The 253,009-nt window shown below is 43.6% G+C and overlaps 8 protein-coding genes across 15 annotated transcripts; 5 read left to right on the top strand and 3 right to left on the bottom strand.

Annotated features, from left to right (window-relative positions):
* Nucleotides 1-25,324: 25,324 nt before the first annotated feature.
* Nucleotides 25,325-31,383, bottom strand: LOC139373659 (uncharacterized). Of its 6 annotated transcripts, none has more exons than XM_071114469.1 (9): nucleotides 31,232-31,383; nucleotides 30,670-30,742; nucleotides 30,164-30,349; nucleotides 29,979-30,056; nucleotides 29,740-29,879; nucleotides 29,242-29,367; nucleotides 29,088-29,145; nucleotides 28,643-28,969; nucleotides 25,325-27,894 (listed from the first exon to the last, which is right to left on the bottom strand). In XM_071114469.1, exons 3-9 carry the CDS (start codon nucleotides 30,186-30,188, stop codon nucleotides 25,997-25,999), a joined length of 2,652 nt encoding a protein of 883 aa, XP_070970570.1. In that variant the 5' UTR covers nucleotides 30,189-30,349; nucleotides 30,670-30,742; nucleotides 31,232-31,383; the 3' UTR covers nucleotides 25,325-25,996. The 6 variants fall into 6 exon arrangements, with proteins under 6 accessions (XP_070970570.1, XP_070970568.1, XP_070970569.1 ...); XM_071114467.1 differs by having other exon boundaries at nucleotides 30,670-30,782; nucleotides 31,232-31,379; XM_071114468.1 differs by lacking the exon at nucleotides 30,670-30,742 and having other exon boundaries at nucleotides 31,232-31,379.
* On the top strand, nucleotides 30,855-36,717 carry LOC139373660 (uncharacterized). Its single transcript, XM_071114473.1, has 2 exons — nucleotides 30,855-31,395; nucleotides 34,007-36,717. The coding sequence occupies exon 2, from the start codon at nucleotides 34,493-34,495 to the stop codon at nucleotides 36,206-36,208; it is 1,716 nt and encodes a 571-aa protein (XP_070970574.1). The 5' UTR covers nucleotides 30,855-31,395; nucleotides 34,007-34,492; the 3' UTR covers nucleotides 36,209-36,717.
* A 24,009-nt stretch (nucleotides 36,718-60,726) lies between these two features.
* Nucleotides 60,727-163,059, top strand: LOC139372363 (uncharacterized). Its single transcript, XM_071112078.1, has 58 exons — nucleotides 60,727-60,864; nucleotides 61,552-61,651; nucleotides 68,055-68,123; nucleotides 68,556-68,580; nucleotides 71,012-71,029; nucleotides 71,232-71,303; nucleotides 71,404-71,540; nucleotides 71,639-71,755; nucleotides 71,834-71,891; nucleotides 71,975-72,022; nucleotides 72,134-72,202; nucleotides 74,462-74,601; nucleotides 74,989-75,120; nucleotides 75,217-75,274; nucleotides 75,529-75,609; nucleotides 82,879-83,078; nucleotides 83,324-83,417; nucleotides 83,534-83,551; nucleotides 83,673-83,738; nucleotides 83,858-83,997; nucleotides 84,160-84,279; nucleotides 84,388-84,445; nucleotides 84,821-84,859; nucleotides 84,951-85,013; nucleotides 87,033-87,181; nucleotides 87,275-87,388; nucleotides 87,528-87,576; nucleotides 87,652-87,732; nucleotides 87,843-88,877; nucleotides 89,051-89,128; nucleotides 114,024-114,157; nucleotides 127,477-127,581; nucleotides 136,386-136,443; nucleotides 136,548-136,748; nucleotides 136,865-136,995; nucleotides 138,083-138,217; nucleotides 140,076-140,127; nucleotides 140,215-140,343; nucleotides 140,495-140,622; nucleotides 140,749-140,859; nucleotides 141,842-141,899; nucleotides 142,223-142,369; nucleotides 146,791-146,892; nucleotides 147,047-148,438; nucleotides 148,576-148,653; nucleotides 150,673-150,806; nucleotides 150,903-151,025; nucleotides 151,407-151,464; nucleotides 151,575-152,090; nucleotides 152,261-152,344; nucleotides 152,478-152,531; nucleotides 152,614-152,751; nucleotides 152,951-153,084; nucleotides 153,526-153,709; nucleotides 156,689-156,862; nucleotides 157,240-159,501; nucleotides 161,465-161,515; nucleotides 161,771-163,059. Exons 2-57 carry the CDS (start codon nucleotides 61,625-61,627, stop codon nucleotides 161,485-161,487), a joined length of 10,200 nt encoding a protein of 3,399 aa, XP_070968179.1. The 5' UTR covers nucleotides 60,727-60,864; nucleotides 61,552-61,624; the 3' UTR covers nucleotides 161,488-161,515; nucleotides 161,771-163,059.
* A 312-nt stretch (nucleotides 163,060-163,371) lies between these two features.
* On the bottom strand, nucleotides 163,372-176,613 carry LOC139373657 (FKBP prolyl isomerase 9). The gene is made up of 10 exons (XM_071114464.1): nucleotides 175,941-176,613; nucleotides 175,039-175,184; nucleotides 169,086-169,275; nucleotides 168,487-168,632; nucleotides 168,075-168,264; nucleotides 166,203-166,348; nucleotides 165,905-166,094; nucleotides 165,691-165,836; nucleotides 165,421-165,584; nucleotides 163,372-165,030 (listed from the first exon to the last, which is right to left on the bottom strand). Exons 1-10 carry the CDS (start codon nucleotides 176,141-176,143, stop codon nucleotides 164,854-164,856), a joined length of 1,698 nt encoding a protein of 565 aa, XP_070970565.1. The 5' UTR covers nucleotides 176,144-176,613; the 3' UTR covers nucleotides 163,372-164,853.
* Nucleotides 176,614-177,126: 513 nt separating this feature from the next.
* On the top strand, nucleotides 177,127-181,452 carry LOC139373658 (cartilage associated protein). The gene is made up of 7 exons (XM_071114465.1): nucleotides 177,127-177,725; nucleotides 178,165-178,314; nucleotides 178,909-179,080; nucleotides 179,257-179,385; nucleotides 179,581-179,726; nucleotides 179,947-180,030; nucleotides 180,941-181,452. The coding sequence occupies exons 1-7, from the start codon at nucleotides 177,267-177,269 to the stop codon at nucleotides 180,980-180,982; spliced, it is 1,182 nt and encodes a 393-aa protein (XP_070970566.1). The 5' UTR covers nucleotides 177,127-177,266; the 3' UTR covers nucleotides 180,983-181,452.
* Nucleotides 181,453-183,351: 1,899 nt separating this feature from the next.
* Nucleotides 183,352-184,336, top strand: LOC139372362 (uncharacterized). Its single transcript, XM_071112077.1, has 2 exons — nucleotides 183,352-183,372; nucleotides 183,710-184,336. The coding sequence occupies exons 1-2, from the start codon at nucleotides 183,352-183,354 to the stop codon at nucleotides 184,334-184,336; spliced, it is 648 nt and encodes a 215-aa protein (XP_070968178.1).
* A 5,198-nt stretch (nucleotides 184,337-189,534) lies between these two features.
* LOC139372705 (sushi domain containing 5) lies at nucleotides 189,535-216,404 on the bottom strand. The gene is made up of 5 exons (XM_071112498.1): nucleotides 215,983-216,404; nucleotides 214,041-214,218; nucleotides 199,002-199,111; nucleotides 197,244-197,432; nucleotides 189,535-193,673 (listed from the first exon to the last, which is right to left on the bottom strand). The coding sequence occupies exons 1-5, from the start codon at nucleotides 216,074-216,076 to the stop codon at nucleotides 191,545-191,547; spliced, it is 2,700 nt and encodes an 899-aa protein (XP_070968599.1). The 5' UTR covers nucleotides 216,077-216,404; the 3' UTR covers nucleotides 189,535-191,544.
* Nucleotides 216,405-224,548: 8,144 nt separating this feature from the next.
* On the top strand, nucleotides 224,549-243,969 carry LOC139373655 (F-box and leucine-rich repeat protein 2). Of its 3 annotated transcripts, none has more exons than XM_071114462.1 (14): nucleotides 224,549-224,847; nucleotides 227,564-227,625; nucleotides 228,659-228,713; nucleotides 232,821-232,895; nucleotides 234,618-234,712; nucleotides 234,876-235,040; nucleotides 236,346-236,472; nucleotides 241,118-241,192; nucleotides 242,510-242,637; nucleotides 242,772-242,832; nucleotides 242,931-242,975; nucleotides 243,099-243,155; nucleotides 243,298-243,510; nucleotides 243,799-243,969. In XM_071114462.1, the coding sequence occupies exons 1-14, from the start codon at nucleotides 224,818-224,820 to the stop codon at nucleotides 243,904-243,906; spliced, it is 1,296 nt and encodes a 431-aa protein (XP_070970563.1). In that variant the 5' UTR covers nucleotides 224,549-224,817; the 3' UTR covers nucleotides 243,907-243,969. The 3 variants fall into 3 exon arrangements, with proteins under 3 accessions (XP_070970563.1, XP_070970562.1, XP_070970564.1); XM_071114461.1 differs by having other exon boundaries at nucleotides 242,507-242,637; XM_071114463.1 differs by lacking the exons at nucleotides 242,510-242,637; nucleotides 242,772-242,832.
* The last annotated feature ends 9,040 nt before the right edge of the window (nucleotides 243,970-253,009 follow it).

Here is a 253,009-nt window from a genome sequence, read left to right as displayed (position 1 = left end):
CCCGACGTCCTCAGACATAGGTGGAAGTCAAATACTGACTTGTATCACAGGTGACCTGGCTGTGATAACAACACTCCATGAAAGTTAATTTGTATACCGTGTGAGTGTATAACCATACGTGTGTATGAGTGAGAATGTCTTAGACTTAATGTGTGTATGTTGTTCACCTGAGCATTTTTTAGCTAAGTTAACAGCTGGAAATGTGAGTGTGTGTGTGTGTGGGAGGTGCGATTGAGGGTGTGGTCTCTTCTAGGAATGTGCCACGGGCTTCAAGACCACACCCAGCTCCTCTCTCTCTCCCCCATCGTCACCCCTCTCTCTGACTCACCTCCTAGCCATAGAGCAGAACCACAGGTCTGGGCCTGACTCTGGACAGCAGATATAACCTGGCATGGATCTACACACTTGGAACTGGACAGTAAGCTGGGACTCAGAGAGAATGGATCAGGAGTCAGAGAAATCCTGTCGGCAGCAGCATTAGCCTATTGCTTTCTCTCTCAACCTCAAGTCTCAACTCTAGAGACACTGGGGTTTGGAAGGGAGGTTAGGTGTTGGTTTAGATTCTCCTCTAATGAACACAGACACAGAGTACACTCACATCCACCTACACACACTGAGAAAATGACACACGTGAAAATGTCTAGTAAGCTTTCCAGAATGCTTTTTCCATGCTGTAAATCAAATCAAAGTTTATTTGTCACGTGCGCCGAATACAACAGGTGTAGTAGACCTTACAGTGAAATGCTTACTTACAGGCTCTAACCAATAGTGCAAAAAAGGTATTAGGTGAACAATAGGTAGGTAAAGAATTTAAACAACAAGTAAAAAGACTGAAAAACAGCAGCAAGGCTAGATACAGTAGAAAGGCTACATACAGACACCGGTTAGTCAGGCTTATTGAGGTAGTATGTACATGTAGATATGGTTAAAGTGACTATGCATATATGATGAACAGAGAGTAGCAGTAGCGTAAAGAGGGGTTGGTGGGTGGTGGTTGGGGGGACAATGCAGATAGCCCGGTTAGAGCACTGGTTGGTCGGGCCTATTGAGGTAGTATGTACATATGTACATGAATGTATAGTTAAAGTGACTATATAATAAACAGAGTAGCAGCAGCATAAAAGAGGGGGGGGCACACAATGCAAATAGTCCGGGTAGCCATTTGGTTACCTGTTCATGAGTCTCATGGCTTGGGGGTAAAAACTGTTGAGAAGCCTTTTTGTCTTAGACTTGGCACTCCGGTACCACTTGCCATGCGGTAGTAGAGAGAACAGTCTATGACTGGGGTGGCTGGGGTCTTTGACAATTTTTTGGGCCTTCCTCTGACATCGCCTGGTGTAGAGGACCTGGATGGCAGGCAGCTTAGCCCCAGTGATGTACTGGGCCGTACGCACTACCCTCTGTAATGCCTTGCGGTCAGAGGCTGAGCAATTGTCGTATCAGACAGTGATGCAACCAGTTCTCGATGTTGCAGCTGTAGAACCTTTTGAGGATCTCTGGACCCATGCCAAATCCTTTTAGTTTCCTGAGGGGGAATAGGCTTTGTCATTACCTCTTCGACTGCCTTGGTGTCTTTGGACCCTTCTAGTTTGTTGGTGATGTGGACACCAAGGAACTTGAAGCCCTCAACCTGCTCCACTACAGCCCTGTTGATGAGAATGGGGTTGTGCTCGGTCCTCCTTTTCCTGTAGTCCACAATCATCTCCTTAGACTTGGTTACGTTGAGGGAGAGGTTGTTATTCTGGCACCACCCGGACAGGTCTCTGATCTCCTCCCTATAGGCTGTCTCATCGTTGTCTGTGATCAGGCCTACCACTGTGTCGTCAGCAAACTTAATGATGGTGTTGAAGTCGTGCCTGGCCATGCAGTTGTGGGTGAACAGGGAGTACAGGAGGGGACTGAGCACGCACCCCTGGGGGGCTCCAGTGTTGAGGATCATCGTGGCAGATGTGTTGCTACCTACCCTCAAATAATGTCACACCTGCGTTTCAGGTGACTCACTGCAGTCAAAATGCACTGAAGTCACACAAACACACACACATAGTGGAGCTGAAATGCTGGAAGGTCATCCCTCTGTGGTGAGTAAAGGTACGCAGTAACATGTCATGTCAGCAGTGTGTGTGTGGTTTTCCCTGTATGTCTGTGGTTGTTTGAGTACCTGTAATCGTAAATTACATATGTGTTAGTTAAACAACTAACACATGACACACTGTGTTAGGTACCTCTGAGTTGGCCTTAGATTACCGTCCCTGTAGAGTTGTGGTGTGTACCTTCATGATAAGATATTGTGACACACACACCAGAATGAAGGAACCAGAAAAATCAGTTACTGTAGGTATGACTCCACCAATATGTGACATAATACTAGAGGGATGAAAACTGAACCTTGAGAAAGAGACTGACAACAAGTTCTCAGGTTCAACAGACCTCAGAGAGGAGCATACAGCCATGGCCTCAGCTCTGTGTGTGTGTGTCTCTCAGCTCCCTCCCACCCGTCAACAGGTTCTACAGCAGTAGTACATACAACTTGTCAGGTGGAATGGTGCTGATGCTATAATTAACATAATTACAGATTGTTACAGTGTAATGCATGTAAAGGTTGCTCACAAGCCAGAGGACACACACACACAGTGGTATTTATTTAACCTTTAACCAGGAAAGATCCTTGAGCTCTTTATAAGGGACGTAGGTAGTTGTTCTCATCTCAGCCATTGGCAGTGTATATACAGTATACTGTATATTTGACCGGCAGAAGCCTATGCTAACTCCATTTTAACGGCTATTATGCCTTTCCCTAACCCTAACCTCACTAAAACTACACCTAACCTCACTGAAACTACACCTAACCTCACTAAAACTACACCTAACCTCACTAAAACTACACCTAACCTCACTAAAACTACACCTAACCTCACTGAAACTACACCTAACCTCACTGAAACTACACCTAACCTCACTGAAACTACACCTAACCTCACTGAAACTACACCTAACCTCACTGAAACTACACCTAACCTCACTGAAACTACACCTAAACTCACTGAAACTACACCTAAACTCACTGAAACTACACCTAACCTCACTGAAACTACACCTAACCTCACTGAAACTACACCTAAACTCACTAAAACTACACCTAACCTCACTAAAACTACACCTAACCTCACTAAAACTACACCTAACCTCACTAAAACTACACCTAACCTCACTAAAACTACACCTAACCTCACTGAAACTACACCTAACCTCACTGAAACTACACCTAACCTTCATTCATTTTGACACCTATGCCAAATCTTGCATTTGTCTTCTGCCAGTCGAATATCCGCTTCCTTTAAATAAAGCCTGAATAAAAAAATCTAATAATATGTACAATTCATCCAAAACCACAATTCCAAACAGAGGAATACAATACACAATATCAAGGGCAGAATAACAATTGTCTAGTTAAATAATTTAATTTAAATACATTTAAAATAAGAACAATCCCAAAATGTTCACCAGTTTGCTGAGCATGGGAGCATCTGTAACTTTGATTTACACTGTGGCCACTATTAGTGTGTAGTTCCAGGGTTTAGTCTTTGTGTGTGTCTGTTGTCTCTGTCTCTTGGCCTCATCCAGCACCTCCTCTAGATAGCAGAGCTGAGACAACTTCAGCTGTTCTATAAACACACGCATGCACACACTCATATCAAGCACAGATACATCATATTTGCACACCTGATGGTGCACTAGCCCCATGTTAAAGTCTACAGTACACTACAGTCATCATGTGTAGAGGTTCAAACCAGCCTTCAACAGCTGAGACTTAGTGTTTTCTATCCTCTCTATTTCAGCAGACAGTCTGTCTGGGCTCTGGAGCGAAGAGACAACATTTAGTATTCACAGATCTGGAGAGACTGGATAGATAAAAGCAATATGGTGGATGCTCTCTAAGGCTATTGGCAGGCTAGGTAGAGTCATTGCCATTTACTTTAACAGCTATTCAGTTCTATTGGATTTATAGATTTCAAACAGGTATAAGCAAACAAACTCACTCATGAATGTGCTTATGCTCTTCTATCTGCTGCTGGAGCTGGTTTTCAAACTTTATCCTGTCAGAAAAAATACAGGATCATTGGTGATTTTAGCATGTAAATCTTGGTGGGGCAAAACAATTAAATACTTGCCAGCAAAGCCACTACACAACACATTAATTGCACAATAACAGTCACAAACGATGCCCACAAACTTAGGGCCTACATAAAGCTGTCCCAACACCTTACCACTGCTACACCTGGCTATCAGCGGAGCCTCGTCTGTCAGCAAAACAGTTCATTCAGTCTCATTTACTGCCTTTAAAAAAAGCATAGCTGATGTGGCTGACTTAGTTAAACTAATGTGGTTTCTACTGACAATTGAGATGTACAAACTATGGCATAAGGGGACGACGAGCGGATAAGAGACGATCCGTTATTTCGATTAAGACATTAATGAGTGAGTTAGAACGGACGTAATCAATATAACTATTTGTTCACCACTTTTGAAATGTACAGTGACAGAATTCAGAACATAGGCCATTCTTACAGTATTCTCCCTGTATACCAAGTCAGAACCGTAGGATAAATAAAGGGGGCATATAAGCAGACATTGAAAGCTCTTACAGTTTTCAATGATTACATTTCTCAAAAACAGGTTATAGGCTACATGTGCACCACCAAGTCAGAACAGTAGGCAAAATTGTGAGGGGAAAAGGGACCAAATTATTAGGGTGAGGCACATGCTAACAGCTTACTACACAACATACACTTAGATGTACCTTCTTATCTACAGTATACATCTCCCTGCATATTACATCATATATACAGAAGCATACAATACATTTTTGGACTCACCTTGTTGTACTCACTTGAACAAGAAGGTGGCGCTGTGGTCTTTCGTGGGCAAATTTGTCATCAAACTTTATCAAAGTCTGTCATTCTCTGGATTTATGGTGTCTTCAAGACAACTGGGAACTGAAAAAAACAAGGTCGAATCATAATGACGTCAGGGATCTTCAGGTCGAAGCTCTAGAAAGAGTCCCCGACTTGCAAATCCGAGTTGGATGACGTATTTCCTAGTCGGAGCTCTTTTTTTCTCAGAATAACTCAACTCAGCAAGAAAAGAAACGTCCCTTTCAGGACCCTGTCTTTCAAAGATCATATTTGCAAATACAAATAACTTCACAGATCTTCATTGTAAAGGGTTTAAACACTGTTTCCCATACTTGTTCAATTACTCTATGAGGGCACAAGGCGTGACCCAGATGCAGACACGGGAGGCAGATGGTTTGAGTCTTGATATTTATTAAACAATCCAAAAGGGGTAGGCAAGAGAATGGTCATGGACAGGCAAAAGGTCAAAACCAGTTCAGAGTCCAGGAGGTACAGAGTGGCAGGCAGCCTTGAGGTCAGGGCAGACAGGCTCGAGGTCAGGGCAGGCAGGCGGGCACAGAGTCCAGAAAAACAGGCAAGGGTCAAAAACCGGGAGGACTAGCGAAAGAGAATAGAAGCAGGAGTACGGGATAAATGCTGGTTGACTTGAAAAACATACAAGACGAACTGGCACAGAGAGACAGGAAACACAGGGATAAATACACCAGGGAAAATAAGCAACACCGGGAGGGGATGGAGACAATCACAAGACAGGTGAAACAGATCAGGGTGTGACAGAACCATAAACATTTAATGAACATGCACCTGTTGGGGGTTACCCTGGGAGTCAGATGTGGGGCTACAACAATGCCATGATCACTGTATATATGTGATAACCTTTGTATACTTGCAATGCACAATGATGGAAAAGTACTGCATAAATGGAGATGTACTGCTTTAGTTCTCAGGCTGATAATTGCCTGCACCTGCTGATAGTAACGCAGCCTCAAGGCCGAGATAGTAGAGTAAGAAACCACAGGCTAGACATGTTTTTCTCATTTTAGATACTTTGTATCTAATGTGGAAGGACCAACAGAGGGCAGGCTGGGCTCAAGGATAGTAGCCCAACAAGGCATGTGAGACGAGGTAACCTGAGGCAATTAAGCACAGCTGACGGTACTAATGACATATTCTCTTTCCCCTATAAGAGAGAGGAGGGAACCAGTAGGAATGGGGGGGGGGGGGGGGGGGGGAATGGCTACCAAGAATGTAGAATGGCTACCAAGTGAGGGGAGCTATCCAAGAAGATGCATTAAAGACGGTGACAAATCTGTGATTGTTGTTAAAGTTGAAAGATAATCGTCTTGTGTCATTTAAAGAAGAAGATGTAAGTGGTTCCTTGGGAGATTCTCATTGATTGTGTTGGAGTGTTTGTATTGTCAGAAATCTCTCAATAGAGAACTGTTCAATCAAGAAAACCTACTCCTGACTCGTTTATTCCACCTTTCCGCTTTAGAGTGACACCAAATTACTTGGTCCGCTCACACAAATAAAATGCAACAATATTAAGATATGATTGACGGTAGGTTGTCCACACCAACTAAGTATAAAGAGCGTTGTCTCTTGTTTTGCCACACAGACACTATAGACTACTGAGGTATTATGTATGTGAATCTCTGTCTGCAATTGCTTTTTATTACTAAAGAGTTTTATACTAAGGTTCCTGTGTCTGTGTCATCTATCTGGAAGACTGAGTGTTGAAGGAAACTTACATCACCCCATGCAAAGGACCACCTAACACACCTGTGGAATGGTTGTTAAGACACTAAAAGCTTACAGAAGGTAGGCAATTAAGATCACAGTTACGAAAACTTAGGACACTAAAGAGGCCTTTCTACGGACTCCAAAAGAAAGATGCCCAGGGTCCCTGCTCATCTGCGTGATCATGCCTTAGGCATGCTGCAAGGAGGCATGAGGACTGCAGATGTGGCCAAATAAATAAATTGCAAGGTCCATACTGTGAGACGCCTAAGACAGCGCTACAGGGAGACAGGACGGACAGCTAGTCATCCTCGCAGTGGCAGACCACGTGTAACAACACCTGCACAGGATCAATACATCCAAACATCACACCTACGGGACAGGTACAGGATGACAACAACTGCCAGAGTTACACCAGGAACGCACAATCCCTCCATCAGTGCTCAGACTGTCCGCAATAGGCTGAGAGAGGCTGGACTGAGGGCTTGTAGGCCTGCTGTAAGCCAGGCCCTCACCAGACATCACCGGCAACAACATCACCTATGGGCACAAACCCACCGTTGCTGGACCAGACAGGACTGGCAAAAAGTGCTCTTCACTGACGAGGCGCGGGTTTGTCTCACCAAGGGTGATGGTCGGATTCTCGTTTACCGTTGAAGGAATGAGCGTTACACCGAGGCCTGTACTCTGGAGCGGGATCGAGGTGGAGGGTCCGTCATGATTTGGGGCGGTGTGTCACAGCATCATCGGACTAAGCTTGTTGTCATTGCAGGCAATCTCAATGCTGTGCGTTACAGGGAAGACATCCTCCTCCCTCATGCGGTACCCTTCCTGCAAGCTCATCCTGACATGACCTTCCAGCATGACAATGTCACCAGCCATACTGCTCGTTCTGTGCGTGATGTCCTGCAAGACAGGAATGTTAGTGTTCTGCCATGGCCAGCAAAGAGCCCGGATCTCAATCCCATTGAGCACGTCTGGGACCTGTTGGATAAGAGGTTAAGGGCTAGAGCCATTCCCCCCAGAAATGTCGGGGAACTTGCAGGTGCCTTGGTGGAAGAGTGGGGTAACATCTCACAGCAGGAACTGGAAAATCTGGTGCAGTCCATGAGGAGGAGATGCACTGCAGTATTAATGCAGCTGGTGGCCATTTTGACCCCCACCCCCACCTTTGTTCAGGGACACATTATTCAATTTCTGTTAGTCACATGTCTGTGGAACTTGTTCAGTTTATGTCTCAGGTGTTGAATCTTATGTTCATACAAATATTTACACATGTTAAGTTTGCTGAAAATAAATGAAGTTGACAGTGAGAGAACGTTCTTTTTTTGCTGAGTTTAGTTGTCTTGAACTCACATAAGTCTGAGATTTCCGAGTTTCCAGTTGTTTTGAGTGCTGCAGAAGTCATGCTGGATTGACAGCATTGCCAGTTGAATGTTTAACCTTTTAAGCTTGGAAAAGATACCCTTAAACCCAAACTTGGACCACACACCCACTCCACTGAATATCAGGCTAGTGATTGCTATGCAATGCCTGCAGTTAGCCACTGATTCCTTCCAAACCACTTATTGTTGAATTTGCGATTTCCAATTTCTTGTGTAATATTTATGTCCATTGGCCGATGAGCACCGATACGTTTTATCGTGGAGGAGAGATTGTCTTCATCACAACTCGTATTTGTGAGATGTTTTGACATTGTTGAATGTAACAAGCTGTCTGTTTTGAACTACTGGCACACAGCTCGGACACCCATGCATACCCCACAAGACATGCCAGCAGATGTCTCTTCACAGTCCCCAGAACAGACTATGGGAGGCGCAGAGTACTATATAGAGCCATGACTACATGGAACTCTATTCCAAATCAAGTAACACATGCAAGCAGTAAAATTTGAAAAACAGATACAAATATACCTATTGGAACAGAGGGGACTGTGAAGAGACACAAACACAGGCACAGACACATGCATACACACGATAACATACGCACTGCACTATACACACACGTACACATGGATTTTGAGTTGTAGATATGTGGTAGTAGAATAGTGGCTTGAGGGCACACACTTAATGTGTTGTGAAATCTGTTGTGAATGTATTGTAGTGCTACTCTTCCTGTGCCCCAGGAAGAGTAGCTGTTGCCTTGGCAGCAGCTAACGGGGATCCATAATAAATACAAATTAGTAAAACAGTATGTAAACATAATTAAAGTGAGGCAGCAGCCTCTAAGGTGTAGGGTTGAGTGACTGGGTCGTAGCTGGCTAGTGAAAGTGACTATGTTCAGGGCAGGGTACTGGGTGGAGGCCGGCTAGTGATGGCTATTTAACAGTCTGATGGCCTTGAGATAAAAGCTGTTTTTCAGTCTCTCTGGTCCCAGCTTTGATGCACCTGTACTGACCTCGCCTTCTGGATGATAGCGGGGTGAACAGGCAGTGGCTCAAGTTCTTGATGATCTTTTTGACCTTCCTGTGACATCGGGTGCTGTAGGTGTCCTGGAGGGTAAGCAGTGTGCCCCCAGGGATGCGTTGGGCAGATCGCATCACCCTCTGCAGAGCCCTGCAGGTACGGGAAGTGCAGTTGCCGTATCAGGCGGTGATACAGCCCGACAGGATGCTTTCAATTGTGCATCTGTAAAAGTTTGTGAGGGTCTTAGGGTCCAAGTCTTAGGGTGTTGCGCCTTCTTCACCACATTGTATGTGTGGGTGGACCATTTTAGATTGTCAGTGAGTGTACCCTGAGGAACTTCAAGCTTTTCACCTTCTTCACTGCAGCCCGTCAATGTGTATGGGTGCGTGCTCCCTCTGCTGTCTCCTGCAGTCCAGGATCAGTTCCTTAGTTTTGTGGACATTGAGGGAGAGGTTATTTTCGTGGCACCACTCCACCTGGCTCCTCACCTCCTCACTGTAGACTGTCTCGTCATTGTTGGTAATCAGGCCTACTACTGTTGCGTCATCAGCAAACTTTGCCACGCAGTCAAGGGTGAACAGGGAGGGGCCCCTGTGTTGAGGATCAGCGTAGTGGTGGTGTTGTTTCCTACCTTCTTGTGGTAGCAAGAAGGTTCTGGGATTTTTGCTCACCGTTCTTGTGATCATTTTGACCCCACAGGGTGAGATCTTGTGTGGAGCCCCAGATCGAGGGAGATTGTCAGTGGTCTTGTATGTCTTCCATTTCCTAATAATTGCTCCCACAGTTGATTTCTTCAAACCAAGCTGCTTACCTATTGCAGATTCAGTCTTCCAGCCTGGTGCAGGTCTACAATTTTGTTTCTGGTGTCCTTTGACAGCTCTTTGGTCTTGGCCATAGTGGAGTTTGAAGTGTGACTGTTTGAGGTTGTGGACAGGTGTCTTTTATACTGATAACAAGTTCAAACAGGTGCCATTAATACAGGTAACGAGTGGAGGACAGAGGAGCCTCTTAAAGAAGAAGTTACAGGTCTGTGAGAGCCAGAAATCTTGCTTGGTTGTAGGTGACCAAATACTTATTTTCCACCATCATTTGCAAATAAATTCATTAAAAATCCTACACTGTGATTTTCTGGATTTTTTCTCTCTCATTTTGTCTGTCATAGTTGAAGTGTACCTAAGATGAAAATTACAGGCCTCTCTAATATTTTTAAGTGGGAGAACTTGCACAATTGGTGGCTGACTAAATACTTTTTTGCCCCACTGTAGAAAGGAAGCTAGTTTTTGCCATGATATGATGAGGGATTTTAAATTGTCTGTCTGGTGTTTCAGTGCCCCTCAAGAAATCCAGCCCTTCAACAAGATGTTATTCCTGATCTATATCATTTCCTCTCACCATCTCTTTCTTACTGGTAAGTAAGGCTACAATTTGGCTATTAGTGATGTGTGGATTGACTCATAACCCATGCAATTTATATCTATGGGCTACATTTAGGTTTTTCTTTCATTATTTTATTTATTTCATTATCTGGCGTTAGTGCATAAGCCTAAGCTTCAGGGCCTATCTGTACATGTGCCAAATAGCCTGAACACCAAATGTTTTTGGGAATGGGCAGAAAAAGCTAATGCCAATCCATAGAGGCAAAAATAAATGTTGGAGTTTAATTCAATAAGAGAAAAGCTGTGAAATGAAGTTTAAAATAAAGAGAAGGAAGGGCCAGAAAAGTCATGTTTGGTAAAGATTTGTTGAAGTGGTAAAAGAGGATGATGGCAGTGCCGGTTATGTTATGTGTGATGATGGTGAGAGGCGCTATACAAATTCCACAGTCACAAGATGGGGACTTCAAAGAGGCCCATCAAGGAAACTGTAGCTTACAGTTCAGATGGGTTAAATGGAAACTGAAATCTGCACACTGACTGTAGGTCTGTAACTTTTCACATAGCCTTAATATTAACTCTGTAGAATTAGGTGCACATATTCTGCTAATTCTAATTGTAAAAATCCTTTCCTTCACGACCACAGATGTCAGATATCGATTACTACCTAGTCCACAGGAGGATGGTGGCACCCTCATTGGGGAGGATGGGCTCGTGGTAATGGCTGGAGCGGAATTGGTGTAATGGGATCAAATGTGTTTGATGCCATTCCATTTGATCCGGCCATTATTATGAGTCGTCCTCCCCTCAGCAGCCTCCTTTGACCTAGTCTATGTTTACTTACACTGGTCTAGGTGTATTATACCTCCTCCATCATACTCAAAAAGCACAACAGCAAATATTCCATGACACAATTGGTACTTGTAATTTGTCCATTTTGTTTGATTTGAATTTGGTTCCCATACTGTTAGATTTCAGAGAATACCACTGTTTTTCTAGACGATGGAGCAGTGACAGAATGGAGTGACCCTAATGGCTCAGGCATCGCTGTTCCTCTTCCTCTCTCAGGTTAGACTTCGTCTTATGTCACTCTCTAAACTTACCTGTTTCAAAATGATGATTCAAACTGTGTTTTAATATCAACTCTATTTGGGGTGGTGCTGTGTTTTAATATCAACTCTATTTGGGGTGGTGCTGTGTTTTATTATCAACTCTATTTGGGGTGGTGCTGTGTTTTAATATCAACTCTATTTGGGGTGGTGCTGTGTTTTAATATCAACTCTATTTGGGGTGGTGCTGTGTTTTAATATCAACTCTATTTGGGGTGGTGCTGTGTTTTAATATCAACTCTATTTGGGGTGGTGCTGTGTTTTATTATCAACTCTATTTGGGGTGGTGCTGTGTTTTAATATCAACTCTATTTCGGGTGGTGCTGTGTTTTAATATCAACTCTATTTGGGGTGGTGCTGTGTTTTATTATCAACTCTATTTGGGGTGGTGCTGTGTTTTAATATCAACTCTATTTGGGGTGGTGCTGTGTTTTAATATCAACTCTATTTGGGGTGGTGCTGTGTTTTAATATCAACTCTATTTGGGGTGGTGCTGTGTTTTAATATCAACTCTATTTGGGGTGGTGCTGTGTTTTAATATCAACTCTATTTGGGGTGGTGCTGTGTTTTAATATCAACTCTATTTGGGGTGGTGCTGTGTTTTAATATCAACTCTATTTGGGGTGGTGCTGTGTTTTAATATCAACTCTATTTGGGGTGGTGCTGTGTTTTATTATCAACTCTATTTGGGGTGGTGCTGTGGGTGAGTCTTTGCTGGACACCATTCACCATTCATTACTTCTCTCTTAATTGTATTATAATGTTAATTGCTGTTAGTATGATAGGCACTTATTTCTTAGTCTGATAAGGAAACAGGACGGGAGGAACGTGATTACATTTCACATTTTCTGACCTCGTTTCCTTTTTGATGGGAGCCCTGTGGTTGGTCATTCTACTGCAGCTCTGAGAAAACCGACTATCACACTGGATTCTGAGTCTGATGCGTGTGAGCTCTCGATAAATGGTTTTTACTTTTTATTATTTCCTAAATAAATCAATGGAAATGAGAAAATGCATAGGAACAAAGAACATTTTGACTTAAAAGGTTTTGCTCGCTTGCTGTGTTGTAGTGAATGGAAATGCAATATAATTTAAACACATTGTCACCAAGTGTGTGTGTGTGACATTTTGAATAGTGCGACAACTTATTAGGCAGCAAACATATTCTTCATAGGAATTTCACTGACTATTTATTTGACAGAGATGTGTTAATATATTAGTATATACAGTATTAACACGGTGATAATCCCCTAACAGTACTAGCTAAGAGCTGAACGTGAAAATGTTACCCATAGAAGAGACAGAGGATATGATTGTATTTACAGTGCATTCGAAAAGTATTCAGACCCCTTCCTTTTTTCCACATCAATCTACACACAAAACCCCCATAATGACAAAGCAAAAAGAGGTTTTTAGAAATGTTTAGAAATGTATTCAAAGTAAACATTTCTATCACATTTACATAAGTATTCAGACCCTTTACTCAGGACTTTGTTGAAGCACCTTTGGCAGCGATTACACCCTTGAGTTTTCTCAGGGATTATGCTACAAGCTTGGCACACCTGTATTTGGGGAGTTTCTCCCATTCTTCTCTGCAGATTCTCTCAAGCTCTGTCAGGTTGGACGGGGAGTGTCACTACATAGCTATTTTCAGGTCTCCTGCATTGCCTTAGCTGTGTCCCTAAGGTCATTGTCCTGTTGGAAGGTGAACCATCACCCCTGTCTGAGGTCCTGAGCGCTCTGGAGCAAGTTTTCATCAAGGATCTCTCTGTACATTGCTCCGTTAATTTTTCCTTCGATCCTGACTAGTCTCCCAGTTGCTGAAAAACATCCCCAAAGCATGAAGCTGCCACCACCATGCTTCACCGTAGGGATGGTATTGGACAGGTGCTGAGCAGTGCCTGGTTTCCTCCAGATGTGATGCTTGGGCATTCAGGCCATAGAGTGGTTTTATCAGACCAGAGAATCTTGTTTCTCATGGTCCTTTAGGTGATTTTTGGCAAACTTCAAGCAGGCTGTCATGAGCCTTTTACTGAGGAGTGGCCACTCTACCATAAAGACCTGATTGGTGGAGTGCTGCAGAGATGGTTGTCCTTCTGGAAGGTTCTCTAATCTCCACAGAACTCTGGAGCTCTGTCAGAGTGACCATCGGGTTATTGGTCACCTCCCTGACCAAGGCCCTTCTGCCACGATTACTCAGTTTGGCCAGGCGGCCAGCTCTAGGAAGAGTCTTGATTGTTCCAAACTTCTTCCATTTAAGAATGATGGAGGCCACTGTGTTCTTGGGGACATTCAATGCTGCAGAAATGTTTTGGTGCCCTTCCCCAGATCTGTGCCTTGACACAATTCTTTCTCGGAGCTCTACGGACAATTCCTTCGACCTCATGGCTTGGTTTTTGCTCTGACATGCACTGTCAATTGTGGGACGTTATATAGACAGGTGTGTGCCTTTCCAAATCATGTTCAATCAATTGAATTTACCACAGGTGGACTCTAATAAAGTTGTCGAAACAGCTCAAGGATGATCAATGGAAACAGCATGCACCTGAGCTCAATTCCGAATCTCATAGCAAAGGGTCTGAATATTTATGTAAATAAGGTATTTCAGTTTTTATTATTAATACATTTGCAAAAATGTCGCTTAGTCATTATGGGGTATTGTTTGTAGATTGAGGAAAAAATAATTTAATCAATTTCAGAATAAGGCTGTAACGTAACAAAATGTGGAAAAAGTGAAAGGGTCTGAATACTTTAGAATGCACTATGTTCAGGGGTTTTCTGTATTGCTTTCAAGAGGGGACAACAGAGCGTTCAAACAGAAATATATTATGTATACTGAACAAAAATATAAACTTAACATGCAAGAATTTCAAAGATTTTACTGAGTTAGAGTTCATAGAAGGACATCAGTCAATTGAAATCAATTCATTAATCCATATTCTATAGATTTCACATGACTGGGCAGGGGTGCAGCCATGGATGGCCCTGGTATGGCATAGGCCCACACACTTAGGAGCTAGGCCCAGCCAATCAGAATGAGTTTTCCCCCACTAAAGTGCTTTATTACAGACAGAAATACTCCTCAGCACCCTCCCTTCTCCTCCTCAGACGATCCTGCAGGTGAAGCCGGATATGGAGGTCCTGGGCTGGCGTTGTTACATGTGGTCTGCGGTTGGCCGGTCAGAAGTACTGCCAAATTCTCTAAAACGATGTTGGCTGAGGCTTATGGTAGAGAAATTAACATGAAATGATCTAGCAACAGCTCTGTTGGACATTCATCCAGTCAGCATGCCAATTGCATGCTCCCTCAAAACTTGGGATATCTGTGGTATTTTGTTGCATGACAAAACTGCACATTTTAGAGGGGCCTTTTATTGTCCCCAGCACAAGATGCACCTGTGTAATGATCATGCTGTTTAATCACTCCAAAATCTTATGACATAAGAACAGTCCTAAAATAAATGCTCAAGAGTTTCTGGGTCACAACCACAAAATACACATTTGTTATCAATAGCTATTTTAAATCTGTGTATAATAAAAGGTCTTTACAGGGTAGATTCTATGAATGAGTTTGTATGATACTTCTTTCACCTTATTAGATATACAATATTTACCAGATAACAAAACTTTGTTCCAGTTCACTTGTCCTAGGGCTGCATTCCAGTACATTTTTACCAGAGGGAATAGTAACATATTGACAGTTTCCTTATATCCATGTAATTACATTTGTAGTTTAAAATGTAAATTCCTTCTAATTGTATTGAGGCTACAAAATCCTCAACAGTTGCACTTGGAGTATTGTTATATTCTCCTAAAAGAAGAATAGCACCTTTTGGGATAGCTCTAACAACAATTTGATACTCCTCTGGAGTGAATGTAACATTGTGTGTTCTCATAAATTCTGGATAATCATATAATTGTCCATCATTATTCAATAATTGTTTAACCCCAAAAAAATTGTCAAACCAGTTCTGTTTTTGTATTTTAAGATTGGAAACGTATGTGGGGAGAAATTGTGTTTGTACATGAGGTTCCAAGATAGAAGTACAGTGGGGCAAAAAAGTATTTAGTCTGCCACCAATTGTGCAAGTTCTCCCACTTAAAAAGATGAGAGAGGCCTGTAATATTCATCATAGGTACACTTCAACTATGACAGACAAAATGAGAAAGAATAATCCAGCAAATCGCATTGTAGGATTTTTAATGAATTCATTTGCAAATTGTGGTGGAAAATAAGTATTTGGTCAATAACAAAAGTTTATCTCAATACTTTGTTATATACCCTTTGTTGGCAATGACAGAGGTCAAACGTTTTCTGTAAGTCTTCACAAGGTTTTCACACACTGTTGCTGGTATTTTGGCCCATTCCTCCATGCAGATCTCCTCTAGAGCAGTGATGTTTTGGGGCTGTTGCTGGGCAACATGGACTTTCAACTCCAAAGATTTTCTATGGGGTTGAGATCTGGAGACTGGCTAGGCCACTCCAGGACCTTGAAATGCTTCTTACGAAGCCACTCCTTCGTTGCCCGGGCGGTGTGTTTGGGATCATTGTCATGCTGAAAGACCCAGCCACGTTTCATCTTCAATGCCCTTGCTGATGGAAGGAGGTTTTCACTCAAAATCTCACGATACATGGCCCCATTCATTCTTTCCTTTACACAGATCAGTCGTCCTGGTCCCTTTGCAGAAAAACAGCCCCAAACACGACGAGTTGAGTTTTTACCAAAAAGTTCTATGTTGGTTTCATCTGACCATATGACATTCTCCCAATCTTCTTCTGGATCATCCAAATGTTCTCTAGCAAACTTCAGACGGGCCTGGACATGTACTGGCTTAAGCAGGGGGACACGTCTGGCACTGCAGGATTTGAGTCCCTGGCGGCGTAGTGTGTTACTGATGGTAGGCTTTGTTACTTTGGTCCCAGCTCTCTGCAGGTCATTCACTAGGTCCCCCCGTGTGGTTCTGGGATTTTTGCTCACCGTTCTTGTGATCATTTTGACCCCACGGGGTGAGATCTTACGTGGAGCCCCAGATCGAGGGAGATTATCAGTGGTCTTGTATGTCTTGTATGTCTTCCATTTCCTAATAATTGCATAATTATCTTTCAAAAAAAATGCTGGTGTCGTCAGCCAATTGTGAACATTTTCTCTCTTTGTCTTGTATCTGAATACCCCTAAAACTATCCTTATTTATATTAAGTGCCATAACTTGTGACCAATAAAAATAAGAAAGGAGAAATTAAGCATCCTTGTTTAATTCCACGTCTAATGTCGAGTCTTTGTAAAGTTCCATGGGATAATTTAACAGAGCTGTTACTATTATTGTAAAGTGTCTTAATTACACTTTGAAAATATTGACCAAAACATTGAAGAGTCTGTTGTGGTAATTTCCTGTATTACTAAGTGAAAGGAGAGTTTACAAACCACACACAAGTCAGAGTTATACTTTAAAACTTCATCTTTTAATAATATGAGCTTCACCATAACCCTGTGACTCTCAGATCAATTCAGTGTCTATAAATGAATTCAACATAATGGCAACTGAGATCTTTTATAGCAAAGATCCACCCCTCTCAACTCACAATGACGAACCACAGGTCTTAGGAAAACTGCACAAAAGAAGACTTTTACTTGAGAGAGGAGTATCCCATAGCCAGACAGCATTAGCTATAAATTATTGTCCAGTTTGCTCTCTTAGACGAGGTTCTACTTCTCGTTCTTGGTACTTCCTATTACCAAAACATTACCTCATCCAATGGCATATATCAATTGTCAATTCTAGATACCCCAATCTCAAATACAACCCCTCCTGGACAAGCTCACGGAGAGGAGTGAGCCTCTAGGTCATATACCATGAAAGACAAGTTTCGACATCAGAGGGGACATACAATGGTTCCAGACACTGCCATACTCCTCCCCCCAATGGGAAAAGGAGGAAGTGACTGGAGTATAGACATTGTGGAGCCAAGAGATAATTGGTTCCCCCTCAATCATCCCTTCACATGGTTTAAAAGATACATTCACATATGAAGACAAGCCTGACCTCTCCCCTCTCTGGGCCCCAAGTGACTTTCCCACATAAGCATATTTATGAAAGTAGATAAAACATGTTATTTACCAATGTTACCTAACTCATTCTGATTCTGCTACGACAAGTCTCAAAAAGAAAAGAATGTTCAACTGTATCAAATGCCTTGCAAGTCTACAAATAAAATAAAGATATCTTCCATAATGTGCTCATTGTAGTCTATCAAGTCCAATACTAGTTGAATATTATTACATATATGTCTACCCTTCATAAAACCAGACTGGGTTTCATCAACGATTTGGTCAACACCTTTTTTCAGTCTTTCTGGAAAGATGGATGTAAGTATCTTTCCATCATTGTTCATTAATGTGATTGGTCTCCAATTTTCTAACATCATAGAATCTTTGTTTGGTTTGGGTATTACAGAAATTAGGCCTTGTGTCATAGAAACAGGCAGGATCCCTAAATCAATTGCCTCCTTAAAAACATTAAATATAAATTCAGTAATATCCTCCTGAAAATATTTATAGAATTCACTGATAATGCCCTCATTCTCTGGAGATTTGTTCTCGTTTAACTTGCGGATATTTTTTTATTTCATTGATAGAAATAATCACAAGACTTTTGGAAGTCTTCATCTATGAATTTTGCACATTCTCTGACAGAGTCTAGAAAGTCAGAAATGTCACGAGTAGGACAGGCATTACTGCTATAAAGGTTACCATAGAATTATGAAACATATTTTGAAATATCTTTGGGGTTTTAATTTTCTTTGCCTATATCTATATTAAGCTTATGAATATATGTATATTCAGAATTTTTTCTTTCTAAATTGTAAAAGTATTTTGCATTTTTTTCCACCTTCCTCCAACCATCTCCTTCTTGATCTAACAAATGCCCCTTTTGGTTTCTCTTCATACATTCGGTCCATTTCTAGTTGTAAAGAGAATAACTGAGCCTTTCCTTCTTCATCAAGGTCCTCCATAGAGATTAGAGAAAGTATTTCCTTAACAAGTTTATCTTCCCTCAATCTTTTAAGTTCAGCAATTTCTTTACCTCTCTTCATGGCTGTTTGTCTTATTTCATACTTCATTAATTCCCAATATTTCCCATAAGACTTAAATAGTTGGGCTTTCCTCCAATTGTCTTGTATAATATCTTTGGCATCCATCTTGAAATTAGCATCTTCCAACAGTCTATTACTGAGTTCCAATAACTCCCGATTCGGTTTAACTTCAGATCCATTCATATTTAAAGATAACAATATAACTTTATGATCAGAAAGAATTGATGGTTCAATAATTGATACCTTGACTACAGAATTATCTAATGAATTAGAAATAAACCAGAAGTCAATTCTTGACATGTCCTTGTTACTCCAAGTGAATTCCTTTTTATCAGGATCTCCAAATATCTACTAATCCAAGACATAGGTTATTAAACTCAGGATTAACAATGCTGGATCTGTTAGGAGGGAGATATCTGACAATCATCACATTAGATACAGAAATAAAATCTCCACCTGAGATAATTTTGATATCCTGAAATACACCTATAACTGTATTAATCACTTAATCAAATTCAAAAAATAATATCTTGTTGTTTTGTTTGATGTTGGATGCATAAATATTCACTGTTGAAATTTACTGTTAAAATGAATCAATGTCCAGAGTGGTGAGTCTTACTACTGATGACCTTCCCTTTAAATGCACCTCTTAAAACTGCTACACCTGCAGAGTGGTTGTTGCCATATGATAACCAGATATCGTTACCCCATTCATTTTTCCAAAAAGATAGATCGGAAGAACAAGCATGAGTCTCTTGTAAAAAGTACAAGTCTGCATTAAACCGTTTGCAATACAGGAAAATAGCCTTACGCTTGAGTAAATTACGAATAGACAAACTTCAACCAACAACCTTGTTATGCTAATATAAGCTTTTCCTAATAATATGTAACTCAAAAGGATGTCCATCCCATTATTAACCTCTCTATTAAAAAAACTAACAAATGTTGGTCATAAAGTTATTAAAGTTTAATTAGTCCCACAAGGAGGAGACATTGTGTATACTTTACAATAAGCAGTTATTCACCTATAGTTAGTGTTTAGTGTACCAGTTCTCAGGTCAGCCTTTTCTCATTCAAGTGCTTGTGTACATTTTTTATAATAAAAGGCTGCTTTTCACCTGGCAATCAGTTTTTTGCCTGACAGTTCTGTCCGATTTAGACTCTGTCTCTCTCTCAAATGTTCTGGTTTGGCCGCATTTCTTTCCCATCGATGATCACTCTTGCACCGATTTAAAAAAATCAGTTTTCACTGCCTTTCGAGCTGCAGCCACCATTGGCCAGTTTCTCTCTCGTCACTTTGTCTGCTGAGGTCAGATCCTCCGTATCTCTCCGCCTCATTCACCTTTTGCTCGAGTTCAGCCACCTTCTTTTCATTTTCCTGGCAGACAACTTCCACTTTCTTCATGTCACTTTTGAGGGTTTTCACTTCTCCAAAGATAAATGCAGATTTTTTAATGGTCTCAATTTATCGTATTCTCCCTAACCATGACCTCCAAGCCATTTGCCCTTTCATCCATCTTTGCTGTCAACAGCATTAAAATATTGTTTTGCATCTCAAGAAGTGACATACCCTCTTGGCGTCATCTTTTTCCACTGGGGCTTGACTGGAGTGCCGGGGTCATAGGTTAACGGCCTGAGCTGGGGACTGGAGGGGCTCAAGTTGTGAGCTCACCACATTTTCATCACCCATTGCAGTATTTCCCCCCACAGTTACATTCTGAAGAGGAATACCCAAAATCACACCTTCTTTTGTGGTTAATTGTCCATCTGACGATCTCTCCATTTCTTTCCTTTTGGTTCTGGTCATGGAAGTTTCCATGTAAGTTCGACAAGCTAGTTTTTGAGCTAGCTGACTATCTAGTGGTGTCGCATACTTAGTTTCAGAGGTGAATAACTTGCAGAAAGTAATCAATTACTTTGGTAAATAAACTAAACCATATTCATACAGGGTTTTATGACCATAGAAATAATCCAGTGGTTATAATTGGGTAAGGAAATCCAATAATTCCTTCAGCTACCAAAACAAATTATCTGCACCTCCCTCTGCCATTGTTTTGTCTCAAGATTCACACCATTAATGGTGTTTTCTATTCCATTCCGGGTTTTTATGAGCACCATTAGACCAACAGCATGTGCTCATACTTCACCTGGGTTAAGCCTGATTAGGTTCTCATTTAGGCTTACTTACCTTACTCCAGGACTCCATAGTCTCCGACTAACTAAGCCAAATTTAAGCCACGTGCATGAAAGCTACATAAAATGTCCTAGTTTAACTGGTACACACTAAGGCCTACTCCTGGCTTAATCTAAGCCCTGTCTGCTCAAAATTTGAAATTACTTTTTCTCTCCTTCAATTATTCCCACAATGTGATCGTATACAAATGTTAGCAAGATTTGAAATTGTTTTAGTCAAACATATTTGTTTGGGCTTCTTGAGGTCAATTTGTATTCTACAAATTATTTGTAATTATGTTCTGGCCCCCGACCATCCGCTCAAGAAAAAAATTGGCCCACGGCTGAATCTAGTTGATTATCCCTGGCCTACATGATTAGATTATTATGGACAAAAGAGCAAAACAATTTGTATTTGTCAAAGGGTAGCCAAGCATTGATGATCATGTCACTAGAATAAGACACTCAATATTTATTGGAAAGGAGCATCAAGCTCATTACCTTGAATTTTCACCACCCTGTGAAGTTCATCACAACTTATTTAATCTGTTGCCTAATAAACTGCATGCTTACCTGACAGGTCATAGTGGCAGGACCATACGTCATCGCGTGACTCTAAAAGTACTTCGATATGGTTATTATATCAATATTTGCGCATAAAAGCGTCTGACATTTATTGCATAATACATTTTACCGATATAAAAAGACCCCACTTGGTCAAAATGTCTGTTTACCAGGCCTGTCATAACATTTTTTTATCTGACGTGCTTTACGCACATAACACGTTTGGATGGAAACCTGGTTAATGATATAAAAATCTTTGTCATAGATGAATAGTGTAAACATTTAAATATATTTGCCGACACGGTCAAATTTTGGCACAAGTAGAGTGGCTATCAAGTAGCTATCAAGCTATATAAACCACGACCCCTCCGCAAACACTCCAATGTTGGTTACAAGGTGGTACTTATTTAAATTAAGCGAATATCATGCTACCATTGGTGCATTAAAATAAGCGTTAGGGTGATGTCATCCTATCCCCTTAATAATCCCGCCTCCTTAATCCAAGTGTTTGGCATGGCATACTTTGGTCATCACACTTTAATATGGTTTCATCCAATCCATGAAAAACATGATTTTGACTGTTCATGAACTTTAACAACCATCATTGCTGTTAGTATGACAAGCATATGCTTCTACTTAGAATTGCAACGTATGATAAGGGAACAGGATGGGTGAAGAGCAATGATTATTATATTTATATTTCCTGACCCTGTTTCACCTTTAATTCACAGCGTTTCTGATGAGAGCCATGTTATTGGTTACTCTCTGAGGCTCTGACAAAACTGTCCAATCGCATTAATTTTGAGTTTATTGCGTTTGAGCACGCTGCGAAATAGGGTTTGTATTTAATTTCTTTACCAAACAAGGTAACAAGGTTAAGGTAATACATATGAAAATAGTAAATGTTGACTTCAAAGGTTTGATAGTTTGCTGTGTTTTCGTGACTGGAAATGCAGTGTCTTCCACACACGTTCAGTGAACTTGTAATAGGGTGACACCTAGTGGACTCTCTCATTTATCTGGCTTCCTTACTTGTTTGCTAGAGGACTGTCTCATTTATCAGGCTTCCTTACTTGTTTGCTAGAGGACTGTCTCATTTATCTGGCTTCCTTACTTGTTTGCTAGAGGACTGTCTCATTTATCAGGCTTCCTTACTTGTTTGCTAGAGGACTGTCTCATTTATCAGGCTTCCTTACTTGTTTGCTAGAGGACTGTCTCATTTATCTGGCTTCCTTACTTGTTTTCTAGAGGACTGTCTCATTTATCTGGCTTCCTTACTTGTTTGCTAGAGGACTGTCTCATTTATTTGGCTTCCTTACATGTTTGCTAGAGGACTCTCATATTTATCTGGCTTCCTTACTTGTTTGCTAGAGGACTGTCTCATTTATCAGGCTTCCTTACTTGTTTGCTAGAGGACTGTCTCATTTATCAGGCTTCCTTACTTGTTTGCTAGAGGACTGTCTCATTTATCTGGCTTCCTTACTTGTTTGCTAGAGGACTGTCTCATTTATCTGGCTTCCTTACTTGTTTGCTAGAGGACTGTCTCATTTATCTGGCTTCCTTACTTGTTTGCTAGAGGACTGTCTCATTTATCTGGCTTCCTTACTTGTTTGCTAGAGGACTCATATTTATCTGGCTTCCTTACTTGTTTGCTAGAGAACTGTCTCATTTATCTGGCTTCCTTACTTGTTTGCACTATTTCAATATGTAAATAATATTACTGAGAACAACCAGATTCAATAAAGTAGATTATGTTGCAACGTTGAGGTGTGTACAGTACTTCCTTCTCAAGCCTTCACATGACAGCTGGATAATGTTATGGAAGATATTAGTAGATCAGTGTTTTGTTTCCCAACCCTCTAAGGGTTTTCCAAGGTCAGAAATTCATAAGATCAAAAAACAGGCGTTACTACAGAATGACAATGACTTCATGTAAGATTTGGTTTGTCTTTGGTAAAAAATAATAAATTGGGAGCCACTGCATTAGATGACTGGAGCAGGAGATCAATGGATACTGTGACTTTATTAGCCCGAAGGCCATAATGTACTCAAATACAGCAGCAAATTAGAAAATAAACTACAGTATGAGACACTTGAATACAGCATTAAGTGATTCAATGGAAAAACAGGTAAAAAAAAAACTTGACTCCAGCTGTGCTACATTAACCATTTTATAGACCTGCTTGAAAAGTTTGATCATGCTGATCATGATTTCCCCCCTCCTCCTCCTCAGGTGGAGAACATCTTGTCGTTTCAAAGGTAATATCCTGGAATTCTACACAGTTCACCATGAGGTGGAGAGGACATGTTTCAGTTACACATTTTGTCATGACTTATGCCATGTTCATATGATACACTATATGACCAAAAGTATGTGGACACCTGCTCGTCAAACATCTCATTCCAAAATCAGGGGTATTAATATGGAGTTGGTCCCCCCTTTGCTGCTATAATAGCCTCCACTCTTCTGGGAAGGCATTCCACTAGATGTTGGAACATTGCTGCGGAGACTTGCTACCAGTTGGGTGATTAGGTCTGGCGTACCAATTCATTCCAAAGGTGTTCGATGGGGTTGAGGTCAGGGCTCTGTGCAGGCCAATCAAGTTCTTCCAAACCATTTCTGTATGGACCTTGCTTTGTGCACAGGGGCATTGTCATGTTCAAACAGGAAAGGACCTTCCCCAAACTGTTGCCACGAAGTTGGAAGCACATGATCATCTAGAATGTCATTGTATGCTGTAGTGTTAAGGTTTCCCTTCACTGGAACTAAGGGGCCTAGCCCGAACCATGTAAAAAACAGCCCCAGGCCATTATTCCCCCACCACCAAACTTGACACTAAGCATTGGGGCAGGTAGCATTCTCCTGTCATCCGCCAAACCCAGATTCGTCCATCGGACTGCCAGATGGTAAATCACGCTTCACCACTCCAGAAAAACTCCTTTTCAATGCTCCACAGTCCAATAGCAGCTTTACACCACTCCAGACGACGCTTGGTATTGCACATGGTGATCTTAGGCTTGTGTGCGTGCGGCTGCTCGGCCATGGAAACCCATTTCATGACGCTCCCGCCAAACAGTTTGTGCGGGCATTCCTTCCAGAGGCAGTTTGGAACTCTGTAGTGAGTGTTGCAACAGGGGACAGACAATCTTTACGCTCTACAGCACTCGGCGGTCCCGTTCTGTGAGCTTGTGTGGCCTACCACTTCGCAGCCGAGCTGTTGTTTCTCCAAGACGTTTCCACTTCACAATAACAGCAATTACAATTGACCGAGTAGCTCTAGACAAACTGACTTGTTGGAGAATGTGGAACTCTATGACAGTGCCCCGCTGAAAGTAACTGAGCTCTTCAGTAAGGCCATTCTACTGCGAATGTTTGTCTATGGAGATTGAACGGCTGTGTGCTCGATTTTAAACCTGTCAGCAACAGGTGTGGCTGAAATAGCCAAATCCACATATACTTTTGTGTGTGTGTATATATAGTGTCTGTAAAAGTGACAAAATTACAAAAATCAATGGAGGCCCCCCTGGAGGTCAGGGCCCCTGGCTCAACTACCTTACCTAGCAATCTTAAAATGTTTTGCTGACATGGGCTCATTGAGCGACTGTCATAAGTGGGAAACTGCTGATACACAACAAAATGTCAAAATTGCACCTGGTGTATTCTACTTTTCAAAAGTGAGTTGAGACCCGACAGTTCCTTGAAAAAGAAAAGGGCAGCGCGTAGTCTGACTATAGGAAGAGGCGAATCCAAGTCTGTCGTACCTGCTGCACATAAACATTTTTGGGGAATAATCTTCAAATTAACACTAATAATTCAACAAATGGAATCAAATCTACTCAATTAAGCCAATGTAAAGGTGTGTGAACCAAAGTCAAAATATAACACTGGCCAAAGCCGTTGTCACACTGAAATAAACCCAACTTCATGAAGGAAGCACACTTGGCAAGTATGAAAAACATTTGAAAATAATACTGTTTATTTTAAGTGTTGTGTTTCTGAACCTCATTTTAAACAACTTATTCAGCTCTGCTTCCCTCAGCTGGTCGAACTGAAAACGAATACAGCGCCTCCTTCTAGACAGTTCTGGAAAGGTCCATGTTGAACCCCTAATTGATCCCCTTATTGTGTAAAATAAACCCTAGGTTATATTTACATTTAGATTTTCATTAACCAAAGTATTTGTTGTTGAAAAATAGATTTCCCTTCTTCATAATGTCTCTAATTGGTCGCTGAAGCAGCATTTCACAAACTGAGTTCATAATATTATAAAATTTAGCCAGTGTTCAACGTGTTGTCTATTTATCCATCTCAGCTCCATCTTGACTTGACGGCAGGAGACAAACAACTTAAAACAAACAAGTCTTGTATAAATCTGAATTGGTAACAGAATTGAACCGGTGAGTTGAATCGTTGACAGTTGTCAATGAGATTTCATGACATCATACAGGGGAAGTACCTAAAAATCAGCACTTATACAATGGATGGGATACTGTTGGTTTAAGACAGCTATAAAAACAATAGAACCTAGAGTGTATAAAACACACAAAACACCTGTCCATCTAAAACAACAGTGTCTAAATTGCCACAAATAACTATCCTGGTGGATTTATGTATGGTGTGTGGTAATTAGACCCAGGGAGGTCCTGGTCCTGGAGCTGCCCAGGGACTCCGGGCAGGGCTGTGGCCCAAGTAGGCTCCTCTGTAGTGGGGAGGGCTGGGAGGTAAGGCTGGGCCGTGTCGGGGGGACAGAAAGCCTTCATGTCCTGGAAAGAAGGGCTGAGGGTGGCAGGGTCTAGACACCATAACAAATGGGGGGCTGGGGAGCCTTCTGTACTCCTGTGACTGCACACCCCTCATCTTCATGGGGAAGGGACCAGAGTGGGGATTGGGTCCAATCCCCTGGGGCATTGTATTGTGGGGGTACGGTAGGACCTGGGGTGTAAACTCGTCAGGGTTAGAGTGAACGAAGTGCGGGCCAGGGGTGGTTCTAAACCAATCAGAAACCACTTGGTAGGGGTCACAGTTTATTCTGTGGCCCTCTGGGAATGGCAAGTAGGAGCCAGGGTCAGTCTCATACTCCTGCAGACCTGATCTAGAGGTGTCAGGGGTCAGCTGTGTGCCTCCATAGGCCCATGCTTCTCTGTACTCAGCCTCACATAACTGCACCTGCTGCATGGCTGCTATGTCACCCATACGACTGCTCATCTCTTCTCGGTGAAGGGCTGGCCCTGCCTGATCTCTATGAAGGGCTATGTCATGTCTGAGATCTGCTGTGTCAACCATATGAAGCCCTACGGCGCCCCTATGAGTTCCTGTGAACCCCTGCGCCTGGTGCCGTTGTGGAGGCTGGCCTTGCAAATACTGTTGGTGGTAAAAGTCTGAGTTCTCCTCCCTCTCTCCATCCTTTCCTTCCTCTCTCTCCCCCTCCTCCACCATGACCTCCACGATGAGCCCAACTCCATTCTGAATTTCAGCTCTGCATCGCTCCTCTTCCTCCATCAACTGACGGTCAGTTAGCTCCTCTCCTGTAGCATACCAACGGCCAGTTGTCACTTCTGTTGTAAAAGACTGATTGTCAGTTGATCGTTCTCCTGTTTGGTACATTTTGTCAGTTGACCTGCTTCCTGTGGAAAACCCACTGTCTGTTATCCTCTCTCCAGTAGAGTACAGACTGTCAGTTGTCCTGTCATCCTCTGCAAGCCTCTGTGCCCCAGAATGACACTCATTCCCCCTCTCCTCCTCCTGTTCTTCTTCCATTAGAGGAGTGTCTGTCAAGCTCTCCTTCAAGAGACGGCCGGTAGTGAAGAGAATCGGCCCGGCAACAGACCTGTCAATGATGTCTCTGGCACAGGCTAGACCGGGGTAAATACTGCCTTGTCGGTTGTTCTGCCCCACTCGGACATGGAACTTTGTGTCAGTGAGTCGGTTATTTTCTGAATACAGATGGTCAGTTCGGTCCTGCTCTCTCCTGAGGTAAACCAGGTCAGTTGTGTTTTTCTCTCTGCCATCGTACAAAGCATAGTCGGTGAACCTCTGTTCCCCTCCGAGATACAGACGGTCTTTCTCGGTGTCGTCTCCCATAGTCAGCTGCTGATCAGGTATGGCTGGGCTCAGTCTCATAGTCGAAGTGTGTGCATGTCCCGGAGTGTGTCTATTTTCATGTGTGTTTCCGAGTCTTGCGGCAACTGAGTTTCCCGGCTGGCCAAGCAAACGTGAGGGAGCGGGAGAGGGTTGGAGTGAGGCATCTACGGTGGGGGAGTGAAGGGGTGAGGCGTGTCTGAGGGAGGAGGGGGAGGTTTCCAGGCTGAAGGAGTTCCTCTCCAACAGCCAGGGGCCGTCCGTCATAGATAGACTGACCTTGAACACCGGCTCACAGCGAATCAGCTTTGCAGGAACCCCCTGCAGTCCCGCCCCCTTCCCCTCAGGCCCGCCCAGAGACGTCTGACTTCCAGCTGTGACATTTGGGGTCGGGGAAAGAGAGGGGTCATGCTGCCATGATGAGGCAGGACGCTTCAGTGAAGCACCTTAAGTGAGAGACAAAAGGAGACGAAGAGAGCGAGGGAGAGAGAAAGAGGCAACGAGAGAAAGACACTCACAAAGAAGAGTGATAAATGTTAGTAAAAAGTTAGATACATTTTTCTATAGGCAAAATAAAGAAAACACAATGTGTGTAGCAGGGAATGATTCAGGGGACGTAAATCATTAAAATGAATTAAAGGGCCAGTGCCGTCAAAAATGTGACTTTCCTGTGTTTTTATGTACATTTCCACACTAGGAGTTGGAATACTAATGTGAAAATGATGATAATGCCCTTTTAGTGCAAGAGCTGTTTGAAAAGACCGCCTGTCATTTCAGCCTGTTTTGGTGGGATGTAGTTTTGGCCTGCCTGGTGACATCACCATCCGGTAAATTAGTTAGTAGACCAATAAGAAAGAGTTCCAAACCAGTCTGCCAATAACAGCTAGTTTTCGTGTTTTTCCCCTCCCCCACTTCGACCACTCCCAGACAGTCCTAGCAAAATGACTGCTCTTGCTTGAGAAATTGCTCTTGCCAAGAAGCTATTTTTGTATATTTTTTTCAATTTTGATTGAAAACAAAATCACAGGAAGGTACTTAATTGTTATCCAGAAATTATTTGACATGGGGATGAAAACAGCTGCATTGGGGCTTTAAACTAACTGTCAAAAGGTTATTTCCAACATAGTTGTACCCAATGTCTTTAACCACCCATTAACAAAGTTGGCGCATCATCCCATGAGGTCATACACTCACCAACCAGTGGCTTGCTTCCATGGAGAAACTCCTCCTCCTCCAACGAACTAAGCCGTGATTGGATAGAGACACTCTGCTGCAACACAGGGGACTTCTCCGATTGGCTAGATGAGTTCCGACTCTGGGTGGTCGGACTCCTCCATAGGACGGTTCGGTTGTCAAGCTGGACAACAGGCCTCTCTGGTTGGACGGAGAGCCTCCGAGGCGATATCACGGTTCTCTGTGACTGGATGGTAAGATACTCCGACTGGACTGATTGCTTCACTGATTGGCTCTGAAGATCTCTCTGCTCCCTCCCAGTCCTGATGGCATGCAAGAGGATGAGAGCTGGAGGAGAGAGAGAGAGAACGATAGATCCGGGGGGGCGGACAGCGTGAGTGACGCCGACTGGTACAAAGAGAAAAAAAAAAACTGATGGATGAAGGAGGAGAGAATATGGACTGACCATCACTCTCGCTGTGTGTTGTCATATCATCATACATGGCAGCATCCAACTTCAGCACCTAACAGAAAGACAGGACAGAGGAGATTTGCACGCACACACACACACACACACACACACACACACATCACCCCAGCATGCACAGACACACACATACCTGTACGTCCCCGGTTCCTTCTCTCTTCTCTAGTATTTGAGCCATCTCCATAAGAGGCCGGGCCAGCTTGGACAGGTCAGGAGGACTCTGCTTCCACTCTGACACAAAGTGAGGGTGATGGACTTTCTATACAACGACAGCCACAGGAGAGAGGAAACACACAAGTGGTATACATGCAGCTGTATTAGGCTAGTTGTAGGTCAGTGATTGTGTAGAGCAGTGTTTCGCATTCCCCAACGGGGTGCGCATTTTTGTTTTTGTCCTAGCACTAAAACACCAGATTTAAAAAAATACTCATCAAGCCTTTGATAAGAATGTGGTGTGTTAATTCTAGGGCACAAAAAAAATGCACCCCTTTGTGTCCCTGGGACCAGGATTGAGAAACCCTGGTGTAAAGAGGTGTGGTTTAACCGTACAGGTATTACAATAAGACATCAGAATCATTAAGTAGCTTGTGAGTAAAGAGCACAGATCCAGAAACACACATCCCACACTCACAATGTAGTTGTATCGGTGGAGACTCCCCATGATATGGCTCCTGACATCAGCCTTACTGAGACGACACAGACACACCTCACACAGGTACACCGCCTCAGAGTCCCTGCCGAGTGTCACACACTCTGTCACACAGCCCAGACCTAAAGACACACACACGTGAAGTACACACAGGTCTAAAGTACACACATTGGTCTAAAACACAGTCGTATCATTTACAAAAACACAGAGTTGTTCCTGACCGATTATGGGCTGCAGTCTGTTCTTGTTGTTCAGATACACCCTAAGGGAGTTGGACAGCAGGCTCTGGCCACACACAGCTACATGAGGATGAGAGAATGAATGAATGACAATGAAAGGAAGAAAGAGAGGATGCTGAGGAATGAATGAATGAGGATGAATAAAGAGCTGATAACCCATTGCCTACCATTGTGTGCTCCTCCAGGCTGCATAGTGGCAGACCTCAAGTGTCAAACACCCTAACAACCGAGAAAGAGTGAGAGAAAAAAGAGCGACAGAGCAGATGGAGAAAGAGAGAGGGAGGCAGGGGGGGAAACACTGTGTGCAAACACCACAAGGTGGCTCAACAACACCAGTCACTGCAAATACGGGGCTGCAAGGGACAGAAGCAGATATCAGCTATGTTTTTTAAAATAATATCGAGATAATGCATTATCTAGCTGCTATACCACACTCTACATCTGTCAGTTTGACTTTACAGCACCCATTTAAGTCAAGACTCAATCTCATTTTGCCATGCTCGATTGACAATTGGCATTGATCCCAATCAATTCCATAAAATAGACTCCTGCTCACGTTTAACGGTGCAATGTTTCACAATATCATGTCACACAGTTTGACCATACAAATATATTGCCAAATCCATTCTTTACCAACACAAGACTTGAAAATGAAGCCGACTATCAGTCTCACCATTCGTCTTTGTTGATGATGCACGAGCATGTGAAAGGTGGTGTAGCTGATTGACTGGCGTCACCGAGGTGTGCTGATAAAAAGTCAAATATAACTCAACTACAGGACTCGATCTATATTTGCGAGATAGAAGAACATACAAATCCTTAATGTAGATATACTAATTCATCTCGGCAGGAACAGAGCGCAATGTGCTAAAATGGAAGAATAGGTCAGTAACAACTTGAATGTGGTCACTGGCCTGTCTAACCTGGCTAACGCGTCAGCAATATTTTCTTCCAAATGGTTTAGCAAAACGAAAGTGGCTAGCCAATAGCCAAGAAACGAAACTGGAGTGTCAGGATAAAAACATTCGACAAGCTACCAAATCAAGGCTCGTATGAAAACTGAAGTATAAATGTCACTCTCGCCAAGCTATCGTTAACAATCAAATGTGTGCGAATGAAACTCCGACAGAACTTAAGTTACATTAACGCTAGCTAGCCAGCAAGCAACTAGCTAGCCAGCAAGTAAAAAAAGTTATCCATATGGCTAATTAACATATAACAATAGAATGACCTACCGGTCTGTACTCCACGTCAGGGGAAATGGTGTGTTTGATCTGTCTTTCTGAAATAAATTGTTAAAAGAGATTACTGACACGGATTATCAACTCGACGACCGCACTGCGTAAAGCATGAGGTCAGATACAGCGGGAGAAACTCAAGAGTGCGGAACCAAAGAGGGGTGAGGAATTTATTACAGCCTGTTAATCGCAAGTCTTCCTTTCGTAAATCAGAGTTTGAGCGGTAATAAAAATGATTATAATTGAATGGGTCAAAATGATACACAATAAAATACATTCTCTAGGAAATCTTTGAAGAACAATGTGAGAGCTCAAAAAGTGTACATTATATTGTCCTGCATGACATGAAGTTGGCTATGAAACACTAAAGAACAAAACAGCCATAAAGATAATGTTGCTGTATGAAGAGTTCCGGGTCTGTGTAATGTCACCATCAACTGAACATACAAAACCCTCTGCCAGTCAAACGTGGACTGCCATCTGGAAAGATGCCTTCCAAGTTACCATCCTCAGTGAGCTGTCTGCAATTCTAGCAGACATGCTCTCTCTGGCTTTACTCAGGAGCTAATAAATCTTGAACAGCTTCCTTTTCTCACCTCCACAGTCTTAATCTTTTATCCTGTTCAAGAGTTATACATTTGTCTGTTGACATAGTGTTCTAATTTTATTCAATGTATGGTAATTGATTGTATTCATCATACTACAATCTATTAGAATGAGGGTGTGTGTAATTCTTAGTGTCCTTTTAGAGTCTCAAAGAATTCGATTTAAATATGTTTATGTGATTTTGAAGGTGTGGGAATAAAGAGGAGTTATGGGTTGTAGAAATGCACATAAGAGATGGGAACAAAGAGGGTGTACAGAAGGATGTTGTGTGGAGAGATCTACCAAGGGTGTATAGATACATATGATGTTGCTTGAAATGTAGTTGTAGTCTTGTCTCTGCTTATAATGAGAAGAGGAACAAAATGAAAACTTTAGAACTGGTAGACTTGTGCCAGCAGTATTATGAGAATAGGCTACTATTGTTGGGTTGGGAAATGTTGATAGGAATTATAATTTGATTTAAAATTTGAGATATTAAATACACCTTGTGTTAAGGGAAATGTGAATACTGACAATACAAGGGACCTTTTGGTAAAGGGTTTGTTGTTGCAACAGGAAATCACACTTAGATACCGACATCCTGTGTATCTGCATTTTGGGGTATACTTAGAAAAACAGTATTATGCTTCATACTTAGGAAAGCAGAGTATATTAAAGGGACAGTGTTCTCTACCGAGAGAGATAGCATGTGCATCCTTAGAAACACACATAAATCATTATACAAGTACACCGGAAAACATTGGGCCACCTAGAGCTCTGTAGTGTTGGGGACTTTCCAAGAATGGGCCTTTCCTTGTGATAAGACATGGTTTGCTGACAGGTCCCTCTCGTGTGATTGAATGCGCATACACCACAGCACTTAGACACAAGTAGAAAGATGAGTAAACAAAGTCAAGAGAGATGGATAAATCAAATCTAATTTTATTTGTCACATGCTTCATAAACAACAAAACAGAGAGAAAGAAAATAACTAAAAGAAAAGTAAAACACATAATAAGAGAAACACTGAGTAATGTGAACTTGGCTATATAAAGGGGTATCAGGTAGATAGCCTACAGTGCCTTCAGAAAGTATTCACACCCCTTTACTTTATCCACATTTTGTTGTGTTACATTGAATTTAAAATGTATTGAATGTAGAGTTTTTTTGCCACTGGCCTCTACACAATACCCCATAATGTCAAGGTGGAATTGTGTTTTTCTAAATTTTTACTAATTATAAATGAAAAGGTGACATGTCTTGAGTCAATAACTATTCAACCTCTTTGTCATGGCAAGCCTAAATATGATATGAGTTGCTTAACAAGTCACATACGTTGCATGGATTCCCTCTTTGTGGAATATGTGTTTAACAGAATTTTTGAATAACTACTGTCGTGGAAATATTCATCCAATAATATTTTTCAGATACCGGAACTTGTAAATTCAAATAGACTTTATTACAAAGTAACAAGCCGAGCTGGCCCATTAGCCAACTGATCTTCCCAGTCTTAGCACACTCATTTTATACAGTTTCATCCTTACATAACATACATAGTCACTCCTCTTTATGTAAATGATTAATAGCCTTTCGCCACCATTATCTTTCAGTCTCACTTCTGACTTGTTTACGCCCACTTCTGATTTATTTACGCCCATCTTAGATTATATTGGTGGCGTCACCATAGTATCAATACAAAAAAGAATACACATGTTCCTAATACAGGTGCATGTCTAATAGTACTTAATTAATACACACAAACCTTCCTAATACAGGTGCATGTCTAATGGTGCCTATAACTGATTAACCAATGTGTCACGCCTTGGTCGTAGTATATTATGTTTGTCTTCATTTATTTGGTCAGGCCAGGGTGTGACATGGGTTTTTGTGGTGCGTTTTTGTCTTAGGGTTTTGTGGGGTGTCTAGCATAGTCTATGGCTGCCTGAGGCGGTTCTCAATCAGAGTCAGGTGATTCTCGTTGTCTCTGATTGGGAACCATATTTAGGTAGCCTGGGTTTCACTGTGTGTTTGTGGGTGATTGTTCCTGTTTCTGTGTTAGTTGTTACAAGATAGGCTGTATAGGTTTTCGCGTTACGTTTGTTGTTTTGTATTTGTTTGTTTGTTCTTCATCATTAAAGAACATGAGTAACCACCACTCTGCATTTTGGTCCGCTCCTCTTTCAACAGACGAACGCCGTTACAGAATCACCCACCACACCAGGACCAAGCAGCGTGGTGACAGGCAGCGACAGCAGAAGCAACAAAGAGAGGAATGGACATGGGAGGATGAATTGTTCGGAGAAGGACCCTGGGATCAGCCTGGAGAATATCGCCGCCCCAAAGAAGAACTGGAGGCGGCGAGAGCTGAGAGGCGTTGGTATGAGGAGAAGCAACAGCGGCAGCAGGAGCAACAATATCGGGACTACACTACTTGGGAGGAAATAGACAGGTGGGCGGTCGACCCAGGGAGAGTGCCGGAGCCCGCCTGGGATTCGCTGGAGCAGTGCGAAGAGGGTTATAGGAGAATGGAGTTGGAGAGAAAAGCACGGCGGCGCGGAAGGAAGCCCGAGAGTCAGCCCCAAAAATTTATTGGGGGGGGGGCTCAGGGAGAGTTTGGCAGAGTCAGGAGTCAGACCTGAGCCAACTCCCCCTGTTTACCATAAGGAGCCAGGGATGTTATCGGAGCTATCGGCGAAGCTGAGGGCTGAGTCTGAGAGGGTCGAGGAATTATTGGACAGAATGGAGGAGAGTGCACGGATGGGAGATGAGGAGACACTCGAGGAGGTGTTAATAGAATTGGAGGAGAGTGAAGAGAGAGAGCAGTTGATTTGGCGTAGTATGCAAGATATTCGCCCGACGGAGCGTGTCGGGGATTTGATGGCACCTGGGTCAGCGCTCCATACTCGTCCTGAGGTGCATGTTAGTCGGCTGGTGAAGATTGTGCCAGCCTCACGCACCAGGCCTCCTGTGCACCTCCCTAGCCTTACACGTCCTGTGCCAGCCCTGCTCTCAGGCTCTCCAGTACGCCTTCACGGTCCGGTCCATCCTGTGCCACCTTCACACACCAGTCCTCCGGTGGCAGCTCCCCGCACCAGGCTTCCTGTGCGTGTCCTCGGCCCAGTACCACCAGTTCCAGCACCATGCACCAGGCCTTCAGTGCGCCTCGCCTGTTCAGCGCAGCCAGAGCCTTTCTCCTCTCCAGTGCTGTCGGAGTCTCCCGCCTGTTTAGCGTTGCCGGAGCCTCCCGTCTGTTCAGCGCAGCCAGAGCTTTCCTCCTCTCCTGCGCTGCCGGAGTCTCCCGCCTGTTCAGCGCAGCCAGAGCCTTCCTCCTCTACAGCGCTGCTGGAGTCTCCCGCCTGTTTAGCGCAGCCAGAGCCTTCCTCCTCTCCTGCGCTGCCGGAGTCTCCCGCATGTTCAGCGCTGCCAGAGCCTTCCTCCTCTACAGCGCTGCTGGAGTCTCCTGCCTGTTCAGCGCAGCCAGAGCTGCCAGCCTGTTCAGCGCAGCCAGAGCTGCCAGCCTGCATGGAGCAGCCTGAGCTGCCAGCCTGCATGGAGCAGCCTGAGCTGCCAGCCTGCATGGAGCAGCCTGAGCTGCCAGCCTGCATGGAGCAGCCTGAGCTGCCAGCCTGCATGGAGCAGCCTGAGCTGCCAGCCTGCATGGAGCAGCCTGAGCTGTCAGTCTGCATGGAGCAGCCTGAGCTGCCAGCCTGCATGGAGCAGCCAGAGCTGTCAGTCTGCATGGAGCAGCCAGAGCTGTCAGTCTGTATGGAGCAGCCAGAGCTGTCAGTCTGCATGGAGCAGCCAGAGATGTCAGTCTGCATGGAGCAGCCAGGGTTGTCAGTCTGCATGGAGCAGCCAGGGTTGTCAGTCTGCATGGAGCAGCCAGGGATGCCAGTCTGCATGGAGCTGCCGGAGCTGTCAGTCTGCATGGAGCAGCCAGAGCTGCCAGTCTACATGGAGCAGCCAGCAGATCCGTCAGTCTGCCAGGATCCGCCAGTCAGCCAGACTCTTCCAGATCTGCCAGTCAGCCAGACTCTTCCAGATCTGCCAGTCAGCCAGACTCTTCCAGACCTGCCAGTCAACCAGACTCTTCCAGATCTGCCAGTCAACCAGACTCTTCCAGATCTGCCAGTCAACCAGACTCTTCTAGATCCGCCAGTCAGCCAGGATCTGCCGGATCCAACTACCTGCCTGAGCTTCCTCTCAGTGCCGGGCTTCCCCTCAGTGCCGGGCTTCCCCTCAGTGCCGGGCTTCCCCTCAGTGCCGGGCTTCCCCTCAGTGCCGGGCTTCCCCTCAGTGCCGAGCTGCCCCTCAGTGCCGAGCTGCCCCTCAGTGCCGAGCTGCCCCTCAGTCCCGAGCTGCCCCTCAGTCCCGTGGGGTTCTGGGTGAGGACTACTAGGCCATGGTCGGCGGCGAGGGTAGACTATCCTAGGACGCGAGGGGGAGGAACTAAGACATTGATAGAGTGGGGTCCACGTCCCGCGCCGGAGCCGCCACCATGGACAGACGCCCACCCGGACCCTCCCTATTGTTTTGACGTGCGTCCGGGAGTCCGCACTTTAGGGGTGGTCGTAGTATATTATGTTTGTCTTCATTTATTTGGTCAGGCCAGGGTGTGACATGGGTTTTTGTGGTGCGTTTTTGTCTTAGGGTTTTGTGGGGTGTCTAGCATAGTCTATGGCTGCCTGAGGCGGTTCTCAATCAGAGTCAAGTGATTCTCGTTGTCTCTGATTGGGAACCATATTTAGGTAGCCTGGGTTTCACTGTGTGTTTGTGGGTGATTGTTCCTGTCTCTGTGTTAGTTGTTACAAGATAGGCTGTATAGATTTTCGCGTTACGTTTGTTGTTTTGTATTTGTTCGTTTGTTCTTCTTCATTAAAGAACATGAGTAACCACCACGCTGCATTTTGGTCCGCTCCTCTTTCAACAGACGAACGCCGTTACACAATGGCCTTCACAAGACCAGGCATGACCCAGAATGGCTAGGCCTGTGTTGATCCAGCTTTGGACAATCACATGGATTCTGCTTACACGTCTAATGGTTAACCCTATATTGATTATGCTTACTACTCTGAGATGCATAACGCATGCACTGGAAAATCCCCACACTACCTCATCTCTGTAGCCCACACATTATCTGCAAGGTCCTTCAGTCAAGCAGGGAATTTCAAACACATATTCAACCACAAAGACCAGGGAGGGTTTCCAATGCCTAGCAAAGAAGGGCACCTATTTGTAGATCGGTAAAGAAACAAATAAAACAGACATTGAATATCCCTTTGAAGTTATTAATTAAACTTTGGATGGTGTATCAATAAACCAAGTCACTACAAAGATACAGGCTTCCTTCCTAACTCAGTTGCCGGTGAGGAAGGAAGCCGCGCAGGTATTTCACCATTAGGCCAATGGTAATTTTGAAGACTAACCTTTCCTGCCTGGCTAGGGCTAGATCCTAGAAACTCCCACTAATACTTTACTTCCAGAAACCAGGACTCTAACTCCGTCGACTGACCAGATGCATACATTCTCAATCAGCTAACAAGAACAAAATACTTAAGTAAAATGACATGCACTTGTGTGACTCTGATGGAAACAGGGTTCAAATAAAATAGTATTTGTCACGTGCTGTGAAATGCTTACTTACTTGCCCTTAACCAACAATGCAGTTCAAGAAAGAAAATATTTACTAAATAAACAAAAGTAAAAAATAAAATAAAAAGTAACACAGTAAAATAACAATATCGAGGCTATATACAGGGGGTACCGGTACCGAGTCAATGTGCAGGGTACAGGTTAGTCGAGGTAATTTGTATATGTAGGTAGGGGTAAAGTGACTATGCATAGATAAAACAGTGAGTAGCAGCAATGTAAAAACAAAGGGGGGTGTCAATGTAAATAGTCCGGGTGGACATTTGATTAATTGTTCAGCAGTCTTATGACTTGGGGGTAGACGCTGTTAAGGGGCCTTTTGGAACTAGACTTGGTGCTCCGGTACCGCATGCCGGTAGCAGAGAGAACAGTCTATGACTTGGGTGACTGGAGTCTTTAACAGTGTTTTGGGCCTTCCTCTGACACCGCCAGGTATATAGGTCTTGGATGGCAGGAAGCTTGGCCCCAGTGATGTACTGGGCCGTACGCACTATCCTCTGTGGCGCATTATGGTCGGGAATGCCGAGCAGTTGCCATACCAGGCGGTGATACAACCGGTGAGGATGCTCTCGATGGTGCAGCTGTGTAACTTTTTGAGGAACTGGGGACCCATGCCAAATCTTTTCAGTCTCCTGAATAAACAAGTCCAGGTGGTAACATTTAGTCACGCAAACATGCTAAATGCAATATGTATTGATAATACATAATACTTTTGGCACCTTTAACTAAAATACTTAGGCAACCCTATGCAAAATGTTTTTTGTTTAATACAATTTTAATGACAGACTTTCAAGCAAAAAGAAAATGGTTCTTACCTTTCTCTCCCCCTCAAGATGAAAAAGCTCTCAGAGCTAAGGAAAAATACCTAGAAACGGTTAAAAAACTACCAATAAGGTAACCTTTATACAAAAATATAAAAGGAAAACAGTCAAATTTAAACAGTATTACAAAATCTAAAAACTACTTTGGTGAAAAAATAAAAAGACTCAAAAGCATTATAGAAAAACAGGGTTTCCCAACTAGCGGCCCGCGGGTGATTTTATTTAGCCCCCCCAAGCTTTCTGAGCAATTTTCTTTAGGTGTTCCGTCAACGGGACAGTTGTAAATCATGTAGCAACGTTTGTTATGATCGCACATTTTAGAGAAACAACAAATGTCGGTACATATAAGTGTCTTATATCGGCTGAAAGCTTACATTTTTGTTAATATAACTTCACTGTCCAATTTACAGTAGCTATTACTGCAAAAAAATGCCATGCTATTGTTTGAGGAGAGCTCCTAACAACAAAACACTTTTTTTCACAGCGATAGGTTTGATAAATTCACCTCTGAAGGTGAAATGTGTACTTACATTCTGAAATCTTGCTCTTACTTATCACCCCAAGGGTGCCAGAGATAACATGAAGTGTCGTTTTGTTAGATCAAATCCCTTTTCATATCCTAAAAGGTCCATATAGCATGATCCATTTTGTATTTCTACCTGTTCAATTTGCAAAGTAAGGAATCTGTGAAAATCTAACCCTAAACGTTGTTTCAATCAGTCAAATTACGTTCAGATTTATACGGAGAGTTATGAAGTTATGAAAACTTGTGTGTGTTTTGCAAATGTTGAACTTACAATAAGGCTACTAATACTGGAAAATCTAAATTAAAGTCCAAGTATACAGATTTGACGATATTCTTGCAGAGAAATGTAATCCTTCACGATTTGCCCAAATGTACCTGGGTCACTTCACACTAAATGTCATGTAGCTTGCTCATACTTCAAGTTATCAGTCTGAAACTTTGCACAAACACTGCTGCCCTTTTTTGGACACCATCGGAATTACAAACAGAGTGATGGCTAGATATGGGACCTTTCTGTTGCATTTCAAAGATGGTGGTAGAAAAAAAATACAAAAAAAACGGTTGGGTTTTTTCTTTGTATTTTCTTCTACCAGATCTATTGTGTTATATTCTACTACATTCAATTCACATTTCCATAAACTTTCAAGTGTTTCCTTTCAAATGATACCAAGAATATGCATATCCTTGCTTCAGGTCCTGAGCTACAGGCAGTTAGATTAGGGTATGTCCTTTTAGGCGAAACTTTAAAAAAGGGGCGGATCCTTAAGAGGTTTAAATGATCACAGTGGAAGCGCTGTCTCACAATGGGGTGAGGTAACATGGACATTAGACTCATAGGATTGCACGCTTGAAAACAAACTAGTCACAAGCAGTACGGCTGGTTGGGTTGTGTATCGGAGGACGCATGACATTCAGCCTTCGTCTCTCCCGAGCCCGTACGGGAGTTGTAGCAATGAGACAAGATACTACAACAATTGGATACCACGAAATTGGGGAGAAAAAAAAAAAGAAAAAAAAACTGTAATATCGCTCCTCCGGACCTGCCTATTTCACAGCTGTCGGTTATTCCTTGTCCTCCGTCCGAAGAGGCCCGATAAAGGCTTCTCAGCTGTGAAATAGGCAGGTCCGGAGGAGCGATATTAGTTTTTTTCTTTTTTTTTTTTTTTTTTTTTTCTCCCCAAGCCAGCTGCACCAACCTTGACTTTCTTTGCAAAAAATGCTACATTCTCTCAGCCTCATTGCAACATGTGTAAAATAGCATGAGATAAGCTATACAACTCCACATTTCTCTCTTTGCCCCATGGCAAAATGTGTTGAATTGTAGGAAGTTAGCTGTTCCCCCCCCCCCCCCAGAACAGCAGCGCCTGAGACCGCGATCTCTACCACCATAAACAAAACTGAATTTCTCGTTGAAGAATGGTGTCGCATTCCTCCAATAGAGTTCCAGACATTTGTAGACTATATGGCAAGACACTTTAAAGCTGTGCTGGTGGCTCGTGGCCCAATGCCCTATTAAGACGATTTGTGTTAGTGTTTCCCTTATTTTGGCAGTATTGTGAATTTTCCAGTATCTGTACTGTTTTCTTAAAAGTAGTAAGCAGAATCGATATAGGGTTAACCATGTGTAAACAGAACCAATATGAATGTACAAGCTGAATCAATACAGGCTTAACCGTTACGTGTCATGCCTGGACTTATGAAGGCCATTGGACACGCACATTGATCATTTAAAGGCACCACTAGACATGCATCTGTATTAGAAACATGTATTATTTTTTGTATTGGTACTATGGGGACACCACCAATATAATATAAGATGAGCATAAATACAGTGCCTTGCGAAAGTATTCGGCCCCCTTGAACTTTACGACCTTTTGCCACATTTCAGGCTTCAAACATAAAGATATAAAACTGTATTTTTTTGTGACGAATCAACAACAAGTGGGACACAATCATGAAGTGGAACGACATTTATTGGATATTTCAAACTTTTTTAACAAATCAAAAACTGAAAAATTGGGCGTGCAAAATTATTCAGCCCCCTTAAGTTAATACTTTGTAGCGCCACCTTTTGCTGCGATTACAGCTGTAAGTCGCTTGGGGTATGTCTCTATCAGTTTTGCACATCGAGAGACTGACATTTTTTCCCATTCCTCCTTGCAAAACAGCTCGAGCTCAGTGAGGTTTGATGGAGAGCATTTGTGAACAGCAGTTTTTAGTTCTTTCCACAGATTCTCGATTGGATTCAGGTCTGGACTTTGACTTGGCCATTCTAACACCTGGATATGTTTATTTTTGAACCATTCCATTGTAGATTTTGCTTTATGTTTTGGATCATTGTCTTGTTGGAAGACAAATCTCCGTCCCAGTCTCAGGTCTTTTGCAGACTCCATCAGGTTTTCTTCCAGAATGGTCCTGTATTTGGCTCCATCCATCATCCCATCAATTTTAACCATCTTCCCTGTCCCTGCTGAAGAAAAGCAGGCCCAAACCATGATGCTGCCACCACCATGTTTGACAGTGGGGATGGTGTGTTCAGCTGTGTTGCTTTTACGTCAAACATAACGTTTTGCATTGTTGCCAAAAAGTTCAATTTTGGTTTCATCTGACCAGAGCACCTTCTTCCACATGTTTGGTGTGTCTCCCAGGTGTCTTGTGGCAATCTTTAAATTACACTTTTTATGGATATCTTTAAGAAATGGCTTTCTTCTTGCCACTCTTCCATAAAGGCCAGATTTGTGCAATATACGACTGATTGTTGTCCTATGGACAGAGTCTCCCACCTCAGCTGTAGATCTCTGCAGTTCATCCAGAGTGATCATGGGCCTCTTGGCTGCATCTCTGATCAGTCTTCTCCTTGTATGAGCTGAAAGTTTAGAGGGACGGCCAGGTCTTGGTAGATTTGCAGTGGTCTGATACTCCTTCCATTTCAATATTATCGCTTGCACAGTGCTCCTTGGGATGTTTAAAGCTTGGGAAATCTTTTTGTATCCAAATCTGGCTTTAAACTTCTTCACAACAGTATCTCGGACCTGCCTGGTGTGTTCCTTGTTCTTCATGATGCTCTCTGCGCTTTTAACGGACCTCTGAGACTATCACAGTGCAGGTGAATTTATACGGAGACTTGATTACACAGAGGTGGATTGTATTTATCATCATTAGTCATTTAGGTCAACATTGGATCATTCAGAGATCCTCACTGAACTTCTGGAGATAGTTTGCTGCACTGAAAGTAAAGGGGCTGAATAATTTTGCACGCCCAATTTTTCAGTTTTTGATTTGTTAAAAAAGTTTGAAATATCCAATAAATATCGTTCCACTTCATGATTGTGTCCCACTTGTTGTTGATTCTTCACAAAAAAATACAGTTTTATATCTTTATGTTTGAAGCCTGAAATGTGGCAAAAGGTCGCAAAGTTCAAGGGGGCCGAATACTTTCGCAAGGCACTGTAAGTCAGAAGTGAGACTGAAAGATAATGGTGGCGAAAGGATAAAGGTTATTAAACATTTACAGTTGAAGTCGGAAGTTTACATACACCTTAGCCAAATACATTTAAACTCAGTTTTTCACAATTCCTGACATTTAATACTAGTAAAAATTCCCAGTCTAAGGTCAGTTATGACCACCACTTTATTTTAAGAATGTAAAATGTCAGAATAATAGTAGAAAGTGATTTATTTCAGCTTTTATTTCTTTCATCACATTCCTAGTGGGTCAGAAGTTTGCATACACTCAATTAGTATTTGGTAGCATTGCCTTTCAATTGTTTAACTTGGGTCAAGCATTTCGGTAGCCTTCCACAAGCTTCCCACAATAAGTTGGGTCAATTTTGGCCCATTCCTCCTGACAGAGCTGGTGTAACTGAGTCAGGTTTGTAGGCCTCCTTGCTCGCACATGCTTTTTCAGTTCTGCCCACACATTTTCTATAGGATTTAGGTCAAGGCTTTGTGATGGCCACTCCAATACCTTGACTTTGTTGTCCTTAAGCCCTTTTGCCACAACTTTGGAAGTATGCTTGGGGTCATTGTCCATTTGGAAGACCCATTTGCAACCAAGCTTTACCTTCCTGACTGATGTCTTGAGATGTTGCTTCAATATATCCACTTAATTTCCCTGCCTCATGATGCCATCTATTTTGTGAAGTGCACCAGTCCCTCCTGCAGCAAAGCACCACCACAACATGATGCTGCCACTCCCCGTGCTTCACGTTTGGGATGTTCTTCGGCTTGCAAGTCTCCCCCTTTCTCCAAAAAGTACAATATTTGTCCCCATGTGCAGCTGCAAACCGTAGTCTGGCTTTTTTATGGCGGTTTTGGAGCAGTGGCTTCTTCGTTGCTGAGCAGCCTTTCAGGTTATGTCGATATAGGACTCGTTTTACTGTGGATATAGATAATTTTGTACCTGTTTCCTCCAGCATCTTCACAAGGTCCTTTGCTGTTGTTCTGGGATTGATTTGCACTTTTCGCACCAAAGTATGTTTATATCTTGGAGACAGAACGTGTCTCCTTCCTGAGCGGTATGACGGCTCCGTGGTCCCATGGTGTTTATACTTGCATACTATTGTTTGTACAGAAGTACCTTCAGGCGTTTGGAAATTGCTCCCAAGGATGAACCAGACTTGTGGAGGTCTACAAATAGTTTTCTGAGGTCTAACTAATTCAGAGGACCGCCCCTGAGCCCAGTTAGGGTCAGACATCTTGGGACAGCCCTCTTCGGCCCTTCCGAATAAAACCCCCACTCGGGTTTTCGATCAGCAGACCGAGCTTATCTCAATTACGAGATGGCTAAAGGTTGCAGACCATGTTTTTCTCCATTAAGAGGACAAAGGTTGTAGACCATTTCTGAATATTTTAACCATACCACGTGGTTAAACTCTTAGACTATCGATACCGACAGAATAAGAACAAGTCTTTGATATTAATTACTAGTCTGCAGCTAGGAATTCGGTATCATTGAACGCGAAGAACGACAACCGCCGAAACATCCATGCTATAACGAATGTCACTCTGAACAATCCCCTCTAACCACAACCGAGAGAGAGATGGAGAGTGATGGACAATTCTACAAAATAAATGAACTTTTCACCTGTGATCAAGACGACACACTGAGTGAGCGTAAATATATATATTGATTGCAATTGTTCCCGAATGAGTGAGCGTTCATGTGCAAAGGATTAGCATTTCAATTGTTATAAATATTAACTCTGTAGTGACTTCTTAGTCAACCCCCACTTCCCCTTTTGTCTAACAAGTCGCCATGCCGGTTTAGCCCACTAGGGCACATTCTCCTATCATTTCAAGTAACCACATTTACCTTGTTTGTTTATGCATTTCTGTGAATTACTTAGTTAGTAATAAATAAATGATTTAAGACAATTGATGTGTGGATGACTCATAGTAAAGACTGGGTTTGTGCAGATAACCAACAATTTACGACGTTTGGAATGAGACTAACAAAGTAAATAATTCATTAATTCGAAGACTAATTGATCAGATAAAATATCTGAAAAGTTATTTTAGGAAATTATAACTTAGTAATCTGAATATTTTTCCTTGGTGCCCTGACTTCCTAGTTAATTAGTTACGTGATTAATCAGTTGATCGCGTAATAACTAATTAATTACAGAGAATCTTTGATAAAAACGATCAGTCTTCAGTTAATGATAGTAAAGACACGACAATAGACAGGTGTGTGCCTTTCCAAATCATGTCCAATCAATTGAATTTACCACAGGTGGACTCCAATCAAGTTGTAGAAACATCTCAAGGATGATCAATGGTAACAGGATGCACCTGAGCACAATTTCAAATCTCATAGCAAAGGGTCTGAATACTTATGTAAATAAGGTATTTCTAAAACCTGTTTTCACTTTGTCATTATGGGGTATTGTGTGTAGATTGATGAGGGAATACAAATAATTTAATCCATTTTAGAATAAGGCTGTAACGTAACAAAATGTGGAAAAGGGGAAGGGGTCTGAATACTTTCCGAATGCACTGGTAGGTTGATTGGTAGGTCACGCTATATTTAGATACTTCAAATACTGCCTGAGACACCTTTGCTATTTGACTCTGTACTCAATAAATGGTGAAACAGTATTTGTGATGGTGTTCTTTGTTCATATGCATATGCATGAAACGTACATTATGGAAAACATGTCTCACACTAGGGCTGGGCGATATGGCAAATAAATTATCACGATATCTATATATTTTTTCATTCGACAACGATAATTATCACAATATTAATCAAATAATGTTTAAAAGGTGCATATCTGCTTCAGACTCAAGAATGCCTAATGCCTGAACAAACCACTAGGCACCGTTGGGCCAGTAACCAAAAGGTTGCTAGATCAAATCCCTGAGCTGACAAGGTAAAAATCTGTTGTTTTACTCCTGAAAAAGGGAGTTAACCCACTGTTCCCTGATAGGCCGTCATTGTAAATAAGAAGTTGTTCTTAACTGACTTGCCTAGTTAAATAAAGGTTACATTTTTTTTAATTGTGAGCTACACGTAAAAATAATACTTTAAGGAAAATTGTTCCATGTTTGCAGTCAGGGAGCACGCACCTGGGGTCAATTAAATTGATATGCCAATTGAAACCTTTTTCGACTCTGCTAATTGGTATCATGTCCTTAGCAATGCAATGCATAATAGCATTTGTGATGTCAGTGTCTTTTCGATATTTGCTTGTAGGGCATAAACGCTGTCAGTGTTGACTGCTTCGTGCAAACATCCCTAGATTGTCTGGTGCTTGAGGGGCGTTTATCAATACCGTGGTGTAAACTCAAACTTCCTGCATGTTCCAAAGAGTGATTTTGCTTCAGATGTTGAAAAAGGTTTGTTGTATTACTAGACTTTGTTGCCACCTGTCTACGGCACAATTTTCACTGAACATTGCTCTACTCTTTGTCAGACTTCAAAAAGCCAAACCACTTCCAAATTACTGAAACAGTTGAACCCTTTTCATCAATCATTTCTTAGTTGGAAGCTGCTCCTTCTCAACGGCTATTACTGCCACTGTTTTCGCCTGCATCACTCATTTTTCGTGGTTAATAGTGGCTACTCTATCATTCGAGGTACTAAATGGTTTTTAGTGGGCGTATACCTCTCCACGTGCATATTGTCACTTCTCCGCACGTTCCTGCTGCTGTCACGACCCTTGTCGTTGGTGGAAGAAGTGGACCAAAGCACAGCTGGGTAAGTGTTCATGATTTATTATCAAAACACTTGAACAAAGAGGACAACGAACAGTTCTGTCAGGTGCAGAAAACAGAAAATAATCCCCCACAAACACAGGTGGGAAAAGGCTGCCTAAGTATGATTCTCAATCAGAGACAACGATAAACAGCTGTCCCTGATTGAGAACCATACCCGGCCAAAACATAGAAATACAAAACTTAGAAATAAAGAACATAGAATGCCCACCCAAATCACACCCTGACCAAACCAAAATAGACATAAAAAGCTCTCTAAGGTCAGGGCATGACAGCTGCGTCAGAGGTGAAATGGACTGCTGTCCCTAATTATTCTATATCAACATTATCGAAAATGAATCTAAAAGTTTTTGTATCGTTATTGAGGGAAGTAATTACCTCGATAATTATTGATATTGATTTATTGATTGATTTAATTTTCAAGTGCCCATACTATTTCCTTTGGAAGTAGGAAGAAGAAGCAATATAAGGTTAAACATAAGACATATGTAAACAGAATGAAGGTGGAAAGACTATGGAAGTGCAGGAGTGGTCCAACACAGAGTTAAGCATTAGACCTAAAGAAACAGAACTAAGTGGTATCTATGTGAATAAGCTAAACTGAGCCAAAAAAAACAGACTGTTTGGAGCCACATAGAATCTAGTCAAGGCAAACACAGGGTACATGGGTTAATCATTTCCAAGTGACATAGACCTAAACTGGTGTGGGACAGTGACTATGAATTTTTACCAACCAATACAGGAGCCACAAACTATGTATATGTATTGGGAAGACATGGTTGTGTTCATTAAAATCTATTTGAAATGTACTTATAATGGGAACATATATACGTAATAAATGTATTCTTTTTTATAGAGGACCTGTTGTTGCACCACCAATATAATCTAACCTGAGCCAGATGTGGGCGTACACAAGCCAGAATTAAGTCATAAAGATAATAGTGGCGCATGTCCAAGGGGAGTTAATCATTTACATAGAAGGGAGGGAACATGTCTGATGGAAATGTATAAATACTGATGTTCTGAACAAGAAGAGTAATTTATTCCATGGAATTGCTCAGCTTTGTTACTGTTTGTAAAAAAAAAAAAAGTATATTTGGATTCACAAGCTCCGGTATCTGAGAAATATTTGATTCAATATTTCCACCACACTAATGATTTAATAATATAACTAATGTTTAATAATAGTTAAAGCTCAGAAATCCAAACCCCTCAGTAGGAAAGTTTATAATGTAAACCACCTAAATATACTCACATTCATTGAACATGTAGTATTTGAAACTCACACATTCCTTTCTCAAATACTTGTGCTATAATCCCACAGTCTCGTTATCATTCTCCATACCTTATATTGTCATGGAAATATTTGGTCAATCATATTTCACAAATACCGGAGCATGTGAGTACAAATAGACTTTTTATTACTTTATAATAAAAGCCGAGCTGGATGATGAAAACAACTGCCTTCCAGTCTTGGCACACACATTTTATACACGTGTCCTCCTTACGTCATACTCATAGTAACTGCTCTTAATGGCTCATCACCTCTGGCATTTAGCCACTGTTATCATATTGCCTTCATATTCGGACATGCAACCTGTAGAGTCACAGAAATAGTTTCATGCATGTAGGACCATAGCAACAGACCTTGGCACTCTACAGGAATAACCAATACATGACATCCTGCTGACTCCACTGAAAGGGGAACCCCTGTTCTGGAAAAGACCCAAGAGGTGTAACCATAGTTGGCCATAACAGTTACAAGAATAACCGACAGGTGCATATCTAATGGTGTCCAAAACCTAGAGCACATATAGAGTACTAGTTTTGCTGACTCCTGAAATAAATAATTGTCACATATGTACTGAAAAATTCAGAATAATATTCCAATGCATCCAACATTATGCATATGCCGACCATGGTATTGGGGAACTGCTATTTGAGAGCTCATCTGGTTTAGAAATCCTACTCTGGTTATCTTATTGCAGAGCACATTGTACAACTGTTTTTAGCAGTAGCAGTGCGTGGGTAAAATCACCAGGGAAGCCAAGCCCCCACCCCCCTCTATAACCTGTTAATTCATATGCCCTGCGACCGTGATATATAGGCCTAGAGGCAGAGGCATTAAGAAGACACTGTGGCAGAAATAAATTCAACCACACCTTTGTTTAATCGAACTGCTTTGCTTTATCTTGGCCAGGTCGCAATTGTAAATGAGAACTTGTTCTCAACTTGCCTACCTGGTTAAATAAAGGTGAAATAAAAATAAATAAATAAGATCACAAAACCGGATAGCAACCTCTGTCCAGTGAAGTCCACAAAGCATATTGCATGTACAGTAACAGACAGTTAGTTACATGACCTACGGCATGGTCAAGTAAATTAAGGTTTCCAACATTTTCAGACCACTAAACAACGAATGATTTAGAACCACAGAGAGTTACCGCAACTCGCAAAGAAAACAGGAGCTGCCTCCACTATTCCAGCACCATTTCAATTTCAACATTTCAACATCATCATATCACCTCTGCATAGTTGAATACAGTGACAACTAAAAGATACCAAAAACAATGTAGTCCAGCTAAATACGATGTGGCTGTCCATGGTTCTGATGTCTGTATGCACATGTGTATGTGTGTGTGTGTGTGTGCGCGTTTGTGCAAGTAGAAAAACATGTTGACTCACCTTACTTGTGGAGAAACGCCAATGCAATCCTCCTATTTTTCATGTTGATGAAACGGTCTATGACTCTTTCATACAGTACACGCTTTTATTTGTTGTTGTCCTCGGCTATCTAGCTAAAATGCTTGCTCGCTAGCCTAACTTCCATTCATGGGCAACGTTAGCTAGTTAACATTAGCCTTCTACATCTAGCTTCATATTGAACTTCCATACATTTAGGCCGGGGGCACAATGTATTTTATAGTTGGATCAGAATCGCCATTATAATCATTGGCCAGTATGGAGAATTAAGTAAAACCACAAGTCCAAATCCCTATCTTCATCCATGGCTAATTTAGGAAATGCCAATATTAGCTAGCTAGCCACTGGAGGACAACAACACAACGAGATGCAACAATTCAAGTTTTTCTGTCAATGACGTGTGCTCTCAATGGAATTTGATAGGAGTGACGCCAAAATCCAAGCTGACTTCTCTTGACAATTTTTTTTGGTGCTCCAGGACCATTCACAGTTGAGTTCGCTCAGTTTAGCTCAATGCTGATTGGCTAATTTTGCTGTGAGATACATTCAGTCTCTTGGGAATTTAAGGAAACACAGAGAGACGAGAGATAAATTATATATTTATTATTATTTTTAAAACATTTTTTGGGGAAGCCTGGCTTCCCTTGGCATCCATGAATACACCCCACTGGTTTTTAGAGAAGATTGCATTGCAAGGTATGCTATATGTGTAGGTTATGCCATACAGTATGTATTGGCTAATCTGCATATGCAGCTGTCGTTTTTAAACCTACATTCTAGCAACATGACATATCTTTCTTTGTATGCACATGCTTTCATTTGCGAGCTTGCATTGACAAAGAAGGAAACCGAATTTACCAAAAATCTTTACAAAAATAAATTAATCTTCGGTGCTGCTCGTGGCAACGTCATGTCGTCGAGTCTACGGTTAAGAACATTTAATCATGTGAAGAAAAAAAAACATTTAATCATGTGACAATTTTTGTTTCAGATGTGACAAAGTCCAAAATCTGTTGTCTTGATTTTGATGGTAAATTTAATAATCTTTTGCATATAAGACAAAATAAATGTATAATCTCAACAAACATGATGCTTGAGACAATTGATTTGGAGTATATTAATTAAAGAGCCACTGAACACGTCGATTGGCACGTGTTTTTCTATTGCTCATATATTTTTGGAGGTGAGTTTCCTGACAGATTTCGTGTTTGGTTAATGATGTTCGTCCCCCATGAACCACTGTAGACGCGGAAGCCTATTTCACTTCCTCAAAGTCCCCAGAATGAATCTAAGAAATCTGTATATAATTTGGTCATTTTAGCCGTGGATGTTTTCAAACTTTATTTGTCACATGCGCCGTATACAACAAGTATAGACCTTACCGTGAAATGCTTACTTACAAGCCCATAACAAACAGTGCAGTTCAAGAAGAGTTAAGAAAATATTTACCAAATAAACTAAAGTAAAAAGTAACACAATAAAATAACAAGGCTATATACAAGGGGTACCAAGTCAATGTGAAGGGCTACAGGTTAGTCGAGGTAATTTGTACATGTAGGTAGGGGTGAAGTGACTATGCATAGATAATAAACAGCGAGTAGCTTCAGAGTACAAAACAAATGGAGGGGGCGGGGGTGTCAATGTAAATAGTCCGGTGGCCATTTGATTAATTGTTCAGCAGTCTTATGGCTTGGGGGTAGAAGCTGTTAAGGAGCCTTTTGGTCCTAGACTTGACGCTCCGGTACCGCTTGCCATGCGGTAGCAGAGAAAACAGTCTATTTGTATTTATTACTCTTCCTGTGGTCCAGCAAAATTAAAGCAGTTTATACAATTTTAAAACATTACAATACATTCACAACAGATTTCACAACACACTGTGTGCCCTCAGGCCCCTACAACACCACTACCACATAGCTACAGTACTAAATCCATGTGTATGTATAGTGTGTATGTTATTGTGTGTGTGTGTGTGTGTGTGTGTGTGTGTGTCTGTGCCAATGTTTGTGTACTTCACAAGTCCCCGCTGTTCCATAAGGTGTTTTTTTTAATCTGTTTTTTAAATCTAATTTTACTGCTTGCGTCAGTTACTTAAAATATGGAATAGAGTTCCGTGTAGTCATGTCTCTATGTAGTACTGTGTGCCTCTCATAGTCTGTTCTGGACTTGGAGACTGTGAAGAGACTTCTTGTGACATGTCTTGTGGGGTATGCATGGGTGTCCGAGCTGTGTGTTTAGACAGAAAGCTCGGTGCATTCAACATGTCAATAACTCTCATAAATAAAAGTAGTGATGAAGTCAATCTCTCCTCCACTTTCCAAGGACCAGCCGTGCTGCCCTGCTTTGAGCCAAATCCAATTTTTCTACGTCCTTTTTTGTGACAACTGAACAGTAGTCAAGGTGCGACAAAATTAGGGCCTATAGGACCTGCCTTGTTGATAGTGTTGTTAAGAAAGCAGAGCATTGCTTTATTATAGACAGACCTCTCCCCATCTTAGCTACTACTGCATCAATATGTTTTGACCATGACAGTTTACAATCCAGTGTTACTCCAAGCAGTTTAGTCATCTCAACTTGCTCAATTTCCACATTATTTATTACAAGTTTTAGTTGAGGTTTAGGGTTTAGTCAGTGTTTTGTTCCAAATACAATGCTTTTAGTTTTAGCCCTAAATATTTCTAACTTATTCCTTGCCACCCACTCTGAAATTAACTGCAGTTATTTGTTGAGTGTTGCAGTAATTTTAGTCACTGTAGTAGCTGATGTGTATAGGGTTGAGTCATCCGCATACATAGAAACTCTGGCTTTACTCAAAGCCAGTGGCATGTCGTTAGTAAAAATTGAAAAAAGCAAGGGGCCTAAACAGCTACCCTGGGTAATTCCTGATTCTAACTGGATTATATTTGATAGGTTTCCATTAAAGAACAACCTATGTGTTCTGTTAGACAAGTAACTCGTTATCCACATTATATCATGGGGTGTAAAGCCATAACATATAAGTTTTTCCAGCAGCAGATTATGATCAATAATGTCAAAAGCTGCACTTAAGTCTAACAAGACAGCCCCCACAATCATTTTATCATCAATTTATTTCAGCCAATCATCAGTCATTTGTGTAAGTGCTGTGCTTGTTGAGTGTCCTTCCCTATAAGCATGCTGAAAATCTGTTGTCAATTTGTTTTCTGTAAAATAGCATTGTATCTGGTCAAACACAATTTTTTCCAGATGTTTACTAAGGGTTGGTAACAGGCTGATTGGTCGGTTATTTGAGCCAGTAAAGGGGGCTTTACTATTCTTGGGTAGCGGAATGACTTTTGCTTCCCTTCAGACCTGAGGGCAAACGCTCTCTAGTAGGCATAAATTGAAGATGTGGCAAATAGGAGTGGCAATATCGTCTGCTATTATCCTCAGTAATTTTCCATCCAGATTGTTAGACCCTGGTAGCTTGTCATTGTTGATAGACAACAATACATTTGTCACCTCTTCAACACTGACTTTACGGAATTCAAAAGTACAATTCTTGTCTTTCATAATTTGGTCCGTTGTACTTGGATGTGTAGTGTCAGCGTTTGTTGCTGGCATGTCATCCCTAAGTTTGCTTATCTTGCCAATGAAAGTCATTAAAGTAGTTTGCAATATCAGTGGGATTTGTGATGAATGAGCCATCTGATTCAATAAATGAAGGAGCCGAATTGGCTTTTCCCCCCCCCAAAAAAAATAATAATTTAAATTTAAAAATATATATATTTTTTTACTATCATTCTTTATATTATTTATCTTTGTATCATAGTGTAGTTTCTTTTTCTTTATTTTCTTCACATGATTTCTTAATTTGCGGTACATTTACCAATCAGTTGGACTGCCAGACTTAATTGCCATACCTTTTGCCTCATTCCTCTCAACCATACAATTTTTCAATTCCTCGTCAATCCAAGGGGATTGAACAGTTTTTACAGTCATTTTCTTAATGGGTGCGTGCTTATTAGTAACTGGAATAAGTAGTTTCATAAATGCGGCGTCTGGTTGCTCCTCATTACACGCCACAGACCAGCAAATATTCTTTACATCATCAACATATGAATCACTACAAAACTTATTGTTTGACCTCTTATGGAACTTTGGTTTTCCTAGATATGGCTATTATATTGTGATCATTACATCCTATGGATTTGGATACTGCTTTAAAGCAAATATCTGCAGCGTTAGTAAAGATGTGATCAATACATGTTGATGATTCAATACCTGTGTTGTTTGTAACTACCCTGGTAGGTTGACTTGATCCTGGTTGCAGGCACTGGTTACAGTTTTTTTTAATTTTATTTTTTTAATTTTTACCCCTTTTTCTCCCCAATTTCGTAGTATCCAATTGTTGTAGTAGCTACTACTTGTCTCATCGCTACAACTCCCGTACGGGCTCGGGAGAGACGAAGGTTGAAAGTCATGCGTCCTCCGATACACAACCAACCAAGCCGCTGCTTCTTTAACACAGCGCACATCCAACCCGGAAGCCAGCCGCACCAATGCGCCGGAGGAAACACCGTGCACCTGGCCACCTTGGTTAGCGTACACTGCGCCCAGCCCGCCACAGGAGTCGCTGGTGCGCGATGAGACAAGGACACCCCTACCGGCCAAGCCCTCCCTAACCCGGGTGACGCTAGGCCAATTGTGCGTCGCCCCACAGACCTCCCGGTCGCGGCCGGTTAAGACAGAGCCTGGGCGCGAACCCAGGGACTCTGATGGCACAGTTGGCGCTGCAGTACAGCGCCCTTAACCACTGCGCCACCCGGGAGGCCACTTTGACATTTTTTCCTGAGTGGGCAGCTTGAGTGGGAAGCCAGTCAATATTTAAATCACCCAGAAAATATACTTCTCTGTTGATATCACATACATTATCAAGCATTTCCCAAATATTATCCAGATACTGACTGTTAGCACTTGGCAGCTTCCCACAAGAATGGGCTTTAGGCGAGGCAGATGAACCTGTAGCCATATTACTTCAACAGTATTTAACATTAGATTGTCTCTAAGCTTTACAGGAATGTGGTTCTGAATAAAGACCGCAACACCGCCTCCGTTGGCATGATATTATATCCCTGTATTGCTACCACTGTATCATCAAAGGTACTATCTTTTTTTTTTTTTTGAATTTTACCCCTTTTTCTCCCCAATTTCGTAGTATCCAATTGTTGTAGTAGCTACTATCTTGTCTCATCGCTACAACTCCCGTACGGGCTCGGGAGAGACGAAGGTTGAAAGTCATGCGTCCTCCGATACACAACCAACCAAGCCGCTGCTTCTTTAACACAGCGCACATCCAACCCGGAAGCCAGCCGCACCAATGCGCCGGAGGAAACACCGTGCACCTGGCCACCTTGGCTAGCGTACACTGCGCCCAGCCCGCCACAGGAGTCGCTGGTGCGCGATGAGACAAGGACAACCCTACCGACCAAGCCCTCCCTAACCCGGGCGACGCTAGGCCAATTGTGCGTCGCCCCACGGACCTCCCGGTCGCGGCCGGTTACGACAGAGCCTGGGCGCGAACCCAGGACTCTGATGGCACAGCTGGCGCTGCAGTACAGCGCCCTTAACCACTGCACCATCCGGGAGGCCATCAAAGGTACTATCTAAGTGAGTTTCAGAGATAGTCAGAATATGAATGCCATCTGTTACAAGAAAGTTATTGACTTCATGGGCCTTGTTTCTTAGGCTACATATGTTAATATGGGCTATTTTTAGCACTTCTGTTTTGCTTGATTGTTTTTAATGCTTTACTGGGAAGCTTATCAGAGCTAATAGTGCAGGGTGATCAAATCAAATCAAATTTATTTATATAGCCCTTCGTACATCAGCTGATATCTCAAAGTGCTGTACAGAAACCCAGCCTAACACCCCAAACAGCAAGCAATGCAGGTGTAGAAGCACGGTGGCTAGGAAAAACTCCCTAGAAAGGCCAAAACCTAGGAAGAAACCTAGAGAGGAACCAGGCTATGTGGGGTGGCCAGTCCTCTTCTGGCTGTGCCGGGTGGAGATTATAACAGAACATGGCCAAGATGTTAAAATGTTCATAAATGACCAGCATGGTCGAATAATAATAAGGCAGAACAGTTAAAACTGGAGCAGCAGCACGGTCAGGTGGACTGGGGACAGCAAGGAGTCATCATGTCAGGTAGTCCTGGGGCATGGTCCTAGGGCTCAGGTCAGTTGAAACTGGAGCAGCAGCACGACCAGGTGGACTGGGGACAGCAAGGAGTCATCATGTCAGGTAGTCGTGGGGCATGGTCCTAGGGCTCAGGTCCTCCGAGCAAGAGAAAGAAAGAGAGAAGGAGAGAATTAGAGAACGCACACTTAGATTCACACAGGACACCGAATAGGACAGGAGAAGTACTCCAGATATAACAAACCGACCCTAGCCCCCCCGACACATAAACTACTGCAGCATAAATACTGGAGGCTGAGACAGGAGGGGTCAGGAGACAATGTGGCCCCATCCGAGGACACCCCCGGACAGGGCCAAACAGGAAGGATATAACCCCACCCACTTTGCCAAAGCACAGCCCCTACACCACTAGAGGGATATCTTCAACCACCAACTTACCATCCTGAGACGAGGCTGAGTATAGCCCACAAAGACCTCCGCCACGGCACAACCCAAGGGGGGGCGCCAACCCAGACAGGATGACCACATCAGTGAATCAACCCACTCAGGTGACGCACCCCCTCCAGGGACGGCATGAGAGAGCCCCAGTAAGCCAGTGACTCAGCCCCTGTAATAGGGTTAGAGGCAGAGAATCCCAGTGGAAAGAGGGGAACCGGCCAGGCAGAGACAGCAAGGGCGGTTCGTTGCTCCAGAGCCTTTCCGTTCACCTTCCCACTCCTGGGCCAGACTACACTCAATCATATGACCCACTGAAGAGGTGAGTCTTCAGTAAAGACTTAAAGGTTGAGACCGAGTTTGCGTCTCTGACATGGGTATGTACATTTGATGTACATTTGATGCAGCATTATGACGACTCATTAACTGAGCTGGTCTTGGATCATTTGCCAGTCATTGTTTCCATGAAATGCATGGACAGAGTGCAGGAGCTAAGATGATTTGGATGGGCTCCATCATTCCTGTAGAGTATCTTCTGTTTCCAGAAGGTGTCAAAGGTATCAATAAAAGTGACTCCAGCAGAGCTACAGTAGTCTTTTAGCCAGATGTGTAATGCCAGCAGTCTGCTGAATCTTTCACACCCGCGGCCCAACGATGGTACTGGACCTGAAATTATTGGCTGTTTTTTGGAGTCTTGGGGAGTCTCACCTTCTTTTTCACAGAAAACGCAGATATCATCAATAGCCACCAATATGGAAATCATAGAATTACATGGATTAATCTTATGTAAAATTTTGAAGTGCACTTCCTTAACTTTGTTTGGTATACAGTATTTGTAAGGCCGTAACCATGCATTTTTCCAGACAATGGCAGGAATAAGCATGTTCAAGAAAAACTTTCCTCTCGGTGCAAGTTGGTTTTGTGAATGAAGAATTTGTCTTATATATTTATTACAACAAGATCTCTCAACGCGGTATTCAAAACAACTGGGAACCCAGAAAAATACGAGGCCTAATCATGACGCCAGTGATTTTCAGCTCGGAAAGTCAGAGCTATATAGAGGCCCGAGTTCCCGAGCTGGAATTCCGAGTCGGATGACCGTTCAAATCGATTTTTCCCAGTCTGAGCTCATTCCCAGTTGTTTTCAACGCACTGAAGTCAGAAGTCTGAGATTTCAGCATTTCCAGCGCCCAGTTTTTTTTAAAGGAGGCATAAGGTGTTTGATGCAGTATTTCGCAAGTAATAAAATGGGCGACGTGTTATACACAAAGTCTGGCTTCTGAGCAGGTCTGTCTCACTGTTTATGCTATTGGATAGAGAGCACAAACCACATCTGTTCACCCTATGTTAGTGAGCAAATGTACATCATCAAATCAAAACCCGCCCTTCATTTACATGTTGTGACGAACAGATGGGCTAACCTCCGTTTTAGACAAGACCAAAATGATCCAATTTACACTTTGTTGTCAATTTTGACACTTGAATAATGTCATGTTCCAAACAACTCGGAACTCTCCGACTTCAGTGCTTTCAAGACCACTGGGAACTCAAAAAAATTGTTATGAACTGTCCTCCAACTCAAAATTCAAATTTGCAAACTCAGGCGTCTTTCAAGAGCTCCGACATTCCGACCTGAAGATATGGGTAATTTTCCAGTAACATGTTATGAAATATTAAGATGGCAAAACAGAATCATTAAGGGCTTAAAGCAAATCTGTAAACTGTAGTATGAGGAAAAACAGGCATACAAAGAAAATGCACACCTTGTAATCCAGATGCATGCCCGGATGCCTAATACAATTTGATTTTAATAGTTGTATCATAATCACTGTAGTGAATATACTCGTGATTGTAAATAAGTATGTGTTCATATAATTTTTTAAAGAAACAGTCACTGTCACGCCACCAATATAATTGGTCCAAGGAATTAGAGAGGAAACCTTGCCTAGAGCAGAGTTTAGATTTGGGAATAATAGTGGCGTAAAGCCAAAAGGAGTTGGCTATTAGCATAAAAGAGGAGGGACTGTGAAACGGTGTAAGAAGGAAACAGTATATATGATGATGCCGAGGCTGAGTTCAGCCGTTGCTCCATGTACCAGGCAGCCAGTGGCGGTTCTAGACCATTACATTAGACGTTATTGTTGTCATATCGTTTTCTTCACTGCATTGCAGGCATTAGCAGGCAAAAGACCATCATAATCATTCAACAATTTATTTGCATTACCATTATAATTTTCATTTGCATTACATATTCAGTATCAGGTCACATCAACTGTATTCTCCGGTTTTTGTGTTTTTTTGCAAAAAGATCAGCAAATTCATCTAGACTCAAAGCCTTTGCCCTCCTTGACTCAATACTTAATACACCTAAATTGTTTAATCTGTCATCTGACATTGTAGACCTGAGATACATTTTCACCAGTTTTAGTGCAGAAAAATGTATTTCACAAGAAGCAGTACTAACAGGGATTGAAACAGCTATCTTGCACAGTTTAAAGAGCGCAAAGAAAACTTAGTTATAAGGCTCAATGAATAATGCCAGCTCTACTACACTGGAGGGTCTCTGCATGCCACTGTATTTTCCTTTCTAAAATTCTTCTGAACTGCTGTAGTTCATGTCCCAAGTCCTCAATATTTGATTCATACATTCTAGCAAATGGAAACCGGGACTTCTCTTTGAGAAACACATCACTTGTAGGGTTTAGAGTTTGGATGCCATTCATTATGTCACAGTGTGTGCTAGGGAACCTTCTGTTAAGCTCATTGAACATATGATCTAAAAAAGGGTTGTACGAAAACTGCCTTTTTCTTGTTCTGTATCTGACCTCTGACCCACTGTACTGAGTACACAGACTCCATTAAATTGAAGCTTAGCTTTTTTGGTCGTTTTGCAGGGGGGTGTATTGCAGTATCACATTGCTCAGCTGTGTTCAACACTTCATTCCATAGGTCATCAAAAAATGACTCATCCCTGTAGTCATTCAAAGTTTGAACTAAGGCTTCAACTAAATCAACAGCCTTTAACAGGTCAAGTGATGAAGACTGTAGCATATCTGATAGAAATTCTGCTTCTCCAAACACTTTATGGAGTGTAACACGGCACACAATGAATTGTAAATCTATCTGTGCAAGCAGACCTCGTGCCTCAACAGATCTGTCACCCTTGTGTTCTTGGACTATATCTTGCAGGACTTGCTTAATGGCAGGTAATCTATCCATAATAGTATGTAGAGCCATATATCGACATGCCCAGCTAGTGTCACTTAGTCTCTGAAGCTCTCTAGGTGCACCTGGGTACATCTCTTTTTGTATGCTAAGCCATTTTTGATGCACATATGACCCAGATGTGAAGACGTAAAGTCTTTCTAGTAAGGAGAAGAACTGTCCGACCTCAGGGACAGCTTTGACTGTATCCACTAAAACTAAGTTTAGACAGTGTGCACTGCAGTGGATGTAAAAGGCTTTGCTTGTTCTTTAATGTGTGCCTGGACACCTGAATGCTTGCCACTCATAACGGAAGCACCGTCATATGCTTGGCCTACTAGGTTGTTTTTGTATTCAAGACCATGACTTTCTAATATGTGTATGATTCTGTCAGTAAGCCCTGCTGCATCTAGTCAATCAGCAAATTCAAAGTGGAGAAAGCTCTCATGGACAGCTCCTCTGAAATAGTACCTGAGTACTAGACATATCTGCTCCTTTTAAAACATTTTTTTTTACATATTTTGTTTCGTCTGCCATTATGCTGAAGACCTCACTGTCTTTCACTTCTTCTATCATTTTTGTTCGAACCATTTCTGCCAAACAACTCAGAACCTCATTCTGAATCCCTTTGCTTGTATATTTTGCATTATGAATGGAAGTCACCCTTTTTTTCACAGTTGTCATGCTTAGCTATTGTTTCTAGGATTGCCATGAAGTTCCCTTTGTTATCTGACTCTGCAGACTCATCGTGTCCTCTTTGTGCAAGGTTTTGTGTGGCTGTAAGTAGTAGTACTTCTCCTATTGTTTTAATATAGTCCCGATTTTCTTGAACCTGTTTGTTGTGTTCCTTGTTTAGGGCATTTACCAGTGTTGCATTACTTTTTTACAGCTTTCTGATAGTCTCTCCATGTAATCATTGCTTTTTTTGTGCCGCTCAGACCTTGCATGAATTCAAATCAAACCCCTCTTTGTAAGTTTCCTTCTTCCAGTTGTTAAAACCCAATTGTGTCTCAGACTTTGGGAGGGCTAAAATGCCTGCAGGCGTAACAAAACACAGAGTCCGATTTTTTTGAATATTCAAGCCAGGGGTGGATATGGTACCAGGCCGCCTTGAAGCTCCTCCTCTGGTCCCCCATCAGAGTTCTTGGGTATAAGTTCATCATTGGCTGCACCGGTGGTTCCTCCCGGGATTTGGTGATATCTGCCAAAGAAAAAAAATATATAATTAAAAGTATCTATTTGGGTAATTTGAGATATACCATTGCCATCAGGCAACTTCTGAAATCCATCTGATATCTATATCACAAGCCCAATAGCATGTTAAATAAGAATTCATTTCAATCACAAACCGACTCATTTCTATACACCATATAAACTGACTAATTGCACTGCTTTACAAGTAACCACAGATGTATTCAACATTGCAAACCTGACGGTCCACTGCTTGTGGACACACGAGGCTCCTCTGTTGGTGTCTCACTCTCAGCCTCAGCCTCTCCATCTGTCTCACTTTCCTGCTCTACTATGCCTTCACTCTCAGGCTCTCCAATGGACAAGTCTTCCTGCTCTCTCTCTGCAGGCTCTCTGCTCTCTCTACTGCTGAACCATCTGGCTCTGTCTCACTGTCTGCCTTGTCTTTTCTTTGGAAGAAGGACATGATGTCCTTCATTCTCTTCATTTTGGAGAAAACTAAAGAGCAAAAGCAATGGGGACCACGCTTATTAATTAATTTACTTAAAATAACTGACTTGCTAGGTAATTACCATTTATGTCTAACCGTTTTACGTTACAATGTCTTTACGGAGTGTGGTTTAACGAATCCATTTGAAAACGGCCTGAGTCAGCGACATGAGTCAGAAACGGTTATGGTGCATTCAAGATAACTGGGAACTCGGAAAATACCAGGTCAAATCATGGCGTCAGTGATCTTTGTCGTGGAAATACTCATTATTAAAAATATATCTTAGACACCGGAGCTTGTGAATTCAAAATATACTTTATTACAAAGTAACAAGCCGAGCTGGTCCCACTAGCGGTTCTGGCGGGGGCCAGTGCCCCTGTGACAACAATTTTGGACCCCCTTGTGGCCCCCCTAAATGTGGAGTATGAAATAATTTTGACATAACACATTTTTGCTATCGTTCTTTTTTGACATCCGTTATTAGACAGTGGCAACGCGGAACACTAATTTAACCCACACATTTTGTAGAGGGGCGACTTTAGGCGGAACACAACAGTATCGTACCATATGCATCTGTACGTTTTTTTCTATTCAGAAGTTGTAAGAAATTCCGCACGAATACTATAGTTCAAGCACAAAGAAGGAAATATAGAAGTGAGTAAAATTCAAAATCATATGTTGTATTTGTATTAAAAGCATTACAGAAGTGTACCGTTAGATCAGCTTATCTTAACCTGGCCGTTTGTTACTTTGTGGCAGTATGAAAAATGATAAAATATATGAATCAACAAACTCATGGTGCTGAGTGTTTTTACTTAAAGGCAGTCAGTCGCTGTAAAAACTGGATAAGTCCTTTGCGCAACTGCACTGAAGACTTCGCGCGCCGTTCCCGCAATTTCGCATAAATTGTTGAGACACACCTCTAAACAAAAGAACGGAAAGTTTTCAGCTCTTCACGGTCGAAGACGGGATGTTTTAGCAGAAGTATTCTAGGTAAAATTAGGTTGTTTTGTGGACGATGGTTAGTCCTTTTTTTTAATCGATTGTGCGTGGTGTAGAAGGCATCACATTCCACAGCGAATTTCGCTGCTAAGCAAATCACGTCTCATTTTATAGCTTGGTTTGACCGTTATTAGTTGGCTTTGAAGTTTGTAGGTATTGCGAACTTAACCTCCAGGCGACCATCCTTCTAGCTAACCGTATATTCTTAATAACAGAAAGTGCTGCGTCAACTTATCTCAGGTTTTCGTCTACCACGCGGCAGAGGCAACTTCTTTACCATCAAGATCAAACATTTTCTCCCAACCGGTCATTTACAGCTTCCGTTGTGTTGTGTTACAGATTCACACGATAGAAAACACAGCAATTTTGACGGACTGGGTCGAGGAAACGAAACGCAAACCAAGCAAGATAAATGTTGCCTTATCGGCTCGCTTGTCAGGTGGGTTTGTCTTGCTGGGTTTGTCATGCCACAACTGTTGAATGGTCGGGGTGTATGGAGGATGATCAGTGCTCGTTTTAAAATTGCAAAACTTAAATGCTCAATTGAAATGCGTGTGTATTTTCATATCAGTGTGCATGATTCATGCCAGAATGAAATTGCAATGTTAAAATGAAGATAGCTGATTGGAAAATGTAAATAGAAATTCTAAATTTAAAATGGTGAACAGACTTAAAAATGGAAAGGGGCTTTTTTATTTTACAACTTCCCAATTTTGCATTTTCTCTTCATTTTCAAAGTGAATGCAAATCGCTTTCTGGAAACGTGAACCAGGAGAACACCACCACCACCATGCAATGAAACATCATAGTGGTGTAACGCTCTCTGTGCATTGATGTTAAGACTACTGTAACTGACAAGGTTCAAACTGCTCTCCTGTACACCAGAATAGCAACTGAACCTGCTAAACCTAGGCAATTTAGCTTAGGGAGCCAATGCAATTTCTCTGGTCTCAGGCATAGTCACACAACAATATCTAACATGTAATCTAACAATTCTGCAACAACTACCTAATACACACAAATCTAAGTAAGGAATGAAATAAGAATATATAAATATATGGATGAGCAATGGCAGAGCGGCATAGGCAAGATGCAATAGATGGCGGAGATCAAATCAAATTTTATTTGTCACATACACATGGTTAGCAGATGTTAATGCGAGTGTAGCGAAATGCTTGTGCTTCTAGTTCCGACAATGCAGTAATAACCAACAAGTAATCTAACTAACAATTCCAAAACGACTGTCTTATACACAGTGTAAGGGGATAAAGAATATGTACATAAGGATATATGAATGAGTGATGGTACAGAGCAGCATAGGCAAGATGCAGTAGATGGTATCGAGTACAGTATATACATATGAGATGAGTATGTAAACAAAGTGGCATAGTTAAAGTGGCTAGTGATACATGTATTATATAAGGATGCAGTTGATGATATAGAGTACAGTATATACGTATGCATATGAGATGAATAATGTAGGGTAAGTAACATTATATAAGGTAGCGTTGTTTAAAGTGGCTAGTGATATATTTACATCATTTCCTATCAATTCCCATTATTAAAGTGGCTGGAGTGAGTCAGTGTCATTGTCAGTGTGTTGGCAGCAGCCACTCAATGTTAGTGGTGGCTGTTTAACAGTCTGATGGCCTTGAGATAGAAGCTGTTTTTCAGTCTCTCGGTCCCAGCTTTGATGCACCTGTACTGACCTCGCCTTCTGGATGATAGCGGGGTGAACAGGCAGTGGCTCGGGTGGTTGATGTCCTTGATGATCTTTATGGCCTTCCTGTAACATCGGGTGGTGTAGGTGTCCTGGAGGGCAGGTAGTTTGCCCCCGTGATGTGTTGTGCAGACCTCACTACCCTCTGGAGAGCCTTACGGTTGAGGGCGGAGCAGTTGCCGTACCAGGCGGTGATACAGCCCGACAGGATGCTCTCGATTGTGCATCTGTAGAAGTTTGTGAGTGCTTTTGGTGACAAGCCGAATTTCTTCAGCCTCCTGAGGTTGAAGAGGCGCTGCTGCGCCTTCTTCACAATGCTGTCTGTGTGAGTGGACCAATTCAGTTTGTCTGTGATGTGAATGCCGAGGAACTTAAAACTTGCTACCCTCTCCACTACTGTTCCATCGATGTGGATTGGGGGGTGTTCCCTCTGCTGTTTCCTGAAGTCCACAATTATCTCCTTAGTTTTGTTGACGTTGAGTGTGAGGTTATTTTCCTGACACCACACTCCGAGGGCCCTCACCTCCTCCCTGTAGGCCGTCTCGTCGTTGTTGGTAATCAAGCCTACCACTGTTGTGTCGTCCGCAAACTTGATGATTGAGTTGGAGGCGTGCGTGGCCACGCAGTCGTGGGTGAACAGGGAGTACAGGAGAGGGCTCAGAACGCACCCTTGTGGGGCCCCAGTGTTGAGGATCAGCGGGGAGGAGATGTTGTTGCCTACCTTCACCACCTGGGGGCGGCCCGTCAGGAAGTCCAGTACCCAGTTGCACAGGGCGGGGTCGAGACCCAGGGTCTCAAGCTTGATGACGAGCTTGGAGGGTACTATGGTGTTGAATGCCGAGCTGTAGTCGATGAACAGCATTCTCACATAGGTATTCCTCTTGTCCAGATGGGTTAGGGCAGTGTGCAGTGTGGTTGAGATTGCATCGTCTGTGGACCTATTTGGGCGGTAAGCAAATTGGAGTGGGTCTAGGGTGTCAGGTAGGGTGGAGGTGATATGGTCCTTGACTAGTCTCTCAAAGCACTTCATGATGACGGATGTGAGTGCTACGGGGCGGTAGTCGTTTAGCTCAGTTACCTTAGCTTTCTTGGGAACAGGAACAATGGTGGCCCTCTTGAAGCATGTGGGAACAGCAGACTGGTATAGGGATTGATTGAATATGTCCTTAAACACACCGGCCAGCTGGTCTGCGCATGCTCTGAGGGCGCGGCTGGGGATGCCGTCTGGGCCTGCAGCCTTGCGAGGGTTAACACGTTTAAATGTTTTACTCACCTCGGCTGCAGTGAAGGAGAGACCACATGTTTTCGTTGCAGGCCGTGTCAGTGGCACTGTATTGTCCTCAAAGCGGGCAAAAAAGTTATTTAGTCTGCCTGGGAGCAAGACATCCTGGTCCGTGACTGGGCTGGATTTCTTCCTGTAGTCCGTGATTGACTGTAGACCCTGCCACATGCCTCTTGTGTCTGAGCCGTTGAATTGAGATTCTACTTTGTCTCTGTACTGACGCTTAGCTTGTTTGATAGCCTTGCGGAGGGAATAGCTGCACTGTTTGTATTCGGTCATGTTACCAGACACCTTGCCCTGATTTAAAAGCAGTGGTTCGCGCTTTCAGTTCCACACGAATGCTGCCATCAATCCACGGTTTCTGGTTAGGGAATGTTTTAATCGTTGCTATGGGAACGACATCTTCAACACACGTTCTAATGAACTCGCACACCGAATCAGCGTATTCGTCAATATTGTTATCTGACGCAATACGAAACATGTCCCAGTCCACGTGATGGAAGCAGTCTTGGAGTGTGGAGTCAGCTTGGTCGGACCAGCGTTGGACAGACCTCAGCGTGGGAGCCTCTTGTTTTAGTTTCTGTCTGTAGGCAGGGATCAACAAAATGGAGTTTAAAGGATGTTTAATTGTAACCGAGGTGGTTTAGTCCCCACATATTCATGATGAGTAGGGGTTTAAATGAAATTGGGATCCTTAATCTTAAGACAAATCCCTAGCTGAAAAACCTATTTTGTAATATGTAGATCCATAAAGTGAACAACCATAGTAGTTGTAGAAACTGACACTAAGAGCGTTGAAGCACAGGGCTCAACTTCTCTGCTGTTTTGGTGCCCTTTGGCCTCATTTAAAACTGTTGTGTAAATTTTGCCATTTCTGAAACGATTGTGCGCAAAAATTTTCAGAATTATAAACTTGGCATACGCATATTCTCATTTAAAAAATCAGACCAGTCATAAAACTGTGTTTGTGAATAACTGCCTAAACACTTTTTATGGCAACAATAACACCCTTTATTTGTTGTATAATTTGGAACTATTGACATTAGGCCATGGCATGCATAAGCTACCAGTCTATTTACTTTGTTGGCAGGATGTTTTAATCTTTAGCAGTAATTTATGCTGTATCTGGAAAAGGACTGTCAGTTTCTGAAAGAGAAAACAATGGCAAATTCTTGTGAACGTGTCAGCAGAACGTTTTAATTCAACAATGTTTTGCATCAACTATGATTGATTACCAGCGAATTCTGAAACATTGTCTAAGGCAGGCTACAAAAAAATGCAATAATAGTACTTACAGTAGGTCCTACTTCAATGTAAAATATAAACTGTTCGCCTGTTAAACTCGATTGTATACCGGTATAATAACTCACGTTGCCTATGATATTGCAAAACTTGAAATACATATAGCCTATCTATTTACTAGCCTACTAGGTCCAATTTAAATGAGAAATGCGCATTATCAATTGTTGTATGGCTCCTTCAGGAATATGAACCCGGTCTTCTGATTTTCACTCTTCTCACTAACACGTGGTCTAAAGTTTGTGGGGAGGTGAGCACATTCTCAATTTTTTTAAATAAATGCGTGTTTTTAAAAGCCACATTTTGCGTGAATTTGTGCATGTACATTTTGGGGTATATTTTGTACATTCGTGCGGTTAATACATTTTTGGAGTCGACTCGCCACCACTACATCATTGTGGCTAACAGTTGGAAAAATAGCAGAGAAAGGCAAGCGACAGCAGCGAAGTCCTGAATGGCAGTACTTTGAGAACGAAATACAAACTTTACGATTTGGAATTGAGATACAATATTTGTGGCACAGGTGCAATCCTTAACCATCTGAAAGGGATGCTCAGTGAGACCCAAACTGTTGCTGGCAGCAGCACCGCTGCATTGTGAATTCACGTGGAATTAGAGCTCTCTATGCAAAAAAAGGACCCTGTCTCAAAGATAATTTGTAAAAATCCAAATATCTTCATTGTAAAGGGTTTAAACACTGTTTCCCATGCTTGTTCAATGAACCATAAACAATTAATGAACATGCACCTGTGGAACGGTTGTTAAGACACTAACAGCTTTCAGACGGTAGGTAATTAAGGTCACAGTTATGAAAACTTAGGACACTAAAGAGGCCTTTCTACTGACTCTGAAAAGCACCAAAAGAAAGATGCCCAGGGTCCCTGCTCATCTGTGTGAACGTGCTGCAAGGAGGCATGAGGACTGCAGATGTGGCCAGGGCAATATATTGCAATGTCTGTACCGTGAGACGCCTAAGACAGCGCTACAGGGAGACATAACGGACAACTGATCTTTCTCGCAGTTGCAGGCCACGTGTAACACCTGCACAGGATCGGTACATCCGAACATCACACCTGCGGGACAGGTACAGGATGGCAACAACTGCCTGAATTACACCAGTAATGCACAATCCCTCCATCAGTGCTCAGACTGCCCACAATAGGCTGGACTGAGGGCTTGATTGAGGGCCTGTTGTAAGGGCGGTCCTCACCAGACATCACTGGCAACAACGTCGCCTATGGGCACAAACCCACCGTCGCTGGACCAGACAGGACTGGCAAAAAGTGCTCTTCACTGACGAGTCGCGGTTTGGTCTCACCAGGGGTGATGGTCGGATTTGCGTTTATCGTCGGAGGAATGAGCGTTACCTGTACTCTGGAGCGGGATCGATGTGGAGGGTCTGTCATGGTCTGGGGCGGTGTGTCACAGCATCATCGAACTGAGCTTGTTGTCATTGCAGGCAATCTCAACTCTGTGCGTTTCAGGGAAGACATCCTCCTCCCTCATGTGGTACCCTTCCTGCAGGCTCATCCTGACATGACCCTCCAGCATGACAATGCCACCAGCCATACTGCTCGTTTTGTGCGTGAATTCCTGCAAGACAGGAATGTCACTGTTCTGCCATGGCCAGCGACGAGCCCGGATCTCAATCCCATTGAGCACGTCTGGGGACCCCCCCCCCAGAAGTGTCCAGGAACTTGCAGGTGCCTTGGTGGAAGAGTGGGGTAACATCTCACAGCAGGAACTGGCAAATCTGGTGCAGTCCATGAGGAGGAGATGCACTGCAGTACATAATGCAGCTGGTGGCCACACCAGATACCGACTGTTACCAGATGATACCCCCCCCATGGAATGTCTGTGGAACTTGTTCAGTTTGTCTTAATTGTTGAATCTTGTTATGTTCATACAAATATTTACACATGTTAAATTTGCTGAAAATAAACGCAGTTGACAGTGAGAGGACATTTCTTTTCTTTGCAGTTTTTTTAATTGATATATCATTTATTTCATTCATTTTTAAACAAGGGCAGTTTAAACGTAAAGAGAAATTGTCCGTTTGGTCCATCCTGTAATGATGAGTAGGCCTATCCTTGCCTTAGACCTGAATAGTTGCATTTCCATACACTGAAAATTAACGTGGACGATGTTACGTGAGAATGTTAAATTGGTTATTTGAAAAATGAAAACATCCACTTTTGACTTCATTTTGCACAGTGCATTTAGGATTTTCTGTTTATTTGGCTTCTTCCAATGACCATTTAGAATTTCTGATAACCATTTTCTAGTTTTATTTCAACTTTGCAATTTAATTGTGGTATGAATCATGCACACTGATAGAAAAATGCATTTATAATTTTCACATTCCTATTTAGTATTGCATTTTCAAACTGGCCCTGATCACGCTCCATATGGGTGACTGGTATGTGAATGTGTTTTGACACATTTTTTTGTTTGTTGTCATGGTGATTATTCTATCCATATATGACTTGTATACAGTTCTTGTAAGTCGTTGCTATGATAAATTGTTATTTTCGGCTGTAGGACTGTGGTGTGAAGTTTGACACCATCCGCCGCTTCAAGCAGCATGTCCGCAGGAAGCAACATCAACAGGTGCGATGACATGCAGCTCATAATCGTTCAAGATGTGTTTTGTACAAACTGCATTTCTAAGCTATGGCAGGCATAACCCTCCTTGAGAGCTACTGGGGGTGCAGGCTTTTGCTCCAGCCCTGCTTTAATACATCTGTTTCAGTTCATGGCCACAATGAGCAGGTTATTTATCTTGTGTATTAGTGCAGGGCTGGAACAATAGCCAGTAGCTCTGCAGGAAGACTGTTTGCTGCCCCTGCCATAGGAACACTGCCTGTACAAACCACAGCAGGAAATCCAAGGTCTTGTGATGAACTGAAACTCCGTGTACTTTTTGTTCAAGGATGTGCTTTAAGTTTGAGACACTAGTATTTTCATATTGCTGTTTTTTAAAATTGGCATTAAAATCACTACATGTTTTATCTGTCTGTATGTCTGTCCCATCAACTACAGCAAGTGGCAGAGCTCTTCCAGACAGGTAGGGTGTGTCTCTTGTTGCAGAATGCTTGGAATTGTTTTTTGGGGTGATAGATTTTTATCCAAAATGTGAAAAACGGATATAGAAAGGTTGCAGTATAACAAAGTAACTGTCCAGTGAAAATCTCACTTTTACAGATACTGAAGATATTTACTTGCCCTATATTTGTATTTGTGGCCGAAGCATAAATCGGAGAAAAACACTTCAAAACCTCAAACTTGTATCTCATGCGGACCGTTTAAAGAATGCTTGCCATTTCCTCATCGAACATGTTATCTCCTTGAGGATGAGCTGGCCAATCAACGGTCTACTTGTGTAAAAAATTTAAAAAAATGTCATTACCGGTATACGCCCACTTCTGTTGGGGTACGCCTACACCATTCCAGCACAGAAAAGCTGCCTTTTAGCATATGATTACAATTTCTTGGAAGGATAACTTTTTCACTGATATTGTTAGTAATTACAGTGCATTGTGAAAGTATTCGGCCCCCTTGAACTTTGCGACCTTTTGCCACATTTCAGGCTTCAAACATAAAGATATAAAACTGTATTTTTGTGTGAAGAATCAACAACAAGTGGGACACAATCATGAAGTGGAACGACATTTATTGGATATTTCAAACTTTTTTAACAAATCAAAAACTGAAAAATTGGGCGTGCAAAATTATTCAGCCCCCTTAAGTTAATACTTTGTAGCGCCACCTTTTGCTGCGATTACAGCTGTAAGTCGCTTGGGGTATGTCTCTATCAGTTTTGCACATCGAGAGACTGAAATTTTTTCCCATTCCTCCTTGCAAAACAGCTCGAGCTCAGTGAGGTTGGATGGAGAGCATTTGTGAACAGCAGTTTTCAGTTCTTTCCACAGATTCTCGATTGGATTCAGGTCTGGACTTTGACTTGGCCATTCTAACACCTGGATATGTTTATTTTTGAACCATTCCATTGTAGATTTTGCTTTATGTTTTGGATCATTGTCTTGTTGGAAGACAAATCTCCGTCCCAGTCTCAGGTCTTTTGCAGACTCCATCAGGTTTTCTTCCAGAATGGTCCTGTATTTGGCTCCATCCATCTTCCCATCAATTTTAACCATCTTCCCTGTCCCTGCTGAAGAAAAGCAGGCCCAAACCATGATGCTGCCACCACCATGTTTGACAGTGGGGATGGTGTGTTCAGGGTGATGAGCTGTGTTGCTTTTACGCCAAACATAACGTTTTGCATTGTTGCTAAAAAGTTCAATTGGTTTCATCTGACCAGAGCACCTTCTTCCACATGTTTGGTGTGTCTCCCAGGTGGCTTGTGGCAAACTTTAAACAACACTTTTTAAGGATATCTTTAAGAAATGGCTTTCTTCTTGCCACTCTTCCATAAAGGCCAGATTTGTGCAATATACGACTGATTGTTGTCCTATGGACAGAGTCTCCCACCTCAGCTGTAGATCTCTGCAGTTCATCCAGAGTGATCATGGGCCTCTTGGCTGCATCTCTGATCAGTCTTCTCCTTGTATGAGCTGAAAGTTTAGAGGGACGGCCAGGTCTTGGTAGATTTGCAGTGGTCTGATACTCCTTCCATTTCAATATTATCGCTTGCACAGTGCTCCTTGGGATGTTTAAAGCTTGGGAAATCTTTTTGTATCCAAATCCGGCTTTAAACTTCTTCACAACAGTATCTCGGACCTGCCTGGTGTGTTCCTTGTTCTTCATGATGCTCTCTGCGCTTTTAACGGACCTCTGAGACTATCACAGTGCAGGTGCATTTATACGGAGACTTGATTACACACAGGTGGATTGTATTTCTCATCATTAGTCATTTAGGTCAACATTGGATCATTCAGAGATCCTCACTGAACTTCTGGAGAGAATTTGCTGCACTGAAAGTAAAGGGGCTGAATAATTTTGCACGCCCAATTTTTACGTTTTTGATTTGTTAAAAAAGAGAGAAGGGGGCCGAATACTTTCGAAAGGCACTGTATATAATATACTAATCAGGGGAAATGGAAACCAGGTGTGTGTGTGTGTGTGTGTGTGTGTGTGTGTGTGTGCACTCAGATAAGACGGGGTTGATAATGAGTCCCATTCAGTGAAGCCTAGAAAGCCGGTGACGTAGACCTCTGGAACTGGTGGACCGATTTGAGCATGAGTACCGGGGGGATCCGTGACAGAAACCCCGCCTAGAGGGAAGAACTTAGATTTGGAAACAATGGTGGAGTAAAGCTGAGGGGATATGGTTATTAGAAAAACGTGGAGGGACTATGAAACTTGTATAAAAGGAGTGGACTGAGTCAGTCAGTTGCTCCAAGAACCAACTCTGCTTGTTACTTTGTAATAAAGTCTATTTGAAATCACAGTATCTGAGAGAGATTATTTAACCAATATTTCCTATTTCCACGACATCTCTCACCCTCCCACTTTCTCTTCCCCTCTCTCTCTCTCAGATGAGTACCACGGTCAAGGTAAGCCAATTCTGCTGTCTTCAGTTAACAAAGTAGTTAACTGTAGACTTTAAGTGTAAACGCTGGTAGACGAGTCTGAATCTGTTTTGTTATGGCCCTATTCCATTTCGATCCCTAGCCTGCTCTCCTAGCCCCTACCTCTTCAATGTTCACAATGTGAATGGACTAGATTGATCTCTCTCGCTCTCTTTCTTTTGTGTAGTCTACTTTGCCCCTTTCTTGGTTCTGGAGCATCTGGCCAGGAAACCCACAAACACCCCATATCCCATCATTGGTAAGTGTGTGTTTCTTTCTGACTTCTTCATTTGTGTATGTCCCAGGTCTGTGCCTGGTGACTTGTTTCTTTCTGACTTCTTCATTTGTGTATGTCCCAGGTCTGTGCCTGGTGACATTGTGTGTGAGTCCAGAGGGGAGGGATACTTTCTACCTTTGTCACAGTTGTGAGGAGAAGTGTGGCCCAGGACAGATCATAGACCACCTCCTTTCTGCTGACCACCTCTCCAACTACTATGTAAATACACACTCGCGCACACACACACACACACACTTCAATTAAACTGCAGCCAGGGTAGTCAGTAATTTGTTTTGTTTCATTTGTGTGTGTATCAGAGCTACACAGACCCTGATGTGTTGAGTTTCTCCTGGATGCCTAACATGGATATGTTGAACCTCCTACGGCCGCTAGCTGTCAAAGAGATGGACAAGAATGGACCTGGAGTGCTACGGGTAACTGTACTGGTTTTCTCATTGTGATGGGTGTGTGTGCTGTGTCGGGCCTACTCACGTGTGTGTATTTGTGTGTAGGTGCTGGACATGCCTAAGAGTGTGTCTGTGAAGTTGAAGACGAGTGGCTACTCTAAAGGTACAACTGTCACATCACTGCTATTCATTGGTACAGTAAGAAGTTACTCCACACGATTAACTAACTTTCTTTCTGTCTCTCAGTCATGCAGGCCCTGACTCAGACTGACAGGCTGGCTGAGTGTATCAGAGGTGAGTGTGCATGTCCTTTTGTCTTCAATCACTTATTTATATCTAGTTTAAGATCTGTGTTGACTAAATCTATCCCTTTTTTCCTCTCACTACATCCCTCTTCCCCTCTAGCTGACAGACCAGAAAGGATGACTATACAAGAGTACTACAGAGACCCCAACAGGAAACACCCTCTGCTGGGTAGGAACAAATGATCATAAACACTGTAGCAGGGGGGAAGAGGAAGGCTGTGACACAGTATGTCAGTGACCTCAAAATGGCATGTGCACATCGCAGTAGACTCTGGTTCTAGAGACCCATAACCACTAGCGTTGCAAGGTTTACCGAGACTTTTTCGATACTATAACGTGAAAAGCGGTTCACTATTAGAATTTGTTACTTTCTGTCAAATGTGTCGTAAGTTTGAAAAGAAACTAAATGTATTGAACCTGTTAGAAAATGTATTCATTTGCCCAAGCTTATCGTAAGAGATGAGCAGAAGGCATCAGTGATTTGTATTCCCAGCAACTTTCTGAAGGAATGCCCCTGTCTGTGTGTGCCGTGTGTGTTTATCTAACACTTTCTGTAGCCGTTGGTGATGATAATAGGGTGGCGCTCAATTGGCCCAGCGTCGCCTGGGTTATGGGAGGGTTTGGCTGGGGTAGGCCGTCATTGTAAATAATATTTTTTTTTCTTAACTGACTTGCCTAGTTAAATAATAAGTATTCAGGTAGATAGAAAGGCTTTCCCAAAAACCTTTTAAATTAAGTACAAATTAGCCTATGCCTACCTGGCAAAATAATTATTTGCATCAATCCAGTGGGCATTTGTTTTGCATACTCCATCACATGTGCACAACAGAAACACTGCTAACCAAACAGTGCTAGTCTCATGCCACTTAATTTAAAAGGTAACTACACTCAAACAGCAATATTTGTGTGGTTTAAGCGTCGTTGTGGACTAAACACATTTATTGATGTAAAAAAAATAATAATTTATAATAATAATTGAGCGAAAACCTAAAAGAAGTGGGAAAAATCTGTCATTTCTGCAGTGTTATCATTTTGGTATCATAATACTAAACCTTTTGTAGGTTTGTGATGGTAATTAAAATATTGAACAAGTTTATGACAAATGCTTGAATCCAATTAGTCTTTTATTTACCAAACCTAAGTTTTACATCTCCTTATATACTGTCAACTTACACATGTACATTCTCATTGATCAGGTCAGTTATATGATCACTTTGTGACTTTAGCAGCATAGCTTCTAGATAATGACGGTCATGCATGTTATCGTCTTTGTTTTCCATGACCAGTGCAACGAGGCTTGTTATTCCCGAGAAGTGTTACTTAACACCCACACAATGAACATAATACTATATACTATAATATATGACGTGCCCAAGCAGATATGAGGGAGAAGTGTTTTTTTTTTGTTACAGAGACTCCCATATAGAGAAACCTAGTCAGTTCCCATCAACCTGGTATCGATGTAAAAATTCTGGTATAGTGACAACACTAATAACCACTGCTACATAGCATAGGAAATGGCCATCACCCAGCTATTAGGTTGCCAAACTGAGATAAAGGATCAGTTGACGACTTCCTAGTTCAGAAGTCTCTTTATTCACAGCATACTAACACTGCCTCTCAGATCGACGTCAATAAAGTAGTGTGTCCTACGCATGTTAGCGTTTTTCATGAATATTGTTCTGGAGGCAGCTCTGCAGAGTGGTCACTAGCTGGTACAGCCAGAGTCTCATAAAATCAGATTTTAAACCTAATCTTAACCACACTGCTAACCCTAACCTTGAATTCAACATTTTTGTTTTCGTGAATGTTTACAGTGTAGACAGTCCCTTTTCTCAGATGTGGGGCTGCAGGTTTTGGCAGAGAGCTAGACAGACGGAGGCCTCAATATTCAGCTAGACAGTGAGCATAAGTACAATGGCATGTGATTAAGCAAATTAATAAATGGTGGGGGTCTTTAGAATACCCCCAAAATCAACTTTAACCCTTCACTTGTCAGAGCATAAACCTGAGGCGAGTTCAAAAAAATATGTTTGCAGTGAACATGTAGCCAGAGTAACAATTTCAGTTGAACGATTTTTGAATGAACATTCTGAAATGTTACGGTGAAACATCAAACAGCTACATTTTCTAAGGATTACTGTTGCTTTTTAGCAACAATATTCAAACTGAAAACTACTTAGCTAAAAATCTACATGGCCACTTGATTATTTTTAGCGGTAGTTTAGACCCCAAACAGACACTTACGTTCGCCGTACAGTATCTTCTCCGACTGTTAGCAAACGTTGGCGAACGATCGCGACCAACACAAAACAAATGGAATATGTTTGCTAACTTTGGCCAATGTTCACAAACTATTTCCCTTGTTGAACGCACCTGTGTGTCAGTGACTACCCCTAACTTCTGATCCTTTATCTGTGACCTGTAGGTCTACAGCACCTGGTGGAGTACTGCTGTGAAGGGCATGGCCAAAGGAGATCCTACCTCTGTCAGCTCTGCCGCCTCCCTGTCCCTTCACGGAGGGTCATCCAACACACACTCGGCTTCGACCACCTCTACTGGTACTTCGTAAGTAACTGTGTTTGTGTATCTGGGACTCACACTTGGTAAGAATCTGCTACCAGCAACCAGTCATTTTCAATGAAAGGAGAAGAGGACAGACGCACATAGACTTAAAGGTCGACCACAAGAGAGCAAGCAACCAATGTTCTGCATTTCCAATATTATCCAAATTACAGCGAAGTGACCGCACGATAGCCAATCGGAAGAGGGCAAGCTCATGTAAGCAAGTTTTGACGTTAGCTAACCACACATTTCTTTCCATGCATGCTTTTTGAGGATACACCCGTGAGGTGGTGTATCAACTATTTCATCGCTCATTACCGCTTCAAGTGTGAGTCTGGCGTGTGTGTTACACCCTCTACTGGTATTTCTTGACTACCTCTGTATGTGTAGAAGGTGTTTCACCCCTCCACCCTCCTGATGAAGGACTGTTATAAAGAGTACAGCTGCAGGTTCATCGCCATGATCCTGGACCTGGCCAATCAGGTGCAAGACATCAGTCAGTCAGCCAATATGGAGATACAGGTGAACAATACCACACCCCTATCTGTTGACTGCACCCCCAAACCAATAATTGAATCAATCTGACTGATAACCTAATGGTTTGTCTGTTTGTTACAGCAAGTTGTGTTAGAACCAGCAGTGTTCTCCTCAGTTGAGTTTTCTGTCTACACAGAGGGTGAGTAGACATGCATACAAACGCACTCTTTAAAATAATGAATAGATGTGGTCTAAGCCTCTGCCTCCAGAACACGTATACTGCTGTAGCATGGGGTTGAATCCAGCCAACTGCTATTTCAGCAACTCTTTCAGCAACCCACACCTCTTGAAAAAATGTCAATCATACATACATATTTTGTTTCTCAAATGTGTGTACACACTGTAGGGTCTCTATCACACACACACACACTGACATGTGTTTGCTGTTTGTAGCTCTGAGGAAGTTGCAGACCATTAGGAGAGCTCGTAAGGAGGGCAGCCTTGAGACCAGCATTATACCTGGAGACAAACTGGGTACGTACTGGGAAGGAATGTTTTCACATGTTGCCTTGTTGAAAAGCACATCTCGAACTCTGTTCCATTTCTATTCCTCCCTCTGTTTGTATGACTTCTGCCTCTTGCTCAGTCACCCTCAAATCAAGGTTTATCGGTCACGTACACAGTTTTGCAGATGTTATCGCAGGTCCAATGCAGTACACACAATCTAAAAATAAAACAAAAAGAACAAATAATAGCATTAATATGGAGGAGTCCCCCGTTGCTGCTGTAACAGCCTCCTCTCTTCTGGGAAGGCTTTCCACTAGATGTTGGAACATTGCTGCTTCCATTCATCCACACGCATTAGTGAGGTCGGGCACTGATGTTGGACGATTATGTCTGGCTCAAAGTCGCCGTTCTAATTCATCCCAAAGGTGTTCGATGGGGTTGAGGTCAGGGCTCTGTGCCGGCCAGTCAAGTTCTTCCACACAGATCTCAACAAACTATTTCTTTATGGATCTTGCTTTGTGCATGGGGCATTGTCATGCTGAAACAGGAAGGGCCTTCGTCAAACTGTTGGCAAAAAATGGAAGCACAGAATCGTCTAAAATCCAATGGCGGCGAGCTTTACACCAGTCCAGCCGACGCTTGACATTGCGCATGGTGATCTGCGGCTGCTTGGCCATGGAAACTCATTTCATGATGCTCCCTACAAACAGTTATTGTGCTGACGTTGCTTCCAGAGGCAGTTTGAAACTCAATAGTGAGTGTTGCAACCGAGGACATACGATTTTTACGCAGTTCAGCACTCGGTGGTCCCATTCTGTAAGCTTGTGTGGCCTACCACTTCGCGGCTGAGCTTTTGTTGCTCCTAGACGTTTCCACTTCACAATAACACTTACAGTTGACTGGGGAAGCTAGCAGGGCAGAAATTTGACGACCTGACTTGTTGGTAAGGTGGCATCCTATGACTGCCACGTTGAAAGTCGCTGAGCTCATCAGTACGGGCCATTATACTTCCAATGTTTGTCTATGGTAATTGCATGGCTGTGCTCGGTTTTATATACCTGTCAGCAACAGGTGTGGCTGAAATAGCCTAATCAGCTCATTTTAAGGGTTGTCCACATACTTTTGGCCATGTAGTATATGAATATAAAAGGTGCAGCTATGCCTTCTTCAAAAGGTAGAAGCACAGAATCGTCAGAACCCCCTTGACTTTTTCCCAATTTTTGTACAGTCTGAATTTTTCAAATGGATTCAATGATTTTTGTCACTGGCCTACACACAATACCCCATGTAATATAAAAGTGGAATTATGTTTAAAAAAAAAAAAAAGTTTACAAATTTAATGAAATGAGAAGCTGAAATGTCTTGAGTCTAAGTATTCAAACATTTTTGTTATGCAAGCCTAAATAAGTTCAGGAGTAAAAATGTGCTTAATTTTTTAAATATTTAACCTTTTATTTAACTAGGCAAGTCCGTTAAGAACAAATTCTTATTTACAATGAAGGCCTAGGAACACTGGGTTAACTGCCTTGTTCAGGGGCAGAACTTTACCTTGTCAGCTCTGGGATTCAATCTAGCAACTTTTCGGTTACTGGCTCAACCACTAAGCTACATGCTGCCCCACTTAACTTTACAAGTCAAATAATAAATTGCATAGACAATAATAGGGTTTACATTTTTTATTTTTAATAGCCAGCTCGTCTCTGTACCCCATATGTACATTTAAGGTCTCTCAGTTGAGCAGTGAATTTTAAACACATATTCAACCACAAAGACCAGGGAGGTTTTCCAATGCAAAGAAGGGCAGCTATTGGTAGATGTGTAAAAATGGAAAAAAAGCAGATGTTGAATATTCTTTTGAGCATGGTGAAGCTATTAATTACACTTTTGATTGGGTGTGTATTGATACACTGTCACTACAAAGATACAGGTGTCCTTCCTAACTCTGACGGAGAGGAAGGAAACCTCTCAGGGATTTTTATCATGATGCCAATAATGACTTTAAAACAGTTAGTTTAATGGCTGTGATAGGAGAGACTTGAGGAAGGATCAACAACAACATATTTACTTTACAATACTAACCTAATTGACAGAGTGAAAAGAAGGAAGCCTGTACAGAATAAAACATTCTGAAACATGAATCCTGTTTGCAACAAGGCACTAAAGTAATACTGCAAAAAATGTGGCAAAGCATTTAACTTTTTGTCCTGACTACTAAGTGTTATGCTTGGGGCAAATCCAATACAACACATTACTGAGTACTATTCTCCATGTTTTTAAGCATAGTGGTGGTTTTCAAAGTACAGAGATCCTTGGTGAAAACCTGCTCAGGACCTCAGACGGGGGCGAAGGTTCACCTTCCAATAGGACATTGACCTTAAGCCCACAGCCAAGACAACACAGAAGTGGTTTCTGGACAAGTCTTTGAATATCCTTGAGTGGCCCAGCCAGAGCCCGGACTTGAACCTGATCTAACATCTGGAGAGACCTGAAAATAGCTGTGCAGCGACGCTCCCCATCCAACCTGACAGAACTTGAGAGGCTCTGCAGAGAAGAATGGGAGAAACTCTCCAAATACAGGTGTGCCAAGCTTGTAGCGTCATACCCAAGAAGACTCGAGGCTGTAATCGCTGCCATAGGTGCTTCAACAAAGTACAGAGTAAAGGGTCTGAATATTTATGTAAATGTTATTTCTTGTTTTTTTTTATATACATTTGCAAAAATGTCTAAACCTGTTTTTGCTTTGTCTTTATGGGGTATTGTGTGTAGATTGAGACTTTTTTTTGTTGTAACAAAATGTAGAAAAAGTCATTGTGTCTGAAATTAACGAATGCACTGTTGAACTGTTAAAACCGGTCGTAAACATTTTATTAAAGTGACCAGTGTTCAATGACTATGTACATAGAGCAGCAGTCTAAGGTTCGGGGCAGGGTGCTGTGTGAAGGCCGGCTAGTTATGACTGTTTAACAGTCTGATGGCCTGGGGATGGAAGCTGTTTATTCCCCCTGGGGTGTATTCAGGATCTATGGATGTTACTGGAGTGCTTTGTAAACAAAGTTCTGCTAAATTTGCTGGGTTGCAGAAGGTAGTCATGTGGTGTTATTTAACTAGTCTCTCAATGGTATTCCATAACTTTTCTCTCTCCCCCTGACGTTGGCCTCAATGTATGTTCAACTCTTTACGTGGCCTCTAAAAGCACTATAAAGCATAAATAAGACTAGGTTTTAACTACCTGCAGAGTACAATGTCACAGGATCTCCTGTGAGCTGGTTCAGGGTACGTGGCTCTGGACGAATGTGCCATACACACTACCTGACTTGCTCACTGGGCGAGAAGAGGAACTGCTCCAAAATAAATAACTTTTCCAGTTGAAAGCTGCCTATGTGGCATCTATAGTAGTCATATACATAAATGATAGTTCAATCGAGTACAGACTTAACTGAATGACAACCAAGACAGAATATAATAAGACATTTTATTTAATAGTTTGGGGTAGACCTCGTCTCTGAGGAATGCTAGTCATAGCCAGATGCTGATGACTTGTGTGGTAGCAATTCTATAGGAAGAGAGACTGCAGATTCTTTCAAACACTTATAAGATTTGCAAAAAAAGCTAAACGAACAGTGTTCTCTGCTTTTATAGAGAAGCACATCCTTTTTGTAAATACATGGCAGTCAGCAGATGGTGTGTAAAGACAATTAGTTGTCTGTTTTAGATATAAGATATATGGTTGAGCCCTCGGGCTAACTGCATTCACAACAGCAAAACACTATATGCTCCTTTCTGCAAGTTTCCATACATGTGACTTTCTGTAGATAGTAAACACACGGGATGTCACATGCTGCGGTCGCACTGAAGCGGACCTTATCTATATGCCCAGTCTCATGACCCAGTCCCACAAAGACAAGTTTGTATTAAGTTAGAAAAAACTCTAGCATATAACGAGACGATTCTTTAAACAGTAAAACATGGGATAGCTTGACTAATTATGTAATTTTCCACGTATTTTATCAAACGGATGGCAATCCCAAGTCTAAGTATTGCTGTTACATTGCACAACCTTCAATGTTATGTCATAATTATGTAAAATTCTGGCAAATTAGTTCGCAACGAGCCAGGCGGCCCAAACTGTTGCATATACCCTGACTCTGCATGCAAGAGAAGTGACACATTTTCCCTAGTTAATATTGCCTGCTAACATGAATTTCTTTTAACTAAATATGCAGGTTTAAAAAATATATACTTGTGTATTGATTTTAAAAAAGGCATTGGTGTTTATGGTTAGGTACATTCGTGCTACGATTGTGCTTTTTTTCCCGCGAATGTGCTTCTGTTAAGTCATTCCCCGTTTGGCGAAGTAGGCTGTGATTCGATGTTAAATTAACAGGCACCCCATTGATTATATGCAACGGACAAGCTAGTTAACCTAGTAATATCATCAACCATGTGTAGTTAACTAGTGATTATGTGAAGATTGATTTTTTTTAAATTTTTATAAAATTAGTTTAATGCTAGCTAGCAACTTACCTTGGCTCCTTGCTGCACTTGCGTATCAGGTGGCCACCCTGCCACACAGTTTCCTCGTGGAATGCAATGTAATCGGCCTCCACAAATGCAGATTACCGATTTTGTTATAAACTTGAAATTGGCCCTAATTAATCATCCGACCTCTAATCTAAACCAGATGTTCCCTGCCTATATCAGCTAAACTGTAATTGTGTCTAAGAGAGTCCAATGCTGGCTGCATCCAGTAAAGGTCTCCCCTGCGCAGGTCACTTAAGCAATAAGGCACAAGGGGGTGTGGTATAAGGCTAATATACTACGGCTAAGGGTTGTTCTTACGCACAATCCAACACGGAGTGCCTGGATACAGCCATTAGCCATAGTATATTGGCCATATACCACTAACCCCCGAGGTGCATTATTGCTATTATAAACTGGTTACCAACGTAGTTAGAGCAGGAAAAATACATGTTTTGTCATACCTGTGGTTTATGGTCTGATCAACCATGGCTGTCAGCCAATCAGCATTCAGGACTCGAACCACCCAGTTTATAATATTGAATAAACCCTGGGTGAATGCTTAAGTGTTTTCTCAGAGCTCACACAGGCCGTGGTAACATTGGAAGTTGGATATTCAACAGAAATGCAGCTCTATTGGTCTAGTTGGGGACAGTCAATAACTAACACAATGTAAATGGGACAATATTTTCTAAATTTGATAGCTCCAAATTTCACTAACTTAGAAACCTCACCAATTGTAAAAATTAGTAATCAAATATTGTAGTAATTTCATTAGAACTGAAAGGTGTGAAAATATTGTCCCATGTACATTGTGTAATTTATTGATGGTCCCTAACTATCCCCAGTAGAGCTGCAAGTCTGAATATTCAACCTCTAAATAACTTTATTGCGGTCGCACATCGGAAGCTCTGGTTAGTGGTTAGAGCGTTGGGCCAGTAACCAGAAGGATGCTGGATCGAATCCCCGAGCTGACAAGGTAAAAATCTGTCATCCTGAGCGAGGCAGTTAACCCACTACTTCCCGTGCACCGAAGACGTGGATGTCGATTTTAAGGCCTCCCCCCCCTCCCCCCCGCCCTGCACCTCTGATTCAGAGGGGTTGGGTTAAATGCGGAAGACACATTTCAGTTGAATCCATTCAGTTGGAGATACCTAGTCAATTTTCCCTTTCCCTGGAAAGTAGCGGTCTGATCTCACCTCAGTCAAGCACTGATGCTAATTGGCAAAAGTTGGCTAAAATGAGGCGAAATCAGCCCGTACAACCCCTCTAAATCGTCTGTCGTAGCTGAATCAGAATTAGTTAGGTAACATAGATAAATAAGATGTTTTATTTACTTTATACTTGTCATTAGAATGTCTTCTTTTGGACTATACTGTTGGCAGTTGCATTTTCCTCTCCCTTCTCTAGGGAAAAGTCACTTGGGGCCCTGTGAGGGGAGAGGTCAGGCTTTTCTTTTACATGTCTGGTAATAGGCAGAATATCAGAAAGGGAGAAATCCGGCTTGAACATTGTCTTCATAATGAATATATCTGTGAAACCATGTGAAGGGCTCCACTATGTCTGTACTCCAGTCACTTCCTCATTTTCCCATTGGGGGGAGGAGTATGGCAGTGTCTGGAACCATTGTATGTCCCCTCTAATGTTGCCCTTCTCTTGACCTAGTATATGACCTAGAGTCTCACTCCCCTCCATGAGCTTGCCCAGGAGAAGGGGTGCATTTGAGATGGGAGTATCTAGAATTGACAATTGATATATGCCATTGGATGAGGTAATGTTTTGGTACTATGAAGTACCGAGAAGTAGAACCTCGTCTAAGAGACCAAACTGAACGATCATTTGTAACTAATGCCATCTGGCTATGGGATACTCCTCTCTCAAGTAAAAGGCCCTTTGTGAAGTTCCTAAGATCTGTGGTTCATCATGTGAGTTGTCTATAAAAGATACTAAGTCTTCTTCTGAAAGCACTCTCTGAGAATTCATTTATAGACACCGAATTGATCTGAGAGTCACAGGGCTATGGTGAAGCTCATATTATTAAAATATGAAGTTTAAGTAGAACTCTTGACTGGTGTGTGGTTTGTAACTCATTTAGTAATACAGGAAATGACCACGACACGTCCCAGACACAGCACACTCGCACCCTACCTGAATACCTGGTTTATTTAAGGCTGAGGCTTAAAGCACCCCAGGTTTGCTAGAGCAGAGAGGTCATCGGAGTGGTCCTGTACAGGACATATCATGTATAGCAGAATGAGTTTGAGGTGGTTTCCAGATCTGGAAGGGGGCATGTGGAGGAGTTTATGGAGAGTGGAATGTGCTGATGTAGAATAATCAAAGTAAAGTATGACTCTGTATAGAAAATAAGGTATTGCCCTCCTCAATTAGTTTAAGTGACTGTTTCAGATTGGCAGGACTCCTGATCCTCTCTCTCCCTCTGTTCTTATTTCTGCTCTGTGTTTGGCCAAGTGATCTCAATGTCCCCTCTCCCACTTCGGTAACACTTTATTTGGATAGTCCAGCTAACCCTTATCCTAACCCTATACTTAACTCTTAGCCTAGCCCTAACCTTAGCCCTAACCCTTATTCTTAACCGTAACCTTACCAAGCAGTTGCTTATCAACAGATTGTTTGTTGAAAGTAAGTCCATCTAGATGCTCTTCAGATGGCCAATCAGGACTATCCAAATCAAGTGTTACCCCCTTCTTTCTCTGTTTAGAGTTGTGCCAGTCAGGTACTCTGTAACTCTCTGATGTTCTCTGTCTGGATCTTCTTTAGTTCCTTCCTCAGAAGGGTCAAAGATTACCAAAGATGTTACCATGACTAACGTTGCTGAGGCTGTTCCTATGGAGACCAAGTCAAGCCCGGAGAAGACCTATGTCACACCTACAGCTGTTGAGACTGTAGCTACAGCAAGTACTGCTCCAGTTGTTACCAAAGCTACTAGCCAGAGAGGGACCTGTCGACTGCAATGTCAGGTGAGGAATACTGTTCCTCACACCACACAGTAGCCACAATTTCTAATTTACCTGGGGTTAAGGTCCTGCTCCAGGACTGGTGACATGCCTCCTCTCTGTAATGTTGGCATGGTGGCTGCTCAACATGTTTACTTTACATCTACATCTGGAAATACTTAAACCCTCTCCCACACACTCTGAGGAACAGGAGGCTCATCAATTGTGTGTGTGTGTGTGCATCCCTGTCATCTCTGTATCCACTTCAGGACTGCAACGTGGTATGTGAGTCTGTGTCGCACTACAAGTTACATGTGCGTCACTGGAAACACAAGGAGATGCTAGGAGTTATCTTTGAACCAGGTACTAGTGATGTTGACCACCAACCATAAAAAATCAACTACTGCATCGTTTCCCCATCTTTTGAGAGTTACATTGTTTATAAACTAGATTAACTAACTATTTTTTTTCTTTCTCAGGGGACGAGGACAGTAAAGGTGAGTTTTCTGACTCCAATGAAATGTATATGTTTAATACGTTCATCTCATTGTCCAGTTCTACTGGCCATCAAGATCACTGACAACATTCTTCCTTCCCTTCTCTCTGCCGTTGGTATAGCCTGCATCCCATCCTTTACCTTGTATGAGTACATCCGGAACTCAGAAAGAACTGAACCAATTATTGGTAAAGGGGTGTCCTCTTTTCAGAAAAATATCAGACGTTAATATTAAATATAATTATGCTCTGTTTTGTCCTAGTTGCGCTACCATACATACTGTACTCTGTCGGACTCCATTTCCCAGGTGTCTATCTGTTGGTGATGTGTTTGAGTACTGAGTGTTGGAAAACGCCCTTCTACCTGTGTCACACCTGTCAGGAGATAATCCCTGCCAATCTCGTCATGACTCACCTCACCTCCACACTCCACCTTCGACGCACCCTGGTCAGTGTGTATGTGTGTTGCTTTTTATATCACCCTTTATGGCTGCTTCTAAATGATTTTTCAAACATCTATGTTGTGCTTATGAAGCATTATGAATGCTTTATAAAGTCTGTGTATACATTGTAGTTAGTTGAAAGTGGTTGCCCTATCTCTCTGTATCAGATGTACCAGAGTCCGCAGTGTCTGCCATTCGGGTGGGGGACAGAGATGGGCCTGGAGGTCCTGAAGACTTTGGCCTGGGAGGAGGAGAGAGTCCGAGGAGAGAGAGACAATGTACTGAAGGTAGGAAAGGATGGGGGGAGAAGGGGAAGTTGCTCTGGAGATGTGAAGGTTGCTCTGGAGATGTGAAGGTTTATGGTCTCATTCCATTTCTTGCCCTCTCTCCTCCAGGTGTTTGATATTCCTGACAGTGTTTTCCACAGCATTAAAATGTCCTCCTACTCCTCTGGTAAGACATCTCCCCACTAAAAATAATAATAGATTTATTTTATATAGCGCATTTCATTACGAAGGGAATCTCAAAGACACTTTTAAAAACATATGTAGGGTTGTGGCAGGTTCAGTCTTAGGCGCTGGTCTTCCACAGCTTATAATGTTGATGCTGATAGTGTTGATGCAGTTGAGAGTTGTAGTGGAGGGTGCGTCGACGGTACAGGGAGGGAGAAGTGTCAGTCGGATAGACAGGACCGACGCTCTTCATTGGGCACCTCGCAGTCTCTTCCTCCGTAGGTAGGTTGGATCATCAACTGCCGAAAGTCTAGCACCCCCTGCATTCATGTCCTCTGTCTGTTCTCTCTTGCGCTCGCTCACTCTCGTCCTCAAGCCATGAAGAAACTCAAGAACTTCCATCGTTATCTAAAAGGTTAGTAGACGTTCATCATAAAGTTTATCTGGTGTCATTAGAGGAGCAATCAGGGCTCTAAGTATGTTTTTCTCTTTGTGTTATCCTATAGTTGACAGGCCGCTGACGTTTTCCGCCCATCTGAAAAACAAAGACCGGAGGATTCCTATGCTGGGTGAGTGCAGACCAAAATGAAAACAGAATCGAAAGGGTTTAAACTAAGTAAAAACATTGTAAAGTGGAAGCGGAAGCAGACACAGAAAGCAGGCATACAGAAATTAGACAAAGTGGACATATGGGAAGTGGACATACAGAAGCACAAATGCTATACAAACAGTAAGTGCTTGTTGTGGAGGTTCTTACCTTACCCTCTGATGGGTATTAACCACTATAGCTTTGTGGAAATATCTGTTTTACCATCTGTGCCTCTGTATCCTTTTTGTGTTACTGATGTATGTAACAATGAGGCCTCTGAATCCTCTTGGACCGCTCACATACTGCACAGTACAGTCTGTCCTCTGAATGACTTCAGTGTTAGAACATCCTGCGTCCAAGGGAATATGTGGTTTACACATGCATTTAGTTTCCTTACCTTTTTATATGGTGCTCTGTCCCTTAGATATATTAGTATTAATTGCATGGATTCCATAGATTGAGGTGGAGGAGACTCTGTTTGTATGCTACTTCTATACTACTCTTCCTGGCTGGTCGTTAAGAAAATCTTGAATTGGATTCAAGTGTTTGTCGTTTTGTTCTCGGTATCGACAAACACTATTCAAGACTACTTAAAGACACATATAACTTCGACATCTCAAACACCCTTTTATACGTTAAAGGGGAGTCTCTTTTGTCCTAAACCTATGGAATACAAACAACAGTGTTCATAATAAATCCTGTTCCAAAAAGATAGTAAATACATTATGGAAACCAGTTGTCCATTGGAAGAGATGTTCTAATCACAAGTCTTAAACCATATTTATTATTTAATTACTTAATGGCTTAACTTCTTGCGGATGAGTGGGACGCTAGCGTCCCATCGACAATTTCCGGTGAAATGGCAGAGCGTCAAATTCAAATTACTATAAATATTAAATGAAATCACAAGTGAGATACATCAAAATAAAGTTTAACTTGTTGTTAATCCAGCCGCCGTGTCAGATTTCAAAAAGGCTTTACAGCAAAAGCCAACCATGCGATTATCTGAGGACACGGCCCAGCACACAAATGCATAACAAATCATTTTCAACCAGGGAGTTGCGACACGAAAGTCAGAAATAGCGATATAATATATGCCTTACCTTTGAAGACCATCTTCTGTTGGCACTCCAAAACGTCCCAGTTACATTACAAATAGTCCTTTTGTTCGATAAAGTCCTTCTTTATATCCATAAAAACTCAGTTTAGCAGGCACACTTCAGTCAGTAATCCACTCGGTTTCCCTCCAAAATGCATACAAAATTAATCCCAAACGTTAACAATAAACGTATAAAAAACAAGTCAATCAACGTTTATAAATCAAACAATAGGTACCCTAATACGTAAATAAACAATCAAATTTGAGACGGAGAATCGTTATTGTCTTTACCTGAGAAAAATACCAAAGAACGCACTCTCATTCACGCGCTTGGAAACACTACAGCCAAAATGCCACCTAGAAAGACTACAATTTCTGGCTAATCTTTCCAAAAACCAGCCTGAAACTCTGAAGACTGCAATTCCTAGGACTTCCACTAGATGTCAACAATCTGGCACGATTTCGCCCTATTATAAAAGTGCCAACCATTGAAATCAGTGGTAGGATTATTTTTTTTTTGGGGGGGGGGTTTGTCCTCAGGGTTTCGCTTGCCATTTCAGTTCTGTTATACTCACAGACATTATTTTAAAAGTTTTAGAAATTAGAATGTTTTCTATCCAAATCTACCAATTTATATGCATATCCTAGCTTCTGGGCCTGAGTAGCAGGCAGTTTCATTTGGGCACGCTTTTCATCCGGACGTCAAAATACCGCCCCCTATCCAAAAGAAGTTAACAAGACCATGACATACCCTCTATTTAAGCATAAAACAAAGGGGAAGCATGTTTTACCCGTGTTCGAGATACACAGTTAGACCTAGAAAAGTAGTTCCCATCAGAATTACCCCTCACCTCTGTGTTCAGGTCAATAACTCTATTTTTCTTTCTTTTTTTCTCTCAGGTCTGCAGTTCCTGGTTCAGTACAGTGTTACTAGGGCCGGGGCCTCGTCTCCAGGCTGGGGCTTCCTGTGTTTGTTGTGTGAGAGGAAGTTGTCAGACGGACTCAGCATCGCTCACATACACAGCTATGAACATGTCACCACGTTCCTGGTAAATATACACACAAAGATTTACCAATTTGTTGCTCCAACACAACAACAAAAAAGTATATTATAGCCCTCTTATACAAGTCTGTGTGTGTAGGAGCGTGCCCATCCAGGCTCTGTGAAAGAGGTAGAGGAGTCTGATAAGAGGAGCGAAATACTGCTGGACCTGGCACAACAGGCTGAGAAAATACATGCCATGGGGTGTCTACAGGTATCGCCCACACACACACTCCACCAGACGTGTCCAGGTTAAACACCCCTAAACCAACACAAAAAACCCACAGTTATACCCTGTAGTGATGCATTGTCCTCATCCCTCGCTCTCTCCTTCTCCCTCTATCCCTTATAAGTTCATGATGTTGCAACGCTACATCGGGGAGTCAGTCATCTATGAGAAAGGTGTGTGTGTGTGTGTGTACGTACATTTGTTTGGTCACCTTTGTTTGTGTGAGTGATTAACTCTGTATTCTGTAGCCTTAGTGATCTTGAAGGCGATCAAGAAGAGAGAGAACATGGGAGACCTGATGCCCCTGCTACCACCTGGCAAGAAACTGGGTGAGTTAGACAGGAGGGAGAGGTGGAAGGGAGGGAGAGGGTAACACATCAACTAGACATTTAACATTGGGGATAGTGATGAAGGTGGCGATGATGTTGCTGTTTCTTAGTTCCCTCCAGTTCGATCAGAGACCAGAGCCAGACTACCCCAGAACCTGCCCCTACATCTGTAGGAGAGGAGAAACAGACCAGGAAAGAGAATGACAAAGACAATGAGACCGAGATGGACAGAGAGGCCACCCCAGAAACCATTCAAATGACCCAGGAGACTGGGGTGGAAGTGGACAAACGCATTGGCAAAGAAACCTGCAGTGACCCCAGTACAGACACTGGCAGAGAGACTAGTAAAGACACTGGCAGAGAGACCAGTAAAGACACTGGCAGAGAGACCAGTAAAGACACTGGCAGAGAGACCAGTAAAGACACTGGCAGAGAGACCAGTAAAGACACTGGCAGAGAGACCAGTAAAGACACTGGCAGAGAGACCAGTAAAGACACTGGCAGAGAGACCAGTAAAGACACTGGCAGAGAGACCAGTAAGGACACTGGCAGAGAGACCAGTAAGGACACTGGCAGAGAGACCAGTAAGGACACTGGCAGAGAGACCAGTAAGGACACTGGCAGAGAGACCAGTAAAGACACTGGCAGAGAGACCAGTAAAGACACTGGCAGAGAGACCAGTAAAGACACTGGCAGAGAGACCAGTAAAGACACTGGCAGAGAGACCAGTAAAGACACTGGCAGAGAGACCAGTAAAGACACTGGCAGAGAGACAATAACAAAAGCTAGTCAAGAGACCAGAAAGGACAGCAGGAGCAGAGGGAAAGATAAGGAGGCGGAAAAGATAATCAAGGAAAAGGAGACTGGCAAAAAAGAGACCAGTACAGAGACTGTCAAAAAGTTAGGGAGTAAGACTAGAAACGTGACAGTCCATGAGACCAGCAAAGACACTGGGAAATTGACCAGTACAGAGACTGTTAAGGAGACTGAGAGAGAGACTAGCACAGACATGGAGAGAGAGACCTGTAGAGCTGTTAGTATAGTGGCCAGTAGAGCCAGCAATAGAGAAACCAAAAAAAAGCCAGAGACTTGTAAAACACCTGAAAAGAAGACCAATACTCAGACTGTGAAAGAAAAAACTAAAGGTGTGTTCATGTTTTGAGTTTGTGGTGTGTGTGTGTGTGGCGTAGTTGTTAGTTTTGAGTGTTTATTTGGATCCTTGTTCGCTGTTACAATTAGCTGTGTGTGTTTGTGCATACTCGCAATGAGTGCGAGGTAAGTGGCATAGTCAGCATTGTTGACTCTCTTTATCTTCTAGTGACTCCTCCCCCCATCTCCCCTCCAACCACTAATCTGTGGGATTTCCTGAAGAGGCAGAACCGAGGAGCTGTGATTGGTCAGTATCTCTGCATTGTGTTTTAATGTATTCTGACACATTATTGTTTAGCTGAACAGCTGTATTATTTGACCTAGCAGGGCTGATTGAGATGAGCAAAATCCAAGTCAGTCCTATCCAACGAAGAGATAATGAGCAATGACACACTATCAGACTGAGTGTTGTGGTGAACTAGCCAGAGAGCAAATTATCTGGTGGAGGTCCTAGCCTCTCACCCACACCAATCAGTTAGCAGATCAACCTGGGTTTGGAGCTCATTGTCACTGATAGCTCTATCTGAGATTTAAAATAAATAAATAAATAGGTTTGAGAATGAGGTCAATGGAGACTTGTGTTAAAATGCGTGGTGATCTCAAGTTTGAATACCACACTTAGTGTAGGCGCGAAGACACTGCCTGTTTACTATTGTGAATGGGATGGAGTTTGCGGATATGTGAAGGTCCGATGATCTTAGTCGTGCGAATTTTACATCTAACTAAGATGTTTGGTGTAGTATCTATCAAGTGAAAAGTTTTCATGAACAAACACTTTAATTGAAGAATCCTTACGGCTAACCGACTACGTCACAAAATGTCGTAATATGTACACAAACTGTTCCGACCTGGTTCGGATGGGAAGCATTTAAGCCTTTAGTCTGACGTGGCAAGTCTTCCCAAAATCCTGTCTCGTTCACTCGACTAATGGAAGTCTGGCAAAGTTTGAACGTTCAGAGGCGGTGGCATTCAGCACTCATATTTTATTGGCTCTGAGTAGAAATTATATTTCCTTTGATTGTTCCTTGTACGATTTGGGCAAATCTAATAGATTTTTTTTTTTTTTAACCAAATATTGTGATTTGCAATTTTACTTGTGATATAGGTCAAAACACTTGGGTGAACTTTTGGAATCATGGGAATATAATTATTATTCAAATTCTTTGGTTGGAATGCAGTGGGCACTTTGAATACTGTGTTTGGCATGAAAACACATTTTTTAAAAGCCAGGGAGGAGTTATTGTGACAGGGGAGGAGCCAAACGGTTAGTCAGTATTTCCCAGGGGACCGTAATTAGACTCCAATTGATGTTACATTGTTCTCAACTGTCTCTGATTCATGTAACATATTCATGTTTAGCCTATTTCTCTCTGATGAATAACATGCATACTGTTGCACAAACAACATGCTGATCTAGGCCTACAGCACCAGTGGAATCAGACTGTATTAGTTAGCTTAGCTATGTTTCCTCTGGCTCAGGGTATTTGGCTAACTAGCAATTACCATTAGCGACTATTTTTGTGCCATAACTTGCAAATAAAATGCTGACTAACTAGATATTTGCAGAGGGTAAGATGCACATACTAGCCTAATAGTGTAATTATAGTGTATGTGGATTTATATTAAGAAGCAAAGTGGAAAGCAGCATTGTCACCAACATCTGTTGCATTGACAATGCAATGACCATGCAGAGCGAACTTGGAACTGCACGTTTGCGCTCCTTGAGTGACGGGGCGGTGCTTGTTTGTGGGAAGCAGTGTGCCGAGGGGGACAACTCAAGGAGCAAATGAAGTCAACTATATAAAGTGGAGTTTCAAAATATTGCAGACTTTTGTGATTTGGATATTGCAGATGTCAATATCGCAATTTTGAGGAGAATTTGATTAATCGTGCAGCCCTATTATGAAGCATTATTTTTGTATCTTATGCAAGTCACATTTAAAAAATAAATTTAATAATAATAATTAAAAAAACATGCAAAATAGTTGATTGGTTTGATAGTGGCAGCACATCACTAGTGAAGGGCAGGCAGACAGAATCAAAGAATACTCCGACCTTTAGGATGACAATTTTATTCGGCAGCTCTTAATCAGTAAAGCATACTTCAGCATTTTTTTAATGTAACCTTTATTCAACCAGGTAGGCTAGTTGAGAATAGTTCTCATTTGCAACTGCGACCTGGCCAAGATAAAGTATAGCAGTGTGAACAGACAACAACAGAGTTACACATGGAGTAAACATTAAACAAGTCACTAACACTGTAGAAAACAAAGTCTATATACATTGTGTGCAAAAGGCATGAGGAGGTAGGCAATAAATAGGCCATAGGAGCGTATAATTACAATTTGGCAGATTAACACTGGAGTGATAAATGATCAGATGATCATGTGCAGGTTGAGATACTGGTGTGCAAAAGAGCAGAAAAGTAAACCAATAGAAACCGTATGGGGATGAGGTAGGTAAATTGGGTGGGCTATTTACCGATGGACTATGTACAGCTGCAGCGCTCGGCTAGCTGCTCAGATAGCAGATGTTTAAAGTTGGTGAGGGAAATAAAAGACTAACTTTAGCGATTTTTGCAATTCGTTCCAGTCACAGGCAGCAGAGAACTGGAAGGAAAGTCGGCCGAATGAGGTGTTGGCTTTGGGGATGATCCGTGAGATATACCTGCTGGAGCGAGTGTTACGGGTGGGTGTTGTTATCGTGACCAGTGAACTGAGATAAGGCAGAGTTTTACCTAGCATGGGCTTATAGATGACCTGGAGCCAGTGGGTCTGGCGACGAATATGTAGCGAGGGCCAGCCAACTAGAGCATACAGGTCGCTGTGGTGGGTGGTATAAGGTGTTTTAGTAACAAAACGAATGGCACTATGATAAACTGCATCTAGTTTTCTGAGTAGAGTATTGGAAGCTATTTTATAGGTTACATCGCCGAAGTCGTGGATCTGTAGGATAGTCAGTTTTACTAGGGTAAGTTTGGCGGCGTGAGTGAAGGAGGCTTTGTTGCGAAATAGAAAGCCGATTCTAGATTGGATTTTGGATTGGAGATGTTTAATATGAGTCTGGAAGGAGAGTTTACAGTCTAGCCAGACACCTAGGTATTTATAGATGTCCACATATTCTAAGTCGGAACCATCCAGGGTGGTGATGCTAGTCAGGCGGGCGGGTGTGGGCAGCAAACGGTTGAAAAGCATGCATTTGTTTTACTAGCATTTAAGAGCAGTTGGAGGCCACGGAAGGAATGTTATGGCATTGAAGCCATCTGGAGGTTAGTTAAAACAGTGTCCAAGGAAGGGCCAGAAGTATACAGAATGGTGTCATCTGCGTAGAGGTGGATCAGGGAATCGCCCGCAGCAAGAGCAACATCATTGATATATACTGAGAAAATAGTCGGCCCGAGAATTGAACCCTGTGGTACCCCCATAGAGACTGCCAGAGGACCGGACAACATGCCCTCCGATTTGACACACTGAACTCTATCTGCAAAGTAGTTGGCGAACCAGGCAAGGCAGTCATTAGAAAAACCGAGGCTACTAAGTCTGCCGATAAGAATATGGTGCTTGACAGAGTCGAAAGCCTTGGCCAGGTCGATGAAGACTGCTGCACAGTACGGTCTTTTATCAATTGCGGTTATGATATCGTTTAGTACCTTGAGCGTTGCTGAGGTGCACCCGTGACCAGCTCGGAAACCGGATTGCACAGAGGAGAAGGTGCGGTGGGATTTGAGATGGTCAGTGATTTGTTTATTAACTTGGCTTTCGAAGACCTTAGATAGGCAGGGCAGGATGGATATAGGTCTGTAACAGTTTGGGCCCAGGGTGTCTCCCCCTTTGAAGGGGGGGATGACCGCGGCAGCTTTCCAATCCTTAGGGATCTCAGACAATATGAAAGAGAGGTTGAACAGGCTGGTAATAGGGGTTGCGACAATGGCGGCGGATAGAGGGTCCAGATTGTCAAGCCCAGCTGATATGTATGGGTCCAGGTTTTGCAGCTCTTTCAGAACATCTGCTATCTGGATTTGGGTAAAGGAGAAGCTGGGGAGGCTTGGGCGAGTAGCTGCGGGCGGGGAGGAGCTGTTCGCCGAGGTTGGAGTAGCCAGGAGGAAGGCATGGCCAGCCGTTGAGAAATGCTTGTTGAAGTTTTCGATTATCATGGATTTATCGGTGGTGACCGTGTTACCTAGCCTCAGTGCAGTGGGCAGCTGGGAGGAGGTGCTCTTGTTCTCCATGGACTTTACAGTGTCCCAGAACTTTTTGGAGTTAGAGCTACAGGATGCAAATTTCTGCTTGAAAAAGCTAGCCTTTGCTTTCCTGACTGACTGCGTGTATTGGTTCCTGACTTCCCTGAACAGTTGCATATCGCGGGGACTATTCGATGCTATTGCAGTCTGCCACAGGATGTTTATGTGCTGGTCGAGGGCAGTCAGGTCTGGAGTGAACCAAGGGCTATATCGTTTTTTTGAACGGGGCATGCTTATCTAAGATGGTGAGGAAGTTACTTTTAAAGAATGACCAGGCATCCTCAACTGACGGGATGAGGTCAATATCCTTCCAGGATACCCGGGCCAGGTCAATTAGAAAGGCCTGCTCGCAGAAGTATTTTAGGGAGCGTTTGACAGTGATGAGGGGTGGTCGTTTGACCGCAGACCCGTAGCGGATACAGGCAATGAGGCAGTGATCGCTGAGATCCTGATTGAAGACCGAGGAGGTTTATTTGGTATTTAAGTTGGTCAGGATAATGTCTATGAGGGTGCCCATGTTTACGGATTTAGGGTTGTACCTGGTGGGTTCCTTGACGATTTGTGTGAGATTGAGGGCGTCTAGCTTAGATTGTCGGACTGCCGGGGTGTTAATAAGCATATCCCAGTTTAGGTCACCTAACAGAACAAACTCTGAAGCTAGATGGGGGGTGATCAATTCACAAATGGTGTTCAGGGCACAGCTGGGAGCTGAGGGGGGTCGGTAGCATACGGCAACAGTGAGAGACTTATTTCTGGAGAGATTCATTTTTAAAATTAGAAGTTCGAACTGTTTGGGTATGGACCTGGAAAGTATGACATTACTTTGCAGGCTAACTGCTCCCCCTTTGGCAGTTCTATCTTGACGGAAAATGTTATAGTTGGGTATGGAAATCTCAGAATTTTTGGTGGCCTTCCTAAGCCAGGACTCAGACACGGCAAGGACATCAGAGTTGGCAGAGTGTGCTAAAGCAGTGAGTAAAACAAACTTAGGGAGGAGGCTTCTGATGTTGACATGCATGAAACCAAGGCTTTTTCGATCACAGAAGTCAACAAATGAGGGTGCCTGAGGACATGCAGGGCCTGGGTTTACCTCCACATCACCCGAGGAACAGAAGAGGAGTAGGATGAGGGTGCGGCTAAAGGTTTTCAAAACTGGTCGCCTAGAGCGTTGGGGACAAAGAATAAAAGGAGCAGATTTCTGGGCGTGGTAGAAAAGATTCAAGGCATAATGTGCAGACTGGTACGGTGGGGTGCGGGTACAGCGGGGGGAAGCTCAGGCACCGGGTGATGATAAGAGTGGTTGTATCTCTGGACATGCTGGTTATAATGGGTGAGGTCACCGCAAGTGTGTGAGGTGGGACAAAGGAGGTATCAGAGGTATGAAGAGTGGAACTAGGGGCTCCATTGTAAACTAAAACAATGATAACTAACCTGAACAACAGTATACAAGGCATATTGACATTTGAGAGAGGCCTACAGCGAGGCATAAAGTAATCGCAGGTGTTGATTGGGAGAGCTAGCTAAAACAACAGGTGAGACAACAACAGCTAATCAGCTAACACAACAACAGCAGGTAAAATGGTGATGACTGGGCAGAGAGGGTTGGATTAACTACACACAGAGCCTGAGTTTGCGGCTGGGGCCGATTAAAAAAAAAAAAAATAATAATAATAAAAATAAAATAAACAGAATGGAGTACCGTGATTAATGGACCGTCCAGCAGGCATCAGCTATGTAGCCAAGTGATCATAGTGTCCAGGGGGCAGCAGTAGATGGAACAGGGAAGCCGCCTCTATGCTAGCACGGGGGCGACACAGCGTTTAAAGTTAGTAGCCCGGGGCTAGTAGGAGTATCTGCTCCGACGGAAGACGGTTGAAGGCACAGCGGTTGGCGTATTCGTCGGCAGACCAGTCGTTGTGGTGGTGCGGCGGGGCGCCGTGTCGACAGGATCCAAGCCAGATGGCGAAACAAGTATTGTAGAATTAGTTTGCTAGCCGGGAGGTGCGCCTGGCTCACGGCTAACTGGTGCTAGCTTCGTGGCAGGGGCATTAGCCACTCTGTAGCAGCGGTGATCCGGTGCCAAGGTCCAGAGCTTACAGCAAGGATCCGGTGGAGTATTGGGCTCTAGCCGTGTATGATTGGGGTCCGGGTGAACAGCTGAGTAGGCCGGGAGGTGGGCCTCAGGGATAGCTTCGGTACTAGGTGCCACGGTGGGTGCTAGCTAGCTGTGAAGATCAGAAGTAGTGGTCCAGGGATCACGGCAGGAATCTGGCGTTGTAGTGGAGAGACAGTCCGATACTGGTAGACTGGCGAGTATTATCCAGGCTAAAAACAGGGCTGGTATCTGTGCAGAAGATAAAAACCGCTAGCAGTGGCTAACAATGACTAAATAGCTTGTAGCTGGTTAGCTTCTGGTGGTTCTTGAATGTGTTATAAAATAAAAAAATAATAGCGATTCCGTATCACATTGGGTGAGGCAGGTTACCGGAAGGTATAATCAAATAAAACATGGAAAAGGGATTGAAAATAAAATTGAAATGTATACAAAAATGACAAAAAATACAAAAGTACACGAGAGGACGAACAAAAACACCTCTTCAATGCTACGCCATCTTGGCCGAGGTTGGAGTAGCCAGGAGGTCCCTGGCCTTTTTATACTTTTAAAACTGGGTAGTTCCCTAAGAGATCCTCCCTCGGCTACCATACCAGATTGTTACTTGATTGGTTGATATAGCTAGCGCTGACAAGTTATTATGCACAGAACGGTGGGTATGCACTATATCAAATCAAATGTTATTTGTCACGTGCGCCGAATACAACGGGTGTAGACCTTACCGTGAAATGCTTACTTACAGGCTCTAACCAATAGTTAAAAAAAGGTATTAGGTGAACAATGGGTAGGTAGAGAAATAAAACAACAGTAAAAAGACAGGCTATATACAGTAGCGAGGCTACATACAGACACCGGTTAGTCAGGCTGATTGAGGTAGTATGTACATGAATGTATAGTTAAAGTGACTGCATATATGATAAACAGAGAGTAGCAGCAGTGTAAAAAGGAGGGTTGGGGGGGGGGACACACAATGCAAATAGTCCGGGTAGCCATTTGATTACCTGTTCAAGAGTCTCATGGCTTGGGGGTAAAAACTGTTGAGAAGCCTTTTTGTCATAGATTTGGCACTCCAGTACCGCCTGCCATGCGGTAGTAGAGAGAAGTCTGACTGGGGTGGCTGGGGTCTTTGACAAGTTTTTGGGCCTTCCTCTGACACCGCCTTGTACCGCCTGGTGTAGAGGTCCTGGATTGCAGGCAGCTTAGCCCCAGTGATGTACTGGGCCGTACGCACTACCCTCTAGTGCCTTGCGGTCAGAGGCCGAGCAATTGCCGTACCAGGCAGTGATGCAACCATGCTCTCGATGTTGCAGCTGTAGAACCTTTTTGAGGATCTCAGGACCCATGCCAAATCTTTTTAGTTTCCTGAGGGGGAATAGGCTTTGTCGTGCCCTCTTCACAACTGTCTTGGTGTGTTTGGACCATTCTAGTTTGTTGTTGATGTGGACACCAAGGAACTTGAAGCTCTCAACCTGCTCCACTACAGCCCTGTCGATAAGATTGGGAGCGTACTCGGTCCTCCTTTTCTTGTAGTCCACAATCATCTCCTTAGTCTTGGTTATGTTGAGGGATAGGCTGTTATTCTGGCACCACCCGGCCATGTCTCTGACCCCTCCCTATAGGCTGTGTCATTGTTGTCGGTGATCAAGCCTACCACTGTTGTGTCGTCTGCAAACTTAATGATGGTGTTGGAGTCGTGCATGCGTGTTTGTAAGCCTGTTTTGTGTAAGCCTGTGCAAAATATGACCACGGGTCAAAGGAAAGCCAAAATTCCCTCTTCAGTTTGGCTATCCTGACAGTTTTGATACATTTTTCAACTATCTAATTGAACTTATCTTTGTTTTAGTCTTCCCTTTTCTTAACCTCAGCTGTGACCCTTCTCATGTTAATAGGCTGAACCCTTCACTAGTTTCCATCTAGACTTTAACAAACGCCACCTTGTAGACTATTTTCTCTGAGGCGTTACTTCCCCAGGCACTCAAATACTGTTAGAAGCCTGGGTTTCCGAGGCTACAGCAGACTAGAGGAATATCCTGCTGAAATGGGTAGAAGAAGCAGTGATAATGTTGACATCAGTGAAGGATCTACTCACATGAAGTCCTCTTCCGACCTGAGCAGATGAAGAGTCCTGACGAAAGAAGAGCGAAACATAAGAAAACAGAGATGAGAAGATGGGAAGGATGATGTCAACATGCAGAGTTACAGACCTTAACCAGGGATCACCTTAGTTTGACTCTGCCTGATGCAACCTGTGTCTTCTCTCTTTTAGATACTTTATTGGCATAGCGTTATTGGGATCATATCTGTGTATCATATCTGTAATCTAACAAGGCAATCAAATACAGAACGTTGTTAGGTCAAAAGCATTGTTTTGTGTGAATGTGATGTATGCAATTGATATTGTGTGGATGAATGTTTTTATTTTAACCTGTATGAAAACTGCACAAATGTTCTGAGTGTATAGAGATACTCCTAGTCTAGGGCAGAGATAATCTTGACATGGCGTGGGGGGTTTTGTGATCACTTTTTGGGGGGGATCTTGAAAATATATATTGTGGTGGATTACAGGTACAATATAGAAAATCATATAATTTCAGATTTAGTTTATGGGCTGCCACTCAAAAGTAACAAACATAACAAACAGAAAAGGTACATGAATACAAAGTATTGATCATTGTGATCATATTACAGAGTAAAAAAATATATATAAAATGTAGTAAGTAAAGGAAAATAAACGAAAGTGAGTGAACCTCCACCCACAACCTCCCATCCCATTCCCCCAACCCCATCCAAAATGTCTCTGTCCAACCACCACCCATTTAGGCTTGGCTCGTGGTCAGCGTTCCAATTCATCCCAAATGTGTTCGATGGGGTTGTGGTCAGCGCTCTGTGCAGGCCAGTCAAGTTCTTCCACACCGTTCTCGACAAACCATTTATGTATGAACCTCGACTTGTGCACGGGGGCATTGCCATGCTGAAACAGGAAAGGGCCTTACCCAAACTGTTGCCACAAAGTTGGAAGCACAGAATCAATCGTCTAGAATGTCATTGTATGCTGTAGCGTTTAGATTTCCCTTCACTGGCACTAAGGGGCCTACCCGACCCATTATTCCTCCTCCACCAAACTTTACAGTTGTCACTATGCTTTAGGGCAGGTAGCATTCTCCTGGCATCCATTGGAAACCTCCCTGGTCTTTGTGATTGTGTTCGAAATTCACTGCTCAACTGCGGGACCTTACAGATAGATAATTGTGTGGGGTACAGAGATCATGTTTGTGTACAAAATCATGTTAAACACTATTGCACACAGTGAGTCCGTGTAACTTGATTAACAACTGTGACTTGTTTATTTAGGCTTAACAAAGAGGTTTGGGGCGGCAGGGTAGCCTAGTGGTTAGAGTGTTGGGCTAGTAACCGGAAGGTTGCGAGTTCAAACCCCCGAGCTGACAAGGTACAAATCTGTCGTTCTGCCCCTGAACAGGCAGTTAACCCACTGTTCCCAGGCCGTCATTGAAAATAAGAATTTGTTCTTAACTGACTTGCCTGGTTAAATAAAGGTAAAAAAAAATAAAAATAAAAAAAAAAAAAAAAAAAAAAGGTTGAATAATTCTTGACTCAGTACATTTCAGCTTTTCAGTTTTTTATTAATTAGAATTTTTCCCAAAACATAATTCCACTTGGACATTATGGGGTATTATTGTGTGTAGGCCAGTGACAAAAACATCTCAATTTAACACATTTTAATTTCAGGCTGTAACACTACAATGTGGACAAAGTCAAGGCGTGTGAATACTTTCTGAAGGCACTGTATATGATTTGTATGTATGTGTTGGGCTTTATAGGTTGTTTATTGGTATGAGTTGGGCTTTCGATGAGATTATTTCTTTACAAAGTCAAGTGTATTTGTCCAGGCCTCAATTGCTCCTTCGCTAGTACCATTCATTATCGCTGTGGATTTTAATTCTAACTTTATCACTTTGAATAGTAACTGTATCCGCAGGTAAATTGGAAGAGAGTGAAGTAATTCAAATCAAATCAAATCAAATTTTATTTGTCACATACACATGGTTAGCAGATGTTAATGCGAGTGTAGCGAAATGCTTGTGCTTCTAGTTCCGACAATGCAGTAATAACAAGTAATCTAACTAACAATTCCAAAACTACTGTCTTGTACACAGTGTAAGGGGATAAAGAATATGTACATAAGGATATATGAATGAGTGATGGTACAGAGCAGCATAGGCAAGATACAGTAGATGGTATCGAGTACAGTATGTACAAAAGAGATGAGTATGTAAACAAAGTGGCATAGTTTAAAGTGGCTAGTGATACATGTATTACATAAGGATACAGTCGATGATAGAGGACAGTATATACGTATGCATATGAGATGAATAATGTAGGGTAAGTAACATTATATAAGGTAGCATTGTTTAAAGTGGCTAGTGATATATTTACATTTCCTATCAATTCCCATTATTAAAGTGGCTGGAGTGAGTCAGTGTCATTGTCAGTGTGTTGGCAGCAGCCACTCAATGTTAGTGGTGGCTGTTTAACAGTCTGATGGCCTTGAGATAGAAGCTGTTTTTCAGTCTCTCGGTCCCAGCTTTGATGCACCTATACTGACCTCGCCTTCTGGATGATAGCGGGGTGAACAGGCAGTGGCTTGGGTGGTTGATGTCCTTGATGATCTTTATGGCCTTCCTGTGACATTGGGTGGTGTAGGTGTCCTGGAGGGCAGGTAGTTTGCCCCCGGTGATGCGTTGTGCAGACCTCACTACCCTCTGGAGAGCCTTACGGTTGAGGGCGGTGCAGTTGCCATACCAGGCGGTGATACAGCCCGCCAGGATGCTCTCGATTGTGCATCTGTAGAAGTTTGTGAGTGCTTTTGGTGACGAGCCGAATTTCTTCAGCCTCCTGAGGTTGAAGAGGCGCTGCTGCGCCTTCTTCACGATGCTGTCTGTGTGAGTGGACCAATTCAGTTTGTCTGTGATGTGTATGCCGAGGAACTTAAAACTTGCTACCCTCTCCACCACTGTTCCATCGATGTGGATAGGGGGGTGTTCCCTCTGCTGTTTCCTGAAGTCCACAATCATCTCCTTAGTTTTGTTGACGTTGAGTGTGAGGTTATTTTCCTGACACCACACTCCGAGGGCCCTCACCTCCTCCCTGTAGGCCGTCTCGTCGTTGTTGGTAATCAAGCCTACCACTGTTGTGTCGTCCGCAAACTTGATGATTGAGTTGGAGGCGTGCGTGGCCACGCAGTCGTGGGTGAACAGGGAGTACAGGAGAGGGCTCAGAACGCACCCTTGTGGGGCCCCAGTGTTGAGGATCAGCGGGGAGGAGATGTTGTTGCCTACCCTCACCACCTGGGGGCGGCCCGTCAGGAAGTCCAGTACCCAGTAGCACAGGGCGGGGTCGAGACCCAGGGTCTCGAGCTTGATGACGAGCTTGGAGGGTACTATGGTGTTGAATGCCGAGCTGTAGTCGATGAACAGCATTCTCACATAGGTATTACTCTTGTCCAGATGGGTTAGGGCAGTGTGCAGTGTGGTTGAGATTGCATCGTCTGTGGACCTATTTGGGCGGTAAGCAAATTGGAGTGGGTCTAGGGTGTCAGGTAGGGTGGAGGTGATATGGTCCTTGACTAGTCTCTCAATGCACTTCATGATGACGGATGTGAGTGCTACGGGGCGGTAGTCGTTTAGCTCAGTTACCTTAGCTTTCTTGGGAACAGGAACAATGGTGGCCCTCTTGAAGCATGTGGGAACAGCAGACTGGTATAGGGATTGATTGAATATGTCCGTAAACACACCGGCCAGCTGGTCTGCGCATGCTCTGAGGGCGCGGCTGGGGATGCCGTCTGGGCCTGCAGCCTTGCGAGGGTTAACACGTTTAAATGTCTTACTCACCTCGGCTGCAGTGAAGGAGAGACCGCATGTTTTCGTTGCAGGCCGTGTCAGTGGCACTGTATTGTCCTCAAAGCGGGCAAAAAAGTTATTTAGTCTGCCTGGGAGCAAGACATCCTGGTCCGTGACTGGGCTGGATTTCTTCCTGTAGTCCGTGATTGACTGTAGACCCTGCCACATGCCTCTTGTGTCTGAGTCGTTGAATTGAGATTCTACTTTGTCTCTGTACTGACGCTTAGCTTGTTTGATAGCCTTGCGGAGGGAATAGCTGCACTGTTTGTATTCGGTCATGTTACCAGACACCTTGCCCTGATTAAAAGCAGTGGTTTGCGCTTTCAGTTTCACACACAGGGAATGTTTTAATCGTTGCTATGGGAACGACATCTTCAACGCACGTTCTAATGAAGTCGCACACCGAATCGGCGTATTCGTCAATGTTGTTATCTGACGCAATACGAAACATCTCCCAGTCCACGTGATGGAAGCAGTCTTGGAGTGTGGAGTCAGCTTGATTTGTATCTAATTGCCATCTAAGAGCCAACATTTTTTATAGGCTCTGATTAAATTAGATGTAATTGTCTCTAATTAATTGAGAGATTCAAGGCGCTATCATTGTTAACCTCTCTAGGGTACGTGGGATACTAACGTCCCACCTGACCTACATCCAGTGAAAGTGCAGGGTGCCAAATTCGAACATAATTATAATTCCTCAAACATACATGTATTATACACCATTTTAAAGATAAATATTGTTGTTAATCCCACCCCAGTGTCCGATTTCAAAAAGGCTTTACGACAAAAGCATACCATGCGATTATGTTAGGTCAGTACCTAGTCACAAAAAACACAGCCATTTTTCCAGTCACAAAAAGCAGAAATAGAGAGAAAATTAAACACTAACCTTTGATCTTCATCAGATGGTACTCATAGGACTTCATGTTACACAATACATGTATGTTTTGTTCGATAAAGTTCATATTTATATCCAAAAATCTCTGTTTACATTGGCGCGTTATGTTTTTCCTCCAAAACATCTGGTGAAAGTGCAGAGAGCTACGTCAATTTACAGAAATACTCATCATAAATGTTGATGAAAATACAACTGTTATGCATGGAATTAAAGATATACTTCTCCTTAATGCAACCGCTGTGTCAGATTTCAAAAAGGCTTTACGGAAAAAGCACACCATGGAATAATCTGAGTACAGCGCTCTGACACCAAAACAAGCAATACAGATACCCGCCATGTTACAGAGTCAATAAAAGTCAGAAATAGCATTATAAATAGTCACTTACCTTTGATCTTCGTCAGAATGCACTCCCAGGAATCCCAGTTCCACAATAAATGTTAGTTTTTTGTTCGATAAAGTCCATTTATGTCCAGACAAAGTCAAAAAAGTTATATTACAGTTCGTAGAAACATGTCAAACGATGTATATAATCAATCTTTATTGAAGATTTATGATAAAAACATCCTAATGGTTCAACTGGATAATTCCTTTGTCTTTAGAAATGAAAGGGAACGGTGCTAACTCTCACTAGCGCGCGCTGGACTGAGCACATGGCGTTTTGGCAGACCCATGACTCAATCAGCTCTCATTCTCTCCCACTTCGCAGTAGAATCCTGAAACAAGGTTCTAAAGACTATTGACATCTAGTGGAAGCCTTAGGAAGTGCAATATGACCCCACAGACACTTGCTATATACACTGCTCAAAAAAATAAAGGGAACACTTAAACAACACAATGTAACTCCAAGTCAATCACACTTCTGTAAAATTAAACTGTCCACTTAGGAAGCAACACTGATTGACAATAAATTTCACATGCTGTTGTGCAAATGGAATAGACAACAGGTGGAAATTGTAGGCAATTAGCAAGACACCCCCAATAAAGGAGTGGTTCTGCAGGTGGTAACCACAGACCACTTCTCAGTTCCTATGCTTCCTGGCTGATGTTTTGGTCACTTAAAAAAGTATTTAATAAGAATACTTCATTCATTCAGATATAGGATGTGTTATTTTAGTCTTCCCTTTATTTTTTTGAGAAGTGTATTTTTTTCCACCTTTTTATTTAACCAGGTAGGCAAGTTGAGAACAAGTTCTCATTTACAATTGCGACCTGGCCAAGATAAAGCAAAGCAGTAACACATACAAGGACACAGAGTTACACATGGAATAAAACAAACATGCAGTCAATAATACAGTAGAAACAAGTCTATATATGATGTGAGCTAATGAGGTGAGATAAGGGAGGTAAAGGCCATGGTGGCAAAGTAAATACAATATAGCAAGTAAAACACTGGAATGGTAGATTTGCAGTGGAAGAATGTGCAAAGTAGAAATAAAAATAATGGGGTGCAAAGGAGCAAAATAAATAAAATAAATACAGTAGGGAAAGAGGTAGTTGTTTGGGCTAAATTATAGATGGGCTATGGACAGGTGCAGTAATCTGTGAGCTGCTTTGACAGCTGGTGCTTAAAGCTAGTGATGGAGATAAGTGTTTCCAGTTTCAGATATTTTTGTAGTTCGTTCCAGTCATTGGCAGCAGAGAACTGGAAGAAGAGGCGGCCAAAGAAATAATTGATTTTGGGGGTGACCAGAGAGATATACCTGCTGGAGCGCGTGCTACAGGTGGGTGATGCTATGTTGATCAGCGAGCTGAGATAAGGGGGGACTTACCAATTCTAGATTTAACTTTGGATTGGAGATGTTTGATGTGGGTCTGGAAGGAGAGTTTACAGTCTAACCAGACACCTAGGTATGTGTAGTTGTCCACATATTCTATGTCAGTAATGTTTCTTATCGATGGCGGTTAAGATATCGTTTAGGACCTAGAGCGTGGCTGAGGTGCACCCATGACCAGCTCTGAAACCAGATTGCATAGCAGAGAGGGTATGGTGAGATTTGAAATGGTCGGTAATCTGTTTGTTGACTTGGCTTTCGAAGTCCTTAGAAAGGCAGGGTAGGATAGATATAGGTCTGTAGCAGTTTGGGTCAAGAGTGTCCCCCCCTTTTGTAAGAGGGGGATGACCGCAGCTGCTTTCCAATCTTTTGGAATCTCATACGACACGAAAGAGGTTAGTATTAGGGGTGGCAACAATTTCGGCAGATAATTTTAGGAAGAGAGGGTCCAGATTGTCTAGCCCGGCTGATTTGTAGGGGTCCAGATTTTTCAGCTGACTGGATTTGGGAGAAGGAGAAATGGGGAAGGCTTGGGCGAGTTGCTGTGGGGGGTGCAGTGCTGTTGACCGGGGTAGGGGTAGCCAGGTGGAAAGCATCAAATTAAATTTTATTTGTCACATACACATGGTTAGCAGATGTTAATGCGGGTGTAGCGAAATGCTTGTGCTTCTAGTTCCGACAATGCAGTAATGACCAAAAAGTAATCTAGCTAACAATTCCAAAACTACTACCTTATAGACACAAGTGTAAGGGGATAAAGAATATGTACATAAAGATATATGAATGAGTGATGGTACAGAGCGGCATAGGCAAGATACAGTAGATGGTATTGAGTGCAGTATATACATATGAGATGAGTATGTAAACAAAGTGGCATAGTTAAAGTGGCTAGTGATACATGTATTACATAAAAATGCAGTAGATGATATAGAGTACAGTATATACATATACATATAAGATGAATAATGTAGGGTATGTAAACATATTAGGTAGCATTGTTTAAAGTGGCTAATGATATATTTTACATCATTTCCCATCAATTCCCATTATTAAAGTGGCTGGAGTTGAGTCAGTGTGTTGGCAGCAGCCACTCAGTGGTGGCTGTTTAACAGTCTGATGGCCTTGAGATAGAAGCTGTTTTTCAGTCTCTCGGTCCCAGCTTTGATGCACCTGTACTGACCTAGCCTCCTGGATGATAGCGGGGTGACCAGGCAGTGGCTCGGGTGGTTGTTGTCCTTGATGATCTTTATGGCCTTCCTGTGACATCGGGTGGTGTAGGTGTCCTGGAGGGCAGGTAGTTTGCCCCCGGTGATGCGTTGTGCAGACCTCACTACCCTCTGGAGAGCCTTACGGTTGTGGGCGGTGCAGTTGCCGTACCAGGCGGTGATACAGCCCGACAGGATGCTCTCGATTGTGCATCTGTAGAAGTTTGTGAGGGCTTTTGGTGACAAGCCGAATTTCTTCAGCCTCCTGAGGTTGAAGAGGCGCTGCTGCGCCTTCTTCACGATGCTGTCTGTGTGGGTGGACCAATTCAGTTTGTCTGTGATGTGTACGCCGAGGAACTTAAAACTTACTACCCTCTCCACTACTGTTCCATCGATGTGGATAGGGGGGTGTTCCCTCTGCTGTTTCCTGAAGTCCACAATCATCTCCTTAGTTTTGTTGACGTTGAGTGTGAGGTTATTTTCCTGACACCACATTCCGAGGGCCCTCACCTCCTCCCTGTAGGCCGTCTCGTCGTTGTTGGTAATCAAGCCTACCACTGTTGTGTCGTCCGCAAACTTGATGATTGAGTTGGAGGCGTGCGTGGCCACGCAGTCGTGGGTGAACAGGGAGTACAGGAGAGGGCTCAGAACGCACCCTTGTGGGGCCCCAGTGTTGAGGATCAGCGGGGTGGAAATGTTGTTGCCTACCCTCACCACCTGCGGGCGGCCCGTCAGGAAGTCCAGTACCCAGTTGCACAGGGCGGGGTCGAGACCCAGGGTCTCGAGCTTGATGACGAGCTTGGAGGGCACTATGGTGTTAAATGCCGAGCTGTAGTCGACCCGCCCGTGGTTTGGATTACGGATGCCAGGGTCATATTGTTTCGTATTCTGTTCCAATTAAAGGGTTGTTCAGATTCACTTAGATCTGTGGACCATATTTTTTTTATTGGCTAGCTCAGAATATGAGCTTTCCAAAAGTTGTTTATATATTATAGAGATCAGTCCTTTCAGAAGCCAAAATAATGTATTTATAAATCCCATCATTGGATGGTTCAGTAGGTGAGTTTCCAAAGGGACTCCATAGGCCAGTATAGCTGACCCAAATTGTAAATATAGAAAAAAGGAGTTGTAAAATTCCACATTTGGGCCATTGCGGGGATGGAAAAAGCCACCTTCCAGATCACAAGGCATTATTGTGAAATATTGGTGTATGAGCATGCCATTTTGATTCCCATTTACATTGTTTTTCAATTTTGTACCAAATAGAGATTGTGTGAGCAGTAATGGGACCAAGGTGTAGTTTACATTTGTTTATGGGATATATCAGTAAAGACCACGTCTTCCAGGGCAATAGGAGACACCATATTTCTCTTTAACGTTTTGTATGGATAACATACGTCTTTCTCTCTTTGTAAATTTGAAACCACACTATTTTATCCCAATGGCCAGGAGGAGGACACATGGGAAGCATTGAACGACAGAAATGTCACCGTGTCAATTTATTCATTTTGACAATAGGTATTCTGCTGGTTAAAGCAACTGGGATGTTCGTCCATCTACTGAGGTCAGATTTAATTGAGTTGAGCGTTCTGTTAAAGTTTTTGCCATTGGTTTTATAATTGGAAATATATCTACTCCCAAATATTTAAAAAGAGAAATGATTGGAATTCCATAAGTAGAGATGGAGTCCTCCATCTGGGTCTTGAGAGGCAGAAATGCTGATTTGGTTAGATTAATTTTATAACATGATAATAAACTGAATTAATTTATGGCAGGGGTGACCAGACTTTAGTTACATAGGATCTACTTTTTCCACCCTCTTCCTAATGTGGTCGACACCCCGTCAATATGAAATAACATTTCAACTTATTGATTGGATGAATTGCACTGCATGCTGCAGCTACGTTTTGAATGGCAAATGAGACGCAAACATTTTGAATTTATTGAGGTAAAAAAATAATCTTCCTCCCACTCACTGAAAGTGGTAGATTTTCAGTTTGCTGCTTGGTCCAGCAGTCATTAAAAACATAACAACAACTTTTTTTTTAAACGACCACTGGAACAATGAAGAATATTCTCGTACAGGTCTGTTACAGGTCTCGCAAGCATGGAAATGTAACCGTACCAACTGCAGATGGTTGCTATAGTAGTGACAGTTTGGAAAATAAATGTAGCAACTATAGTGCCACGGGTTGGTCCAATTTTATGTAAATCAAGCAGTTTTTTAAATATAGTTTGCCTGCGCAGTAATATTTGAGAAAGAAGCTAACCTGTAAGCAAAACATACGGTGCTTCAGAACTGTTGACCTCATTATTTTTAAGCGGACTCTGGTAACGCTGTGAATACATTTTTCAAACTTTTATGTGGTCTACTAGACCCTATTGGTCCTGGGCACCAATGATTTATGGTCTTTAATGGGATAGAGATACATTGTCTAGATATAGTCAAATATTGTCTGTGTATAATGAGAAGGTGTTCAATAGATATGAGGGAAATTGGTTTTATTTCCTTAGATTGATGGATAATAAAAATGGCAAAGGAGAAATCGGATTGCCTCGTCTGCTACTTCTAGTGATTCTGAAAGGAGCAGAGCAAATATTTCCTGTTATAACTATGACTGAGGGATTGGCATATCCTATTTTAATCATATTAATGAAATTGGAGCCAATTCCCTTATGCTCCAAGACCAACCATAGATATGACCGTTCTAGTCTATCAAAAGTTTTTTTTAATATGCATCGAAAGATAAAACAGCCAAAGGAGCTGTTGTTTCTGATGAAGCATATGTAATAGTCCACGGAGGTTATCCAAGGATTACATTTTTTAAATTAAATGTAAAAAATTAACAAGCCTATTTTTGTTACATGTGGACCAATTTGGATAAGTCAATCTCGAGACGGGATGACAACATTTTGGAAAACTGTGTTTATCCAAGATAGGGGGCGATAGTGAGAACACTGGGTAGCACCCTTTTTTTTTTTTCAATAAAAGCTAAATTAGTGCTGTATGAACCTTTTTCTAAATTACTGTGTTATTCATTTTGAGCAATAGTAATAGTTTGCCTAATTGATTTCAACATTTAAATATCATCCCACCCATGTGATTTGCCTTTATTCATGCTATCCAATGCTCTTTTGAGTTCATTGATAGAGATTTGGGTTCCCAGTGAGGTGGCTTCCTCTATTGAGAGAAAAGTTGTTCTTAATTCCTTTACAAAGGACTTAGTCTGGCTTGCTTTGGATTTAGAATGGTGTAAAGTTATAGAAGAGGGAGAATCTTTGATTTAATTTGGGTTCTGATAGTAATTCCTCTGTTTCAGATTCCATAGTTTCTATTTCAGCTAATTGATCATTACTGCGTAGCTAGTTGGCCAACAAATGACTGGGACGATTACCATGGAAGTAATGGTTGAGTCTAACTCGATGAATGGCCAATTCTGCTACATAAACACTTCATAAAGAGAGACCTAAGACAACACCATAACAAGGCAGCAACACATGACAACACAGCATGGTAGCAACACAACATGGTAGCGGCACAAAAACATGGTACAAACATTATTGGACAAAGTCAACAGCACAGGTCAAGCAGGTAGAGACAACAATACATCATACAAAGCAGCCACAACAGTCAGTAAGGGTGTCCATGATTGAGTGTTTGAATGAAGAGATTAGGATAAAACTGTCCAGTTTGAGTGTTTGTTGCAACTCGTTCCAGTCGCTAGCTGCAGAGAACTGAAAAGAGGAGCGACCCAGGAATGTTTGTGCTAATAGCTACCTGGTATGAAAAAAGTGTTTGTTGAGAATGCTCTAACGCAGTTAAGAATTCCAATTCTGATTTATTTTATTTTTAATCGTGATTTATTCAACCCAGATGCAAATGCAGTTGCATTATTTTTTATAAAACCTTTGGTGGCATCCCATATGAATCTGGGGGTCATCGACTGAATTTGTATTGATCAGTATAAATGTATTTAGTTCAATTTCAAATTGATCACAGAATGTAGGATTTTGTAGAAATGTAAATGTTGAAACGCAATCCTGTGGCTCTTTTAGGAGATTCTGAAATGTTGTAATCGGTAGTAGTAGGCGTGGTGATCGGAAAACTTCATATGTCGAATTTCTATTTTTTTAATTTGAGAAAATAGAGATGTAGATAATATAAAATCTATTCAAGAGAATGTTTTAAGCCTATTTGAATAGAAAGTATACTCGTTTGCTTTTGGATTATGTGCTCACCAGGCATCAATGAGGTTGTAATCAGAGGGTATACAGTGCCTTGCGAAAGTATTCGGCCCCCTTGAACTTTGACCTTTTGCCACATTTCAGGCTTCAAACATAAAGATATAAAACTGTATTTTTTTGTGAAGAATCAACAACAAGTGGGACACAATCATGAAGTGGAACGACATTTATTGGATATTTCAAACTTTTTTAACAAATCAAAAACTGAAAAATTGGGCGTGCAAAATATTCAGCCCCCTTAAGTTAATACTTTGTAGCGCCACCTTTTGCTGCGATTACAGCTGTAAGTCGCTTGGGGTATGTCTCTATCAGTTTTGCACATCGAGAGACTGAAATTTTTTCCCATTCCTCCTTGCAAAACAGCTCGAGCTCAGTGAGGTTGGATGGAGAGCATTTGTGAACAGCAGTTTTCAGTTCTTTCCACAGATTCTCGATTGGATTCAGGTCTGGACTTTGACTTGGCCATTCTAACACCTGGATATGTTTATTTTTGAACCATTCCATTGTAGATTTTGCTTTATGTTTTGGATCATTGTCTTGTTGGAAGACACATCTCCGTCCCAGTCTCAGGTCTTTTGCAGACTCCATCAGGTTTTCTTCCAGAATGGTCCTGTATTTGGCTCCATCCATCTTCCCATCAATTTTAACCATCTTCCCTGTCCCTGCTGAAGAAAAGCAGGCCCAAACCATGATGCTGCCACCACCATGTTTGACAGTGGGGATGGTGTGTTCAGCTGTGTTGCTTTTACGCCAAACATAACGTTTTGCATTGTTGCCAAAAAGTTCAATTTTGGTTTCATCTGACCAGAGCACCTTCTTCCACATGTTTGGTGTGTCTCCCAGGTGGCTTGTGGCAAACTTTAAACTACACTTTTTATGGATATCTTTAACCTCTCTGATCTACCCATCCCGGATCCGGGATAGTGAATACAGACTCAAGCTCATTACCATTACGCAACGTTAACTATTCATGAAAATCGCAAATGAAATGAAATAAATATGCTAGCTCTCAAGCTTAGCCTTTTGTTAACAACACTGTCATCTCAGATTTTCAAAATATGCTTCTCAACCATAGGAACACAATAATTTGTGTAACAGTAGCTAGCTAGTGTAGCATTTAGCGTTAGCATTATCGTTAGCATTTAGCAGGCAACACTTTCACAATAACCAGAAAAGCATTCAAATAAAATCATTTACCTTTGAAGAACTTCAGATGTTTTCAATGAGGAGACTCTGTTAGATAGCAAATGTTCAGTTTTTCCTGAAAGATTATTTGTTCAGGAGAAATCGCTCCGTTTGGTGCTGTCACGTCTGGCTACCAAAAAAAAACGAAAATCCAGTCATCAATTACGCCGAACTTTTTTCCAAATTAACTCCATAATATCGACTGAAACATGGCAAATGTTGTTTAGAACCAATCCTCAAGGTGTTTTTCACATATCTCTTCGAAGATATATCCTTTGTGGAAGTGTGCGTTCCGTTCTGAATCCCAGGACAAAATGACCGCAACTGAAGATTACGCACTAATTTAGACAAAGGCCACCGGGCGGACCCCTGGAAAATGTAGTCTCTTATGGCCAATCTTCCAATGATATGCCTACAATTACGTCACAATGCTGCAGACATCTTGAAGAAACCACAGAAAGCACATGGTCGTTCCTGCTGCATTCACAGCCATATAAGGAGACATTTGAAAACAGAGCTTCAGAGATTCTGCTAATTTCCTGTTGGTTTCATCTTGGTTTCGCCTGTAGAATGAGTTCTGTGGCACTCACAGATAATATCTTTGCAGTTTTGGAAACGTTAGACTGTGTTCTTTCCAAAGCTGTCAATTCTATGCATAGTCGAGCATCTTTTCGTGACAAAACGGGCACGTTTTTTTATCCAATAATGAAATAGCGCCCCTATAGGCTTAACAGGTTACGAAATGGCTTTCTTCTTGCCACTCTTCCATAAAGGCCAGATTTGTGCAATATACGACTGATTGTTGTCCTATGGACAGCGTCTCCCACCTCAGCTGTAGATCTCTGCAGTTCATCCAGAGTGATCATGGGCCTCTTGGCTGCATCTCTGATCAGTCTTCTTCTTGTATGAGCTGAAAGTTTAGAGGGACGGCCAGGTCTTGGTAGATTTGCAGTGGTCTGATACTCCTTCCATTTCAATATTATCGCTTGCACAGTGCTCCTTGGGATGTTTAAAGCTTGGGAAATCTTTTTGTATCCAAATCCGGCTTTAAACTTCTTCACAACAGTATCTCGGACCTGCCTGGTGTGTTCCTTGTTCTTCATGATGCTCTCTGCGCTTTTAAAGGACCTCTGAGACTATCACAGTGCAGGTGCATTTATACGGAGACTTGATTACACACAGGTGGATTGTATTTATCATCATTAGTCATTTAGGTCAACATTGGATCATTCAGAGATCCTCACTGAACTTCTGGAGAGAGTTTGCTGCACTGAAAGTAAAGGGGCTGAATAATTTTGCACGCCCAATTTTTCAGTTTTTGATTTGTTAAAAAAGTTTGAAATATCCAATAAATGTCGTTCTACTTCATGATTGTGTCCCACTTGTTGATTCTTCACAAAAAAAGACAGTTTTATATCTTTATGTTTGAGGCCTGAAATGTGGCAAAAGGTCGCAAAGTTCAAGGGGGCCGAATACTTTCGCAAGGCACTGTATGTTGGAGAGCCTGGATTGTAATTGGTTTTATTAGTTTTGTCCCGCATGCTCAAAATGGCATTCATGTCTGTCCCAATATCTAGATGGAATTCAGTTAATTGTAACATTATGCTGTTCAGAGAATGAAAATACATAGGATCATATGAATTTGGAGCATACACAGTACAGTAATAAAGTCAGTTTCTGCTTTCTTGGTCTTTGCCTTAACCCAATATGGTGATTTTTGAGCTTCTTATTCATCATTATGATTACACAATCAGTTTTGTTTGGGGCTGATGAAAAAGCAGTAATTTTGTACAAATGGTTCTGCTTTCTATGTGCGTCCTAATGGAGCAGGTGTGTTTTTGGTGCATTGCTATATCAATATGGTTTCTTGCTCGGATGTCACGACAGCTGGAACATGAACAGCTAGTGTTGCCATTGTTTTTCAGAAAGAAATGTTATATTAATGATATAATTGTTATCGTTAGTGTTGATAAGCCCATGGATATGTAACAAAAAGCAGGACCCACAGGGAAACTCACCCATTGGTCGTTCCCACCCAGAAAACCCTCCCTGTAAACCCCCCCTTCCCCTCCCTAACCTCCCCAGTTCTCCATGCCCTATCATTACACAGTTACTGCATGTGCCAGCCTAACACATGGAGTCTCTTAAGCAGCATCTTTTTTTAGATCTTAAGGTATTACCAATTTAAAGTAAAGCATAAGATAAGTAACAATTTTCAGACCTTTTAGTGTTTAGTTAGCAAACTTGATGAGTTAGGGTGGGTAATTAAGACAAAGGGAAATATAAAAACAAATGGGATGCTGTAGGAGCAATATCTGAATCCATTGTCATGTATAATTAGCAATATTGTTTATATGACCTTAATTTGTTATAAGCAACAAATGTCCACATACTAGGCTTCTCTATAATGAGAATGCATCATATAATTCGCAATTGCGTTGTTTCTCACTAGTTCATTTTGGTACAGCCTGTCCTTTTATCTAATATCAGCTGTTGTCAAACACCTGTGGGTCTGAAAATATGCTTCTCTTCTTCAAACGTGTGCTGCAAATTCTACTACATTGAAAGCCAAAAGGAGTTTAACATACTGTCATTTTTAAGCATATCCAATAATTTTTTCCCCCGATCCCAGGCTGTGTCATTACCGGCCGTGACCGGGAGTCCCATAGGGTGGTGCACAATTGGCCCAGTGTCGTCCGGGTTAGGGGATGGTTTGACTGTGGGGGTTTACTTAGCTCATTGCGCTATAGCGACTCCTTGTTGGGGGCCGGGCGCCTGCAGGCTGACTTCGGTCGTCAGTTTCCACAAACACATTGGTGCAGCTGGCTTACAGGTTAAGCAAGCAGGTGTTAAGAACAACAGTTTGGCAGATCATGTTTCGGAGGACGCATGACTCGACTTTTGCCTGTCCCTATCCTGTTTGGGAGTTGCAGCAATAAGACGATCGTAGTCACAAAATTGAGGAGAAAAAGGGGCTAAACAAATTACACAAAAAAAAAATAATAAATAATAACTCTTACATACTTGCTTAGAATAGATACTAGAACGATTTTCTTTGCAAGTTACGGGCAAGTCTATTGGCCAAATGTCCCCTCACCTTCTGAAATTCTAAAGATCGATCACCTATGAAATTGTGATTTATCCATCCGAAGTTGACGAAAGTTGTGACAAAATCTGCAGCCCGGAACAATGTTCCTCGTTAGTGGTTTCATCCCACAGTCTGTTGAAAGATGCTACGATGCCAGTTATGTTACGTGCATACATCCACGAAAGTAATAAATGCTAGTCAGCCTGATTACCAAATAAAAACAACTGTACGATGGTACATTTTGAACTCTCCAACCTGAATGTTTTTGTAAAGTTGTGGTTTTTGTCTTGCCTTGTCTCATTAGCTGATACTGTTTGGTCTGGACTGTCCTTTGAGATTCAGAGTTGACTATAAAGGTGTTGTCCTACAGATTGTCCTGTACCTTCTTCCCAGAGCTAGACGTTATGGTTAAAGCCCTGAGAAATATGAAATCTATAAACCTTGTGGTGACACTGTTAGTTCTCCCTCCACCCCCAGGTCTGAGTGCACTCATCGAGTGCCACAGTCACGGCCAGCCCCCCCTCTACCTCTGCCAGGTGTGTGGGTGTAAAGTCTTCCAGTATGCCATCATCGTCCATGTAACCACAGACTGCCACCGACTTTCCTACCTGGTAAGTAACAAGGAACCATCACTTAGATCATATGGAGTACCACATAACTAGTATTGGGAATTTTCCAGTACATGTGTGCACATTATACATCTTAGAGTAGTAAGCAGAATAAGTAGTAAGCAGAATAAGTGCGCTCTATATGTGTGTCTAGTCATTAGGCTAAGGGAAGCCATTACCTAGTCCAGTGAGGTTCATTAGACGTATATTAGGAGCATAGGTTTGTATTACTTAAGCACCATTAGACATGCACCTGCCTTGGGAGTGTGCATGTCTGTTTTATTTTGGTACCATTGCTATGGCCTAATTTTTACCCTTGTACCATTTGCTATGGTTACTCCACCAATGGAATGTGAAACCAAGCTAGAATTATTGCCATGCAAAAAGATAATGGTGGCTAAATGCCAGAGGGGATGAATCATTAACATAAAGAGGAGTTACTATGTGTGTGACGTAAGGTTGAAAACTGAATTAAAAGTGTGTGCCGAGGCTGGAAAATCAGTTGATCTTTGGACCAGCTCGGCTTGTTACTTTGTAATAGTCTATTTGTAATAGTCTAACTCACAGGCTCTGCTATTTGAGAAATATTATTGACTGAATATTTCCATGACACTGTCACTCCGAGTATAAGGTGGTTAGACACTTATAACGTATATACAGTGCATTCGGCAAGTATTTAGACCCCTCAACTTTTTCCACATTTAGTTACGTTGCAGCCTTATTCGAAAAGTGATTACATCGTTTTTTTCCTTCATCAATCTACACACTACCCCCATAATGTCAAAGCAAAAACTTTTAAAAAAAAAGTTTGTTTTCTACATTTTTGCAAATGTATTACAAATAAAAAACGGAAATATTACATTTACATACATTTACATACAGTGCCTTGCAAAAGTATTCATCCCTAGGTTGCATTACAACCTGTAACATAAATGTATTTTTATTGGGATTTCATGTAATGGATAAACACAAAATAGTCCAACTTGGTGAAGTGAAATAAACTATAACTTGTTTCAAAAACTTCTAAAAAATAAAATACGGAAAAGTGGTGCGTGCATATGTATTCACCTCCTTTGCTATGAAGCCCCTAAATAAGATATGGTGCAACCAGTTACCTTCAGAAGTCCCATAATTAGTTAGATTGCACACAGGTGGACTTGATTTAAGTGTCACATGATCTTCACATGATCTCAGTGTATATATACACCTGTTCTGAAAGGCCCCAGAGTCTGCAACACCACTAAGCAAGGGGCACCACCAAGCAAGCGGCACCATGAAGACCAAGGAGTTCTCCAAACAGATCAGGGACAAAGTTGTGGAGAAGTAAAGATCAGGGTTGGGTTATAAAAAAATATCCAAAACTTTGAACATCCCAAGGAGCACCATTAAATTCATTATTAAAAATGGAAATAATATGACACCACAACAAACCTGTCGAGAGGGCCGCCCATCAAAACTCACGGACCAGGCAAGGAGGGCATTAATCAGAGAGGCAACAAAGAGACCAAAGATAACCCTGAAGGAGCTGCAAAGCTCCACAGCGGATATTGGAGTATCTCTCCATAGGACCACTTTAAGCCGTACACTCCAGAGCTGGGCTTTATGGAAGAGTGGCCAGAGAAAAGCCATTGCTTAAAGAAACAAATAAGACTCCCCAAACATATGGAAGAAGGTACTCTGGTCAGATGAGACTAAAATGTTGCTTTCATACCTTCACACACAAACAGTAGGTATCCTACGGACATACTGTATCACTACCCAGCCGACAGTTCCATTCCCCCGAGATTAGGGAGACCTTGAGAAGTACTCCCTGTCCTCTCCCAAGTCTCTCAGAAGCCTAGCCAGGTCGGCACCGAATTTTGCTCAGACAGTGTGTTTTTCCCTAATTCTGACTACAACTACACACATCAGATTAATCATTCTATGATTCTAATCAATTTCATACAATTATAAGGTTTCAGTGGAATTATTTCATCATTATCTTTCAACATTTGAATTATTTTATCAGGCGCAAACCCAACACCTCATCACCCCGAGAACATCATCCATTTGTTTCATCGGCAGGGACTGGAAAACTGGTCAGAATTGAAGGAATGATGGCGCTAAATACAGGGACATTTTTGAGGAAAACCTGTTTTAGTCTTCCAGAGATTTGAGACTGGGACGGAGGCTCACCTTCCAGCAGGACAATGACCCTAAGAATACTGGTACAGCAACACTTGAGTGGTTTAAGGAGGAACATGTAAATGTCTTGGAATGGCCTAGTCAAAGCCCAGACCTCAATCCAATTGAGAATCTGTGGTACCAAAGATTGCTGTACACCAGCGGGAGCAGTGGCCAGATGTGCCAAGCTTATAGAGACACCCCAAGAGACTTGCAGCTGTAATTCTACAAAGTATTGACTTTGGGGGTGTGAATAGTTATGCAAGCTCAAGTTTGTAGTTTTCTGTCTTATTTCTTGTTTGTTTCACAATAAAATATATTTTGCATCGTCAAAGTGGTAGGCTTGTTGTGTAAATCAAATTATACAAACCCCCCAAAAATCTATTTATTTCCAGGTTGTAAGGCAACAAAATAGGAAAAATGCCAAGGGGGGGTGAATACTTACACAAGCCACTGTAAGTATTGAGACTCTTTACTCAATACTTTTGTTGATGCATTTTTGGCAGTGGTTACAGCCTCAAGTATTCTTGGGTATGACACTACAAGCTTGGCACACCTGTATTTGGGGAGCTGCTCACATTCTTCTCTGCAGATCCTCTCAAGCTCTATCTGGTTGAATGGGGAGTGTCGCTGCACAGCTATTATTTTCAGGTCTCTCCAGAGATGTTCGATCGGGTCAAGTCCGGGCTCTGGCTGGGCCATTCAAAGACATTGAGTCTTGTCCCAAAGCCACTCCTACGTTGTCTTGGCTGTGTGCTTAGGGTCGTTGTCCTGTTGGAAGGTGAACCTTTCACCCCAGTCTGAGGTCCTGAGCACTCTGAAGCAGGTTTTCATCAACGATCTCTCTGTACTTGGCTCTATTCACCTGTCCCTCGATCCTGACTAGTCTCCCAGTACCTGCCGCTGAAAAACATCCCCACAGCATGATGCCGCCACCACTGTGCTTCACCGTAGGGATGGTGCTTGGATTCTTCCAGACGTGATGCTTGGCATTCAAGCCAAAAGGTTCAGATTTGGTTTCATCAGAACAGAGAATCTCGTTTCTCATGGTCAGAGTACTTTAGGTGCATTTTGGTAAACTCCAAGCGGGCTGTCATGTGCCTTTTACTGAGGAGGAGTGGCTTCCATCTGGCCACTACAATGAAGGCCTGATTGGTGGAGTGCTGCAGAGATGGTTGTCCTTCTGGAAGGTCCTCCCATTGCCACAGAGGAACTCTGGAGCTCTGTCACAGTGACCATCGGGTTCTTAGTCACCTCCCTGACCAAGGTCCTTCTCCCCCGATTGCGCCGTTTGGCCAGGTGACCAGCTCTAGGAAGAATCTTGGTGGTTCCAAACTTCTTCCATTTAAGAGTGATAGAGGCCACTGTGTTCTTGGGGACCTTCAATGTTGCAGACATTTTTTGGTACCCTTCCTCAGATCTGTGCCACGACACAATCCTGTATCGGAGCTCTACGAACAATTCCTTCGACCTCATGGCTTGGTTTTTGGTCTGTCATGCACTGTCAACTGTGGGACCTTATGTAGACAGGTGTGTGCCTTTCCAAATCTTGTCCAATCAATTGAATTTACCACAGGTGGACTCCAATCAAGATGTAGCAACATCAAGGATGATCAATGGAAACAGGATGCACCGGAGGTCAATTTCAAGTGTCATAGCAAAGGGTCTGAAAACTTATGTAAATAAGGTATTTGTTTGTTTTTAATACATTTTCAAAAATGTCTAAACCTGTTATCGCTTTGTCATTATGGGGTAATGTGTGTAGATTGACGAGTAAAAAAAATTAACTAATCAAAATTTGTAGAAAGGGATGTGGTCTGAATACTTTATTAATGCACTGTAAGTACCAGGTGACTAGTCCATCCAAGTATATAGAGTAGTAGGCAGCGTTGTAGTACTCGAGTCCGGTCTTGAGACCACATATTGAGTGTCTCGTCGGAAACATTTGTACTCTGTCTCGGACAGTGAAGACTCGTAGTTTTTCACTTCACTGGTCTCAGGAAGAACCTATAAGCTTCCATTCGGTCAGGGCATAAACCACTTCTCCAGGCCAAATATATATACACTCGTTTCTTGAACCATTCATATCTTAAGTCTTTATCTATCTAGACATGTTTGGACCTTTAGTGTGTGACATGTTGCGCAGTGGTGAACCTGTAGGCCTTCAGTGTGTGACAGGTTAGTACAGTTGTGAACCTATAGGTCTTCAGTGTGTGACAGGTTAGTACAGTGGTGAACCTATAGGTCTTCAGTGTGTGACAGATTAGTACAGTGGTGAACCTATAGGTCTTCAGTATGTGACAGGTTCGTGATTCTGAAAGGACCGTAATACCAGAGCACTAATGTAGGAGAGTACACTTTTTGTAAAACACAAAGGGCCAGTGGTCTAGTTGAGGGTATACGCAGGTATAAGCCATATACCCACTTTTTTTTGTTCAATGGGCATTGCGTATACTCACTTTTTAATCCCCACTGATGCGTATCAAAGTAGTGTAGTGGAGGTGTACTACTTATCAATTATGTAGTATAATAGAGAAATCATCCATAATGTAGCCTACACAATTGCAAAGCACGTGAAATTTATTGACATGGGTGCTGCACACACAGCCAAGTTTCAGCGGAATATAATTTGCAGGCAGCAAGAGCGCTCAGCTCAACTGGCTTTAACATGGAGCAGCTCACAGAATAATGACTTCGGTAGCCGGTAGGGTAGGAAATACTTTTCAACTTACGCTGTCTACTTACGCTGTCTTACAAACCAAAGTGTTGGTTTGTAAGCTATTTGAGAGAGCCAATTCGGTCATCATGAGCTGTTTGCATCAGAGGTGTAGGCCTGGGTGGACACAGGTGTGATTTTGAGAGTGAAAAAAAACTGGGTTTTTCACACAGGGTGCCTTTTCGGGGTATTTTTGGCAAAATTCGAGTTTACTCACTTCCCCAGACACCACTGCATAGGGCTAATGGAAAGACCACAGTCACACACTGCATGATGCTAAAGGATAAGCAGTCCATTCACATTAACATAATAAGCCAGTAGGTCCCAATCATAAGAATGCAAAAACACAGCCAATAGGCTAAGCAAAAAAAAAACATTTAACACACAAAGTAACCGGTGTCCTAAAGTTTAAATGCAACCATGTTTCACACACAAGTTATTTTCAAAGAGATGGCTAACAGCAGGCGATCTGCAATAAAAAATTCTCAGTTACACTCACCAGTTGATCATTTGAAATTTAACCTTTGCCTTCTATCTAGCATATGATGGCCTAGCTCATGGCTGACTTAGAAAGCTAGATTTTATCTCCCCAGAGACCAGCAAAGAGAATGCATTTTTTATTCTTTCCTTTCCAACAAAAACCGAAGAGATTAAATCAGAACATAATATGAAATAATTTGTATCATCATTTTATAAATCCTGAGCCTTTCTCTGAAGGTGTAAAGGCCCATTGCTCCTACTGTGTTTGGATTGGTAATCATTTGTACAGTGGCTCTATTTTCCCTCAGAATGTTTTCACTATTCTGAATGTCTAAAGAATCCATATGTTCTTTTGAAATATGAACACAAAAATACTGGACATTTTGAGCTCTTATCATGGTCTTGAATTGGATTTGCATTTTTCTGGTCTCGGTCTTGACTGTGTCTCAGTCCCCTTGTCCCCCTCCTTGGTCTTGACTTGGACTCAATTTGCTCCGGTCTTGGTCTTGAATCGGTCTCGCTTTAGCTGGTCTTGAACACAACACGGGTAGTAGGTGAATAGTCACTCAGATTATATAAATACCAGAGCCCGGTTGCATAAAACATCTTAAAAGTTAGGTAAGGGAATATTATTCCTTAAGGGAATTGTTCAAAGGCGTAGCCTAGAGACCCTCAAATATTTCCTTAAGGGCATAGTTAAGGGGCTTTACGGTAATTTGAAGGCATGTATGACAGAAAGAGTATCTGGTTACCGTGGAGACGGCCTGATTCACATACTAAACGTCTCATCATAGAGATGCCTTTAATTTTGTGAGATAGCAAAATAAAACTTCTACAATCAAGACAGGATAACCAAATTGCTTCAGAAGATAAAAACCATGCAGAGGATTGTGCCATGGATTGTGCACCTTCCATCGTTTAGCTAAATAGCTAGCTGGTTGATGTTTTCCTTTTGTAACCCGAGCAGATTAATCAATGTATTTATAAAGCCCTTCTTACATCAGCCTAAAACCCCAAACAGCAAGCAATGCCGGTGTAGAAGCACGGTTGCTCGGAAAAACTCCCTAGAAAGGAAGGAACCTCGGAAGAAACCTTGAGAGGAACCAGGCTATGAGGGGTGGCCAGTCCTCTTCTGGCTGGGCTGGGTGGAGATTATAACAGAACATGGCCAAGATGTTCAAATGTTCATGTAATCACAGTGGTTGTAGAGGGTGCAACAGGTCAGCATCTCAGGAGTAAATGTCACTTGGCTTTTCATAGCCGATCATTCAGAGTATCTCTACCACACCTGCTGTCTTGAGAGAGCGAGAACTTAAATTCATACAGGACACTGGATAAGACAGGAGAAATACTGCAGATATAACAGACTGACTCTAGCCCCCTGACACAAACTATTGCAGCATAAATACTGGAGGCTGAGACAGGAAGGGTCGAGACAGTGGCCCCGTCCGACGATTCCCCCAGGCAGGGCCATACAGGCAGGATATAACCCTACCCCACTTTGCCAAAGCTCAGCCCCCACACCACTAGAGGGATATTAACAGACCACCAACTTACTACCCTGAGACAAGGCTGAGTATAGTCCATGAAGATCTCCTCCACCGCACGAGCCTGAGGGGGCGCAAAACCAGACAGGAACATCACGTCATTGACTCAACCCACTCAAGTGACGCACCCCTCCTAGGGACGGCATGGAAGAGCACTAGCCAGTGACTCAGCCCCCGTAATAGGGTTTGAGGCAGAGAATCCCAGTGGAGAGATGCCAGTCAGAGACAGCAAGGGCGGTTTGTTGCTCCAGTGCCTTTCCATTCACCTTCACACTCCTGGGCCAGACTACACTCAATAATAGAACCTACTAAAGAGATGAGTCTTCAATAAAGACTTAAATGTCGAGAACGAGTCTGCTTCTCTCACATGGATAGGCAGACCATTCCATAAAAATGGAGCTCTATAGGAGAAAGCCCTGCCTCCAGCTGTTTGCTTAGAAATTCTATGGACAGTAAGGAGGCCTGCGTCTTGTGACCGTAGCGTACGTGTAGGTATGTACGGCAGGACCAAAACGGAAAGATAGGTAAGCACAAGCCCATGTAATGCTTCGTAGGTTAGCAGTAAAACCTTGAAATCAGCCCTTGCCTTAACAGGAAGCCAGTGTAGAGAGGCTAGCACTGGAGTAATATGATCAAATTTGAGGGTTCTAGTCAAGATTCTAGCAGCCGTGTTTAGCACTAACTGAAGTTTATTTAGTGCTTTATCTGGGGAGCCAGAAAGTAGAGCACTGCAGTAGTCTAATCTAGAAGTGACAAAAGCATGGATTATTTTTTCTACATTTTTGGAGAGAAAGTTTCAGATTTTTGCAATGTTACATACATGGAAAAAAGCTGTCCTCGAAACAGTCTTGATATGTTCGTCAAAAGAGAGATCAGGGTCCAGAGTAACGCCGAGGTCCTTCAGTTTTTTTGAGATGACTGTACAACCATCAAGATTCAACAGAAGATCTCTTTGTTTCTTGGGACCTAGAACTAGCATCTCTGTTTTGTCTGTTTAAAGTTAGAACATTTGCCGCCATCCACTTCCTTATGTTTGAAACACAGGTTTCCAGGGAGGGCAATTTTGGGGCTTCACCATGTTTCATCGAAATGTACAGCTGTGTGTCGTCCGCATAGCAGTGAAAGTTAACGTTCTGTTTCTGAAGGACATCCCCAAGAGGTAAAATAAAAAGGGAAACGAATAGTGGTCCTAAAAGGGAGCCTTGAGGATCACCGAAATTTACAGTTGATTTGTCAGAGGACAAACCATCTACTTAAACAAACTGATATCTTTCCGACAGATAAGATCTAAACCAGACCAGAACTTGTCTGTGTAGACCAATTTGGGTTTCCAATCTCCAAAAGAATGTGATGATCGATGATATCAAAAGCAGCACTAAGGTCTAGGAGCATGACGACAGATAAAGAGCCTCGGTCTGACACCATTAAAAAGTAATTTACCACCTTCACAAGTGCAGTCTCAGTGCTGTGACGGGGTCTAAAACTAGCCTGAAATGTTTTGTGTATATATTGTTTGTCTTCAGGAAGGCAGTGAGTTGCTGCGCAACAGCTTTTCTAAGAGTTTTGAGAGAAATGGGAGATTCGAAATAGGCCAATTTTAGTTTATTATATTTTCTTGTTCAAGGTTTGGCTTTTTCAAGAGAGGCTTTATTTCTGCCACTTTTAGTGAGTTTGGTACACATCTGGTGGATAGGGAGCCATTTATTATGTTCAACATAGGAGGGCCAAGCACAGGAAGCAGCTCGTTCAGTAGTTTCGTTGGAATAGGGTGAATGACACATTCACCTTCACAAATGCTGTTTACATTGATATCCATACTAAATGAAGCAGTTCAGGGAATGTTATGGCCACCCTTTCACTTAATTTAAGGGGGAAATTCTCCTTCAAATGATTTGTGCAACTGACTTAAAGTTAAGGAAACTTGAAGGGAAATTATGAGGGGAAAACCAGGCCCAGGTGACTAGTCGTGCTGAGTATATAGTGAATAGTCACTCCGACTATATAGAGTACCAGACGACTCATCAATCAGTGTATATAGTAACATGTAACTACTGTAGTCACTCAGGGCATATAGTACCAGGTGACTAGCCATTTAGGCTCTATAGTGGTGGTTTCCCGGACACTGATTAACCCTAGTCCTGGACATAAATGCAAGATTAATGAAGAATCTCCAGTACAAGTTGATTAGTCACTCAGAGTATAATGGAGTACCAGGTGAATAGCCACTTAGGTTATGTAGAGTACCAGGTGATTTATCACTCAGATTATATAGAGTACTACGTAACTCGTCATTCATAGTGATACGTTTTATTCAATATGCAATGAACTTGTTTACCACGAGTCAACTCAGAGTGAAGTTCAATTGTTTAATACCAAAAGATGCAACAGCTGAATACGTGCCTTTCGAGTGGCGCAGCACTCTTTTATATCCAAGCAAAGCTCCCCCCGCCTATACAGTGATACAGTATACTTCAGTAGTTTTCCACTAACATGACACAGCACTTTCCACTGACCCTTATTAAGACAGGTTAATCTGCAAACCATGACCCAGGAGTTGTGACAGTCTCAACCGCTGTTGGTGCCACTTCCTCTTATCATCCTGCTGTTAGGCCACGGAGCATCCCTGTGGTTTCCAGTCACAAGCTTTTTAACGGACAGTTCCCCAAAACCACACACACCCTAGTATGCAATGACCTTTTCTCTACTTTCACTATAACGGTGTCCCGTGTGGCTCAGTTGGTACAGCATGGTGCTTGCAATGCCAGGGTTGTGTGTTCGATTCCCATGGGGAACCAGTGCGAAAAAGGATAGAATCTGCTAAATTACTAAAATGTAAACTCTATACATAAATATCCCAGAAACTTAACGCCTCATTCTACTTCTCCTTAACCACACAAAAGCTATTATTCACACAAACCGCAATTATGTACAATCTATCAAGAGGCAAAGTCACAATCTGACACTCTGACTTCTGTTCAGAGGTTAATGATGTCACATTGAAATCAGTCTGTCACATTGGCAGGTAGGAAATGTATTTAGACTTGTATTTAGACCACATTTTGTTACTGCCTGATTTCAAAATTGATTAAATAGATTACACACACAATACCCCATAATGGCAAAGTGAAAATGTGTTTTTAGAAATTTTTGCAAATGTATAAAAAAATGAAATACAGAAAACTTTGAACTGAATTAAAATGTAACCGAGTACAGAAAGATGTAGAGTGAACCCGAAGAAGGGCCTCTTCCCCACCAGTCATCTTCAGCTCAAGTTCTTGTCCCGAGATCATACCTCCCCGAATCTGCGGGAGCGAAAGGATTCCTTCTAATAGTGTGTTAGGAGGTGATTGAGGAAAGGTAGGAAACTGAGAACAAACAAAATTTTGAGCTTGGAAATAGCGGAAAAGATTTGATTGAGGCCAATTACATTTAGCTCCAAGATCATTCAAACTGGCAAAGGTTCCATCTAAAAATAAATATTTGAAACATACCACTCTCCCGCCACAAACAATAGCCTGGTCAAGCTTGGCGGGTATAAATAGATGGTTGTTACAAATTGGGCTTAAAAGAGAATGGGCAGAAAGTGTAAAATGCTGACAGATGTTTCCAGATATTCAGAGTAGAGAGCACAATGGGATTTCAAATCATATGTTATTTGTCACATGAGCCGAATACAACAGGTACAGTGAAATGGTTACTTACAAGCCTTTAACCAACAATGCCGTTTTAGGGGAAAAAAGTGATAAAGTATTTACTGAAATAAACTAAACTTACATAAAACAAAATTTAAAAAATACTTAAGGAGCAACAATAAAATAACAGTAGTGAGGCTATATACAGGGGGTATCGGTTAGTCGAGGTAATTGAGGTAATACAGTGCCTTGCAAGAGTATTCATCTCCCTTGTCGTTTTTCCTATTTTGTTGCATTACAACCTGTAATTTAAAAATATTTTATTTGGATTTCATGTAATGGACATGCACAAAAGAGTCCAAATTGGTGAAGTGAAATGGAAAAATGTACTTGTTTCAAAAAATTATAAAAAATAAAAAACGTAAAAGTGAGTGCTTAAATGTTGTCTAAAATGGCGCCGGAAGAAATGGTTTAGGATTAGACAAAGAGCTTCTGGATATCAGGACAGAGATCACTCACCTCGGATTAGACAAAGAGCTTCTGGATATCAGGACAGCGATCACTCACCTCGGATTAGACAATGATTTTTTCTACAACAAGGGTGACGCGTAAAACACACACAGGGCCGACATCCCGGTTATTTGCAAGAGGAGGCGACGCAGGTACAGAGGACAAAGAGCCGGATGCCTGGTCAGGACCCGGAGAAGGCGACTGGGAAAGCTGCCGTTACCGTCAATACTACTCGCCAACGTGCAATCATTGGACAATAAACTAGACGAGGTACAAATGAATATCCTACCAATGGGACATCAAAAACGGTAATATCCTATGTTTCACGGAATCGTGGCTGAATGAAGACATGGATATTCAGCTAGCGGGATACACGCTGCACCGGCAAGATAGAACAGCACACAGTAAGACGAGAGGGGGGGGTCTGTACATATTTTAAACAACAGCTGGTACACGAAATCTAAGGAAGTCTAGATTTGAATCGCCTGAAGTAGAGTATATTGTGATAAATTGCAGGCCACACTACTTGCCTAGAAAGTTTTCAGCTATACTTTTCGTGGCTGTTTATTTACCACCACAGACGGGTGCTGGCACTAAGACCGCACTCAGTCAGCTGTAGAAGGAAATAAGCAAACAGGAAACCACTCAACCAGAGGTGGCGCTCCTAGTGACCGGAGACTTTAATGCAGGGAAACTTAAATCAGTTTTACCAAATTTCTATCAACATGTTAAATGTGCAACCAGAGGGAAAAAAAATTCTAGATCACCTGTACTCCACACACAGAGACGCGTACAAAGCACTCCCTCACCCTCCATTTGGTAAATCCGACAGCAACTCTATCTATCCTCCTGATTCCTGCTTACAAGCAAAAATAAAAGCAGGAAGCACCAGTGACTCGGTCTATAAAAAAGTGGTCAGTTGAAGCAGATGCTAAACATGTTCCGGGATTCTTCCGATGGCATTGAGGAGTACGCCACATCAGTCACTGGCTTTATCAATAAGTGCATTGAGGACGTCGTCCCCACTGACGTACATACCCCAACCAGAAGCCATGGATTACAGGCAACATTCCGCACTGAGCTAAAGGGTAGAGCTGGCGCTTTCAAGGTGCGGGACTCTAACCCGGAAGCATACAAGAAAACCTGCTATGCCCTGCAACGAACCACCAAACAAGCAAAGCGTAAATACAGGGCTAAGATTGAATCATACTACACTGGCTCTAATGCGCGTCTTATGTGGCAGGGCTTGCAAACTATTACAAACTACAAAGGGATGCACAGTCGCGAGCTGCCCAGTGACACGAGCCTACCAGACGAGCTAAATCACTTCTATGCTCGCTTCGAGGCAAGCAACACTGAGAGCATGAGAGCATCAGCTGTTCTGGACGACTGTGTGATCATGCTCTCGGTAGCCGACAATGGACAGGTAAACAAAACCAACGCATGGATTGCTGTCATAACTTTTCCATAGACCACCATCTAGTGATCAGAATCTGGTCATATCAGGATACTACAATGACAAATTTCTCTGAACGGGTAAAAAACTATGACCAAATAATTCACTGGGAATAAACAATAGTGCGAGTCGCAGCTCTATATTTATTTATTTTTTTATTTAATTTTTTATTTAACTAAGCAAGTCAGTTAAGAACAAATTCTTATTTACAATGATGGCCTAGGAACAGTGGGTTAACTGCCTTGTTCAGGGGCAGAACGGCAGATTTTTACCTTGTCAGCTCGGGGATTCGATCTAGCAACCTTTTGGTTACTGGCCCAACGCTCTAACCACTTGGCTAAATGCCGCCCATATACTACTTGTCAGACAAGGAAAATTATACTGTATACTGGTTTTTGGGGTGGGATTGGTGTGGGGGGATCCGTGAGTGTCTTTTTAACATTTTTGGGGATTCCTCATGTCTTACTCATTGTTAAGTACTATATTTATTGAATATTCTATGAATATTTGGGTGCAATCAATTAGCATAATTGATCATAGATCTAATTATATTTCAAAATGTTGCAGTAATCTTATCGGTTTCTAACTACAGAAACGATTTCAGAGCAATCTGAGATGGTGGTTGTCAATCCTCTTTCTTGTACTTTTGAGTTGGAATGACCCATGTGGCGCGAGTATATACAATATATGGACTTATGTTAATGTGCATGAGTGTCAACATTAAAGTGTGTGTGTGTGGTCTGCCTGTGTAATGTGTGTGTTGTGTGGGCATGTAGCCTGCTTGAGTAACGTGTTTGTGCCCGTGTGTCCATTGACAGAGGTCGCTGAAGACAGTGGTTGTCCCCAAAGGGAACCAGCTCCATAAGAAGTTGAGGAGAGCTGCCTTGAAGCTGGAGAAGACCATGGGATATGGAGAGGCTGAGGTGTGTGTGTGTGTCCGTGCGTGCGGGGGGGATGACGGAATATACAGTGCATTGGGAAAGTATTCAGACCCCTCCACTTTTTCCACATTTTGCCTTAAAATGGATTTAAATAATCTACACAACAATACCCCATAATGACAAAACGAAAACGGTTATCTTTGGAAAATTTTGCAAATGTATAAAAAAAAAAACGATACTTATTTACATAAGTATTCAGACCTTATCCTATGAGACTCGAAATTGAGCTCTGGTGAATCCTGTTTCCTTTGATCATCCTTGAGATGTTTCTACAACTTGATTGGAGTCCACCTGTGGTAAATTCAATTGATTGGACATGGTTTGGAAGGGAAACATCTGTTTGTATAAGGTCCCACAGTTGACCGTGTATTTCAGAGCAAAACCAAGCCATGAGGTCTAAGGAATTGTTCATAGAGCTCCGAGACAGGATTGTGTCAAGGCACAAATCTGGGGAAGGGTACCAAAAAATGTCTGCAGCATTGATGGTCCCCACAGTGGCCATCATCATTCTTAAATGGAAGACGTTTGGAACCACCAAGACATTTCCTAAAGCTGGCTGCACTGCCAAACTGAGCAATCGGGGGACAGGGCCTTGGTCAGGGAGGTGACCAAAAACAATAGTGCGATTCACTGTGACCGAGCTCCAGAGTTCCTCTGTGGAGATAGTTGTCCTTTGGGAAGGTTCTCCCATTTTTGCAACACTCCACCAATCAGGCCTTTATGGTAGAGTGGCCAGACGAAAACCACTCCTCAGTAAAATGCACATGACAGCCTGCTTGGAGTTTGCCAAAAGGCAACTAAAAGACTCAGACCAAGAGAAACAAGATTATCTGGTCTGATGAAACCAATATTGAACCCTTTGGCCTGAATACCAAGTGTCACTTCTGGAGGAAACCAGGCACCGATCATCACCTGGCCAATAACATCCCTACGGTGAAACATGGTGGTGGCAGCATCATGCTGTGGGGATGTTTTTCAGTGGCAGGGACTGGGAGACGAATCAGGGTCGAGGGAAAGATGAATGGAGCAAAGTACGGAGAGATCCTTGAAAACCTGCTCAGGACCTCAGACTGGGGAGAAGGTTCACCTTCCAACAGGACAACGACCCTAAGCACACAGCCAAGACAACACAGGAGTGGCTTGGGGACAAGTCTCAATGTCCGTGAGTGGCCCAGCCAGAGCCCGGACTTCAACCTGATCTAACATCTCTGGAGAGACCTGAAAATAGCTGTGCAGCGACGCTCCCCATCCAACCTGACAGAGCTTGAGAGGATCTGCAGAGAAGAATGTGAGAAACTCCCCAAATACAGTAGTGTCAAGCTTGTAGCGTCATACCTTAGACGACACGAGGCTGTAATCGCTGCCAATGGTGCTTCAACAAAGTACTGAGTAAAAAATGCTTATGTACTTATGTAAATGTGAGATTTTTTTTTGGGGGGGGGGAATCATTTCCACAAACGTGTTTTTGCTTTGTCATTATGGGGTATTGTGTGTAGATTGAAGAGAAAAACAAAATGTGGAAAAGCTGAAGGGATCTGAATACTTTCCGAATGCACTAATATATATTTATGTATGTATAGTTGAAGTCAGAAGTTTACATACACCTAAGCCAAATACATTTAAAGTCACTTTTTTCACAATTCCTGACATTTAATCCTAGTAAAAAATTCCCTGTCTTAGGTCAGTTAGGATCACTGCTATTAATTTAGGCTTTTATTTCTTTCATCACATTCCCAGTGGGTCAGAAGTTTACATACACTCAATTAGTATTTGGTAGGATTGCCTTTAAATTGTCTGGGATTGAGGTCAGGGCTTTGTGATGGCCACTCCAATACCTTGACTTTGTTGTCCTTAAGCCATTTTGCCACAACTTTGGAATTATGCTTGGGGTCATTGTCCATTTGGAAGACCTATTTGCGACCAAGCTTTACCTTCCTGACTGATGTCTTGAGATGTTGCTTCAATATATCCACTTAATTTCCCTGCCTCATGATGCCATCTATTTTGTGTAGTGCACCAGTCCCTCCTGCAGCAAAGCACCCCCACAACATGATGCCGCCACCCCCGTGCTTCACGGTTGGGATGGTGTTCTTCGGCTTGCAAGCATCCCCCTTTTTCCTCCAAACATAACGATGGTCATTATGGCCAAACAGTTCTATTTTTGTTTCATCAGACCAGAGGACATTTCTCCAAAAAGTAAGATCTTTGTCCCCATGTGCAGTGGCAAACTGTAAGTCTGGCTTTTTTTATGGCGGTTTTGGAGCAGTGGCTTCTTCGTTGCTGAGCAGCCTTTCAGGTTATGTTTACATAGGACTCGTTTTACTGTGGCTATAGATACTTTTGTACCTGTTTCTTCCAGCATCTTCACAAGGTCCTTTGCTGTTGTTCTGGGATTGATTTGCACTTTTCGCACCAAAGTACGTTCACCTCTAGGAGACAGAACGCGTCTCCTTCCTGAGCCATATGACAGCTGCGTGGTCCCATGGTGTTTATACTCGCGTACTATTGTTTGTACAGATGAATGCGGTACCTTCAGGCGTTTGGAAATTGCTCCCAAGGATGAACCAGACTTGTGGAGGTCTACAATTTTTTTTCTGAGTCTTGGCTGATTTCTTTTGATTTTCCCATGATGTCAAGCAAAGAGACACTGAGTTTGAAGGTAGGCCTTGAAGTACATCCACAGATACACCTCCAATTGACTCAAATGATGTCAATTAGCCTAACAGAATCTTCTAAAGCCACGACATCATTTTCTGGAATTTTCCAAGCTGTTTAAAAGGCACAGTCAACTTAGTGCATGTAAACTTCTGACCCACTGGAATTGTGATACAGTGAATTATAAGTGAAATAATCTGTCTGTAAACAATTGTTGGAAAAATTACTTGTGTCATGCGCAAAGTAGATGTCCTAACCGACTTGCCAAAACCATAGTTTTTTAACAAGAAATTTGTGGAGTGGTTGAAAAATTAGTTTTTATGACTCCAACCTAAGAGTATGTAAACTTCCGACTTCAACTGTGTGTGTGTATATGTGTGTGTGTGTGTGTGTGTGTGTGTGTGTATATATATGTGTGTGTGTGTGTGTATGTATGAATGTATGTGTATATATATATGTATGTATGTATGTACAGTGCCTTGCGAAAGTATTCGGCCCCCTTGAACTTTGCGACCTTTTGCCACATTTCAGGCTTCAAACATAAAGATATAAAACTGTATTTTTTTGTGAAGAATCAACAACAAGTGGGACACAATCATGAAGTGGAACAACATTTATTGGATATTTCAAACTTTTTTAACAAATCAAAAACTGAAAAATTGGGCGTGCAAAATTATTCAGCCCCTTTACTTTCAGTGCAGCAAACTCTCACCAGAAGTTCAGTGAGGATCTCTGAATGATCCAATGTTGACCTAAATGACTAATGATGATAAATACAATCCACCTGTGTGTAATCAAGTCTTCGTATAAATGCACCTGCACTGTGATAGTCTCAGAGGTCCGTTAAAAGCGCAGAGAGCATCATGAAGAACAAGGAACACACCAGGCAGGTCCGAGTTACTGTTGTGAAGAAGTTTAAAGCCGGATTTGGATACAAAAAGATTTCCCAAGCTTTAAACATCCCAAGGAGCACTGTGCAAGCGATAATATTGAAATGGAAGGAGTATCAGACCACTGCAAATCTACCAAGACCTGGCCGTCCCTCTAAACTTTCAGCTCATACAAGGAGAAGACTGATCAGAGATGCAGCCAAGAGGCCCATGATCACTCTGGATGAACTGCAGAGATCTACAGCTGAGGTGGGAGACTCTGTCCATAGGACAACAATCAGTCGTATATTGGACAAATCTGGCCTTTATGGAAGAGTGGCAAGAAGAAAGCCATTTCTTAAAGATATCCATAAAAAGTGTTGTTTAAAGTTTGCCACAAGCCACCTGGGAGACACACCAAACATGTGGAAGAAGGTGCTCTGGTCAGATGAAACCAAAATTGAACTTTTTGGCAACAATGCAAAACGTTATGTTTGGCGTAAAAGCAACACAGTTCATCACCCTGAACACACCATTCCCACTGTCAAACATGGTGGTGGCAGCATCATGGTTTGGGCCTGCTTTTCTTCAGCAGGGACAGGGAAGATGGTTAAAATTGATGGGAAGATGGATGGAGCCAAATACAGGACCATTCTGGAAGAAAACCTGATGGAGTCTGCCAAAGACCTGAAACTGGGACGGAGATTTGTCTTCCAACAAGACAATGATCCAAAACATAAAGCAAAATCTACAATGGAATGGTTCAAAAATAAACATATCCAGGTGTTAGAATGGCCAAGTCAAAGTCCAGACCTGAATCCAATCGAGAATCTGTGGAAAGAACTGAAAACTGCTGTTCACAAATGCTCTCCATCCAACCTCACTGAGCTCGAGCTGTTTTGCAAGGAGGAATGGGAAAAAATTTCAGTCTCTCGATGTGCAAAACTGATAGAGACATACCCCAAGCGACTTACAGCTGTAATCGCAGCAAAAGGTGGCGCTACAAAGTATTAACTTAAAGGGGCTGAATAATTTTGCACGCCCAATTTTTCAGTTTTTGATTTGTTAAAAAAGTTTGAAATATCCAATAAATGTCGTTCCACTTCATGATTGTGTCCCACTTGTTGTTGATTCTTCACAAAAAAATACAGTTTTATATCTTTATGTTTGAAGCCTGAAATGTGGCAAAAGGTCGCAAAGTTCAAGGGGGCCGAATACTTTCGCAAGGCACTGTATATATGTGTATTTATATATGTGTATATATATATATGTATGTACTGTGTTAACAACCCTCCAGGCGAGCTTCAATGCCATACAACTCTCCTTCCGTGGCCTCCAATTGCTCTTGAATACAAGTAAAACTAAATGCATGCTCTTCAACCGATCGCTGCCTGCACATGCCCGTCTGTCCAACATCACTACTCTGGACGACTCTGACTTAGAATATGTTGACAACTACAAATACCTAGGTGTCTGGTTAGACTGTAAACTCTCCTTCCAGACTGACATCAAACATCACTAATCCAAAGTTAAATCTAGAATTGGCTTCCTATTTCGCAACAAAGCATCCTTCACTCATGCTGCCAAACATACCCTTGTAAAACTGACCATCCTACCAATCCTCGACTTCGGCGATGTCATTTACAAAATAGCCTCCAATACCCTACTCAATAAATTAGATGCAGTCTATCACAGTGCCATCTGTTTTGTCATCAAAGCACCATATTCTACCCACCACTGCGACTTGTATGCTCTCGTTGGCTGGCCCTCGCTTCACACTCGTCGCCAAACCCACTGGCTCCAGGTCATTTTCAAGACCATGCTAGGTAAACTTTACCCCCCTTATCTCAGCTCGCTGGTCACCATAGCAGCACCCACGTGTAGCACGCTCTCCAGCAGGTATATCTCTCTGGTCACCCCCAAATCCAATTCTTCCTTTGGCCACCTCTCCTTCCAGTTCTCTGCTGCCAATGACTGGAACGAACTACAAAAATCTCTGAAACTGGAAACACTTATCTCCCTCACTAGCTTTAAGCACCAGCTGTCAGAGAAGCTCACAGATTACTGCACCTGTACATAGCACATCTATAATTTAGCCCAAACAACTACCTCTTTCCCTACTGTATTTATTTATTTATTTTGCTCCTTTGCACCCCATTATTTATATCTCTACTTTGCACATTCTTCCACTGCAAATCAACCATTCCAGTGTTTTACCTGCTATATTGTATTTACTTTGCCACCATGGCCTTTTTTTGCCTTTACCTCCCTTATCGCACCTCACTTGCTCACATTGTATATAGACTTATTTTTCTACTGTATTATAGACTGTATGTTTGTTTTATTCCATGTGTAACTCTGTTGTTGTATATGTCGAACTGCTTTGCTTTATCTTGACCAGGTCGCAATTGTAAATGAGAACTTGTTCTCAACTTGCCTACCTGGTTAAATAAAGGTGAAATAAAAAAATAAAAAATGTATGTATGTATGTGTGTATATATATGGGGGTGTATGTGTGTATATATGTATATGTGTGTGTATATATGTATATGTGTGTGTATATATGTGTGTGTGTGTGTGTGTGTGTGTGTGTGTGTATATTTATATGTATGTATGCATGTATGTACACTGCTCAAAAAAATAAAGGGAACACTAAAATAACGCATCCTAGATCTGAATGAATGAAATATTCTTATTAAATACTTTTTTCTTTACATAGCTGAATGTGCTGACAACAAAATCACACAAAAATGATCAATGGAAATCAAATTTATCAACCCATGGAGGTCTGGATTTGGAGTCACACTCAAAATTAAAGTGGAAAACCACACTACAGGCTGATTCAACTTTGATGTAATGTCCTTAAAACAAGTCAAAATGAGGCTCAGTAGTGTGTGTGGCCTCCACGTGCCTGTATGACCTCCCTATAACACCTGGACATGCTCCTGATGAGGTGGCGGATGGTCTCCTGAGGGATCTCCTCCCAGACCTGGACTAAAGCATCCGTCAACTCCTGGACAGTCTGTGGATGGAGCGAGACATGATGTCCCAGATGTGCTCAATTGGATTCAGGTCTGGGGAACGGGCGGGCCAGTCCATAGCATCAATGCCTTCCTCTTGCAGGAACTGCTCACACACTCCAGCCACATGAGGTCTAGCATTGTCTTGCATTAGGAGGAACCCAGGGCCAACCGCACCAGCATATGGTCTCACAAGGGGTCTGAGGATCTCATCTCGGTACCTAATGGCAGTCAGGCTACCTCTGGCGAGCACATGGAGGGCTGTGCAGCCCCCCAAAGAAATGCCACCCCACACCATGACTGACCCACCGCCAAACCGGTCATGCTGGAGGATGTTGCAGGCAGCAGAACATTCTCCACCGCGTCTCCAGACTCTGTCACGTCTGTCACGTGCTCAGTGTGAACCTGCTTTCATCTGTGAAGAGCACAGGGCGCCAGTGGCGAATTTGCCAATCTTGGTGTTCTCTGGCAAATGACAAACGTCCTGCACGGTGTTGGGCTGTAAGCACAACCCCCACCTGTGGACATCGGGTCCTCATACCACCCTCATGGAGTCTGTTTCTGACCGTTTGAGCAGACAAATGCACATGTGTGGCCTGCTGGGGGTCATTTTGCAGGGCTCTGGCAGTGCTCCTCCTTGCACAAAGGCGGAGGTAGCGGTCCTGCTGCTGGGTTGTTGCCCTCCTACGGCCTCCTCCACGTCTCCTGATGTACTGGCCTGTCTCCTGGTAGCGCCTCCATGCTCTGGACACTACCCTGACAGACACAGCAAACCTTCTTGCCACAGCTCACATTGATGTGCCATCCTGGATGAGCTGCACTACCTGAGCCACTTGTGTGGGTTGTAGACTCTGTCTCATGCTACCACTAGAGTGAAAGCACCGCCAGCTTTCACTCTTTCACTCTGTTGTTTCAGTGTTCCCTTTATTTTTTTGAGCAATGTGTGTGTATATATATATATATATATATATATATATATATATATATGTATGTGTTTTTCTGCTCATAATTTCCTACATTTTGATAGTCAACCTCATTATATGTTGCCCTAGAACACTAATAAACCCTTGCTCACTAGAATGTCAGAAATCAATAGAATGAATGCTTCCATCTAGTTGACATCGGTAAAGTTCTCTGTCATCTTTTTTTGCGAAGCAAAGACGTTTAGACACCGGGGAGAAAATGCAATAACAAAAAATTTTTTAAATGATTTTATTTGCAAGATGTCCAAATTATATCAGTTTGACCGGTGGTAAGGAAATAGAAAGCTGTGAAAACGACCCAACGTGTTTCTGTTAAGTTCTGTTATACTATCATCTTTTATGATGCTGATCAAGATAGCACTTCTACAGACGGTATATAACTGATGCTGAAAGGAACTCCTGTTCCTGAGTTAAAATGTTGCCTACATTGTAGCATTTTAAAATGTTAAGATTATGTGAGTGGTTATAGACCTACAGACAGAGTGTCCAGATTTCAGTTTCCATTTAACCCATCTGAACAGTAGGCTACAGTTCCCTTGACATGCCATAGGCCTATTTGAAGTCCCTGTCTTGTATAGCGCCTCACAATCATCACGCATCACACTATCATTCTCCTTTACAACTTCACCAAATCTTCCTCAAACATGACTTTTCTGGCCCTTACTTCTCTTTATTTTCAACACTCCTTTCACAGCTTTTCTCTTATTGAATTAAACTCCGACATTGTCTCACTCCGGCATTGTCCTTTTTGCCTCCGTGGATTGACGTAAACTTTTTCTGCCCGTTCCCAAAAGCCTTTGGTGATTAGCATGTAGGCTATTTGGCGTGTACACAGTTAGGCCCTAAAGCGTAGGCTTATGCACTAATGAGGCAAAGAGAGAGATGATAAACACACACTAATTTCTCATCAAAAGGTAACTATGAAGTGCACATTAAATAATACACTCAGATAGCCTAGTGGTTAAGAGTGTTGGGCAGTAACTGAAAGGTTGCTGGTTTGAACCCCTGAGCTGACTTGGTGAAAAATCTGTCAATGTGCCCTTGAGCAAGGCACTTAACCCTAATTGCTCCTGTAAGTCTCTGGAGAAGAGTGTCTGCTAAATGACAAAAATGTAAATTATACATTTATGGATTTTTTTCATACAATATTTAATGACCCTAAACCCCCGCGGTTATACTGCGGGTTATGAGTCAACCCGTGCATCACTAATGTGTGTGCATGCGTGTGTTGGCGCTTACCTGTCTTTGTGTGTGTGTAGGTAACGGAGTTGGATGCAGACACTTACAATTTTGTTGCAGAAAGATCCTTTGCCATTGGTGAGTCAATAATAATGTTACTGGGACTTTTATAACTATTTGCCTATAACTACTGCCTGTGAATAATTTAATATTTTCAACCGTGTGTTGGTTCGTCTCTCCAGGCCTGAACATTGTAATGCAGGTCATAAATGGTGACCCTTCACCTGACCCCCGACTGTTGGTCAGCCCTAAACCCCCTGACCCCTCACCCCAGGTCAGCCCTGACCCCTCACCCCAGGTGTCAGAGGTCAGCAACCCCACCATGACCTCTACAGCTCTGTGGTCCTACCTGAATGCCTCCACCAGGACACAGCCTGTCATCGGTAAGTGTGTGTTATTGTTTAATGTGCACTTCATAGTTACTTTTTGATGAGAAATTAGTATCTGTGTTTCTCATCTCTTTGCCTCCCTCCTCTCTCTCTCTCCCCCTCTCCTCCAGGTGTCAGTATGTTGACAGAGTTGCCAGACAGACATGGTGACTACTTCCTCTGCCGCTGCTGTTCTCACAGGATGTTTACGTCATCCCTCATTGGACACCTAATCTCTGCTCGACACCGCTACCACTACATAGTGGGTTACAGACTGCACACACACTACATAAACGCACATGCACACACACACTACATACAAACTACATACACACGCATGCACACACACACTACATACAAACTACATACACACGCACGCACGCACACACACACTACATTATGTCCAGACCTGGGTAAAATACACTATATATACTAAAGTATGTGGACAACCCTTCATGGATGGGATGGATTCGGACATGTTGCTGACCATGTTTGTAAAATCAAGCACACTGCCATGCAATCTCCATAGACAAACATTGGCAGTAGAATCGCCTTACTCAGTGACTTTCAACGTGGCACCATCCTAGGATGCCACCTTTCCAACAAGTCAGTTCATAAAATTTCTGCCCTGCTAGAGCTGCCCCAGTCAAATGCAAGGGCTGTTATTGTGAAGTGGAAACGTCTAGGAGCAGCAACAACTCATCCGCGAAGTGGTAGGCAACACAAGCTCACAAAACAGGACAGACGAGTGCTGAAGGTGCGTAGCGCGTAAAAATCGTCTGTCCTCGGTTGCAACACTCACTACTGACGATTGATTTTGTGCTTCCAATTTTGTGGCAAGAGTTTGGGGAAGGCTCTTTCCTGTTTCAGCATGATGCCAACTTTGCACAAAGGGAGGTCCATACAGAAATTGTTTGTCGAGATCAGTGTGGAGAACTTTACTGGTCTGCACAGAGCCTTGACCTCAACCCCATCGAAGACCTTTGGGATGAATTGGAATGCCGACTGCAAACCAGGCCTTATCGCCAAACATCAGTGCCTGACCTCACTAACGCTCTTGTGGCTGAATGGTAGCAAGTCTTCGCAGAAATGTTCCAACATCTAGTGGAAAGCCTTCACAGAAGAGTGGAGGCTGTTATAGCAGAAAAGGGGGGACCAAATCCATAATAATGCCCATGATTTTGGAACGAGATGTTCCACGAGCAGGTGTCCACATACTTTTGGTCATGTAGTGTACTTTCAAACACTGGAGCTCATTTCTGACCCAGGTCTGATTTGTGTTTCATGTTCAAGCTCCATACATACTGAACTCAGTAAGTGACATTTCCCACTGGACTGTGTTGTCATAGAAACTAGTGTACCCTGAGCTGGCTGCTGATTGGCCAGTGAGCCCAGAGCTGACGGTGAAGGCGGGGCCTCTTCATGAGGAGCTGAGAGTGAGAGCTGCAGAACTGGAGGCACAGGAGGGACTAGGACAGCTCACGGTAATTAATAACCTATAATCATCTAATCAATATCTGTTTGATCACTGCCCTTATCAATACACTGAACTGAAAACACCAAAGGGAACGGGACAACCCACGATAAACTATAACTATAATCATCTAATTGTAGGGTTCTGAGTCTTTTTTTTAAGATATTGAGAACAACAAACACTTGAATAAAATGTTAGATTTTAATAAAGCTGGGAAGCATACAAACAATACACGTCAATAAAACCAAACAGCAGTGTATATAGGAGAGTCTGCCTCCCTGCATCCTGTGGAATCTATGCATAAACAATCATAAATCTCGATGGACCAGCCAAATGTAAATTAATGCCAGATGTTTCTTGCCGTATTGGGGGAAGGGGGTCAGTCATTCTAACTTTGACATTCCCCCAGATAACAACTTGGACCGTAACGTATGGTGGTTTAACAGGCTCACAAGGCCTTGCAGTTACATTGCAAAGGGCCCTAGGGTCTTTAGGGTTGACTGGTGTGCCTCTAACATACTGGGTAACCCACAAGGATTTCAAGGTACTTCTGGTGTGTAAACTGCATTATGGTTAAAACATACTTTTTTAAATGATTTATTTTTACAGACTATATGGTTTATATGGTTTAAACAGACTGTATGGTTTAAACAGACTGTATGGTTTAAACAGACTGTATGGTTTAAACAGACTATATGGTTTAAACAGACTGTATGGTTTAAACAGACTGTATGGTTAAAGGGCCAATCCATAGCTGAAACAGTAACGAAGTGGTTCGCCGCACCAATGTTTTGGTAAAAAGCTGAGGGGTGGCGCTTGAGAAATGTACCCACTCTCAAATTCATAGACAAGGACTGACCATCCACGGTATCAAAAGTTATGGTTTTAATCATGTTTGTTTACTTTATTTTGCTTAAAAACATTGGAGTACGTGCTGACCAGACCGCTCACGCATGTTGATTTTGTCCACCTACACCAGACGCGATCAGGATACACAGGTTGAAATATCAAAATTACCTCTGAACCAACTACATTAATTTGGGAACAGGTCAAAAAGCATAAAGCATTAAACATTTATGGACATTTAGCTACCTAGCTTGCTGATTCTAGCAAATTTGTCCTGGGATATAATCATCGGGTTGTTATTTGACCTGAAATGCACAAGGTTCACTACTTCGACAATTAATCCACAGATAAAAAGGTAAACCTCGTTAGTTTCTAGTAATCTCTCCTCCTTCAGGCTTCTTCTTCTTCTTTGGAGTTTATATGGCGGTTCGCAACCAACTTTAAGGTGCATTACCACCACCAACTGCACTGGAGTGTGGACCTCAGTTCATCTTTCAATCACCCACGTGGGTATATGCTCCTAAAAACCAATGAGGAGATGGGAGAGGCAGGACTTGCAGCGCGTCAAGCGTCACAAATAGAATCAAATTCCATTTTAGCGCCTGGCTACGCAGATGCTCGTTGACGTGCACGGACAGTGTAGGTGTAATGATTGAATAACATTTGTGTACATTTATTTTGTGACGCGAGCGGTGTTGGCAGCATGTTAGAGTTTGGGTTCTGATGGGTACAGCAGGTGTTCATGAGGTGTTTATGAGTTCTATTCTTCAAGAATCAATATCATACATTTTTAAGTCCAAAAATGGATGTAGTGTAGCAACTGCAGATTGCTCCTTTAACAGACTATATGGTTAAAACCCTTCAAAATCAATATCTGTCTGATCACTGCCCTCAATACACTGAACTGGAGACACAGGAGGGAACAGGACAACCCACAGCCAACTCCTCCATCAAATAATGAATTAGTCAACCAATCAATCAATCAAAAGTACATCAATCATATGATCTGTTCTGTTATGAAGGTGGTAAAGAGAGAACCTGCTGCTGGAGACACAACCACTACCAATACTGAAGGTAAGACGCACGCACACACAAATACACACATGCACACACAAACATACACACACTCACCTCCTGTGAATGGTTTTGTGTGTGTTTCAGGGACTGCCCAGCAGAGCCAGAACGGCTCACCTCCTCTCACTGTGAAAGAGGAACCGGTTGACTCCACAGTACCGTCCCAGCCCCCTAGAAGAGAAAAGAGGTACAAGAGGAGGAGCAAACCTGTGGTTGGTCAGTATTCCTGTTATCAAGGCTGCCGTTGGTTGGTTCATCAGTCTCTCAGTTTGGACAGTATCTCAAGTTTGGACCGTAATACTATTTTGAAGTGACCTGTGCGTGGGTGTTGATACGTGTGTGTGTGTGTGTGTGTGTGTGTGTGTAGGTGTGAACTTCCTGGTCCAGGTGTCCCACAGGAGAAGGAAACAGTACTACTGTCAGCTATGTTCTGTCAGGATGAAACACGCTATTGCTGATCACATGACCAGCCTCAGCCACCGACACAACTATGTGGTGCGTGTGTTTTTAAGTCTATCTTTTTATTTAGTAAGGTGTGCATCATTACAGGGATGTCAATCAATAACCATTTATTTGGGGGATGTTTGACATGCATTCAATTTCGTTTGTTGTCTTTTGTAGAGGTTGAAATACCCTGGTTGGACCTCCAGCCCGGTAGAGATGGAGAAGAAGCTGTTCAAAATGGCCGTTCACCTGGAGAAGGTCGACAGAGACGCAGGAATGGGCATGCAGGTCAACACGCACACTGAAAGTTTACAATTGTCAGGGTGGAAGTTGTCTGTGCTTTGTTCGTTGGGGCCTGCTTCCTGCGTCAGTCAGGTTGTCTCTGTGTCACAAAGCATGATGAACCCTGTTGACTGTTGCGTACTGTTACGGGAAAATTGTGTGCCTCTTTCCTATAAATTAAACTCAAACTATTTTAGGCCCCACAGACACACACAAACTCCCACTAGCACCAAACGCACACGCTCTGCTAGCACCAAACGCACACGCTCTGCTAGCACCAAACGCACACGCTCTGCTAGCACCAAACGCACACGCTCTGCTAGCACCAAACGCGCACGCTCTGCTAGCACCAAACGCACACGCTCTGCTAGCACCAAACGCACACGCTCTGCTAGCACCAAACGCACACGCTCTGCTAGCACCAAACGCACACGCTCTGCTAGCACCAAACGCACACGCTCTGCTAGCACCAAACGCACACGCTCTGCTAGCACCAAACGCACACGCACTGCTAGCACCAAACTCACACGCTCTGCTAGAACCAAACTCACACGCTTTGCTAGCACCAAACTCACACACTTTACTACTACCCCAAACTCACACGCTCTACTAGCGCACCAAACTCACATGCTCTACTAGCACCAAACTCATAATAGCACCAAACTCACAAACTTTACTACTACCAAACTCACACGGTCTACTAGCACCCCAAACTCACACGGTCTACTAGCACCCCAAACTCACACGCTCTACTAGCGCACCAAACTCACATGCTCTACTAGCACCAAACTCATATTAGCACCAAACTCACACACTTTACTAGCACCAAACTCACACACTTTACTAGCACCAAACTCACACGCTCTTCTACCGCCAAACTCACACTAGCGCCAAACTCACACTAGCACCAAACTCACACGTTCGACCAGGACCAAACTCACACTAGCTCCAAACTCACATTTGCTGATGTTCTCTCTCTGTGTAACAGAAGATAGAATTGGAAGCTGATGAGTACAAAGAGCTGTTGTCCTTTCCTGTGGAGGAAGGTAAGCTTGGACAGAGGAAAAATCCACCCCATTTTGAATATTATATTGTTTTTTGTGCATTTCTGGGCGATGTTGTATCGGTTTGAGGGGTCATGTTTTCATATGTATCTGGGCCATTGCCTTTCAAGCAGGCAGAAATACAGCCGGTATGACAAGTTGTATTTCTGCCTGCGTGAACTGCAATAACTCAGATACACATGAAATGACCCCAGGAATCGATAGAACATCGCTCAGAGATGAACAAAATAACATTCTAAATGGGTTAATCTTTCTTTTAATTACTGTGGTTGATATATGGTTGTTATTGTGGTCTTGATCCACAGGTGTCAGTAAACTGCAAGCCATCATCAGACGGCAACAAGAGCCATGCGATCTGAGGCACACAGCTCCCTCGACCAATCACAACCCAGAGGATCTGAGACAGACAGCTCCCTTGTCCAATCCCGATGCAGCCCAATGTCCAGCTCAAGGTAAGTATAAGCCATCTGGGGCTAGAGTTTCAACAGAACGCGTAATATCTGACTCCTTAGAGGAGAAACTGAGGTCAATCACCTGAAGTTGTATTCCTGTTGTTGAAACTGTTCTTTAGCTGAAACTGTTGTACTGCAACTGTGGGGGGCAGCACTAGGGTGTGTGGGTGTTGGCATGAGATACATAAAGGAGAACCAACCAGTAAAAGCACAGCCCCTTTATTCTCTACGAATCGTGCCGAGAACATAAAAGTGGGTTCACAGATTCTGGTGTCAACTTTTGTTGTGACTTGATTTAAATGAATCTGATGACTGTTAGTGGCGCGGGACTTTAATGCAGGCAAACTTAAATCAGTTTTACCAAATTTTTACCAGCATGTCACGTGCAACCAGAGAAAAAAAAATCCTAGAACACCTTTACTCCACACACAGAGATGCATACAAAGCTCTCCACCGCCCTCCATTTGACAAATCTGACCATAATTATATCCTCCTGATTCCTGCTTACAAGCAAAAACTAAAGCAGGAAGTACCAGTGACTCGCTCAATAGGGAAGTGATCAGATGACTCGGATGCTACACTACATGACTGTTTTACTAGCACAGACTGGAATATGTAACGGGATTCATCCAATGGCATTGAGGAGTACACCACCTCAGTCATCGGCTTCATCAATAAGTGCATCGACGACGTCATCCCCACAATGACTGTACGTATATATCCCATGGATTACAGGCAACATCCGCACCGAGTTAAAGGCTAGAACTGCCGCTTTCAAGGAGCGCTTAGAAAAAATCCCGCTATGCCCTCCGACAAACCATCAAACAAGCAAAGCGTCAATACAGGATTAAGATTGAATCCTACTACACCGGCTCTGACGCTTGTCGGATGTGGCAGGGCTTGAAAACTATTACAGACTACAAAGGAAAACCCACACGTGAGCTGCCCAATGACGTGAGCAACCAGACGAGCTAAAAGCCTTTTATGCTCGCTTCAAGGAAAGCAACACTGAAGCATGTACGAGAGCACCAGCTGTCCTAGATGACTGTGTGATAACGCTCTTGGTAGCTTAGCCGATGTGAACAAAACCTTTAAACAGGTCAACATTCACAAAGCCGCTGGGCCAGATGGATTACCAGGACGTGTACTCAGAGCGTGCGCGGACCAACTGACATGTTCACTGACATTTTCAGCATCTCCCTGGCCGGGTCTGTAATATCTACATGTTTCAAGCAGACCACCATAGTCCCCGTGCCCAAGGACGCGAAGGTAACCTGCCTAAATGATTACCGCCCCTTGGCACTCACGTCGGTAGCCATGAAGTGCATTGTAAGGCTAGTCATGGCTCACATCAACAGTATCCTCCCGGACACCCTAGACCCATTCCAATTCAAATACCGCCCCAACAGATCCACAGATGATGCAATCTCAATTGCACTCCACACTGCCCTTTCTCACCTGGACAAAAGGAACACCTATGTGAGAATGCTGTTCATTGACCACAGCTCAGTGTTCAACACCATTGTGCCCACAAAGCTCATCACTAAGCTAAGGACTCTGGGACTAAACACCTCCCTCTGGATCCTGGACTTCCTGACGGGCCGTCCCCAGGTGGTAAGAGTAGGCAACAACACGTCTGCCACGCTGATCCTTAACACTAGAGCCCCTCAGGGGTGTGTACTTACTCCCCTCCTGTATTCCTTGTTCACCCACAAGTGTGTGGCCAAACATGACTCGAACACCATCATAAAGTTAGCTCATGACACGATAGTGGTAGGCCTGATCACCGACAACAATGAGACGGCCTATAGGGAGAAGATCATCGAACTGGGCAGTGTGGTGCCAGGACAACAACCTCTCCCTCAATGTGAGCAAGACTAAGGAGCTGCTCATGGACTACAGGAAAAGGCGCGCCGAACAGGCCCCCATTAACATTGACGGGGCTGTAGTTGAGTGGGTGTCCACATCACCAACGAACTGTCATGGTCCAAACATACCAAGACAGTAGTGAAGAGGGCACGACAAAACCTTTTCCCCCTCGGGACACTGAAAAGATTTGCCATGGGTCTCAAGATCCTCAAAAGGTTCTAGAGCTGCACCATCGAGAGCATCCTGACCGGTTGCATCACCGCCTGGTATGGCAACTGCTCGGCATCTGACCGTAGGGTACTACAGAGGGTAGTGCGTACAGCCCAGTATATCACTGGGGCCAAGCTTCCTGCCATCCAGGACCTATATAATAGGCGGTGTCAGAGGAAAGCCCATAAAATTGTGAGACTCCAGTCACCCAAGTTATAGACTGTTTTCTCTGCTACTGCACGGAAAGCGTAACCAGAGCGCCAAGTCTAGGACCAAGAGGCTCCTTCTACACCCAAGCCATAAGACTGCTGAACAATTAATAAAATCGCCATCTGACAATTTACATTGACCCCCCCCACCTCCTTTTTGTACACTACTGCTACTTGCTGTTTATTATCTATGCAAGTCACTTCACCCCCACCTACATGTACAAATTACCTAACCTGTACCCCAGCACACTGACTCTGTACCACCACTGCCCCCTGTATATCACCTCAATATTGTTATTCTTATTGTGTTACTTTTGTTTCTACTTGGTAAATATTTTCTTAACTCTTCTTTAACTGCACTGTTGGTCAAGGGCTTGTAAGTAAGCATTTCACTGAAAGTCTACGCTTGTTTTATTCAGCGCATGTGACAAATAACATTTGGCCCAGCGTCGTCCGGGTTAGGGGTGGATTTGGCCGGCAGGGATGTTCCAGTCCCATCGCGCACTAGCGACTCCTGTAGCGGGCCAGGCACAATGCAAGTTGACACGGTCGCCAGGTGTACAGTGTTTCCTCTGACACATTGGTGCGGCTGGCTTCCGGGTTAAGTGGTCGTTGTGTCAAGAAGCAGTGCGGCTTGGCTGGGTCGTGAGGTACGGATCTCAAACTTCGCATCTCCTGAGTCCGTACGGGAGTTGCAGCGATGGAACAGGACTGTAAAAAGGGGTTAATTAAAACAAACCATGTTTAATTGTTACCTGATTTAGGATCTTCAAGAACCCAAACCTTTGCTCGTCATTCAGTACTCCACAAATTAATTGAATTATTTATTTACTAACTAAGTATATAATAACACAGATTACACATACACACGTACATGAGACTAAAGTCCCTAGTGGACGGACCACATATGACTGCCTATTTCACAGAGATGGAGAAAGGAGTTGGGGAAAATAGAGAGCGAGGGAAAATGGGACATTTATCATGGATACCTACGAGGACTGTCTTCACGTTAATCATATACCTTGCACACGAACCCACCGCCTGTTTTGGAATTAGAAGCAATGAATGTATTTACGCGTTGAATGGCGTTGTTCGCCATCTATCTCTGTTGAAACCAAAACTTCTTGAAATGGGGTTTTGTTGGGCTTTCCGCTTCTACATGCTCTGATTGTCCACCAGATGTCACAATGTCCTTCTTAGTTGTCCGGTCTCCAATGAGCTCAGAACTTGTTCTTAGCTCCTGTGGATAGTCAGTTTGAACCACTTTTACACGGACAGCTGCAGCCTGCTCATTTTCGGGTGTGGTCTGCTGAGTTTATTTTCTTCACTTTGTGTTGTTTCAACCATTTCTCACATGTAGCTAACGCTCCACGTTTCCTCATCTAGTGTTGAGGTTGAGAGTTTGTTTCTAACCATTTCAACGTGTGGATAACGGTTTCACATCTTCTGGTATGGTATGTTAATTCTTAGTAAGTCCTTTAAGGCACTCTGGTCGAAAAGGGCGGTTCCATCACGCTGACAAGCTCTCTGACCTCATTCAGGGCGTGGCTACTTAAAGGGCAACATATCATCAAAACTAAGATCTCGTTAGAAAACTAAAATCACATTCCTGTCTTAACAAAAATATTATCTTCATTCTTGATATTTCCTACACAATGTAAAGGATGTAAACTTGACATACACAGTGTGAAATCTCTTCAAGTTACAATATTTTAGTTATATAATTGTCACAAAATAGACATTAATGTTCCATAGACCATCTCTTGTTTAGAAATATTGTCCCAGTGTTCACTTTTGTAAGTTCAAGTTTTTGGGCCGCAAAATGTCTCTGTAACAAAAACATTCCAATCACCAAAAAGAGTTCCCTGCTGAATACAATTTACGATTGGCGTGAGGTGTCATAAAACCCCCACATCAATCCCTACTCCCCTCTGCGGGTGAGAGCGGTCTAGTAGACATTGATCCATTGTAACCTGATCTTTGGATCCTCACAGGAGAGTCGTGACACTTTTATTTAGCTGAAACTGTTCTTTGGCTGAAATTGTTCTACTGAAGCTGTATTTTAGCTGAAACTGTTCTTAACTGAAGTTAAAGCATCTGCTGTGTCTCCACTCATCGTTTCATCTCCCTCAGGTATGTGTGGGGCAGAGTCACGTGAGACCGAGGGAGTGTGTCCTCTCCCTGTCAGTCTATCAGAGGAGGAGAATGACCAGACGCTCCTAGTTCAGATCTCAAGTGAGTCACAGAAATATCTCTATCTGTCCATAGGGGTGTGGTTCTTTACCTGAGTGTCATGTTATAAAGTTGCTCTTTCTCTCCACCCTTCTCTCTCTCTCTCTCTCTCTCTCTCTCGCTCTCGCCTGCTCCCCCCCCCCCCCCCCCCCCCCAGTGTTTTTGGGAGAAGACCAGGAACCCCTACAAGTACCTTCCCCGTTCCTCCAGGATCAGCCATCCCTTACTTCCATCCCTCTCCCACTCTCTACACCTCACCTTATCCCCCTCTCTTCCTCAATCCCTCCCTCCCTCTCTCCCTCAAACCCCTTTTCTACCTCTCTTTCCACAGTTGTCCTATCTACATCACCCTCCCTCTCTTCCTCCATACCATCCCACACCCCCTCGTTGTCCACAGAGAAGACGACACACCCCTCCCCTGTCTCTGTCCATGTTCCTGCACCTCTCTCAGCTCTGAGGAGCTCAACACATTTGAAGGACTGGGAGACTTCTCTGAGTCCAGAGTGGTGGGAGAGGAAGAGCCCAGAATGCAGAGAGACGCAGACGCTTCTAGAAATACCAGACAGACACACTCTTCTGGAATACTCGGACAGAGACAGACAGATTGAATACTCAGCGAGAGACCGACAGACTGCATACACTGAGAGAAACCGACAGACTCATCTAGAATACTCAGAGAGAGACAGACGGGCAGACTACTCAGAGAGAGACAGACGGGCAGACTACTCAGAGAGAGACAGACGGGCAGACTACTCAGAGAGAGACAGACGGGCAGACTACTCAGAGAGAGACAGACGGGCAGACTACTCAGAGAGAGACAGACGGGCAGTCTGCTCAGAGGGAGGCAGACGGGCAGACTACTCCGAGGGAGGCAGACGGGCGGACTACTCCGAGGGAGGCAGACGGGCGGACTACTCCGAGGGAGGCAGACGGGCGGACTACTCCGAGGGAGGCAGACGGGCGGACTACTCCGAGGCAGGCAGACGGGCGGACTACTCCGAGGGAGGCAGACGGGCGGACTACTCCGAGGGAGGCAGACGGGCGGACTACTCCGAGGGAGGCAGACGGGCGGACTACTCCGAGGGAGGCAGACGGGCGGACTACTCCGAGGGAGGCAGCCGGGCGGACTACTCCGAGGGAGGCAGCCGGGCGGACTACTCCGAGGGAGGCAGCCGGGCGGACTACTCCGAGGGAGGCAGCCGGGCGGACTACTCCGAGGGAGGCAGCCGGGCGGACTACTCCGAGGGAGGCAGACAGGCGGACTACTCCGAGGGAGGCAGACAGGCGGACTACTCCGAGGGAGGCAGACAGGCGGACTACTCCGAGGGAGGCAGACAGGCGGACAACTCCGAGGGAGGCAGACAGGCGGACTACTCCGAGGGAGGCAGACAGGCGGACCACTCCGAGGGAGAACTGGACGAAGACCAAGAACACACACATCATCACAGTGAACACACACATCAGCACAGTGAACACACACACTTCGAGCAGGCCCCAGCAAGCTGGCTCAGTGTTCCACAGGTGTATCTGCTGCCGGACACACCCGCAGGTGAGAGAAGGCTTCTTGTGACAATGGATGTGTTGATTGACTGTGTTTTTCTGAGGAATACTTGGTGTTTATAGGCTGAATGATGTGTCACTAATAATACTTGGTGTTGATTTGATTGTCTGGTGTGTCACTCACAGCAAAGAGGGTTGTCGGCCCCAGCCACCTGTCCAAATACCTGAAAGTGAAGGGCCTTCACAACACAGAACCGATCATAGGTCAGTTGTGTGTGTGTGTGTGTGTGCGTGCGTGCTCCAGATCTAAGATGTTTGGTAGAATGTAGAGTGATCTCTCCGATTGTGTGTTAGGGTTTAACAGGGAACCAGGTTACAGAGATTTCCCGCCCCAAACCCTCTACAGTTTCCCTGGATAAATAACTGCGAGAAACGGGTATATTAAAATAAGTGATTTCTATGAACAGGATGACTTAAAATGGAACTGTTATATGCAATGTCAAAATCCTTCTCTGCTCTGCTATCTGCATGATCAATCAATGCTCAGTGTGTGTGAGAGTATGTGCTGTTGTAAAGGCCTATTGTATTGTTTATGCTGAAACTGTACACGCAGTTTCAACCTTGAAATGCAGTTAGTAGGCCTACGGTAACAAAATAGTCTACAACTTTTGAGCTTCCAGTAGGGTAACTACTTTTATTCATTCAGAAAATGTCAGATGTGTAGCAGAGCTTCACTTAAACGAATGCCACCAAGGCAGAATGCTAAATCTGCAAGGGGAGAATAAAGTGTAGCCTACAGGCGGTACGACAAGTAGATTGATCTGACATGGAGGCCTACACATGCGAGACAAGTGCAGAGAGAGTAGTGGGGGCTTCAGTAAGTACAGGCTTAGCTCAAGCCAACGTAAGATGCAGTCTTACCTCAAGCCAATGCAAGCACTGGATGAAATTCTAGCAGAAATGGTTGCGAGCGACACATTCTCCTACATACCATTGCAACAGTGCCAGCTCCAGGCATAAGCGACATAAGCAGTCGCTTGGGGCCCCAGGCCGCTAGGGGCCCCATCAATCAATCAAATGTATTTATAAACCCATTTTACATCAGCCAATGTCAAAGTGCTATACAGAAACCCAGCCTAAAACCTCAAACAGCAAGCAATGCAGGTGGAGAAGCACGGTGGCTAGGAAAAACGCCCTAGAAAGGCAGAAACCTAGAGAGGAACCAGGCTCTGAAGGGTGGCCAGTCCTCTTCTGGAGATTATAAGAGTACATTGCCATTAAGGCCAGATTGTTCTTTAAGATGTTGAAGAACCCTCCCTCTCAAATAACATAATGTTGAGAGTTAGAATAGTAAAATACACAAGGTGCAACTTCGAAATTGGGTTGTGCATCCAATTGGCGACAGATTTTTTTTTGCTTAAGTTTTCATGTACCGACTAAAAATCAAAAGTTCAATGTGTTTCCATTGCATTTTCAACTTTACCAATAGTTTTGTCACAAACTATTTGTATTTATTAAGGATCCCAATTAGCTGTTGCCACGCAGCAGCTACTCTTCCTGGGGTCCAAACATATTAAGGCACTTACATTACATAAAAGATAAAACAGTACATCATATAACATTATTACACCACTACATATCCACAATACAAAATGTTTAATACCACCATAGAACAATATTACAATGTACACTACCGTTCAAAAGTTTGTGGTCACTTAGAAATGTCCTTGTTTTTGAAAGAAAAGCAAAGAATAATGTCCAGTAAATAACATCAAATTGATCATAAATACTGTGTAGACATTGTTAATGTTGTAAATGACTATTGTAGCTGGAAACGGCTGATTTTTAATGGAATATCTACATATTCTTCAGAGACCCATTATCAGCAACCATCACTCCTGTGTTCCGATGACACATTGTGTTAGCTAATCCAAGTTTATCATTTTAAAAGGCTATTTGATCATTAGAAAACCCTTTTGCAATTATGTTAGCACAGCTGAAGCTGTTGTGCTGAATTAAGAAGCAATAAAACTGGCCTTCAGAGTAGTTGAGTATCTGGAGCATCAGCATTTGTGGGTTCGATTGCAGGCTCAAAATTGCCAGAAACAAAGACTTTCTTCTGAAACTCATCAGTCTATTCTTGTTCTGAGAAATTAAGGCTATTCCATGCGAGAAATTGCCAAGAAACTGAATATCTGAAGACACAGAATGACACTTCTCGTTTTGCCATTAAGAGATGGAATGTTTGTAAAATACCTGGAAAATATTGTGTGTGTGTTCCAGGTCTGGGCAGTGTGGTGGAATGTAGAGGTATATCCCAGGCTACGTTTTTCATGTGTGTGAGCTGTGCTGAGACTCTCTCCAGTACACACATCTGTGAACACATCATCAGCGCCCAACACCAGCAGTGCTACATGGTGAGTGACATCACTAGCAACTACGAAAGTGTGTGTGTGTGTGTGTGTGTGTGTGTGTGTGTGTGTGTGTGTAATATGTGAATGTGTTCTTAACAGTTTTCCCAGTATAGTCCTATGCGCTGTGATTGGTTGAGAGAGCAGCAGCAGCCTCCGAGTCCACAGCTCCTCAGGAAGGTTGCTTCAGCACTGTCACAACTGGAGATGGATCTAGATGCACAGGTAAACATGGAAACCTTCGGGTTCAGTGGTCAGTGGCTGGTCAACACAGGGTCATTGAATGGTTTAGGGTGTAGATGTGGTCAAGGTTAAGGCTTATTTATACCCTACACAGAACGCAACATAAGAACTACAATTAGCTACGCAAAATGGAGATCATTTTGCGTATCTTGCATACATAAGGTATACATTAGGCTTTAGAGGTTAGGGTTCACAGTTCTGGACAAGGAAAAGGCTATTTTTAAGCCTACTGTTGGTTTTTGTGGTAGTCAAGCCTCTATCCATTTGTGTAAGAAAAGACCGAACTACAGGATTTTCTAACCACACACAGACTGGAATGGGACTCATAGATCATAATGTACCTGTCTCCATTGTGTTGCCTAGGTGATGCTGCTGGATCAGATGTGGTATAACCTTGTGCAGTCAGCTCCATTCTACGAAGGTGTGTGTGTGCCTATGTCTGTGCGTTGGTGGGTTTGTGCCGTGTATTTGATTGTATTGTATTTGATGATCTGCTGACTGATTTTTTTTTTTGTGTGTGTGTGTGTGTAGCCATGTACATGCTGCAGGAACAGAATCAGAATGCCCTGTGTCTACACACAGCAAGCAGACATCAGCTTTTTCCCCCAGTTGGTCCTGACCCAGCAACGGAGCAGGGCTTTGACCAGAACCACAGAGTGATGGATAAACTGACCGTGGATCAGATTGAGCCGCATCAACCCCTGCAGACAGCAGATACAGTGGCTGGTAAACTGACTGGAGATCAGCTGGAGTCAGGCCAGTGCATACAGACCGCAGACAGACGGCCAGATAATCAGAACCCGGATCAGCCCCAGTGGAGCCAGAGGTCAGAGAGAACAGAGATGGTCCCTGAGCCAATAAGAGCCAAGACACCACATAATTCTGAGCCAATCAGAGACCAGACACCACAGAACATTGAGCCAATCAGAGCCAAGACGCCAAAGATTTCTGACCCAATAAAATTCCAGACACCACAGAACACTGAGCCAAAAAGAGCCTGGATGCCACAGAACTCCTCAGAACCACATCTGGACCAAGACAACACAGGTGAGAGGAGGAGGGAGGAGATTGTTTACAATTGTTCAACATGGTACTCTTACTTGGATTGGTGGCTACTGTATTGGTCAGAGTTTACAGTGATTTAAAGTATGTAATTACTGTATTGGTTAGAGCAATGGAGGTCAGTGAGGTTTCAACCTCTCTTCCTCTTCCTTCAGTCATTGTCAAACAGGAGCCTGTGGACCCCAAGGTGGAACCTCAGCCCCATCCTCATACCCAGCCTGAGGTGGACCCCTTAAAGGGTAGGAAGCATGAGTTTCTACTGACCAATGTAACAACACAGTGTGGTCAAAGACATAGTAACTTGGTACTTACATAGTTCTGTTTTTGGGTTATTACGTATTTATTAACCGCTGTAGTCCTCTCCTCTGTCAGATTCCCTGTATGGACACAGAGTCCAATTCTCCCCAGATGTACAGAACCTGGCTGGTGAGACTGAGATTGAGAGACACACACAGAATTGACTGCAGTGGTGACAGAAGTAGATGATTGTATGTGTGTGTTCTCTCAGGTGTGTGTGAGGTGGAGTACCAGGGGACCGTCCTAGGACACAGCCAAGAGGTGACACGAAAAGGAGGGGCCACAGAGAACTCCCTTCACCCCACCAAGAACCTGAGAGACTTAGTCAACAACAGCCTGCCTTTGGTCGGTCAGTGTCCCAGAGTGTGTTCAGATAACAGTGTTTAGTACCTTTGTCTTTCTACCTCTGTGAGTCTGTATTCGCACAGTGCGTGTGTATGTGAGCGAGCGTGTGGTGTGTGCCACAGTACTGTAAGGGCTTTGTCATTCTCTCGGTGTGTGTGTGTGTGTGTGTGTGTGTGTGTGTGTGTGTGTGTGTGTGTGTGTAGGTCTCAGTGCAATGATAGAGTGTTGCAGTGAGGGCCAGGTGTCCTTCTACCTGTGTGTGTCGTGTGGCAGCAAAATTGAAAAAACTCTACTCATCAGCCACGTCCTCAAATACAGACACCGACAGCTGTACCTGGTGAGGCACACACACGTACACACCTCTTACTCAACCATACACACACTAGATACTCACGTAAATGGTGATTGTAGAACAATGACACAACTAAACAGAAATATAATTAAAATAATCTATGCCATGGAAAGTTTGACATATGCCTTAAGACAAAAACAGTTTTTGAAAGAAAATGGGAAAAATGGAAAGCTTTCACAAACCAGGTATTAAGTATACCTTGGTGAAAGCCAATGTAATTGCTTTCATATATTGTACTGTTCCTACCTTATGGCATGAGTTGTTTTATTTTTTGCTTTTGTTTCTGCATTTCTGTTTTGCTGCTCTGTTTTTATATTGGAAAAGTGAAATAAAATCCAAGTTAAAAAAGATATATAAAAATGAATATTTAAGGTACACTCACAACACATCAGCTAATCTCCGCTAGTCTCTCCCCACCACGCCCAGACAATGAGGTACCCGTGGTATTTCCTTGGTGTGGTACCAGCCCGAGGGTTGGCAGAACAGTCCAGACTGATGCAGATTGCTAAGGAGGTGGAGGAGCAGAACCATGATGAGCCTGGCACGCTACAGGAGGTGATTCTGGCCCCTGCTGACTTTGACGAGATCAAACGGATGCTGTTTGATAAAGGTGAGTGATTGTTGATAGACTTTCTTGGTGATCTGGGACTAGTGTGATTATCTGCATGTTGCTTCGGAACCTGTAGATTTAAATCACTCACTCACTTCTCTTTCTTTTTTTTAAGGGGGTAGATCAGCTTTAATATTGTGGCTTCCATCAATGTAATTGTCTGCATCATTTCCAATCCCCAATATATATTTTTTGCATGTATAACACTTCACCCAAAAGTTTGGACACACCTACTCATTCCAGGGTTTTTATTTTATTTTTGCTATTTTCTACATTGTAGTATAATAGTGAAGACATCAACATTATGAAGTAACACATATGGAATCCTTTGTTGTCCTTTGTTCTCTCAACTCTTACACCACTACACAGCAACACAATGGTCTAGTCACACATATTATGGAATTATGACTACTAACACATTTCATACAATTATATGATTTCAGGATGGAATCCTTTAGTCATTACTTTAAACATATAAATTCCCTTATCATAGAGTTACCAGCCTCAGAAATTGCAGCCCAAATAAATGCTTCACAGAGTTCAAGTAATAGACACATCTCAACATCAGCTGTTCAGAGGAGACTGCGTGAATCAGGCCTTCATGGTCGAATTGCTGTAAAGAAACCGCAATAAGGACCGCAATAAGAAGAAGAGACTTGCTTGGGCCAAGAAACATGAACAATGGACATTAGACTGGTGGAAAGTCCAAATTTGAGATTTTTGGTTCCAACCGCTGTGTCTTTGTGAGACACAGAGTAGGTGAACGGATGATCTCCATGTGTGGTTCCCACCATGGAGGAGGAGGTGTGATGGTGTGGGGCTACCTTGCTGGTGACACTGTCGGTCTGTGTCTAAGGCACTGAACTGCATCGCAGTATGTATGTATGGATGTATGTATGTATGTACATTTTACGGATACAGTATATTTTACATTAGTTATCTTGTTCTTTTTAGTCCCATCCTTCAGCTCCACTCAACCCCTCCCATCTATCTCTGAATACCATCCGATTTTCTATTTACGATATCTTTTTCAACTGTGCTGTGATATTTCACAAAAGTTCTGAACCTTTCTATTCTCATAGTTTCTACAGATTGTAAATAAAATAAACATTTGATCTAAGAGTATTATTGATAGATTGACTATGACTTTTCAAATCACCCAGCAGTGCTATCTGCAGAGTTCGCTCCAGGTAAATGGTGCAATTCCTCATCCATTCCTGAACCTGTGACCAAAAACAAGCTATTTTTGGACAGTATCAAAACAAATGAACTAATGATTCTGTCTCTTCGGAGTAAAACCTGCAGAACAGGGAAGGGTTGTATCCCCCATATATAGTGCATTCGGAAAGTATTCATACTCCTAGACTTTTTCCACATTTCGTTACGTTACCTTATTCTAACATGGATTAAATGAAAAAATGTTCCTCATCAATCTATTCACAATACAGCATAAGGTCCCGATGTTGACAGTGCATGTCAGAGCAAAAACCAAGCCATGAGGTCGAAGGAATTGTCCGTAGAGCTCCGAGACAGCATTGTGTCAAGGCACATATCTGGCTATACAAAACATTTCTGCAGCAATGAAGGTCCCCAAGAACACAGTGGCCTCCATCATTCTTAAATGGAAGAAGTTTGGAACCACCAAGACTCTTCCTAGAGCTGGCCGCCTAGCCAAACAGCAATCGGGGGGAGAGAAGGGACTTGGTCAGGCAGGTGACCAAGAACCCGATGGTCACTCTGACAAAGTTCCAGAGTTCCTCTGTGGAAATAGGAGACCCTTCCAGAAGGACAATCATCTCTGCAGCACTCCACCAATCAGGCCTTTATGGTAGGGTGGCTTGAATGCCAAGCGTCATGTCTAAAGGAAACCTGGCACCATCCCTACGGTGAAGCATGGTGGTGGCAGCATCATGCTGTGGGGATGTTTTTCAGCGGCAGGGACTGGGAGACTAGTCAGGATCGAGGCAAAGATACTGAGAGAGCAAAGTACAAAGAGATCCTTGATGAAAACCTGCTCCAGAGCGCTCAGGTCCTCAGACTGGGGAGAAGGTCCACCTTCTAACAGAACAACTACCCCAAGCACAAAGCCAAGACAACGCAGGAGTGGCTTCAGGACAGGTCTCTGAATGTCCTTGAGTGGCCCAGCCAGAGCCTGGACTTGAACATGATTGAACATCAGTGTAATCACTGCCAAAGGTGCTTCAACAAAGTACTGAGTAAAAAGACTGAAAACTTATGTAAATGTGATATTTGCAAACATTTCTAAAAAAAACAGTTTTTACTTTGTCGTTATGGGGTATTGTGCGTAGATTGATGAGGGGGAAAAAAATATTTAGTATATTTTAGAATAAGGATGTAACATAACAGAATGTGGAAAAAATCATGGAGTCTGAATACTTTCCAAATACACTGTATATTCACTAGTTCCAGTATATCCAATATATTCATGATTTCCTTAAGTGCATTCGGGTGATAGTTTGTAGTGTTTTCTTTACGGTCCATTGAAGTATTTGAAACTGAATTATAATCTCCCACCATAATAATAGAGTCTTGTATTGCTTGTAGGCTTGGTAAATTATTATATATATTTTCAAAGAAGCGTGGATCATCATTATTTGGACCGACTAGATTAATGAGCCAAATATGTTTATGGTCCAATGACATATTTAAAGAAATCCATCTTCCTTGCAGAATCTGGACAATTTGTCCATTCGGATAAAAATGATTGTTAATTAATATCATCACCGCTTTGCCCATGGAATAAGTATATTTCACAAGCCCACCTCATTTAAAATTGTTAAATGACTTTCCTGTAAACAATATATATTATTTTCCTTCTCTTTCAGCCAGGTAAATACTGATACTCTTTTCTTATTGTCTGCTAAGCCATTACAATTATAACTGGCTATACTTATTAAGTTTCATCTCTTTTTATCATAATATATGTTTGTAAACCTCTCTCCCTCCCTCCCTCTCCAGCTGTATCCCGTTTGCAGGAGATCTGTAGAGAGCAGAACCAGACTGAACTCCTCACCATGGTCACCAGCAAACCTGAACCAATAGTGGTCAAGCAGGAGATTGTGGAGTGCCAGGTGGTCTCCCATCAGGCCTTGGGGCAATTCCTACCGCCACAGAGATGTAGGAGAAACAAGGGTGAATTGAATACTATCTTAATGTTAAGCTACAGAAAATGATGATAATTATACTGTAATTATAAACTGGGTGGTTCGAGCCCTGAATGTTGATTGCCTTGGTATATCATATCATAGAAAATATTTGTACTGTTGTAATTATGTTGGTAACCAGTTTCTAAAGCAATAAGGCACTTCGGGGGTTTGTGGTATATGGCCAATATTCCACAGCTAAGGGCTGAATCCAGGCACTATGTGTGGCGTCGTGCATAAGAACAGCCCTTAGCCGTGGTATATTGGCCATATCCCACACTTTGGGCCTTATTAAGTATATCTCTCACTCTATTCAATTAAATGTAGATCTCTCTCTTTCTCCCTCCCTCCTTCTCTGTCTCTCAGGAAAACGTTGTTCTAACGTTGAGGGGTCAGAGGTGAGGGGTCAGCAGCAGGTGAAGAAGAGAAAGGTGTCTAGCCCCCCTGAGGGTCACACTGCCCCTGTCATCTGTCTATCATCTCCTGAAGTCACCAAGTCTTCTGAAACACACACTGTCAACCAGACACACACCATCACACCCTCACCCACACAATCCAACACTAAGCCGAAACTCACAAACACACACTCTGACTCTCAAACTAAACTTAAACCTTCACGCACACACCCCAAACCCAGTTCAACAGCCCCAGAATATACTAGACCCAAACTCATTCCCCATTCTGCCACCAAGCCCTCCGGTATCCCTGCCGACAGCCTGACTGTTGCCAAAGAGTCCTCTAGCAAGAAACCTACTCACACACTGTGCAAACCCACACACACACTATCCAATAGCCAGAAGCTCACTGACAAACATTCGGACAAGAATGAGTCTCAGAAACATACTGAAAAGGCTAAACCTACTCGCACACACAGTGAACGCACACACAGAAACCGCACACACACTCGCAAACACAGTGACCTCACACGCACTGACAAAGCCAAAGACGGACACAGTGACAGGACCAAACGCAGACACAGTGACCGCAAACACACTAACAGACATTCTGACCACTCACGCTCTCACACCCGCTCTAAGAGACATAATCGTAGCTCCAGCCGTTCCTCCAAAGCCTCCCCCAGAGCTAGTCCCTCTGAGCCCCCCCTGCTCTCCCCCTACTCCCCCGCTGCATTCTCCCCCACCAGAGCCACTTCTGCGGCGAGCCTAAGCCAGGTCAAACCCAGCCAACCTTCCTGCCTAGTCAACAAACAACTACCCAAACAGTCCAGCCAACCAACCAAGAGACCTCCCAACCCAACCTCAGCAGTCAGACCTCTCCAGACCCAGGCCAACCCTCCCAACAACACCTCTTACCCCCACCTGCACCCAGCAAGAACCGGACCCATGACCCCCCCACTCGGACCCATGACCCCCCCACTCGGACCCATGACCCCCCAACCCCCGGCCATCCCTCCCTGCCTCACTCCTCCACCTCCACCCCAGCCAGATCCTGTCTACGCCTCTGGGGTTAAGGAGAAGACTTCCATCGTAGACTGTGATCAATTTGTGGAATACTTTGTCTCTTTGTTGCGCTCCCCCCACTTTCCTCCTGCCCTAACCACCCCAGAGAGTGCAGAGAGCGCTGAGGCTCATACCAGGGCAACAGGCCCTAACCCTGGAGGGGAGAAGATGAGGGGTGACTCAAAAGGTCATGCCATCGCCATAGTGGCGGCATTACCCAACCCGCTAAAAAGGAAGCTATCCCTACAGGAACCCGAGGACAGAGACCCCTGGAACTACGAGAGCCGACAGTTCACTCCCAACTCCAAACCTAACCCCAACTTCAAACCTAACCCAAACTTCCAGAACCCTGACTCCAAACCTAACCACAACTTCCAAAACCCTAACTCCAAACCTAACCCCAACTTCCAGAACCATAACTCTAACCCCAACTTCCAGAACGCTAACTCTAACCCCAACTTCCAGAACCCTAACCCCAACTTCCAGAACCCTAACTCCAACTCTAACCCCAACTTCCAGAGTTATACCCCCACTACCAATGCCACACTAGCCCAGGGGGGTTACACTGGAGGGGTTACAGTTTCCTCTAGCCCTAACCCCACTGACCCACAGCCCCCAGAGATTCTACCTGGTTACACCTACGCTGGTTACACCTACCCTGGTTACACCTACCCTGGTTACACCTACCCTGGTTCAGGTTACGCTGGAGTTGTCAGTGTTAGTCAGTTCACTTCCAACTCCCCCATTAACCCTATCCCCAGCGCCAGTAACACACAGTCACAGCCACAGGCAAGGTGGTCTGGGGGCAACTGGGGAACAGGCTACCCAGAGGCAGGCTACCCAGGGGCAGGCTATGTTACAACGGGTCTAGCTGGTACTTCCTACCCTGGAGCTGTCTCTTCTGGAAGTGGACCTGGCTACCCTGGAGTTCTGCTCTACCCAGAGATGGGCTACTCAGACATGGACTGCCGTGGACAGGCTTATCCTAGGTCTGGGACTGGACTCGGCTCTACTGGGACTGTTATGCCCCCAGGAAGCCTCTACTCTACCACACCATCTCCAGCCAACCCCAGCTATTTGGCCTTGACCCAGCCATCACTTGACCCAGCCAGCTACTCCGCCTGGACTGCTACTGACACCGGGGTTGCCATTGAAACCAGCACAGCAGGTACTACTATTGGTGGTTGGTACCCATGGGCCAACTTCTTCCTCAGACCCCCTGCCTATTATGTTCTACCTCAGCCAGCACGGAAGTGGGCACGCTACTGCAGCAATGTCATCAAGACCAAAAACAACCTGCCTGCTAAAGCTACGGCTAATGCTACGGCTAATACTACTGCTAATGCTACCTCTCCTCTTACAGCTACCTCATCTCCCTCGGCTAGCACTGTCACTGCAGCTACCACTTTTCTCCCTTCTGCTTCTCTTAGCGCGATGGCTAACAGCTAGCACCTCTGCTACAGATGTAGCTAAAGCTGCTTCACCTACTACTGATGCCAATGTTACGGCTACTATTGCTATGCTAAGCGATGCTATGGCGATGCCTGCCCCTCCCCCTCCCAGCATGGAGGAAGGGTCCTGCCCTCTGTGGCCATATTAAGACAGAGACTGTCCCAGTGTTGTAGTGCTGGGTGATGAGTGCTCCGTCTCTATTGCTTTACAATATCTTTGCTGTAACACTGTAATGCACTTGTCTTTTTCTACTAACACTGACTTTGCTGATAACTACTTTGTTGAGGGAAAATGTACTTGCTACAATTGCGATATGTTGTCTCACCTAGCTATCTTAAGATTAATGCACCAATGTAAGCCACTCTGGATAAGAGCATATTCTAAATTACTAAAATGTGATGGTGTATTTGCTGTACTGTATAACTAAACTCAGCGAAAAAAGAAGCGTCCTCTCACTGTCAACTGCGTTTATTTTCAGCAAACTTGAAATGTGTAAATATTTGTATGAACATAACAAGATTCAACAACTGAGACACAACTGAACAAGTTCCACAGACACGTGACTAACATAAATGGAATAATGTGTCCCTGAACAAAGGGGAGGGGGGTCAAAATCAAAAGTAACAGTCAGTATCTGGTGTGGCCACCAGCTGCATTAAGTCCTGCAGTGCATCTTCTCCTCATGGACTGCACCAGATTTGCCAGTTCTTGCTGTGAGAACCCCACTCTTCCAAGAAACGTACCTGCAAGTTCCCAGACATTTCTGGGGGGGGGGGGGGGATTGCCCTAGCCCTCACTCTCTGATCCGACCCACCACCTCCAAATCGATCCCGCTCCAGAGTACAAGCCTCGGTGTGACACTCATTCCTTCGACGAAAAACGTGAATCCGACCATAACTCCTTGTGAGACCAAACCGCAACTCGTCCGTGAAGAGCACTTTTTGCCAGTCCTGTCTGGTCCAGCGACGGTGGGTTTGTGCCCATAGGCGACGTTGTTGCTGATGATGTCTGGTGAGGACCTGTCTTACAACAGGCCTACAAGCCCTCAGTCCAGCCTCTCTCAGCCTATTGCGGACAGTCTGAGCACTGATGGACGGATTGTACGTTCCAGGTGTAACTCGGGCAGTTGTTGTTGCCACCCTGTACCTGTCCCGCAGGTGTGATGTTTCGGATGTACTGATCCTGTGCAGGTGTTGTTACACGTGGTCTGCCACTGTGAGGACGATCAGTTGTCCGTCCTGCCTCCCTGTAGCGCCGTCTTAGGCGTCTCACAGTACGGATATTGCAATTTATTTCCCTGGCCACATCTGCAGTCCTCAATCCTCCTTGCAGCATGCCTAAGGCACGTTCATGCAGATGAGCAGGGACCCTGGGCATTTTTCTTTTGGTGTTTTTCAGAGTCAGGACACTAAAGAGGCCTTTCTACTAAGTTTCCATAAATGTGACCTTAATTGCCTACCATCTGTAAGCTGTTAGTGTCTTAATGACCGTTCCACAGGTGCATGTTCATTAATTGTTTATGGTTCATTGAACAAGCATGGGAAACAGTGTTTAAACCCTTTACAATGGATTTGGATTATGAATTATCTTTGAAAGACAGGGTCCTGAAAAAGACGTTTGTTTTTGGTTGTTGCTGAGTACCTGTAATTGATCTTGTATGTGTGTGTCTGTTTCTACAGAGTATCTGCCACGCCCTCAGTGAGGACCCCGCCGGCCTGGATTTCCTTAACGTGAGTTAGAGCTCTGCTACCCGAGCCCGGCAGGCCCCAACATTATACATTGGGTTAAGGCCGGGTACGGCCCGTTTTTTCATCAGTGTACGGGCAGGGCTCGAGTATCACTAAATTGATCACTAACATTTTGAAGCTGACCCATTTGCTCCTGTTCTGCTGCCAGTACAGTGATATTTGACTAAGATCATAACATTGTTTCAAAGTGCTTAAGATATTAGGGAACTGACCAGAGTGTGTGTGCATGTGTTCCAGGTGAAGCACTGACTGCTGGACATTGAGGAGACGTATACACACACACAGATTGATAAAGTAAAATTTTGTTACCGAATGTCAGTTTTAAAATGAACATTCTTGGTTTTCCTCTATTTTGTATTACTTAAAGGTAACCCTCTTGCCAGAGCTGTCGCTGGTGGCTCAGCAGAAGTAGTTACATCCCTGTGGGAGGGGCCTAATCTTGTCAGAATAAACTCCCGTCCAATCACTTGAAAGCTGTTTAGTTTCAATGACTACTGATTGTGGCATAAGAGGAGCAAACAATATTTGTTTATGTTTACTACTTTTTTTTTTACATTTACTTTTTTAAAGATACAAGACAGTATATTTTAATTGCAAACCAAGCGAATGTTATACTCAAGCAATGTTCACCATTTAAATAAGGCATAAAAGATTCAGTTGATGTTAATGTTTTCTTGAATGTGGATTATTATGTTTAATGTGAATATTATTTTTGTATCTTATACGTTGGTAGCCCTTTACTCTCGTACCCGTATACAGATTTGGGGCACTAATAAGCTCCTAAAGTGGAACGTAGTGGCTTTTCAGTAACATGCTATACATGACGTCAGAGTTGTGGCTGTGTGCTTCACAGCGCTGTATGGGTTTTGACTGACAGACGTTCTGAACTTCAGCACCGTGCGCAACAAGAAGTTGCCCCCATCCCTCCCAGTAACTGGCCAACTTTTGAAATGTTTTTGTTGTCTGAGTGAGCAAAATGCTATAAATTGAGATTACTTGTATTTTGAAATATGAGAATTTGAGTATTATAATAAATACCGCTTTGATGTCATACAAGCAAGCCAAACACCTGTGAGTCCAAATGGGCACTTCACATTTCCAAATCATAAAACTCATGTTTACTACAGTATCAACGTTTAGCATTGAAATTATTTAGGAACTGTGCACACTTTGGGGATGTGTGTGGCCACTTGGAGACACCAGTTTCCTTACTCAAACCCTTGTCATTTTTTAGTTTTATGTTGCATATTTTCCAGGAATAGTCTTGTCATGTTTCTGAATGTATCCAGAGTGTCAACAAATGCTGTGGAAAATGCAGTAAATGTCAAATGCACATATAATCAAGTGTAATGTTTGGAATCAGTCTGGTGTTAGATGAACTGTTGGACTCACATAATCTCCAAACTTTTCCCTTTCAGTTGCTACCATGGTTATGCATCTGCTTTTCATATTTCTTCTGTAAGAAACATTTACATTTAGCCCTAACCATATAGGCCAATAAAACAATTATATGCCTCGGCCAGAAACTGTGTGTGTGCAGGGGCAGGCGGGCTCGCGCTATAGACTCCATGGTTGTTATACATTCCAAACTTAGAAAACAACTGTTTCTGTTCTGGTGTCCTTGGCCAAGAAGTGGAGTTTCATATCTTCACTGCAAACCGGCACTTTTTTTCCCCTCTCTCTCTTTCTTTATCTCATTACTCCTCCGTTCTCCCTCCCTTCCTGTCGCCCCCTGGCTGTTTTTATTCCAGCTGCGCAGTTCCCACCATATGCAAGCGCCACACACACACACACACACACACTCATTGCACCTAAAGAGAGACAGACAGGTCTTGTTGTAAAGGGGTTGGAATGTGCATTTATTCAAATGCACCTTAGAAACGACACATCATCATCATACAGCATCATTATCACTCATTACTCTCACCAAACAGAGGCATCAGATATAAAACAAACTCAACTGTTGCAAACACACACGTACACACTTCACACACTTTGCCAAAGCTGGTGCAGGTGAGATGTGTGTGTGCAGAGCATAGCGTAGTTATAACACAATCTATTGGGGGGGAAACTAAAACAATGAACTACCTGATAGTGGCACCAACATTTAGGTAAATGTTGCATAGGAGACAGTGTTGTGAGTGGGCAGCTGAATGACTAGATGTGTAGTATTGTACTTGATTGGCTTAGACAGCAGAGAATACAGGAAGCGTTTGTACACATGACAATAAGGAATATAAACAAAGTTTTAGCACCTGAATCATTTGGCAAACCGTTACTAAAACACACACGTTAGCTGGATAGTACGGAACTTGCATAGATGGTCCTGTAGAAGCAATTCTGCAATCACCTGACTGCATCTATCATGGTGTTTGTTAATACAATAAATAACATTTTTATAGTACTGTAATTGTGCTCTATAAGATATGTTGGTGGGACAGAAGATTTGAAATTGAAACCGTTTGACCCACAGACCATAACTAACTATTAAGCGGGGATAGAACATAGATCCAGAGATCATATTCAGAAAGAGGAGAGTTTGTCACTAAATCATTGTCAGGCACTTATTCTCTCACAGATGAAAAAGGCAACACCAACAAAATGCAAAAAAACACCATCTGAACAGTTAACTCAATAATAAAATAATAAACACATCAGTGATGCCAGAGCAGGTGAACAAAGGTACATCATCATCATCATCAACAATAAAAACACATCAAGCTCCTCTGTTTCCCAACTCCAGTCCTCCAGTAGCGTTACCCTCAACAGCACACGTTTTGTTGTAAAACTCACCATATTAAACTCATCCAGGGCTTGATGATTAGTTGACACGTATCAGATGAGTTTGTCCAAAGCTTCAAAGAAAATGTTTGCTGTTGGGGGTACTTAAGGGCTGGATTTGGGAAACTGCTCTACTAACAAAAACGTGGGCCTTTGTCCTAATGCTCTTACATTGCTCATCTCCTCAAAATGTATTCCTCCTGCTTTCCTATTCTCCCCTCTCATTCCCTCCCCATGCCAACACCAGACTGCTCTGGTCACCGAAGACGACAGGTCAAAGCTAACTAAACCACCATTTGATTCTCAGCCCATTACTCAGAATACACCCTGCCTCTCTCTTTGGTTCTCTATAGACATCTGACCAACTCTAATTCTATACATCTGACCCTTTGCCATCTCACCCCGCCACCCTCCAACAATATAATCCCTCACAAACACAAACACACACACACACCCTCCTTGTCTTATATTGCCATCATATAAGCCCCCTCATACACACACATACATACACACACACACACACACTCTGCACCCCTCTCTTATAGCTCATCGTGTGTGGTCTCGTCGGCCTTCAGTTTGAACTCGTCCTCTGTGATCTTTCCGTCTCCATTACGGTCCTGGTTAGAAAACATGTTCTCGATGATGCGATATGCGTCAAACCCAGGGGCCAGACGTCCTTTACCCTCGTTCACCTGACGCAGAATGTAGTCTGAGAACTGGACAGAAGGATGGGGGAGGGAAAGGGGTGGGTGGGTGGAGAGAGAGGGAGGGAGAATTGTGAATTGGTTAGCCAGTTGCCTCGGTTAATCAACTTGATTGTCTCCTCTCTTCCTGAACTGATCAAAATTAACTGGATGGGTGAAATACAAAACATTATTTCTGTAGGGCTTCTCTTCCACCATATTTGCTTTCACTTGTCTTGCGTTTACAGATCAGTGCAGATGAAGGAGAGGAGGCTATTTAAGACTACTGAGATGCAGCCATACGCTGTCCAGTTGTCTTCAATCAGAGCAGATAAAAAATAGGTGAGATGCATGAGGACCCACAGTGTCATGTGTATGTCTATTAGTGTGTAGCTGAGGGTGGGGTTTAGCTGCGATGCGTACCTCTGAGGCCAACACCTGTAGGTCCTTATCTGCATCCATCTCAGTGAAGAGGTCAGCTGATACGTCCTCGTTCCAGATGAACATGTAGCCATCAGGAAGTCCCGCCTCCATCTCAATCATCTCGATGTCGAAGATCAGGACAGCACTGGCCGGCACTTCACCATCTATAACACACCAATGGACATGAATGGGTTAATAACAGCAAGTGGACAAGTTTGTGTGTGTCTTTGTCTATGCCCATGTTTGTGTGTGGGCGTGTGTGTAACTCACCCACTCCCCTCTCTCCGTAGCCCAGATGAGGAGGTATGACCAGGTGTCTTCTCTCTCCAACACACATCTCCTTCAGCCCCTCCTCCATCCCTGGAACCACCTGGTTGGCTCCCAGCACAATGTTATACGTCTTCCCATAGTTATACCTGGAGAGAGCGATTGTTAGAAGTGTGTGCGCGTGTGCTTGCATGTCCAAGTGTATCTTCCTACTCACGTGGAGTCGATGAAGGATCCATCCATGAGTGAAGCGTTGTAGTGGTATTTAACAAAGTCTCCTTTCTTAGCCAGAGTCTCACACACCACTGGTTTATAGTTGGTAGTGATCACCACTGTGTCTGATGGGTTGTGGAAGTCTATGATATGGATATCAAACACCAAGACAGCAGAACCTGGGATCTTAGTACCTGGTGGGGGAGAGAGGAGGGGGCGATGATGAAATCACCTTTCTATAAATGATGGTACACTGAAAACCTCAACACATACCACACACAAATACACTATTTTATACATACCTGTGCCCTCCTCTCCATATCCGAGGTGAGGTGGGATAATGATGCGTCTTTTCTCTCCGATGCAGACTCCGATCAGACCCTCGTCCATCCCACCAATCACATAGCCCTTACCCACGTAGGTGTCATATGTACGGTTACGGGAGTAGCTGAGAGGACAATAATCATATATGCGGTTACGGGAGTAGCTGAGAGGACAATAATCATATGTGCGGTTACGGGAGTAGCTGAGAGGACAATAATCATATGTGCGGTTACGGGAGTAGCTGAGAGGACAATAATCATATGTGCGGTTACGGGAGTAGCTGAGAGGACAATCATATGTGCGGTTACGGGAGTAGCTGAGAGGACAATAATCATATGTGCGGTTACGGGAGTAGCTGAGAGGACAATAATCATATGTGCGGTTACGGGAGTAGCTGAGAGGACAATAATCATATGTGCGGTTACGGGAGTAGCTGAGAGGACAATAATCATATGTGCGGTTACGGGAGTAGCTGAGAGGACAATAATCATATGTGCGGTTACGGGAGTAGCTGAGAGGACAATAATCATATGTGCGGTTACGGGAGTAGCTGAGAGGACAATAATCATATGTGCGGTTACGGGAGTAGCTGAGAGGACAATAATCATATGTGCGGTTACGGGAGTAGCTGAGAGGACAATAATCATATGTGCGGTTACGGGAGTAGCTGAGAGGACAATAATCATATGTGCGGTTACGGGAGTAGCTGAGAGGACAATAATCATATGTGCGGTTACGGGAGTAGCTGAGAGGACAATAATCATATGTGCGGTTACGGGAGTAGCTGAGAGGGCAATAATCATATGTGCGGTTACGGGAGTAGCTGAGAGGGCAATAATCATATGTGCGGTTACGGGAGTAGCTGAGAGGACAATAATCATATGTGCGGTTACGGGAGTAGCTGAGAGGACAATAATCATATGTGCGGTTACGGGAGTAGCTGAGAGGACAATAATCATATGTGCGGTTACGGGAGTAGCTGAGAGGACAATAATCATATGTGCGGTTACGGGAGTAGCTGAGAGGACAATAATCATATGTGCGGTTACGGGAGTAGCTGAGAGGACAATAATCATATGTGCGGTTACGGGAGTAGCTGAGAGGACAATAATCATATGTGCGGTTACGGGAGTAGCTGAGAGGACAATAATCATATGTGCGGTTACGGGAGTAGCTGAGAGGACAATAATCATATGTGCGGTTACGGGAGTAGCTGAGAGGACAATAATCATATGTGCGGTTACGGGAGTAGCTGAGAGGGCAATAATCATATGTGCGGTTACGGGAGTAGCTGAGAGGACAATAATCATATGTGCGGTTACGGGAGTAGCTGAGAGGACAATAATCATATGTGCGGTTACGGGAGTAGCTGAGAGGACAATAATCATATGTGCGGTTACGGGAGTAGCTGAGAGGACAATAATCATATGTGCGGTTACGGGAGTAGCTGAGAGGACAATAATCATATGTGCGGTTACGGGAGTAGCTGAGAGGACAATAATCATGTACAGAATGAAACACGTTACAAACACAAAACCTTTGCCTACATTTCTAAATCTAAGTAACTCTAAGTTGTAGATTCTAAATTCTACACCCTATTCAGTCTGAACTTAAATTTACTTGTTTAAAAATAATAAGATAAAAGTGCCATTTTTATTCTCCTGGTTGGATTCATTCAGTAAATCTTGAACTCATTTGTCTATCTAGTTTAGTTTAAGGTTACTGCCACCATGAGGACAAAATAAGAATTACAAATAAAGGGAAAACAATGCCCAAAGGCAATAAGGGAGCATTTTCTACATACACATTTATGAAGTCACACACACTCTCTTTATCGCTCTCTTCCTCACCTGGAGTCGAAGAAGGTCCCGTCCAGTAGTGATCCATTATAGTGGTATCTGATGAAGTCCCCAGCAACACTCTTCCTGTGGCAGGGTTGAGGTATGTCCTGGTTGATGATACTGACGCCATCTTTAGGGTTATGGAGGTCCAAGAGGACTACATCAAACACCAGGGAGGCCTGCTGTGGGATATCACTACCTAGAGAGGGATGGGATGGATGGATGGAAAGAAAGGGGATGAGAGATAGGAGGGTTAGACTAGGGTTATGTAAGTTCAGTAGGACCACGTCAAACACCAGGGATATCACTACCTGGAGAGACGGTTACACTGATGATGCCATCTCTGGTCCAATAGTACTAGAGAGGCCTGGACTGGGATAACACTCAGAAACAACTCCATTACCCAGCAGCACCTACTAACCATCACCGTTTGATCCGTATCCTAGCGATGGGGGCATGGTGATGATGCGTTTCTCCCCGACACACATGCCCAGAAGCCCCTGATCCATGCCAGCAATCAGCCAGCCAATCCCCACATAGGTGTCATAGGTACGCATACGGGTGTGGCTACAGGGGGAGGGAGACGGGAGGGAAATAGGGAGAGAATGAGAAAATACTTATTAGAAGACCACAAACACAGCAGACATTTATTTATTGGAAATCCTACAAATGTAACCCTCCTCTCCTCTATCATCTCCTTCCTTGCAGGGCCTCTCTTCATCCCTCTCCCTGTGCGTGTAGATGTCTTAGTAGTGTGTAGTGTGTGTTAGTAGTGTGTAGTGTCTGTTAGTAGTCTATAGCTTGTGTTAGAAGTGTGTAGTGCGGGTTAATAGTGTGTAGTTTGTGTTAGTAGTGTGTAGCGTGTGTTAGTAGTTATAGTGTGTTAGTAGTATGTAGTGAGTGTTAATAGTTGTAGTGTGTGTTAGTAGTGTGTAGTGTGTGTTAGTAGTGTGTAGTGTGTGTTAGTAGCATGACGTGTGTGTTAGTGTTTTGTCGTCGACAACTTATCTCGTGTCTCACCTGGAGTCGAACAGTGTTCCGTCCAGCAGTGTTCCGTTGTAATGATAACGTACGTAGTCTGACACCTCTACCTTCCTAGAGCAGTTCTCAGGGGTGTAGTACGTCTTCATCTGAACCACATCATCAGGGTTCCACACGTCCAACAACAGAACATCAAAATGGAGGATCGCGTCTGAAGGGATTACATCACCTGGAGGAGTAAGGGAGGATGACATTAGTTACACTTGTTCTTTCTCTCATTCTGTCTCTCCACTTTCTCTCTTCTTTCTCTCATTGTTAAACTAGACAGATTAACATGGAATTATCTCTATGAAGAAGGCAATTAATCAGAGATTATAAACCATATATGCAACATACATTGTTATTAGGGAGGGAAGATGAGAGGAGGCGAGAAGGAGGGGTAGGGAAGTTGAGGATGGCTGTGATTAAATCCATACTGGTGAGTTGGCAGTTGTTCCTTTTCTCCCTCTACAAAGTAGATACCTACATTTATCACTCCATACATGCCACTACATCCTTTCTCTCTCTCCATCTCACTTGCTCTCTCTCTTTACCAGTCCCTACATTGCAAGTAAGGCCACACATTTCTGTTTTAATCTCTCCTCATGCAAAATCAACCAGTCTGCTTGGTGACCTCTTTATTCACACAAACACACCCTAATACATACAAATACACACACTAATACACACATACTAATAGCACAAACACACTCCTAATGCTGTGCATGTAACTGTGGGTAATGCCGGCGAAGCCACCGGTCTGGGCTGTGATGTCTGTCTCACTCTGAATGAAAGGCACTCCTACAACACTAAAGCAGAGTTCACCTCTATGTGTCAGTTGAAGAGGGTCAGCAGATTAATCTGTCTCCAATAAGGGTTTGTTCATGTCAAATGCGGTGACCTCACCTGGTTTAATTGATGCCTCTAGAGACAATACCTCTCTCATCGTCACTCAATGCCTAGATTTACCTCAACTGTGTTCACATCCATACCTTTGTCTGTACATCATGCATTGAATCTATTCTAGCACTCCCAGAAACCTGCTCCTTTTACTCTCTGTCCCGAACGTACTAGACAACCAGTTCTTATAGCCCTTAGCCATACCCTTATCCTACTCCTCCTCTGTTCCTCTGGTGATGTAGAGATGAATCCAAGCCCTGCAGTGCCTAGCTCCACTCCCACTTCCCAGGTGCTCTCATTTGTTGACTTCTGTAACTGTAAAAGCCTTGGTTTCATGCATGTTAAAATTAGAAGCCTCCTCCCTAAGTTTGTTTTATTCACTGCTTTAGCACACTCTGCCAACCCGGATGTCCTAGCTGTGTCTGAATCCTGGCTTAGGAAGGCCACCAAAAACCCAGAAATGTCCATCCCTAATTATAACATTTTCCGACAAGATAGAACTGCCAAAGGGGGCGGAGTTGCAATCTACTGTTGAGATAGCCTGCAGAGTTCTGTCTTACTATCCAGGTATGTGCCCAAACAATTTGAGCTTCTACTTTTAAAAATACACCTTTCCAGAAACAAGTCTGTCACCGTTGCCGCTTGATATAGACCACCCTCTGCCCCCAGCTGTGCCCTGGACACCATATGTGAATTGATTGCCTCCCATTTATCTTCAGAGCTTGTGCTGTTAGATGACCTAAACTGGGACATGCTTAACACCGCGGCCATTCTACAATCTAAGTTTGATGCCGTCAATCTCACACAAATGATCAATGAACCTACCAGGTACAACCCCAAATCCATAACCATGGGCAACCTCTTAGATATCATCCTAACCAACCTGCCCTCCAAATACACCTCTGCTGTCTTCAACCAGGATCTCAGCAATCACTGCCTCATTGCTTGCGTCCGTAATGGGTCTGCGATTCAAACGACCACCCCTCATCACTGTCAAACGCTCCCTGAAACAATTTATGGAGCGTTTGATAGGCCTTCCTAATCGACCTGGCCCAGGTATCCTGGAAGGATATAGACCTCATTCCGTCAGTAGAAGATGCTTGGTTATTCTTTAAAAGTGCTTTCCTCACAATCTTAAATAAGCATGCCCCTTTCAAAAAATGTAGAACCAGGAACAGATATAGCCCGTGGTTCACTCTAGACCTGACTGCCCTTGACCAGCACAAAAACATCCTGTGGCGTACGGCATTAGCATCAAATAGCCCCTGCGATATGCAACTTTTCAGGGAAGTTAGGAACCAATATGCACAGGCAGTTAGGAAAGCAAAGGCTAGCTTTTCAAACAGAAATTTGCATCCTGCAGCACAAACTTCAAAAAGTTCTGGGACACTGTAAAATCCATGGAGAATTAGAGCCCCTCCTCCCAGCTGCCCACTGTACTGAGGCTAGGAAACACTGTCACCACTGATAAATCCACTATAATTGAGAACTTCAATAAGCATTTTTCTACGGCTGGCCATGCTTTCCACCTGGCCACCCCTACCCTGGTCAGCCCCTGCACTCCCCACGGCAACTTTCCCAAGCCTCCCCCATTTCTCCTTCACCCAAATCCAGATAGCTGATGTTCTGAAAGAACTGCAAAATCTGGACCCCTACAAATTAGCAGGGCTAGACAATCTGGACCCTCTCTTTCAAAAATTATCAGCCGAAATTGTTGCAACCCCTATTACTAGCCTGTTCAACCTCTCTTTCGTATCGTCTAAGATCCCCAAAGATTGGAAAGCTGCCGCGGTCATCCCCCTCTTCAAAGGGGGAGACACTCCATACCCAAACTGCTACAGACCTATCCTACCCTGCCTTTCTAAGGTCTTCGAAAGCCAAGTTAACAAACTGATCACCGACCATTTCGAATCCCACCTTACCTTCTCCGCTATGGAATCTGGTTTCCGAGCTGGTCATGGGTGCACCTCAGCCCCACTCAAGGTCCTGAACGATATCATAACCGCCATCGATAACAGACAATACTGTGTAGCTGTATTCATCGACCTGGTCAAGGCTTTCGACTCTGTCAATCACCACATTTTTTTCGGCAGACTCAACAGCCTTGGTTTCTCAATGACTGCCTCGCCTGGTTCACCAACTACTTCTCAGACAGAGATCCGTGTGTCAAATCGGAGGGCCTATTATCCGGACCTCTGGCAGTCTCTATGGGGGTGCCAGAGGGTTCAATTCTCGGGCCGACTCTTTTCTCTGTATACATCAATGATGTCGCTCTTGCTGCTGGTGATTCTCTGATCCACCTCTATGCAGACGACACCATTCTGTATACATCTGGCCCTTCTTTGGACACTGTGTTAACTAACCTCCAGACAAGCTTCAATGCCATACAACTCTCCTTCCGTGGCCTACAACTGCTCTTAAATGCAAGTAAAACTAAATGCATGCTCTTCAACCAATCGCTGCCCGCACCTGCTCGCCTGTCCAGCACCACCACTCTGGACGGTTCTGACTTAGAATATGTGGACAACTACAAATACCTAGGTGTCTGGTTAGACTGTAAACTCTCCTTCCAGACTCACATTAACCTCTTTGGTCTAGGGGGCAGTATTTTGACGTCTGGATGACAAGCGTGCCTAAAGTAAACTAACTGTTACTCAGGCCCAAAGCTAGGATGTGCATATAATTGGTAAATTTGGATAGAAAACACTCAGTTTCTAAAACTGTTCAAATAATGTCTGTGAGTATAACAAAACTGATATGGCAGTTGAAACCCCGAGGACAAACCATCCAGAAAAAAAATTTCAGCCCATCATTGATTCCTATGGCTGTCATTTTTAATATGAATGGATAACCTCCCAGATTGCAGTTCCTGGGGCTTCCACTAGATGTCAACAGTCTTTAGAAAGAGTTTCAGGCTTGTTTTTCGAAAAATTAGCTTGAATTTGTAGTTTGTAATTTGTAGTGGCTCCCATTTTGGCTGTAGTGTTTGTTACGCGTTCTGGTGAATGCGGGTACTTTGTTGTTTATCTCCGGTAATGACAATAACGATTCTCCGTCTTAAATTTGATTGTTTCTTTACGTATTAGAGTACCTAAGGTTTGATTATAAACGTTGTTTGACTTGTTTGGTGAAGTTTATTGGTAACGTTTAGGATTCATTTTCTATGCATTTTGAAGGAGGGAAACCGGTGGATTATTGAATGAAGCGCACCAGCTAAACTGAGTTTTTGGGGATATAACCAAGGACTTCATCGAACAAAACGACCATTTGTGATGTAGCTGGGTCCTTTTGGAGTGCCAACAGAAGAAGATCTTCAAAGGTAAGTGATTTATTTTATTACTATTTTTGACTTTCGTGGCGCATCTGCCTGGTTAGAAAATGTTTTTAATGCTTTGTGGGCTGGGCGCTGTCCTCAGATAATCGCATGGTGTGCTTTCAAGTAAAGCCTTTTTGAAATCTGACACAGCGGCTGGATTAACAAGAAGTTAAGCTTTTAACTGATGTATGACATTTGTATTTTCATGAATGTTAAATATGACTATTTCTGTAATTTGAATTTCGCGCACTGCAATTTCACCGGAAGTTGTCGAGATGGGACGCTAGCGTCCCACTTATCCGCAAGAAGTTTTAAGCATCTCCAATCCTAAATTAAATCTAGAATCGGCTTCCTATTTCACAACAAAGCATCCTTCACTTATGCTGCCAAACATACCCTCGTAAAACTGACTATCCTACCGATCCTTGACTTCGGCGATGTCATTTACAAAATAGCCTCCAACACTCTACTCAGCAAATTGGATGCAGTCTATCACAGTGCCATCCGTTCTGTCACCAAAGTCCCATTTACTACCCATCACTGCGACCTGTACGCTCTCGTTGGCTGGCCCTCGCTTCATATTTGTCGCCAAACCCACTGGCTCCAGGTCATCTATAAGTCTTTGCTAGGTAAAGCCCCGCCTTGTCTCAGCTCACTGGTCACCATAGCAGCACCCACCCGTAGCACGCGCTCCAGCAAGTATATTTCACTGGTCATCCCTAAAGCCAATTCCTCGTTTGGCCGCCTTTCCTTCCAGTTCTCTGCTGTCAATGACTGGAACGAATTGCAAAAATCACTGAAGCTGTAGACCCATATCTCCCTCACTAACTTTAAGCATCAGCTGTCAGACCAGCTCACAGATCACTGCACCTGTAAATAGCCCATCCAACTTCCTCACCCACATACGGTTGTTTATTTATAATTTCTTTGGTCCTTTGCACCCCAGTATCTCTACATGCACATTCATATTTTGCACATCTATCACTCCAGTGTTTAATTGCTAAATTGTCATTATTTCACCACTATGGCCTATTTATTGCCTTTACCTCCCTTATCTTACCTCATTTGCACACACTGTATTAAGACTTTTTCTCTATTGTGTTATTGACTGTATGTTTGTTTATTCCATGTGTAACTCTGTGTTGTTGTTTGTGTTGCACTGCTTTGCTTTATCTTGGCCAGGTCGCAGTTGTAAATGAGAACTTGTTCTCAACTAGCCTACCTGGTTAAATAAAGGTGAAATAAAATAAATAAAAAAATCTCAGGCCACCATGCAGCGTACAGTAACATTAACAAGCAACACTTCCTGGTCTGTGATGTCACTGTGACCCAATTCAACATGGACCACCCACTTCCTGTCAAGCTTGCATTAATGCTTGGTGTTTATGAATACCTCCGAACAGTAAACACCAGCTTCTACACACACACAAACCTAAAAACACACAGATCCAACCACCCACACACACTGCTACCTGTGCAGCTGCACTATTAATCAAACAGACAAGAGACAACAATGTCTATAACCATGTTACAAGCTATATTATCAACTAAGTTATTAGCTATGTTTATTGTTACATGCAAAACACACAGGTTACAGGTAGAACAGGTAAGTATAAATATAGTTATTGATTGGTTATAGGGGAAGAGTTTAGATGTCTTTGCTCCCAAACCTCAATTATAAGCTAAAACTCCATTATATGATGTATAATAATGTTAAAATCTATGTTATGAACTTACCGTATCCTTCCTTCCCGTAGGCCAGTTGTGGGGGAATCTTGACCAGTCGTCTCTCGTTGACACACATCCCTACCAGAGCTCTGTCCATCCCTTCAATCAGCTGCTTCTTACCCACATACACATTGTAGGTGCTGCTGCGGTCATAGCTGCAACACACACAAGTTATGGGAGCTGCCAACATCTCAAACAAAAAAGACAGAAAGAAAGACAAGAAACAAGGGAAAAATGTCCATTCGTTCATGTATTCATTCACTCACTTACTTCACTGATTCACTCAGTCATTCAGTCATGTATCTCTCTGTCCAGACAGTAGTACTTGGTTGGCTGCGGTGAGACTGTGGTTACCATGTCGTATCACTAGGCCTAGCCTACTACACTGGCCAACTGTATCTCAGTTCTGCCACGCACATTACTTATTGGGCCTACTGGTCTCTTTCTGCCCAAGGGTTTACATTAATGAATTCATTCATATTTGTAGTATTTTGTTATTTTACATGATCACTCTGCTGGCCACACGTGACATACACTCACACACCAGATATGCTACCTGTGTGTGCATGCTCTAGAGTAGGCTAGGAAGGCCTACATGTGTACGTCCTTGCAGTTGGTTAACGAACCATATATTATCACCCGGTGTATTTAGTAGCAGAATATGACTGTTTACTCTGGAGTGAAAATATAGTTTCACTATTTATTTAGTTCAGACTTGGAGACTGCATGAAGAGTCTCCCTCTCTCTCAGTCAATGGGGGCTCTCGTTCTCTCTGCCTGCGTGGCTGTTTGGTCCGACGGGCTAATAAAACGCACGCTTAAATTTATTGACGTGCACGCTACTCTCTGCAACGTGAACTGCGTGCAGGAACTACAGGAGTGGAGAAGAGTGGAAAATAAAAACTTTCTTACCTGGAGTCAAATTTCTTTCCATCCGGGAACATGCCATTATAATGGTAGCGAACATAATCCCCTACTTTCACAGCGCGCACGCACTGCTCCGGCACGAACGTTTTCTCAATCACGATGTCATCTAACGGTACCGGAGGGGCGTCACAGGCGGCAAACGCCACCAGAACCGCCAGATATATCATCCCGTGCACGCACTGTTTCATCTTCACACGCCTCTCCTTTACCGACAAAAAGTAGGGTGGATAACCGTGACTTGTAACGGTTGTTATCGCTCTCTTTCTTTTCCCCCCGATTGTTCCGATTCCTCTGGTCTTCTGCTTCCAGTTCTTGTCTTCTTCCCTTGATCCCTGTCTGTTCGGGATTGAATTGAATGGGAGGATTTGGGTACCACGTATGGCGCAGGCGCAGTAGCGCACAACAGATATGTAGACGTGGAAACGCCAAACGGAGGGCCTATAGTCACAGCTAGAGACCAAATAAACTACATCCCCACCGCAAGACCAACAAACACAAACTACTACTGTAGAATAGGCCTAGTTTACATTCAGTCACACATGTACAGTCTATAGGGCTATTACGCAAGGCTTGGCTATGGCGTGGCGGTGGAACAGTGTCTGAGTTTTTCAGGGGGTGTTTCTGTGTGTGACCCTCTCTCTCTCTCTCTCTGGAATGTCTCGACGTGGCAGGGGAGGGGGAAGTCTGTAGGCTACAGAGTCAACCCTAATTAGTGGGTGATAGGCCTATACAAGAATATACACGTTTTATCTAACATAACCAACACGTTTATAAAACATACATAGCCGAACATAAATATAAAAAATAGACATGTTTAAATAGGTATAGGCAGCAGACTTTCAACTGCAGACTCTCTCCAAAGTCTACTACTGAACAAACAGTTTCACTAGGCTACTTCTCATTGTTGCTGCGTCAGATTAATCACATTACATTGTGTGGCCATTTGGCATCTAGTCTGGAGGGCCACAAATGGAAATCACTCCTTAACTTGATCTGTAATTTTGGCAATCGTTTACATGTAGTTTGATGTAAAATAGTCCAGTGTAAACTAGTGCAGTGGTCTGATTTTCCCAATCCATGTTACTCCCAGATCTCTCTAGAACAGCACTGATTTAAGGGGAGGTGCATGGAGCCCCGGTGGTTCGCCACCCCTCACCCCGTCACCCTGCCCAGAGCAGCCAGGGGAGGGAGAGTTGTATCCGGATACGTGGTGGGGTTAGAGGCGGTCCCTGTCCCACCCTCGCACGGCACAGAGAGTAGAATAGAGTAGAGACGTAACCCAGCCGTCCCACCTCTACACAAAAACTAAAGATGGCAACCTCCCGCACTCCGCTAATCTCTCTGCTTCTATTCGCGGTTTCCGTTACAATAGTCTTCTGTCAATACGAGAAATACAGTTTCCGGAGTTTTCCGCGTAATGAACTAATGCCGCTGGACTCCGCGTATAAATACGCGCTGGACCAGTACACCGGAGAGAAATGGCAGGAGACAGTTGACTATCTCGAGGTCTCTCTCCGGTTGTACAGGCTGCTCAGGGACAGCGAGGCCTTCTGCAACCTCAACTGCAGCTCAGTACGACTTGACAACGAGGAGAAGTTTACCGACTTCCCGGAGCTGCGTGTGTTTGGTAACGTTATGAAGAGGGCCCAGTGTCTCAAGCGGTGCAAACAGGGGCTGCCCGCCTTCAGACAGACCATGCCCAGCCGGGACACCGTGGAGGAGTTCGAGAAACGGGAACCATATAAATACCTGCAGTTCGCCTACTTCAAAGTGAGTGAAATCACTGCGGCTCTCTGCGGTATATATTCTGTATCTCATTAGTGTTTTCTGTGAGCAGGAGAGGGTTCATTTAGATATGTGGACGAGCTGCCTGTCTTTCAGAACTAATATAACTGAATGCATTTCATATTTAAAGAAGTACTTTCTAAGTTGTATTTTAGATAAAACAAATTGTGTGTTTTCAATAACTACAACTGTGTAGTTTACAAGCACTCCTCTGCACTCTGTTATGCTACTGTACTCTATTAAGTAATGTGTTTTCTTGCGAGGATGCACAGAGGCTAAACTAAGGAAGAGGGCCCTGTGCTTTTGTTCACTTCATATGAGTAGCTTGTGTGTGTATGTATATGCCTGCCTCTGTTTTGTGTGTGAACCTGTCTGCCTCAGTTTGTGTGTGTGTGTGTGTGTATAACTCTCCTCTCTCCCCCAGTCTGATAACCTGGCCAAGGCAGTGTCTGCTGCCCACACCTTCCTCCTGAAGCACCCTGATGATGAGATGATGCAGAGGAACATGGCCTACTACAGGACTCTACCTGGAGCTGAAGAACACCTCACAGACCTGGAGACCAAGTCCTACGAGGTACACACACGTACACTTGCGTACATACGCATACACACGCACACACATGGATGCACACACACATGCACCAATACTTCTCTCCATGGCTGGGGTTAGAGGTGGTTAGGGGACCAGACTGAAGTCACAGGAGGATGTAAAGGCTTTCAGAGCTCTAAGACTAAACATGGACCGTAGCCACTTTCTCTTTAGGACAATTGTCTGAGGTCTCAGTTGGGCTGGTTTAGGGAGCTCTGTAGTGTTGCACAGATGCAGGTTGTGCTCTGGTGAATAAAATCTGGTCTTTTTATTTATTTAACCTTTATTTAACTAGGCAAGTCATGTAGAACAAATTCTTATTTACAATGACGGCCTACCCCGGCAAAAACCCGGACGACGCTGGGCCAGTTGTGCACCGCCCTATAGGAATCCCAATCACGGCCGATTGTGATACAGCCTGGAATCGAACCAGGGTCTGTAGCACTGAGATGCAGTGCCTTAGACCGCTGCACCAGTCGGGAGCCCTGGGCTAATCTGAGCCCTGGTCTAATCTAGTTCAATAGTTCAAATGAACTTCGTAATGTAATCTGTATCAATGTGTGTGTGTTGTTGTTCCAGATGTTGTTTGTGCGAGCGGTGCGTGCGTATAACGGTGATAACTACCGTACCTCAGTGTCAGACATGGAGCTGGCTCTAAGGGATTTCTTCAAGGTCTACGACGAATGTCTGGCTGCTTCAGAAGGAGCCAGGGAGGTCAAAGACTTCAAAGACTTCTACCCCTCCATTGCTGGTCAGTCTATCTTTCATTCATCTTCTCCATCTAAGGCGAGGATGTCCACCATGTCATTTACCAGTCCAACACTGTCCAAAGGTTGATTTAGACAAATCTTGAACAGGTCACTTGTGATGATAACCCCCCCCCTCCACCTCTTCTATCTCTCTCCCATTCCCCCCTCTCCCTCCCAGACCACTACACAGAGGTGTTGGAGAGGAAGGTGAGGTGTGAGGCCGAGCTGACTCCTGTGGTTGGAGGATTCATCGTAGAGAAGTTTGTAGCAACCATGTACCACTACCTACAGTTCGCCTATTACAAACGTGAGTGTCATATTGCTGTATTACTGTTATTATTACACATGCATGTGTTATAGCAGTCTTATGACACAAGTGAGTATGTTACTACAATATTATTACAAACATGTACATTTAGGACTTCTGTGTTCTGTGTGGTTATACACACACACAAACACACACACACACACTGACTCTGTCATTGCCCCCCCCCCCCCCCAGTGAATGACCTGAAGAACGCGGTTCCGTGTGTGACCAGCTACATGTTATTTGACCCCAGTGATGAGGTGATGAAGAACAACGTGGTGTATTACCAGTACCACAGAGACAAATACGGACTCAGCGACGAAGATTTCCTACCTAGATCGGTAAGACACACACACATATTATACAGACATTTTTCAGCACACGCGCGCACACACAAACCGCATGCATTTCCACTATCTCCGTATGCAGGTTATTTGGCCCCTGTCATCGATTTTTGTTTTAACCGGTTCACTGAATACTGAGGTCTTCATTTGGGTTTGTTTATCGATGCTGATCTGACTTGTGTGTGGTTTGTGTGTGTGTTTTGTGTGTGTGTTTTAGGAGGCAGTACGGTACTTGAACCAGACCACCATGCAGCTAGAGATGCTTGAGTTCTCCAGACAACACCTAGCGAGCGATGACGAGGTACGTGTGTGTGTGTGTGTGCGTGTGCGTGTGTGTGTGTGTGTGTCTCCATTTGTGTCTCTAATGTCACAATTGTTGAGTCATACAATATATGTGTCCAGAAGTGGGTCTTCTATGTAATCTTTCTGTAAACTAGTGATAAACTACAGATTCCTCTCACATCACATGACCTGTGTCCAAGCAGTACAATGTGACTAGTGTTTACCAGACTGCTGTATCTGACCTCACCACAGGGAGGCGCTGATCACTCACACACTGCTCACTCACAACAATAAAGGCATGTTTAATAATAACCCATAGATGTAGTGCCAGAGTTGTTAACTTGGGGGCAGCATGACTCGCCTATAGATAAGAGTGGCCAATCCTCCTCCTGGAGAGCCACCCTACTGCAGGATTCTGCGCCAGCCCAACTCTAACACATGTAGATAAACAAACCAGCTGTTCATCAGGACCTTGATTAGCCGAATAAGGTCTGTTAGAGCAGTTCTGGAACTGAAGCCTGTACACCCAGTAGTTCTCCAGGACTGGAACTGGAGCCTGTACACCCAGTAGTTCTCCAGGACTGGAACTGAAGCCTGTACACCCAGTAGTTCTCCAGGACTGGAACTGAAGCCTGTACACCCAGTAGTTCTCCAGGACTGGAACTGAAGCCTGTACACCCAGTAGTTCTCCAGGACTGGAACTGGAGCCTGTACACCCAGTAGTTCTCCAGGACTGGAACTGGAGACCCAATTGGAGGCTCTGTCTGATCAGAGTGTAGTTAGTCCTTATCCATCCACTGCATATCCATCAGGAAACCATAGAGAATGGTTAGTCTTCAGGTTCAATACTTACAGTTGAATACTTACAGGTTCAATGATATGTGTGTGTGTGTGTGTGTGTGTGTGTGTGTGTGTGTGTGTGTGTACAGGGGGAAGTGATGGAGTTTCTAGATGAGTTCCTGGATGCTTAGGATCAGTAGCACACTCTGGACGCACTGAAAATAAAGAAGGAAAGAAAGATATAGAGAAAGAAAGAAAAAGCTGAACTAAATGAAAGAAATGAGCGACGGCAGGTTTTCCCAGAATGCCGCCGGGCCTTGGTCCCTCCCACTGGGTCGTATTTATTTGGAGGTTCCGGAGGTTCTGATTGGCTCAAATTGGTTCCATTTTTTTAATGTGCTTATATGACCTTTTAAATCATGTTTTTTTAATAGTTCTGGATCATGTGCACTAACATGTACAGTGCAGAGGTACGGACAGTGAGTGATATTGTGGTATTAAATTGGTGATGATAGTGATATGTGGCCATTCTCTGTTATGTATGTTCACTCCCCTCTTGTCTATTGTCCATGTTTTAAATCAAACTGTTCACTGTCTTACAAGGAAATATATAAAGATATTCACATGGTTCTTTAATAATAAAACCACATGGTAAAACCAAGCCCTCTTTAGTGATCGTTGCTTTCTGTTTCGTATGATGTTATTAACTACGGGATTGGCGTCCCTATACTGGGACGGTTGAGCTAACGTGCGCTAATGTGATTAGCATGACTGTTGTAAGCAACAGCAAACTTTCCAGGACATAGATACAGCTGAATGTCTAATTTACTAACTGCACTGTCTAATTAACAGTAGTTATTACAGTGAAATAATACCATGCTATTGTTTGAGGAGAGTGCACAACAACAAAACACTTTTATCACGGCAACTGGTTTGATACATTCACCTCTGAAGGTAATTCATGTACTTATATTCAGGAATCTTGCTCTTATTTGTCATCCTGAGGGTCCCAGAGATAAAATGTAGCATAGTTTTGTTTGATAAAATAAATGTTTATGTTCAAATGTAGGAACTGGGTTCTACAGTTTGAACCCCTGCTGTCTCTGGCTCCACACCCACCCCGTCCGGCCATCTAGATGTGTGGAAGTTAGTGTATAAGCTAATGATCCATCATGTAAGACATTCCTGGGAGTGTGTAAACTTACATGTTGTATCACCATATTATTTTTGTATGTTTTCTATAGTTATGTACTTGAAAATGTATCAATTGACCAATTCGGCACATTTGGGCAGACTGATACACAATATTGTCCACTATTGCCATGTTTCATTGGATTCATCTGAAACTTTGCACACACACTGCTCTAAAATCTAAATTGCACCTAAATTGTAATATTATATGATGGCCTTTCTCTTGCATTTCAAAGATAAAACAAAATAGAAACGCATGTTTTTTTTGTTTGTATTATCTTTAACCAGATCTAATGTGTTATAATCTCCTACATTCATTTCAGGTCCTGAGCTACAGGCAGTTAGATTTGGGCATGTCATTTTAAGTGGATTTTTTCAATTTTTTATTTAAGGGTCTGATCCACAGAGAATAGAGTAGAATAGAAATCGTGACTTCGCAAACACACAAATGTAATCTGTTACTATTTACCTGCTCAAAATTGTAATCAGTAATCGTATTATTTTCCGTTACTTTTGGATTACTTTCTCATTAAGAGGCATTAGAAGAAGACAAAAATAATTCATCAAACACATTTGGTGTGTCATAACTGTGGTCTCTGACTTGTGGTGAGAACCGCTCAGGTGAAACACTTAAACTAGCGCCTTTTTTCAATGCTGAATTGAATGTAATTGAAAAAACAGAAAGGTATATCTGAATATATAAGTAATCATTCCATTCTAATCTGAAACCTCTCCATTGATAATAAATTTACCTATTGTATGAATTATCTTCCAAATCAGTTAATAAACAAGGAAGTTATTTTCATTCCCTCAAATTGAGGGAGTGGGTGTCAGGATATGAAAGCACAGGTGTTGGTACCTTCATGAAGTTCACCTGAGGTGACTGGGATAAGATATTTTGATAGGACTCTGTACACAGCTTGGAAAATGTAAGTGCTATACAAGGAAGCACTAAATAATCTCTGTCAGATATGTCTGGCCGTTTCAAAAGGAGCCAGGGAAGTCAACAACTTCTACCTCTCTATCGCTGGTGAGTCTATCTTTCTTTTTACCTCCATCTCAGGCCATCCTATCCTTCTATGTTTTTTTTACCAGTCCAACACAGGTGAACTTTCCTTTCCAAAGGTTGATTTAGAACAGTGATTTTTAGTTTGAGCCGTTTTAGAGTACAAGTGGGAGTAGACTCCAAAATAATTGATTCCTCGACTCCTTGCCAGTAGACTCCCGATTTTTGCAACGGAGGAAACTATTTTCCATAATCTACTTCGAGAACACAAACTCTCGCATATTACACAACAAAGACAGAGCGAGCTAGCAGGGGAGAGAGAGAGATGGGAGGGGCACAGCCATGCATAGGTAATAGGTAGGCATGTCGGCCTCAAGGCAGACAGTCAGAACTGTGCACCGGTAATCAAAAGATGTAGGCTATCGCAATGCTGTATTTCTTGGCATGCAATGTCTCGTGCAAGTTTACTAAAGTAGGGGCTATCAATGAGTAGGCTGAGCTATTCTACACGCAACAGACCAAAGACCAAACGCACACTAGTGTTTTTCATTGCAAATAAAAAGAGGAGCAGGTGAGCCAGCGAGGGAGAGAGGATCGGGACAGGCAAACAGTATTTATATAAAAACAATCTGATATATCAAATGCCTTACTGTTATTTTCCTGCATAAATAAAAGCAGGAAATGCATCACCTACACCTCTACCGCCGTTCATTCCAATTAGCCTTGTGCCCAGCCCTCAGCCCTCAACCCAACACCCAGCCTTGTGCCCAGCCCTCAGCCCTCAACCCAACACCCAGCCTTGTGCCCAGCCCTCAACCCCAAAGCCCAGCCTTGTGCCCAGCCCTCAACCCTCAACCCTAAGCCCAGCCTTGTGCCCAGCCCTCAGCCCTCAACCCAACACCCAGCCTTGTGCCCAGCCCTCAACCCAACACCCAGCCTTGTGCCCAGCCCAAAGCCCAGCCTGCCCAGCCCTCAACCCAACACCCAGCCTTGTGCCCAGCCCTCAGCCCTCAACCCAACACCCAGCCTTGTGCCCAGCCCTCAACCCAAAGCCCAGCCTTGTGCCCAGCCCTCAACCCAACACCCAGCCTTGTGCCCAGCCCTCAGCCCTCAACCCAACACCCAGCCTTGTGCCCAGCCCTCAGCCCTCAACCCAACGCCCAGCCTTGTGCCCAGCCCTCAACCCAACGCCCAGCCTTGTGCCCAGCCCTCAACCCAACATCCAGCCTTGTGCCCAGCCCTCAACCCAACGCCCAGCCCTCAGCCCTCAACCCAATGCCCAGCCCTCAGCCCACAACCCAATGCCCAGCTCTCAACCCAACACTCAGCCCTGTGCCAGTCTTACTGATCCTGCAGTGTATTACATAGGCAACAGAGCATAATAGGAGTTGTTTGAGCTCCAATAATGTTTCTAATAATCTGTATTGTTTTGATCAAACTATGTATTTTAGATTTTTCCTTGTTGCTCCTGTTGTCACCTTCTCACTGATCTTGTGATGGAAAAACCTGCAGTGCTTTGTTTTACTGTACATTCAAATGTAGGTTTTATTCTTTGTAACAAAGGTGGGTCATGGCACACATATAGCCTGACAGAGCTGTCCCATAGAGGTCTTTCTACTGGACAGGAGGGGATGAGATGGTGCGGGTCCATTTGATGAATCCGGATCGGGCCTGGGCCAAAGCAGATCCGAGGGAGAGGGAGAGAGAAACCTGAGTGGAGGAAGGGAGAGAAAGAGAGAGAGTGGAGGAAGCAGGAGAGAGAGACAGAGAGAGACCGAGAGCTAAGCGGAGAAGAGGATAGCAGCCAGAGAAAACAGTAATGTTTGAACATGGAGTCTCAGTGCCATTTATCACACAGTGGTGAGAAAAACCCACTGGGGAACATTCTCTCTCTCACCCTTACTCTGTCACTCTCTCTCTATTACCCCTCTCTCTTTCTCTGTCTTCATCCTCCTCTGTCTCTTTTCCTCTGTCTCTCCCTGTCTTTCTCTCTTTTCCTGCCCTCCTGCCTCTTTCTCTAACTGTTTCTAAAGGACATTTGCAGACGTGGAAGGAGTGGGTGTACAGACATCAGAGAGCCAGCTAGAGGTCAGAGTTCATAGTTCAGACCAGGTCACTGTTAAATTCTGATTGTGAGGAGTCGTAGGTTGTAGATCGTAGCTCACAGAGAGACCATTAGATGTGAGAGACACTTATACTTACTTAGAGTCAACCACGTGCACGCACAAATACACACACACACACATACGCAAGATGAAATCACGATGAGAAAGAAAGTGACCTACTCATTATCAAGAGGCAGCCACGGTCGAGAAACGCAAGGAAAAGATTCCAAACTTAGTCAACAGCGACTGAGAGTTGATATTACCTATTTTGAAAATCATTGTCTTCATGTTGGAAAACTAGCCATGTACATATTGTCTCGTTCTTTTCCATTACGTTTGAAAAGTGCCAACACGCACTCACACACACACACACAGCTTAGCATCACAAAATTACAGATTTATGAGTTTATTATTAGAACACACACAAACACACTTCATCCTAACACTGTTGTTCAATGGAACCAATATCTAGAAACGGATGGACCAGACAGAGATGATGTCATAAAGAGACCAGGAAGCAGTAGAGTTCACGCTGTGAGGACATCTGAGCAGTTTCTGTCAATAATAATTATATTACAAAACCTAATGGGCTGGGCACCTGTGTGGGTAAGGAACTGAATTTATCGATCAATCAATCATTGACTCAAATACTGTCATGAAGGTACAGACAGTGTGGTATTTGGCTATTTTACTCTTACAGAACAGCACTTAAATCCTCATTACAAAAAAACACACTTTTTTTACATAACCCCCATCTTCACCACCAACATCACTCTTCAAAACACAGTTTACAAAAAACAAGACATTTAATACTGAATAGTATACAGATACTTTTTACAACTATAGAACACTATGGCCATCATTTTCCCCACAAACAATGAAAAGAACCATAACATTGATAGATGGGTTGGTATGGCAATATTATGTATGCATTATGCTACATGTGTTTTGTGCTGTTAGTTTATTTAAACTCCAGTCAAATAAATGGTTTCTTTCTGTCATGGACATGGTTAAAGAAGCTACAACAAATCCTAAATTACACTGCAGTATAAACTTTTATAATAATTTCACACGTGTATTAGAAATGTATGTTTTTTTGCATCCCAACTCTCCCTGAGACACCCTCAGAGAGTGGGGTCATAGCCAGGGTCCGCCAATATCAACGGCAACCCTGGAGCAATTTGGACAAAGTGCCTTGCCTAAGGGCACATCGACCGATTTTGCACCTTTTCGGCTCAGAATTCAAACTAGTGACCTTTCAGTTTCTGTCCCAACACTCAAACCGCTAGGCTACCTGCAGCCCAATAAATATAGTAGTGAGTTTTACAATGTTGTGCTGTTGTGTGTGAGGAAAATGGAGCCATGTACTGTGTGTTATTAGTCCATCTCTGTAGTCTTTGTCATCTGAAACATTTATTACATTATACACATTTATTATTCATCTGAAACATTTATTCTTATGAATAAAAAAGCTAACATATTAATCAAGGCCACATGCTAACGTATGCAGATACCCTTGTATATTAGTTCACATAACATCCTCCATTTCACCTCTGCATTGATAAATATTTTAGAAGTTTCTGACTAACTTAGTACATTTATTTTAATTGACCCAAATATAGAGATCAAAATGGGGGGGAGGGGGGGGGATAATTTATGTGTGTAGCAGGTCTTTGTCTGTCTGTCTGACTGTCGGTCTGCCTGTGTTGTCATGGTAGCGTCAGTTAGTCTGATGTTCTGATCACTCGGCGGCGTCTCCCAATGCAGTCTGGAAACCTTCAAACACGTCACACCGCTGACCAGCAGATCACACCGGTGTGAGACACACATATACACACGCACAAAAACATGCACGTACACAGACACCAGATTATGCCCCTAGCCCCCCGTCTCTGTCTCTGAACTGAGTCTGAAGTCTGGACTTCTACTCTAAATCTCTCTCCAGCCGTCTCTGTCAAAACCAACACTCACACGCACAAATGTTTTACATTTTAGTCGTTTAGCAGACACACACACCCCATCTAGACAAGTCTCTCTATATGTTTATTTCCCCCCTCTCCCTTTACCTCTACTCCCCTCTTCCCACTCCCCTCTCCCCACTTTCCCCTCCCCACTCCCCTCTTCCCACTCCCCTCTCCCCACTTTCCCCTCCCCACTCCCCTCTCCCCACTTCCCTCTCCCCACTTTCCCCTCCCCACTCCCCTCTCCCCACCTTCCCCTCTCCCCACTTTCCCCTCCCCACTCCCCTCTCCCCACTTTCCTCTCCCCACTCCCCTCTCCCCACTTTCCTCTCCCCACTTTCCCCTCCCCACTCCCCTCTCCTCACTTTCCCCTCCCCACTCCCCTCTCCCCACTTTCCCCTCCCCTCTCCCCACTTTCCCCTCCCCACTCCCCTCTCCCCACTTTCCCCTCCCCACTCCCCTCTCCCCACTTTCCCCTCCCCACTCCCCTCTCCCCACTTTCCTCTCCCCACTTTCCCCTCCCCACTCCCCTCTCCCCACTTTCCCCTCCCCACTCCCCTCTCCCCACTTTCCTCTCCCCACTTTCCCCTCCCCACTCCCCTCTCCCCACTTTCCCCTCCCCACTCCCCTCTCCCCACTTTCCCCTCCCCACTCCCCTCTCCCCACTTTCCTCTCCCCACTTTCCCCTCCCCACACCCCTCTCCCCACTTTCCCCTCCCCACTCCCCTCTCCCCACTTTCCCCTCCCCACTTTCCCCTCCCCACTCCCCTCTCCCCACTCCCCTCTCCCCTCTCCCCACTTTCCTCTCCCCACTCCCCTCTCCCCACTTTCCTCTCCCCACTTTCCCCTCCCCACTCCCCTCTCACCACTTTCCACTCCCCACTCCCCACTCCCCTCTCCCCACTTTCCCCTCCCCACTCCCCTCTCCCCACTTTCCTCTCCCCACTCCCCTCTCCCCACTTCCTCTCCCCACTTTCCCCTCCCCACTCCCCTCTCCCCACTTTCCCCTCCCCACTCCCCTCTCCCCACTTTCCTCTCCCCACTCCCCTCTCCCCACTTTCCTCTCCCCACTTTCCCCTCCCCACTCCCCTCTCCCCACTTTCCCCTCCCCACTCCCCTCTCCCCACTTTCCCCTCCCCACTCCCCTCTCCCCACTTTCCTCTCCCCACTTTCCTCTCCCCACTTTCCCCTCCCCACTCCCCTCTCCCCACTCCCCTCTCCCCACTTTCCCCTCCCCACTCCCCTCTCCCCACTTTCCCCTCCCCACTTTCCCCTCCCCACTCCCCTCTCCCCACTTTCCTCTCCCCACTCCCCTCTCCCCACTTTCCCCTCCCCACTCCCCTCTCCCCACTTTCCTCTCCTCTCTACCTTACATTGACTGTCTGATAATATATCTCACCTCTTGTTAACCCCCAGAAATGTTCAAACTTCCATCCACTCAAAAATGTACATTTTAACACACCATAATATTGTGCCAATCTAAAGCCTTGTTCACATTGGCAGTTTGAAGTGACTTTACATATCCGATTTGCAGTCAAGCCACATTTCAAACAACCTTTGTAGGTGGTTTGAAGTCAGATACAAATCTGTCGCCATGCGACTTGTGTCTGAACAGTCAAATCTGATACATTTGCCCTCAAGTAATGTTTAGAATGTTATTTGGCATATCTTGTTGCATGCTAGCTGCTCTGCTTACAGTTTGACAAGAACAACTTCACATTCATCATCTCCAGCACCACCTCTACATCAACATACTGTATGTGAAAATGTCTATGTTTAGTAGTAAAAAAACATAAAGGAAAATAAGTGCTTCCAATTACATCATTGGTGTGGCAATACCTACTCATCATTGTAACCATAATTGGTTAAAATGACATGATGCACACTGATGATGTCATTGGAAACACTTATCTTCCACTATTTTTTTTTATTACAAAACATAGAAACGAGCCATTTTCGTATATATTGATGTTGTGGTGGTGCTGGAGATGAATATGTAGTAAAAAATATTTGTTCTCCCTTTAATTGTTTACAAACAAATTAGTGAATGTGCTACAAAAGCTAAACAGCTACCTATCTAGCTAGTTGACTGTTGTGGCTTGAGAAAAATGACTCCCTTTGAGGCTTTAATTAAAAGTGTTTTATCACTATGATTTTGAACATTCAGAGAGACTGGGAAACATCCATGGCAGGCATTGTTGTCATCATAGCTTGCTACATAACTTCTGAGTGATAAGAAGCACGAGCACCACCACCAATCAGCCTACACCACTGCACACTCACCCGTCATAACTATGACAACTAGCGTAGCCATGTCAGCAAATGACTGCTGTCTGAACATACACAAATCCCATATGGTCACTTGTAACTTGCTGTTTGGCAGTGGTGTAAAGTACGTAAGTAAAAATACTTGAAAGTACTACTTAAGTAGCTTTTTGGGGTATCTGTACTTTACTTTTTAAATATATGACAACTTTTACTTTTACCTCATTACATTCTTAAAGAAAATAATGTACTTTTTACTCCATACATTTTCCCTGACACCCAAAAGTACTTGTTACATTTTTTAATACTTAGCAGGACAGGAAAATTGTCAAATTCATGCACTTATCAAGAGAACATCCCTACTGCCTCTGATCTGACGGACTCACTATACACACACGCTTTGTAAATTATGTCTGAGTGTTAGAGTGTGCCCTGGCTATCCGTAATTACATGTTAAAAAACAAGAAAATGGTGGTGTCTGTTTGATTAATATAAGGAATTTAAAATTATTAATAGTTTTACTTTTGATACTTTTTGAGTTTTACTCAAGTTGTGTTTTACCGGGTGACAGTCCCTTTTATCCAAGTCATTTTCTATCAAGGTATTGTAACGACCCTGGGTTTATAAGCGCGGTAATCGACCCTGCCGCACGAGCATGCTTTTGCGGCACAGTCGATAGCGCGCCGGACCTCTGGCTCGAAGGTCGAGGGTTGGAGACCTGCTCCCTGCTGTTTCATTACAGTATCTTTACTTTTACTCAAGTATGACATTTGTGTACTTTTTCCACCACTGCTGCATTTGGATCGATAGTCAGTATTCCAAAGCGGATGTGAAAACATAAGTGATTTCAGCATTAAAGCCTGCAGTGTGAACAAGGCTTTAGCGTTCCCTTACACACACAAATGGTTCATTCTATGGTTTATTAGTTTAAATTCTAAAACTATATCTGTAATGTCTATTCTATTATTTTCTACTTCTTGTCTTTAGGCTAGGTTGAAGATACCCAGGTTCGAAAAACGAAATAATCTGATTTATGCCGCGTTTAAATGGTACAAGGTAGAAGGTTGATGGCAAACTGGTGTGATTGTTGTCAATGAGAGCAAATCGTTCAACTTTAGCCGTCTGCGGTAACGTTGTTTTCTACTGGGTGTTGATTTGCACGGCTTGTTTACTGAAATCACCATAGAAACTCGTACTGTTGTTTTTGCCGTGACCATCTTTTTTGCTTTCTTGTCCGGCTACGCCGATATGTATAACGGGTTTTTGCGTCCCTCGTCTAAACGCAGCATTACTGGACCAGAGCCGTTAATAATTGGTTGCATTGCTGGTCCCTTAGTTTAAACATCTGCCATGTTTATGCAAAGAGTTATGGGATATTAGAATCCTCTTGTTTTAACCTTGGTTATCTTCAACCAAGTCTTTAGGTAGTGTCAGAGGAGGTATGGACGTTAGAACACCTAATTGGTTGTATTCAATAGATCACACTGTGGGAAGAACGTTTTGTAATGGAAAACGAAAACTAGCGTTTCTTATGGGACAAGTTCAGGTAATCCTTCCCTGTTTCAGTCAATTTTTTTCTTCCATTTGGTGCCTAATGAATAGGACCCTGAATGCATCCACTCAAATCAGGGTGCCAACTCTGACAGCAATTTCAAATGCTGATGTCATGGTGAGAAACAAGGAATCCTTACAATCATGCACAATGTTACACAACTACATAGTAAGGTAGAGCCCTAATAATACAACATAACAAAGTTCAATTGTCTCACACAAGAACAATGAAATCAAAATATCATCAAAGACAGTAATAACATGGGAATAACACAGTAACAACATGGTAATTACAAATTAATAAACAGGTATGATTCTGAACCACAATGTCCCAGAGCTCTGGAGGAGGAGTCCCTTCTCGTTCGTCACCAGAGTTGAAAACTCCTGCTAGCATTAGCATAGCATAGCCACTCATCTCATTCCCTCGTCCCTCTACCCGACCCTAACCACCAACCCTCAACACTTCCTCAGCCCCAAACCTCACCATTCAAATACCCTCAACCCTCACCCCTTAACCCCTTCCTCACCCGTCAACTCATTCTTCTGTGTCTGCAGGTGTAGTGTGTGGCTGTTCAACTCACACACCCCAAATACCCTAACCCACATCACCTCACCCTCCTCAAGCCTCCCTCCACTCTCTCTGCAGCCGCACTGTCTCTCTCTTTCTCTCTCTCTTAGACCTTCTGTTGCATCTCTATCTGTTGTCCATGTCTGCTGTGACTCTGACCCTTCCCGTTCATCTCGTACATCGAGCTCTTCTGCTGTTTCCGTCGGTAACACCACGCACCGACGGCGGCTGCCAGGGCAACCGTGCACACAGCAATGACAATGGCCGCCACCGTGGGCCCCCTGCCGGAGGAGGGAGGAGGGGGAGGAGGGCAGTCCTCCTCACCTCCGGTACACCCTGCCTCCCCTGTCTTGCCTTCCCTCTCCCCTTCCTCCCCCTCCCTCTCCCCGCTGTGTCGAGTCAGGTTGTGCTCGGCTCCACGTTCCTCCTCGTCAATGACATCATCAGTCCACGCCGTGGGGGCGGGGCCATGCCCCAGGAAGGGGTGCACATGATCCGTGGTTTCCCAGGAGTCTGTGGGAGAAGGCCTGGCAGCGTTTCTGGGGGTGACGTCGTCCAGTGATGATGTCAGAGAGGGCGTGGTGTAGTCGGCTGAATAGGAATCTGAGGATGTGGCCTCAGGGGAGAGGGGTGAGTCGGGTGAGGCTTTATGGCTGAGTCCTCCCACCTGGTCCTGATCCTGCTCTACAGGGTCCGCCTCCTGTGTGGGGGACAGGGGGACCTGAGGGACGCCCGTGAATGGGACGGGGCGACTCATCTCCACCTCATTGGGCCGGTCCGTCACCCCGACAACCACAAGACCCTCCTCTTCCTCCTCTCGCACCTCAGGCTCCACCCCTTCCTCTGTGGAGCCGCCTCCCACTTTATCAGTGTCAGTCTCCTCCTGACTGACAGGGTAGCCGTCCAACCAGGTCTCATCTGTGCTGGCTGTGGGTTCTCCTCCCGCCGCCTCCTGGGTTACATTCTGAGGCTCGCCTGTTGTCATTCCAATGGGAGGGACTACATGGCCATCTTCATGGTCGTTGTGGTCATGGTCATCCGGGCCATGATCATCTTGATCGTTATGGTCATGGTCTTGGTCTTCATGGTCATCAAGGTGATCATGGTCGTGGACATGGTCTTGGTCTTCATGGTCATTGTGGTGATCGCTAGGATCTGAGTGGTCATGATCATCATCGTCATGGTGATCCGTTACATCATCGTGGTCATGGTCTTCATGATCATCATGTTCACCGTGGCTGTGATATTGAATGCGGTCAACCTCCTCGTGTTCACCCATGTTGTAATGCTCGTCGTGTCCGTTATCATACGCACCCCCCTTCTCATGGTCATCCTCCTTGTGTTCTCCTTGGTCCTCACGGTGGGCCTCTTCACTATCATAGCTTTCATGGTTGTCATGTTCATGGCCATCATGGGTGTCAGGATCATCGTGGTCAAGGTGTTCAACAGCATGGTCTTGTTCAGAACTTTCATCGTGGTCAGGATCTGTTCGATCGTCGTGATCATATTCACGGTCAATATGTTCATGGTCAACATCATCTTCGTGGTCATCATGGTCATTGTGGTCAATTGGTTGTTGGAATTGACCCTCATGGCTGTCATGATCCTTTGACTCCTCTGGTTGGCTGTTGTCTTCCTTGCTCTCCTCTGATTCGCTGCCGGAGGCCCTGACACGGTTGTCTCCCTCAGGGGGTGTGTCCTGTGTGACTGGCGGGTGGGTGGGTTCCACATGTCCCGCCTCCTGGAAGGCCTCTGAGGGGAACCAGAACAGGTGCTTCTGGGAAAGCAGGGAGACGGGCGCCTCAGTCGCCTCCGACATGCCCATCCCCTCCTCCTGCTCCTCCTCCTGCTTCTCCTCATCGACGGGATGGTCTGTCGAGTCTTCCAGCTCCTCCTCCTTTCTTCCAGTCACCAGTCCTTCCCCCACGTTCTCCTCCTGCTGCTCCTCCTCTCCCACAGACAGCTCCTCTCCTCCCTGCACTTCCTCCTCTCCTCCCGTCTCCACATCCTGCTCCTCTACTTCCGTCATGCTGAAGCTGGCCTCCTGCTGCTCCTGATCCCTGCGCCCCTCTTCTCCTGTGTCCTCCTCCACATTGACATATGCTGTCTCCTCTTGCACCTCCTCTTCTACCGGTTCCTCCTGTGTGTCCTCCTCCTCAGTAGGGGTGTCGTAGGAGAGGTGGTGATCGTCATCAGTGAACTTATCTTCATAGTCAATGTGGGCCTCTGTCTTGTCTGTAGGTACAGAGAGAAAAAGAGAGAAAAAGAGAGAGAGGGTGGGGGGGGGAGAGGGGGGGGAGAAAACACAATCAGCCACAAGCACACACATACCCAGAATGCAGCGTGCACACACACAGTATAGAGACTCGTAGTCAACGTGGACTTGGCATTCTGTCTCCTAGTCCAGGCTAGCTAGCTGTCTTCCGGTTTTCTCCTCTCCCCCTTCCTTCCCTCCTCCCCCTCTTCTCCTACTCCACATGCCTAGTGATGGCATCTATCACAGAGGTGTTATGACACCCGTTTATATCTCTCACTCACAACTGGGATGCTGTTTTGTAACAGGCATAAATCAGACCCTTGGCCTTGGGCATATCTAAAATGGCAACCTATTCCGTATGTAGTGCATTGACTTGAGTATTGCACTTCAGATGAAAATATAATTATAGAAAAGTATGGAACTGAAGTGATGACTGTTTATTTTTTATTTTTTAGATTATTTATTGTCTTTTTAAAATTTGTATTATTAATATTATTATTACGTTTCAAATTACAATACAATAACAAAAAACATAGGACATCACTACATGTATATTTCTGTGAAGAAACATAAAATAACATTAAAGTAAAATAATAAAAACACCACGTATGAATTAAGTTTCAAAAGTTAAAGTATCTCAAATAAAATAAGGTCAGGGATTACAAATGTACAAACCTATGATAGAGTTGTAAGAATACAGTGGGGTTTTTGTTGTTGTTGATTTGATTAAATATTGGATTTCAAGTAAAAATATATTGCATTTGGGGACAGATTTCAAATATTTGTTTTTGTGCATATAAGATTTACCAGAGAGAATGAATTCAGTAGTTTGTTTTCATTTGAATAATACCATATTACATTTTTCATTGTAAATACATGGGTCTTATTAATAAATTAAAACGTGTAGGTACTTCAGTAGATTGGCAACCTTTCATGAAACCAGTTTGGGTTTTGTTAATAAAGTGGTTTAGGCCCATTTTAAGTCTATTAGCATATGCTAAAGTTATCCATTTATAATCTGTATTTAATAATGTAATAGGTCTCCAATTATCTATGAAAAGGGGATCTTTATCTGGTTTTGTATTAAGGAAATAACCCCCTGTTCCATGGTAGTAATCATCTCACCCTTAGCTAGGCATTCTAGGAACATGTTGAATGCTGATCCCTCTAAATGTTCCCAAAAGTGTAAATAAAATTCCACAGAAAGAGCATCTGTTCCAGGTGCTTTGCCCTTCTTCATAGATTTAAGAGCATCTCTAATCTCCACTAAAGAAAAATCATCTTCCCATATGGACTTGAACTCATCAGAAATCATTGGTACATGACCATGGACATGTTTCCTAAAATGTTCACATTCAATCCCATTAAAATTAGGTATATACAGATTTTCCATTGAAAGAATACACAAAGCTAGAGATGATATTTGGGTCTTTACACAAGGTGTTGTCAATATTTCAGGCAGAAAGAGATTTTCTCTTATAGTTCCTTTTTTTGTTGTTTTTCTCACCCTCCTCAACCCATTGTTCTCTAGATCTAGTAAAGGCCCCTTCAGCTAAATCAATGTACATTAGATCTAGTTCTATTCCAGATGTATTCAAGTCTGTTTCTTCCTCTGCTAAAAGGGTATATTTTTCTAAAAGTACATTCAATTTATTCATAAGCTCATCTTCTTTCAAACATTTTTCCTCTTTAGTTCCTTACTGCGTGTAATGGCGACAGATCTTACTTTGAATTTAAACATTTCCCAATTTCTTCAATGTTTTGGTTCTAAATCGTTTGAATTAAACGGGTCTATGATCAAGTTCTTGATGCTCTCGTTAAAGACTGGATCATTTAGGAGTGAATTATTAAGTTTCCAGTATCCTCGAATGGCACTGGATTCTTCAGAACATTCTAACGTCAATAATATAATTGTATGGTCAGTGAAAGAACAAGTGGGGGAGAAATGAGAAACAGATCCATTGTGGATCTGACCATCATTGACATATGACACCAGGTATATTCATTTAAGTTTCTATTACAGAAACTCCATGTAGCAACCACTGTCAGTTAACTGCAAAATGAGGTGATGATGTCACTATTCTGAGATATTTAAGCTGAGATCTGAATCGCAGGAGTGAGTCTCCTGGAGTAGAATTGACAAAATGTTTAAAAAGTGTTTTCCTTTTAGTTGTGTTTCGTAAACCCCTGGCATGTAGAGATACAACATTTAGTGCATTGTATTCAAAACGTTGCATAACCTGACAGAAATAAAATAACAATAATAAAACAAATACAGTAGTGATATGAATAACTGGTTAACTAGTTGAACTAGTAAGCTAGGTAGCTAGTAAGGAAACCTGAGCTTAGAGAAAGAACTGGACTACCCTAAACCGAGGTAGTTGTGATTAATTTGATGAAACCGTGTTCACATGTACGAACCTGGTGATATAAAATGGGATGATTGTAAAAATGACAACTGACTTATTACTCAAGAGCTAGCTAAATTACTCTTAACATTTTCATTTGACTTAGAAAGAATAGGACAACATTGATTTCAATTCAATGTAGCTATATACCTGACCACAGTGTTGTCAAAACATTCAATACTCTCATGACATTCACTTGACGTCCTGGCATTCGATCTTCTTGGCTTCTTTCCATACGACATCTCTGTAGATTATCATTGTGAACCACATGATGGTTGTCCGCGGAGATCCGTGATATCTTAGTTTTCCCAGGCGATGCACCACGTCGATGACATCCGGGAGCTTGTCTTGAATCCTGGGTGCTACTTTCCCGAGGTTGTCAATGGTCTCCCCATCTTCTTCTCGCACCCCATGTCGTTTCAGGTTCCATGGTGCTGGACTTCTATGACATTCTGTCGCAGCTGGCGATTCACCTGTTGCAGTTTCTGTACTTTAGCTTCCATTGTTAGTATTTTTTCACTGTGGGTTGACACCTGGTTGAGGAGCTGCTGCACAGTGGCTGAGAGAGACTCCATTGATATGGGGTTTGTCTCTGTTGTCTTTTCAAAGGTGGCCTTGAGAATGTCAGGGTTGCAGAACATTTTTTGACTGCCCTGTATTTGGTAGGAGGGCTCTTACTCGACGTAAGTGGCAGGGTGAAAATCATCTTTTGCAATGAGTTCTGGAAAGTCTTCACGTGGCCTACATGATTCTGTCTGCTGCTGACATCTGAGCTGATTAGCATCTGTTCAGCCATGCCTTGCATTTTCGGTTTCTTCTGCCCATGTAGTTGTGTGATCACTGTGTTTTCCAATCACCTTATGTTACTTCATATAAGTAAGAGTCAGTTTACCAGAAATATTATTGTTCATAATCTTCCTTGTTTATCGGGATGTACGTTCAAATACACCCGCTCAAAGAGACGCCATCTTGGACCGCAGCACTGTTCCCACTAAAGGGATGACTAATAACCAGGAAGGGAACAGAGTGAACTCATCACAGATTCCTGTGGTCAGAGGACACAGCTCTGACGTGTGATGTCAGGGAAACATGAAACCAGGTGACGCACACACACACACACACACACACACACACATTTACCTTTTACACAAAGCTGTACCAGTCCGTACCACTCTCCACAGCTGTCACACAGCAGGCTGAAGGCTGAGTGGCCGCTGGGCAAAACATGACCAGGTAGACAGGAGTACAGCAGCTCGTCCCCCATCTCAAACCCGGTGTGGCCCTGGAGATGCGTGTTGGGGAACGCAGGGGGGTCTCCACATGGAACACCTGAAAGGTAATACATAATTAGGTTAGGTTCGATTATATCACAATTATGTTATGACACAGTTAGCTTATATATACCATTATAACTTATAACATACAGTGTTAGGACATGCTTTTCTCTCTGTCCTTTTCCTCAGTAGTGGAGACAAAGGTTGGTTGTCATGGATTGGTTGGCTTATAACTGGAGCCTGGTTGGTCCTCAAAGTTACTTATGTGGCATGTACAACATGGCGGATGTCTAATAAAGTGGACACAGATTTAAATGTTTCTTGCCTATTTACTCTTCTCTCTTTGCGGTGTTACAGCTCCCACAGTAACTCTCCTGTTCCTCAGTTAAAACCCAAACATCAGCCTTGGGTGTCGTCCAACAGGGGCCCGGTCCAAAAACAACTTCTAACCCCATCCTCTTCTATGTCCATTGGACTGGAGAGGTGAATATGTAATGGAGGTGAACCACGCTCGGTTGATGGGTAAGCTGAAGCTTTAGCTCAGTGGGCTAACACAATGTTGTGGCACACAGATTGAGAGAGATTGAGAGAGATTGAGAGATTGAGAGAGGGAGATGGAGATGGAGAGGGAGATGGAGAGGGAGATGGAGAGGGAGATGGAGAGAGAGAGAGAGAGAGAGAGAGAGAGAGAGAGAGAGAGAGAGAGAGAGAGAGAGAGAGAGAGAGAGAGAGAGAGAGAGAGAGAGAGAGAGAGAGAGAGAGAGAGAGAGAGAGAGAACACTGGTGTGGGAACACTACCTCTTTCAGACCTCAGTAGATCTTAAAGCAGAGAACTGTGAAATGTGTGTCGCAACAGTCGTCGAAATTGTTAAATGGTTTAAAATGCAACAGATGGACGAAGATTGCATTTTTTAAATCCATCACTATATTTACTGAATTATAGCACAAAATATTGTACTGGCATGGGCAAATAATGAGTAATGAGTTCAGGCATTCTCTTGCATAACTCAACCAATGTTGACCCACACAATTTAAAATCAACAGGCTTAGCTGTTTGTGAGATCAGACATAATATTACTATAATCCGGGTGTTCCTTTTCAAAAGTTGCTTTCATTTCAGTGTATATAATTTGTAAACATTTCAACTGTAATAAATTACAACTTTTTTTAATTGCACAAAAAATCAAAACACACCAAAATAAAGTAATCTTTCTTCTCTTTCTTGTGATGTAAGTGTAGAGACGGTGCGTTAAATCCCAGACCAAGCTTCTCCGTTCTTATATAGACGCAACGGAATGACAATGTATTCCACTGAGCCCATTTCAGCCATTACCAGTGTGTTTGACAGGTCATTACAAACGTTTCTGTGATCGTAACGTTAACGGGGAATAACAAATGGCACATGGAAGAGTGGGAAAGAATTGCCAGAGAAAAATGAATGCAATCAATCCAGCAAGATATAAGAGACAAGTAGATTTTGCTCCCCTCAAACACAGGAAATGAATGTCTGAAAAAGACTGATCCTCAGGGTGGGGCATGCACGTCGCGTGTGTGTGTGTATGTGTGCATGCGCGTCGCTTGTGTGTGTGTGTGTGCATGTCTGTGTGTGTCTGTGTGTACTGACCCTTGTCTTTGACACAGAAGACATCCAGGTGTGTGTTGTCCTCTGTAGTGTTCTCTATCTTCACATCCACTGCCTTCAGAGCACTGCCCAAGTTACTACACACTGTAGTCCTGGAGAATAACACAAACATTACCACACACTGTAGTCCTGGAGAATAACACAAACATTACCACACACTGTAGTCCTGGAGAATAACACAAACATTACTACACACTGTAGTCCTGGAGAATAACACAAACATTACCACACACTGTAGTCCTGGAGAATAACACAAACATTACTACACACTGTAGTCCTGGAGAATAACACAAACATTACTACACACTGTAGTCCTGGAGAATAACACAAACATTACTACACACTGTAGTCCTGGAGAATAACACAAACATTACTACACACTGTAGTCCTGGAGAATAACACAGACATTACTACACACTGTAGTCCTGGAGAATAACACAAACATTACTACACACTGTAGTCCTGGAGAATAACACAAACATTACCACACACTGTAGTCCTGGAGAATAACACAAACATTACCACACACTGTAGTCCTGGAGAATAACACAAACATTACTACACACTGTAGTCCTGGAGAATAACACAAACATTACTACACACTGTAGTCCTGGAGAATAACACAAACATTACTACACACTGTAGTCCTGGAGAATAACACAAACATTACTACACACTGTAGTCCTGGAGAATAACACAAACATTACTACACACTGTAGTCCTGGAGAATAACACAAACATTACCACACACTGTAGTCCTGGAGAATAACACAAACGTTACTACACACTGTAGTCCTGGAGAATAACACAAACATTACTACACACTGTAGTCCTGGAGAATAACACAAACATTACTACACACTGTAGTCCTGGAGAATAACACAAACATTACTACACACTGTAGTCCTGGAGAATAACACAAACATTACCACACACTGTAGTCCTGGAGAATAACACAGACATTACCACACACTGTAGTCCTGGAGAATAACACAAACATTACCACACACTGTAGTCCTGGAGAATAACACAAACATTACCACACGCTGTAGTCCTGGAGAATAACACAAACATTACTACACGCTGTAGTCCTGGAGAATAACACAAACATTACTACACACTGTAGTCCTGGAGAATAACACAAACATTACTACACACTGTAGTCCTGGAGAATAACACAAACATTACTACACACTGTAGTCCTGGAGAATAACACAAACATTACCACACACTGTAGTCCTGGAGAATAACACAAACATTACCACACACTGTAGTCCTGGAGAATAACACAAACATTACCACACACTGTAGTCCTGGAGAATAACACAAACATTACTACACACTGTAGTCCTGGAGAATAACACAAACATTACCACACACTGTAGTCCTGGAGAATAACACAAACATTACCACACACTGTAGTTCTGGAGAATAACACAAACATTACCACACACTGTAGTCCTGGAGAATAACACAAACGTTACTACACACTGTAGTCCTGGAGAATAACACAAACATTACCACACACTGTAGTCCTGGAGAATAACACAAACATTACCACACACTGTAGTCCTGGAGAATAACACAAACATTACCACACACTGTAGTCCTGGAGAATAACACAAACATTACCACACACTGTAGTCCTGGAGAATAACACAAACATTACCACACACTGTAGTCCTGGAGAATAACACAAACGTTACTACACACTGTAGTCCTGGAGAATAACACAGACATTACTACACACTGTGGGGGGGGATGACTGCACCATACACGCACACATACACACACACACGCACACACATACACACAGTTTAATGTATGAGCACATGTGTACATGAGTATCACGTCGTTGATATATTCCAGTGTAAATCCTCAGAGTTTCTGCAGAATAACGTCACACTGAATGGAGCTGCTCTGTCTCTCTCTAAATTACATACTACAGTTCAGATATCACATGCGGCAGGTAACCTAGTGGTTAGAGCGTTGGACTAGGAACACAAAGGTCGCTTGATTGAATCCCCGAGCTGACAAGGTAAAAATCTGTCATTTTGCCCGCGAACAAGGCAGTTAACCCACTGTTCCTTGGCCGTCATTGTAAATACAAATTTGTTCTTCACTGACTTGCCTAGTTAAATAAAGGTAAAATTAAATAAAAAGATATCACACACAGCACGCTGCCCTCTCTTAGTCTCCAGTTTAGTCAAATATTATTGCAACGTGATTACAGCATAATCCAGAAACATACAGTACCAGTCAAAAGTTTGGACACACCTACTCATCTTTAGTTTTACTATTTTCTACATTGTAGAATAATAGTGAAAACATAACTATGAAATAATACTTATGGGATCATGTAGTAACCAAAAAAGTGTTAAACAAATGAAAATATATTTTATAGTATCCACCCTTTGCCTTGACAGCTTTGCACACTCTTGGCATTCTCTCAACCAGCTTCATGAGGAATGCTTTTCCAACAGTATTGAAGGAGTTCCCACATATTCTGACCACTTGTTGGTTGGTTTTCCTTCACTCTGTGGTCCAACTCATCCCAAACCATCTCAATTGGGTTGAGGTCGGGTGATTATGGAGGCCAGGTCATCTGATGCAGCACTCCATCACTCTCCTTCTTGGTCCTTAACCTACTCACTCTCTTACTCTCCTCCAGGCCCTTAACCAGCCTGGAGATGTGTTGGGTCATTGTCCTGTTGAAAAACAAACGATAGTCCCACTAAGCGCAAACCAGATGGGATGGCGTATCGTTGCAGAATGCTGTGGTAGCAATGCTGGTTAAGTGTGTCTTGAATTCTAAATAAATTACTGACAGTGTCACCAGCAAAGCACCCCCACACCATCACACCTCCTCCTCCATGCTTCATAGTGGGAACCACACTGTCACACCCTGATCTGTTTCACCTGTCTTTGTGATTGTCTCCACCCCCCTCCAGGTGTCACCCATCTTCCCCATTATCCCTTGTGTATTTATACCTGTGTTGCCAGTTCATCTTGTTTGTCAAGTCAATCAGCATTTTTGTGTCTCAGCTCCTGCTTTTCTCAGTCTCTATTTTTCTCGCCCTCCTGGTTTTGACCCTTGCTTGTCCTGACCCTGAGCCCGCCTGCCTGACCACTCTGCCTGCCCCTGACCCTGAGCCTGCCTGACCACTCTGCCTGCCCCTGACCCTGAGCCTGCCTGACCACTCTGCCTGCCACTGACCCTGAGCCTGCCTGACCACTCTGCCTGCCCCTGACCCTGAGCCTGCCTGACCACTCTGCCTGCCCCTGACCCTGAGCCTGCCTGACCACTCTGCCTGCCCCTGACCCTGAGCCTACCTGACCACTCTGCCTGCCCCTGACCCTGAGCCTGCCTGCCGACCTGTACCTTAGCCCCACCTCTGGATTATTGACCCCTGCCAGCCTTGACCTGTCTAGCCTACCCCTGTTGGATTATTAAACCATTGTTAATTTGACGTTGTCTGCATCTGGTTCTTACCTTCATACCTGATACACACCTGCAGAGATCATCCGTTCACCTACTCTGCGTCTCACAAAGACACCGCGGTTGGAACCAAAAACATGGGACTCATTAGACCAAAGGCCAGATTTCCACCGGTCTAATTTCCATTGCTTGTGTTTCTTATTATTATTGGTGTCCTTTAGTGATTTCTTTGCAGCAATTTGACCATGAAGGCCTGATTCATAGTCTCCTCTGAACAGTTGATGTTGAAATGTGTCTGTTACTTTTACATTTATTTGGGCTGCGATCGGAGGTGCAGGTAACTCTAATGAACTTATCCTCTGCAGCGGAGGTAACTCTAATAAACGTATCCTCTGCAGCAGAGGTAACTCTAATAAACGTATCCTCTGCAGCGGAGGTAACTCTAATGAACTTATCCTCTGCAGCGGAGGTAACTCTAATAAACGTATCCTCTGCAGCAGAGGTAACTCTAATAAACATATCCTCTGCAGCGGAGGTAACTCTAATAAACGTATCCTCTGCAGCAGAGGTAACTCTGGGTCTTCCTTTCCTGTGGCGGTCCTCATGAGAGCCAGTTTACCATAGTGCTTGATGGTTTTTCCAACTGCAATTGAAGAAACTTTCAAAGTTCTTGACATTTTCTGGATAGACTGACCTTCGCGTCTTAAAGTAATGATGGACTGTAATTTCTCTTTGCTTATTTGAGCTGTTCTTGCCATAATATGGACTTGGTATTTTGCCAAATAGGGCTATCTTCTGTATACCACCCCTGCATTGTCACAACACAACTGATTGTCTCAAACGTATTAAGAAGGAAAGAAATTCCACACATGAACTTTTAACTGTTAATTGAAATGCATTCCAGGTGACTACCTCATGAGCTGGTTGAGAAAATGCCAAGAGTGTGCCTAGCTGTCATCTAGGCACAGATGAAGACTCCCAAATACAAATATATTTTGATTTGTTTAACACTTTTTCGGTTACTACATGTTTCCATGTATGTTATTTCATTTTATTTAACCTTTATTTACTAGGCAAGTCAGTTAAGAACAAATTCTTATTTACAATGACGGCTTACCCCGACAAGGAGAAGACTGATCAGAGATGCAGCCAAGAGGCCCATGATCAGTCTGGATGAACTGCAGAGATCTACAGCTGAGGTGGGAGACTCTGTCCATAGGACAACAATCAGTCGTATATTGCACAAATCTGGCCTTTATGGAAGAGTGGCAAGAAGAAAGCCATTTCTTAAAGATATCCATAAAAAGTGTTGTTTAAAGTTTGCCACAAGCCACCTGGGAGACACACCAAACATGTGGAAGAAGGTGCTCTGGTCAGATGAAACCAAAATTGAACTTTTTGGCAACAATGCAAAACGTTATGTTTGGCGTAAAAGCAACACAGCTCATCACCCTGAACACACCATCCCCACTGTCAAACATGGTGGTGGCAGCATCATGGTTTGGGCCTGCTTTTCTTCAGCAGGGACAGGGAAGATGGTTAAAATTGATGGGAAGATGGATGGAGCCAAATACAGGACCATTCTGGAAGAAAACCTGATGGAGTCTGCAAAAGACCTGAGACTGGGACGGAGATTTGTCTTCCAACAAGACAATGATCCAAAACATAAAGCAAAATCTACAATGAAATGGTTCAAAAATAAACATATCCAGGTGTTAGAATGGCCAAGTCAAAGTCCAGACCTGAATCCAATCGAGAATCTGTGGAAAGAACTGAAAACTGCTGTTCACAAATGCTCTCCATCCAACCTCACTGAGCTCGAGCTGTTTTGCAAGGAGGAATGGGAAAAAATTTCAGTCTCTCGATGTGCAAAACTGATAGAGACATACCCCAAGCGACTTACAGCTGTAATCGCAGCAAAAGGTGGCGCTACAAAGTATTAACTTAAGGGGGCTGAATAATTTTGCACGCCCAATTTTTCAGTTTTTGATTTGTTAAAAAAGTTTGAAATATCCAATAAATGTCGTTCCACTTCATGATTGTGTCCCACTTGTTGTTGATTCTTCACATAAAAATACAGTTTTATATATTTATGTTTGAAGCCTGAAATGTGGCAAAAGGTCGCAAAGTTCAAGGGGGCCGAATACTTTCGCAAGGCACTGTACATAAGTGTTCAGACCCTTTGCTATGAGACTCGAAACTGAGCTCAGGTGCATCCTGTTTCCATTGATCATCCTTCAGATGTTTCTACAACTTGTGGTTGATGATTTGGAAAGGCACACACCTGTCTATATAAGGTTCCACAGTTGACAGTGCATGTCAGAGCAAAAACAAGCCATGAGGTCAAAGGAATTGTCCGTAGAGCTCCGAGACAGGATTGTGTCAAGGAAAAGATCTGGAGAAGGGTACCAAAAACACAGTGGCCTCCATAATTCTTAAATGGAAGATGTTTGGAACCCCCAACACTCTTCCTAGAGCTGGCTGCCCGGCCAAACTGAGCAATCGGGGGAGAAGGGCCTTGGTCAGGGAGGTGACAGAGTTCCAGAGTTCCTCTGTGGAGATGGGGGAACCTTCCAGAAGGACAACCATCTCTGCAGCACTCCACCAATCAGGCCTTTGTGGTAAAGTGACCAGACGGAAGCCACTCTTCAGTAAAAGGCACGACAGCCCACTTGGAGTTTGCCAAAAGGCACCTAAAGGACTCTTAGACCATGAGAAACTAAATGATCTGGTCTGATGAAACCAAGATTGAACTCTTCGCCTGAATGCCAAGTGTCATGTCTGGAGGAATCCTGGCACCATCCCTACGGTGAAGCATGGTGGTGGCAGCATTATGCTGTGGGGATGTTTTTCAGTTGCAATGGACTGGGAGACTAGTCAGGATCGAGGGAAAGATGAATGGAGCAAAGTACAGAGAGATCCTTGATGAAAACCTGCTCCAGAGCGCTCAGGATCTCAGACTGGGGCGAAGGTTCACCTTCCAACAGGACAACAACCTTAAGCACACAGCCAAGACAACGCAGGAGTGGCTTCAGGACAAGTCTCTGAATATCCTGTCGCCCAGCCAGAACCCAATCGAACATCTTGGAGAGACCTGAAAATAGCTGTGCAGCAATACTCCCTATCCAACCTGACAGAGCATGAGAGGATTTGCAGAGAAGAATGGGAGAAACTCCCCAAATACAGGTGTGCCAAGCTTGTAGTGTCAAACCCAAGAAGACTTGAGGCTGTAATCGCTGCCAAAGATGCTTCATGAAAGTACTGAGTAAAGGGGTCTGAATACTTATGTAAATGTGGCTGTAACATAACAAAGGGTGGAAAAAGTCAAGGGGCTTGAATACTTTCCGAATGCACAGTATATCCTGCTATATCAGCAGCCCTGATAGAGGTATGGGACACTACATGTACAGATGTCGGATCTTTATTTGACACATTCAGGAGGAGTAAAATAATCCTGGAGCAGGAGGATTTGAATATCTGAAGAAATATTTAGAATCACCGCCAGGGGGCAGCGTGCAGGCTACAGTTCGAATCTCAGCTCAATGAAATCGTCTTTGGATAGGCTCAAATGCATAAACATCTTGACAGCTTTATGAAATGAAATATTAAAGCCACACAATACATGCATCAAGACATCAAACTGAAAGTAGTGCAGCTGGCACACAACTGCTTAGCAATGGAAATGTCACCTATGTAAGGGCCAACCACACTAAAGGTCACAACTATACTGACAGACCCTAACTATAAAACGTGGGCGAGCATCCACACGGGAGGAAAATATATCGTTCTACAGTAAGCCTACATCTGTCAATCAACTGATGGCCGAACTCAACCAGGGAAACACAAACAGTCGCTTTCAACACTTTCCATTATCTGACAATGGATAGCCTACAGAATTCATTGGAATATAATAAAATAACAAGGAGCCTATTGCAACCATCGATGGCACTAGATTATCGCATGCGCTAAATTCACCCACACAGCTCATCTCAATTGCAACCATTGTTGGTCAACTCATTACCTCATTATCGCTCCGGTGTTACCCTAAGTCCTGCTTGCAACCGAAATCCTTCAAGTTTCGTTCGCCCTCTGGTTGGTATTGTCATCGGAACAACTTAGTCCTTTTTGAACAGACTGAGGGCGATTTATCTTTTTAACAAGAATAAAATAAATAAATTTACCATGGCAACTCTACTGTGGCACTTTGTATGAATGGAAACTAATGTTGGTGTAGCCTACTGTTGTTATTTTATTTGTTTCCTATTTATCTCATCCATTAAATACAACTGTCTTTAAAATAAAAGTGTCTGGTATCGTCATTTCTTATCAAGATCGGGGGTAAACTATCCCTGGAATGTCCATATTTGAAATGTGTAACTAAATCAAGTCAATTGAGGGAATTTTGCGCTTGGCCAATAATCAAAGTCACGCCGGCACGGTAGGCCTATATGTGGTCAATGTGCTCACTGAAGGCAGGGGCTAGAACCCTTAAGATGTCCTCTTTTTTGATAATATATACTGTAGATCTCTAAAATCATGAGTTGCATATTTTGGTTTCAAAATCAGAGTCGGTCTCTTTCATGCGCCATTGTGCTACCTAACTATTCTAAATGTCATCTTGTCTTTACATCTGATATTATAGGCCTGTGTGTGATTCATTTTGAACCACACAGGTTACAGTAGGCTTTAATTTTGGTGTAGCATACTGTACGGCTGCATTTCGGATATATCACTTGTATGTGGTAGTGGAGACCAATATGTCATTTGTGTTATCAAGCGATATAAAACACTGGTTGTTGATGTGTACGGCTGCATTTCAGATACATGTTTGTACATTTGAATGTCGCAGTATTATGACCAACAGTAGCAGTAGGACATTTATTCATATTCTGTCTAGTGCTTTTAGCAGCGAGAGCTGGCACTAGTCTGGATGACTTGACCTCCCCTTCATGGAGAGAAGGAGAACTGCGGGTTTTCAATCTCATTTTAATTTCCCGAAGTGCAGGAAACATTTCTGCAAAAAAAGAATGATTAAATAAAGATCCGACATCTGTAGCCATAGGATATACATTAGTTGGGTGGTTTGGGAGTGGGACACATCAGTGTAAAACGTTTCCTCACTGATAGTCAAATATCAACATAAAGTATAACATGAAGTCCTACCCTGCTGATGATACACAACAATCCAAACAATCCAGTGCTGTAATTCTGTGTGTGTGTGTGTGTGTGTGTGTGTGTGTGTGTGTGTGTGTGTGTGTGTGTGTGTCTGTGTCTGACTCATACTCTACTACCATTTTACTTTGGTCTCTCTATCAGCTTATAAGGACAAATGACCCAAAAGAGAAACACCCAGTCAGACAGACAGAAAACACTGAGAGACTGTTTTCAGACTAAACCCAACAGGGTCTGCGAAAAGACAAGACGCAAGGCTGTGTGTGTGCATGTTTTGTGAATCTGTGGGAGTCTGTGTCCCCTGTTGCTGTGTCTACAGTCCTTCACAAGCCACCTTCACCTTAAATTACATAACATTACTGGAAAGAGCCGCAGGATTGTGTGTGTGCTTTCACTGTTTATGTGTGTGTGTGCAGTCTAAATTTGTCTCTGTGTTTTGTTTGGTCACCGTGGCAGCCAGATGTGTGAGTGACAGGTGGGAAGGAGGTGCAAAGGTGTGTGTGTGTGTGTGTGTGTGTGTGTGTGTGGTTACCCTTAGGAGTAGTCTGTAGATTATGTAACTATAGCAGAGGGTCTTAATGCAACAGGAACACAATTCGTAGAACGGACATCACTCTAAAATTAAGAGTTGACTAGGGGCTTATAACGTGTGTGTGTGTGTGTGTGTATGTACAGTGCCTTGCGAAAGTATTCGGCCCCCTTGAACTTTGCGACCTTTTGCCACATTTCAGGCTTCAAACATAAAGATATAAAACTGTATTTTTTTGTGAAGAATCAACAACAAGTGGGACACAGTCATGAAGTGGAACGACATTTATTGGATATTTCAAACTTTTTTAACAAATCAAAAACTGAAAAATTGGGCGTGCAAAATTATTCAGCCCCCTTAAGTTAATACTTTGTAGCGCCACCTTTTGCTGCGATTACAGCTGTAAGTCGCTTGGGGTATGTCTCTATCAGTTTTGCACATCGAGAGACTGAAATTTTTTCCCATTCCTCCTTGCAAAACAGCTCGAGCTCAGTGAGGTTGGATGGAGAGCATTTGTGAACAGCAGTTTTCAGTCCTTTCCACAGATTCTTGATTGGATTCAGGTCTGGACTTTGACTTGGCCATTCTAACACCTGGATATGTTTATTATTGAACCATTCCATTGTAGATTTTGCTTTATGTTTTGGATCATTGTCTTGTTGGAAGACACATCTCCGTCCCAGTCTCAGGTCTTTTGCAGACTCTATCAGGTTTTCTTCAAGAATGGTCCTGTATTTGGCTCCATCCATCTTCCCATCAATTTTAACCATCTTCCCTGTCCCTGCTGAAGAAAAGCAGGCCCAAACCATGATGCTGCCACCACCATGTTTGACAGTGGGGATGGTGTGTTCAGGGTGATGAGCTGTGTTGCTTTTACGCCAAACATAACGTTTTGCATTGTTGCCAAAAAGTTCAATTTTGGTTTCATCTGACCAGAGCACCTTCTTCCACATGTTTGGTGTGTCTCCCAGGTGGCTTGTGGCAAACTTTAAACAACACTTTTTATGGATATCTTTAAGAAATGGCTTTCTTCTTGCCACTCTTCCATAAAGGCCAGATTTGTGCAATATACGACTGATTGTTGTCCTATGGACAGAGTCTCCCACCTCAGCTGTAGATCTCTGCAGTTCATCCAGACTGATCATGGGCCTCTTGGCTGCATCTCTGATCAGTCTTCTCCTTGTATGAGCTGAAAGTTTAGAGGGACGGCCAGGTCTTGGAAGATTTGCAGTGGTCTGATACTCCTTCCATTTCAATATTATCGCTTGCACAGTGCTCCTCGGGATGTTTAAAGCTTGGGAAATATTTTTGTATCCAAATCCGGCTTTAAACTTCTTCACAACAGTATCTCGGACCTGCCTGGTGTGTTCCTTGTTCTTCATGATGCTCTCTGCGCTTTTAACGGACCTCTGAGACTATCACAGTGCAGGTGCATTTATACGGAGACTTGATTACACACAGGTGGATTGTATTTATCATCATTAGTCATTTAGGTCAACATTGGATCATTCAGAGATCCTCACTGAACTTCTGGAGAGAGTTTGCTGCACTGAAAGTAAAGGGGCTGAATAATTTTGCACGCCCAATTTTTCCGTTTTTGATTTGTTAAAAAAGTTTGAAATATCCAATAAATGTCGTTCCACTTCATGATTGTGTCCCACTTGTTGTTGGTTCTTCACAAAAAAAATACAGTTTTATATCTTTATGTTTGAAGCCTGAAATGTGGCAAAAGGTCGCAAAGTTCAAGGGGGCCGAATACTTTCGCAAGGCACTGTATGTAAGGAATGAGGTAAAGAAAGGAAGGTGAGGTCTACCTCCTGATTCTGACACCTTCCTGTTGATGATGACTCAACAGGTGTCACCCTGTTGTGAAAAACCTTCTGAACTGAACATAGTAAACTGAGGTAAACAGGGGGTTTAAGTTCGAAAAGCTAACGTACTGTACATGTCGTTTAAGTGATTTAAACAGTTTACAAAAAAAAGGTTTTTATTTAATTTTTTATTTAATTTAATTTTTTTACATCTGATTTTATTTGACCAGTTTGCAGTGTTCTCTTATCAGTAAACCTTATCAGAAGAGGAGCACAATGAGATGTGTGCATTGCGTTAAACATACATCTAGTCCATACATACAGTGGATACATCTAGTCCATACATACAGTGGATACATCTAGTCCATACATACAGTCCATACATCTAGTCCATACATACAGCCCATACATAGAATCCATACATACAGTTCGTACATCTAGTCCATACATCTAGTCCATACATACAGTCCATACATCTAATCCATACATACAGTCTGTACATAGAGTCCGTACATACAGTCTATACATACAGTGCATACATCTAGTCCATACATAGAATCCATACATACAGTTTGTACATCTAGTCCATACATCTAGTTCATACATACAGTCCATACATCTAGTCCATACATCTAGTTCATACATACAGTCCATACATCTAGTCCATATATCTAGTCCATTCATCTAGTTTATACATACAGTCCATACATCTAGTCCGTACATACAGTCCATACATACAGTCTGTACATCTAGTACGTACATCAAGTCCATACATCTAATCCATACATACAGTCCATACATCCAGTCCATACATCTAGTCCATACGTACAGTCCATACACCTAGTCCATACATCTAGTCCATACACCTAGTCCATACATACAGTCCATACATCTAGTCCATACACCTAGTCCATACATACAGTCTATACATCTAGTCCATACGTACAGTCCACACATCTAGTCCATACATACAGTCCATACATCTAGTCCATATGTACAGTCCATACACCTAGTCCATTCATACAGTCCATACATACAGTCCATACATCTAGTCCATACATACGGTCTATACGTACGGTCCATACATCTAGTCCATACATCTAGTACATACAGTCTATACATCTAGTCCATACATCTGGTCCATACATCTAGTACATACATCTAGTCTATTCATCTAGTCCATACATACAGGCCATACATCTAGTCCACACATCTAGTCCATACATACAGTCCATAAATCTAGTCCATACATACAATCCATAATCTAGTCCATACATCTAGTCCATACATACAGCCCATACACCTAGTCCATACAGTCCATAAATCGAGTCCATAAATCTAGTCCATACATCTAGTCCATACATAGGGTCCATACGTACGGTCCATACATCTAGTCCATACATCAGGTCCATACATCTAGTACATACAGTCTATGCATCTAGTCCATACATCTAGTCCATACATCTAGTCCATACATCTAGTCCATACACCTTGTCCAAACATCTAGTCTATACATCTAGTCTATTCATCTAGTCCATACATACAGGCCATACATCTAGTCTATACATCTAGTCCATACATACAGTCCATAAATCTAGTCCATACATCTAGTCCATACATCTAGTCCATACATACAGTCCATACATACAGTCCATACATCTAGTCCATACATGTAGTCCATACATACAGTCCATACATCTAGTCCATACATACAATCTATACATCTAGTCCATACATACAGTCCATACGTACGGTCCATACATCTAGTCCATACATCTGGTCCATACATCTAGTACATACAGTCTATACATCTAGTCCATACATCTGGTCCATACATCTAGTACATACAGTCTATACATCGAGTCCATACATCTAGTCCATACACCTTGTCCAAACATCTAGTCTATTCATCTAGTCCATACATACAGGCCATACATCTAGTCTATACATCTAGTCTATTCATCTAGTCCATACATACAGGCCATACATCTAGTCTATTCATCTAGTCCATACATACAGGCCATACATCTAGTCTATACATCTAGTCCATACATACAGTCCATAAATCTAGTCCATACATCTAGTCCATACATACAGTCCATACATCTAGTCCATACATACAATCTATACATCTAGTCCATACATACAGTCCATACGTACGGTTCATACATCTAGTCCATACATACAGTCCATACATCTAGTCCGTACATACAGTTCATACATCTAGTCCATACATACAGTCCATACATACAGTTCATACATCTAGTCCATACATCTAGTCCGTACATACAGTCTATACAGCTAGTCCATACATCTAGTCCATACACACAGTCTATAAATTTTGTCCATACGTACAGTCCATACATCTAATCTATACATCTAGTCCATACATCTAGTCCATACACCTAGTCCATGCATACAGTCCATACATCTCGTCCATTCATACGGTCCATATATCTGAGTGGTAGGCTCCATTACATGATAGCCTGTATTGTACACTAGAACTGGGTGGATATATGACATCACACAATATAAGGGACAGTACATGAGTACTCACACATGCAAGTACATAGGCACACACACAAATACACACTTGAATCAGTCTCTCAAGACAGGGTGTTTCCCTTTCTGATATAAAGAAAATGTATCAAATTGTTTCCTACCTGCCTATCTCTGTTGATAACACCTTAGTCCATAGTCTATATCCAAGTATTTAGTCTGGTGTAAAGCTCTGTATTGGTGTGTTAGTGAGGAAAGTGGTGGATAACAGTCAGTTCACTCAGGGGGAGAGAGGGATGAGAGAGGGAGAGGAGGAATAGGAGATGAACCCACATAAAGATGTAGAGAGAGATAGATGAGTGATAGATGATTGATAAGCTGTGAAACCTAGGAAGAGGGTGTGAACTGGTCAAAGCAGAGAGATAGAAAGAGAGAGAGAGAATTAGACCCAACAAAATCATGAGAAAACAAAAAGAGAATTACTTGACACATTGGAAAGAATTTACAAAAAAACTGAGCAAACTAGAATGCTATTTGATGCTAAACAGAGTACACAGTGGCAGAATACCTGACCACTGTGACTGAACCAAAATTAAGGAAAGCTTTGACTATGTACAGACTCAGTGAGCATAGCCTTGCTATTGAGAAAGGCCGCCGTAGGCAGATCTGGCTCTCAAGAGAAGACAGGCTATGTGCACTTTACCCACAAAACGAGGTGGAAACTGAGCTGCACTTCCTAACCTCCTGCCAAATGTATGACCATATTAGAGACACATATTTCCCTCAGATTACACAGATCCACAAAGAATTTGAAATCAAATCCAATCCAGCAGCAATATTTGTGACCTGTTGCCACAAGAAAAGGGCAACCAGTGAAGAACAAACACCATTGTAAATACAACCTATATTTATGTTTATTTATTTTCCCTTTTGTACTTTTTGCACATAATTAAAACCCTGTATAGAGACATAATATGACATTTATGTGTAATGTTTACTGTTAATTTTGTATTGTTTATTTCACTTTTGGAGAGAGAGAGAGAGAGAGAGAGAGAGAGAGAGAGAGAGAGAGAGAGAGAGAGAGAGAGAGAGAGAGAGAGAGAGAGAGAGAGAGAGAGAGAGAGAGAGAGAGAGAGAGAGAGAGAGAGAGAGAGAGAGAGAGAGAGAGAGAGAGAGAGAGAGAGAGAGAGAGAGAGAGAGAGAGAGAGAGAGAGAGAGAGAGACGTCTCTCTCTCTCTAGACGTCTCTCTCTCTCTCCCTCTCTCTGGGAGCTGTGTGTCATGTTGCTGTGGAGATAAATGTGTAAATGGAGGTGGCTGTCAGCATGACACCCTGGCTCAGAATTCCCTCCCCCTCTAGAGAAGAACAGAGGAGGCTTTCTCTGCCCTCTCTCCTTCTCTCCCCTGAATCTTTCTCCTCTGTCGCTTTTTCTTCTCTAAACGTGTGTCTTGTTTCACACACAAAACTGTTTAGCCCAACACGCAGCACACATACATATCTAACACGGCCTGACAGTCCTGATACAGGCCACACCCAGACCCACCTAAAACATGTCAGTGTGTGTGTCTTACCCCACGCTGCCCCCGTCCAGCCATCCTCGTGTGCAGGGAGAGAAGGAACACTCCACCACGGCATGACGCAGCTCCTCGGCTGACGCCAGCCGGGCATCATGGGAAGCACACGCATGTTCCGCCTCAGCCAATCCCCCAGAGTCAGACGTGTTTCTCTGGTCCAATAAGAACACACGACCTGGGGAAAGAACACCTTTACAACAGGAACACAGCAGATACCTTGGTAACACTGTCTTTAAAGGTAATTTATGGACTGTTAATCAGTGTAGAAGGTATATTTCAGAATCATATCTCTACCAGGCACGTGTTTCCATGATCCGATCCCTAATTGTTTCGTAATTTAGTCTATAGAAATGTATAGAGGCCACACCTCTGATCTTTGCCATTGATCGATTCTGTGATAGAAGAGCCCATAGAGGGCTTTCCTGTTTAGTGGCAAGTGTGCCTTCTATACATCTCTATGGGTCTGTGGAAGTGTGGTCTATAACCAGAATTGGCTGCTTGAGAAAAAGATTTTGAATGAAAAGATAGGAAATCTGTAAGATTACAGTATATATAACTAATTAAGCAGCCCGTGTGATAGAGTAGCACTTGTAGACTAGCACAGGAAAGCATCGCCACAGATGAAAGGAGAAACTAGTGAAAAACCTGAGTTAGTAAGTAGACTATCTTCGTTAGAGCACACAAGCTAGCATTGCTCCTTCCGACATGTTTTTTTTCTTCCCATGAAAGTAACACAAAGCAATATAACTAGTGTTATAAACTGGGTGGTTCTCGCCCTGAATGCTGATTGGCTGACAGCCGCGGTATATCAGACCGTATACCACGGATATGACAAAACATGAATTTTTCTGCTCTAATTACGTTGGTAAGTAGTTTATAATAGCAATAAGGCACCTCTGGGGTTTGTGATATATGTCCAGGCACTCCGTGTTACATCATACATAAAACAGCCCTAAGCCGTGGTATATTGGCCAAATACCACACCACCTCGGGCCTTATTGCTTACATATAACATGTTACTTTCCACACAAAGTAATATTGTAAAGTAACTTTGATTCATTTTCTTCCCCCATCAAGATCTCTCCAAAGTAAAGCGTGATCATAACTACAGTACAGATTCAGGATCAGCTTATCTGATTCCATTCCATTGGGAGGCAAACAGCAGGGCTGATCTTGGATCATACTGTACTATATCAGCAGCATATTAGGATTAGTGCCCCCTAGTGACATTATGGAAGGAGGATTCGATATACACACCCTGCAGTGACTATCCCTATACAGAGACCATCATCAATCATCATCATCATCATCAACAGCTTCACTATGACAGTTAGGCTGTCCATGTTCAGATTTCAAAGAAATGTCATTATTAAATAAATAGGGCTACTTTGGCATGACACACAAAACATCTCAAATAAACTTTACAACTAAAATGTATTGAGCTTTTTTCATTTCATAGAGACATCTTTACATCTTTACATCATTACATTTCATCTTTTAGAATTCATAAGGCCAAAGAAAGCTGTGTGTGTCTGTATGAGCGAGTGCAGATAGACACACAAATCCTTCATATTTCACTGCAGAGAGAGAGAGAGAGAGAGAGAAACTGACTGCCAGCCCAACACCAAGTCAGAATCCTGTTCACTAAGGTTAATCAAAGTAGCGTTCATGCGTAACGTATAAGCTTTTGGTAGCGGAGCTGTTCAATTGTATGCCCCAGTTTTACTTTGAAAACCAGGTTGGAATAGTAGCATATGTTTCTGAATGTTGGTTGAAAAGTTTGTCCTTCAAAGTCCCAGCCTTAAAGGTAGAGGTTCCACTCCCTCTTTGCTGTCCAGTTGGGCGCAAGACCCCAGATGTTGACAGCTCGGCGCCACAGGTAACCACCCGACACCGTTACAATAGGACAGGGTGTCACAACTTATGTAGAAAAACTTACCGTCAGCGTGAACGACAGAAACCACCGTTAGCCAAACCAAGTATCCAAACATGGACAAAGAAACCAGATTTCGGTCAATGCGGCGTGCCATCATTCTCTGCGCGCTCCGATTCGGGTTTTCACCGGTGTTTAAAAAAAATCAAGTTTCATGGAAATAAATCTCCTTTGTTGAGTTTGTGAAGCAGGAGAGAGCAGCGGTCCCGTTATTTCCCTCCCGGTGACAGACACAGACTAAGAGTCTGGAGGTGAACTTGTTGACGCAAAACGGTAAAACGGAAAGGAACGGGACGGTTGGTTCGGTTTATCTCCCCAAATAGTGCCTTCGCGAGCAAATAGAGCACCGGCGCGAAAACTCGCGTGTCCCTGTCAGTAAATACGTCACGGCTCCCAACCTGAAGGATGGGCAGTGGCGCGAACTGAGCAACAGCAACGGTCAAGGTTTGAGCAACAGCAACGGTCAAGCAAGCCGGCTGTGCGTCTTTGCGCACGAATAGAGAGAGAGAGAGAGGGAGGAGGAGGAGAAAACGTTTCTCAGAGGGGGGTGTCTGGTGTGCGTGTCGCAAGGCTATTTGGCATATTTTTTCAATGATTCCATCCTCAAACACTCATGCCCAAAAGTGTGCATGTTTTTGTCCCCACATCCTTAGGAAAACCGTTATTTAACGCTCACCCGATAGCCTAACTGTTTCTATATGTTAGCATATAGGCATACTTGTCTTTATATTTACACGTTTTATATCTACAACTTGAAGAAGTAGTTGCAGTATGCCTACACCGTTATGTTATGTTGTGGGGAAATAGTAACCATGACACTGACATCGCCATGTTATTTTCCACCACTGATATCCTCTGGCACTCTGGCCTGTTATAATTGAGGTCCCAGCTCTAGGCCCAGAGCTGTGTGTGTGTGTGTGTCCACTTTTACTGTGAGATAAAGATGGACGGCCATTTCCCTGAGAGACCAGGACCCTGCTCCCAGAGCATTGTCATGGTCTGGGTGGGCATGGAGATAACAAACACACACACACAGTCCCATACAAGCACAGATACTTGTCAAGTTTAAGAAGTACCTAGAATCAAACACCCTGAGCCAAACAAAATTCCTCTAAGCCATACAGAGTGCTGTGAATAGGGGTTTGATATGAGATGGGGTTGTATTCCCCAGTGAAGGGTTTGGGTGTGGGCTGATAATGATATACTTTCAACCAGACTTTAACCTGCTTGTAATGACATTAATTCAACCAGATTTCTGTCCACAACTCCCATCCCCATCCACAACTCACATCCTTGTCCACAACTCCCATCCCCATCCACAACTCACATCCTTGTCCACAACTCCCATCCCCATCGACAACTCACATCCTTGTCCACAACTCCCAATATGCGAACTCCTTCCGTTTGAGTTATGTTATAATGTTATAATCCCATCCCCGTTCACAACTTCCATCCCTGTCCACAACTCCCATCCTTGTCCACAACTTCCATCCCCGTCCACAACACCCAAAATGCAAACTCCTTCCATTTGAGTTATGTTATGTTATAATCCCATCCCTGACCACAAAATTTGATTTGATTTGAACTACCATCCCAGCCCATAACTCCCATCTCCGTCCACAACTCCCATCCGCGTCCACAACTCCCATCCCCATCCACAACTCCCATCCCCGTCCAAAACTCCCATCCCCAACTCCCATCCCCGTCCACAACTCCCATCCCCGTCCAAAACTCCCATCCCCGTCCAAAACTCCCATCCCCGTCCACAACTCCCATCCCCGTCCACAACTCCCATCCCCGTCCACAACTCCCATCCCCAACTCCCATCCCCGTCCATAACTCCCATCCCTGTCCACAACTCCCAAAATGCAAACACCTTCCGTTTGAGTCATGTTATAATGTTATAAGCCCATCCCTGTCCACAACTCCCATCCCCGTCCACAACTCCCATCCCCGTCCACAAATCCCATCCCCGTCTACAACTCCCACAACTCACATCCCTGTCCACAACTCCCATCCCCGTCCACAACTCCCATCCCCGTATACAACTCCCTAGGAAAATCAAAACCTACTTGAAGGTAACAGTGCTCAATGTTGCCCCTTGTGGCCAGTTTCCACTTCATCTCCCAACATCCTCAGACATGGATGGATGTTGAATACTGACTTGTGTCATGGGTGACCTGGCTTCCCTCTCTACCTCTCCTGCTGTGAGGAGAGGGAGAGGCAGGGAAGGAGTGAGAGAAGGGAAGGAGGGGCTGATCTCTCCTGTTCTCTCTCCACACCTGAAGAAAACTGATCTTGCCCCTCCCTAGGGGGGAGAAGAGAGGGGTGGGGAGTAGGGAAGACAAATCTCTCTGAAATGTCTCATTGTCCTGAGAAATCACACCTATTCATCTCTCTCTCCCTCTCCCAGTTTCTCGTCCTTTCTCGTCCTCTCCCACACAATGTGGAGAGAAGGGAGGAGGTTAGTAAAAATTGTTACATTAAAACATATTCCCTCCTGTCTCTCCAGTCAAATTCAAGTTTATTTCTCTCTTCCCTTTCTCTCTTGTCCTCTCTGATACCTGTTTCTGTGCTATTCCCCACTTTTTCTCTTACTCTCCATCTTTCTATTCCGTTCTATCTCCCTTTCACACGTTTTCTGTTTGCCACCCATGGGACATTCTCTGAGGTCAGAGGTTAGATGAAGTGGGCGATAGGGAGGGAGTGGGAGAGAAGATTTACCACACTCAGAAGGGGACCCTCTGACACACACCTGGGCTATTTATGGAGAAAAAAGTGTTTGATGGAAAAGAGAGGGATGAGTGAGAGGTAGCATGGAGGAGAGAGACAATGATTCACACCTGTTATTTGACAAAAAGAGAGAGGGAGGGAGAGAAGGGGGAGGGAGAATGAGATGAGTGAGAAATAGCAGGGAGTAGAGAGACAATGATTCACACCTGTGCTATCTGACAGAGGAGGGTGAGAATTATATTGCATGTGTCCAGGGGCCAATACAGGACTGTTCCTATACCACAGCTATGTATATTAGTCTGAGACTCAGGCAGAGTTGCTGACCTTACAGGTCTCCTTGGTAACGGTCTCCTGAGCAGGCCTGGTGATTGGATGTGGGATTTCAGGGTGTGGCTCTAGCCTGGGCAGTGCAAGTTTGTGTATGCGTGTATTTGTGTGTGCGTGTGTGAGCATATACAGTGCCTTGCGAAAGTATTCGGCCCCCTTGAACTTTGCGACCTTTTGCCACATTTCAGGCCTCAAACATAAAGATATAAAACTGTATTTTTTTGTGAAGAATCAACAACAAGTGCGACACAATCATGAAGTGGAACGACATTTATTGGATATTTCAAACTTTTTTAACAAATCAAAAATTGAAAAATTGGGCGTGCAAAATTATTCAGCCCCTTTACTTTCAGTGCAACAAACTCTCTCCAGAAGTTCAGTGAGGATCTCTGAATTATCCAATGTTGACCTAAATGACTAATGATGATAAATACAATCCACCTGTGTGTAATCAAGTCTCCGTATAAATGCACCTGCACTGTGATAGTCTCAGAGGTCCGTTAAAAGCGCAGAGAGCATCATGAAGAACAAGAAACACACCAGGCAGGTCCGAGATACTGTTGTGAAGAAGTTTAAAGCCGGATTTGGATACAAAAAGATTTCCCAAGCTTTAAACATCCCAAGGAGCACTGTGCAAGCGATAATATTGAAATGGAAGGAGTATCAGACCACTGCAAATCTACCAAGACCTGGCCGTCCCTCTAAACTTTCAGCTCATACAAGGAGAAGACTGATCAGAGATGCAGCCAAGAGGCCCACGCTGAGGTCTGTCCAACGCTGGTCCGACCAAGCTGACTCCACACTCCAAGACTGCTTCCATCACGTGGACTGGGAGATGTTTCGTATTGCGTCAGATAACAACATTGACGAATACGCTGATTCGGTGTGCGAGTTCATTAGAACGTGCGTTGAAGATGTCGTTCCCATAGCAACGATTAAAACATTCCCTAACCAGAAACCGTGGATTGATGGCAGCATTCGTGTGAAACTGAAAGCGCGAACCACTGCTTTTAATCAGGGCAAGGTGTCTGGTAACATGACCGAATACAAACAGTGCAGCTATTGCCTCCGCAAGGCTATCAAACAAGCTAAGCGCCAGTACAGAGACAAAGTAAAATCTCAATTCAACGGCTCAGACACAAGAGGCATGTGGCAGGGTCTACAGTCAATCACGGACTACAGGAAGAAATCCAGCCCAGTCACGGACCAGGATGTCTTGCTCCCAGGCAGACTAAATAACTTTTTTGCCCGCTTTGAGGACAATACAGTGCCACTGACACGGCCTGCAACGAAAACATGCGGTCTCTCCTTCACTGCAGCCGAGGTGAGTAAGACATTTAAACGTGTTAACCCTCGCAAGGCTGCAGGCCCAGACGGCATCCCCAGCCGCGCCCTCAGAGCATGCGCAGACCAGCTGGCCGGTGTGTTTACGGACATATTCAATCAATCCCTATACCAGTCTGCTGTTCCCACATGCTTCAAGAGGGCCACCATTGTTCCTGTTCCCAAGAAAGCTAAGGTAACTGAGCTAAACGACTACCGCCCCGTAGCACTCACATCCGTCATCATGAAGTGCTTTGAGAGACTAGTCAAGGACCATATCACCTCCACCCTACCTGACACCCTAGACCCACTCCAATTTGCTTACCGCCCAAATAGGTCCACAGACGATGCAATCTCAACCACACTGCACACTGCCCTAACCCATCTGGACAAGAGGAATACCTATGTGAGAATGCTGTTCATCGACTACAGCTCGGCATTCAACACCATAGTACCCTCCAAGCTCGTCATCAAGCTCGAGACCCTGGGTCTCGACCCCGCCCTGTGCAACTGGGTACTGGACTTCCTGACGCTCCCAGGTGGTGAGGGTAGGCAACAACATCTCCTCCCCGCTGATCCTCAACACTGGGGCCACACAAGGGTGCGTTCTGAGCCCTCTCCTGTACTCCCTGTTCACCCACGACTGCGTGGCCACGCACGCCTCCAACTCAATCATCAAGTTTGCGGACGACACAACAGTGGTAGGCTTGATTACCAACAACGACGAGACGGCCTACAGGGAGGAGGTGAGGGCCCTCGGAGTGTGGTGTCAGGAAAATAACCTCACACTCAACGTCAACAAAACTAAGGAGATGATTGTGGACTTCAGGAAACAGCAGAGGGAACACCCCCCGATCCACATCGATGGAACAGTAGTGGAGAGGGTAGCAAGTTTTAAGTTCCTCGGCATACACATCACAGACAAACTGAATCCATCCACTCACACAGACAGCATCGTGAAGAAGGCGCAGCAGCGCCTCTTCAACCTCAGGAGGCTGAAGAAATTCGGCTTGTCACCAAAAGCACTCACAAACTTCTACAGATGCACAATCGAGAGCATCCTGGCGGGCTGTATCACCGCCTGGTATGGCAACTGCACCGCCCTCAACCGTAAGGCTCTCCAGAGGGTAGTGAGGTCTGCACAACGCATCACCGGGGGCAAACTACCTGCCCTCCAGGACACCTACACCACCCGATGTCACAGGAAGGCCATAAAGATCATCAAGGACATCAACCACCCGAGCCACTGCCTGTTCACCCCGCTATCATCCAGAAGGCGAGGTCAGTACAGGTGCATCAAAGCTGGGACCGAGAGACTGAAAAACAGCTTCTATCTCAAGGCCATCAGACTGTTAAACAGCCACCACTAACACTGAGTGGCTGCTGCCAACACACTGACACTGACTCAACTCCAGCCACTTTAATAATGGGAATTGATGGGAAATGATGTAAATATATCACTAGCCACTTTAAACAATGCTACCTTATATAATGTTACTTACCCTACATTATTCATCTCATATGCATACGTATATACTGTACTCTATATCATCGACTGTATCCTTATGTAATACATGTATCACTAGCCACTTTAAACTATGCCACTTTGTTTACATACTCATCTCATTTGTACATACTGTACTCGATACCATCTACTGTATCTTGCCTATGCTGCTCTGTACCATCACTCATTCATATATCCTTATGTACATATTCTTTATCCCCTTACACTGTGTACAAGACAGTAGTTTTGGAATTGTTAGTTAGATTACTTGTTATTACTGCATTGTCGGAACTAGAAGCACAAGCATTTCGCTACACTCCCATTAACATCTGCTAACCATGTGTATGTGACAAATAAAATTTGATTTGATTTGATTTGATCACTCTGGATGAACTGCAGAGATCTACAGCTGAGGTGGGAGACTCTGTCCATAGGACAACAATCAGTCGTATATTGCACAAATCTGGCCTTTATGGAAGAGTGGCAAGAAGAAAGCCATTTCTTAAAGATATCCTTAAAAAGTGTTGTTTAAAGTTTGCCACAAGCCACCTGGGAGACACACCAAACATGTGGAAGAAGGTGCTCTGGTCAGATGAAACCAATTGAACTTTTTGGCAACAATGCAAAACGTTATGTTTGGCGTAAAAGCAACACAGCTCATCACCCTGAACACACCATCCCCACTGTCAAACATGGTGGTGGCAGCATCATGGTTTGGGCCTGCTTTTCTTCAGCAGGGACAGGGAAGATGGTTAAAATTGATGGGAAGATGGATGGAGCCAAATACAGGAACATTCTGGAAGAAAACCTGATGGAGTCTGCAAAAGACCTGAGACTGGGACGGAGATGTGTCTTCCAACAAGACAATGATCCAAAACATAAAGCAAAATCTACAATGTAATGGTTCAAAAATAAACATATCCAGGTGTTAGAATGGCCAAGTCAAAGTCCAGACCTGAATCCAATCGAGAATCTGTGGAAAGAACTGAAAACTGCTGTTCACAAATGCTCTCCATCCAACCTCACTGAGCTCGAGCTGTTTTGCAAGGAGGAATGGGAAAAAAATTCAGTCTCTCGATGTGCAAAACTGATAGAGACATACCCCAAGCGACTTACAGCTGTAATCGCAGCAAAAGGTGGCGCTACAAAGTATTAACTTAAGGGGGCTGAATAATTTTGCACGCCCAATTTTTCAGTTTTTGATTTGTTAAAAAAGTTTGAAATATCCAATAAATGTCGTTCCACTTCATGATTGTGTCCCACTTGTTGTTGATTCTTCACAAAAAAATACAGTTTTATATCTTTATGTTTGAAGCCTGAAATGTGGCAAAAGGTCGCAAAGTTCAAGGGGGCCGAATACTTTCGCAAGGCACTGTATGTGTGTGTGTGAACAAGCCACACAATACCTCTCTCCAAACTTTAGATTTATACTCTAAGAAAAACCAGCACATTTGCAAATATATCAAATATAAGGTCCTTGTTCTAAATGAGAGGATACACTCAGACTTCCAGAAGATATTCTACACCAAGCTGCTAGGTTGGCCAGGACTGGAGGAGAAGAGTTCTATTTAAAGAATTCAGTTAATTAATTTGACTTTTACTGAGACATTCTTAATTATCATGAAATGCAGAGAGAGTGGAGGGGGTACCCGGGCATACCCCTGTATATGTGAACACACACACACACACACACACACACACACACACACACACACACACACACACACAGAGAGTCCCTATCAGTCCATCCATGGTGATAACCCCTCCTCCATGTTTGAGGGTGTGACTGTAACGAGGCAGAAGGACTGATGTGCTTGTGTAGGCTGGAGTCACTCCTAGAATAATACACACAGTGCAATTACTGCTGCCTATTAGGCCGCCCAAGATGCCACAGTGCTTAGAAAGTAGACCACAGTAAAGTAATAGTTTGTCGCAGTGGAAGTGCTCCCTCTAGTGAAGCTTTGGGAACAAGTGCCGAGAACCCAGTTTAATGCTTTTGTATGAGATATTCAACTCCCTCTTACATCCACCTTCAACCGTTTGACATAGCAATTATAATAACCGTTGCTGTACACTCCTCATCCAAAGTCATCACGTCTCATTCGATTAAATACATTAGGCATACTATGCATGTACATATGATGGGATAAAATCAGGTATTAAATGATATAGAAGTCCCTCGAATGTGTGTTTTTGTGTAAACGAGACTAGACGGAAGGGATTAAGGAGTAGTATATCAGTGATCAACACTGGTAACAGATTCGGGGGTCCCTGTATACCAATGTTTTCGGATCCAAAACCGGACCGCGCAAGTTTGACATGTTCAGCGACATACCTCACCGTTAACGGACCGGCGGATATTTTGATGTTACGTGGCTGAACATCTCGGATGCGAAGAGAACTCGCAATCAAAACAAGTCGGCCACGCGTTCTTTTCCCGCAGAAATGACGTCATCACCACGGTCCCTTCCCATGTCCACGATCGACAACAGCTCCTAGAATAACAGAATACACAGTTCAATTACGGGTTGTTCTTCCATCTATAAACGGATAAAATATATTTGATAATTTCTTCCACATTTTTGACGTTTCAAACCGCTCGAGCAAGAGGGAGGGATACTGAGGCCAGCTGATTTGGTCTGGGAGCCGTCTGAGAGGCGGAAGTGAGGTCACCAGGAGCTCGTCCATGTTATTATTGTTATTTTGGTCGCTGGCAGTGTGATGAGACGGACTGGAGAGCCGTCGGGCTCCAAGACTAGGCTACTGCTCTTCCAGGCCGCCCCAGACTAAACCTCACAGCCACCCCCGAAAAAGGAGCATTGTCGCCAACAGGGGAGAGCGCCCAGCCTCATCGACCGTCACAGGCGACAAAAACAATACGGAATTCGGCAAACCCAACGCTAGCCCCAGACTTGTATGTGTGCGGTAACACACCGCGACGTGCCTCCGCAGATATGAACGGCATCACCAAGGGCAGGTTCGAGGTAAGAGCTGCGGAAACGGGCCGGAGAGTGTGTATGTAAACGGATATGAACGGTAGTAGGTTTTCCGTAGGGTGACACCGTGTGTGTGTGTGTGTGTGTGTGTGTGTGTGTGTGTGTATATATGTATGTATGTGCGTGTGTTTGTGTGTGTGTGTGTGTGTGCGTGCGTGCGTGCGTGCGTGTGTGTTTCGGACCGTGCACTGTTCTAATTTTATATGCTGGAGGGAGCTGAGGCTTTGTTGGTCAAGGGTAATCCGAAATCCTGTTATTGTCCAGACAGACGCCTCAGCTGACAGCGGCAACACCGAGCTCAGTCTGCGGGACAGGCTGGGGTGAAATGCAGGGTTGGGTGATGGTTGGGGCTGGGCTGATGAATAAGGCTGGGATTGGGTATTAGAAGACTAGTTGGGGCTGACATGGCTTGGGGCTGGCTGGGGCTTTTCTAAGGACAGGACTGGGGTAGCTGTTATCACAACCCAATCATTGTTTACTCAGCTGCAGTCATTATAGTTCTCTGGGAGTGATTTGGAGTCAGAACTACAATGTATGTGTATGCAAACAATATGGTGTATAGGGGGTGGGCTGGAGAGAGATCGGGACTAGATTGGACTGGTGCCGAGGTATAGGGCAGGAACTGGGACCAGGACTGGACCTTGACAGAGGGCTGGGGATTGGTTTGGGCTATAGGGCTGGGGATTGGTTTGGGCTATAGGGCTGGGGATTGGTTTGGGCTATATGGCTGGGGATTGGTTTGGGCTATAGGGCTGGGGATTGGTTTGGGCTATAGGGCTGGGGATTGGTTTGGGCTATAGGGCTGGGGATTGGTTTGGGCTATAGGGCTGGGGATTGGTTTGGGCTATAGGGCTGGGGATTGGTTTGGGCTATAGGGCTGTGGCTGAGATGATTTAGCCAGGTAGAGAAGCGCCTAAGGTCTCCCACCTCTCTGTCGGTAACAGAATCCTTGGGTTGGTCAAGCTATAGAACGGTCACAACAACATACATGTTATGTAGGCAGTGGCACCAGGCTCCAACTTCCTCCCACTGGGAACCAACCAACCAGTCTGGTTGAGTTTAGACAGGAGGGTGCAGAACATTTTGCAGACAGAAATGTCATGATTAAAGCTAACATAATTCCCCATTTAACAAAGGTAGGCTACGTCTGTTGTACATAATATATTTCTATGTGAAGGGATTGTGCCTTACTGAACACAGTAGCTAGGGTAGCATGTGGTCTGTAATGGTTATCTTGCTGTGTTGACATTTCCTCAGTATGTCATGAACCTGCTCCTGTCTGATGGCTTAGCTTCCCCAGGCCTGTATGTGTGTGTCACTGTGTATAAATACCACAGATTCCTCGTTAAACATCTGGGGTTGATGTGACAGCACTTGACCTTCTCATATAGGAGGCTCTTTTCTGCATAATAATATTGGTATTAGTGAGTGAGTGAGTGAGTGTGAGAGTGTGTGTGCAGAGAGGGTGGCAGTGTGTGTTTCCATCAGTGGATTTCTCAATTGTGCTGCACACTAACCCTAACCATCTTAGAACCAGGCTGGAAACCATGCCTACATGGTTGAGTGTGAGGAGCTGCAGTTTGAGGAAAATATTACCCACAGACCCAGCAGCATTCCCCATTCTTGCTGGACATTCCCGACCGGTATGTAGCCAGAGGTCTGGGAGTGCCTGGAGACTGGTCTGGGAGAGGAACTCCCCAGGTTGGAATGCTGCTCTGCCAGCTGTAGGAAGCATAGAGCTAGGGAACACTGGAACATTCAGATTCTAAAAATGTCATGAAAGGAAAAAAGAGCTGTGGATTCTAAAGGGGCCCAACAAGTACAAATAAGCATTAGGCTCAAGGTTCCTCTGAGTCTAGGTTACTCCCTCTCCATAGCTAAAATGTTTTTTTTGTGTGTGTGTTTTGTAGGGCTGAGCGATTAGTTCTTTTTGAGGTTGGTTTTGGTTTGATTATTTTAAAAATAATCACGGATTTCGGTTTTTCGCTAAATAAAATTGACATTAAATGCACTATGCATTGTTGGTTGAATGCTGTAACACCACAGAATAAAATAATTAATAAAGTCCCATGGTGGTAGTGACTGCCCATTACTGCTTATCACTTATTAACCATCATTTATTAACTTAAATAACATTTGTTTTGATGACTTTATTATTTCATTCCAAGTCATCATCTCTCATCTCAATTTTAGTAATTCTTTAAAGTACATAAGGCATACTTTTATGACTACTAAATACCAACTATCAATCACTTAGATCATATGTTCAGGTAGAGATACCTCGTGAAGCAACGGCTTTCTATCCCTCTTGCACGTTCTCTCTTTCGAGGGCTCTGCATCTGCTCTACATAGACCGGACAAGTAAGCGGGCAATTATGGTCATTGTAGTTAATTACCACATTTTCAGAGCTAAACTATGTAGAATATTGGCCTGTTGGAAACTACAACTCCCTACTCCATCACACAGTACGGGCTTGATCAGATTTTTCTCTACAGAAACAGAAAAAAATGAACAAAATGGAATTCAAATAATTGAACCGCTGTCAGTCAATTTATTTAAAAAAGGTAAAATAACCTACATTTCCTTTAATCGCTCATCACTAGTGTTGTGTGTGTGCAGGCCTGTGTGTGTGTGTGTGTGTTCTATCGGGTGCTTGTTACCATGGCGACAGTGGTTCTGATGTGGATGTCTCTCTCTCTCCAGGTGTTCTCCAACAGTGATGAAGCTCCCATTAACAAGAAGCTTCCCAAGGAGCTTCTGCTCAGGTGAGACACACACACACACACACACACCCACACACCTGAGTGCTCGCCCCAGGGCTTAAAGTGTGGGTAATTTATTAAACAAGGACATTGTCTGGAGTCCCTTAGCAGACGGTTAACCTTGAGTGGTTAAGTGTGTGTGTGTGTGTGTGTGTGTGTGTGTGTGTGTGTGTGTGTGTGTGTTGCCTTGGAAAATATTGTCTGCTAGTTATGCATCATAACGTCCTACAGCGGCTGTGTGTAATCCTACTAATCTAACTGAGATCAATGTCTAACATACACATTTAACATATCCTGCTAATATAACTTGTGTGTGTACAGTATGTGCTATAAATAGCCTCTGTGTTGGTGGGGAATTCTGCAGTGCTCAGCTCCAGCTGTGTGAACTTCAGACAGACAGAACCCACCTACATACACCATTATACCAGTGTGTGTGTAATGGAACCCAGAGTGTGTGTGTGATTAAAGTAGACAGCCAATCAATGGCCTCCGCCACGTTCATTAGCCAGTCATCAGAGAGACCATCGATCTGCTCTTGTCTGATTGGTCAGGTGCTTCATTAGCCACTGAGTGGGAGTGTGTGTACATGAGCTTGCATCAGTTCTTTTCTGGACTCCTGACACATACATGTCAGACATACATGCCCCAACATGCCCTCGCTGACCACACAAACACACACACCGCCTTTGTCTCTGTCCATGAGAGGGAACAATGGACAGTGCTAGTTTCCTGAGGGTGGGAGTATGTGGGATTAAGGGGAAACTACTGATATGAATAGGAGGAACTCTGTCTGTGTGTTTGACCTGACCCACTGGCTTACCCCTGTTGGCTAATAGCTTCAAGCTAATTCAATTGGCCTATTCCTCTGTAAGGCTACATGCTATTGCTAAATTCACTGGCCAATCTCTCTGGAAGGCTACATGCTATTGCTAAATTCACAACCAGTCCCTCTGCCAGGCTACATGCTAACCCCACTGTCCTGTCCCTAAGTACAACTAAAAAAATGCTCTCTCTCTCTCCCTCTCTCTCTCTGTAGAATCTTCTCCTATCTTGATGTGATCACATTGTGCAGGTGTGCCCAGGTATCCAAGGTAAGGCCCACCCCTACAGACATTGCAGTTGGTGGTTTTAGACTGACTGGTATCATGACTACTTAATGTAATTTGGGCCGGACCTATCCAGAGCGCCATACCGGCACTTCTAATTTTGGGGCTATTGCGTACTGTAGCCTATCGCCTGCCCAGATTCACACACAGAGGCAAACTACTAATGGAGAGAGGGCATGCATTTCCTGATTCCGCTTTGTTCACGTTTATTTGTCGCTAGTCTGTGAAGCTGTGCGTGACAGTAGGCTGTTTGAGGTTGAAAATCAGTCAGCCTGAATGCGCATGATGTGCTGTTCCAAATTGTCAAATGAGGGTTTGTAAGGTCATGGAAATTAGTTTTATAATTTTTGTTAATGTAATTCATGAAGGCACACTTTTAAATATGATCAATCACTTAAATCTACATATCAGCCATTATCGGAATGACCCTCTGTGTGTGTGTGTGTGTGTGTGTGTGTGTGTGTGTGTGTGTGTGCCAATGCAAGTGGCGGTTGTGAGAGGAGAGAGAACGTGACATTTCAGCAGGTATAAAATAATGACAGAAAACAGACTAACTAGATACCTGCTAAAAGTTGTTTTGAATTGGCAATCTCGCTAATTAACTATAGCTAAGCATTAATGTCTTTGCTGCCTTTCCACAGGCACTGCACCGTTGTGAAGCAGGGATTTCACTCTATTAAACAGGACCGACTTATCCCAAGTCAAGCACTGGCCATGTCTGGAATGGCACATCGCTCCGTCGGCGGGTCCAAACATGGTTGATATATATTTTATCATCCCCGGGGCTGGGGAGGAGCGCGCGTTGTGGCGTTGCCTAGAACGGCAGTAAACGATCTGTCAGGCAGATTCTGTGTTATGCACAAACTACCCGATTAGAGTCTAATCATTAGATTACAATGTGAAAATCATCTTACCAATATTGTCTTTTCTTGTGTGCAATTAAATACATATAAACCAATCGTATGGTTAAATGTGGTACCCGATACCTTTTGAATGGCGATTTGGAACCACACGTCGTAGGTCTAATGTGGTTTTTATAATGTTTTGTTTAAACCTTTATTTAACAGGGCAAGTCAGGTAAGAACAAATTCATATTTACAATGGCGGATACTAGACCCTTCAATGGTGATTTCGGACAATTTCAACAGAGACCGAGTGCACCTGCTCACCATAGAAAACATCACTGGGCAGTTTTCTTGGGAGTGCGAAGCAAACAGTCACACTCAGCGTGCAACAGCCGCCCAGCGCAGAGCTCACATCCTACTTACTTGAAGATGTCTTCTCTTCAGAGGAGATGATGAACCACTGGCATGGTGAAGAGTGTATAAGGAGCGCTCTTGGCCAACGATGCCCGAAAATACCTCTGCAACAAGAGTTCCATCTGAACCTGTTTTCAGTGAAGCGGGCAATAGGCTATTGTTACCCAACTCCACAGTCTATTAAAGCCAGAAAAGGTGAACATGCTTGTGTTCAGAAACATTTATGTAAGGTGTGATGAAAATAAAAAAAGCCTGAATGGTTCTTTATTGAATTTAGTATTTTTTTTAGAAAGAACTGTATCCTGGGCCTAGAACTGTATCCTGGGCCTAGAACTGTATCCTGGGCCTAGAACTGTATCCTGGGCCTAGTAAAAATATTATGTTAATTGTGCCAGTGTGTCTTTGAATACTACTTTTTAAAACTGTTATTTATTTGGTTAATTTCGTCCATTTTGTTTACTTGATTTATTTTGTCATTTGTAGCCTATCAAATGTGGGTTATTCTTTTCATAGGTGTATTTTTTTTTTGCATGCTTATTCGATTGGCAAAAATGCATAAGTTCAATATGTGTTTGTTTTTATATAAGGTTCATTCGTTATTCAGGTGTTATAAACAAATGTTTTATGTGATTGTTGTTGGCTATGAAATAAATGCACTATTCGTAAGAGCTATTCAAAATAAAGTTGATTGTGAGACTACCCTGACACTTCATGCATTTATTTTGTTGTTCCGGCTTTTTAAAGCGCTGCTGTGGGAGCTTATGGAGGCTAATGCCCGTTGCGCAATTCAAGGATATGAATAAACACTTAGACAATAATAGAAATGTTAGTTTCAGTGCTTGACTTGGGCAGGAGCTCACCAGAGCTGAGTACCGGCACCTCAAATGTTTTACTGCTTCTAGAATATTAGCTCAAAAGTATTGTGGAGCTCCTACTCCTAAATATAAACAGTACCAGCACCAATTTCAGTCTATGTTAAGCACTGGTTAGTTTCTAAGTTTAACTTATACAATTAACGTTTACTGCAACTTTTAGTGCCCGTAGTAGTCTAGTATAAGCCTATATTTTGGGCTGTTTGGTTTGCAAGGATGGATTTTCCAGGAGCACACAATAGGGGGAAAAAACTAAAGCTTTGGTCAGGTGGAAGCCAGAAACTTCTGGTTTGTTTTAACTTCCCATTCGATTAGTATCTCTTATTGTTTCTCTCTCTCTCATTATGACCTTAACATGTTTTTATTTAGGCCATTCGAAATAACATAACACTTTCTGTGAATGCTGTTACTGATCTCCTAAATTTATTCGATGGTTAATCATGAAATAGTAGGCTATATGCTTAGGCCAACAAGTCCCATTCAAATCTAATGGGGATAGGGAGGAAAAAGGGAAATGAAGCTTTTAAAACAACAAGCCGGACACATAGTGTCTGCTGCAAAAGGCCCACGATCATTCGACATTGGAGACGTGTGAGAGAGCAGTGTTACCTGACATTTTGTGCAGCTTTTGGCGCTCCCCACTTTGTCTACAGTCTGTTCTTGCATTATGTTAATAGTAGGCTGTCTATCTTCCTACTTACCACATATTTATTGAAATAGGCTATAATAAATAGGAATATGCAGGTCATTAGGCTATAATAAATAGGAATATGTAGGTCATTAGGCTATAATAAATAGGAATATGTAGGTCATTAGGCTATAATAAATAGGGATATGTAGGTCATTAGGCTATAATAAATAGGAATATGTAGGTCATTAGGCTATAATAAATAGGAATATGTAGGTCATTAGGCTATAATAAATAGGGATATGTAGGTCATTAGGCTATAATAAATAGGGATATGCAGGTCATTAGGCTATAATAAATAGGGATATGCAGGTCATTAGGCTATAATAAATAGGAATATGTAGGTCATTTCCCTATAATAAATAGGAATATGTAGGTCATTAGGCTATAATAAATAGGAATATGTAGGTCATTAGGCTATAATAAATAGGGATATGCAGGTCATTAGGCTATAATAAATAGGAATATGTAGGTCATTAGGCTATAATAAATAGGAATATGTAGGTCATTAGGCTATAATAAATAGGAATATGTAGGTCATTAGGCTATAATAAATAGGAATATGTAGGTCATTAGGCTATAATAAATAGGGATATGTAGGTCATTAGGCTATAATAAATAGGGATATGCAGGTCATTAGGCTATAATAAATAGGAATATGTAGGTCATTAGGCTATAATAAATAGGGATATGCAGGTCATTAGGCTATAATAAATAGGAATATGTAGGTCATTAGGCTATAATAAATAGGGATATGCAGGTCATTAGGCATGTCGCCTGGCTGTGTGCTGCCCAACTCCGGTGGGGCCAGTCATGTAAAAAAATAAAAATAACGAATACCCAAACTATTGTCTGTCACATCATAATGTTGTCTCCATCGATGTTGTCTGTCTAACTTCGTTGATCTTCAGTTATAAAGTGGGTGGTTCGAGCCCTGAATGCTGATTGACTGACAGACGTGGTATATCAGACCGTATACCACGGGTATGACGAAACATTTATTTTTACTGTTCTAATTACGTTGGTAACCCGTTTATAATAGCAATAAGGCACCTTATTGGGGGTTTGTGGTATAGGGCCAATGTAGCACGTTGCGTTGTGAATAAGAACAGCCCTTAGCCGTGGGTTATTGGCCATATAGCACACCCCCTCTGGCCCAACCTGTCCTACTGAACACAGCCCTGGTGTGTGTTGTAGGACTGATAACACCATCACTCTCTTCTCTGTCTCTCTCTTTCTCGCTCTCTCTTATTTCCTGTCTCCCCCATCTTAGGCGTGGAATGTCCTGGCCTTGGATGGTAGTAACTGGCAGAAGATTGACCTCTTCAACTTCCAGACAGACATAGAGGTGAGAGGTCAGGGTGAAGGGTGAGGGAGGTGATCCTACATATACACAATCTGAAAGTGTATGCACTCACTGTGCTGTAAGTCACTTTGGATAAAAGTGCCAGCTAAGTGGCATATATTATTATATTTAGCATTGTGTGTGTGTGTGTGAGCAGTATTATGGGGCTGCTCGCCCAGGGCTTAGTACTGTGTCAGTAGGCTTTGTTGAATGTCTGGTGACGTCACTGATCCTCTCTCTGAGTCACGTAGGTCACACCAGTCTCTCTCTCTCTCTCTCTCTCCCTTTCACTCTCCCTTTCACTCTGTCTCTATTTCTCTTGTAATGTGTGTATGTGTAAGCTGAATTGTACCAATAAAGAATGGTAAAACATTCTCCCCACTCTTCCCAGTAGCGGTGCATGGGTAAATCACAGGGGAAGCCAGGGAAAAAAAGCCATATTGCATCCTATGTGTTGTGATAATTGCATTGTGTGCTCTTTAATATAACCTATTGATTCGTATGTCATTTTGTCTGTCGCAAACAGTTACATGACCTACAGCATGGTAAACAAGTTCATGTTTTCTGACATTTTCGGACCACTAAACAACCATTGATTTAGAACCATGGAGAGTTACCGCAAGTCGTAAAGTAAACAGGAGCTGCCTCCACTATTCCAGCACCATTTACACTTCAACATCATCAAATCACCCCTGCTTAGTCTAATACAGTGACAACTAAAAGATACCATAAACTATTTAGTCCCATCAATGTAAGCTAAATATTATGTGGCTGTCCATGTTCCTGGGGTGTGTGTGTGTGGAAAAACATGTCGACTCACCCTACTTGTATAGAAACACCAATGACATCCTCCTCTCTTTCATGTTGCCGAAACGGTCTATGACTGTCACACAGTACACTCTGTTAGTTTTTGTTATCCTAGGCTACCTGGCTAAAATGCTTGTTCGCTAGCCTAACTTCCTTTCATGGGCAACGATGCGCCAGGCTAGCTAGTTAACATTAGCCTTCTACATATAGCTACATATTGAACTTCCATCCTCTCAGACCAGGGGAGCAATTTATGCATTTTTGATTAGATCATAATTAAGTAAAACCACAAATCTAAATCCCTATCCATCCATGGCTAGTTTAGGAAAGGGACAATTTTAGCTAGCTAGCCACCAAAGGAAAATCTATTTTTTTCTCTGAATGACGTTCTGCTTTTGATGTGATGTGATTGGAGTGAAGCCAAATCCAAACTGGCTTCCCTTGACACTTTGTTTTGGTGCACCAGGACCATTCACAGTTGAGCTCACTCAGTTTAGCTCAATGCTGATTGACTATTATTATAATATTATTTTTTTTATCAAGGGAGGCCAAATGCTCACTGACTTCGCAATGCTACAGGTGGCAACAATGTCTTACTCTATTTGACCTGACAGCATCAGATAGATGGCTACACACACTGAGAAAGAGGGGCGCTGTTTAAAAATACAAATAAATGCATTATAGGACAAAACACACTTTTTTGGTTACTACATGATTCCATATGTGTTATTTCATAGTTTTGATGTCTTCACTATTATTCTACAATGTAGAAAATAGTAAAAATAAAGAAAAACCCTTGAATGAGTAGGTATGTCATAACTTTTGACTGGTACATATATACATTTAATTGAATGGTCCGTTCCCTTGGCATCCATGAGTACACACCACTGACTCCTCCTCCTCTCTCTCTCTCTCCAGGGTAGAGTAGTGGAGAACATCTCCAAGCGATGTGGAGGCTTCCTGAGGCAGCTGAGCTTGAGGGGTTGTCTCAGTGTGGGGGACGCATCCATGAAGTGAGTCCTTCTCCATAGGGCCTCTTACACTCTTAGTACAACCAATGTTGCTTTCCGTTCACATTTTCAACTTGAAATGTTATTTAGCTCCCTGATTCAGTTACTTCTCCGTGACTCTATGATTTGATTACCTACGATGACTGTGGTATTTGTCACCTGTCAGGACGTTTTCCCAGAACTGCCGTAGCATTGAGGTGTTGAACCTGAACGGCTGCACTAAGATCACAGACAGCACCTGTCTCAGCCTCTCCAAGTTCTGCTGCAAACTCAAACAGCTGGACCTCACCTCCTGTGTGTCTGTTACCAACCACTCCCTCAAAGCTCTCAGGTAAGTGTCTGAAATGGCTCCTTTTTCCCCTATATACTGTGCTACTTCTGGCCAAGTGTTGCAGTTTATTTTACGGTACAGAAATGACAAACTGTAAGGGTAAAATGGTAATTGCATAATAATCACCAATACATTACATGTTTGTTTCTTTGGAATTCATCATTACAAGCATCATTTAGTACCAGGTAACACAAATGACCCATTGTCACCATATCATTTTCTAGTAAGTCCCAGGTAAATAAATCCCAATTGAAACAGTAACGTGCAGTTTAATACATCCAAATATACTGAACAAAAGTATAAAGCAACATCCAACAATTAACAATTTTACTCAGTTACAGTTCATATAAGGAAATCAGTCAATTGAAATAAATTCATTAGGCCCTAATCTATCGATTTCACATGACTGGGCAGGGGCGCAGCCTTGGGTGGGCCTGGGGAGGCATTGGCCCACCCACTTTGGAGCCAGGCCCACCTACTGGGCAGCCAGGCAGAGCCAATCAGAATTAGTTTTTCCCCACAAAAAGGCTTTATTACAGACAGAAATTCTCCTTAGTTTCATCAGCTGTCCGGGTGGCTCGTCTCAGACGATCCCCGCAGGTAAAGAAGCCAGATGTGGAGGTCCTGGGCTGGTGTGGTTACAAGTGGTCTGAGGTTGTGAGGCCGATTGGACGTCAAATTCTCTAAAATTACATTGGTTATGGTAGAGAAATTAACATCAAATTCTCTTGCAACAGCTCTGGTGGACATTCCTGCAGTCAGCATGCCAATTGCAATCTCCCTCAAAACTTGAGATATCTGTGCCATTGTGTTGTGTGACAAAACTGCACATTTTAGAGTGGCCTTTTATTGCCCCCAGCACAAGGTGCACCTGTGTAACGATCATGTTATGGTCAACTTCTTCATATGCCACACTTGTCAGGTGGATGGATTATCTTTGGAAAGGAGAAACGCTCACTATCAGGGATGTAAACAAATTTGTGCACAAAATTGGAGAGAAATAAGCATTTTGTGCATATGGAAAATGTCTGGGATCTTTTGTTTCAGCTCATGAAACATGGACCAACACTTTACATGTTGCGTTTATATTTTTGTTCAGTGTAGATAGAAAACAGGGTGTGAATCAGTGAAGGTTGCTGAGGGGAGGACTGCTCATAGTATTGGCTGGAATGGAATCAATGGAATGGTATCAACCACATGGAAACCATGTTTGCTACCCATTCCATTGACTCCATTGCAGCCATTTATAATGAGCCGTCCTCCAATCAGCAGCCTCCACTGGTGAATATGTGTGTCTCCCTTTAGTGATGGCTGTCGTATGTTGGAGATGTTGAACCTGTCGTGGTGTGACCAGATCACCAGAGATGGCATCGAGGCTCTGGCCCGGGGCTGTAACAACCTACGAGCCCTGTTCCTACGCGGCTGCACACAGGTACACACACACATACTGTACACATGCTTTGTATTGATTACAGCGGCGATTTTAGCATGTAAATCTGGTTGGGGCAAAAAGAAAATAAGAAGTGGGATGCATGCCAGCAAAGCCACTACAAATAAAAACATAGATGATATGGCAGACTTGCTTAAACTAATGTGGTTTCTACTGATAATTGAGATGTACAAACTATGGCATAAGGGGACGACAAGCGGATAAGAGGCTATCTGTAATTTAGATTAAGACAATAATGAGAGAGCTAGGACGGACATAGTAAATATAACAATTTGTTCAGCACTTTTGAAATGTACAGCGACAGAATTCAGAACATGGGCCGTTCTTACAGTCAGAGCCATATAAACAGGCAGTATTCAATGATTGCGTTTCTCTAAAACAGGTTATAGGCTATTTGTGCACCACCAAGTTAGAACAGTAGGCGAAATTAAGAGGTGAAAATAGACCAAATTATTAGAGTGAGGTACATTGAACACCGTTTGGGTCTTTGCGTGTCAAAAAAGATACACGTCATGTACTATTTGATGCGTTAAATAACACAATTATATTATAGAATGTTGTGTGTGCTGAATTTGCATGTGCAATCCAAGCGCCACCACTACTATCAGTAGCACTGTCAAAGCTGTACAAAATAATTAGCCAAACAAGCACACACCGGGAAACGGACGATGTGTTTACAATACCACGTTGGTGAAAATACACCAAATTATTAGGGTGAGGCACATGGGCTACTAACAGCTTACTACACAACATACACTTAGTATTACTTTCTCAACTACAGTATACATTTCTCCCTTGCATATTACATCATTTATGCAGCAGCATACAATAGTCTTTTGGACTCATCTTGTGAAGTTGGCGCAGTGGTCCTTTGTTGATAAAATTTGGCATCAAAGTCTGTCATTCTCTGTATTTATGGTGGGAACTCAGGAAAAAAAACAGCCACTCCATTGAATAGCAGGCTGTTAGTGCTTTCTTTGCAACGCTTGCAGTTAGCCACTGATTCCTTCCAAATGACTCATTGTTGAATTTGCGATTTCCAACTTGTTGTGTAATCTTTATGTACAATGGCCTATGAGCACCGATACGTTTTATCTATAATTTCTCTTCGTTATTTCTCTTCATATGACAAGGATTAAAAAGGATTTGCCAGTAGATTGTCAACTTGATGACAACTAATGATGACTGCTAGCTAAGACTTTGAAAGTAAGATGTTGACATGTCCAATCAAAGCTACTGTAAATATAATGTGATTTGATGTCATTCTGTGGTCATCTGTGGCCATTCATTGGTCATCTGTGGCCAATGATCTTGAGCCTTCTTGGATGGGCACTTCTAATATAACTCTATAGCAGAACCCAAGGGGCTACAATTTTCAAGCTCTAACCTTAGACTCAAACTGTCCACTTAGGAAGCAACACTGATTGACAATAAATTTCACATGCTGTTGTGCAAATGGAACAGACAACAGGTGGAAATTATAGGCAATTAGCAAGACAATAAAGGAGTGGTTCTGCAGGTGGTGACTACAGACCACTTCTCAGTTCCTATGCTTCCTGGCTGATGTTTTGGTCACTTTTGAATGCTGGCGGTGCTTTCACTCTAGTGGTAGCATGAGACGGAGTCTACAACCCACACAAGTGGCTCAGGTAGTGCAGCTCATCCAGGATGGCACATCAATGCGAGATGTGGCAAGAAGGTTTGCTGTGTCTGTCAGCGTAGTGTCCAGAGCATGGAGGCGCTACCAGGAGACAGGCCAGTACATCAGGAGACGTGGAGGAGGCCGTAGGAGGGCAACAACCCAGCAGCAGGACCGCTACCTCCGCCTTTGTGCAAGGAGGAGCAGGAGGAGCACTGCCAGAGCCCTGCAAAATGACCGCCAGCAGGCCACAAATGTGCATTAGTCTGCTCAAACGGTCAGAAACAGACTCCATGAGGGTGGTATGAGGGCCTGACGGCCACAGATGGGGGTTGTGCTTACAGCCCAACACCGTGCAGGACGTTTGGCATTTGCCAGAGAACACCAAGATTGGCAAATTCGCCACTGGCGCCCTGTGCTCTTCACAGATGAAAGCAGGTTCACACTGAACACATGTGACATACGTGACAGAGTCTGGAGACGCCGTGGAGAACGTTCTGCTGCCTGCAACATCCTCCAGCATGACCGGTTTGGCGGTGGGTCAGTCATGGTGTGGGGTGGCATTTCTCTGGCGAGCCCTCCATGTGCTCGCCAGAGGTAGCCTGACTGCCATTAGGAACCGAGATGAGATCCTTAGACCCCTTGTGAGACCATATGCTGGTGCGGTTGGCCCTGGGTTCCTCCTAATGCAAGACAATGCTAGACCTCATGTGGCTGGAGTGTGTCAGCAGTTCCTGCAAGAGGAAGGCATTGATGCTATGGACTGGCCCGCCCATTCCCCAGACCTGAATCCAATTGAGCACATCTGGGACATCATGTCTCGCTCCATCCACCAACGCCACGTTGCACCACAGACTGTCCAGGAGTTGGCAGATGCTTTAGTCCAGGTCTGGGTGGAGATCCCTCAGGAGACCATCCGCCACCTAATCAGGAGCATGCCCAGGCGTTGTAGGGAGGTCATACAGGCACGTGGAGGCCACACACACTACTGAGCCTCATTTTGACTTGTTTTAAGGACATTACATCAAAGTTGGATCAGCCTGTAGTGTGGTTTTCCACTTTAATTTTGAGTGTGACTCCAAATCCAGACCTCCATGGGTTGATAAATTTGATTTCCAATTATCATTTTTGTGTGATTTTGTTGTCAGCACATTCAACTATGTAAAGAAAAAAGTATTTAATAAGAATATTTCATTCATTCAGTTCTAGGATGTGTTATTTTAGTGTTCCCTTTATTTTTTGGAGCAGTGTATATATATACACACACATTAAAGTCGGAAGTTTACTTACACCTGAGCCAAATACATTTAAACTCAGTTTTTCACAATTCCTGACATTTAATCCTAGTAAAAATTCCCTGTCTTAGGATCACCACTTTATTTTAAGAATGTGAAGTGTCAGAATAATAGTAGAGAGAATGATTTATTTCAGCTTTTATTTCTTTCATCACATTCCCAGTGGGTCAGAAGTTTACATGCACTCAATTAGTATTTGGTAGCATTGCCTTTCAATTGTTTAACTTGGGTCAAACATTTCGGGTAGCCTTCCACAAGCGTCCCACACTAAATTGGGTGAATTTTGGCCCATTCCTCCTGACAGAGCTGGTGTAACTGAGTCAGGTTTGTAGGCCTCCTTGCTCGCACACGCTTTTTCAGTTCTACTCACACATTTTCTATAGGATTGAGGTCAAGGCTTTGTGATGGCCACTCCAATATCTTGACTTTGTTGTCCTTAAGCCATTTCACCACAACTTTGGAAGTATGCTTGGGGTCATTGTCCATTTGGAAGACCCATTTGCAACCAAGCTTTAACTGATGTCTTGAGATGTTGCTTTAATATATCCACATAATTTTTCTACCTCATGATGCCATCTAATTTGTGCACCAGTCCCTCCTGCAGCAAAGCACCCCACAACATGATGCTGCCACCCCCGTGCTTCAAGGTTGGGATGGTGTTCTTCGGCTTGCAAGCCTCCCTCTTTTTCCTCCAAACATAACGATGGTCATTGTGGCCAAACAGTGCTATTTGTGTTTCATCAGACCAGAGGACATTTCTCCAAAAAGTACGATCTTTGTCCCCATGTGCAGTGGCAAACCGTAGTCTGGCTTTTTTATGGCGGTTTTGGAGCAGTGGCTTCTTTCTTGCTGAGCGGCCTTTCAGGTTATGTTGACATAGGACTCGTTTTACTGTGGATATAGATACTTTTGTATCTGTTTCCTCCAGCATCTTCACAAGGTTCTTTGCTGTTGTTCTGGGATTGATTTGCACTTTTCGCACCAAAGTACGTTAATCTCTGGGAGACGGAACGCGTCTCCTTCTTGAACGGTATGCCGGTTGCGTGGTCCCATACTTGCGTACTATTGTTTGTACAGATGAACGCGGTACCTTCAGGCGTTTGGAAATTGTTCCCAAGGATGAACCAGACTTGTGGAGGTCTACAATTTTCTTTCCTGAGGTCTTGGCTGATTTCTTTTGATTTCCCCATGATGTCAAGCAAAGAGGCACTGCGTTAGAAGGTAGCCCTGATATACATCCACATGTAAACCTCCAATTGACTCAAATGATGTCAATTAGCCTATCAGAAGCTTCTAAAGCCATGACATCATTTTCTGGAATTTTCCAAGCTGTTTAAATGCACAGTCAACTTAGTGTATGTAAACTTCTGACCCACTGGAATTGTGATACAGTGAATTATATGTGAAAGAATCAGTATGTAAACAATTGTTGGAAAAATGACTTGTGTCAGGCACAAAGTAGACGTCCTCACTGACTTGCCAAACTATAGTTTGTTAACAACAAATGTGTGGAGTGGTTGATAAACGAGTTTTAGTGACTCCAACCTAAGTGTAGGTAAACTTCCGACTTCAACTGTATATAGAATCTTTATTTGTTTTCCTTAAGTGTGGTGCTCAAAATAGGGGGGGATGACGGGTTGCCACTGATTGATTATCAGTAGTGATTGGTTTCTTTGTGTTGTGTTCTCTACAGTTGGAGGATGGAGCACTGAAACCCCTTCAGAAACACTGTCCTGAACTAACCACTATCAACATGCAGTCCTGCTCAGTAAGACCGAGAGAAAGAGATGGAGAGAGTGTGTGCATTCATTAGTAGGGATTGAAAGACAGAACATGTGTGTAACGTGTGTTATTTATAAGCAGGAGATTAACACCCCCTTTACTTTTTTTTTATTTAAAATGAATTAAATTGAGATTATAATGTCAAAGTGGAATTATGTTTTAAAAAATGACAAGATGAAATGTCTTGAGTCAAGCATTCAACCCCTTTACTATGGCAAGCCTAAATAAATTCCGGAGTAAAAATGTGCTTAACAAGTCACATAATAAGTTGCATGGACTCTGTGTGCAATAATAGTTTTAACATTTTTGAATGACTACCTCATCTCTGTACCCCACACATACAATTATCTGTAAGGTCCCTCAGACGAGCAGTGAAATTCAAACACCGATTCAACCACAAAGACCAGGGAGGTTTTCCATTGCCTCGCAAAGAAGGGCACCTATTGGTAGAAAAAAACAGACATTGAAAATCTCTTTGAGCATGATGAAGTTAATTACACTTTGGATGGTGTATCAATATACCCAGTCACTACCAAGATACAGGCCTCCTTCCTAACTCCGTTGCCGGAGAGGAAGGAAACCGTTCAGGGATTTCACCATGAGCACAATGATGACTTTTAAACAGCTACAGAGTTTAATGGCAGTGATAGTAGAAAACGGAGGATGGATCAATAACAGTGTAGTTACTGATAGAAGGAAGCCTGTACAGAATAAAAATATTCCAAAACATGCATCCTGTTTGCAACAAGGCACTAAAGAAAAACTGCAAAGAAATTAACTTTATATTCTGAATACATGTTATGCTTGGGGCAAATACAACACATCGCTGAGTACCACTCTTCATATTTTCAAGCATGGGGGTGGCTGCATCATGTTATGGGTATGCTTTTCATCTGCAAGGACTAGGGAGTTTTTTAGAATAGAAATAAACGGAATAGAGCGAAAGGAAAACCTGGTTCAGTCTGCTGTCCAGCAGACACTGGGATAAAAATGACAATAACCTAAAACACAAGGCCAAATATACACTGGAGTTGTTTACCAAGATGACATTGAATGTTCCGGACTGGCCTAGTTACAGTTTTGACTTAAATCGGCTTGAAAATCTATGGCAAGACTTGAAAATGGCTGTCTAGCAATTAAATCAATTTTAGTCCCACCTTGTAACACAACAAAATGTGGAAGTCGAGGGGTGTGAATATTTTCTGAAGGCACTGTAAGTGATTGCAGAAACAGACAGAGACACAGACAGACAGACCGAGAGACAGACAGATATGCACGCGTAATGTGTGTTTGTTAACAGCAGATAACTGATGATGGCTTGGTCAGTCTGTGTCGGGGGTGCCACAAGCTGCAGGTCCTGTGTATCTCTGGCTGCAGTAACATTACAGACGCCTCTCTCACTGCTCTGGGTCTCAACTGTCCCCGACTGAAGTAAGAAATGGGAAATGTGTCCCTTTCTTGTAATTGTGGATTAGGTCTACTGATAAACACCCCATACATACACTAAACCAATGCATAACCAATGCATAACCAATACATAACCAATGGTTGGGTGTGTGTGTCAGGATCTTGGAGGCTGCGCGATGTTCACAGGTTACAGACGCTGGGTTTACTGTACTGGCCAGGGTAAGTGCTTCTCTGTCTCCTTCGTCACTTTTATTCTGTCTTGATCTGTGTGTTTCGATCCCTGAAATGCTGACCAGATGCATCTTTTGTTTCAACAGAATTGTCATGAGATGGAAAAAATGGATTTAGAAGAATGTATTTTGGTAAGATTTCATGGGGTTCTTTTCTCAGACGCAATCTACAGTTGCATTCAATCAGAGATTGATTGAGCCTGTCTGATTATATGTACTGTATCTGGGTTTGATTGAGTCTGTCTCCTCTCACAGGTGACTGACAACACACTAGTCCAGCTCGCTATTCACTGCCCTCGCCTGCAAGCACTGGTACTTATTGGTGTGTGTGTGTGTGTGTGTGTGTGTCTTCATTCATAACTCCCCCCTATCAAACTGTGTGTGTTTGTGTGCATGTGCGTGTGTGTACATTACAGTATGTAATATAGTTTCTACTGTCTATCCTCTCCACCAGTCTCTCTCCCACTGTGAGTTGATAACAGACGATGGTATCAGGGCGCTGAGCAGCAGTGTGTGTGGACAGGAGCGCCTCACAGTGGTGGAGTTGGATAACTGCCCTCTGATCACAGACGTGACTCTGGAGCACCTGAAGAACTGCCACCGTCTGGAAAGGATAGAACTCTACGACTGCCAGCAGGTCACCAGGGCCGGCATCAAACGCATACGGGTCAGTCATCACCATGACTCTCTTACTGCACTACATCTCCCAAGCTGCATCACTGTGGCTGTAATGTCAAAGCTCCTGCATGGCCTGGTGGGAGTTGTAGTTTACTGAGGCTGATGTTGCTCCTGTAGAAATAATAGAATGACCTGCACACTGTTGTAATATACGGCAATATACGGCTGTCATATACGGCTGTCATATGAAATACATGGGAGAATACACAACAGTGTGAAATATTGTTGGATGTGTATGCTACATTGGGGATGACGTTGCTCCTCCGTCTCCATACAGGCTCATCTCCCAGAGATAAAAGTCCACGCCTACTTTGCCCCGGTGACGCCCCCTCCTTCGGTGCACGGTGGGGGCCAGAGGCTGTGTCGCTGCTGCATCATCCTCTGACAGTGGAGGGCCAGGGGGGGTCAGCTCTGCCTGCAGGTCCTACTGCTGTGACCCCCCCCCCCCAACAATAACCCACCTGATCCCTGCAAGATGATGAGACAGACCCTGAACCCCACCACTACACAACTACACCCTGAACCCCACCACAAGACAACTACACCCTAAACCCCACCACAACTACACCACAATACCTGGAACCCCACCCCACCACACCACAACACAACTATACCACAATACCCTGAACCCCGCCACTACACAACTACACCCTGAACCCCGCCACAACACCCTGAACCCCACCACAACACAACACAACTACAGCCTGAACCCCACCACTAGAAACTACACCACAATACCCTGAACCCCACCCCAACACAACAACACCACAATACCCTGAACCCCACCACAACACAACTACTCCCTGAACCCCACCACAACTACACCACAATACCCTGAACCCCACCACAACACAACTGCTCCCTGAACCCCACCACAACTACACCACAACATCTTGAACCCCACCACAACACAACTACTCCCTGAACCCCTCCACAACTACACCACAACACCCTGAACCCCACCACAACACAACTACACCACAATACACTGAACCCCACCACTACACAACTACACCACAACACCCAGAACCACAACACAACTGCACAACTATACCACAACACCCTGAACCCCACCACAACTACACAACTATACCACAATACCCTAAACCCCACCACAACACAACTATACCACTACACTCTGAACCCCACCACAACACCCTGAACCCCACCACAACACAACTACACCCTGAACCACACCACAACTACACCACAACACCTTGAACCCCACCACAACTATACCACAACACCCTGAACCCCACCACTACACAACTATACCACAATACCCTGAACCCCACCACTATACCACAACACCACAATCCCCTGAACCCCACCACAACTACACCACAAACACCATGAGCCCCACCACAACTACACCACAAACACCCTGAGCCCCACCACAACTCCACCACAAACACCTTGAACCCCACCACAACTATACCACAACACCCTGAACCCCACCACAACACAACTACACCACAATACCCTGAACCCCACCACAACTGCACCACAAGCACCCTGAACCCCACCACAACTACACCACAAACACCCTGAGCCCCACCACAACTCCACCACAAACACCATGAGCCCCACCACAACTACACCACAAACACACTGAGCCCCACCACAACACCCTGAACCCCACCACAACACAACTACACCACCACACAACACCCTGAACCCCACCACAACACAACTACACCCTGAAGCCCACCACAACACAACTACACCACAACACCCTGAACCCCACCACAACTACACCCTGAACCACACCACAACTACACCACAATACCCTGAACTCCACCACAACACAACTACACCCTGAACCCCACCACAACACAACTACACCACAATACCCTGAACCCCACCACAACACAACTACTCCCTGAACCCCACCACAACTACACCACAACACCCTGAACCCCACCACAACTATACCACAACACCTTGAACCCCACCACCACAACACCCTGAACCCCACCACAACTACACAACTATACCACAATACCCTGAACCCCACCACAACACAACTACTCCCTGAACCCTACCACAACTACACCACAACACCTTGAACCCCACCACAACTATACCACAACACCCTGAACCCCACCACAACTACACCACAATACCCCGAACCCCACCACAACACAACTACTCCCTGAACCCTACCACAACTACACCACAACACCTTGAACCCCTCCACAACTATACCACAACACCCTGAACCCCACCACTATACCACAACACCGTGAACCCCACCACTACACAACTACACCACTATACCACAACACCACAATCCCCTGAACCCCACCACAACTACACCACAACACCCTGAACCCCACCACAACTACACCACAACACCCTGAACCTCACCACAACTACACCACAACACCCTGAACCCCACCACAACTACACCACAACACCCTGAACCTCACCACAACTACACCACAACAACCTGAACCCCACCACTACACAACTACACCACAACACCCTGAACCCCACCACTATACCACAACACCACAATCCCCTGAACCCCACCACAACTACACCACAACACCCTGAACCCCACCACAACTACACCACAACACAGTGAACCCCACCACAACTACACCACAACACAGTGAACCCCACCACAACTACACCACAACACCCTGAACCCCACCACAACACAACTACACCACAATACCCCGAACCCCACCACAACTACACTTAAACACCCTGAACCCCACCACAACTACACCACAAACACCCTGAGCCCCACCACAACTACACCACAAACACCATGAGCCCCACCACAACTACACCACAAACACACTGAGCCCCATCACAACACAACTACACCAAAACACCCTGAACCCCACCACAACACAACTACACCACCACACAACACCTTGAACCCCACCACAACACAACTACACCCTGAAGCCCACCACAACACAACTACACCACAATACCCTGAACCCCACCACAACACAACTACTCCCTGAACCCCACCACAACTACACCACAACACATTGAACCCCACCACTAAACAACTACACCACAATACCCCGAACCCTACCACAACTACACCACAATACCCTGAACCCCACCACAACTATACCACAACACCCTGAACCCCACCACAACTATACCACAACACCTTGAACCCCACCACCACAACACCCTGAACCCCACCACAACTACACAACTATACCACAATACCCTGAACCCCACCACAACTACACCACAACACCCTGAACCCCACCACAACTACACCACAACACTCTGAACCCCACCACAACTATACCACAACACCCTGAACCCCACCACTATACAACAACACCTTGAACCCCACCACAACTACACCACAACACAACTACACAACTATACCACAATACCCTGAACCCCACCACAACTGCAACACAACACCCTGAACCCCACCACTATACCAAAACACCTTGAACCCCACCACCACAACTACACCACAACACAACTACACAAATATACCACAATACCCTGAACCCCACCACAACTACACCACAACACCCTGAACCCCACCACAACAGGACTACACCACAAGACCCTGAACCCCACCACAACTACAGCACAACACCCTGAACCCCACCACAACTACACCACAACACCATGAACCCCACCACAACGCAACTACACCACAATACCCTGAACCCCACCACAACTACACCACAATACCCTGAACCCCACCACAACACAACTGCTTCCTGAACCCCACCACAACTACACCACAACACCTTGAACCCCACCACTACACCACTACACCACAATACCCTGAACCCCACCACAACTACACCACAATACCCTGAACCCCACCACTACACAACTACACCACAACACCCTGAACCCCACCACAACACAACTACACAACTATACCACAACACCCTGAACCCCACCACAACTACACCACAACAACCTGAACCCCACCACAACTAAACCACAACACCCTGAACCCCACCACAACACAACTATACAACAACACCATGAACCCCACCACAACACAACTACACCACAATACCCTGAACCCCACCACAACTACACCACAATACCCTGAACCCCACCACAACTACACCACAATACCCTGAACCCCACCACAACTACACCACAATACCCTGAACCCCACCACAACACAACTACACCCTGAACCCCACCACAACACAACTACACCACAATACCCTGAACCCCACCACAACACAACTACTCCCTGAACCCTACCACAACTACACCACAACACCTTGAACCCCACCACTGCACAACTACACCACAATACCCTGAACCCCACCACAACTACACCACAAACATCCTGACCCCCACCACAAACACCCTGAACCCCCACCAAAACACCCTGAGCCCCACCACAACTACACCACAAACACCCTGAGCCCCACCACAACTATACCACCACACAACACCCTGAACCCCACCACAACACAACTACACCACAACACCCTGAACCCCACCACAACACCCTGAACCCCACCATGACCACAACACACTGGACCCCACCACGACTATACCACAACACACTAGACCCCACCACAACACAACTACACCACAACACCCTGAACCCCACCACTACACAACTACACCACAATACTCTGAACCCCACCACTACACAACTACACCACAATACCCTGAACCCCACCACAACACATTGATCCCCACAACAACACAACTACACCACAATACCCTGAACCCCACCACAACTACACCACAAACACCCTGAACCCCACCACGACTACAACACAACACCCTGAACCGCACCACGACTACACCACAACACAGTGAACCCCACCACAACTACACCACAACACCCTGAACCCCACCCCACCAAAACACAACTACACCACAATACCCTGAACCCCACCACAACTGCACCACAAACACCCTGAACCCCACCACAACTACACTTAAACACCCTGAACCCCACCACAACTACACCACAAACACCCTGAGCCCCACCACAACTACACCACAAACACCATGAGCCCCACCACAGCTACACCACAAACACACTGAGCCCCACCACAACACAACTACACCACAACACCCTGAACCCCACCACAACACAACTACACCCTGAAGCCCACCACAACACAAATACACCACAATACCCTGAACCCCACCACAACACAACTACTCCCTGAACCCCACCACAACTACACCACAACACCTTGAACCCCACCACTACACAACTACACCACAATACCCCGAACCCTACCACAACTACACCACAATACCCTGAACCCCACCACTACACAACTACACCACAACACCCTGAACCCCACCACAACACAACTACACAACTATACCACAACACCCTGAACCCCACCACAACAACCTGAACCCCACCACAACTAAAACACAACACCCTGAACCCCACCACAACACCCTGAACCCCACCACAACACAACTATACCACAACACCATGAACCCCACCACAACACCCTGAACCCCACCACAACACCCTGAACCCCACCACAACACAACTATACCACAACACCATGAACCCCACCACAACACCCTGAACCCCACCACAACACAACTATACCACAACACCATGAACCCCACCACAACACCCTGAACCCCACCACAACACCCTGAACCCCACCACAACACCATGAACCCCACCACAACACCCTGAACCCCACCACAACACAACTATACCACAACACCATGAACCCCACCACAACACAACTACACCACAACACCATGAACCCCACCACAACACAACTACACCACAACACCCTGAACCCCACCACAACACCCTGAACCCCACCATGACCACAACACACTGGACCCCACCACGACTATACCACAACACACTAGACCCCACCACAACACAACTACACCACAACACCCTGAACCCCACCACTACACAACTACACCACAATACTCTGAACCCCACCACTACACAACTACACCACAATACCCTGAACCCCACCACAACACATTGATCCCCACAACAACACAACTACACCACAATACCCTGAACCCCACCACAACTACACCACAAACACCCTGAACCCCACCACGACTACAACACAACACCCTGAACCCCACCACAACTACACCACAACACCCTGAACCTCACCACAACTACACCACAACACAGTGAACCCCACCACAACTACACCACAACACCCTGAACCCCACCCCACCAAAACACAACTACACCACAATACCCTGAACCCCACCACAACTGCACCACAAACACCCTGAACCCCACCACAACTACACTTAAACACCCTGAACCCCACCACAACTACACCACAAACACCCTGAGCCCCACCACAACTACACCACAAACACCATGAGCCCCACCACAGCTACACCACAAACACACTGAGCCCCACCACAACACAACTACACCACAACACCCTGAACCCCACCACAACACAAATACACCACCACACAACCCCCTGAACCCCACCACAACACAACTACACCCTGAAGCCCACCACAACACAAATACACCACAATACCCTGAACCCCACCACAACACAACTACTCCCTGAACCCCACCACAACTACACCACAACACCTTGAACCCCACCACTACACAACTACACCACAATACCCCGAACCCTACCACAACTACACCACAATACCCTGATCCCCACCACTACACAACTACACCACAACACCCTGAACCCCACCACAACACAACTACACAACTATACCACAACACCCTGAACCCCACCACAACAACCTGAACCCCACCACAACTAAAACACAACACCCTGAACCCCACCACAACACAACTATACCACAACACCATGAACCCCACCACAACACCCTGAACCCCACCACAACACCCTGAACCCCACCACAACACCCTGAACCCCACCACAACACAACTATACCACAACACCATGAACCCCACCACAACACCCTGAACCCCACCACAACACCCTGAACCCCACCACAACACCCTGAACCCCACCACAACACAACTATACCACAACACCATGAACCCCACCACAACACCCTGAACCCCACCACAACACAACTATACCACAACACCATGAACCCCACCACAACACCCTGAACCCCACCACAACACCCTGAACCCCACCACAACACCATGAACCCCACCACAACACCCTGAACCCCACCACAACACAACTATACCACAACACCCTGAACCCCACCACAACACAACTATACCACAACACCATGAACCCCACCACAACACCCTGAACCCCACCACAACACAACTATACCACAACACCATGAACCCCACCACAACACCCTGAACCCCACCACAACACAACTATACCACAACACCATGAACCCCACCACAACACCCTGAACCCCACCACAACACCATGAACCCCACCACAACACCCTGAACCCCACCACAACACCATGAACCCCACCACAACACCCTGAACCCCACCACAACACAACTATACCACAACACCATGAACCCCACCACAACACCATGAACCCCACCACAACACAACTATACCACAACACCATGAACCCCACCACAACACCCTGAACCCCACCACAACACCCTGAACCCCACCACAACACAACTATACCACAACACCCTGAACCCCACCACAACACAACTATACCACAACACCATGAACCCCACCACAACACCCTGAACCCCACCACAACACAACTATACCACAACACCATGAACCCCACCACAACACCCTGAACCCCACCACAACACAACTACACCACAACACCCTGAACCCCACCACAACTGCTCCCTGAACCCCACCACAACTACACCACAACACCTTGAACCCCACCATGACCACAACACACTGGACCCCACCACGACTATACCACAACACACTAGACCCCACCACAACACAACTACACCACAACACCCTGAACCCCACAACAACACAACTACACCACAATACCCTGAACCCCACCACAACTACACCACAAACACCCTGAACCCCACCACGACTACAACACAACACCCTGATCCGCACCACGACTACACCACAACACCCTGGACCCCACCACAACAGAACTACACCACAACACACTGGATGCCACCACAACTACACCACAACACATTGGACCCCACCACAACTACAACACCCTGAACCCCACCACAACACCATGAACCCCACCACAACACCCTGAACCCCACCACAACACAACTATACCACAACACCATGAACCCCACCACAACACCATGAACCCCACCACAACACCCTGAACCCCACCACAACACAACTATACCACAACACCATGAACCCCACCACAACACCCTGAACCCCACCACAACACAACTATACCACAACACCATGAACCCCACCACAACACCCTGAACCCCACCACAACACAACTATACCACAACACCATGAACCCCACCACAACACCCTGAACCCCACCACAACACAACTATACCACAACACCATGAACCCCACCACAACACCCTGAACCCCACCACAACACAACTACACCACAACACCCTGAACCCCACCACAACTGCTCCCTGAACCCCACCACAACTACACCACAACACCTTGAACCCCACCATGACCACAACACACTGGACCCCACCACGACTATACCACAACACACTAGACCCCACCACAACACAACTACACCACAACACCCTGAACCCCACAACAACACAACTACACCACAATACCCTGAACCCCACCACAACTACACCACAAACACCCTGAACCCCACCACGACTACAACACAACACCCTGATCCGCACCACGACTACACCACAACACCCTGGACCCCACCACAACAGAACTACACCACAACACACTGGATGCCACCACAACTACACCACAACACATTGGACCCCACCACAACTACAACACCCTGAACCCTACCACGACTACAAAACAAAACCCTGGACCCTATGAACCACACGGTCTTCTTCAGTAGGCAGTAAACAGAAGAAGGTTATTCAAAAATGAGAGGTTCTGAATTTTTCCAATGATAAACAAAAAAATATATAATTCTGTTGCGAACTGTTTTTCTACAGTCTGACTTCCTGAACACGACCCTGGTAAACACCCTGGACCTACTGGTCACTACAGGTCTCTGATCAATACAGACTGATTGATCACTACTGATAAATGATCAATTGATCAGTTGGACTCATGCTGATCTGCACCGCAATCTCCTACTCGGGTGGAGGGAGGGGAGTGTGAGGGGTCTTTTTTCTCTGACAGAACTCTGTGAGTCTAGCCTCCCTCCCCTTCCAGACCCCTTCCAGACCCCTCCAACACCATCCTCCCCTTCCAGACCCCTCCTCTCCAACACTACCCTCCCCTTCCAGACCTCTCCTCTCCAACATTATCCTCCCCTTCCAGACCCCTCCTCTCCAACATTATCCTCCCCTTCCAGACCCCTCCTCTCCAACATTACCCTCCCCTTCCAGACCTCTCCTCTCCAACATTACCCTCCCCTTCCAGACCCCTCCTCTCCAACACTTGGACTAGAGGATGAGGGGGGACGATCCTAAAGAG

This window comes from Oncorhynchus clarkii, chromosome 18, assembly GCF_045791955.1.
Source record: "Oncorhynchus clarkii lewisi isolate Uvic-CL-2024 chromosome 18, UVic_Ocla_1.0, whole genome shotgun sequence".
NCBI classification, from domain to species: domain Eukaryota; kingdom Metazoa; phylum Chordata; class Actinopteri; order Salmoniformes; family Salmonidae; genus Oncorhynchus; species Oncorhynchus clarkii.
Note: the sequence above shows the minus strand (reverse complement) of the source record. Positions and strands in the feature narration are given on the sequence as shown.

Coding starts and splice junctions, on each gene's coding strand:
- LOC139373659 (XM_071114469.1), bottom strand. CDS start 30,188: ATGCAGCCTGGAGGAGCACACAATG. Junction 28,970..29,087: donor AACACACAGCGAGAGTGATG/GTCAGTCCATAT, acceptor TCTCTCCTCCAG/CTCTCATCCTCTTGCATGCC. Junction 27,895..28,642: donor TGGAAGCAAGCCACTGGTTG/GTGAGTGTATGA, acceptor CTCTCACTTAAG/GTGCTTCACTGAAGCGTCCT.
- LOC139373660 (XM_071114473.1), top strand. CDS start 34,493: ATGTTATCGGAGCTATCGGCGAAGCTGAGGGCTGAGTCTGAGAGGGTC.
- LOC139372363 (XM_071112078.1), top strand. CDS start 61,625: ATGTTGCCTTATCGGCTCGCTTGTCAG. Junction 75,610..82,878: donor TATACCTGGAGACAAACTGG/GTACGTACTGGG, acceptor GATCTTCTTTAG/TTCCTTCCTCAGAAGGGTCA. Junction 87,389..87,527: donor ATGCCATGGGGTGTCTACAG/GTATCGCCCACA, acceptor ATCCCTTATAAG/TTCATGATGTTGCAACGCTA.
- LOC139373657 (XM_071114464.1), bottom strand. CDS start 176,143: ATGAAACAGTGCGTGCACGGGATGATATATCTGGCGGTTCTGGTGGCG. Junction 175,185..175,940: donor GGAAAGAAATTTGACTCCAG/GTAAGAAAGTTT, acceptor TGTGTGTTGCAG/CTATGACCGCAGCAGCACCT. Junction 165,585..165,690: donor CTACGGAGAGAGGGGAGTGG/GTGAGTTACACA, acceptor GGTGTGTTATAG/ATGGTGAAGTGCCGGCCAGT.
- LOC139373658 (XM_071114465.1), top strand. CDS start 177,267: ATGGCAACCTCCCGCACTCCGCTAATCTCTCTGCTTCTATTCGCGGTT. Junction 178,315..178,908: donor TGGAGACCAAGTCCTACGAG/GTACACACACGT, acceptor TTGTTGTTCCAG/ATGTTGTTTGTGCGAGCGGT. Junction 179,386..179,580: donor ACAGTTCGCCTATTACAAAC/GTGAGTGTCATA, acceptor CCCCCCCCCCAG/TGAATGACCTGAAGAACGCG.
- LOC139372362 (XM_071112077.1), top strand. CDS start 183,352: ATGTCGGCCTCAAGGCAGACA. Junction 183,373..183,709: donor TGTCGGCCTCAAGGCAGACA/GTCAGAACTGTG, acceptor CATTCCAATTAG/CCTTGTGCCCAGCCCTCAGC.
- LOC139372705 (XM_071112498.1), bottom strand. CDS start 216,076: ATGATGGCACGCCGCATTGACCGAAATCTGGTTTCTTTGTCCATGTTT. Junction 197,433..199,001: donor CTTCTGTGTCAAAGACAAGG/GTCAGTACACAC, acceptor ATTACCTTTCAG/GTGTTCCATGTGGAGACCCC. Junction 193,674..197,243: donor GGTACAGCTTTGTGTAAAAG/GTAAATGTGTGT, acceptor CTGTACCTACAG/ACAAGACAGAGGCCCACATT.
- LOC139373655 (XM_071114461.1), top strand. CDS start 224,818: ATGAACGGCATCACCAAGGGCAGGTTCGAG. Junction 228,714..232,820: donor GGTGTGCCCAGGTATCCAAG/GTAAGGCCCACC, acceptor CCCCCATCTTAG/GCGTGGAATGTCCTGGCCTT. Junction 235,041..236,345: donor CACTCCCTCAAAGCTCTCAG/GTAAGTGTCTGA, acceptor GTCTCCCTTTAG/TGATGGCTGTCGTATGTTGG.